We start from the raw sequence: 288,358 nt of genomic DNA on the forward strand, positions 1-288,358 counted from the left end.
CGAGGCTCAGTACAAGTTCGTTTTCTGGTTGGGGATCTTGCAGCCTTCATGACTCGATATCGAGTACAGTGCTTCTAGAATCTGAAAACCACCTTTCACATCCCTTACCCAACCCCCACATCTCTGTAATGATATGGGCTGGTTTCTGCGCAACCAACCCATTTTTTTCACCTACTTATGGCCCCCATTATCAACATTTCTTGTTTCCGGGTTTATTATCATCCAACTCTTCATCTGCCTAAATGTTCTTCTTTGTCTCTGGACTCTGTCTCCACACCTCTCCACCTACTCCCTATCACCGTCCGCCTCTTTTCCTAGCTACTATCCATTCTGAAGAACTCAAATGTTAACACTGCTTTCTCTCTGCAGATGCTGCTGGATCTGATGAGTTTCTTCCAGCAATGTCAGTTTTTTAAAAAATAATTTTGACAGTTGTTGTGAAATTGTCCCATTAGAGGAATGCGATTTTTGGTATTTATCCTGCTGAATTCCTTTATCGTTAGTAACACTTCAATTAGATTGGTCCTGTTCTTCTCTCAAGTGATTTTTTAAAATTTGCAGAACCTTTCCTTGTCATTTAACACCTTTGCTTGACTGTGAGCTACAGTGTCCAAAATCTAAAACTCTTTCCTGTTGAAAACAATGCAGTGCTGCAGCCCATGGCTTGGTGCAACTGAAGTCTCACTTCCTCACTTTTGTCATTGGAGTTATTTTAGGATAATGGGAAGCAGATCCTCTGCAGGTGGTTGTCTGCTGTCCTGCATCTCTCCTGTCCTCTTCCAAAACAAATACTGGATGAGCTTCACACCTGATCAACACCCATTATTTCATCCATTATAAATTTTCAGGAACTTGGGGTAGGGTGGTAATTGCATGTTAATGATCAAGTCATAAGGAACTGGAGAAGACTATTTAGTCTTATGAGCTTGTTGAAACCAAAGAATAATGCAGCGTGGAAAGACATAATTCGGGTAATTCTATTTAATTATTGTTCATCAGTCTGTTCAGATATGTTATCACTTACCTTTCAGGTACGTGGATTTGAACCCAAACCTCTGGCCCAGAGGTAGGGACACTAACACTGCAGCAAAAGAGCTTTAAGGACGTTTTTTTTTGAGAGAGATTTATCAATTTCCTAAAAGCGCTGCAAAGTCCTCCCTTCTAATTATTTATTCAATTTCCTTTTACAAGTTAATCAATCTACTTCTACCATTATTTTAGAAAGTGCTTTCCAGAGTCCAGATCTTTGTTGTACAGTAAGATTTCCCCTCATCTTGTCTTCACTTCTAGTGAAGTCTGTGTCCTCTGATAACTGATTCTCTGTCACTGGGGAAAAGAAAATTCTCCTAATTTACTCTCAACCCATCATGATTTTGACAACCTTGACTAAATCCTTGACCTTCTCTGCTCTAATTGTAACATCTGTTCTGATAGTGAGCTGAGTTAAAGCCGAGCTGTAGCTTAACTCCATTTGCCAACTTTGTAACCCTTACTGCCCTCATATGAACATTAGTATGTCAAATTCAATTTTGAACTCTTCAGCTGGTCACTGGACCCAGTAGCTTTTGGGTGAGTAACTTCCAGGATTCAACTACCTTTGAAGTTCCTGATACTACCGTGAATGCCCTACCTCTATTATTAAGCAGATGCCCCTCACCCCTCTTTTCTAGATTCTCCAGAGGGAATAATTTTGTTTTATCTGCATTCCCAATTCCTTTGATCATCTTGAAACACCTCAGGTGAGCCTGACATCAGTAGTGGGGCAAGTTGTTGGAGGGAATTCGGGGAGGTGGGGCGGTGGCAGGATTTACATGTATTTGGAAAGGCCAGGACTGATTAGGGATAGTCAACATGGCTTTGTGCGAGGGAGATCGTGTCTCACTAACATGAGTTTTTTTTTTGAAGAAGTAACAAGGCGTACTGATGATGACAGAATGGTGGACATGATCTATATGGACTTCAGTAAGGTGTTTGACAAGGTTCCTCATGGTAGACTGGTTAGCAAGGTTAGATCATATGGAATAAAGGGAGAAATAGCCATTTGGATACAGAACTGGCTCAAAGGTAGAAGACAGAGGGTGGTAGTGGAGGGTTGCTTTTCAAACTTGAGGCCTGTGATCAGTGGTGTGCCACAAGGATCGGTGCTGAATCCACTGCTTTTTGACATTTATATAAATGATTTAGATGTGAACATAGGAAGTATGCTTAGTAATTTGTAGATGACACCAAAATTGCGGGTGTAGTGGACAGCGAAGAAGGTTACCTCAGAGTACAATGGGATCTTGATCAGATGGGCCAATGGGCTGAGAAGTGGCAGATGGAGTTTAATTTAGATAAATGCGAGGTCCTGCATTTTGGGAAAGTAAATCTTAGCAGGACTTATACACTTAATGGTAGGGTCCTGGGGAGTGTTGCTGAACAAAGAGACCTTGGAGTGTAGGTTCATAGTTCCTTGAAAGTGGAGTGACAGGTAGATAGGATAGTGAAGAAGGCATTGGTATACTTTCTTTTATTGGTCAGAGTATTGAGTATAGAAGTTGGGAGATAACGTTGCAGGTGTACAAGACAAGTAGGCCATTTTTGGAATAATGCGTGCAATTCTGGTCTTCCTACTACTGGAAGGATGTTGCAAAATTTGAAAGGGTTCAGAAAAGATTCACAAGGATACTGTTAGGATTGGAGGGTTTGACTCATAGAGAGAGGCTGAATAGGCTGGGGCTGTTTTCCCTGGAGGCTGAGGGATGACTTTTTATACAGGTTTGTAAAATCATGAGGAGCATGGATAGGGTGAATAGGCAAAGTCTTTTCCCAAGGGTCGCGAAGTCCAAAACTAGATGGCACAGGTTTAAGGACAGAGGGAAAGATTTAAAAGGTATCTAAGGGGCATCTTTTTCATGCAGGAAGTGGTGCGTGTATGGAACAAGCTGCCAGAGGAAGTTACAATTACAATATTTAAAACTGTTGATGATAGCCATGATGTGGAGGTGTTGGTGTCGGACTAGGGTGGGCAAAGTTAAAAGTCACACAACACCAGGTTATAGTCCAACAGGTTTATTTGAAAGTACTTCCAAATAAACCTGTTGGACTATAAGCTGGTGTTGTTATTTTTAATATTTAAAAGGTATCTGGATTGGTATAGGAGTAGGAAGGGTTTCGAGGGACATAGCCAAATGCTGGTAAATGGCACTGGATTAATTTAGAATATCTGGTCAGCATAGACAGGTTGGACCAAAGGGTCTCTCTCTGCTGTACATCTGTGACTGTATGATTCTAACTCTATTAGACAGTTTCTTAATCTTCTGTATTTAAGGAAGTGCACACATTTCTGAAAACTGTCCTCAAAACGCTAACTGAAAAAACTAAATTCTATTCCCAGCTGATAGTATCCAGTGTGGAACCCAACTTGAGGGACCATAAGTTTAATTTTTGCAATTTGGTAATTGTGTTGGTCATTCATTGAACATATTTACAAAGACTGTTGAGAACATCAATGTTTATTATTCTCAAAGGCGAGTAAAAACAAACTATTTTACATTACAAAGAACTATTCAACTTCAATGCAAATATCAAATAAAGGCTACCCTTAACAGCAACCTTGCAGCCACTGAAACTTCAGTGACTGCTAACCTCTTTCCTCTTTAAGTTCTTCAGTTGGCATACCTGTGTTTAGTTTCTTAACAGCAAATGTCTGCATTCACTTAATGCTAGTCTTTTTAGTTAATGTCTCTGCATGGGACCCAAAAACAAATTTGTTGACTCCACTTATTTCTTAACATAGATGCCTTAAACTCTTCTTCCACAGCCTTCTGTTTATGACACTTCCTCTTACTGGCATTCAGCCACTTGGCTCTTTTTTAAATCTCCTGGTAGAGTTGAAGAGTGTGGCAATGGAGAAGCACAACAGGTCAGGCAGCATCCAAGGAGCAGGAGAGTCAACATTTTGGGCCGGAGCCCTTCATCAGGAATGAGGAGGGGGAAGGAGGCCGAGAGATAAATCGGAGGGTTGGGATAGGGTTGGGGGAAGGTATCTCTGAAGGTGATAGATGGATGCAGGTAAAGGGTAATAGATCGGTGGAGAGGGTGGAGCTGATAGGTAGGAAGGAAGATGGACAGGTCAAGAGGATAGTACCATGTTGGAGGGTTGGATCTGGGAGGGGAGATTTGGAAACTGGTGAGTCTATGTTGATGCCATGTAGTTGGAGGGTCCCAAGGCAGGAGATGAGGTGGCTCGGCTTTGGAAGTGGAGGAGGCCCAGGACCTGCATGTCCTTGGTGGACTGGGAAGTTGAAGTGGTTGGCCACAGGGCAGTGAGGTGGTTTGGTGTGCGTCCCAGAGAGGTTCTCTGAAACACTCCAAGAGTTGGCGTTCTGTCTCCGAAGTACAGGAGACCGCATTGAGAACAACGTCCCCTCCCTAAACCTCATCTCAGATCCAACCCTCCAACTCAGCACCACCCTCTTGACCTTTCTTACCTGTCCATCTTCCTTCCTACCCATCTGCTCTACCCTCCCCAAAGACCTAACACAATTATACCCCAATTGCATCCAATTATTGCCTTCCCACCTGCATTCCTCATTCACCCTTGTAAAAAATGGGTATCCGTTTTTGGCGAATACATTATATAGGTCTTGTTCTTCCTCTTTTTGCAGTTCTGGTGTACTGCAGTGTGTTGTGGCCCTTTTGAATAGTGTTTTGATGCAACTTCTTTTGTGTGTGTTGGGGTGGTTGCTTTCGTAGTTCAGGACTTGGTCTGTGTGTGTGGCTTTCCTGTATACCTTTGTGGTGAATTCTCCGTTAGGTGTTCTCTGTACCATCACGTTTAGGAATGGGAGTTGGTTGTCCTTTTCTTCCTCTCGAGTGAATCGGATTCCTGTGAGTGTGGCGTTGATGATCCGGTGTGTGTTCTCTATTTCTGTGTTTTTAATGATTACAAAGGTATCATCCACATATCTGACCCAGAGTTTGGGTTGAATCCAAAAACGGATACCCGCGCAATTTCATCAACAGATGCCTAAGGGAAAGACAATGGAACGAGGACATGCAGCAGCCCAAAGGACTAGCCACACTACCATACATCAAGAGGATTTCTGAACTGACAGCCAGACTACTGCGACCACTAGGACTTATAACAGCACACAAACCAACAGCCACCCTCAGACAACAACTCACCAGAACAAAGGACCCGATACCCAGCATGAGCAAAACTAATGTAGTGTACAAACTCCCATGCAAGGACTGCACAAAACACTACATAGGACAAACAAGAAGACAGCTAACAATCCGCATCCATGAACACCAACTAGCACGAAACGAAACGACCAGCTATCCTTAGGAGCCACACGCAGATGACAAGCAACATGAATTCGACTGGGACAACACTACTATTATAGGACAAGCCAAACAGAGAACAGCCAGGGAATTCCTAGAGGCATGGCACTCATCCACAGATTCAATCAATAAGCACATCGACGTGGACCCAATATACCGACCACTGCAACGGACAGCTGGAACTGACAACCGGAAGCAGCAGATTCAAACCACTACAAATGCCAGAGGAAAGATCACAGAAGCGCTTCACAGGAGGCTTCCAAGCACTGAAGATGTAACCTAGATAGGGGACAAAACGTCTGCAACACAAATTCCCAGCTCGGCGAACGGAACCACAACAACCTAATCTAGTCCTATTTGCCAGCACTTGCCCATATCCCTCTAAACCTTTCTATTTATATACCCACCCAGATGCCTTTTAAATGCTGCAATTGTACCAACCTCCACCACTTCCTCTGGCATCTCATCCATACATGCACCACCCTCTGTGTGAAAAAGTTGCCCCTTATGTCCCTTTTATGCCTTTCCTCTCTCAACCTAAACCTAAGCTCTCTAATTCTGGACTCCTGCACCCCAGGGAAAAGACTTTGTCTATTTATCCTATCCATGCCCCTCATGATTTTATAAACCTCTTATAAGGTCACCCCTCAGCCTCTGATGCTCTAAGGAAAACAGCCCCAGCCTATTCACCAACCTTGGCAAAGTCCTTGTAAATCTTTTCATAACCCTTTCAAGTTTCACAACATCTTTCCGAGCGGAAGGCGACCAGAATTGCTCGCAATATTCCAAAAGTGGCCTAACCAATGTCCTGTACAGCTGCAACATGACCTCCCAACTCCTGACCAATACTGTGACCAATAAAGGAAAACATACCAAACACCTTCTTCACTATCCTATTTACCTGCGACTCTACTTTCAAGGAGCTATGAACCTGCACTCCAAGGTCTCTTTGCTCAGCAACACTCCCCAGCCCCGTACCATTAAATGTATAAGCCCTGCTATGATTTGCTTTTCCAAAATGCAGCACCTCACATACATCTAAACTAAACTTCATCTGCCACTCATCACCCCATTCACCCATCTGATCAAGATCCTGTTGTAATCTGAGGTAACCTTCTTCGCTATTTACTACACCTCCAATTTTGGTGTCATCAGCAAACTTACTAACTATACCTCCTATATTCTCATCCAAAGCATTTACATAAATGACGAAAAGAAGTGGACCCAGCACCGATCCTTGTGGCACTCCAGTGGTCACAGGCCTCCACCACAATCCTCTGTCTTCTAACTTCGACGCAGTTCTGTATCCAAATGACTTGTTTTCCCATGGGAAACTTTGTCGAATACCTTACTGAAAAGTCCATATTGATCACATCTACTGCTCTGCCCTCATCAATCCTATTGTTACTTCTTCAAAAAACTGAATCGAGTTTGTGAGACATGATTTCCCACACACAATGCATTACTGACTATCCCTAATCAGTCCTAGTCTTTCCAAATACATGTAAATCCTCTCCCTTAGGATTCCCTCCAACAACTTGACCACCACCGACGTCAGGCTCACAGGTCTATAGTTCCCCAGCTTTTCCTTACCACCTTTCTTAAATAGTGGTATCGCATTAGCCAACCTCCAGTCTTCTGGTACCTCATATGTTTAATATTTGCAGTTAGTTAATGTGGTGGTTGCTTACTGAAACATTCACAAGAGGTGGGAAATGTTCTTTAACAACATCACCTATTTCTTATAAACACAGAAAGAAAAAGGTCTTTTCTAAATACAAGACAGTTTAGAATGACCTTCATATAAATACCAAAGCACTAGTTCAATTCATTTCCCAACATTACTCTTTTACAGAGACTCCATCCAAGACAAATATCATTCTGATCTCAATGCTTTATTTTTGGACTTAATTGATCTTTTTAAGTTCTCCTTGTAATGCTGAGACAGTTTTGTGACTTATTTCAAAGATTGCTGGCGTGAATCAATTTCAGTTTTGACAGTCTCCATCTCTTTTTCGTTTGGATAGCTAAAATTTTCACAAGCCGGATGCTTCACTCCTGCTCGGGTGAATGACTCACCTGAACCAACAACTTCATTTCTGTCCTAACAAATTGTTCTTCCTTCTGAAGTCAAAAGCTAAGCTAGTAGCCTCTGATGGGTCATTAACTCGGCAGTAATAACATGACATCCATTAACACCCCAGGTGTCCTGTAGTAACATACCTCCTTGGAAAGGGTACATTTAAGTGACTATCAAATTACAATGACATTTTAAAACAAAACCTTACAAGACCTAACCTAATTCCCTCCGATTCTTTTAAAATCTAAACTCCAAATTATGACATTTTAAAAAAATTATAAAAATATACAAATCAAACCTATTTTAGCTTACTGTAGATTTAGATTAGATTAGATTAGATTCCCTACAGTGTGGAAACAGGCCCTTCGGCCCAACAAGTCCACACCGACCCTCCAAAGAGTAACTACCCCCCCCATCCCCCCCCACCCCCGGATCCATTTCCCTCTGACTAATCCATCTAACACTATGGGCAATCTCGCATGGCCAATTCACCTGACCTGCACATCTTTGGACTGTGGGTGGAAACCAAGAATCCAAATTTCTAAATAATAATACATCATGAGTTGTTATCAAATTACTTATAAAACCTTGTCAGAATGTAAGAAACAGTACTATGCTAGAAATAAATCTCATGCATATTTGTCCCATTTTTAGAATGTCCACAGATTACAGCGACAAGGAACTCTTGATTTATGAACATCCAACTTACAAACATGATCTTATACAGGTGTGTAATTTTAAAGATTCAACATACGAACATTTTCTGTCCTTACAAACAGCTCCTTTATATTGTCCTGTATCATGTTATGATTTCCAAATAAATCAACTTGCAATAGGCATCAAGGTGGCATTAGCTCATAGGTGACCCAGTGGCGAGGAATGCCCGAAAGCTGTGCATCCTGGACTGCGGCTACTGCTGATCATACACATTACCAGATAGAAAATTTGGGGTTGTATTTGGAGTCAGGAAGTTTCACCAACCTGCTTGCAACCTGCCTGTACCAGAGAAAAAATGCATTTTTGGAAGGATTGCAAAATTTGTATTTGAGTGCTCTTTTCCCATTCTAACATCTTTAAAATGGACATGCCTTGAACATTTTGCAATTAAACGCAAGAATAGAGGACAACTGTTCCCACGTGCATTCCCTGTGGCAATACCTTTACTAGAAAAAATTGACTTGCTGTTTTTGAATTTAAACAATTATTTGAGAACAGCTGTCCTCAGATCAAGCCACTGACACAGAGAATGCAATCAGTGTTCACATGCCAACCAATATGCATCCTGTCCTAATGCAGTATAAATTGGTGTTCTCTTTGAAATTTGGCATTCTTGTGGCTGTTCTGTTGAATGGAAGACCAAAAAGACATACTGGGTCATACTGATTTAATCAGTATGGGAAACACATCAGGGTCAGATCGTTGATTAAAGGTTTGGAATAGGGATCACCACAACAAAGATAGAAGGAAAATAGACTGACCACATTCTCTAAAATATTCAATGAACTGCTGGCAATTGACAGAAACAAGTATCCAATGCTCTCCGGCAATGGCAAAACACAAAGTAGGCATCCATGTGAATCACAAGAACATTTGTTACCAAAGCTTTGCATAAACAATCTTTCTTCCCAACAACAATCAAACAATGGACAAACCCTAAAGAGCATAGTCACAGCTCAATCACGTAAGCTCTGCAAAAACCATCATTTGATTATTTCTATTTACAAATATCAGGACGGTTATCTCATTCAGTCATGCCTGTTTTAGCTAGTATTAACAAAATAAACATGGTGGAATATGGATATATTGGTGCCAATACAAGTAAAGCAGAAGCGATATTTCACAATGTATGTAGTACCTGCAATACAGAAACACTTCAATGCTCTTCAATGATTTGAAGAAAGCAGCCATCATTTCCAAGAATAGACATTAAGGGAGATCAAAATAAAAACAGGATTCGAAATAGAAAGTCAAGTAGCATCTGTGGAGTAAGGCGAAAAGTTAACATTACAGTTCAATAAACATTTGCTAAAAGGTTATAGACCCGAAGTGTTAACTGTTTCTCTGCCCAAATTTTTTATCTCACATTTTAGTAACATTCACAACAGATTTTAAGAATATGTCTGCATTTTGGAGAAGTTTGCTAGAAATGGTGATTTTGCTGTTCAAACCTGCTTACCTCACTGAGATATCCACTTCAGTAATATCTACAATAGATTTTAAGAACATTGCTAGAAATTGAGTTTTTGATGTGCCAAGTTTCTTATCTCACTGACTTGATGCACTTTTATAGCATCTACAACACATTTTCTCTGACATTGCCCAATCTGCTACGTAATATTTGTTTCTATTTCATATTTGCAGCATCCATAATACTTTCCTTCTAACGATGATCAAAAACCTAGCCAAATTGATAATTAGAAAGAACCTGAAGGGGATGCTATGGAACTACAGATATGGGATCTCTGTGATTGATGTGTTTTTTAGATTTTTTAAATATTAATTTATGGATTGTGGATGACACTGGCTGGCCAGAATTTATTGATTAGAGAGGTGCTGGAAAAGCACAGCGGGTCAGGCAGCATCTGAGGAGCAGGAAAATCGACGTTTTGAGCAAAAGCCCTTCATCAGGAATGGCTGAAGGGCTTTTGCCTGAAACATCAATTTTCCTAGTCCTCGTGTGCTGCCTGACCTGCTGTGCTTTCCTAGCCCCTCTCTAATCTTGACTCTGATCTCAGCATCTGCAGTCCTCACTTTCATCCAGCCAGAATTTATTACCTATCCTTGGTTGCTTTTGAGAAGGTGATAGTGGGTTGCCTTCTTAAACTACTGCCATCTGTTTGATGGAAATAGACCTAAAGTGCCATCAAGGAGGAAGTTCCAGGATTTTGACCCAGTGACACTGAAGGAACAGAGATATATTTCCAAGTCAGGATAATGAGTGGGCTTGGAACATGCAGGTGGTGGTATTTCAAAGTATCTCCTGCTCTTGTCCTTCCAGATGATAGTGGTCCTGGATTTGGAAGATGCTGTCTCAGGATCTTTGTTGAATTTCTGCAGTGCCTCTTGTAGATAGTACACACTGCTGTTACTGAGCATCGGTGGTGGAGGAAGTGGACTTTTGTGCTTTGTGTTGGATGGTGTCAAGCTTCTTGTGTGTTATTGGAGCTGCACCCATCCAGGCAAGTGGAGTGTATAACCTGACTTCTGGTTTATAGATGAGAATAGGCTTTGAGGAGGCAGGAGGTGAGCTTCTTGCTACATAATTCTGATCTGATCTGCTCTTGTAGCCACAGTATTTATGTGTCTGATCCAATTCAGATTCTGATCAATGGTAATCTCTACAAGGTTGATACAAGACTGACAGGGTAAACATAGGAAGGTGTACAAGAGGACGGAGTTAAAACAACAGTGAGTTTTGTGAAAGATGTATGTGCTGTAAATCCAGAAAACGTTAGAGAGAAGGAGGATCAAGATTCTTCCATTTCAAATCTTCATCTCAGTCAATGATTTCTCAATTTAAAACATACTTGTATTTTATATGTATTCTGTGACCAATGCATGAGCAATTATAATCTGATAGCCGCCACAATACAGACAACTTCTATCAAGAACCCAGCTGTCTTTTTTTTTTGCTTTTTTCTATGTGTGTGGCCTCCTAACAGCCATGAAGAATGGTTTTGAATGGAAAGGAATAATCTGTACCAGCAATGTTTTGCACAGATGTCTTAGAAATTCAATGGGAGCAATTATTAAACAAAAGCTATTGACCATGAATATGTAACCTAAAGAGCCTACATATAAATGTGAGGGCAGTTTGATGAATTTTAAGGAGACTACTTAACTACCCATCCGTCACCATTTGCCATGTTCAAACACAACAAAATCTGGACAATATCCAAGTCTTGGATAACAAGTGGCAAGTAATAGTCAAGCCTCACAAATGCCAAGTAAAGACCATCTTCTTTAAGAGGCAATCTGATCACCATCTCTTCACATTCAATGGTGTTACCATTACTGAAATCCCCACTATCAACATCCTTGGGTTTACCATTGAGCTGAAACACAACTGGATTTGTCATATAAGCACAGTAGCTACAATAGCAGGTCAGGGGCTAGGAATACTGAGGCGAGTAACTCACCTCCTGACTCCTCAAAGCCTGTCCACCACCTCCAAGGTACAAGTCAGGAGTGTGACAGAATACTCCTCACTTGCCCACTTGATTGGCACCGCATCCACAAGCATCCACTCCTTCCACCACTGATGCTCAGTGTGTACTATCTACAAGATAAACTGCAGAAATTCTCCAATGATCCTTAGACAGTACCTTCCAAACCCACAACCACTTCCATCTAGAAGCACAACAGCAGCAGGTGCATGGGAATGCCTTCATCTGCAAGTTCCTCTCAAGCCACTCACCATCCTGACTTGGAAAAATATTATCGTCCCTTCAATGTCAGTGGGATCAAAATCTTGGAATTCCCTCTGTAATGGTATTGTGGGTCCATCTACAGGTCATGGACTGCAGCATTCAAGAAGGCAGCTCATCTCAACCTTCTCACAGGCAACTGTGAACAGGTAATAAATGCTGGCAAACCGGTGATACTCATGTCCCATGAGTGAATATAAACCAAAACCATCTCAAACCTAATTTCCCAGTTTGTCATTTGCTGCAAAAGCTAAGCTATCAATTCTCTCAAAGCATCATTGTTTTCCCTGTATCTGGTGAAAATGCCTTTATTTTCAGTAATCTTTAAAGATGTACCCAGAAGAATGTTACTTCCAAGTGAATGTTTTCAGTTAGTACATTAGCTACTTTGTTAAGAGTCTTTATTCAAGGACAAACTGTCTCTTGGTCAAGTTGCTTTATATGAACAAGTATCAGAAATCAGATCTTACATATATTCTTGAAAATTGCTGCTTGAGTGGCAGAATACTTTCAGTGTCTTCAAAGAATTTATATTGTACAATCACAATATTTCTAAACTAAAGAAACTGCTTTTAAGCGCTGTTACTGTCTAATGTGGAGGATGTAGCCAATTTTCACAGAACAAGATCTCACAAGCAAAAATGAGACAAAATGATCAGGTTATTTGTTTGAGTGTTGCTGGCTAAAGAATTGTTGATGCAGGGAAAATTCTTTGTCCTCCTCAAAATAATGACATGGGAATTTTATTTTAAATTCCGCCTGAGATAGACAGGATCTCAGATGAAAACATCTTGTATGGAGAATTGTGTCTTTAGCAATGCAGGACACCCACAGCCCTGCACTGAAGGGTGAGCTGAGATCAGCATTGCCGAATAAAAATATTGACAGGCAACACTTTGTGACATGCACAGTCATAACTTCAATCATGTGCAGTAATTTTGGTGAAAGTCCCCCTCCCCATAGCTATAGAGGTGCCCATTTTCTTAGCAAATATCTACTGCTGTTCAATAAAGTAGGAAATAAAACATGTACAGTAATCAAAAACACTCAGTCTCTATTTTTTGTTTGACTATTTTATTAATGAATGCACATGAAGTGTGTACGAGCACATACACATGGCTATTGAACTCGTGTACAGCAGTGTGTCAAATATATACAGAATAAGTCACGAGAACAGGTAAGAACATTCACTGTGCAATTAGCGTTTAAAAATAAAATCTGGTTTTCACGAATCAATTTTCCTAAGTGGCAGCAATTAACCTCAAATTGACCTCAACATATGTTTCTATCTATAACGTACTGAATAAAAAAGATCAGCAATACATTTTCGACATTCTGTGCTGTTATCCCAGTGGATTGACCTTGTTGCATATCCTGAGGTTGGTCCTTATTCCCAATTCAATGCGAACTTCCTGCTCACATTGGTCGGGAAAGCAGCACTTGTTTCAGAATCTCAGTCCTGTCAATGGCTATACCTAGAGATTAAAGGGACAGGGACACTGCACGTATATATTTAGGATTTCCAATAAATACACATTTTTCAGCCTGACAATTTATGAAAAGGAAAGAATTGGCTTGCTGAATGCAAGGAAACAGCACAGTATCATACTTGTCAGAAGATAGCAGCTGAAGTCTACTCTGAACACACTATGAGCAACATGGTAGATGATTTCTCAACAAAAAGAAGCTACTGAGGTAAAATCACATTGCAGTGCTATTTATCAGGCAGTCTCTGTGAATGTGCACAAAGCGTTGTCTCTCAACTTGTTTCATATTTGCTTCCAGCCAAAGCCAAGCCCTCACACAACCATATGGACGTTCAGTTGCCAATTACACTGGAGCAGTGGCCACATTCAAACAGCAGCTTATAATTAACACTGTCAGGAGACATGCATCTTCAAAGGACTTCACACAAATACACAGCACATCATGTAGTCTGCCTGTGATGCATTGTCAGTAACTGGTATGTAGAATAATCTGCAGGAGGGCCCCACAAGGCTGACACGATAACCACGACTTTGGGGAATGTATCATCTTACTGTTGGTAACCAGTTAGAAAGGAGATGGTACTGCTGCCTATGTTGGACATTGCCAGTCAATTGTTTGATACAAATAGGGCGTGCCACATTGATTAAGTCTTCAGTTGACGTACTGGACTGATAAAGGCAGAAGCAAAATCAATGAGGAAACCAGTGGTCCCAGTTTTTCAGAGTTCTGCCTTTCTGCTACAGGTTGTCTGTAAATATCAGAGAGCACCTCTGGGCCACCCGGACGAACCAACCCAACCAACCTGTGGCACAGCATTTCAACTCCCCCTCCCACTCCACCGAGGATATGCAGGTCATTGGACTCATCCACCGCCAAACCACAACAACCCGACGGTCGGAGGAGGAGCGTCTTATCTTCCGACTGGGAACCCTCCAACCGCAGGGGATGAACTTGGACTTCACCAGTTTCTTCATCCCCCCTCCCCCCACCTTGTCTCAGCCGGATCCCTCCAGCCCGGCACCGCCTTCCTGACCTGCAGTCTTCTTCTTGACCTCTCCGCCTCCATCCTACTCCGACCTATCACCCTCACCTTGACCTCTTTCCACCTATCACATTTCCAACTCCCCTCCTCCAAGTCCCTCCTCCCTACCTTTTATCTTCTCCTGCTGAACACTCTCTGCTCATTCCTGAAGAAGGGCCTGTGCCCGAAACGTCGAATCTCCTGTTCCCTGGATGCTGCCTGACCTGCTGTGCTGTTCCAGCAATAAAGTTTCAACTTTGATCTCCAGCATCTGCAGACCTCACTTTCTCCTGTAAATATCTTTACTGATTTCATCACAGAGAAAATAGGTGCTAAGTTAACCTTAAGCCTAAAAAGTCATGATCTCTGCCCAGTTAGTCTTCCAGGGTCAGTTTCTAGTGCCAACTGATCTCCGTGGCATGCCCTGTTTCATTTTGTGCCACTTCATCACTAAAGTTGTTGGCCAACGGTGGTTTGGTTAGCTCAGTTGACTGGACAGCCGATTTGTAATGCAGAGTGACACCAACAGTTTGGGTTCACTTCCTGTACCGGCTGAGGTTACCCTGAAGCACTCTCCCTCTCAATCTTACCTGAGGTGTGGTGATCTCAGATTTAATCAACACCAGTTGTCCCTCTCTAATGAGACAGCTGGTCTATGGTGGCCTTTGGGCAGTTTAACAGTGAACCTCACTAATCACTGCAACTTGACTCTCTAATCTTTGTCTCTATTGAAATGCCAGATCCATGGTAAACAAGAGAGGCAAGATATTTTAGCGTAAAGAACCCTACTCCTAATCCATCTCTCCTCCCAATGTTACAGATCCTATAACCATGGGACAAGGATTCCACCCCTTCCAAGCCCAATTGAAATGGCCATTTTCAAATATAAAGTTAAAAGTCGCACAACACCAGGTTATAGTCCAACAGGTTTAATTGGAAGCACTAGTTTTCGGAGCACCGCTCCTTCACCAGGTGGTTCCAACACCGGCATCTCCAAATCATTTTCAGGTAGGTTCTATCTGACAGTTGTAGTTCTGACACCCGCGGAAATTCACAGCTACTGTTCCTGTAAAAGGCACATTGAAAATCCGTGTTAATTTCTTACTTGTATGTCAAATGGGACTGTAAAGTTTTATTAAAATACACGTGCTAGAGGAAAAACAATGTACATAAAAATAATGAACTATTTTTATGATTCTCTATAAAATAATTAATCTGAAGTAACACATATAAAGTTTCTTTCATATTAAGGTTTTGGTATGTTGACACCACAGACAGAATTCATTTTCTTCGCAGTGAGAATCAACTGACAAAACCAAACTAACCCCAAATGAGACAGGTAATAAAATTGGAGGCGTTTGCATACCAAAGTGTTAAATTATATCATGAGCTGTTGCTCATTTGTCAGATTAGGTAGTTGAGTCACAAGCTAAAGGACTGCAATTTTTCTGCCCCTTAAGGGAATGCTTTCTACTGCTGCTTATTAAAAAGAACTCTTCTGTCAACAGTATGACGCTCAACAATATGTTTGGGCTGGTGTTGCTAAATAGTTTGTAGCTACTTTGAATTGTGTCATGCTTTTGTTTATACATTAAAGGTTTGTGGGCTAAGGGCTGGGGACATACAAACATATTTCACTTAAAATTATCACCGAGAGAATAAGAAGTGAGGTTAAAAAATAATTTCTTTGTGTAGGGGGTTGTTGGAGCATAATATGCCTTGCCATAGGGAATGGTTGGGGCAGAGACCATTGCATCTTTAAAGAGAAATTGGATAACTAGTTGAAGCTGAGGAAGATATATGGCTCTGGGTAGAGAGTGGGGTGATGTACCTAACTTCTGATTGCTCCACAAAAGAACCAACTACAATGACCTGAGAGGCTTCCTTTGTGCATTAAACTCTGGTTATATGAAATCTCGCACAATGGAAACTCGTTATTAATTTTTGGGGAGGTAATTATGGATGGGAAAGAAATGGATAGAGAAAAGCTAGCAAAAAATGATGGTGTAACTGGAAATTAGGAAATTGGCTGGTTCAGATGGATTTCATTGCAGGTTATTGCAGGAAATAAAAGTGGGCTTAGCAGAGGTTTCGTTCACAATCTTTCACTCCTGATTGAAGAGATAAGTAGTGTCAGAAGACCAGAGAGTTGCTAATCGTCTACCACTATTTAATAAAGGGGTGAGAGCTAAACCAGGAAACTGCAGATAAATCAGTGGGTGGGCAGGATATTGTCTATTTAACTGTGACTTTATTTTGAAAGCGATGTGTGAACTAACAAGAGCCAACATGACTTATTAAAAGGCAAACTGGGTCCAACTACTATTTGAGGAGGTTACAGAGAAGGAGATCAAGGTCATGCAGTGAATGTACAGAATTTCAGGAGGTCAAAAAGAAAATGTATCAAAAGGAAAGTTGTGGACTGGCTGGGTCCAACATTGGCTCAGTGACAGAACAAAGGGTCATGATGGCTGAGAATGCTTTTCAGACTGGGAAGTGGTTCGTAATGGTGTTCCCTATGGATAATATTTCACTCTGTTGGGTTTTACATTTATCAAATAACCTGGACTCAGGTATAGGGAGCAACAGCACAGAGTTGCTGAAGAGGTCAAACACTGTGGCTGACCAAAACAGATCTGCTATGGCACCAAAATCATTGAGAGACTTTGCAGAGTGAACTTGAGGCATTGGATTGAGCACACAAGCCTCCAAACAACTCATCGAGCCAATCCTGCCCCAAACAGTTCCTCATGTGGCAGCATGAATAAAAGAATGTCTAGGGTAGGAATAGGTCCAGTCAAGGATAGTAGTGGGAAGTTGCGTGTGGAGGCTGAAGAGATTGGGGAGACACTGAATGAATACTTTTCGTCAGTATTCACTAAGGAACAGGACATTGTTGTCGATGTGAATACTGAGTCACAATTAAGTAGAATGGATGGCTTTGAGGTATGTAGAGAAGAGGTGTTGGAAATACTGGAAAGGGTGAAAATAGATAAGTCCCCTGGGCCTGATGGCATTTATCCTAGGATTCTCTGGGAAGCAAGGGAGGAGATTGCAGAGCCATTGGCCTTGATTTTTATGTCCTCGTTGTCTACAGGAGTAGTGCCAGAAGATTGGAGGCTAGCAAATGTGGTTCCCTTGTTCAAGAAGGGGAGTAGGGATAACCCTAGTAACTATAGGCCGGTGAGTCTCACTTCTGTTGTGGGAAAAGTCTTAGAAAGAATTGTAAGGGATAGGATTTATGTACATCTGGATAGGAATAATGTGATCAAGGATAATCAGCATGGTTTTGTGAAGGGCAGGTCGTGCCTCACAAACCTTATTGAATTCTTTGAGAAGGTGACTAAGGAGGTAGACGAGGGTAAAGCGGTAGATGTGGTGTATATGGATTTTAGTAAGGCGTTTGATAAGGTTCCCCATGGTAGACTACTGCAAAAAATATGGAGGTATGGCATTGAGGGTGAGTTGGAGGTTTGGATTAGGAGTTGGCTGGCTGGAAGAAGACAGAGGGTAGTAGTTGATGGCAAAGGTTAATCTTGGAGTGCCGTCACTAGCGGTGTTCCGCAAGGATCTGTTTTGGGACCATTGCTGTTTGTCATTTTTATAAATGACCTGGAGGAGGGGTTAGAAGGTTGGGTGAGCAAGTTTGCGGATGATATGAAAGTCGGAGGAGTTGTAGACAGTGAGGAAGGATGTGGCAGGTTACAGCGGGATATAGATAAGCTGCAGAGCTGGGCAGAAAGGTGGCAAATGGAGTTCAATGTAGCTAAGTGTGAGGTGATTCACTTTGGTAAGAGTAACAAAAAGATGGGGTACTGGGCTAATGGTCGGATACTTGGTAGTGTGGATGAGCAGAGGGATCTTGGTGTCCATGTACACAGATCTTTGAAAGTTGCCACCCAGGTAAATAGTGCGGTGAAGAAGGCATATAGCGTACTGGCTTTTATTGGTAGAGGAATTGAGTTCCGGAGTCCTGAGGTCATGTTGCAGTTGTATAAGACTCTGGTGCGGCCGCATCTGGAGTATTGTGTGCAGTTTTGGTCGCCATACTATAGGAAGGATGTGGAGGCACTGGAACGGGTGCAGAGGAGGTTTACCAGGATGTTGCCTGGTATGGTAGGAAGATCGTATGAGGAAAGGCTAAGGCACTTGGGGTTGTTTTCATTGGAGAAAAGAAGGTTTAGGGGTGACTTGATAGAGGTGTACAAGATGATTAGGGGTTTAGATAGGGTTGACAGTGAGAATCTTTTTCCACGTATGGAGTCAGCTATTACAAGGGGGCATAGCTTTAAATTAAGGGGTGGTAGGTAAAAGACAGATGTTAGGGGTAGATTCTTTACTCAGCGAGTCGTGAGTTCATGGAATGCCCTGCCAGTAGCAGTGGTGGACTCTCCCTCATTATGGGCATTTAAACGGGCATTGGATAGGCATATGGAGGATAGTGGGCTAGTGTAGGTTAGGTGGGCTTGGATTGGCGCAACATCGAGGGCCGAAGGGCCTGTACTGCGCTGTATTCTTCTATGTTCTATGTTCTATCTGCTGACCATGCTTTGGACTTCCCAGCCATCTCAGAGCCCATTGCACTGGAGTAGAAGTGAGTCAACATCAATCCTGAAGGACTGTCTGAGAGAAAGGGAGCAGCATTTCTAAGACAGTACAAAATAAAAACAGAACTATATGTTTAAAACGCCCTTTGAAAGCTAACAGTAAGTGTTGCAGATACCTTAAACGTTTGATTGCTTAAAATTGCCAAATCCGGACTGCTTTCACAGTACATTTCATTCACTTTCTCAATAAGTGCCTCCAGTTAAATCATAGCCATACACTCCATCCACAGATTATTCATTACTAACTACACATTGATTCATTCACGGTTAGCTAATTAAATTCTTTTTGATAGGTTTAGTGATGGGGAGCCTATGTACAGACCTGCTGACCTCCTACACACACCGTCAGGGTGCAGCCATGACTCAGCTTCCCACCAATGGTGCTTTTGTGGGAATGACATTCCAGTGTGGGATAACGCACATGTCCTCTGTGGGACTCGCCTGGCCCTTCCCATGAGAACATGTGTCAAGAATTCCAGAGCATGTTTAAACCTATTCTGCATGTGCGGAATGCTATTAGGCACTGTGGAGAGTTGAACAAGGGATTCTTCCTGAATGTGTCATCAAATGGAACAAAAAACAAGTTTATCTTAGAGCAATGTAATGCTGAGGGCAACAAGCCAGGACTTTGAACAATTAGCAGGACTGTGCAAATGTCAGTAGTCATTTAGAAAGACTTCTTAAGTTTTTCTTTTTATTAAAAAGAAACAAAAGACTCTGAAAGTAAGGGTTGCATGTTTAAATTAAGTATCAGAGGTGTACTATCACTTTTATAGAATACTTTTTGTTCGTTTAAAATAAATGGAATGAGAGCTCCCAATATGCTCATTATCTCTTATCAACCTCAAACCTGGTCTTGGATATGTTCATAAACTTGGCCTCGACTCAGAGGAAAGAACTTATATTTCTATGCCACCTTTCATATTGAGCAGGCAGATGGGACTAGCTTAGTCTGGGATTATAGGCATAAGTGAGGACTGCAGATGCTGGAGATCAGAGTCTAGATTAGAATGGGTGCTGGAAAAGCACAGCAGGTCAGGCAGCATCCGAGGAGCAGGAAAATCGACGTTTTGGGCAAAGGCCCTTCATTAGTCTGGGATTATGTTCAGCATGGACTACTTGGACTAAAGAGTTTGTTTCTGTGCTCTATGAGGTAAAAACAATGACTGCAGACGCTGGAAACCAGATTCTGGATTAGAGTGGTGCTGGAAAAGCACAGCAGTTCAGGTAGCATCCGAGGAGCAGGAAAAGCCCTTCATTAGGAATACAGGCAGAGTGCCTGAAGGGTGGAGAGATAAATGAGAGGAGGATGGGGGTGGGGAGAGAGTAGCATAGAGTACAATAGGTGAGTGGGGGTGGGGATGGAGATGATAGGTCAGGGAGGAGGGTGGGGGAATGTAGCAAAGAGTACAATGGGTGGATGGGGTTGGGATGAAGGTGATAGGTCAGAGAGGAGGGTGGAGTGGATAGGTGGAAAGGAAGATAGGCAGGTAGGACAAGTCATGGGGAAAGTGCTGAGCTGGAAGTTTGGAACTGGGGTGAGGTGGGGGAAGGGGAAATGAGGAAACTGGTGAAGTCCACATTGATGCCCAGGAGTTGAAGTGTTCTGAGGCGGAAGATGAGGTGTTTTTCCTCCAGGTGTCGGGTGGTGAGGGAGCGGCGGTGAAGGAGGCCCAGGATCTCCATGTTCTCGGCTGAGTGGGAGGGAGAGTTGAAATGTTGGGCCACAGGGCGGTGTGGTTGGTTGGTGTGGGTGTCCCAGAGATGTTCCCTAAAGCGCTCTGCTAGGAGGCGTCCAGTCTCCCCAATGTAGAGGAGACCACATCGGGAGCAACGGATACAATAAATGATATTAGTGGATGTGCAGGTAAAACTTTGATGGATGTGGAAGGCTCCTTTAGGGCCTTGGATGAAGGTGAGGGAGGAGGTGTGGGTACAGGTTTTGCAATTCCTGCAGTGGCAGGGGAAAGTGCCAGGATGGGAGGGTGGGTTGTAGGGGGGCGTGGACCTGACCAGGTAGTCACAGAGGGAACGGTCTTTGCGGAAGGCGGAAAGGGGTGGGGAGGGAAATATATCCCTGGTGGTGGGGTCCATTTGGAGGTGACGGAAATGTCGGCAGATGATTTGGTTTATGCGAAGGTTGGTAGGGTGGAAGGTGAGCACCAGGGGCGTTCTGTCCTTGTTACGGTTGGAGGGTTGGGGTCTGAGGGCGGAGGTGCGGGATGTGGACTAGATACGTTGGAGGGCATCTTTAACCACGTGGGAAGGGAAATTGCAGTCTCTAAAGAAGGAGGCCATGTGGTGTGTTCCGTGGTGGAACTGGTCCTCCTGGGAGCAGATACGGTGGAAGCGGAGGAATTGGGAATACGGGATGGCATTTTTGCAGGAGGTGGGGTGGGAAGAGGTATAATCCAGGTGGCTGGGGAGTCGGTGGGTTTGTAAAAAATGTCGGTGACAAGTCGGTCATCATTAATGGAGATGGAGAGGTCGAGGAAGGGGAGGGAGGTGTCAGAGATGGTCCAGGTAAATTTAAGGTCAGGGTGGATTGTGTTGGTGAAGTTGATGAATTGCTCAACCTCCTCGCGGGAGCACGAGGTGGTGCCAATGCAGTCATCAGTGTAGCAGAGGAAGAGGTGGGGAGTGGTGCCGGTGTAATTACGGAAGATGGACTGTTCTATATAGCCAACAAAGAGACAGGCATAGCTGGGGCCCACACAGGTGCCCATAGCTACCCCTTTGGTTTGGAGGAAGTGGGAGGATTCGAAGGAGAAATTGTTAAGGGTGAGGACCAGTTCGGCCAAACGAATGAGAGTGTCGGTGGAAGGGTACTGTTGGAGACGTCGGGACAGAACCCCTCTGGTGCTCACCTTCCACCCTACCAACCTTCGCATAAACCAAATCATCCGCTAACATTTCCGTCACCTCCAAACGGACCCCACCACCAGGGATATATTTCCCTCCCCACCCCTTTCCGCCTTCTGCAAAGACCGTTCCCTCCGTGACTACCTGGTCAGGTCCATGCCCCCCAATAACCCACCCTCCCATCCTGGCACTTTCCCCTGCCACCGCAGGAATTGCAAAACCTGCGCCCACACCTCCTCCCTCACCTCCATCCAAGGCCCGAAAGGAGCCTTCCACATCCATCAAAATTTTACCTGCACATCCACTAATATCATTTATTGTATCTGTTGCTTCCGATGCGTTCTCCTCTACATTGGGGAGACTGGACGCCTCCTAGCAGAGCGCTTTAGGGAACATCTCTAGGACACCCGCACCAATCAACCAAATTGCCCTGTGGCCCAACATTTCAACTCCCCCTCCCACTCAGCCGAGGACATGGAGGTCCTGGGCCTCCTTCACCATCTCTCCCTCACCACCCGACACCTGGATGAAGAACGCCTCATCTTCCACCTTGGAACACTTCAACTCCAGGGCATCAATGTGGACTTCATTTCCCTTCCCCCACCTCACCCCAGTTCCAAACTTCCAGCTCAGCACTGTCCCCATGACTTGTCCTACCTGCCTATCTTCCTTTCCACCTATCCACTCCACCCTCCTCTCTGACCTATCACCTTCATCCCACCCCCATCCACCCATTGTACTCTTTGCTACTCTCTCCCCACCCCCACCCTCCTCTCATTTATCTCTCCATCCTTCAGGCACTCTGCCTGTATTCCTGTTGAAGGGCTTTTGCCCAAAACGTCGATTTTCCTGCTCCTCGGATACTACCTGAACTGTTGTGCTTTTCCAGCACCACTCTAATCCAGAATCTGTGCTCTTTGATTCAATGACTCCACAAATGCTATGAGAAGCGCAGTCACTGTTGGTGTGGAGATAAGTGCAACAGGCAGTTTTCACGCAAAGATCATATCTTCAAGGTGGCACCTTGGAACATTGGTGCAGAAGCTGGGATCTTCAATCCCACCCCTCCCCCGGCTGTTTAGTTTGACATGGGCGGACCCTTAACGAAGCGCTCTGCATCATGGGACCACTTTTCTACATTAAAAGGTTTAGTTTGTCGCTATCCTTTTTAGTATTGTACTGGTTGCTGTACTAATCTGGATGTAGTCTAATGAAGGCAGTTCCAACTCTTTATTAACGCCACATACACTGCTCCATTCTAATACAGACTGCTGCTTTCACATCAATCTCCATCTCAAACTCTCTCCCTGAGTGTCTTCTCTCTCTCTCAAACAATTACATCCCATCAATCACATCAATGTCTGATTTACATTAACCCTTTGCTCTTCTTTCCAGCAAACTATTAGGAAGGCAAATGGATCCCTAACCCTAAGCCTGTTGCAGCCTTTATTGGAAGTGGATTTGAGTACAGGAGTAGTGAAGCCTTGCTTCTTGTATGGGAGCTTGGTTAGATTGCACCTGGAATACTGATTGTATTTTGGTCTTCTTGTTTCAGGAAAGATATTATCAAGACAGAGTGGAATGAAGGTTCACCAGAATGGTTCCAGTGGGACTGTCCTATAAGGAGACATTGAGCAAACTGGGCCTGAATTCCCTCGAGTTTTAAAGAATGAGAGGTGATCACATTGAAACTTGCAAAATACTTAAAGGGATAGTCCGGGTAAATGTAGATAAGATTTCCTCCCCCCTTGGGGAAACTGTCAGTAGACACAATTTGAAGTAAGTGGGATGCAACTTTCTTCCGAAGATGAGGGATATTTTGGAAATTCTCTACCACAAAGGGCTGTGGAAACTCAGTCTTTGAGTATGTTTTAAATAGGGATTGACAGATTTCTGATTATCAATGGCACACAGGGTTATGGGGATGGAGTGGGTAAAAGCTATTGAAGTAATCAATCATCCATGGTAGTATTGAATGGAGGAGCAGACTCGATAGGCTGAGTGGCCTACTCCTGTAACTATGTTCCTATTCCCACTGCAGTTTATTTAATCAGTCAATTGGATCAGAGCTGTTTGTATTCCAGATCCACCTAACCTCTTTAGTTCCATTTTCCCATTTAGCAAAAATATGCTCAAGCCCTGCCTTAAAATTTTCAGCTTATCTGGCATCCTTGGCTTGTTCTGGGTGAGAGATCTAGATCTCCACTAGCCTTTGAGTAGTAAGTTCTTCCTGACTTCACTTTGAATGGCCTGAAACTGGTTATGGGATCAAAGATGGCAAATCCAATGGCAGAATTCACTCATTTATCTCAAAATAGTGCCACGGGATGCCTAGAAAAAGCAGACAAGCCTTCACTTCGACATCTCTCCCGAAAGAAGACACTCCCTTCTGCACTGAATTGTCAATCTAATTATAGGCTGAAATCTTCAGAGTGGGGCTTGTTCACCTGACCTTCTGATTCAGACTCACCACTGAGACAAAGCTGACACCTCAGAAACATGTTTGGACAGCTCAAAAGTTTTACAATATGTGTTGAGCACTGCATGTGCCATGTAAAGTAATACTCAGTCAAGAATGGAAAATGACTTTGTTTTCACAAGTGAAAGCTGACTCTGAAACAATCTCCTATTGTTGACTTTTCTGAGTAAAGTAAATGTCAGGATCACAAGCTTTCCCTTTTGTTGCATTCATGATTTTCCACATTCTGACCCACATCATGTCCAGTATTGTCTCCATTTCACTTGCTTCTCTGTTGGGTACTGTTATTTGTTTCCTTCTGCCTCTTGCTTGACCACAATGTGGAAGTGCTGCATTGAAAGAGGTGCCATGGTTCAGTTGAGATATTAAAGCAGTCTGTCTTCTCAGTGAACACCAGCGGTGTTCTCCCCAAGAGCCTGGCCAATGTCTACTATTCCATCATTATCATTAACAAGATGACTCAAAAAAAAATAGAAAATGAACTTTGATGGCCAACTAGCAAGTAATTTAATACAGACAGTAACGGTTTCTTTAAAATAGGAAGAGAGGTCACATTGAACATTGATCTCTCGTATAGGAGGCTGAGGAACTAGGAATGGGTAACCAGGTAGATGAATTGAATAAATACTTTATGTCTTCACAATGGAAGGCACATTCCAAAAATAATACATAATCAAGGCAAAAGAGATGGAAATAAATACTATAACGCTCACTGGAAAAAAAAACGAAGAAACTAATAGTTCTAAAGGTGGTGAGTGTCCTAGACTTGATGGGTTACATCTGAGGATAATAAAGGATTTTTTTGGTCAGTTGTCTTAACACTTGTCATTGGGAAAATGTTAGTCTCTAATAAAAAGGATGAAAGTGACAGACCATTTGAAAATGCACAATCTAATCAAGCAGATTTATGAAGGAGAAGCCCAACATGACATTCATTACAATTATTGTATCAGACATCGCACAGAGCCGTGGTAATAGGGGACTCCATAGTGAGAGGAACTGACCGGGGTTTTTGTGGCAGCAGACGGGACTTAAGAATGGTGTGTTGCCTTCCTGGTGCCAGGGTTAAAGACATCACAGACAGAGTGCAGGAAATCCTCAAGGACAAAGGTGAAGAGCCAGAGGTGGTGGTACATGTCGGCACAAATGATGTCGGGAAGAAGAGGAGGAACATACTACAGCGGGACTTCGGAGAACTAGGAATAAGGCTGAAAAGCAGGACGCCCAGAGTGGTTATCTCCGGTTTGCTTTCGGTTCCTCGGGCTGGAGAGGCCAGAAACAGGGAGATAATGGACTTGAACTTGTGGCTGGGGAACTGGTGCAGGAAGCAAGGATTTAAATTCTTGGATCACTGGGATATGTTTTGTGGTAAGCATAAATTATATAAGAGAGACGGTTTGCACCTTAATAGGTTAGGGACCAGCAATCTGGCAGGCAGGTTTGCTACTGAAACACAGCTACGTTTAAACTAAGTAGCGGGGGGGAGGGGACAAACTGGATGTTTAAGAAGGAAATTGAAGGTAAAGTTAGAACAAGGGAAGTCAAGAAAGATTACGGTATCAATGAGGCAGAAAACTCAAAAAGGGATCATGCTGTAAGGTTGAGTGAAATAGGAGTTGATGGGAAGGATGAGGGCAGTAACAAATTAAAAATACTATAGATGAATACACGAAGCATTAGAAATAAGATGGATGAGCTTGAGGCTCTTTTGGAAATTGGCAGATATGATATTGTGGGGATAACTGAGACGTGGCTTCAAGTGGACAGGGCCTGGGAAATGAAAATTCAAGGCTACATGTGCTTTCGTAAGGACAGACTGACGGGCAGAGGGGGTGGGGTGGCCATGTTGGTAAGGGATGATATTCAGTCCCTTGTGCGGGGGGACCTAGAATCAGGGGATGTAGAGTTAGTGTGGATAGAGTTGAGAAATTCTAAGGGTAAAAAGACCCTCTTGGGAGTTATCTACAGGCCCCCAAACAGTAGTCTGGATGTCGGATGTAAGTTAAATCAGGAGCTGAAATTGGCCTGTCGCGAAGATGTTACTACAGTTGTTATGGGGGATTTCAACATGCAGGTAGACTGGGAGAATCAGGATGGTATTGGACCTCAAGAAAGAGACTTTGTGGAGTGCCTCTGAGATGGATTCTTAGAACAGCTGGTGCTGGAGCCTACCAGGGAGAAGGCAATTCTGGATCTGGAATTGTGCAACGAACCAGAATTGATCAGGGACCTCGAAGTGAAGGAGCCATTGGGAAGTAATAACCATTATACAATAAGCTTTAATCTGCAATTTGAGAGGGAGAGGGTACAATCGGAAGTGACAATATTTCTGTTGAAAAAAGGGAACTATGCAGCTATGAGGGAGGAGCTTGCCAAAGTTCAATGGTGCAATACTTTAGCAGGGAGGAAAAATAGCGGATATTTCTGTGTATAATGCAGAAGATGCAGGATCAGTTCATTCCAAAAAGGAAGAAAGATCCTAGGAGGAGGCATGGGATGCCGTGGCTGACGAGGGAAGTTAAGAAAAATATAAAGTTAAAAGAGAAAAAGTATAACATAGCAAAGATAAGTGGGAAAACAGAGGACTGGGAAGCTTTTAAAGAACAACAGAGGATTACTAAGAAGGAAATACACAGAGAAAAAATGAGGGGCGAAGGTAAATGGCCAAAAATGATAAAGGAGAATAATAAAAGCTTTTTTAGGTATGTGAAAGGCAAAAAAATGGTTAAGACTAAAATTGGGCCCTTGAAGACAGAAACAGGGGAATATATTACGGGGAGCAAAGAAATGGTAGAAGAATTTAATTGTTACTTCAGATCTGTGTTCACTGAGGAAGAAACAAGCAATCTCCCTGAGGTAACAGTGGCTGAAGGACCTGCACTGAAGGGGATTTATATTTGCCAGGAATTGGTGTTGGAGAGACTGTTAGGTCTGAAGGTTGATAAGTCCCCGGGGCCTGATGGTCTACATCCCAGGATACTGAAGGAGGTGGCTCGAGAAATTGTGGATGCGTTGGTGATTATTTGCCAGAGTTCGATAGATAAGGGATCAGTTCCTGCGGATTGGAGGGTGGCTAATGTTGTACCACTTTTTAAGAAAGGTGGGAGAGAGAAAGCAGGAAATTATAGACCAGTTAGTCTGACCTCAGTGGTGGGAAAGATGATGGAGTCTATTATAAAGGATGAAATTACGACACATCTGGATAGTAGCAACAGGATAGGTCAGAGTCAGCATGGATTTATGAAGGGGAATTCATGCTTGACTAATGTTATGGAATTTTTTGAGGATGTAACTCTGAAGATGGACGAGGGAGATCCAGTAGATGTAGTGTACCTGGACTTTCAGAAAGCTTTTGATAAAGTCCCACATAGGAGGTTAGTGAGCAAAATTAGGACGCATGGAATTGGGGGCAAAGTACTAACTTGGATTGAAAGTTGGTTGGCTGATAGGAAACAAAGAGTAGTGATAAACGGCTCCATTTCAGAATGGCAGGCAGTGACCAATGGGGTGCCGCAGGGTCAGTGCTGGGACTGCAGCTTTTAACAATATATGTTAATGATACAGAAGATGGTATTAGTAATAACATTAGCAAATTTGCTGATGATACTAAGCAGAGTGGCAAGGTGAAATGTGAGGAGGATGTTAGGAGATTACAGGGTGACCTGGACAGGTTAGGTGAGTAGTCAGATGCATGGCAGATGCAGTTTAATGTGGATAAATGTATGGTTATCCACTTTGGTGGCAAGAACAGGAAGGCAGATTACTACCTAAATGGAGTCAAGTTAGGTAAAGGGGCAGTACAGAGAGATCTGGGTGTTCTTGTACACCAGTCAATGATGGTGAGCATGCAGGTACAGCAGGTAGTGAAGAAGGCTAATAGCACGCTGGCCTTCATAACAAGAGGGATTGAGTATAGAAGCAAAGAGGTTCTTCTGCAGCTGTACAGGGCCCTGGTGAGACCACACTTGGAGTATTGTGTGCAGTTCTGGTCTCCAAATTTGAGGAAAGACATTCTGCCTATTGAGGGAGTGCAGCATAGGTTCACGAGGTCAATTCCTGGAATGGCGGGACTACCTTACGCTGAAAGACTGGAGTGACTGGGCTTGTATACCCTTGAGTTTCGAAGACTGAGAGGGGATCTGATTGAGACATATAAGATTATTAAAAGAGTGGACGCTCTGGAGGCAGGGAACATGCTTCCGCTATTGGGTGAGTGCCGAACCAGAGGACACAGCTTAAAAATACAGGGTAGACCATTTAGGACAGAGATGAGGAGAAACTTCTTCACCCAGAGAGTGGTGGCTGTGTGGAATGCTCTGCCCCAGAGGGCAGTGGAGGCCCAGTCTCTCGATTTATTTAAGAAAGAGTTGGATAGAGCTCTCAAGGATAGTGGAATCAAGGGTTATGGAGATAAGGGAGGAACAGGATACTGATTAAGGATGATCAGCCATGATCATATTGAATTGTGGTGCAGGCTCAAAGGGCAGAATGGCCTACTCCTGCACCTATTTTCGATTGTCTATTTATGGAGTTAACAAGCAGGCTAGTTAGAGGGGAACCAGTTAATGTAATACATATAGATTGCCAAAAGGTGTTCAATAAGGTTCCACACATAAGGTTACTTAATAAGAAAGGAGCCTTTAGTGTTTGCCATTGAATATTAGTATGGATAGAGGATTGGCTAATTAATGGAATGCAAACAAATTGAGATAAAATGGAGTATTTTCAGCATTGTAACCCATGACTAATGGAGTGCCACAGGGTTCAGTGCTAAGGTTGTAATTAATTACAATATATGTTAATAACTTGGATGATGTCAAGTTTGCAGAAAACAAAAAAAAAAGATGGCAGGTAGTGAGGAATATAGACAGGTTAAGTGAATGAACAAAACCTTGGCTGATGGAATATAATCTGGAATAATGTGAAAATATGCATTTTAACAGGAAGAATAGAGGAGCTGAATATTATTTAACTGTGGAAAATCTGCAGAAAGCTGCAGCACCGAGGATTTGGGGGTCCTTGTACATAAATCTCAAAAAGCTAGCATCCAAGTTCAGTGGGTTATAGGAAAGGCAAATGGATGGTTGGTTTTTATTTCAAAGGGAAAGGAGTGTAAACATAGGGAAGTCTTGCTAAAATTATACAAGGCACTAGTTAGATCACACCTAGAATACCAAGAATAGTTTTGGTCCTCTTATCTCAGAAAAAATGTATCGGCATTAGAAGCAGTTTAGAGAAGATTGACTCAGTTGATTGCGGACATGGAGGGATTTTCATATGAGGACAGTTTGTGTAAGTTGAGCCTATTGTCATTGCAGTTTAGAAGAATGAGAGGCAATCTTATTAAAACATAGCAGATTCGTAGGAAGCTTGATAGGGTAGATGCAGAAAAGTTGGTTGTGGGAGAGTCTCGGACCAGAGGGAATAATCTCAGAGTGAGGAGTTGCCCACATTTAAAGTGGACGTAACATTAGAGGGTAGTACACCTGTGGAATTCTTTACAACAGAGAGTTATTGAGGTTGGATCAAGAAGCATATTCAAGGTTGAGCATTATGGGGAAAAGTCAGGCAAGTGGAGTTGAGGATTTTCAGGTTAGCCATGTCCTCATTGAATGGCAGTGCTGACTCAATGGGCTGAGTGGCCTACTTCTGTTCCTATACATTAGATCGAGCTTCAAAGGCAGGACAAGATCAACTGCATTAGAAGACCTCTCGTAATATTGGATAGATAGGATGGTGAGAGAGAACTGAATCAGAGAACAATTACCTCATAGCCAGTAAATGAGACTCCAGCTGACCTGCTGCATTCTGTATCCTTGAACAATGCGGCTTCTTGCTGTGAAGTCCCAGGAGAAAGTTCTGCCTAATTGCACACATCTCACAGCTGGAGTCTGTTCAATGTTTCATTCCTCTTTATCTGTCGGTGCTTTTACTCCTTGAGCAAAGACACATTGGAAAAAATTCTACATTGTATCAAACGTAAGTATTTAAATCATTATTATATCCTTTCCAATCTTTTACAAGCTCAGAATCATGGATTTCCTTCAGCCACTAGGTGCTGCTATTGCTTCAGAAACACATCAGGCAATTAAAAAGATAGGTTTTGCAATATAAATCCATTAGAACAACCAATTATATGGCCACATGCAGAGAGGTAATGGCTCTTATCATTTATTCTGCAGAGAACTTTTTGTTCTTATGTGTAATCTATTTGGATTGTACTGAAGAAAAATTCAGTTGCTTTTTATACCTCTAAGTTCTGGTGCGGCCAGTAACTTAAGACCTAGTTTTTCTGAGGAGAGGTTAAACTGAGACCTTGTTTGCCAGTTCAGCTGAATGTAAAAGATCCACACTACCATTCAGATCAGAAAGGCTCTCCCATCTACTGTGACCAGTATTGATCCTGCATTACCCACTTGCCTCATTTGCAGCACATGGGAGCTTTCTTTGAACAAATTGGCTGCTGGGCTTGTCCGCAATGCAACATGGATGACACTTTTAAAAGCAACTGGCTGTGAAGCTCTTTGAAGGATGTGGCAGGTGCTATTTAAATACAAGTCTTACTTTCGTTAACATGTGAAATGTGGACCTCACATTGTATGTGTGGTTAAATGCAATTAAAATTCTTGTCTCATAAGATATTTAGTTATCCTGTGTGTTTTATATTATATTATTTGACATATTATATCAATTTATGTAGTGTGTGCATAGGTTAAAGCTTGCAGAAGGCAGTTTTGCACAGTGTTAGTGATATCCCTCCCATCTCTGTGACAGAAGGTTATTTGTTTTCTCTTTTGTCTGCCGATCTGGCTGACTTTTTTGATCCTGAGCAAATGCTGCATTATCAAAGGCGCTGTCACTTGACTGAATCTTTGTCTGCTTGCTCTGAGAGGTGTAAAAGATTCTTTGACACTACATAGAGTCATAAAGGCATCGAGTTATACAGCACAGAAACAGACACTTTGGTCCAACTTGTCCATGCTGACCAAATATCCTAACTTAATCTTCTCCCATTTGCCAGCATTTGGCCCATATCCCCCAAACTCTTTCTATTCAGGTACCCATCCAGATGCCTTTTAAATGTTTTAATTTTACCTTCCTCCACCACCTCCTCTGGCAGCTTGTTCCTTGCATGTACTACCCTCTGCATGGAAAAGTTCCCCCTCAGGTCCTTTTTAAATCTTTTCCCTCTCACGTTAAACCTATGCCCTCTAGTTTTGGACTCCCCAACCCTGGGAAAAAAGACCTTTGCTATTCACCCTATCCATGCAGGATTGGCTGTTGGTGTTTAACTTAGATGTGAGGTGCTACATTTGGTAATGGGGAGGCCCTGAAGAGTGTTGCCAAACAAAGAGGCCTAGGGATGCAGGTCTACAGTTCCTTGAAAATGGAGTCACAAGTGGACAGGGTGGTGAAGAAAGCGTTTGGTATGCTTACCTTCATTGGTCAGAACATTGAATATAGGTGTTTATGCGTCATGTTGCAACTGTACAGGACGTTGGCGAGGCCATTTTTAGAGTATAGAATACAATTCCAGTCTCCCTGCTATTGGAAAGACAATAGGGTTCAGAAAACATTTGCATGGATGCTGCCAGGATTGAAGGATGATTAGAGGCTGAATAAGCTGAAGTTTCCCTGGAATGTCAGAGCCTGAGCAGTGACCTCATATATGGAAACACAGGATGTTAATCTATTTATTTGTCCTCACCAAATAGAATGATTTTACAGTTTTTTTTTGCTAGTTATGAGATCTTACTGCACACAATTTGGCTGCTATAACAAAGTGATGACAAATACAGTTTAGAATAGTTAGGGGCTTGTTTTCGAAACAGATTTGATAGATTGAAGGGCCTTTTTTATGCTATAGGTTCTCTGACATCATTGGCTGCAAAGTGTTTTGGGATGTCCTGAGGATGTGAAAGGTGCTACAGAACATCAGGTTCTTCCATCTGTCAGCTCTTTCTCTCACTTGTGGGACCAAGTATCATCTGTTAGACCTTCACAAGCTGCCCCACAGTGTGCCAAACACACAGGTCAACACTCCTCAAACCGCTGCTGCACCACCTACAGACTGACACTAAGTGGCGCTCTATCTTCATTCTACCCACCTTGAGAGTTGCATTCATTACAGGGTACTTGAATGTCCTGTTTTGGGAACCATGAATACTTATCAAATAAACTAATTTGAAAATGGGAAGGGACCCAAAGCGCACAACGATAAATTAAATATAAAAATATTGAGAAATTTCCAAATAAATTTAACAGGGAATAAGACCAAGTAGGAATAATGAACTCTACTGGACAATCAGGCACCAGATTATGGGCTTGACTCAGTCATCACAGCAGAGATTCCCTGGCAGTGCTGCATGGGGATGACCCAAGTTTGGAGATCTGAGGGATCCAGCATGGGATCTGGTCAGTAGTGTCTGATTTCTGAGGGGCAGCTGTCCTGATTGAGGTACTGAGCCAAGAGTGTGGTGCTGGAAAAACACAGTCAGTCAGGCAGTATCCGAGGAGCAGGAAAATCGACGATTTGGCAAAAGTCTTTCATCAGGAATGAGGCCTCATTCCTGATGAAGGGCTTTTGCCCCTTATTCCTGATGAAGGGCTTTTGCCAGAAATGTTGATTTTCCTGCCCCTTGGATGCTGCCTGACTGGCTATGCTTTTCCAGCACCAAACTATTAGCTCTGATCTCTAGCATCTGCAGTACTCACTTTCGTCTGATTGAGGTGCTGTTTGCTCCAAGAGCTGCCAGCCAATCAGAGAGACCACAGAGGTTACTGGGAGGTTGACACTTGGGATAGAGAGTGCCAGGAATGGACATTGTCATCACAGTGAAGTAAGCAGAGGGCCTAGCCAGGTCACCCATACCAGTGAGGAGGGCACTCCCAAAGGGCCAGTGCTAAACCGGGTGCTTAACCCATCTGGTGAGGAGTTAGTGGCAGCGGGGAGAGGCCACGTGGGCGGAGCCCTTTGGCTCTGGGCGGGGAAGCCATTTGCAAAGTTCCCTCTTCCTGACAAGACAGTACGATGTTGAGGTAATGACATGACCCTTCTACCCTATTTTAGGGCTGCCATGCTCTCCCAATTCATCCTCAGATTAATGTTAAAGCTGAGTTCTCTATTACAGAAGGGGAGGATTCTTGTGGTGTAGTGGTAGTGTACTTACCTCTGAGTCAGGAAGCATAGTTTCAAGTTCCTACTTGCTCTGGTAATGTGTCATAACATCTCTGAACAGATTGATTAAAAAAGAAGCTAATTTATGCCAGGGCTAATGTCATAGCTTATTAAGAAGCTCTTGGTGGTGCTGTGGTAGTGTCCCTACCTCTGAATTGGGAGACCAAGGTTCAGTTCCCAACTGCTCACAAGGTGTATAATAACATCTCTCAACTGATTGTTAGAAACTATCTTTCTTACAGAAGCAGCATATTTGCTATCCATCTGGAAGTGGCACGGGTAAGATCACCCACATTTATTACCATTCCTTTGTTTGCATTTTTGGTGGCATCTTAAAGTTTGAAAGGGCCTTACAAGTCACCATAATGGAGAATTCCTGACATCACAGATAGACCAGATGAAGTTCACATTTAGCTTCTTGAATGACATTCATTAAACATAGCAGCTGTTCACAATAGTCCAGTAGTCTGCCTTGGCAATTGGCTGGTGCCACATCACAGTGCAATAGAATTACATTTCACAAAATGCATTTGTACCTCGTGTTTGCTTCGGTTGTTGTATTAACTATTCCATTACCAAACTCTGGGCCTGTCAGTACAGAGGTCCGGACTTCCCTGTGCACTGCAGCCGAGAAGATGCTGCTGTCAATATTAGCAGCCAAACGTCATGCAACGCAGCTCCATGTGTTACTTTAATGGAGGCAGTAACCCTGAGAGGACATGCATGCTAATACCTGAGTTGAAAAGGTAGATGAAGAAGTGCAATTTAATCTCATAAATTTAATGCAAAGGTGAATGAATTCTGAGTGAGCTGCCAATGTTAGAAAGGAAAGGATTGATTGATACATTAGGTTTTGTTATTCTGGTAAGACCATGCTGATTATAAATCTCCAATAAATCTCCAATCCTTTCTTCATGGCTGCTGTTACTATTTCAGAAGGCATTAAGAGTCAAGCACTTATTATGGGCCTGGAGTTGTGTATCAGTATATACCTCTATGAAGGATATGAATAAACCAATTGTTTCTTTTGATGACAATCAATAGCTGTCATAGTTATTACTTTGTAATTCTGGCCAACAAATTGCTGAATTAATTAATTTAATTGCATAATTTCCCATGGTAGGATGTAAACTCCTGACCTTTAGATTACTCATCTAGTTAGTGTCACATTTGACAGAACTACCGTAGCAACATAAAGGGCAATCCATGCCTCCCTCTGATTGAATCTGTTGCTGTGTCTAATTTGTTTATTATTTAATACAGTGCTATTTTCCATAAGAGTGCCAATGGCTGTACTTCAGCGCCAAATTGCCAGAGCAATGAGGCCTCATGCTAAGCGGTAGAAAATTGGTCCAGAGTAGGTAGGCAAGATGGTCCAAAGGACATTATTCCATGCTGTAATACTGACTCCATGCCAGACTGGTTGTCTATTATCCAGTACTGGATGAGTAGAAATTGCCCCCAACTTAATAAACGCCATTCCCTAGCCACTGGCTTCAATCCCTCTCTTTGGCAATTATCTGAGGCCTAACCAGACTGTTTGGAAGTTTGGTGTCCTTATTTGACGGCAGGGTTAGTTTCTGTCCACATATCTCCACCACTACAAAGATCGCCTGTTTTGGCTTCTTTAACATTGTCTGACTCTGTCTCTATGTCAGTCCATCTGCTGCTGAAGGCCTGAATCATATTTTCGTTGCATCTAAACTTGACTTTTCCTAAGTTGACTCCTGAAAGATATCACTCCAAGTTTTAGACCAGGCTATCTAGTCCTCGACTTCCTAGCCACCGGAAATAGTTTCCTACTATTGACCCTGTCTGTTCCTGAGGTTCAGAAAATTTTAATAAATCACCCTTTACCTTTTTAATTTCAGGAAAGACAACTTGATTAGTACAATCTCTCATTGGAGATAAACCCTTGTATCCTGCTGGACCTATCTTTCAGAACATGGGTATGCTCCCACATTGCGGTTCCCTGAACTGCTCAGAGTACTCCAGCTGTGGTTTAATGAGGGCTTTGTATAACTCTAGCATGAATTCTACTTTCTCCTAATTAGTCCTCTACGTTTTAAAAAAAACTTTCTTGATTACCTTTGATATTTTATACCTTAGCAGGAGGGCTGAGGTGATGGTGTAGTAGTAATGTCACTGGGTCAGTTATCCAACAACCTCAGTCTAAATGCCCTTTTTTTAAATTCGCTCTTGTGATGTGGGTATCTCTGGCTGGCCAGCATTTATTGCTCACCTTTGAACTGTGTGGCTTGCGAGGCCATTTCAGAGGGCTATCACATTGCTGGGGCTCTGGAGTCACACATAGGCCAGGCCTGGTGAGAATGGCAGATTTCTACACTGAAGGACATTTGTGAGTAAGCTAGGTCCTTCCTGACAATCAACAATGGCTTCATGGTTCATAATTACAGATTAATTTGATGGTTTCTTAATTCCAGATTTTTTATTTTGGAGTGCAAATTCCACCATCTGCTGTGGCAGGATTTGAAACCTGGTCCAGGACATTAGCTGAGTTTCTGGATTAATATTCCAGTGAAAATATCACTTGGCCATCTCTTTCACTTCTGGGACTTGACTTCAAGTCCCATCTTTTCAGGTAATGAATTCAATAAAAAGCTATCCTAATGGTAACTATGCAGCCACTTTTGATTGTTGGAAGGGCCCATCTTGGTTATTAATGTCCTTTAGGGAAGGCAATCTGCCGTCTTTATCTGGCCTGGTCTACGCGTGATTCCAGCAATATGGTTCACTCTTAACTGCTCTGTGGGCTATTAGGGGTGGATAATAAATGCTGACGTAGCCAGTGATGCCCACATCTCATGAATGAATAATTTTTTAAAAATGTAAGGATCTCTTTGGTCTCCTATTGTCACTAAATTTTACTCTGTTCTGTCCTCCTAAATTGAAAGTGTAGAATCTTACTTTTACCTACTCTGAAGTCTATTTACAGAATCTGTGGAGAGAGAAACAGAGTTAACAATCCCAGTCTGATATAACTAATCTGCTGAAACTAACCTATTCATCTTTTCAATTTTATCTGTACCGATTCCAAAGCTGCCTATTTTTATGTCATTGGCAAACATGGCCTCCCATCACATAATCTAAGTCGTTAATAAACATGGTGAATAGTTAAGATCCCAACACAGATCCTGTGGAACAAGACTAATCACGTCCCAAGGAATAGAGTACCTACCAGACATCCCTCTGTCTCTCTGTGGTTCAATCCATTTCTGAACGGGGTGGGGGGGGGGGGTCAGCAATTTGCCTTCAACTTCTTCCAATTTTCTTCAACAGTTTCTTATAAGAGGCATTATAAAAAAATCTCAAGTTTATCAGACATGACTTACCCTTTCTGCCCCACTCTGATCAGTTGAAACTTTTCAAGCTGCTCCCTCATGCTCTTCATTACAGACCCAGCAATTTCCTGTTCTGAAGCTAACTGCCTATGGGTTTATGACTTCCTAGCTTCTCCCGCTGATCCGTAAAGGAACAATTGAAATCTCATCAAAGACTTGCAGCAAACTGCCCTAACTTGCAGCAAAAAATCAGAGACAACATGAAGAAAGTAGAGAGCTACTTGTTACAGTCTGTGTGCATTATCTGAAAGGATACTGGATGCAGATTCAAGAGTAAATTTGAAGGAAGAATAAGATAAATATTTGAAAAGTAAGAAAATACATCCAGGTCTCTGAAGAAAAGACTAGTGCAGTAGGAATGAATTGAATATTGCTACAAAGAGCTAGCCCAGAGACACTGCTCCCACCGCCTGCTGGCCCCTGCTCAAAAAACACTTCAATTTTAAAACGTCCGCCCTTGTTTACCCTCCTTCTATGGGCTATTCCTTTCCTGTAACCTCACTCATTGCTACAACTCTCAGATCTCTGGACTCTATTCTGGTCTCTTGGTCATCCTTTATTTTTGTCATTCCAGCCTTGGCCAACATGGATTTCAGCTTCTGAGGCCCTAGACTCAAGAATTCTCCCTCTGTGAACCCCTGGGCTTGAATACTCTGCTTTCCTTCTTTGAGGTGCTTCTTAAAACCTACGGCTTTAACCAAGATTTTGATCATGGGACTTGGTGCCAAATTTTGTTTCAGAACAATTCTGAGAAGCACATTTGTGACATTTTATTATGTTTAAAGTCCCAATGTGAAGCTGTTATTGTATTTCAAGTTCAAGTTGTTGTTGTTAAACCTGTTATTGTTGTTTATGCTAACAACAGTCTCTGACATAGAAATACATACAGGGCATGTACAATACACAATATTGATTGAGCTATACAGTATGTTAGTTAAATTATAACCATGGTATAAGGATATGAAGGGAGGTCTTGTGATAGAATAGGAAGTGTTCCTGCCTCTGAGCCAAAATCTCCAGATTTAAATCCCTCTCCAGGATGTAACGGCCATGGAAGGTGTGTTTATAATGAGGCCTAAGAGGTTGGTATCAGCCTGTATGTCTTCCCAAAATGCCTATGGCAAGCAGTAGGAGTGTGCAAATCTTGTGATTAGTTGTACCTGATTGGGAGCAATTAGAATAGTTACCACGCAATGAGGCTGAACAAAAAATAGAAACTGAAGATAAATAATTGGAATAATCAAGAGTACCTGCCCGCTGGAAGACCTCCTTATTACACAATAGTTTGTAGTTGCAAATCCAACTGTAAAATCACACCCTATTAAAACACTGCAACAGATCATTCTGAGTCGCAAAAAGGAAGAGCAATTACATTCCCAAGAAGCTTGTTAAAGACAAAACCTTACATTCGAAGGAAGCCAAGGGAACATCCCTTGAGACAAGAGGGCAGAGGTAATGTAGAAAATCTACACTGGTCATGTAGCTATTTAAAGACACCTTCATGAAGTCAGAAGGTCATGGGCTGGCTTGCCATGAATACTGAAATCGTAGACTTGAAGGCTGAGTCTTGGTGTATGCAATTATTGCATGCAATGTCTGGGGCAAAGTCCCAAGAATTTTTGAGTGGGCACAATGTAAGCAGTGTTTGAGATACCTAGGCTTTACGATGTGAGCTCATTTAAAATTTTCAGTACCCATTCAAAAACGGCTATTGCTGAAGATAAGGATGGGTGAATGTATTTATAAATTCCATTAGCATTAGAGTTCATTAGCACTTTCATCAATTAGTTCTGTGGTAATTAGTCTCCTGCTGGATGTATGCTCAAATCCTTTTGATTGCACAGGTTTCAGGTCTTACATGATGACATAGCACATGAGGAGGCCATTCGATCCATTATGTCTGGGCTAGCTCTTTGTAGCACTATTCAATTCATTCCTACTGCACTAGTCTTTTCTTCAGAGACCAGGATGTATTTTCTTACTTTTCAAATATTTATCTTATTCTTCCTTCAAATTTGCTGTTGAATCTGCATCCATATCCTTTCAGATAATGCACACAGACTGTAACAAGTAGCTTTCTACTTTCTACTTTCTTCATGTTGTCTCTGATTTTTTTGACAGTTACCATAAGCTGGTTTCCCCTGAAGCGTCATTGTTTTCAAACCTCCGCCACTGTGAAAGACAACAGGAACACATCCCATCCATCACAGTGTTCCTGTTCTCATAAAACATCCAGTGGGATTGTTAATTGGCTGAAGGTGGGAGATCTGCCCCTCATTCAGGGGCAGGTTCCAGGTCTGGGAGCTTCTTACCCAACTCCAATTGGCTGACAGCTCTGTTGTCCCAGCAGTAGCCACTGGGAGTGTAGTAGCCAATTTGAACAAACCCATCTGTCTGACTGCCAGAGTCGACAACATCAGTTAAGTCTGCAATCTCACAGTGGGGGATAAGAGGATAGACTTTGGCCAAGGGGTGGGGGAAGTGGGAAGTGAGCAAAGAGAGAGGGAATCATGATAGCAAAGTCAGATGATCACAAGCCTTCAGCAGAGGGAAACCAGTATGGTAAAAGCGTAATAGAACCTCATAGAGTCAGAGATGTACAGCACAGAAACAGACCATTCGATCCAACCCATCCATGCCGACCAGATATCCCAACCCAATCTAGTCCCACCTGCCAGCATCCGGCCCATATCCCTCCAAGCCCTTCCTATTCATATACCCATCCAAATGCCTTTTAAATGTTGCAATTGTACCAGCCTCCACCACTTCCTCTGACAGCTCATTCCATACCAGTACCACCCTCTGTGTGAAAAAGTTGCCCCTTAGGTCTCTTTTATGTCTTTCTCCTCTCACCCTAAACCTATGCCCTCTAGTTCTGGACTCGCCCACCCCAGGGAAAAGACTTTGTCTATTTATCCTATCCATGCCCCACATGATTTTATAAGCCTCTATAAGGTCACCCCTCAGCCTCTGAGGCTCCAGGGAAAACAGCCCCAGCCTATTCAACCTCTCCCTATAGCTCAAATCCTCCAACACTGGCAACATCCCTGTAAATCTCTTCTGAACCCTTTCAAGTTTCACAACATCTTTCCATTAGGAAGACCAGAATTGCATGTAATATTCCAACAGTGGCCTAACCAATGTCCTGTACAACCAATGACCTCCCAACTCCTGTACTCAAGACGCTGACCAATAAAAGAAGCATACCAAATGTGGGCGGCACAGTGGCACAGTGGTTAGCACTGCTGCCTCACAGCGCCTGAGACCCGGGTTCAATTCCCGCCTCAGGCAACTGACTGTGTGGAGTTTGCACATTCTCCCCGTGTCTGCGTGGGTTTCCTCCCACAGTCCAAAGATGTGCAGGTCAGGTGAATTGGCCATGCTAAATTGCCCGTAGTGTTAGGTAAGGGGTCGGTGTTGACTTTTTGGGCCGAAGGGCCTGTTTCCACACTGTAATGTAATGTAATCTAAAAAATGCCTTCTTCACTATCCTATCTACCTGCGACTCCACTTTCAAGGAGCTATGAACCTGCACTCCAAGCTCTCTTTGTTCAGCAACACTCCCTAGGAGCTTACCATTAAGTGTATAAGTCCTGCTAAGATTTGCTTTCCCAAAATGCAGCACGTCTCATTTATCTAAATTGAACTCCATCTGCCATTCCTCAGCCCATTAGCCCATCTGATCAAGATCCTGTTGTAATCTGAGGTAACCTTCTGTGCTGTCCACTACACCTCCAATTTTGGTGTCATCAGCAAACTTACTAACTATACCTTCTATGTTCACATCCAAATCATTTATATAAATGATGAAAAGTAGTGGACCCAGCACCGATCCTTGGCTGGCACTCCACTGGTCACAGGCCTCCAGTCTGAAAAACAATCCTCCACCACCACCACCCTCTGTCTTCTACCTTTCAGGCAGTTCTGTATCCAAATGGTTAGTTCTCCCTGTATTCCATGAGATCTAACCGTGCTAACTAGTCTCCCATGGGGAACCTTGTCAAATGCCTTACTGAAGTCCACATAGATTATGTTCACCGTTCTGCCCTCATCAATCCTCTTTTGTTACTTCTTCAAAAAAACCCAATCAAGTTTGTGAAACATGATTTCCCATGCACAAAGCCATGTTGACTATCCCTAATCAGTCCTTGCCTTTCCAAATACATGTACATCCTGTCCCTCAGGATTCCCTCCAACAACTTGCCCACCACCAATGTCAGGCTCACTGGTCTATAGTTCTCTGGCTTGTCCTTACCACATTTCTTAAACAGTGACACCACGTTAGCCAACCTTCAGTACCCTGGCACCTCACCTGTGACTCAGATAATCAAACACAGAACAACTGAGTACTGCATGGGGGAAATTACACCTGAACACAAGTGTCCCAATTGCAACCCCTGTCCCAGCCCGGTCTAAGGGTAGTTCAAGCCATGAATACAGCCAGTACTTCTGCAAGGCAACAATGTTTGCAATGAAGGGCATTTACTAACCACTACCAAACATGGGAGCAATTCGAAAAGTAGCCAAAAAGCATGGCAGTCATTGAATCTAAGAGACTGCAAAGGTTTTGCGAACCTGTTTCTAACTGTTGTCGCTTATTAAAATTTGGGATGATTACAAGCTTCTCTCTGTTTACTCCTCTGATTTATATTGTGCACCATCAGTAAAACAAAGTAATGAAGAATGAAAAGAGAGGAAAAAAATTGATGGGATGGCTGGAGCTCAAGTTTTAAGACAAGCTGACTTTTTTGGCACTCACATTACACTCGTAACAAGTTTAATGCTCGATTTTGAATTTGATTGATGTGAATGTTTTAAATGATGCACTTCTGTAGGAGACTCCCGGCACATAATTGAACTATTCCTTCAGTGTGATTTACTTCACAGAACAAGTGCAGTTTGTCAAGCCAGCGTCGCTATTGCATTTCAATATGGAGATCAAAATGAGTGTTCATTAATTGAGAATGATCTCCCAATGATCTCCTTGGAGGGAAGAGGGATTGGGAAGTATGAAGGGAGCAGTAATGTGGGAGAGGGAGAGAGATGGCAGGGTGGATGTGCAAGGAGGGAGGATGAAGGAGCGAGAAGGATAGAAAGTGATATGGGAGGTGGATGGACAACAAATGAGGGATGAGGAGGCAAAGAAAATAAAGGAAGCAGAGAGATATTGAGAAGGTGGGGAAAGGTTAAACAGCAGGGAATGGGGAGGGGAAGTGAGAGTGGAAAGGATGAAGAAATGAGGAGGAGTAAGGAGGAAAAATAGAAGGGGAAATAGGAGGGATAGAAGAGTAGATAAATAATGCATAAATGCTGCAACAGCTTATTTAGAATTTGAAGGCTTTGTGGTTTCTGGTTATTTTTGTAAAACCTTGTGATGCTGACCATTGACTTGAGCCTAGTCATTGTATCAATCATTTTTTCTCCCTGTTAATACAGTGTTTTGGCTTTTCTCTTGGATGGTGATTTTGGGCTCAGCATGCGACTAAATTCTGTTCTCCTGTTTACCAACAATGCTTTGGTTAAATGTTTTCCTTTATCATCTGTTCAACAATGTAACTGTTATTTTATATTGGCGAAATTTGTTCCAAAAGTCTTTACAGTAACTTCCGTGCATTGTATTTTGAACGAAGTATTTCAACTGATGCAATGTTCCAAAATATATTGTTGCCATTTTTTTTCTTTTTTTGATTACACTATTGATCCATGAGGGTTCTGAATCTTGTGTCTTACATCACCTCTCACTGGAGACTAAAATGAGTCAAGTTATAGCCCTCTCCAGGCTATTTACGCTGAGGTCATATAAACATCACTCACCCCTTTGCTGTCTTTGGTGGAGAACTCAATTAATGTACATTATCAGACGTGAAAGAAAGACTTGAGTTCCCACAGCACAGCATGGCCTCCCAAAGTGTTTTTCAGCCAATGTTGGACTTCTGAAGTCTGTAATGTAGGAAATACAGTAGTAAATTGCACACAGCAAAGTCTCATAAACAGCAATGGGATAATGACAAGATAATCAAATTGGTTGTGTGGGCTGAGGAATACATATTGGTCATGTTGCCCGGAGCTTAACAAACTCAAGTAACAAACAGCTGACGCTGCAGATCTGACACAAAAACAAAACATTGATGGCGAAACTCACGAGATCCGGTAGCACGTGTGGGGAGAAAGCAGAGCTAATGGTTCAAGTCTGGCGACTCTTCATCAGATGTTACTTTGTTCCCACGGATTCTGCCTGACCTGTTGAATTTTGCAAGCTATTTCTGTTTATGTAATAACACACTTTGCAGAGTGTCATGGAGCTTTTTTCTATCCTTGAGAGAGCAAAGTGGTCCTTGGTATATTATCTCATCTCAAACTAAACAGCACCTCCCTTATTATGTGACTTTCTCAGCACTGGAGCATTAGCAGCATGTCAGATGGGATTCAATGGATAGCCTTGCACCCTGTGGCTTAAAGTCAAATTCCAGCACATTACTGAGGGAGTGCTGCAATGCTGTCTATGGGTTGAGTGTTTAATCAAAGGCCCATTTACCTTCTCAGGCGTATGGAACAATCCCACATGATAATTCCAGGAATAGTGGCAATGTTCTCCCTAGTATATTGGTCAATATTTATTTCACAATGAACACTCCCAGAATAAATTACCAGGTCATTATCATGTTGCTGTTGTGGTCATAATTCCTAAACTACATCAATAGCAATATTTCTGATATGCTCAACAGAAGCTCATTCTTTGATGAGATACTTTATAATCTTTTGGACTCAATATTGATTTCAATAATTTCAAATCATAGTTATTACTCTCATTGTTTCAAACAGCTCATTCTGGTAATAATTCTGCTGTTGCCATTTACAATTCAATTAGATCAATCTTTTATCTCTTTACTGGTTCTGCACTCACCTTCCATTATTATCATTATCACTTTTGGCTGCTTAGTCAATCTGCCTTATCACAGACTTTTGATATGTTTTATCTCCCACCTTCCTCTGTACATCCTTAAAACACGTTAACTTGCTGATCCATTCCAGCTCTGACAACGTTCCTCAGTTGCTGCCTACCCTATCAGGTATTTTCAGCATTTTCTGTTTTTACTTCAAGAGAACTTTACTTGGTGCAAAGCATTATAAAACATCTTCAGGTTGTGGAAGGAACTGTATTAATGCAAAGTCGAGAGTGTGGCCTGGGAAAGCCCAGCAGGTCAGGCAGCATCCGAGGAGCAGGAGCATCGATGTTTCGGGCAAAAGCCCTTCATCAGGAATGAGGCTGGGAGCCTCAGGGGTGGAGAGATAAATGGGGGGGAGGGGGGGGATTGGTGGGGTCGGCGGGGCTGGTGGAAGGTAGCTGAGAGTGCAATGGTGGATGGAGGTAGGGGTAAAGGTGATAGGTCGGAGGGGAGGGTGGAGCAGAAAGGTGAGAAGGAAGATGGACAGGTGGGACAGGTCATGAGGGCTGTGCTGAGTTTGAAGGTTGGAACTGGGATAGGGTGGGGGGAGGGGAAAAGAGGAAACTGGTGAAATCCACATTGATGCCATAGGGTTGGAGGGTCCCCAGGCAGAAGATGAGGCGTTCTTCCTCCAGGCATCAGGTGGTAAGGGGGTGGCGATGGTGGAAGCCCAGGACCTGCATGTCCTTGGTGGAGTGGGAGGGAGAGTTGAAGTGTTCAGCCACTGGACGGTGGAATTGGTTGGTGAGGATGTTCTGGAGATGTTCTCTGAAGCACTCTGTGAGCTGACGTCCTTCTTGCCAATGTAGAGGAGACTGCATCGGGAGCAACAGATACAGTAAATGACATGTGTGGAAGTGCAGGTGAAACTTTGATGGAGGTCAAAGGCCCTTTTGGGGTCTTGGACGGAGGTGAGCGGGGAGGTGTTGGCGCAGGTTTCGCAATCCTTGCAGTGGCAGGGGAAGGTGCTGGGAGGGGAGAATGGGTTGTTGGTGGGCATGGACTTGGCAGAGGGGACGGTCTTTATAGAAAGCAGATAGGGGAGGGGAGGGAAATGTATCTCTGGTGGTGGGGTCCGTTTTTAGGTGTCGGAAATGGCGGAGGATGATGCGATGTATATGGAGGTTGGTGGGATGGAAGGTGAGGTTCTGTCCTTGCTACGTTTGGAGGGGTGGGGTTCAAGGGCGGAGGAGTGGGAAGTAGATGAGATGCGCTGGAGGGCATCAGCAACCACGTGGGAGGGGAAATTGCGGTCTTTAAAGAAGGAGGCCATCTGGTGTGTTCTGTGGTGGAACTGGTCCTCCTGGGAGCAGATGTGGCAGAGTCAGAGGAATTGGGAATAAGGAATAGCATTTTTACAGGAGGCAGGGTGGGAGGAGGTGTATTAATGCAAAGCCTTTTGTGTTCATCATTGAATAATTGGCAAATGCTATCAGAGCTTTGATGCTTGCCTTCAAAGGGATGGGATGGTTATTGCTCAGTACCAAGTAATCATAAAGGTGAATAGAATGTTATGTTTTATTGTGAGGGGAATTGAATGCAAGTATAGGGAGGTTATGCTTCAGTTATACAGAGCATTGGTGAGACCACATCTGGAGTATTGTATACAATATGGTTACTATACTTATGGAAGGCTGTTAATACATTGGAAGCAGTTCAGAGAAGGTTTACCAGAGTAATATCTGGAATGAGCAGATTGCCTTATGAGGACAGGCTAGATAGCCTAAACCTGTATACTCACTAGTTAGAACAGGCAGACGTGGCTTAACTGAATCATATGAGATCCTGAGAGGACTTGACCAGATTGATGTTGAAAGGATCATTCCTCATGCAGGAGAAGTCAGAATTAGGAGTCAGAGTTTAAAAGTACGAGGTTGCCTATTTAAGGTTAAAAATCACACAACACCAGGTTGTAGTCCAACAAGTTTAATTGGAAGCACTAGCTTTCGGAGCGCCGCTCCTTCATCAGATGGCTGTGATCATACCCCAGTCCAATACTGGCATCCCCAAATCATGCCTATTTAAGATAGTGATACGAAACACTTTTTTTCTCTCAGAGAGGTTATGAGTCTTCAGAATTCTCTTCCTTAAAAGGCAGTGGATGCAAAATCTTTAAATATTTTTAAGACAAAGGTGGATAGATTATTGATTACCAAAGGAATGAAAGGTTATCAGGGATCAGGTTGTAAGTTTGCTTGCTGAGTTGGTAGGTGTGTTCTCATTTTTTTTTGAGAACAAACCTACCAGTTTAGTGAACAAGCATAGAACCTGGACCTCAACCTGAGCTACAAATCTTCTCAAAATTCGCATTATCAGGGATATGCAGGAATGTAGTGTTGAGCTAAAATTAGATCAGCCATGATCTTAATAAATGGTGGAGCAGGTGTGAAGGGCTGAATGGCCTACTCCTGTTCCTTATTCACATGCTCATATGTTCTTAACTTGGCAGCACTGATTTGTTACTTATTACCTTGCATATGACCCACACTGTATTCCACCTGCAAATCAATAAGAGACAATGCTTAGGGAAGGTGCAGATCAATATCTGTCTGCACATCCTTGTGTCCCCTCACTTTAGCCTGTGATTGTTTTGGTGACAGGAGCTGTAAAAGAGAACAATTCTGGCCAGCAAATGTTCAAACGTTTCTTATGATTGTGTACAACCTCAGGCAACTCAGGAGAATCACAATGCTTGTAATGGAAGGATACATTTTTGAACGATATTTGATGCGATAGTGATTGAGAGTGAATCTCATATTTACACAAAAAAAGTTTCATCAATAGCAAGATTAATGTCATCCCTTGCATCAATGCATTGCTTTGCAATTCTACCACAAAATTTTAATGATTGAAATCGTTTGATGTTGATTATAATTGTTTATAATTTGCATTCATACATTGTGACCATGTGACTGATCAAATTTGCTACATTTTGAATGATGTCATTAGCTGGGTGTGAAAAGTGTCACTTTTCTGCAATCTCATCGATTCTAAGTCACAGTTGGATGACAACATCTTGGTTCAATGACAATCAAACATGGATTTCTGATTTTACAGATTTGATTGTAAAATTGACATAAGGTCCAAACTGCAATCGAAAACCTCTCCCCGCAAACACCAAGATAAATTGAAACCAGAGAGTCTTCCTACATTCGACCCACCTTCAATGTTCTTGCTAAGCTGTGGGCACACAGCCCACACACAAAGTACGCAGCTGCTCCAGATGCCCATGCACATGGTGATCGGTATCATCATCATCATGAGAATAGTGGCATTAACTTGCAGTTCCAGAAGTTGCGGCTATGCATGGAGCTCAGAGATCTGAGTAGCTGAGAAGGAAATTCGAGGGAATCCTGCCCATCTTCATACTGACATAACCTTTTCAAGGCTGTCCTAAAACTGACCTCCAGATTAATTATTGCTCATTTACCATTTCTTCTTTGATCTGACTAAATAAAAAATGTTTACAACTTTTCAGGGTTTATTGAATCATGTTAATCTAATTTAGCTCTAACTGCCTTAACAAAGCATCACTCTTGAATGCCATTATTGCAAAGAGTGTGGATATTACACCTAAGTAAGCCCACAAACTATTTTAGCTTTCTAGTTGCTAACCTCTTAAGACACCAAGGCCCCAACTTTTTAAGTATAATCCCATTTATTACAGTTAAATGTTAATTCCTAAAACTAAAGATATATACCAAACCGCATGAACCACAATATAGACATTCACAACAACAGTTACAATGGAAACCAATTATATAAATGCTAAATATGGTGATTTCTAATTTGTCTAAGATGTCATTATAGGCCTCCAACCACAGGGGGCACTAATACATCGCCCAGTTCCTCAACCTTCTGCCCTGTTTCTTTACCAACTGTCATATCTTCGTCCCATTTCCTTTGGTTTCAGTCCACCTTTTCCTGGAGCCGACAGGCTTAGTGTGGCCAGTATTCCTGCTTGTTAACATCCTGTCCACACAAGTCATTTCCTCCCTTGGGGTCTGCTGTTTGAACTGGATTACCCAGATAGGGGGTCCCATGATCTGTGCAAAGGCCTGCTATTTCATTGCATTTGCAGTTTAACAAGGGTTTCCCCCATATGGACACTCTTTTTATTGTAAGTGCCCTGGCTCTTCAAAAGTTGGAACTGTTCAAGTTGATAATCCCCAAAGAAAGCAAATGTACTGTTGTCATTTATCTCAAGAGGGTTGGAATATAAAAGCAGTGATGTGCTTCTGAGACTTTATAAAGCTCTGGTTAGGCCCCATTTAGAATATTGTGTCCAATTTTGGGCCCCACACCTCAGGAAGGACATACTGGCACTGGAGCGTGTCCAGCGGAGATTCACACGGATGATCCCTGGAATGGTAGGCCTAGCATATGATGATTGGCTGAGGATCCTGGGATTGTATTCATTAGAGTTTAGAAGGTTGAAGGGAGATCTAATAGAAACTTACAAGATAATGCATGGCTTAGAAAGGGTGGACGCTGGGAAGTTGTTTCCAATAGGCAGGGAGACTTGGACCCGTGGACATAGCCTTAAAATTAGAGGGGGTCAATTTAGAATGGAAATGAGGAAACATTTCTTCAGCCAGAGAGTGGTGGGCCTGTGGAATTCATTGCCACGGAGTGCAGTGGAGGACAGGAGATTGGGTGTCTTCAAGACAGAGATTGATAAATTCTTGATCTCGCAAGGAATTAAGGGCTACGGGGAGAGTGCGGGTAAGTGGAATTGAAACATCCATCAGCCATGATTAACTGGTGGAGTGGACTCGATGGGCCGAATGGCCTTGCTTCCACTCTTATTTCTTGTGGTCTTATGGTCTAAGTTCAGTCACCAAGTTTCAAGCAGGGAATTGTTGTTAGGGTTGAAGCCTACAAAATCTCGCACTAAAACTGAGATTAATTTTGCGTGAGAAATGAGCATTTAACCTGCATTCCAAGCAACTGTCCTGGTTTCTATCCCAAATGCCTCCCCTTAGCAGTTTTCTATCACTAGTATCCATACACACGGACAACGGAGTTCGACTGGGGCAATACATCCATCCTGGGACAGGCTAAACAAAGACATGCACGGGAATTCCTAGAGACCTGGCATTCAAACTGGAACTCCATTAACAAACTTATTGATGTGGACCCCATTTACCCACCTCTCAGAAAAGGAACTGGAAGTGATAACACCCACCGTAACGGACCAAGACACAAAAATTAACAAACGGGACAGAACACCAACGCTTCATCAGAGGCTCACTGATGATGTTACCTAGCATGGTGATGAAACGTCTGAGAACAAACCTACCAGGGCAGTGAACAAATTTACAACCTGAGCTACAAACCTTCTCAAAATCGCAGTTTTCTATTGCCTTTGATAATGAGCACTTGTACCTTCCTGTTACAAAGCCCTCCCATCTCCTTTTCAGCCACGTCTCACTTAAAAATCTCTATCCCTCGATCTTCCTTCTCCCTTCACCAAATCTCACCTTCGGACACATTCCACTTCAGGTGTCTTAGAACGTTTGCTCACTTATCTACCCTCCATTATCTACCCTCCAAAGCCACAGGAGATACCTTTCCCTCTTGCGTGAGTTTCAGTGATGTGGCTGACATTTATTTCCCATCCCTATTTTCCTGTGAACTGAATGACGTGTTCGGCCATTTCAGAGGGCAGTTCAAAGTCAATGACTTGCGGTGGACCTGAATTTACAAGGATAGCAGATTTCCTTTAAAGGGAGATCAGTGAACCAGATGAGTTTTGATGTTCACCAACTTTACATTCCAGATTTATTAATTATTCTAATTTGAATTGTTGGGATTTGAATCTCTGTTCTCAAGCATTAGCCTGAGCCCCTGGCTCAATGATATTGCCACTACACCCATTTTCTCCCTTTTCTTGGTTATCCATCAGCATTGCTCATTTGGGCTCATCTCCCTCTGTTCTTTGTCCTTCCCCATCTCCTTGCTGCCCCCTACCCTTGCCACCATTTGCACTCACTATTTCCTTCCTCTCGCCTCTCTTTTGCACACAGCAGTAACTCAAGATCTTTGAGCACGAAACACCCATGTTCCCACCTCTTCAAAGCTCCAAATGGAAGAGACAGAGGAGACAACGTAAAGACAAAAATGTCAACAAAATTGTTAAAAACTGATCGACTGTGCAAAATGCTTCTTAGCAAACGTACCATATATACTTGTGTATAGGTTGATTCCGTGTATAAGTCAACCCCTTACTTTGGCCAAAAACTCTTGTATTTTCCATATATCTCATGTATAGGTTGACCCTACTGTATTGCATTAAATTGCATTCATTCATACCGGTAACTCTATTCAGCGGTCTTTGTTTACTATATTGCATCTCTATTCATTCATTTATAACTCTACTTACCACACTTACTTTACTATAGCACGTTTTGATTGATTGATTCATTCATTAAGTCTATCGGTATTTACTACACTTTGCTCACTAAACATCCAAAAGTTAATATCTTTAAAAAGTCAATCATTTTAATGTCAGCCCCTCAAAACTTGTGCCCCGTGTATTAGTCAACTCCCTAATTTCAGCTTTAAAAAACCTTCAAAATTCGACCTATATATGAATACATATGGTATTTTCTGTATCATATTATTGAACGAATGCTTTCGATGACACGCACTGCCTGTTAAATGTTTGAAAAGAAGGAGTGGTGGGCAGGCAGGGTATAATGCAGGTCACTGTAACATCAACCAAATAAATGAGGAGGGGGGGTGTCTCATAGAGATCTATACAATTCTAACCGGAGTAAACAGGGTTAATGCAGCTAGGATGTTCCCAATGAGCGGGGAGTTCCGCGTTGGGAGTCATAATCGAAGGATAAGGGATAGGCCTTTTAGGACTGAGATGAGGAAGGGATTCCTTCACCCAGAGTGTGGTGAGACCTTGTGCCACAGAAAGTGGTTGAGGCCAAAACATTGTCTTTTTTCCGGGAGGAGTTAGATATAATTCTCAGGGTTAAAAGGATAGAAAATGGGGACAGTACACTAAGTTGGATGATCAGCCAAGATCATATTGAATCTTAGAGTAGGCTCGAAGGGCCGTACGGCCTACTCCAGCTCCTATTTTGAATGTTTAAACCATTCGAAATGCTTTTCTTGAAAATGTAGACATTTCTAATTTTCCTCCATCGCGAGAAAAATACATGACACAAAGTAGGAATTTCAAAAGGAAATAGAGACTTTGCCTTTGTCCACTTTAAAAACCAACAGCAACATTTTTGCTTCAAAGGCTTCAGGTTGTTCCAAAGTCCAAGATTGTATGAAGGCTGTGTGCAGTCCTCCAGGATTCCTCAGTGATGTCTGGATTGCTGAATGACACAGAGTATCTCTCAGTTTCTGTTGGCGTGTTGAGCATCATATTTTGTCTGTTGACCCAAACTGATCCTGGAGGTCGACAGAGTTTTCAGAAACTGAGCTGGAAGACCTCATTGCTTATGTCTGTGTTCCCACTGGCCCGTAGTGCCGACTGCAGCGTGGAAATTTCCGTTGGTGATCCAGCATTTCTCCGCCATGTCTGCAACATCTCTAGGATCTGAAAACAGGGAAATCGGTCTCATTGTGAGCAGAGTTGTGAGGAATTTTGTTTTCACTCCAAGACACCCGTGATGATGCTTCACCCCTCACTCACCCCACTGTGTGCTTATGGCATCAGGTTTATCACAAGCTTGAGAAAGCTTGCAACTAAAACCAGGGGAGGGGCAGGCAACTGGTCAGTGAAGAGGAGTGAAAGCCCAGAATCAATCTGCATCACTGCTAAAACCAGGAGGTTGCACAAAATGCCTTACTATTAACGAAGGGATAGATTTGCGAGGCCTTGCGACAGTGAGGCAATCTGCCTAGCAAGCTATCATCAAATAAATGGACTGACAATTGCAAGCTGTACTGTATGTGCTAATGGCAAAGGAAGCGACTCACAGTGGGTATATCTTGACAAAATAAATACACTTTATTTCTGTTAGAGCCTCACAGGACTGTTATAAATAAAGGTTTTGCTTTTCAAGACAAGGGGACATATTTTAAAGGCGAAAGAGAGAGATTTAAAAAAGACATGAGGGGCAATTTTTTTTAAAGAGAGAGTGGTTCATGTTTGGAGTGAACCTCCAGAGAAAGTGGTGGGTGTGGGCACAGTTACAACGTTTAAAAGATATTTGGATAGTACATGAATAAAATGTTTGGAGGGATATGGGCCAAGTGCAGGCAGGTGGGACTAATTTAGTTTGGGATTACAATCGGCATGGACTGGTTGGACCAAAGGGTCTGTTTCCATGCTCTATGACTTGAATTAAACATTTTGCAATATGTTAAGGGACCCATAAAGGACTAACAACTAGATGCATGTAGATGCAGAATTATTCAAAGTGTTGGAAGGGGATAAAGAAAGACTGAAACTGAAAAATACCCTTTAGTTACCTGCTGATTCACCTCTGGATGTCTGCCTTCAAAAGCACGGCTTTCATTCTCTAGAAAGCCCAAGTTATTGGCTAGAAGCTTCCAGTCTCTCTTTCGAGCTGACATCTCAGTAGCAACCCTAAGAAGCTGTTCATCTGTCACTGTCAAAGTCCCCCATCGAGCCGCACCATTCTGTGGGACAACAAAAAAAAATGAACGTGGGGTTAATTGCTGACCCACAATTTCTTATTTCACTGCCACCCTGCCATGTGAAAGCCCCAACTCTGCCTGAACACAGCTCAAATAAAGAATTTGTGTGTACAACAGCTCAAAAAAGACCTTGCATATCCACAGGGTATCTTCGAATATTCCACAACCCACGTTAGAAGTATCATCCAAAATGAACAAACATAGCAGCCAATTTATACTGAGTTACATGAACAAATAGCTTGCTGAAGAAGAGTCATATATTCAACAAGGTACCTCACAAAAGGTTAAGTCCCAAGATAAGAGCTCATGGTGTCAGAGCTGGTATGTTGGCATGGCTGGATAGTTGGCTCATGGGCAGGAACCAGTGAGTGGGGCTAAGGGGTGCTTTTTCAGGTTGGTGACCTATGACCAGTGGGGTTCCACAGGGGCCAGTGCTGGGACTTCTCACAATATACATGGATGACTTGAAGGAAGGAAATGATTGTACTGTAGCCAAATTTGCACCCAACACTAAAATAGGTGGAAAAGCGAGTTGCAGGAAGGATATAAATATTGATAGGTTAAGTAAGGGGGAAAAAGTTGGTAAATGGAGTATAAAGTGGTAAAATGTAAAGTTTACATTTGGAAGGGAGAACAAAAGAATAGTATTATTAAATGGTGAAAAATTGCAGAACACTATAACATAAAGGCACTTGGGGGTACTTGTGTATGAAATACCGAAAGCTAGCACAGAGGGCTAATGGACTGTTGGCCCTGATTTGAAGGGGGTTGGAGTATAAGAGCAGGGAAGCCGTACCGCAACTGTACAAGGTGCTGGAGAGACCACTTCTGGAGTACTGTGAATATATTTGATCCCCTTGTTTAATAAAAGACATGATTTCATTGGAAGCAGTTCAGAGAAGGTTCATTAGGATGATCCCTGTATGGAGGGATTGTCTTATGAGCAAAGGCTAAACAGGTTGGGACTCTCCTCACTGGCATTTAGAAGAATGAGAAACATATTGGATTCTTAAGGGGTTTGACAGGATAAAAACTGAGGGGATGTTTCCCCCTCACGGAAGAGTCTAGGACTAGAGGTGCTGAATGAAGAGGCGCTGATTTAAGACTGAGATGAGGAGGACTTCCTTCTCTCAGATGGTTGTGCGACTTTAGAATATCTTGCCACAGGGAGCTGTGGGGTAGAGTCCTTGTGTATATTTAAGGCTGAGTAGGGGAGGCAAGAGTTATGGGGAAAGGGCGGGAAACTAGGGGCTAGGAGTGTTCGATTAGCTAGGATCCTATTGATTTGCAGAGAAAGCTCGAGGGGCTGAATGGCCTACTCCTTTTCCTAGTTATTACGGTCTTATCTGGACTTGAACCGTTAACTCTCTCTCCCCACCTCCCTCCCCCAACAGATGCTGCCAGACCTGTTGAGTTTCTCCAGCATTCTCTGTGTTTGTTTCAGATTTCCAACACTTGCAGTATTTTGCCTTTATATGAACAAGCTGTTTTGTGTTCTGAGGAAGGGTCACTTAACCTGAAACGATAACCCTGATTTCTCTCCACAGATGCTGACAGATCTGCTGAGCTTTTCCAGCAATTTCTTTTTTGTTTCTGATTTACAGCAAATGCACTTCTTTTGGTTTATACTGAAGCTGTTTTGTGTGTGTTTTAAAGAGATGCTTCTTTATCGGGACACTGGGAAATCGATCTGCTCCTCTGAACAGTGCCACATATATAATCTTTTACAGTGATCTAAAAAAGGAAGTAAAGCCAGAAATTATCACCTTATTCTTCATTACTACCTTCTGTCTGACCTAAATTATACACTGAAATCTCTGAGGTGGGGCTTGAACCTCACACCCTCTGAATCAAAAACCAGTATTATGCAACTTTTATTTCATTTATACATGGGATGTGGGCATCAGTAGTTGGGGCATTTATCGCCAACCCCCAGTTGCCCTTGAGAATGTGGTGCCTTCTTGAACTGCTGTAGTCCATGCACTGTGGGATGTTGCAATGTCATTAGCGAGTGAGTTCCAGGACTTTGACCCAGTGACAGTGAAGGAACAGCAATTTCTTTCCAAGTCAGGATGGTGAATGGCTCAGAGGACAACATGCAGGATGTGGCGTTCCCATGTATCTGCTGCTCTTGTCCTTCTGGAGGGAAGTGGTCATGGGTATGGAAGGTGTTGTCTGTGGATTTTTGGTGAATTTTTGGAATGCATCGTGCAGGTAGTACACATTGCTGCTTCTGAGCGTCGGTGGGTGGAGAAAATGGATGTTTGTGTATGTGGTACCATTCAAATGCATTGCTTTCTCCTGGATTGTGTTAAGTTTCTTGAGTGTTGTTAGAACAGCACCCATCCAGGCAATGGGGAGTATTCCATAACACTCCTGATTTGTACCTGGAGGTCAGGCTTTGGGGAGTCAGGTGGTAAGTACCTCACTGCAGTATTCCTAGCTTCTGACCTGCTCTTGTAGCTACAGTACAATGACTAGTCTAGTTCAAACTTTGGTCAACGGTAACCCTCAGGATGCTGATTGGGTTGGGGGGGCGGTTGGGTGGAGTGGGGGAAATCAGCAATGCTAACACCATTGAATGTCAAGGGATGATGGCTAGATTGTCTCTCATTGGAGATAGTTATTGTCAGGCATTTGTGTGGCCTGAATGTTACTTGTCACTTTTCAACCCAAGGAAGAGAAAGTGAGGACTGCAGATGCTGGACATCAGAGTCGAATCCTTCCTGATGAAGGGCTCATGCCTGAAACATCAATTCTCCTGCTCCTTGGATGCTGCCTGACCTGCTGAGGTTATCCAGCACCGCACTCTCGACACTTTTCAACTCAAACCTGGATATTGTCCAGGTCTTGCTGCAATTGGATGTGGACTGGGTCAGTATTGGAGGTTGATGTTACTACAGTCACACACAGTGTGTACCACCTCAAGATGAGCCAAAGGCATCATCTGCCTTACAGCCATTCAGTCTGTGAAGAAACAGTTACCAGTAGCAAGGGGCAGCTGAATGTACCAAAGTCTCTCAAGAGTGGCTGTTTGGTGCTGGGTAAGAGTTATTCATCACTCTCTCTTACAGTTTGTTCATGATATTCCTCTGAATGTAGGTCCACATGGATTGGAGTGCTTCGAAAGAGGCTGTCAACATTCTCTTGTCATACATGTCATACATGTCATAATTGTCGTGCATGTTAAATGATGCTGCTGTCACTGGTTTGATCCAGTGGAACCTCTGCTCATTCCCTGTCTGCCAGCAGACATAGCTTCAATGACATCTGGTCCAACCCAGACTCCATGCACCTTTTGTAGATTGCTCAGCTAGGACAGTCCAATTTGGAAACGTACCGATGTTAGATTGGAGCAGTGAACTTAATAATAAGAAACAAAACTAGAAGTTGCTGGAAAAGCTCAGCAGGTTCGGCAGCATCTGTGAAGAGAAATCAGAGTTAACAGTCTGGTGACCCTTTCCTCATAGAGTCACTGAATCAGAATCATACAGCACGGAAACAGACCCTTCAGTCCAACCAGTCCATGCTGACCATAATCCCAAACTAAACCAGTCCCACCTGCCTGTGCATGGCCCATATCCCTCTAGACATTTCTTATTCATGTACTTACCCAAATGTCTTTTAAACATTGTAACTGTACCTGCATCCACCACTTCCTCTGGAAGTTTGTTCCACACACAAATCACTCTCTGTAAAAGAATCGCCCTTCATGTCTTTCTTAAATCTTTCTCCTCTCACCTTAAAAATGTGCCTCCTCTATTGAAATCCCCAACTTTAGGGAAAAGATACCTACCATTCACATTATCTTTACCCCTCAAGATTTTATAAGTCTCTATAAGGTCATCTCTCAAGCTCCTGTGCTCTAATGAAAAAGTCCTAGCCTATCCAGCCTCTCCTTATAACTTACACACTCCATTCCCAGCAACATCCTAATAAATCTCTTCTGAGCCCTCTCCAGTTTAATAATATCCTTCCTATAACTGGGTGACCAGAACTGGACACAGTATTCCAGAAAGGGCTGCACCAATGTCATTACAACCTTAACATGACTTCCCAACTGCGATACTCAAAGGACTGAACAATGAAGACAAGAATGCTCAACACCTTCTTGACCTTGTCTACCTGTGGTACAAACGTCAAAGAATTATGTACCTGAACCCCTCGGTCTCTCTGTTTTATAAGACTATCCAAGACCTTACTTTTAATTGTATTAGTTCTGCTCTTGTTATCTTTTACCAAAATATAATACCTCTTTTATAAGTTCTGGTCATAAGTGAGCATTGTAAATGTGACCAAATATCTGAGCTTTACAATGTCGGACGTTTAATTAGAGGAACATAGGACAAGAAAGGTCAATGGAATAGCTTGCATTGATGTGCACGTCATAGAGATGTACAGCATGGAAACAGACCCTTCGGTCCAACTCGTCCATGCCGACCAGATAACCCAACCCAATCTAGTCCCACCTGCCAGCACCCGACTCATATCCCTCCAAACCCTTCCTATTCATATACCCATCCAGATGCCTTTTAAATGTTGCAATTGTACCAGCCTCCACCACATCCTCTGGCAGCTCGGTTCATACACGTACCATCCTCTGAGTGAAAAAGTTGCCTCTTGGGTCTCTTTTATATCTTTCCCCTCTCCCTCTAAACCTATATCCTCTAGTTCTGGACTCCCCCATCACAGGGAATAGACTTTGTTTATTTATCTTATCCATGCCCCTCATGATTTTATAAACCTCTATGAGGTCACCCCTCAGCCTCCGACACTCCAGGGAAAACAGCCCTAGCTTATTCAACCTCTCCCTATATATTGCTCACATCCTCCAACCATGGCAACATTCTTGTAAATCTTTTCTGAACCCTTTCAAGTTTCACAACATCTTTCCGATAGAAAGGAGACCAGAATTGCAGGCAATATTCCAACAGTGGCCTAACCAATGTTCTGTACAGCCGCAACATGACCTCCCAACTCCTGTACTCAATACTCTGACCAATAAAGGAAAGCATACCAAATGCCTTCTTCACTATCCTATCTACCTGCGACTCCACTTTCAAGGAGCTATGAACCTGCACTCCAAGGTCTCTTTGTTCAGCAACACTCCGTAGGACCTTACCATTAAGTGTTTAAGTCCTGCTTAGATTTGCTTTCCCAACATGCAGAACCTCACATTTATCTAAATTAAACTCCATCTGCCACTTCTCAGCCCATTGGCCCATCTGATCAAGATCCCGTTGTAATCTGAGGTAACGTTTTTCGCTGTCCACTACACCTCCAATTTTGGTGTCACCAGCAAACTTACTAACTATGTCTCTTATGCTCATATCCAAATCATTTATATAAATTATTAAAAGTAGTGGACCCAGCACCGATCCTTGTGGCACTCCACTAGTCACAGGCCTCCAGTCTGAAAAACAACCCTCACCACCTCTACCTTTGAGCCAGTTCTCTATCCAAGTGGTGAGTTCTCCCTGTATTCCATAAGATCTAACCTTGCTCACCAGTCTCCCATGGGGAACCTTGTTGAACGCCTTACTGAAGTCCATATAGATCACATCTACTGCTCTGCCCTCATCAATCCTCTTTGTTTCTTCCTCAAAAAACTCAATCATGTTTGTGAGACATGATTTCCCATGCACAAAGCCATGTTGACTATCCCTAATCAGTCCTTGCCTTTCCAAATACATGTACATCCTGTTCCTCAGGATTCCCTCCAACAACTTGCCCACCACTGAAGTCAGGCTCACTGGTCTATAGTTCCCTGGCTTGTCCTTACCACGTTAGCCAACCTCCAGTCTTCCGGCACCTCACCTGTGACTATCAATGATATAAATATCTCAGTAAGAGACCCAGCAATCACCTCCCCAGCTTCCCACAGTGTTGTAGGTTACAGCTGATCAGGTCCTGGGGATTTATCCACTTTTATGCATTTTAAGACAGAATATTTCCAATAATGTAGTTTGAGGATTATGAACTGCATAAACAGGAAAAGCTTTTCAGTGTTAGCCAGGTACATATGAAGAACTAACTACAAAGACGAAGAGAAATGGTTAAAAACTGTCACGAAAATAATTGATGAAGAAAAAAGTAAACTCATATTTTTGCCAATCCAGCTAACCTACACAGTGGAAGCCCAAATTGACACACAGAGAGTATACAAACTCCACACAGACAGTTGGCTGAGGCTGGGATTGAACCCAGACCCCTAGCACTGTGAGGTAGCAATGCTAACCACTGAGCCACCTGTACTCTGTTGAATATAGTAATCTCTCAGTAACAGCAATGTGATAATGACCAGGATGTAGGTTTGTTCGCTGAGCTGGAAGGTTCATTTTCAGATGTTTCATCACCCTACTAGGTAACATTATCAGTGAGTCTCTGGATGAAGCACTGGTGGCATGGCCCGTTTTCTATTTATGTGTTTAGGTTTCCTTGGGTTGGTGACATTATTTCCAGTCGTGATGACATTTTCTGCTCTTTTGCTCAGGAGGTGGTAAATGGGATCCAAGTCAATATGTTTGTTGATAGAGTTCCAGTTGGAATGCCATGTTTCCAGGAATTCTCGTGTATGTCTCTGTTTGGCTTGTCCTAGGATGGATGTATTGTTCCAGTCGAAGTGGTGTCCTTCCTCATCTGTATGTGAGGATCCTAGTGAGAGTGGGTCATGTCTTTTTGTGGCTTGTTGATGTCCATGTATCCTGGTGGCAAGTTTTCTGCCTGTTTGTCCAATGTAGTGTTTGTTACAGTTCTTGCAAGGTATTTTGTGAATGACATTGGTTTTGCTTGTTGTGTGTGTAGGGTCTTTCAAGTTCATTAGCTGCTGTCTAAGTATGTTGGTGGGTTTATGGGCTACCATGATACCAAGAGGTCTGAGTAATCTGGCAGTCATTTCCAAGATGTCTTTGATGTAGGGAAGAGTAGCTCGGGTTTCTGGACATGCATTGTCTTCTTGTTAGGGTTTGTTGCTGAGAAATCGGCAGACTGTTCATTGAGTATTCATTCTTTTTGAATACACGGTATAGGTGATTTTCCTCTGTCCTGTGTAGTTCCTCTGTGCTGCAGTGTATGCTGGTTCATTGATAATGACCAGATAGTCTGTTATTATGAGATGAGTTGGGAGTGATACTGGAGATAAATCTTTGTCCTTCATTATAATACATCTACAGGGACTTTTACATCCATCGGAGGGAATAGACTGGGCATCAATTTACACATGATACCTGGCCAGCAGTATCCACTCAGTACTACACTGGTGTTTCAGCTTTTATTTTTGTGCTCAGGTTAGGATTAGTGGGACTTGAACCCATACATCTAATTCTGTGACGTGAATGCTACCAACGGAGCCTCGTCTGACATGCAGCGGGTTCATGTAATGGCATGAATGTATGTTTTTCAATGGGTTTCAGTGGTATTATTCTCTTGCCCTGGAAAGCAGCATTAATGAAAGCGACTGTGATGTGCAGTACACATCTCATCATTATTTACTAGACTGCATTACCTATTGCATTCCAAAACACGTTTTAATGAACACTCTGTGGAGCACTGTATTGTTCAAAGGAGTCTTTTGCTCTGAAAATAATGCCAGTCATGTCAACCAAGGTTTGTGAGTTGTCTGAACTTGTGAGATAATTCTGATAACACAATGCCACTTGGGTGAGATGCTATTGTTATTCACACAGATGTTCATTCCTGTTCCTTTCATGTTGTTCTGCTGTCTGTCTTCATTTCCGAATGTCTCAGTCCCAATAAATTCAGGCTGAGTTCTCCATTGAAGTTGCAATCCAGCGACTGATCTTCAATTAAATCACATCTAACAAGAATGCAGTGCAATACATGGTTTTGTCTGTCTGAATTTATACTACTGAGTCAGAACAATACATAGAACTAACCTCCGAACATAAGCCATCTTTTCTAGAGAGATGCAAAGAAATTTTAATCCCGTCTCAACATTTTCCTTACGAATGAATGAATGATCCTTTTTATTGACATGTGAATTCTACAGTGAGAAAAGCAGTAAAATACAGTGAAAAGCTTTTCTACTGTTGCCACAATCCAGTGCCATTTTGAATAGTTTGAGAACAAGAACAAAAAGTAGAAAGATAAGGCTTAAAGAGAGTCCATCGGTCCTGAGCAAGCTCATCATCAAAATCATAAGATATACGAGCAGAAATTAGGCCATTCAGCCCATCGCGTCTGCTCCACTATTCAGTCATGGCTGATAGGTTTCCCATTCTCCCGCTTTCTCCCTGTAACCCTTGATCCCCTTGACGATCAAGAAACTATCCATCTCAGCCTTAAATATACTTAATGACCTGGCCTCCACAGCCTTCTGTGGCAATGCATTCCATAGATTCACCATTCTCAGGCTGACAATGCCTGCATGGTCACCCTCCTCCGACACCTTGCTGCTGTTTATAACAGACAAAACCAAGACTGAAGTTATCCATTCTTGAGGTGCCATTATTCGCCACTGGGCTGATTCTCTTCCACCACTGCCCCATCACCACCTGGACTGGACCCACCAACCTCAGAGTCACATCCCTCGCACCTGGTCAATGCTGCTGTGATGCCCTTTCACCACAGCTTCACTGCTGCTAGTGCCAGACCCAACCAATGATCAAGCCTCCGATCCTCAGGCGCCAACTTTCACTGCTGGGCCTATTTCCCTGATGTTGAGTCCGCCGATTCCGAAAGCAGGTCCTGTGCTCACCCCGGAAACATAAGTAGGGGACATACTCGCTGCTGCCAAGTGGTCCACACTGGACCAACTTGAGTCTGCGTTACGTTCACTCGCCACTGCCAATGTCATCTGAGCTCAGGGCAAGAGGTAAGTAAAGGAAAATAAGTAAGCAAGTAAAGTAAGAAAAAGACAAGAATAGAAAAGCAATGGGAGCGGAGAGCACCCCCCCCCCCCCACCACCCGCGCCCCCCCAACCCTGGCACAGGAGCCACACTCTGCCGCCATCTTGATCTAGATCTAGATAAATAACAAACTAGGCAACCTAACTCTAAGCCTACAGCATTCTAAAGAAAGGATTTACATTTATTGAGTGCCTTTCCCTATCACAAAGTATTTCAAAGCATTTTAGATCCAGTGAAGTATCTTTACATTTAAAAAGAAATCAGGGAATGTCATCTTTGCTGGATGAGCCAGCATTTATTGTCACCCGATGAAGGAGCAGTGGTCCGAAAGCTAGTGCTTCCAAATAAACCTGTTGGACTATAACCTGGTGTTGTGTTGGTGAGTGTTGGTGTTGGAGGACTGAGGATTTGTGAATGTGGTGCCAATAAAATGGATAGCTTTTTCCTGGATGCTGTCATCTTTCTTGAGTATTATTGGAGCTGCTCCCATCCAGACAAGTGGGGAGTATTCTATCTCACTTCTGACTTGTGCCCTGTGCATGGCACATAGACTTTGGGGAGTCAGGATGTGACTTACTCATTGCAGTATTCCTAGGCTCTGTCCTGCTTTTGTGTTCACAGTAATTAGCAGCCTGTCCAGCTCAGTTTCTGGCCAATAATAACCCCCCAAGTTGTTGATAGTATGAGATGCAGCAACGGTAATGGCTAATAGATGTCAACCTCAGTGGAGCTACAATATGGGATGCCAAACAGCGAAAGCAGCAAGTGATAGAAGAAGCTAAGATTTCCTACAACCAATAGGTCAGAACTAAGCTTTGCAGTCCTGCCATATTCCTGTCATGAATAGTGTTGGATGATTAAACAACTAATTGGATGAGGAAGCTCCACAAGTATCCCTATCCTGAATGAGCCCAGCTCATCAGCCTAAAAGTTAAGGCTGAAGCATTTATAACAAACTTCAGCCAGAACCTGACGAATGGATGATCCATCTTGGCATCTTCCGAAGGTCCCAAGTATCACAGATACTAATCTTCAGCCAATTCAGAAAAATCAGTTCTTTAGTGAGGCTTATTGTGGGATAAATATTGGTGCAGGCTCTAGGGGAACTCCCCTCCTCTACTTCAAACACACTGATGCCATGAGACCTTTTATGGCCATCAGAAAGGGACAATGCGTCTTCATTTTCACATCTCGTGCAGAAGATGACACCTCTGATTGCACAAACCACACTCATGACTACACTAAAGCCTTTGCATCATTGTGCCACTTTTCTCTAGCTTATCCCCATGCAGCTGGAACTATGCAGGGAAACATTTATTGGATGGAATGTTATGATTCTCGATTTAACTGTCATTGCTATAAAATACTAATAAGATACGCTGGAGAGATATCGGATTTCTTTAGTGAATTTTGTTATGTGATCCACAATATATAAATGGCTTAGCTGTACAGAACAACCTCAGTTATCCGAATATCAATTATCCGAATTTTGGATTATCCAAACAAGATCTCAAGGTGACGTAAAAACATTATCTATTATCCAAACAAAATACTCCCCACCTATCTAATTTGTATAATTGAGGTTGTTTTGTAGTTAGTGACTGCTGGATCTTGTGCAGTTTGAGGAATTTGGACTTACAGATGAATTAGAAGTTTGGTCTTTACTTGCTGCAGTAACCTCCTGTGGTATTATAGGGAAGTGTAGAATTGACTCCACAGAATCTTGAGGCAGCCTCTGTATCCACTCGACAAACTGGTCCTCATCAATATAGCCTGAGTGGTGTGAGAAACAGAGTCATTCACGTTACAGCACATCACCTCACAGTCACCTCACTGTTCACTGCAGCAAAAGCTTATAAATAGCAGATTGAGGAGTTTTTCTCAACTCTACTGAAGGGCTAATTGGGGCAAACATTTAGATACAACTTTGTGGTGGAGCAGAATGTTCAGCTGATTGAAAATAACTCCAATGTGGCTGACACATGTTGAAAGCCACCAGATTTAAATTGCCTGGGCAATTGCCTCTTAATTCCCATTCAGTTCTGAACCTTTGCTGGTCTCCTGAAATGGAAGGGGTCTATTATTACGCATGGTGAAGGGGCACTGTTTACATTGATGGTTCACTAGCTAGTGTGTTCCCCCTGATTAAATCTATGTGGGAGGTGACACTGGGGGAAAGCATGAATCTAATGCCGGGGTCACCTCACGGGAGGTGGAGGATGCCTGGTGGGTCATCAACATTGCTGCACAGATGCACTACCAAGGGGCACAGGGCTCTTTGCTTTGTGCTGTCTTGGTAAAATACATGTAAGGCAATGAAAGGAAAGTTACAAAGTAAGTTTGTGTTGAATTGATGAGATCAAAGAAGACCCCTTGATTCATGCAACTAAACTGAGTTTAGGATTTATCAAGAGAAACTGGCAGGAATATGTCCAGACTTGCCTTGGTAGTCATCTAACAGAGCTTGTCCATTATTGGTGAGTACCTAACCACTGAGTCGTTCTGTTACTCAGAGATTCTTCCCTTGCAGTTTTATTTAACAGTCATAGTAAATTATAGTAAAACGTAAATACTAAACTCAAGTAATTGGAATGGAATGAGTCAACCACAGATTATTGATTGATACAACAGTGATCACAAGATTTTTAATTGCCAAAATCTGTAAGATGTTATTGATTAAAATCGAATATTGAATATTAACCGAGTTGACAAGAAACTACTGAATCCTGACCTGATTGGATTATTGAAATTACATGAGATTATTGACAACTGATTTCATCAATAAAAGACAACTAATTTCTGAAATGGTACTAAGAGTTATATGGTTAATCAAAGAACAATTGATAAATAATTGTCCATCACTAAACAATTATTAGGTATCATTAATTATGTTAATAAGAATACACATTTCTCAATGCAAGTTGCACTGTTACTGAAAGGGTTACATGAATGGACAATGAAGATGTTAATCAATTAAGATTTAAGTGATTAACATCTTCACTGCCTGCACAGAAGACTTCACAGTGCTGAAACAGTTAATGCATTTATGACTGAAGCACTCACAACTCAAATTCTCTAATGTTACCATGTTTAATCACAATAGAAATATTTTGACATCCTATGAACAAGCAATGTGAAGTATTTGGAATAATGGGTGATGTATTACATTACCAGGCATTCAATACTTTGATAAAACAGCCTTGAGCTGAAGGAAACCCAATGAGAGTAACAGTCTGCTGGCATTTCTGCCTTCAGCTAGTGTGTATAATGGGTAGTGTCCTGCCTCTATTCCAGGCTTTGACTGCTGTGGAATTTGGGTTCATTACACAGCCAAAAGATTTTATCATCAACCCTCAAATCCTGCCACACCAATGGCAGGTGGTAACAGGGTGCAACCATGTTGGCACTACTGGGCTATGATTGGACTGTACTCCTGATAGTGCAATGATTATGACTGAAGTTTGAATTACCGAATTGACTTTGAAGACTACAGCTGCTTCAAAACAGAACATGTCTCTTTCTCTCTCGCTGTCTCTGTCACAGTGAAAATTTGCTAAAGGCAGCTGTTGAGAATTTTTCGGCTAACAGATGTTCTTGACGGTAGAAATATTAAATTGAAATAATCATGAAGTTCCAGAAATTAGGCTCAAAGCATACATAGGAGAGACAGAATTCTGGCTGCTTTTCAGAACAAATAATTTTGACTTGTGTCCATCAACATGTGCCAATCATAAAACTTATGATAGACTTCACGTTTTTGTCTCAGACTAGTGAATCTTATTAGATGGACCTATGGTGATGGTCGGGGGATAAATTTATTAAAAGCTTAAAAGTTTATTAAGAAGTTTTGTTGGCATTGAATTTGAAATTTAAAGTTTTATCCAGTTCAAGTCTATTTATCTGTGTGGGGACTTCTATAATATTCAATTATAGAAGCTAAAAGAATCTTAGAACAAATAAAAACTTCACAAGTCACAAGTCAAGGAATTAAGTTTAATGAGTTTTGATAGTGGAATGAAACTAAGGAGAAATCAAAAGTATCTGACTAAGTGTTGGAATATGTTTTGTTAAAGTAGCACAATGCCACAGAAGATCAAAACCATGTAGGAAATATTGGTATCCTCACTTTGTTAATGCGTTATTTTTGGTACAGGATCATGCCGTTTGAGGAGGTCACTGATGTTGTGAAGGGAATTGAGAGCATGAAGTAAGGGTTACATCAGTGGTGCTCGGTGAAATTAGATGAAGAGGTGAAGTAGCAACCGTGATGTGGAGGTGCTTGTGGGAGCTGAAGAGGTTATTTACCAACACTTAGATGCAGGAAGTTTCATTTCATCCAGGTCAGCACCGAATAGCCCATTGGGGAGACTAGAAACAGAAGTTTAGAGAATTGAATTGAGGATCATCAGCATATATCACACATAGTAAGAGTGTAGAATATAAATGACGAAGAAGAGAAGGATAAATACACACTTCTGGCTGTAGCATAGATGTAATGGGAGCATTAGGAGAAATATAAAGGCTAAACATTTTGCACCGGGTTTCACTCTGATGATCTAATGAAGTAGTATCTTGCCTAGGGGAAAGGATCCAAGCTGAAAGATTTTGGGCTATAGTTTACAGAAGTAGGCAACTGTGGAGTTGGTAAGAAGACTACTGAATAGTAATGAGATATGGATAATTATATGAGGCAAATATTTTGCTGCTTAGGATGGTCTGGGTGAAAGTTTTAATCGTCCACATAATGAGACTGATGTTAGTTCCGTAACTCAGGGCTTAATCATAACCGTGATGTGGAGGTGCTTGTGGGAGCTCAAGAGGTTATTTACTAACACTTAGATACAGGAAGTTTCATTTCATCCAGGTCAGCACAGAATAGCCCATTGGGGAGGCTAGAAACAGAAGTTTAGAGGATTGAATTGAAGATCATCAGCATATATCACACATAGTAAGAGTGTAGAATACAAATGGTGAAGAGGAGAAGGTTAAATACACACCTTTGGCTATAGCAGAGATGTAATGGGAGCATTGGGAGAAATATAAAGGCTAAACATTTTGCACTGGGTTTCACACTGATGCTTCCTAAATGATGCAAAGTCTGACCTTTCAGTATTTTGAAAGGTTGGACTATCTAAATAAGTTATACAAGCCATGATCTTAACCAAGATTCCTGGAAAATTGCACAACGTTGCTGGACAAGGTTTGAATTTCCACAGCTTTATAGGTGAAGAGCAATCGATGCAGCAAATATTATTTTTCTCGTCTTAAGCTGGTAATTTTTTAAACGTGGATTGTTTTTTGGAATAGAAGAAATGGCTGACAATAAAAAAACTAAAGAAGTCAAACCATATGTGGTGTCCTTCCATGAAGCCAATGGACTTTGGAATGCAGTTCAATCTTTTATTAACGCGGTTTCTCTGATGAAGTTGTGGAAGGCAAGTAAGGAAGGACCTGTTTGATAATTTATCCTTAGAATATGCAGAGCTGATGGTGCTTCTTAAATTTACTTCTGTGACATGAAAGGAAAATATCATTGAATCTTAGAATCCTTACAGTGTGGAAACAAGCCCTTCGGCCCAAAAGGTCCACACCGACCCCCCGAAGAGTAACCCACCCAGACCCAGTCCCTGAACCTATTACTCTACATTTACCCCTAACTAACACATCCCTGAACACTATAGGCAATTTAGCATGGTTAACTCTCCTAACCTGCACATAGAGTCATAAAGTCACAGAGATATACAGCACGGAAGCAGACCCTTCAGTCCATCTCGTCCATGTCGACAAGATATCCCAACCCAATCATTTTTGGATTGTGGGAGGGAACCAGAGCACCCGACAGAAAATCAAGGCCCCTCATCCTGAATTGCACATAAAGTCAGTTGCTTTAAAAGCTGAAAAGTACTTGAGTTTCAAAGCTTCTTCAATGCCTCGTGAGCAACACAACCCATGGCAGGTGATTGGGTCGATGTAGGTTAATCTAAAAAAAGACAGAAATCAACTAGGTAGGACCAGGCCCCTGGTGCCCAGATCCTCCTTCAGGCAGAAATAATGGAGATTAGAAGTAAAGCCTGAATTCTTTTGGGATTACAATGCCATCTGTATTAATTTTGACAAAAGACAAAAAAGAATAAAAAAGATGTTTCGCCTGAGACACTTTCTCATACAACCGTAGCATATGCAACACCTGCCCATTTATTTCTTCCATCGCACTATCTGCGATCCGAAACGTATTTTCCACATCAGTGTGTTGCATCCATTCTATTACACTTCATTTGCTTCTTTCTGCATCATTGTCTGTACTGGGAAGATGAAGCTTGGATTTACTGATGTTGCCAAACATTGCCAATCTGTTTGTTAGATTTTTTGTTTATTTTACTCTTTCATAGAATGCGGCCTTTGCCTGTGTGCCCAGTCTTTGTTGCTTGCCCTTGACAAGGTAGTGGTGAGGGCGAGCTGCTTTCTTGAACTGTTGCATTTTGATCTGATCTTGGGCTATGTCTAGCTCCCGTCTCAATACCCCCTCTCACTCCTAACTTTGCCCAGCAAAATGCAACACAAACCTTTTCCATTCACTTTTGCCTCTCTAATGCTATTCCACAGCTTGACTGAATCATAGAATCTCTACAGTGAAGATAGAGGCTATTTGGTCCATTAGGTCTGCACTGACTCTCTGAAGAACATCCTACCCTATCCCTGTAACCCCATTTCGCATGGCTAATCCAGCTGGCTGACATATCCCTGGGCACTACGAGGCAATTTAGAATGGCCAATCCACCTAATCTGTACAAGGTTGGACTGTAAAAGGAAACTGGAGGACCCAGAAGAAACCCACGCAGACACGGGGAGAATGTGCAGACTCTACACAGACAGTTGCCCGAGGCTGGAATCAAACCCGGGTCCCTGGCGCTGTAAGGCAGCAGTGCTAGCCACTGAGCCACAATGTCACCTAATGATTGCTACTTATTGTCTTGAACTTATTACCTTTTACAAGTTAATTTTCCACTAAACCTTTTGACGAGCAACTTGTTTCTGTTGTTTTTCCTCCCGTCCCTCTTAGTCTCAGTAAAATTGGCAGGAAACAAGTTGGGAACGGGTTAAAATGTAAAAATACTGACTCAAAAAAAAAGCAGAATGAAGACAGAAGGTTCAATTCAGTCTTTAAGAAAGAGATTCTACTTTTACTCTCTGGAATTTGATCATGTCCATATATGGTACAGTCTAGTTCAAACTTTGGTGAGACTTAATTACAGAAAGCTCTGGAGACCTCAGGAAAAGGAGGACAAGCGAAACCCGCTTACTTTAATTTGCATGAGGATGGTTGAAGGTTGAATCAACTTCACCCATTATCAAAGAGCCTCTGCAATATGCACATGATAAGTAGCAGCTCAGAATTACAAATTTGGATGTAATTCAGACATGATTTGGGTCTGCTGGACCAGCCAGGAAAGGGCATTTTGATACAACATTTGTGAAGAACTCAGATATTCAAAGCACTGTCTTGTAATGTGCATTTATTTCTGAGGGTTGTACTGGCGTGATCAACCATAAGGAGGTCAGGGTCAAAACGTCAACAACAGCGCTCAACAAAATAACTGCCTAATCTGTGTCAAAAGCGAAACTACTGTCAGGGGTATAGGAATTTATTTCAGGCGGGCCACTGAAATGTTCAACATGTTATTGAACAATTGTGACATTTCTACAATTACACTGAGTTCTGTAGTTAGCCTTACTTCATAAGTCTACCTGCTTACTCTAAATAAACAGGTGATTGGTTTCTCTTATTGCCAGTTGCTGTGTAAAATGTTTGATCTAATTTGCCTGCAATCCCTTTAAAGTTAGACGTGGGTCTTATGACATTGTTTGCATCACCTCCCATCGCAATGCAGCTGAGAAACCATTTTTGAAGATTGTAGATATGTTTCCATTCTGAAAATTGATTGTTCCAGGTTGGTGTCTGCCCCTTTCTTTTAATAGATGGTTCAGAATTTGGAACCCATTCAAAGTGATGGTCTCCAGTGACTACAAACATCCCAATCTGCCTCAGTCAGCCATCAGAGCTGAAAATGTGTTGCTGGTAAAGCACAGCAGGTCAGGCAGCATCCAAGGAACAGGAGAATCGACGTTTCGGGCAGCCATCAGTCTAGTCAGTGATACACCACTACGTTTTGACTTCATCTGCCATTATGTGGTGACCTTTTGTCTTCAGCAGGGTATTAGTAACTGATGTGGCAGTACTTACGTTATCTCCTATATCTATGAACTGCACAAGGACAACTTAGTACTGAGAGATTTAACAGACATTTATTTTTAGCTCCTGATACAGCCAAGGTAGTGGCTCCACGATTGAGTCTGCTGCACAGCAAGGGAGGTAAGAGACTAGGAAAGCTTCAGTGGTGGGAGGCTTATTGTAAGGGAACAGGCAGGTGGTTCTGTGGCAGCAAACAAGACTCTCGAATGGGATGTTATCTCACTGAAGCCGGGGCCAGGGATATCTCAGAGCGACAACGAGGCATTCTGAAGGGGGAGGGTGAACAGCCAACAGTTGCAGTACATGTTGATACCAATGGTATGGATAACAAGAGAAATATAGTCCTGTAGTGGGAGGTGAAAGGATTCAGTCAGCGATTAAACAGTAAGACTACTAAGGTTGTAATCTTGGGATTACTTCCAGTGTCATGTGCTACTGAGTACAGGAAGATAGGGCAGATTAATGCATGACTTAAGGGATGGTGTAGGAAAGAGGGCTTTAGATTTTTGGATCATTTGGGACAGCTTCTGAGGTAGCTGGGACCTGACCAAGGTGGATGGGTTACACCTGAACTGGAATGGGTCCAATATCCTTGCTGGGAGATTTGCTTGAGTTGTTGGGGAGGTTTTCAACTGATTTGGCAGGGGGATGGGGCGCAGAGCAGATGTAAGGATGGGAGCAAGGCCCAAACTATGTAGAAGGAATGCCAGGATATACAGTAGGTAGAGAAGACATGGGCAGAGTAAAGCACATGGGAGGTTTGGAAAGCTGAGCTGTATTTTAATGCTAGGAGCCTGACTGGTAAAGCAGATAAAGTTAGAGCATTGATCAGCACTTGGGAATATGATATTATTGCAATTGCTGAGACATGGTTGAAGAAAGGGCTGGACTGGCAGCTTAACATTTGATGGTTGAGAAGTTTCAGGCGTATAGTGGGGGATGTTGAGATGGGACACTGCATTACTGATTAAAAGAAACATCATGCAATAATGAGGAAGGACATCGTAGAAGGGTCCTCAAAAGAGGCCATCTGGGTAGAGCTTAGAAATAAATAGGAGCAATTACATTGCTGGGATTATACTAAGGCCTCCTAACAGTTAGACGAACATATATGTAGGAAAATCGCAGAGAGGTGTGAGAGAAACAGGGTTATAGTGGTAAGAGGTTTCAACTTTGCTAACAGTAACTGGGATCACCTTAGTGTGAAAGGATTGATGGAGTGAAAATTTTTCAAGTGCATCTAGGAAAGCTTTTTGTGCCGGCATGTGGATAGTCTGACGACAGATGAGGCAATGCTCAAACTAATCCTGGGGAATGAGACTTCCCTGCTCGATTCTACATCCTAATGAAGGCAAATATTCCTTATACCTTCCTCACTACCCTGTCTCCCTGTGCTGACACCTTCAGGGATGTATGGACTTATACACCGAGGCCCCTTTGTTCCTCAGTACTCCCGAGGGACCTACATTCATTGTGGAAATCCTTTCCTTATTAGACCTCCCACAACGCCTCAACTTGCACTTATCGGGATTAAATTTTATCTGCCATTGCTCTGCCTAATTTACCAGCTGCTCACTATCAGAATGTAGCCTGAGAACATCTTCCATTATGACCCCTGGACTGGACGAGGTTACCATGAAGATCCCACCCTCTCAACCTCATCGCTTGCCTGAGGCCTGGTGACCTTCAATTAAACTCACCACTAATGAGGGAGCAGCTTGATGTCTTCTGGAACTATGGCGACTTTACCCTTTATTGGAAGACAAATATTGAAGAGACATATCTCCCCAATACCTGTCTGTAGGAAACATCCAATACTTAACACGCACTTTGCTTGGGCCTAGACTAGAGATTCAGGCTGGCAGACAATGATCTGAAAGCGACTACATCTCCAAGGATATTGGCGGTGGTGGGGTCTGACAGCCCGTCTCCTCACGCAGTAATGAAATACTCACTGGAGAAAACCTTATATTCAAGCTCTTATATGAGTCACTATGTGCAATATCCTGAAAATGCAATGGGCAGCAAGCCAGGCTGCAATCAAATATTTCAGGAGGGAATCTTATTAAGAACAGAACCAGATGCTGGTCATTTAATCTCTGATGGGTGTATAAAGCATGCCTGTGGAAACCGGAGCATCGTCAGTAACCCAAGATCATGTTGGATGGGCTGCGGTGCTTTATTAGCAGAGTGACATGTTTAGTTTTGAATAGTAAATGATTTATATTCAAATTCATTGTCAATGTTGAGATGTGAAAATGTGCCCTGAGGTTAATCAAATATGTTCCAAAGTAAGACAAATCTCAATAACATCTACAAATTAAAACGTTATCATATCTAAGGCATTACTTGGAGCTAATGGGCCTGTGTCCTTGGATTGATAGTTTCTATCTTTGGTAAAGGTGAGACCCTTTTTGAAATTCTTTTTTTAAAAACTTCTTGGCACCTCACACTGAGCACTGTCTGGAGCTCAGGAAAGGTAACCTTGGTGCAGAGATTCTGCTTGGAGTCGCTCCATCTGGTCTCTCAGGAGGCTATAGTGTGACTAAAGGATAGCTCCTTACAAATTTCCCTTTCTCCCTATGCTGCATACAGAGTACTTTGGCTGCCTGGTGCACTTGCCAAATCAGCGCCAATGACTTGCCCAGTTTTCCTGCTGGCCCCATACAAATAAGGTGCCCAACAGAATAGGGTATCACACCTAATCTAATCCTGCTCCTCTGCTCATTTCCTCTATCATAGACATGTCTATCCGACAGGTGAATGTGTCAGATCCGTGGCATTGGACCCAGCTGTGGTGCCCAGGCCAATACTTATCCCTTGATCATTATCACAAACACAGATTATCTGGTAATTATTGTGTAGCTGTTTCTGGGAACTTCCTGTGTACAAACAGGCTGCTCGTTTTCCTGCATGAGAATGGCTATGTTTCAAATATACATCTTTTGCTATCAAACTCTTTCTTGGTGTTCACTGGCTGTGAAAGTCATAATATAAATGCAAATATTTCCCTTTCTATATTTCTAATTTAATCTTGTTTTCATGCAAATCTAATCCAATTCTCCTAGTTGGTCTCCATATTCCATAATATTCCACCATCACGTCTAAACAAAGCTCATTCTCTGACTTGCTCCCCGTACACTAGAATCAAATAGTTTACAAAGGAACATTTTAGGGCATCTTGTAAATTCTTTCTGCAATTCTTCATTCTTGTATTCTCTTGTTGCTATCTCACCGATCTATGGAAACAATCTATTTCTGGCAGACCACTGAAACATTAACAATTGCACTGCATTCTGGAGGGAGTCTTAGTTCATGAGTCTGTCTGGTTACTCCATGCAAACAGGTGTTTGGTTAAAGACCCATAAGAGATCATTATTTGAGAATCTGTATTAAATGACTGGCATCAGTGGTACTCTGATGGTTGGCTGTGGAGTCTGATAAGATTCCAGCAATTGTACTGAAGACATGTGCTCTAGAACTTGCATTCCCGGCAAAGCTGTTCCAGTTCAGCTTTAACATTGGCATCTACCCGACAATATGGAAAATTCATCCGGAATTGTCCTGTAGACAAAAAGCAGGACAAATACAACTGAGTCAATTACCATTATGTCTCTTGATCATCAGTAAAACGATGGAAAGGGTAATCAACAGTGCTATCAAGCAGCACTTGTTTAACAATAAGCTGCTCACTGATACACAACTGAGGTTTCACCAGGGCCACTCAGCTCCTAACCTCATTGCAAGCTTGATTCAAATATGGACTAATTTGCTTCTGACTCCCCAAAGCCTGTCCACCATCTCCAAGACACAAGTCAGGAGTGTGATGGAATGCTCTCCACTTGCCTGAATGGGTGCAGCTCCAACAACACTCAGGAAACTTGACACCATCCAGGACAACGCAGTCCGTTTGATTTGCACCACATTTACAACCATTCAGTCCATGCAACATGGATAGATGCTCAGAAATAGCAGTGTGTACCAGCTATAAGATGCAGTGCAGAAATTCACTCAGGCTCTTCAGACTACAACTTCCAAATCTACAGCCACTATTATTGAGAAGGACAAAGGCAGCGTATTATGTGGGAGCACCACTACTTGCAAACTCCCCTCCATGCCATTCACCAAACTGACTTGAAAATATATTGCTGGCCTTTCAGGGTTGCTGGATGAAAGTACTGGAACTCCCTCCCTAACTGGATTGTGGGTCTACCTACACCGAATGATTGCAATGGTTCAAGAAAGGGAACTAGAGATGGGAAATAAATGCTGCCTCAGCTGGCAATGCTCAGATTCCCTGAAAGTATAAAAATAATTGATCATTATTCTTGATTTAGCTTAGATTTACAGGAGGTTGCATGTGTGCACACAAATGTGAATAATGTCACGATTCCAAGAGTTCTGTTATTCTCAATCCTTCCTCTAAAAAAAACCCTTCGACGATGCACGCACCAGAGAGAAAAGTTGGAATAAACAGATGTGATAAATTTCAGTTTAATTCATTAACATTTTGCTAAAAACCTTATTAGTCATTAGTCTATAAAATTTCCTTCCCTCAGATAGCAGTGGATGGGTCACTGAATATATTAAGACTGAGCTGAACAGATTCTTGCCTGGAAAATAGTTTGGGGTTGTTGAAGAGTATACGGGTAGATGGTGGAACAGGCTTCAGAGACTGAATAGCCTACAGCAGCTCATAATGTACATGTTCCTATGTTATTCTGTATGCCCATTGTAACTTTGGTTGTTGGCACGAACAATATAATCATAGAAACATACAGTAGAGAAGAGGTCCTTCAAGGCTGGACCGAACTACCTTGAAAAAGTTGGTAAACCATTTACATATATTTTACACTATTTCTAGAACTATTCACGGATAAATGCTAGAGCCATTGCAGAAATTCATCCTCAAAGAATAGTGGAGAGCTGTGATGTGTTTACTCACACAGATATATGGCTTTGTGCCACTGGGCTGCGTTGGAGATTTGGGTGGGTTTTTTATGAGTCAGTGAGGTGGTAGGCTTGAAGGGTTATGGTTGGTTGAGTTGCTTACAGAGTGAGCAATTTATCACCAACTAATAGCACACAGTTTTCACCCATTCAGATTAGCCATTGGTAAAGCCGATGTTTACTATTAGGATATCAGATGCCTTTTTTAATTCATTCATGGCATATGGCCATCAGTGGCTGAGCCAGCATTTATTGCCTATCCCTAATTGCCCTTGAGAAGGTGATGGTAAGCTTTGACCTTGAACCACTGCAGTCTATAAGCTGTAGCTACACCCACGATGCCGTTAGAAAAGGAATTCCAGGATTCTGACCAGTGAACAAACTAAAAAATATTTCCAAGTCAGGATGGTGAGTGTCCCGGAGGTGAACTCACAGGTGGCGATGTTCACATGTATCTGCTGCCCTTGTCCTTTCGAGATGGAAGTGTTAGTGGGGTTGGAAGGTGCTGTCTGATGTGGTGAACCTATTTGGTGAATTTCTGCAGTGCATTTTGTGCAATCTCTCTATTGGCCATGGGGTCGTGGTACACTGAGCCCTTCCCTATGTGCTCTGAGTGAGTGCAGGCCTTTCTAGATTCCTGAGGCACTGCTTCACATAGAATCATAGAATCCCTACAGTATGAAAGCAGGCCTTTCGGCCCATCCAGTCCACAATGACACTCCAAACCCATTCCACTTACCCCTGACCCCCGACCCCATCCTTGTACCCCTTCATATATTGTGGCCAACCCAGCTAGCCTGCACACCCCTGGACACTGTGGGCAATTTAATATGGCCAATCCACCTAACCTGCACATCCTTGGACTGTAGGAAACTGGAATACCCAGAGGAAACCCACACAGGCACAGGGAGAATGTGCAAATTCCACACAGACAGACACCTGAGTGTGGGTCCCCGGTGCTATGAGGCAGCAGTGCTAACCACTGAGTCACCGTGCCGCCCCATAGGTTTCATAATTACTTTCCGATATGCATTTATGTAAGGCAAACTGAATTTCGAATTTCCATTTCGATTCTGCTGCCGACTGAGTGAATGAGTAAATTAATACTGGTGCGAGCATTGTCAGTGGTGATTTCTCAGGCAGTCTGCAGAACTCCCAGATGATTAGAGCAGAAAATGTGCAGCCCGGCTTGTTATGTTGATATCGGGATTGCAATAATTTGGGGTTGTTACTGGATTCTCCTCCTCACTGCTGCATGTGAACCATAAGGCAAAAACAGAAACAGCTTTACATTTTAATCCAACCGGTCTCAAGGTACAGGTGTAACGTGTTTATATGACATAAGATCGAGGGATTTCACAGCTTTTTATTGTATCATCACTATTGCAATGAGGAAATACCAACAGAATCTTAAAAAGAATGAGATTATTTGAGATTATTTGGCCCAGATATCGGTTGAGGGATAAGCATTGGTCTGGATCCTTGGAGAACATCTGTACACGTCTATGTATGAGATACTGCCATGGGATGTTTTGCAGCTACTGGAGGGGGCAGGAGGAGTGTCACTTTAAATGCTCATTGACAAGATGGCACTTCAAACATCGTATCGCCCCCTCAGTGCAAGACCCTGTCAGTGCACCACCCCCTAACTGAAAACCCACTCAGTGCATTGCCCCCTCAGTGGATTGCCCCATTAGTGCAAACGCTCCCTAAGTGCAACACCCCCTCAGTGCAAACCTCCCCTCAGTGCATCGCCCCCTCAGTGCATCGCCCCCTCAGTGGAGTGCCCCCTCAGTGCAAACCCCCTCAGTGGAGTGCCCCCTCAGTGCAAACCCCCCTAAGTGCAGCACCCCCACAGTGCATTGCCCTCCCAGTGTAGCACCCTCTCAGTGCAGCACCCTCACAGTGCAACACCCCCTCAGTGCAAACCCCCCTCAGTGGAAACTCCTTCAGTGCCAACCTGTCTCAGTGCATCACTCCCTCAGTGCAACATTCCCTCAGTGCATCACCCCCTCGGTGCATCACCCCCTCGGTGCATCACTTCCTCAGTGCATCAACCCTCGGTGCATCACTCCCTCAGTGCATCAACCCTCAGTGCATCACTCCCTCAGTGCAACATTCCCTCAGTGCATCACCCCCTCGGTGCATCACCCCCTCGGTGCATCACCCCCTCGGTGCATCACTCCCTCAGTGCATCAACCCTCAGTGCATCACTCCCTCAGTGCATCACTCCCTCGGTGCATCACCCCCTCAGTGCATCACTCCCTCAGTGCATCACTCCCTCGGTGCATCACCCCCTCGGTGCATCACCCCCTCAGTGCATCACTCCCTCAGTGCATCAACCCTCAGTGCAACACTCCCTCAGTGCATCACCCCTTCAGTGCAGCACCCCCTCAGTGCTAAATCAATACTGATCTACCTTGTTATCATTCTTGTATAAGTGCTTAGATCTCTGAAGTGGGGGTTAAAATCTTAAATTTTGAATCAAGAGGCAACAGTGTTACCTTTAGAAGTGATATAGTTAATAATGTATATGGATTTTGTATCAAGTTGTTTACTGGTCTCAATGCTCATGCTTGGATCTGCTGGACAAAATGACCTACATTTCTGTCCTTTCTGTATCATATAAATATCCAACTGTTATGCCATTGACATGTTCGAGAGAAGAAACTGATACAAAATCATAATTTCCTATCTCTATGTAAGGCATTACTTTGATGCTTGTCGGAAGTTAGGCTCAGTATTGCTAAAAGTCAAAAGATGATGTGTCCAAACACCATTTGAACTTGGTTTATGCTGTGAATCAATGTTGAGTGAGTGATGCACTGATGCAGTTCCACCACTTGGAGGAAGCACTGATACCCAGTTTGTTCACTCAGGTAGACAGAAAGGTTAAGAGCAATGACTAGAGTTGCCGGTCGACCTGCTCAGGTAAAGTTACCTGATTCTTTTTCTGAATGGACTAGTGGACTCTTAATGTAATTTGGCAACTCTTGGGGTCATTTACTCTTTTGCCAAATCATGGGAACTGGTGTTCCAACAAGGAACATCCCTTTACCATGGATACAGGGATACTTTGCAAAAAGGGATAAGGATAAAATAATGATCTTCTCAAAAAATATTGTTCTGTTTTATAATTTTAGGTTACAAGACTCTAGAATTGGACAGTGTACCAGTCCTCTCTTGACATAGGCTTGCAGGAACTTAGAACTGCAGAAGGTACACAGAGGGTTAAGCAGCCTGTGTTGATATTACAGTGGCGACAAAGAAGAAATAACAGCTGTTCTCTGAGTAATGGCACAAGATTTGTTAGCAGTACAACCTTTGTATTATCTGGATGTCATTAATCATGAGAAGCCGGGTTCAGTCTTCTCTGTATTGTCTGCATAATGATGTGTGTAAAGTTGTCTGCTAGGGACTCGTTGTCTTCAGTTTGGTGACATTGTTGTGATTTATCCCCTTGTTTTCGGTGGTGGAGCTGTCAGTCAATGACAGTGACTGTTGGTTTCTTATTAAATTATGTGGAATCAATAAGTGTCCCTCTCCTCATCCTGCTCACGGCCGACTCTATCACAGTTTGTATTTGGCCAACTCTGGAGCAAGTTGCTTTATCAAGTCAGGACTTGAGTAAGAACGAAGGCATGGACTGGGAATCTCTGTGCAGGTGTCACAAAGAACTTGACACTGGCATCCTGTCCAAGTTCACAAATGGGATAGGGCAGAGGTCACACAGTGTGTATGGCTTTGGCTGTTCGGGGTCAAGAGTGTGGTGCTGGAAAAGCACAGCAGGTCAGGTGGCATCCGAGGAGCAGGAGAATCGACGTTTTGGGCATAAGACCTTTATCAGGAGTAAGCTCTCATTTCTGATGAGGGCATCATGCCCGAGATGTCGATTCTCCTGCTCCTCAGATGCCGCCTGACCTGCTCTGCTTTTCCAGTACCCCACCCTTGACTCTGATTTCCAGCTTCTGCAGTCCTCACTTTCTCCTTTGGCTGGTTGTGGTAGCATTGGGGCGGAGTAGTGGAAAGTCAATATTCTCACTCCCCTCCCCCTAATTTGCTTCCTGTCTCCCTTGGACTGTGTTGGTCCCATGGACTCAAGCCTGCATTGTTCTGACCTCATGGATTTTACTGACCATGAGGATGGAATTTGGGCATTTTTATCTACTGCTGAGGCTGTTCCTCCTCTGCTGCATCTCTATTCTTATCTAACAGTCACTTTTGGCTGACTCTTAGTTGGACCTGCAAACTTTTTATTTACATTCCAATATACAGAATACTGATTACAACTCTCGAGTAGTGTTCCCCTGTTCTTCCCGTAGAATTTTAATACTGGGACATTCATTTTGATAGGCATATCATCATGATAAACAACTCATTTCCATTATAGTATAACTCCCACCATCGCCCTTAGAGACTCTGGCAATACAGATGGAAGAAAGTATTGAAGATAAAGCATAAATTTGAATTATCATCTCAATAAAGCTAAGTCCAAAATTAGCATATTGGAAGAAACATTTTTTTAAAATTCATTCACAGGAATGAGGACATCACTGGCTAGACCAGTATTTATTGCCCATCCCTAATTGCCCAGAGGGCAGTTAAGAATCAACCACATTGTTGTGGGTCTGGAGTTATACGTAGGCCAGACCTGATAAAAACATTAGTGAGCTAGATGGGTTTTTCCTCACAATCAACAATGGATTCATGGTCATCATTAGACCTTTAATTAAATTCAAATTCCACTATCTGCCATGGCAGGATTTGAACCCAGGTCTCCAAAACATTACCAGGGTCTCTGGATTAACAGTTCCACTAGGCCATCCTCTCCCCAGTAGAACAGAAAAATGGGATGGAGACTGATAAACAACAGGAGGAGACTGTGAGATTTCGGAGAGTCTTTCTCCAAACCCAGCAGACAGATATCCAAAATAACACCAAGTCCTATTTGGTCATTACCACTATGTTCATTGACCTATATTCACTTATAGTTTAGCAACACTGATTTTAGAATTTTCATTCTCATTTTCTATTTCCTCCATTAGTCTTACCTCTCCCTACCTTTCTCATCACATCCAACCCTATAACCCTTAAGGATCTCTACACTTCTACAATTCTGGCCGCTTAAATATTCTCAATTTTATATACCCACTGTTAGAAGATATTCTTTCCAAGACAGAAGACATTGTTAAAAATGTGAGGTTTTATCAGGTGGTTATGTTTTAAACTCTCTCCTCTAACTCAATGGGCAAATGGAGAAGGAGAAGTGACCTCCTGGTGGTTCTGCCCAGTAATAAAGCTATGTGTCTGCTGACTATGTGGACTGGAGCACAAATAAGCCCTATTCAAATCAAGAAGTTAATTTTTAACATGTTATGATAAATGGTCTTACAGCTTAACTGACTGAAAGACTTGAAACAGAAAGAGAGAGAATAGGTTCCAGACAGAGAGAGAAAACAAAACAGCAACTACTGTAAACATCAGTTAGCAGAAAAAACTTGCTTTCTGTTCTCCACCAGGAAGGATGCTAGTGGGTGTTCATCCTCTCAGTGGAGAAATGGGACTTGTAGAGATTTAAGGGCACTGGGGGATTTTCATTGGTCAGTGGCCTGGAGAAAGAATTACTGGAGCAGGCCTTGCTACTAGAACTCAGTTTGGGGATTCTCAGAAGACTGAAGATTGAAGGAAATTACTGTCAATGGATGTTGGATGTTGCAACTCAGCAGTACATGGGGAAGTGAGCCTGTTGGAGTTGGAAGTAACTTGGGGATGATTCCTATACGTACCACAATTCTAAGAAAAATGGTGCGAATTGCGTAAACATAATTTAGCAATTTGGTTGAATTAGGAAGTTAAAGAGGATATCTGTTGTTTAGTGGTGGATTAGTTGTGTACTAAGTAATGTTTAATCAAAGTCGATTTTAGTTTGTTTGTTACCGTACAAGTCTTAAAATGGATAACGTTGTATGGTCATTGGAATCATTCACTACAAAGTCATGTTCCTTCTTAAAAGTTATCAATCTCTGTGTGGATCATGGCAGCCATTCCAATCAAGATTTGACTCATATTTAGCACACTTTTCAGAAATAGCCCTCTGAAAGTATAACCATGTGCACGGCCTGCCTTTGATCTGTGGAATAGCTTTTCATGATTGATGTATTCGCACTCTGAGGTCTTTGTTCCTCTATCCCCAATGGATCCCAAATAAAATAAAGAAGTATGAGACTAGATACAAAACCTTTTCATGATAGTTCATCTCTTTACAGAATGCAGTATTCCACACCTTCTACATCTGATGGCCCAGCACATAATTCAACAATGTCCTTCAGTTGTGTATCTGACCATTAATACTGGACTGGATATCTGTACAACTGCATGAGACAATATGGTATTCACTTTAGGGACAGATTCCATTATTCTCTCTATGATGCTGCACAGTGTCCCTGAGAAAAACTGACAGGCTTTTACATTTTTTTTTGCAGATACTGCAGAGTAGGAAGCCTGGAGCAGCCACTGGTAAGGACAGGAGCAGGCAGCCTGGGGCGGGACAAGGTTGAGGCTGGAGCGAGTGATCTAGCTATTGTGAGGAGTGCAAGCCCAGCATGGTCAGGCATTTATGGACTGTGGTGTTGAACTGTTAACTATGTTTCTTTGTTTATCTGCTTTTGAGTAGGGAGGACTGTAATATTTAACTCTTCAACCTTGTGTTTTTATTTTTCTGCTTTGTACCTAGGATTCTGTATTTAGGTCCCTTTGTACCGAAGATGGTGTTGTAAATGGTGACTTGTAACCTTTTCACTGCATTTGTGTGAGCACATGTGACAATAAACCTAATTCTAATTCTCCACGGATGAGTCCTGCAGTTCAACATCTATATTCAGCTGAATAGAGTCATAGAGATGTACAGCACGGAAAAAGACCCATTGGTCCAACTTGTCCACGCTGACCAGTTATCCTAACCTAATCTAGTCCCATTTGCCAGTACGTGGCCCATATCCCTCTAAACCCTTCCTATTCATATACCCATCCAGATGCCTTTTAAATGCTGTAATTGTACCAGCCTCCACCACTTCCTCTGGCAGCTCATTCCATCCACACACCACCCTCTGCATAAAGAAGTTGCTCCTTAGGTCCCTTTTAAATCTTTCCCCTCTCGCCTTAAACCTATGCCCTCTAGTTCTTGACTCGCCTACCCCCGGGAAAAGACCTTGTCTATTTACCCTATCCATGTCCCTTCATGATTTGATGAACCTCTATAAGGTCATTATGTCCTGCACACCCCAACTCTTCAGGTGTTGTCGCAGTCTCTGACATCTTCTCACATGTGACGCACTGTGCGTCAATTCAGCTATACACCAAACAGCACCCTGCATTGCAGCTCCCTTATCCCACCACACCATACCACCAAGGGTGAGATACTCGGGGTTGTGTACAAGTTGTGTGGTATTGCTTTCTCAAAGTGTGCGAGTGTCTCAAGAGATTTCTTAGCCACCTCTAGCACCAGCTCCTGCACCATGCGAGAAGGCCCCTTTTTGTTGGAGAGGAAAGACATGAATTAGAACTGAGAAGCAGAAAAGATTCAAAGTCACATGGTGAAGATCATCCGGGTATTCCTATCAGGTCAAGGCAAGTGATTATTGTGTGCCACTTGATTGAGCGATTTCAAACTCAATGGCCAGGCTGCATTCCAATCCAATCGTTGCCATGGAATCCCCCTCTCTGGCCTTGATCTGAGGGTCTTATTCCCCAAGTCTCTGATTTCCCTTGTGTTCCACACTCATTTCTGCAAGGAGAGGCACAGCATTCATTGTAAGGAGCATAATGTTTGAGGAGGTTGGCAGGACAGCATTTCTGGAGGAGTTGGGTACGAGACCAGAGGCGGATGAGGATGAGTGTCGATGATTGCTGTTCTGATTGGGATGTGTGGAGGTGGCTGGAGAGGCAGGGAGTCTGTCTGAGCAGTGATGTGCAGGGGAAGGCAACTGCTGAGGTTAGAGTGAGGGGACAAGGCACGTGAATGTGGAATACCACTTACCTATCTCGTCCTGATCAGTCATTGAACCTTTTTCAGCCTGAGGCTGTCAGCAAGGTACCACACTCCTTCTGATGACTTCCTGAGTCGCCCCTAGTCATGTCTGCTTTGGGAGGTTGGCCTCTTCCTCCCACCTTGAGGATTTTTCTGTGGCTCTTACAATCCATGGCATGATGTCCAGGAGGCCACAGATAACCTGAGGGAAGACTTTGTCAATGCAATTGCTCTCGGTGTCCTGACGATTCTATAGTAGATCCATTTTGGTCCGTGCTGTGGTGGCTTTAAACAGAAAGCCTTTAAGAGTTTGTCATCGCGCCTGCTCTCGTGTCAGTCAGGAAACCCAGAATCACAAAGTTAACACGATGGCTGAATAATTACCGCGGCAGAGTCTGCGCCAATCGCTGTCAGATTCCTGAGCTGCTGCTGGCCTCCCTACCTCTGGACTCATCTAAATGGTCCAACGCTGCCCGTTGATAGACTTTACCGTAGTTGGCAGAACAACAATCTTTTTTTTTGGGATTAGCAACTTTGATGATCAGAGGAATTTGGGTTTTCTCATACAGGAAACGAACTGGTTTCCAGGTACATAAAGCAATTAGGAAATCGAATGGCATACTGGCCTTCATTGGTATACAGGAAAAAGGAAGTCTTGTTACATTCGTACAGGGTTTCAGTGAGACTGTACGTGGAATGCTGTTTGTAATTTTGATCTCCATATTTAAAGGAAAGATACACTTGAATTGAAGTTAGTAGAGCAAGGGCTCACTCAATTAGTTCATGTGAAGAGAGGGTCATCCTATGAGGAGAGACTTAGTAACTTAAGGCTATATTCACTGGAGTTTAGAGGAATGAGAGGTAACCTCATTAAAACAAGATTATGAAGGATATGTGGTAGACATTGAGAGGTTGTTTCTCTGGGGGATCTAGAACAGGAGCAGTACATTCTAAGTCAAGAGGATAATCTTTTAGCAATGTAGGAGGAGTGAAGTAATTTTCTTCACTTAAAGGATGTGAACATTTTAGAATTCCCTAATCCGGAGCATTGTGGATTCTCCATGATGGTATATTTTCAAAGCTGGAATTTTGGTCTGTCAGCAAATCGTGGGATATGGGGAATAGGTGGGAAAGTGAAGCTGAAGATCATTAAATGGTACAGCAGGTCAGAGCGGCTGCATCGTCCGTTCCTGATCCTACTTCTCATGTTAACAAACAGCTTCTCTGGCACTGCCTCAGAAATTGTAAAATTAGGATAATTATGCTTTTCTTGCTTTTTTAAAAAAAAACTGGTACACAATGAGAGGGGGAGTTTATTACAGTACTTATTCACTGGGTGTCTCTTTGCCTCAGCTGGTATTGTTGAGGGTCAGAACATTGTGCGTTGAACCCTATTATCTTTAAAAACCTTTCCAGGTCTTGTGTGTGCAATTTATCAGATGGGCTAATGAAGGGATATAGACTTGGTTGATCCTCCAGATCAGGTCCTGTCTCGGGTGTCATCAGAAGGATGGCCTGGAAGATTCCAATTAAATGTTAAATTGCAATTTTCCCCCCGAAAGTAATGGATTCATTAATCTCTCTTATATTTAGACTGTGTTTGCTCAGTAGCTGTCATTGCAATCTTGGAATAATTAACTGTGTGAAACATTTGGCAACGTAATAAGACCCTATGTAGAGAATGAGGTATAGTTGTGAGCACTATATCTCAACAAAGATATATTGCTCATGGAAGAGATACAGTGCAGATTCAGCTGAATGATACTGAGAATTAGATAATAAACTATAAGAATGTATCACATAAACTCAGTTTGAGTACCCTCTGACTGTCAGAGAAGTTTGAGAGGTAATCTAATTAAGGTGGTTAAAATCATGAAAGGATTTGATAGACTGGCCATACTAAAACTCTGAGGCAGCTGTTGCTGATGAGCCAATTGAAGATTTCAATCAGTGGCAATCAGGATTGTGAGCAAAAATGGGTCAATGGCATTGGAGTACAAATCAGTCATGCTCTATTTGCATGAGGAAATGAGATGCTGAATGAGCTATTCTTACTCATACATTTTTAGGAACACAAATATTTTATTTCTTGCTTTAGCCTGCTAAGGACCCACCTCCAGAATTCCTTCTCATGGTGAAATGATCTAGGATGTCACTGGACTGAAAACCAATAGGCTGAGACTGGCATCTTTCCATTTTTGAAAAAGGTATAAGGCCATAACATATAGGAGTAGAATTAGGCCATTCTTCCCATTCAGTCTGCTCTGTCATGGCTCATTTGTTTCTTAAAACTCATTCTTCTGTCTTCTCCCCATAACCATTGATCTTCTTACCAATCAAGAACCTATCTATCTATCTCTGTCTTAAGTGCATTCAATGACTTGGCCTCTATTTCCTTCTATGACAATGAGTTCCATAGATTAATCTCTCTCTGGCTGAAGAAATTCCTCCTCATCTCAGTTCTAAAGGGTCATCTCTTCACTCAGGCTGTGCCCTCAGATCCCAGTCTCTCCTACCAGTTGAAACATCTTCTCCTCACCCACTCTACCCAGGCCACTAAGTGTTCTATATAAGTTTCAAACTGATCCCCCTCTTATCTTTCTAAACTCCATTGGGTACAGACCCAGAGTCCTCAACTGCTCCTTCATGAGAAGCTATAAGCATCTAACAAGGCAGTCATTTTAATGTTAATTTTCCAAAGCTTAACTTTGGAAAGAAGTTTCCAAAGATTCTGGAAAGACTCCATCAGACTCCTCAATTTAAGATAGGAGGCAGGCAGAATGAAGGAATCTACAGGGAAGTTAGTTTGAAGTTTGTCTTGGGGGAGGTATTACAATCCATCATTAAGGAGGTTAAAGCTGGATTTTAATCATGACTTCCCTTTCACAAAACCTTGTTTTTTCTAAGTGTCCAGCTTTAAACTTAAAACTAGTCTCAGTAATGGTGACCATCCATTGTCATTAAAAAAAATATCAGGTTGACTAATGTCCTTAAGGGAATGAAACCTTTACCTGGTCTGGCTTATGTGTGACTCCAGATTCCCAGGGATATGATTGACTCTTAACTGCCCTGTGAAATGGCCTAACAACATTCAGTTCAAGAGCAATTAGGGATAGGCTACAAATATTGGACTTGCCTGTGATACCCATATGCCTTGAAAGAATAAATATAAGGTACAAGCAATATATTGCAAATTGCAGTGAGAGCATAACTTCTGAAGATTCTCTCTGCGATAAAGATTTGGCCTCACTTCGGTTGAGCTAACTTCCCTGTTAAGCGGGCACCAGGCTGGAGATGAACTTCCCTGCACTGACTGGCAATTTGCTGCTGAAACTCTCTTTTAAATCCAGAAGAGGAGAAGCCCTTAGGGAAATTCATCCCCAAAGAAGGTTGGTGGGAGGTGACATCAATGACCTCGTACAAATTCATTCTGCTTCCTCTGATTTACATGGGTCTCCTCTAGCAAGCAAGAAGAAACATTGTCCATTAAAAATGGGATTCCTTTACTGTACAGTCAGTTCTTCTATAATGTGATGTTTGCGTTCTTGTGTAACCCCGCATTATAGAAAAATTGCGCTTTAGCAACAGCGATGAAAGTAATCGTGTTACGGTCAAAAGTTTAAAAAGTCCACAGATTCATGCTATAACGTTGACAAAACACGTTATAGCAGAATGACATGTATATTTGATATCACTATCAGATAGGTTATGAATTTTTGTCTAAACATTTGCTCTACATTTAAATTTATTCTATACAAAGTGCAGTGAGTATAATGATTCTAAATAACCACTAGTGAGTTTTGGTAACAGCTAGTTAAAGACTGGATTGCCAGTTGTGGAGAATAAGATTCTAATCAAGATTGAGCTAGGCCAATCATGATACTTTTGAACCAACCTTAAACCACTCTCCATCATTCGCTACCCCACCCCACCACCCAACTTGACCTCAGCTGGATTTGAAAGTAAGGGTTGTAACTGTAGGCTTGAGCTACCAATAGTATCAGGCCTGTCATTTGGCAGACATTGTGCTTGTAACTGAGGCAGCTATGGTCACCAGCTGATTTCAAAACACAAGGCACAAAGTTCTTGAAAACCTGACATCCAAGAGGAGATAGAAGTAAAGGACACTTCTGTTTTCCCAGCTACTGCCTGCTCTTCTCAGTCCCCTGATCTAGAACGTGGAAGAGGATGGGTCCAAATATCAAGCCTCACTGTGAATCAACTGGGGCAACTTGAGACTTAGGGAAACGATGCATGAGGTTCGGCAACATCAGTCCCACCTTATTGACATAGCCTTCAGCTATCCCCATTAGAAAACTTTCAATCTAACAATCGGGTTCATGAGAAGTGATTGGCAACTATTTAAACCATTTTAGCCTGACGTATATTTTGTTCACCCCAATGTTACAGACAAGGTGCATCCTAGAATGACTTCTAATTACAGAGAAAATTGGCACTAAATCGCAATGTACTAAGCATACAATGAAAAACATCCACCACAGAAATCATTTTTTATGTTTAATGACTGCAATCTACGAAATAAAAACATCCATCAACATTTAGCAATAAGTCGGTTAATTGGAAAAAATGAAAGAAATGGTTTCCCCTAATTTATTATGAGTCACAATAAGGGTGAATCACTGATCAGGAATTTCACCTCTTGTATTCTTATCATACACTGAAGCCATTGCTGGAAATCTCCACACCCTATGATTTTCTGGGAATTAATTTTAAATCTTGCCTGGGGTGTAACCTCCTAATTGGTGCTCCTGCCTGAAATTCCCAGTCTGTGCATTGAAACAAAGCACCGAACATTCTAACTCAAGCACATTCAATTCATGATTGTATCATGGATGGAATGTGTGTGCTCTCTTGCTGCTTGTGATTAGTGTGTTGTATATAGAAAAATGTATTGTTTTTTATCCTTTGAGTGCGTTGCGTCCCAATTCAACAATAAGCTTGGAAAGAAAAAGTTATTTTCCCACATATACCCCAAATTAACAAGACCCTACACCCCAATCTCTCTTTCTCTCTCTCACTCACACATACATTTTGCACTTTTAGAGATTGCAGTTAATTCAGTCTCTCATTTTACAAATTCAAACTAAAAGTTAATAATCTTACATGTCTGCACCAGGCACATTAGTCATCATAACTATATTTTTTAATGAACACTGCCCTGTCATATTCTTTCCCTTGTTACTATTTTAATCTTTTCTCCCTTAGACTTGCCTGCGCTATTCTTTGACCCGATTCCTAGCAGCTTGCCCTTGCTGATTTGTGACCCAAACACTATGAGATAAGGAAGATCAGGTTAGGATCTCTTCTCTTCCAATTTCTTTCCCTGTGGGAGAGCACCTGGCTTCTGCTCACCATCTGTTTCTGACAGCAGACCAAAGTCATGAAAGCGATGTTGATGTTTTAAACTTATATTAGACACAAGCAAACTGAATCACCAGCTTTAACTCAGTGATAGCATTCTTAAATCTGATTCAGACAGTTATAGGTTCAAACTCTGCTCCAGCACTTTGGTGTACAATCTCAGGCAGCATCTTGGTGTGAGAGTCTTTCATTGCCAGAGGAACTATCTTTTGGAAGACATGTTAATCTGAGGCTCTGCTTAATATGATGTTAACTATATTGGTAAGGTTAAGTATGAACAGGTCAGCAGTATTAATTTATAAAGCATTTTGAACAGCTATGAAAAGGGACTTGCAGCTTGATGTCCTTGGCGAGGGAGCATGTGGTGTCTGCTTTTCTGATTGGGACTTCTGTGACAGTTAGCACAGTGGGGCTGAAATGTATTATCTCTCCCGGCAATGACATTTCATTTCAATTAGAATGTTTCATTTGAATGTTTGACTTTGTTATATTGCCTCTTTAAGTGGATTGCTAACTTTTAATTTAGTTTAATTTAAATTTGGTTTTCGAAAGTATATAAAAAGGCATTCTAGGTAGACACTGTGGGCTTTGGGGTGTGTTATCTATCGTTGTAATTCCATTTCAATTTAATCCCTTTACTTGCTTCCTACCCTGGTATTATTCTTGCTGCTGCTGCTCTGCCCCTAGTGGGTAGTTAATTGTTTAATTTGTCAATGGACTACTTGGTGGTTGGTACTCCAAAACAAAAATGAAAAAGCCTCTTTATTTTAAAGCCTTCTGTGACTGGCAGGTAAGACAGGAGCTGGTCTCCTCTGTCCCACGTGACATTTTAATGTTTATTTCATTTGAGGATTTGACTTTTGTTACAGGGCCCCTTTAAATGGCTGTTCCTTGTTTAGTTTAATTTGTTTTAAATAATTGTTCAAGACAGAATAAAAAGAGACTCCAGTGATGGAAATTTGAATAAAGATTCGTACACCTTGTGTCTTTCACTGTGTCTCACACCTGCACACACACAACATGGGTGCTGGGAGAAAAATAAGCACTAGTGCAGTTCGGCGGTAGTATGGGGTAAAAAGGGGAAAACAATTGAACATTTTGTTAAAAATAAGCACTACAAAAAAAGCGAACAGGAGTTCTGTTAAAAAAAAACAGAAGTGTTAGACATCCTATTCACTCCGAGAGCTGGAAGAAAATAAAAGTAAAAAGGGACTCCACTACTGCAGTTAGGCGATAGTATGGTAGAAAAGAAACATAAAAATGTTTGGGGCTTTCCATGATCGATGGGCACCACAAGGGCTGTTGTGTGATCAACATTTAATTTGAATATGAGTTTCCTTTGTTTTTGTTACAGTGCCTCTTAAGATGCTGTCGTTTGTTTATTTAGTTGCTTTGTTTCTTTTCTTGGTGAGCAAAAATCCCATTTTCTAGGTGCAGGAGGCAGAAAAGTGTCAGAGGAGCACCTTAATCAGAGTTGTGGTTACAGGTTTGATATGAATAGGGAGGGTGACCTCTCTACTGACTTTGCTAACTCTGTTGACATGACTGGGTAAGGATGGCCGATTCCCTTCACTAAAGGAAATTAGTAAGCCAGATGGTTTTTATGGCTATTTACAAAGTTGCATGGTCACAGTAGTGTATTGGGAATGCAGTTTTTATTGAGATGATGATGATCTAACTCTGACAACAGCAGTCACATGCTAGAGAGACTCTGAAGAGAGGATGGGAAGACTCTACTCAGGAGCTATAACACAAAGGCAGCTATTCTGTATACTAATGTGCAAATCAGAGTTGTTGGGTCTCCTGAGAGTCAGACAATTGTGGCTTTTAGATAAGGACTGCAGTGGTTTAAGAAGGCAGCTCACCACCATCTTCTCAAGGGCAACTAAGGGAAACAATAAATACTGGCCAGCCAGGACGCCCATGTCCCATGAGCGAATATCAAAAAAAAGGCAGTGAAAGAGATTCAGCAGACTTGGAACAGGGAGCCTAATCAAAGAAAGCAGCCTCTAAGTTGAAGGACTGAACCTAGACACCCAGATATCAAGGGAGGCAAAATCCATGAGGACTTAACAACACTGAGTGGGGTCATGGTATTAACTCAGGCCAGTCACTATCACTAGGCATTGCATTCAATTCCAGATATGATTCATTGAACTGTACTTAATTCAAACAAATTGAGTTTGAGCTTGAACACATGTGCCTCTTGATTATTAGTCTCACGATATTCCGACCACACCACCATTTCCCGGTGAAACAGGTGAAATTTTAGAATAATTGGTTTTATGATTTGGCCCACCCTCTGTTTAAGAGTATGCTATTCAGCCTCCCAACCCAGTTCCACTGCTATTCTGACTGCTCTGCATCTCAGCTCCATTTTTTTGCTGCATCTAAACCTCCCTTGTCACCTTCTCCTGCAATGACATCTTCAGAAAATTCATGCTTCACGCCAGCTTTATCGAAGAAAAAACAAGGGTTAGGATTCATTAGGAAAGACAACCAAAAGCTTGGAGGAAGAGGTATAGGTTTTAGGCAGAGCCTTGGAGGAGGGAGAGGGGATTCTGGATCCAGGTAGCTTCAAACTAATCACAAGTAAAGCAATAATCACGTTTCTAGCATTAATCTGTTTTTTCCCTGAGACACTGATTTCTTGGATGTGCACCTCCAGCATATTTTCTCTTCGCTTCACATTTTTTAGCCGTGATGGATTTTCTTTATAACCCAACAATGACGGCAGTAAATTGTGGATTTGTTTTGACGTAGGCTGATATCATTTGAGAGGCAGATTGATAGCTCAGTGACTTCACTTGACCCCATCAAAAGTGGCTTGGACTGAAATCAACTTTACTTCCCAGAAAGAGTGACTGATAATGTGAGATCCCCTTGCTCTAGACGATTAACCTTGATTGCTTCTCCCCAATGAAATATTACAGGTTCAGCTTTAGCACTGGGACTATTACTGCTGAAAAGGGAATCACCTTACCTTGACGCTTCCTATCAACTTCGCTCATTAAAAGCTGTGAGAGCTGTGAGATGGTCTCTGAAGGCTCACTGGGGTAGACATCCTGCAGAAGTGGTTGGAGTGCATCTTGGTTGAGTGGGCTTTTGAAAGTCAATGTCTGGTGCAGTGCTGCACAAAGAAACATCATAATGTTAGCAGAATGGAAATTTGTTTTGGTTGCCCTTGTAGAACTGTTAACCCCCCGGGAAGTTTAGAAGAGTTTGGGGTGGAATATCAAAGAAACGTATAAAATTCTAAGAGGACTAGATAGGGTAATCACAGAAAAGATGTCCTCCAATGATTGGGGAGCCCAAACAGGAGTCACACTTTAGGAATATGGGATATCAGAATGGCTTACTCTAGCTCCGATTTTCAATGTTTTTATGTTGACCCAAAATTTGCCCTCCGGCCTCATAACATTTGCTGCAACATTACAATTGTAGTTTAACTCAATACCCTGTTTCCACTTTCTCCCCATATCCTTTGATTCCTTAAGCCCTACGAATTATATCTAACTCATTCTTGAAAACAAAAACAGAAATTGCTGGAAAAGCTCAGCAGGTCCGGCAGCATCTGTGGAGAGAAATCAGTGTTAACATTTTTGGGCAAGTGACGCTTCCTCCCACAGTCCAAAGAGGTACAGGTTAGGTGGATTGGCTAAAATGCATTGTAGCATCCAGAGATGTGTGGGCTAGGTGAATTGGCCATGGGAAATGCAGGGTTACAGGGGTAGTTCTGGGTAGGATACTCTTTGGAGAGTCAGTGTCGACTTAATGGGCCAAATGGCCTGCTCTCACACTATAGAGAACCTGTGATTCTATGAGACCCTCCATGTGGAGCAGTAACAAACAGCATTTCAAGGCACCAGTCATGTGCATCTCTCGTCTATTGACATAGGCATCTGATCTTTGCCACTCCTCGTGACCATCATGATATCTGACTGCCCCACTGGCAGACCATCTAGGAAACAGTGACTTGTGTGCAAGGGCCCACCAGCAACTAGCATTGAAAGGCTCCTGCAGTTTGCATCTAGTAACAGGCACCCAGCTTACAAATTGGAGCAGGCTGCATGTCACAATTCCTCTCTTAGTGCTCACTCATTGGTATGCCTGTACTGTAAGTGCCATGTGGTACTAGAGAAACAAGTAGGCAACTTTCCTTGCTGGTTAACAATCCCCAGACGGGGCAGCACAGTGGCTCAGTGGTTAGTACTGCTGCCTCACAGCACCAGGGTCCCAGGTTCGATTCCAGCCTTGGGCGACTGTCTGTGTGAAGTTTGCACATTCTCCCCGTTTCAGCGTGGGTTTCCTCTGGGGGCTCTGGTTTCCTCCCACAGTCCAAAAATGTGCAGGTCAGGTGAATTGGTCATGCTAAAATTGCCCATAGTGCTAGGTGCATCATTCAGAGGGAAATGAGTCTGGGTGGGTTGCTTTTTGGAGGGTCGGTGTGGATTGGTTGGGCCGAAGGGCCGGTTTCCACACTGTAGGGAATCTAATCTAATCTAAGAAAAAGGGGACGTAGATATTGCTGTAGTGCACCATGTCAATCTCAGTCTTGCATCACAAGCCAACAACGTATGTGGTGAACACACTGCCTATGCCTCTGCAGCCCAGAGAATGGGTCACAGCCAGTCCTGTGCGTCCACAAGTGCACCTCCAATTATCATCAAATGCCTCACAGTGTAATTTTCACAGCGCCCTCTGGAGAGCTGAGAATGGGATCCAGCCTGACTCTCTGGAACTGTAAGGAGGAAAGGTTGTGGAGGTACCACTTTTAAGGTGAGACATCATACTGAGATACAGCCATAGAGTTATAGAGATATACAGCACAGACACAGACCCTTCGGTCCAACTCATCCACGCCAACCAGATATCCGAAACTAATCTCATCCCATTTACCATCACTTGGCCCATATCCCTCTAAACCCTTCCTATTCATGTATCCATCCAGATGCCTTTGCAATGTTGTAATTGTATCAGCCTTCTCTACTTCCTCTGGCAGCTCATTCCATACATGCACTACCCTCTGTGTGAAAACGTTGCCCCTAAGGTCGCTTTTAAATATTTCTCCTCTCACCCTAAACCTATGCCTTCTAGTTCTGGACTCCCCCAATGCAGGGAAAAGACCTTGTCTATTTACCCTACCCATGCCCCTCATGATTTTATACATCTCTATAAGGTCACCCCTCAGCATCCGACGCTCCAGGGAAAACAGCCCCAGCCTATTCAGCCTCTCCCTATAGCTCAAACCCTCCAACCCTGGCAACATCCTTGTAAATCTTTTCAGAACCCTTTCATGTTTCACAAAATCCTTCCTATGGGAGGGAGACCAGAATTGCACACAACATTCCAATAGTGACCTAACCAATGTTCTGTCCAGCCGCAACATGACCTCCCAACTCCTATATTTTCAATGCACTTACCAATAAAGGCAAGTGTACCAAATGCCGCCTTCTCTATCCTATCTACCTACAACTCCACTTTCAAGGAACAGTGAACTGCACTCCAATGTCTCAAATGATGTCCATGCTCCCATGGCACTCTCTCTATGAAGAGGTGAATCTTTACAGGTATCCTGGTCAACATTTTATCCCTAATGCAACATCACAAAAAGCACAGGTTGCTGGTAATTTATCTCACAGCTGTTTTTGTGAGGTCTTGCTATGTGCAAACTGGCTGCAATGATTCACTTCATTGCAACAGTGACTTCATTCCAAAAATAAATAAAACGCCATGAAGCATGCTGTAGAGTCATGAAAGGGACTAAATAAGTAAAACTTATTATTTTCCATTCTCTTCCATTTTTCTTTCCGCTCATCTTTGCCTTCTGCAGTCTGGCTCTTTGCTCTTATGCATTGATTTAGCCTCTGTTTAAGTTCTTGTTACCTGTCTTCCTTCTGCCCTTGTTCTGTAAGAAAACTAGCAAGAGATTTCCTGTTAAATCAGTCTTTGTGACCTTGCTGTAATCTGGTTAGCGTTGCTATGGTGACACTAGTGTGTGATGCTGCAAAAGGTTTTTATTCCCCAGAAATCCAAATGAAACCACAAATGGGACTTTAACTGGTCTTATTCCCAAACACTTTCCCTCAGTTGTGAAGGGAGTTTGCTGCTACTTTCTGGAGCATGTTGTGTCTCTCTCTTGCTTTTGTTTTCTGTCTTGTGGAATAAAAGCTCTTGTTTGCTGACAGAGTGACATAGATTATTTGAAAGAAAGCGACTGTCTTCATTCCCCAAAATCACCAGAATATCTTTTAGAGTGGTGTATTCTAACAAAAAATGCTGATCAGCTAGAGATGTGGCCTTGATGTCACCTCTTTAAACAGATCCATTAACCCCTTAAACCCATCTACACAATTTCAGGTAAATATACTTCATGAATACTGAACACATATCTACTGCCAAGTAGGAACTGAGAGAGTTACTCACAACTCACTCCCATTTAGGACACTCAAAATACTTTGCTTTATGACTTGCCCTTTTATCAACAAGCTAAGAAATGTTCAAGTTCATATACATAAAATAAGGACAAATAACTAAATGCCGTTTATTTTAACTTATTGATCAGCAACGGAATCTGGTAGCCTCATGTGGTTGATGTCTAGTACCTTAGATAACATAGCTCTTGAGTTAACACACTTATTTCTTTTCCTTAATCTGTGTACTCCAACTGAGGGCCAGTTAGTTCAGTTGGGTAGACAGCTGGCACTTGGTTCAGATTGATGCCAACAGCATGGGTCTGTCCTGCTAGAGGTACACCTGGCAGCTAGCCTTGTCCCTGAGAGCAGAAGGTGATGGCAAGTCACCACTGGCCAAAGTTGCCTTTCTTGTGGCTCAGGACGATGTATCAACAGACAATGAGTCAAAGACTTGCCTTTAGCTAGAGCACTGATAGAACGATACCTTGATCGGGGATTTATTCACTTTATAGGTAGGATTGCCAAGAACATTTGGCCCTTATTTCTCCTGTAATAAGAAAACTCACAGAATTTGACATTGCATGCTCTGAGTTGCTGATGTATCTTCAAAGACCTGAAAAACCGAGCCCCAAAATTCTTCTGTCCATTCACAGCATCAAGTTGGCTCCCATTCAGAATAATTACTTCTATGAGTTTGTTTCCCAAATACATAATTTCACGCTACCAGATATTAGAATTAGAATATAATGCACTCCTCATTACTAAAGGCACTGATTCTTTTCTGACACCAGTGACCTTTTTGCACACATTATTAGCATTATTATTCACTGTTCTCAAATGTGTCCTATTTACCTCAAAAATACATTTCTGAAAGCACATCCATACCATCACTCTGATTGTTCATTTTCTGTCCCAGTCTCAGCTCATCTGCTGGAATCCTTAGTCAAGCCTTTATTGCTTTCACACTTGTCGATTCCATTACACTCTTGGCTGGTCTCTCTTCATCCACCTCTATAAACCTGAGCGTATTCAAAACTCTATTCCTAGTTCCTCCAAGCACTGACTCCCATGCATCAAGATTCCTCTGCTTGCTGATCAGCACTGATTTCCCACTGGGCAAAACTTTGATTTTACAACTGTCATATACTGCAATTTGGCTACCCCAAAATTTCTCTTGTGCTGAACTTCTCGGACATTCCAGCTGGCAGAATTGGAAATCAAATAGAAGGAAATCCGCGATAATCTGAAATTCCAGACTGGTAACTCCTGACAAGTCAAACCAGTTTGAGGTTGTCATGTGATGTGTCAATCAATCAGAGCCAACTCTAGCAATGCCGGAGTGTGAAATTACCAGCAGGCTTCCAGTGACAATGTCACAATGCTCTCATCCCACGTCCTGAAAGAGCATGTGCCAAGAAACATTTTTAGTGTGGATGAAGTCAGACTGTTTTGCTGTCTCTTACCAGATCGATCCTTAACGTTTAGAGGTGGAACTTGTAACGGTGAAAATTGAAGCAAGGAAGGGTCACTGGTTATTGTTTGCACCAACTGATGATTGCCCTTGGCGTCATGGCTGCACCAATGGGTCATGCCAAAATCCGAGACAATGGAGATGGGGAGGCAAAGGCCTTGTGATATTATTGCTTAGACCACTAATCCAGAATCACAGCTAATGTGCCAAGGCCCCTCATTATGGCAGATCATGGAATCTGAATCCAATAAAGAATCTGGAATTAAATCTCTAATGACTACCGTGAAACCATTGTCGATTGTTGAGGAACATCCCAATAATGTCTGTTAGGGAAGGAAATCTGTCATCCTTACCCTATATTGGTCAATGCATTGAGCATAAGAATTGGGAGGCCATGTTGTGGCTGTACAGGATATTGGTTAGGCCACTTTTAGAATATTGCATTCAATTCTGGTCTCCCTGCTATAGGAAAGATGCTGTTAAACTTGAGAAGATGCAGAAAAGATTTACAAAGATATTGCCACGAGTGGAGAGTTTGAACTAGTGGGATAGGCTGAATAGGTTAGGGCTATTTACTCTGGAGCATTGGAGGCTGAGGGGTGACCTTATAGAGGTTTATAAAATCCTGATGGTAAGGGTGAATAGCTAACTTTGTTTCCCTAGGGTAGGGAAGTCCAAAACCTGACAGCATAGGTTTAAGGTGAGAGGGGAAAGATTTAAAAGGGACCTGAGGGGCAACGCTTTCATGCAAAATGTAGTGCGTACATGGAATGAGTTGTCAGAGGTAGTGATGGAGGCTGGAACAATTATGGCATTTAAGAGGCATCTGGATGAGTAAATGAATAGGAATATGGGCCAAGGGATATGGGACTAGATTCACTTAGGATGTCTGATCTGTATCGATGAATTGGACTGAAGTATTTGTTTCCGTGCTGTATAACTGTATGGTCTGATCTACATGTGACTCCAGACCCACAGCAATTTGGTAGACTCTCCACTGCCCTCTTGGCAATTAGGGATGAGCAATAAATGCTGGCTTAGTCAGAGACACCCACATCCTGTGAGTGAATTATAAAAAAAAATCAGGGGGAAAACATTCAACTGGCTGGAGTCATACCTGGCAGAAAGGAGAATGACTGTGATTGTTAGAGGTAAGACATGTCCACTCCAAAGCCATGGAAGGATTCTCTGTCCAGCCAACTTCAGCTGCATCATCAATGATCATCCCTCCATCATAAGATCAGAAGTGTGACTGTTTACTGATGATTGCACAATGTTCAGCACAAATGGTGACTCCTCCTTTACTGAAGCAGTCCATAGCCGAATGAAGCCCGACCTGCACCAGGTCCAAGTTCAGGGTGTGGAGTGCCAAGTAATATTCACGCCACACAAATGCCAGGCAATGACCAATTCTAACAAGAGAAAATCTAAGCATTGCCTCTTGAGAATCAACAGTATTATCATCACTGAATACCCCACGATCAACATCCTGGGCTTCAGAAACTGAACTGGTTGATTCATATAAATAATGCAGCCACAAAAGAAGGTCAGAGGAGAGGAATTCTGCAGTGGGTAACTAATGGTCCCAAAATCCATTTACTTTCTACAAGGCACAAGTCAGGAGTGCTTATCCACTTGCCTGGATAAGCAGCTCCAACAGCACTCTAGAAGTTTGACACCAACTAGGACAACGCAATAACCTTGCCTGGCACCACATCCACCAACATCTACTTCCTCCATCACTGACACTCAGTAGCAGCAGTGTGTACCAGCCTCAAGATGCAGTGAAGAAATTCACCAAGGCTCATCAGCAGCTTCCTTATCATCTCTGGTTACTGCCATCCAGAAGGAGAAGGTTAGCAGATACATGCAAACACCACCACCTGCAAGTTCCCCTCCAAGCCACTCACCATCTTGACTTGGAAATATATCGTTGTTCCTTCATTGCCGCAGAGTCAAAATCCTGAACTCCTTCCCTAATAGCATAGAGAGTGTCCAACCATCCAATGGACTGCAGTGGTTTCACAAAGCAGTTCCCCGCCATTTTGTCAGAGGAAACTAAGGATGGGCAGAACTCTTGGCCCAGCCAGTGATGCCCACATCCCATGAGTGAAGCACAAATGGCACTGAAAAGTCAACACTCCCTGTGTAAAGAAAGGTGAAGAAGCCACGATGATTTGTAAATGTGATGATTGAACCCACGCAGTAATGACAATCCCTGGAGGACATCAGCAATTTTGAGACTTAAAAAGCTGGACAAAATTATCAATGAAAGAATATGAGACTAGGTCAACCAATCAATCATAGAATCCCTACAGTGTGGAAGCAGGCCATTAGGTCCATCAAATCCACACTGAAGTGCATTCCACCAACACCCACCCTGTACACCCCATGAATAATCCACACATCCCTGGGCACTGTGGGGCAATTTTAACATGTCCAATCCACCTAATCTGCACATCTTTGAGCTGTGGGAGGAAACCAGCACATCTGGCAGAAATCCATGCAGACACGGGGAGAATGTGCAAACACCACACAGACAGTCACCTGAAGGTGGAACTGAGTCTAGGTCCCTGGTGTTGCTCCCCTACATTGCCTACTTGCTCAATAATCAGTTTCCCTGGCTGTAGCCACAAAGGCTGTAGACATGACATGGGACTTCACACTGCAGTGAGGAATGATGGGAAAAATGTTTGAACGCACCAATGAAATGGCAGACTTGTGCAAAGACAGCGAGCTAAGCAGGAAGAGATTACTGAGCGTTTTTCAGAGTTAACTCCTAACACTTTTCAACGTTGAGCCATCGGAAAGTGTGAAAGATAAGGAGGCTTTTCACATATTCACTGCTTTTTAAAAAATTCATTCACCTGATGAGGCCGACATTTCTTGCTCATCCTAGGGGGCAGTTAAGAGTCAACCACTTTGCTGTGGGTCTGGAGTCACATGTAGGCCAGACCAGGTAAGTTGGCAGTTCCCATCTCGAAAGGACATCAGTGAACTGGATAGGGTTTTCATGACAATTGATTTAATGGTTACCATTAGACTCTTAATTCCAGATTTTTATTGAATTTAAATTCCACTATCTGCCATAGCAGGATTCAAACCTGGCTCCCTGGAACATTAGTCCAGCGATAATACCACTAGGCCATCACCTCTCCAAAGTGTGTCAGCCAATTGGATTAAACTGGGGCTTTCTTTGCTACAACTTAACATGAATTTGTGAGTGGGTCTCCTGTGAATCGAGTTATGGTAGTTGTTTTCAAGTTCCTCCCCACAATCTCCGGCAGCCTCAGAGGCCTCCAAGCTATCTGCACTCATGTAATTCAGGCCTTTTCAGTATCCCCAGTTATAATCATTCCAACTCTATGGCTGTGCCTTCAGCTGCTCAGGCGCTTGTCACTGGAACACACACCCTTAACCTCTCAGCCACACCACCGCTTCCTTCATTTAACTCACTCCCTATCATTCACCTCTTTGAACATCCAGCCTAAAAGAAGCTTATGCAGCCTGGTGTGCAATAATGTTTATAACACTGTGAGGACCTTTGGAAATGTTTTATTCTGTAAAATGTTTGATATAAATGCAAGTTGTTGATGGATCACATTACTAAATTGTTTATTGGGATTCCATGGAAGATTTTAATCGGACAAGAGTTTGTTTTATACACACACTTCTATATAATTAGTTTTATTTTGCGTACTTGTGTGTCTCTAACTATATTATTAAAGCAAGTCTTTCTTTTATTGAGTACAATGGAATATAAATGCAATGTCGTTTAGCATAATCACTTTCTACCAGTCACTGTTGCTCACATAGCTCTTACCTATTTGACTGTTCTCTAATCTGACTTTAGACAATCGATTAAAATCTTGAGTGACAAAGCATTATCTTTCCTTTCAGGCAGTGCAGCTGCTCTGGGTGATTCACTGATTCAATAGCATTGTTTACTTGAACCAGAAAATAAAGGCAATTGGTTTACATTAATTAGCTGCACTCCACTATCCTGAGAGGATCATCTGCTGCAGATTTACACAATCAGGACCTTTGTTAACAACAGGGGACTCTTATGGCACAGTAGTAGTGTCCTAGCTTTGAGACAGGAGACTCAGGTTCAAGCCCCACCTCCTCCAGAGGTGTGTTGCAACAGGTTGATTGAAAATATCTACTTGCCAGAAAACAGCTACAAGGTAAATGCAGCATGGTGGGATTTGATGGAGACCTGTGGTGTAGTGGTTGTGTCCTTACCTTTGAACCAGAAGCCTGGGTTCAACTCCTATCCATAACAGGAGGCAATAGCCAAGTGGTATTATTAATAGACTATCAATCCAGATGCCCAGGGAATGTTCTGGTCAGCTGGGTCAAATCCCATGATGGCAGATGGTGATATTTGAATTCAATGAATATCTGGAGTTAAGAATCTGATGATGACCGTGAATCAAAATCCCACCTGGTTCACTAATGTCCTTTAGGGAAGGAAACTGCCATCCTTACTTGGTCTGGCCTACATGTGACTCCAGACCCACAGTAATGTGGTTGAATCTGCCCTCTGGGATTTTGGGATGGACAATAAGTGCTGGCTTAGCCAACAACGTCCACATTCTGTGAATGAATAAAAATAAACCTGTCCTGAAGGTCCGTAAGAAGAACTCTGAACAGGTTGATGAGAAAAGACCTACATCAGTGGCTGCCTGTGATTCACCTGATCTAAGAAGTGGTTGATTCTTACAACAGCTCGTGTGTTCCATTCCTGCTGGAGGTCAGTTAGCTCAGTCGGCTGGATGGCTGGCTTGTGATGCTAACTGTATAAGTTCAATTCATGCACTAAATGAGGTCACCATGAAGGTACCACCTTCTCAACTTCTTCTCCTTTGCCTGTGGTGTGCTGACCTTAGGGTGGCACGGTGGCACAGTGGTTAGCATTGCTGCCTCACAGAGCCAGAGACCCGGGTTCAATTCCTGCCTCGGGCAACTGTCCGTGTGGAGTTTGCACGTTCTCCCAGTGTCTGCGTGGGTTTCCTCCCACAGTCCAAACCTGTGTCATTCAGATGAATTGGCCATGCTAAATTGCCCGTAGAGTTAGGTGTAGGGGAATGGGTCAGGGTGGGTTGCTCTTTGGAGGGTCGGTGTGGACTTGTTGGGCCGAAGAGCCTGTTTCCACACTGTAAGTAATCTAATCTTAGACTCACCTCCAGTCATCTCTCTCTCTCTGTCAGGAGAGAGCAGCTTTCTGGGATGATGGTTACTTTTAAAATATCTCATCTTCATGATCCAAATAAAAAAAAAAGTAAAATACTTTGGTTAAAAAAAAGACCTTGTTGACATGCCAGATCAATTACACACTTGAAAGTTTGTCTCGGTAGCAAGTACTCCTTAACTTGTGCCAATCACAATCATTTTCCAGTTGGATTTGAGGTGACAGACACACACCACCTCATCACATTTTTGTCCACTTTGCTTTTGTCTGCTTTTCAAGTTCTGCTTATTGCCTTTAATCATTTTCCTGCATGATTGGGAAAGCCTGTTTGTCACGTGCACTGGGATCGATGTCCAGACAGTGATCAGCTGGTGTCACAAACCAAGTGAGTAAAGAAGGCAAATTGGAAGTTTAACTATTGATGCTAGGGATTGGGAAATAAAAAATGGGGAAGTCTTGTTCTGACTGATAGGGTACTGGTGAGGACACAAAGGAGTACTGTTGGCGGCACGGTGGTTAGCACTGCTGCCTCACAGCGCCAGAGACCCGGGTTCAATTCCCGCCTCAGGCAACTGTCTGTGTCGAGTTTGGACATTCTCCCCGTGTCTGTGTGGGTTTCCTCCCACAGTCCAAAAATGTGCAAATTGCCCGAAGTGTTAGGTTATGGGGTAAATGTAGGGGAATGGGTCTGGGTGGGTTGCTCTTCAGAGGGTCGGCGTGGACTTGTTAGGCCGAAGGGCCTGTTTCCACACTGTAAGTGATCTAATCTAGTCTTGGTCTCTGTGTTTATGAAACAATATATTGGCATCAGGGACTGTTCAAAAGTGATTCACTAGGGATGAAGAAGTTGACATTGAGAATGGCTAAATAGATTTAGCCTTTGTTCATTCAATTTTCATAAAAACTAGAACAGGAGTAGGCCATTCCGCCCTTCGAGCCTGCTCTGCTATTTAATATGATCATGGCTGATCCTCTATCTCACTGCCATCATCTCACTTCCTCCCCATTCCATTTGATGCCTTTAAAATCTGAAAATAATCTATGTCTTTCTTAAATATACTCAATGACTTGGCCTTCCATGATGAAAAATTCCACAGGCTCACTACAATTTAATAAAAATGACATTTCCTCATGAACTGCCTGAGGAAATATTAGATGCAGGTGTGGTTACATTATTTAAAGGATATTTGGACAGTTATACGAATAGAGGGATATGGGCCAAATGTAGGCAAATGGGACTACAGGTAGTTTAGTTTGGGAAACTTGGCCGGCATGGACGAATTAGACCGAAGGGTCTGTTTCCGTGCTGTATGACTCTATGATTCTTAGCTCAGTCCTAAATGGTCTATCTCATATCCTGAGACTATGTTCTCTGGTTCTTGACTCCCAACTAGGATAAATAGGATGACCAAACTTGCATAAACTCATGTGATTTGGGTCTAAGTAACACTCTTCTGCCTCAGACAGGTGACACTGAGTTGGTATGATAGAGACAGAGTAAGTTTGGAAGCCTCGCTGCTTCTTTTGCCTTTGATTGAGCTCAAATTCTAGCTCTGACCATGAATCTCCTTCGGAGACAAACAGGAGACTGAAAGAACACAGCAAGCCAGGCAGCATGAGGAGATGGAGAAGTCAATCTTTCGGGTATATCCCTTGTTTACGACTAGATGTGCGGGTAGGGCGAGTTACAGATAAAAGGGGGGGAGGGGAGTGGGGTGGGGACAGTAGCAGAATGGTGAGGTAGTGTTCATTTGTTTTTAACTAATTCACTTCATGCCATAATTGTAACCTCTTGAAATATTACCATGCAGAAACTGACACTTCTCAGATTTATTTCGATTTGATAGCCCCTCTCTTCCAAATTTCCATCTCTCTTTTCAGCCCCATTCTCTCTATTAGATTGGATATTCTCTCTGGTCTAAGTACAGAATGGTAACCAGGTGGGCACATCATTCTCCCAGGATACCTCCCAAGCAGTGAAGGCAAAAATCAACCATGTGCAAGTCAATCCAATCAAAGTGTAGAGAATTCTATTGAATATAAAGCTTTGACAATAAAATCCTTATGGGTCAATAAATGTCTGAAGACAAACCTCTTTCCATTTGCTTTTCCTATCTTAGCCACCTGTAACTTAACCAGACATGGGCCAATCACAATAAAAGCTAAGTAATCTAATCTATATTCAAACTGTGTGCTCCTTCTGCACTAATTCTTTCACTAGTTGTGGATGTTATTGCCATCCCAATTACCCTTGAATTGAGTGGCTTGATAGGTTATTTTAGAGCATAATTGCATGTAGGCCAGACCTATGTAAGATTGGCAGATTTCCTTCCCTAAAGGGCATTAGTGAACCAGTTGTGTTTTTAAGACAAATTAATGATGGATTCACGGTACCATTTCTGAGACTAGCTTTCAAAGTCAAATTTTTATTAATTAAGTTAATTTATTTACTAATTGAATGTAAATTCACCAGCTTCCATGTTGGGATTTGAGCAAGTATTCTCTCATGAATCTCTGGATTACAAACTATCATCATCTCACTGATACTCCCAACATATGAGAGTGCAGACCCTCTTCTACCCTGTGATGGAGGCCTTGTTCCCAGTTTTCATTATCTGTCACCTTGTGTGAGACCTGTTGGTGGGACTGCTTCTTGGTCTGGCCAAAGTGTCCAACCAGAAGTCTGGGCAGGGCTTGGGTAATGAGTTATGCAGCCAGGCTGGCTGCCATGGTTACACTGCTATATCCTCATGTGGAATGTAGTTAGGCTTAAGGCCTTCCCCAAACCGGACGGGCTGTCATGGACAGGTGACAGCAGGATTGTGATTTAATTCAGTAAGTGTCCTTTTGTTTCATTCATAAATTTGAGTTTATTGATTTGTGCCCCTTTAAAGAGGGAGAAGTTTTGTTAATTTAATTTTGACTGATGACAACTGTGTCATCCTAATTGGTATTTTGTAAGAGTCAGACAGAGTTGCTAAGCAACGGATGGTGCAGCAGGGAAAGACTATTCTATGCTGTTTGAACAACTTAAATCTCATACAACTAAGCATGATCTTGCTGGATCAAGAATACCATAGGACTTGGAATTGTTATGTCCTTTCAGAGCAAGGTGTTGGCATTTGAAATATGTCTATTTTTCCTTATGTGTAAAAATAGGTCAAATGTAACTAAATTTGTGCTAGTTTAGAAATATTTAGGTTTCTACCATACTGACTGTGGGAATGGATAACGTTCCCTGTTCTGTATTTAATCAGAAAAAAATCTATTATAAAGCTTTAATTCAAAATCGGAAGAACTATGTAAAACATATAAATATATTTTAGATATTTCCAACAATGATTAACAGTTTTTTTTCATTGAGAATGGAATAATAGATGCACTTTTAATTTTTTTTTTATTATTTCATAAGCACATATGTTACTACTGATTAAAGAGTGCCATTGGAATTATTAAATAGGTTAACGAAGGAATGAAGTCAATAGAAGTCACTGAGGATCCAACATTTTTTGGGTTTTCTTTACCCTGTTTCTGAGCAAGCTGGTGCATGCCTGAAGGTTATGGTTTTGGTCTCCTGTTAGTGTCAGTTTTGTAGAGGTTGGTTTCGATGGAAGGGCTGGTGAAGCTATGTGCCAAAGTGATGTGAAACCACCTGCCTGGCTGCAGGAGCAACCACAAGACTATCCTGAAAAGGGGTCCTACCCACCTCCTTGCCTTCAACCCCACATCTCCTCCCAAACATCAAAACTGCATGAACATTTCACAGCGGGCTAATGTTAAGATCCCACCTATCCCATATGGCAGGATGCAATGAAGAGCACGTGGATTTTGCCAATGTCCTGGTCAATGTTAGCTCTGCAGCACAATGGGTTAACTGTTTATCTCATACAACAGACACCAGAGTGAGTTCCTCCCTTTGTCTAAAAAAAAGTGACTGGGATCTTTCACCTCTACCTCAGAGGGCAGGAGGGACCCTGATTTGAAAGTCAGTACCACTGATGTGAAATGCTAGCTTGAACTATAGCCTCAAATCTCCTGTCTTCTGTGATAGACTCAATAGCAAATGATTGGAATATTTTGAGCAGAAAGTGTGATAGGTCATAAAACCCACAAGACATAGGGGCAGAAACAGGCCATTCAGCCCATCCAGACTGCTCCACCATTTGATAAGATCATGGTTGATCTCCACTTTCCTGCCTTTTCCCCATCATCCTTGATTCCCCATAAACCTCAGACATATTCTATCTGGAACTCTGTGACTAGGGGCGAGGTTGCAAAGATTTCAACTTTATAGACCATAGTGAAAGTGAGGGCTGCAGCTGCTGGAGATTAGAGTCAAAAGTCTGGTGCTGGAAAAACACAGCAGGTCAGGCAGCATCCGAAGAGCAGGAAGATCAATGTTTCGGTTCCTGATGGAGGGCTTTTGACCGAAACGTCGACTTTCCTCCTCTTACAGAACATAGCATCTAACTAGGAGAAAGTGAGGACTGCAGATGCTGGAGATCAGAGCTGAAAAATGTGTTGCTGGAAAAGCGCAGCAGGTCAGGCAGCATCAAAGGAGCAGGAGAAGCCCTGAAGAAGGGCTTATGCCCGAAATGTCAATTCTCCTGCTCCTTGGATGCTACCTGACCTGCTGCGCTTTTCTAGCAACACATTTTTCAGCATAGCATCTAACTATACAACAGTATTCAATCTTTGTACAGGACAAATATCCACACTTAGCTAATTTCCTTTCATGCTAAGTCCAACAACAGAAAAATGTCATGATGCCTGAGAACATGTATCCTTAGACCATGGGTTTATTCCACCCTTCTGCACAAGTGATGAGTACTGACCAGAGGAATAATCGGGGGGTCTGAGGGTCCTCTCAAAATGAGGGGCAGGATTTTTCCTGTGAGCTTCTGATACCTGCTGTTGGGTTGACATGGGGGCCAGAAATCAGCAGTGCAGGGCTAACAGTCACTCATTGTGATTTTCACTGGGGCCCCCATTTGTGGCCAAAGGGTAGCTCACCGTCCAAACTGGGTCAAAGAGAGTCGCTCTTTAAGCTGGAGGGTCAGGCAGAAGCTTTATATCTTGGAAGTAGCACCAGACTGCAATGATAAGTTATGTGGGGAAGTGGGCACTGAAAAGGAAGGTGCACTCTCTCCAGCTTTATTGAATTTTAATTACAACATAACTTTTGAAGTCAGGTCACAATTGTGAGAGAGGGTTGGGGGTGTTGTATATTGGTTCAGAGAGATTACTGAGTCACTGTGCATTCAAACAAAAACTGGTTTATTAGATATTAGGAACTAGATATGAATTTCTGCTACTCTGATGAAATCATATTCACTCTCCCCTTTCAGGTTTCTCAATCGTGTGTAATATGAGATTTTAAGCACATGGACAGCCTAAAGACCAAGAAACAGGGACTCATTGTTTCACCAAATATTAAGGGAAATTAAGGTTAAGACAGGAAAACAGTGTAATTAGATGGAATTGAATCTGGTATCACATCTGTCTAAGGAAATCTAAATTTTTTTCTCTCTCTCCCCATGAGGACTCTCCTGGACAAATGCACCTTCTTGTCCAGAGAGAGTCTGCTCAAGCTCCCCTGCTCAGCACCTTCCCTCACTGTCAATCCCTGCTGCTAGTGGTCTCAATTATGGCAGATATAAAATACAGAGGAACCTTGATTATCCGGCATTCGATTACCTGAATATCGGATTATCCGGCAAAATCACAATGTCCCGATGCTCAGCCAAACTATGTTGTCTGGCATTCGATTATCCGAAATTCAATTAATCGAACAAAATACTCCCTGCCCGTGTCCTACGGATAATTGAGGTTCCGCTATACACAGGGCCAGACATTACATTAACTCATAAGCCTTAATACTGAGTAGCTTGCTTGGCTGTTTTAGAGAGAAGTTATGAGTCAATCACATCATGCTGTGCAGTTTAGACCAGGCAAGGATTTCCTCCTTTAAAGGACAGGAGTGAACAAGATGGGTTTGCTACATGGTCACCAAAAGGCTATCTTTTAATTCCAAATTTTATTGAACTTAAGTTTCTGCTGTAGTGCAACTCCTACTCCACTGCCTTCCCCTTCTTCTGTGTGTTTATCTAGTTATATGGATCGACATTACTTGTCTGAACGGGCACAATGAGGACCAATTTGCATCCTCCTACCAAAGATGCCAAACACTGTTTTACTTATTACAGGTACACAATCCTTTATCCGAAATTCCGAAATCCGAAAAGCTCCAAAATCCAAAGTTTATTTCATGAAGTATTTTTCTGTATGATAAGGTTGTTTGGCGTGCGAACAGGTGACCCAGCTTCACACCCACTCGACCCACGTCACTCAGATGTGATGTGATGTGACGGTGTGGCCCAGCACTGGCGGGCGTCAATTGTGTCTCAGCGCTCGTACAAGTCACACGCGGGTCTGCTGTTAAGTAAGATTCTTTTCATTTCACTGTGAAATGTCATTTATTCTGAAATCTGAAAAATTCCAAAATCCAAAATCCAAAAAAAACTGGCCCCAAGGATTTTGGATAAAGTACTGTGTACCTGTACTTGCTTGTCAACACAATCTTTTCTCCTGCCTTTCAGTGCGTCAAATATCTGTTTTAGTTTGAATCAAAGTAAAGGTGTTTTATTTTCTTCCGTGCTTCCACCCAGCCCCATTCTCTAGCCCACCCAGACTCAGACTATTCTTCAAAACACTGTCAGCAAAGACACCAGGAACCTATTAATAGAACGCTCTTCCATCAAAGGTCATCTTCACTTAACTGGATCAGCTGGCCAGCTCATATGCTTCTTGTCCTTTACACACTTGCCCAGTAGCCACGTGGTGGGCCTTACCTCGGAGTTTGGTCTCGACACTGGCCTTGGAGAACCATGACACAGCATTGCAAAATGTCTGGAAAGTCATCAGGCCATCCGGTGTGAGAGGCATCTGCTCGAGCAACTGTCACAGCAGTGAAGACATATGGAGAAAGGACAAACGATCAGTACTACGGCTTCTCCCTCCCAGCTCCCCACACAACCATTGCATAACAAATAGACAGGCCTGGTCACATCTCTGGAAGTCAGCACTGGTGCACAGTACCAGAGGAACTATGTCTTTATTGAGATATATTGTGACAGTTTCCTTTCTATGTTCTGATTAGTAAATGTGAGGTAGCAGAGCAAGCAATTCCCTGGTTGTTCAGTGGGAACATTTGCTTTGCTGAAGGTGGAAATTAATCCAGCAATTCCACCACTGGCTCTTCAACAAAGAAACTCAATTTCTTTCACTGGCTCCTTGGGTGACTCAAAGCAAAATGAAACCTGAAGTCATCTCGAAGATCAATTATCATTTCTTGAGTGAGATGTAACTGTGAAGAAGAAATAAACTACTCTCCCCGTTTAGTCTAATCTAAATGATTTTAATGAAAAACACATCTGTTTTTGTGATTGAGGGAAAACCTTTCAGGTACGAAAGCAGATTGTTAAAATGCATTATAAAGTCATTCGCAAGAAGAGAATGTTCTGTCACTGCTGCTGAACAGTTATCATTTCTCTAGAAGCGTAACACTGCGGACTCAGCGCCAGGGACCTAGGTTCGATTCAAGGTGTGAGTGACTCTCCGTGTGTGTGGAGTTTGCATATTCTCCCTGGGACTGTGTGGGCTTCCTTTGGGTGCCCTGGTTTCCTCTCACTGTCAAATGATGTGCAGCTTAGGTAGATTGGCCATGTTTTAAAAGAAAGGAAAAAACAAAATGCCCATTGTGTCCAGGCTAAATTGGTTAGCCACGGGAAATACGGGGACAGGGTGGGATGCTCTTTGGAGTGTCGGTGCAGACTCAATGGGCCAAATGGTCTCTTTCCATACTGTAGGAATTCTATAATTCTAGATTCTGAGTAGGATGCTGTGCTGTCCTGCCTCAGTGCTCTGACCCTGTTTCAGAATGGGTTGCTAACTCTAGTTGGACACATTCATGGAGGGTCACCATACCATCTCCTGACTGCACCAACTTCACCCCCATCCTACCAACATGTCTTCATGAATAACTTATCACCTTCCTCCACCAACCAGAAAGTCAACGGAATCTGCATTCCCAAATTGATGTCTTACCATGTACCAGTTGAACAGCCCCATTTTGTTCCCCAACCCACTACATTTACAATGAATAAATGCAAATGTAGAGAAGAGTTATTTTTATAAATGAAATGGTTTATGATTTTCCCACCATGTAAAATTCAAGTTTTAGTTTTAGTTAACGACAAAGTGGAAGTTTGCAATCGAGGGGCCATTTAAACTGATTCAGAAGCTGACTAGTTCCATTATGAAAGGTCTTTGGATTGCGATTTTCCAACTCTTCCTCTCTTCCACAAGTGGGAATTCCACAAGCTGAATGGAAATATTCTGGGATTGCGTGACCCTGGATCATTGACTGCATCAGGAGAGTTAGTCATTGGTAAGTGCAGCCTGTGCTTGCAGCTTCACTACAGGCTTTGGCTGGAGAACATAATTTTGGCTACATTCTGGAGTCACCAAATAGATAAACAAAATTCCCCACCACATGCACAATTTAGAACAAATTACAAAAGGAATCTTCCTGCTGCACCTCGTTTCTCCTCTGACACAAGGGCAGAAATGGCAGCAGTGGTGGAAAATCAAAGTTCAGAAACATTTTAAAGTCCCGAACCTGACTCCTGAGCGAACATTCAGACTTTGATATTTTAGAAACATAGAAAATAGGAGCATGAGTAGGCCATTTGGCCCTTTCAGCTTGTTCAGTATGATCATAACTGATCAAACAACACAGTCCCCTGTTCCCACTCTCTCCGCATACCCTTTGATCCGTTTAACCTTAAGAACACAGCACCAGGGTCCTCGGTTCGATTCTGGCCTCGGGCGATTGTCTGTGTGGAGTTTGCACATTCTCCCCGTGTCTGTGTGGGTTTCCTCCAGGTGCTCCGGTTTCCTCCCACAGTCCATAGATGTGCAGTCCAGGTGAATTGGCCATGCTAAACTGCCCATAGAGTTAGGTGCATTAGTCAGAGGGAAATGGGTCTGGATGGGTTACTCTTCGGAGGCTCGGTGTGGACTTGTTGGGCCGAAGGGCCCATCTCCACACTGTAGGGAATGTAATCTAAAACTGCATGGTAGACAGGTTAGTAAGGTTAGATCACATGGAATCCAGGGAGAGCTAGCTGACTTGGATACAAAACTGGCTTGAAGGTAGGAGACAGAAGCTGGTGGAGGATTGTTTTTCAGACTGGAAGCCTGAATGTGCCACAAGGAATGGTGCTGAGTCCACTGTTGTTTGCCATTTATATAAATGATTTGGATGAGAAGGTAGGAAGCATGGTTAGTAAGTTTGCAGATGACACCAAAATTGGTGGTGTAGTGGACAGTGAAGAAGGTAATATAAAGGTTCAACAGGATCTTGATCAACTAGGCCAGTGGGCGAAGAATGGAAAGTGGAGTTTAATTCAGATAAATGAGAGATGTTGCATTTTGATTAGACAAATCAAGACAGGACTTAGACAGTTAATGGTTGGGCCCTGGGGAGTGTTATCGAACAGAGAACCTCGGGGTGGTGGTGCGTTTTACCTTGGCATCACAGGTAGACTGAGCAGTGAAGAAGGCAGTAGCACACTTGCCCTCATTGGTCAGAGAAATGAGTACAGGACTGGGGACACCGTGTTACAGCTGCATAAGACATTAGTAAGGTCACATTTGGAATACTGCATAAAACTCTGGTTGCTATAGAAAGGATGTTATTTAGCTGGAAAGGGTGCAAAAAAGATTGTTACTGAGGTTGGAAGGTTTGACTTATAAGGAAAGGCTGGATAGACTGTGACTTTTTTCCCTAGAGTGTAAGAGGCTGAGGGGTGACCTTATAGAGGTTTATAAAATCATGAGGGGCTTAAGTAAGGTCAATAGCCAATGGCATAGGTTTTAGGTGACAGTGAAAAGATTTAGAAGAGACCTAAGGGCAACTTTTTCATGCAGAGGGTGGGCATGGTTGAAACGAGCTGCCAGGGGGATTGGTAGATGCATGTACAATTGCAACATTTAAAAGACATCTGAATGATGATTTGAACAGAAAGGGTTTAGAGGCCTAATGCAAGCAAATGGGACCAGCAAACCTGGCTAGGATGGATAAATTGGGCCATAGAGTCTGTTTTCCTTTGTCTGTATGACTCTATGATTCTATAACATGGAGATGTGCTCTCAACAACCTTTTAAAGCTTCAATTCAAAAAGTGGCAATGCCACCACTGTGGGAGTAGTGGTGGGGGTGAAGTAGGGATGGTGAGGTGGTAGTGAGGTTGGGGTGGTAAGCGGGGGGAGAGTGGTAAGGTAGTGGTGGTGAGGTTGGGGTGGTAAGTGGGAGGGGGTTGATAAGGTGTTGGTGAGGTTGGGGTGGTAAGTGAGGGGAGAGTGGTAAAGTGGAGGTGGTGAGGTTGGGGTGGTAAGTGAGGGGAGAGTGGTAAGGTGGAGGTGGTGAGGTTGGGGTGGTAAGTGAGGGGAGAGTGGTAAGGTGGAGGTGGTGAGTTTGGGGTGGTAAGTGAGGGGAGAGTGGTAAGGTGGAGGTGGTGAGTTTGGGGTGGTAAGTGAAGGGGTTGGTAAGGTGTTGGTGAGGTTGGGGTGGTAAGTGAGGGGAGAGTGGTAAGGTGGAGGTGGTGAGTTTGGGGTGGTAAGTGAGGGGAGAGTGGTAAGATGGAGGTGGTGAGGTTGGGGTGGTAAGTGAGGGGAGAGTGGTAAGGTGGAGGTGGTGAGTTTGGGGTGGTAAGTGAGGGGAGAGTGGTAAGGTGGAGGTGGTGAGTTTGGGGTGGTAAGTGAAGGGGTTGGTAAGGTGTTGGTGAGGTTGGGGTGGTAAGTGAGGGGAGAGTGGTAAGGTGGAGGTGGTGAGGTTGGGGTGGTAAGTGAGGGGAGAGTGGTAAGGTGGAGGTGGTGAGGTTGGGGTGGTAAGTGAAGGGGTTGGTAAGGTGTTGGTGAGGTAGGGGTGGTAAGTGGGGGGGGGAGTGGTAAGGTGATGGTGGTGATGTGGGAATTGTGGGGGAGTGGAACCTATCTACAGTTTTCCTGTACCCTCATCTTGGAAGGAGGGAGGGAATGTGCCTAGAGCACAGTCCAGAATTGATATGTATCCACCCCAACCCCTGGCTCTGAACAGTCCTAGATGCCCCTTGGCTGGATGGGTTGGTACCGCTACTAACTGTGAAACCACCTCCTCTCAAACAGCTGGCATAGGGGAATGCAGAGGGTCCACCAGTGTCAACATTACCTCAATCCTACCTGTCACTGTAAACATTAGTTATTCCTAGCTCTGTAAAATTGTCCATTCTCATTTCCCACATCACTGAAATCATTAGCCACAATCCATGCGAGAGACGTTTAACTTGCCTTTTTCACATGGCAAGTTAGCCATCCAGTAGAAACTTCTAAAACTTTCATTTCTAACCACTATTGCTCTCCTTTCTTCAGTCTCCCTTAAAACATTTTGACTCAGGGCAACCATACTGTTCAGGGCTTGGGGAAAATTCAGCCCCAAAAGTCAGAAGTTGTTACTATGCAATCTTCAGCACGAGTCAAAAAGTGTGGTGCTGGAAAAGCAGGAGTGGGGGCCCCAACGGGGCTGACAGATAAATGGATGGGGATATCTCTCAGCCCCTTGCCCCCACCCCCCCCACATTCCTGATGAAGAGCTTACGCTCGAAAGGTTGAATCTCCTGCTCCTCGGATGTTGCCTGATTGGCTGTACTTTTCCAGCGCCACCCTTTCTGACTCTGATCTCGAGCATCTGCACTCCTCACTTTCTCCCAACCTTCAGTATGGGGAGCCTTCAAATTTCAGTCTGTTTGTCCAGCAAGTAAAGTCATAAAACAATCTCATATCTCTCTTTTAAAAACTTTTCTCCCAAAGTCACTTGAGTTTTTGTAAACAATGGGCAATCCTTAATTTTTTGGCTTTTGTGTGTCAAAAAGTTATATGATCAATCCTTTGCAACTCAGGAATGGTCCAAATCTTCTGCTTTCTAATTCTCATATTCCACAAGTATGTATTCTTAATGCAGGATGAATGGTCCCTTAAATTGATAGAAAGAAGCTCTAGCAGCTTGGTATAGAGAAGCATTGAAAGGAGGAAACAGTTTGCAATGTGTCAGACTGTATGTTACTTTGTATACCCATTGGCCACTTAACAGTTTTCTCCAAAGGGTCAACTGTGAAGACATGAAATGATGAAGACCATGCAGTAAATGTTATGGCAGGGAAAATTACACCTATCAATGTTAATTCAAAAACCATTTTCTTCAGTGTAATTAAAATTTTAGTTACGTTTATCTATTGTTCTATGCAGACTTACAGGGGAAGGAGATGATAGGCTCACTGGAAGAAATCCAGAGCAGCAAAATGTTGAATTATATGAGAGGAGCTGCAGGTAGCAACAATAAAAGGGAAGATTGAAAAGACAGAGGAAGAGAAATGAAATGAAGTCAGAATCCAATTCAGAAGACAAAAGCAAAGACTGAGCTAAAATAGAGTACGATGGGATCAGAGAGAGAAAAACTCCATTAAAAATCTGACTGGACACACTGAGATGCCAAGGGGATTAGAATTATCCCCGAGAAAGGAAGAGAATATTGAGAGTGAGAGATGAATGAATCAATGTCAGGGGTCATTGTTTTGCTGTAACAAACATCTCCACTTCACATTAGTTCCTTGTTTTATTTTTTGCTCGCTCCTGTTCAGCTTTCTTTTGCCAAACAGCACAGCCAGTAGCCTCTTGCTCTCTGCTTCCCTTTATGTTTCATTCTCAATCTAACACAGCAACTCTTTTGACAAGGAAAGATCATTTTAAGAACTCATTTTTCCCTCAACGGCACGCTCTGTGTTTATTGCCCATCCATCATTGCTAATGATAAGGTGATGGTGCACCTTTCTATTGAATTGTGGCTGTCCTGTGTGATGTAAGTGCTTCCACAATGTTGTCAGATAATAGAGAATTCCAAGATTTTGACCTAATGAAAATGAAGTATTGGTGTTATCTGTCCAAGTTGGGATGTTGTGTGAATTGGAGGTAATTTGGGGGTGGTGGTGATCCAATAAATCTGCTGCCTTTGTCCTTCCTGTTGTGCATGTGTTTTCTCTTCAAGAGCATTCACCTCAACAAACTTCAACTGCTGTGCATACACAATGCTGTGACTCTGCCCACCAGCTACCAACAGAAATGGTTCGCTGCTTCATAACTTACAATGCATTTTACTGTTTCAAACAGTTAAATTCATGGAGTTAATCAAATCCAGACAGGCAGTTGATTAGTAGGCTATTATCACTAACTTGACACTCCTAGGTTGCAAGTTTTAGGGAATGTTGTTGAAGAAGGCTTGAAGAGTTACCATGAAGGTATTCTGCTAATTTACCTGCATATGGTCGGGTGAGGTTCAAGTGGTGACGGTGGGCAAATTTCACTGGACTTGCAATCCAGATGCCTCGGCTAACGTTATGGGTTCATGGATTTAAATTCCACCATAGCAGACTTTAATTCAATTGCTAAAATGTGGAATTGAAAACTGATCTCAGTCATGTTGACCGTTGGAAGTATAATCAATTGTCATTAAAAAATGACCTTCAGGGAAGCAAACCTGCTATCCTACTCTGTGACCTAGACCCGGTAAGGAATCTAGAGCCACATCAATGAGATTGACTCTTAACCACTGTCCAAAGTGACTTAGCAATCCATTCAGTTCAAGGGCAAATAAGGATGGGCAACAAACTCTAGCCTTGCCAGTAATGCCAACATCCCATCAAAGAAAAATAATTCCTGGAGCTGAAAGATAGACAGCTATGCTGGCACCTTAGCCATCTAATGCCCAGCCTGGGAACCTTGTAAATTATGTTATTGGACCGAGGTCCAAACATTTCTGGATGTGCAAGGGAACCTGCCTTCATTAAATACGTTGCAACAGCCATGGTGTCCCTGGGTCTTAGGTATTGGAGCATGGGCTGCAGACCACATTTACTCTTGGCCTCTTGCACTGTGCCACCAACTCCATTGAGTTTTTGTGCAGGTGGCTAATGTTAACCCTGGTGTGTGCCACCAGGCCAACGTTTACACCACATTGACCTTGAAAGGAGGAAACTGCTTGAGAAGATAGCGCAGACCACAGAGTTCGCAAGAGATGCAGGTACAGCTCCTAAGGACATCATTGTGAGTAATAATGACCTTTTTACACATTCAAATCATTCTTGATTTCACTTGATCATGGTTCAGATGATGCTGGACCACCACAGAAGACCACCTAACTTGGAGCCACAATACTCTTACCTTCTGAGAGTCTGTTGTATTACCACTATCTAAAGGATTTCTGGCAGACCAAGAGGTCACTATGGTTGTTAATGTCAGTCATAAACCCTTCCCCACAACCCCTCTCCAGCTACCACCACTGGCATCACAAACATCAGACAGTGTGTGGATACAATGAATAGGTTCCTCCTAGATTCAATTAGATTAAAGCAGCACTTCAAATCTCTAGAGAGGTGGGATAAACCCTACAACCGCAAGAAGGTATCCTGAATTGTTTATTTATAACTTGTGCTGCATAAGCACCTCTTAAGGAGCAACTGGCAGTGCCAGGAAGGTTTGGGGACAAGAATTAATTAGAGGGCAAGAACATATGAACACGGAACAAGTGGAGGCCATTCAGCCTATTGAGCTTGTTCCACCATTCAATGATTGGAGTTTAACCTCAACTCTATATTCCTGCATGTCGCCGACATTCTTCTATTCCCTCAGTAATGAAGAATCTCTTTGTCTATGCCTTCAAAATGTTTATGGATTCTTCATCCACTGCTTTCTGAGGAAGGGATTTACAAAGACTCACAGCCCTCTGAGAAACAAACAAAAGGGAATTACCTGAGAGTTAGCCACTGACTACCAGACTCATGCCTCAAGGAGCAGGACTTTCAGTCAAAGCTACCCCGAGGCTCTCCAACAACCATCAGTACATCCTTCCTGCTGTGCACTGGTCCCATACCAGTGTGCGACAACCTGAACTTATAGAACCTATCACTATCTCTACACATTGACGTTCAACATCAACATTAATATTTCCCTTGGGTCTGGAAACAAACTTCTGTAATATTCTAAAGGCAATTTCCGTATTTCACTTCCCAGTTCCATGTGTGCCCACGGGTCATCAGGAAAAAGGTGTACGTTGCTGTGAGGTCCATTCTCTGCCAGAGGATTTGGGTGGAGGGAAGGAAGTACTGATTTCAACTGGGAGACAGCAAGTCTAAACGAGTCCAGGAGAGGAGAGTCTCCCTCAACATTGTTCCAATTTTCTGCTTGTTTGGACAGTGAGTGTGGGTGCATGGGAGGTAATACAAGTGAAGTGGAAGTTGGCATAGTCCCAAAGACCACAGGCCGCGCTCTCATTAGACAGTAAGATCAATGATGTTGGATTGAACATGGAGTCACCATGTCTCAGACAAAGGGTGATGTGACAAAGGTGGACTATTATCATCATTCTGTGTTACAAACTGAGCTCACCAACTGCTAAGGGATGGTTGTTGGTTGACACATGGTGTTGGGGGGTGGGGAGGGTTGCGGTGTAATGGGGCAATGGTGGGGCAGCTCTATGTGCAATGCTTATTGTAGTACTATGGATTAATTTCCTCATCCAATTACATACTATCCTTTCACCCTGCCTCACCTAAAGGCTAGGATTGGATGCCTAGAATAACCTAAACCACCCAAAGGGAAGTAGACAGGACTGAATCAGCTGCAACATCCGGTCCCTCAAAGATCCAGATATCCCACTCCTCTGATGTCTTCTGTCCACCTATGGCTGCTTTTCATAGTATCTGACATTCACATTGACTATTATTGTGGGTCTTCATGGGCCCCTCTTTAACCCGCAGATCTTGGATCAGGACCTCCCACAAACCAGAATGGAGGATTTGCTTCCTTTTCAGCCATCATCATTAAAGTGTATAGAGTCAGAGCACAAAGCTGTTTGATTGATACGTTGTCAGCATTTTGAACAACTGGCAAAAAGCTCCTTCCAAGTTAATCTAAATGCAGCTGTGATTCAATAGATATTTTTCTGGGTAACATGGTGGCTTAGTAGTTAGTGCTGTTGCCTCATGTTGCCAGGGACCTGGGTTCAATTCCAACCTCAGGTGACTCTGTGTGTAAAGTTTGCGCATTCTCCCTGTATCTGTGTACGTTTCCTCCCACTATCCAAAGTTGTGCAGGTTAGTTGGATTGGCCATGCTAAATTGCCCAGTGTCCAGAGGTGTGTAAGTTAGTAGACTAGTTGTGGAAAATGCAGTTTTATAGGACAGGGAGTGAGTCTAAGTGAAGCAGTATGACTCAATGGGCTGAATGGCCTACTTCCGCACTGCAGGGATTCCATTGTTTTCTATGTATTTTCACGGAACACTGTTCATTTGAAATTTGACAAAACAGGAGCTAATTTACGCTGTGCCTAAGGCACTCTGAGCACAACTTACACCTGACCAACTTTACACTCTTACCAACCCATTAAACAATCAGACAATCTGATATCACCATCAATGTTGATGTACATATGAAGCATGTGCCTTCAAAAATGATGGATGATTCACAGTATTTACCCTGTACAAAAATTACTGGTGTCTTTTTGTACACATATCTGACAATTATTGTACTCACCATCTGTGAAGTCATTTACATTTCATTTTTCATATGTGTCACTGGGGTGAATTCTGCTTTTCTGGTTGTTAATTTGTCATACACACAAAGGTTATTTACAGCTTTTGAGAGCGATGTGTTTTATTTCTCTCTTTAATTATAAAGATAGGCAGCCGCTCTATTCTAGCCATTGTGTCTGGCTATAACCTATAACACGCTAACCATAAAAAATCTGCAGTGCTTTTTGTTATAAAGCTATGATTTAAAAATTGTGCCCAAATTTCATACATCCATGTCTTAGAGTGAACTGCTAACTGACTAAAACAAGAGTAGGTAGAAATGCATACACTGCCAGGTAAAAGTCTTTTCCATCTGTCCTGCTAATGTGAAATGGGCTTGTGAAAATTTCAATCCACCATCTCCAGGCCACAGTTCACAACAAAAACATGCCTCCAATTCCTCATGCAAGAATACTCTATCGCTGTTTATTCACCTTATGTTAGATTTAGTTTAACTCCAGTCTGCCGTGTGACAGGTAATTTAAAACAAAATGCATCTCATTAAAACAAGCATATTATTAGCTTCTTACTCTTGGAGGTGTTTTGTAGAGCACAGAGAACCTTGTCCAAACAAAATCACTGTCTGCTTGACACAGTCCCTGCCCTCAATGTATATCATCATCTGCTGAGGGTAAAGGTGATACCATTACCTCGGAGGAGTCAACCATGGAACTGACCTGCACCTTGAAAAAACTGAGGAAGGTCAGGTTATCCGAAGACACTCATGTTCTGACCACACCTTGTTGTATGCTCCTATGCCTAGCTCATTGTGCCCTTTTTGAATACAGCAACTCAACAAATACACTGTATTACAAAACTAACACCCCCTTACAGTAAATTGCAACAATGCAAATTAACATGTGTTAATTAACATGGAGTGTCAGTGAGGCATGGGGAGTGGTGGCAGGATGGTGGTTAAAGCAGAAATGCTAACAGTTTGCAGTGATGGTATACATTTATGCCTCGCTGCTACTGTCTGATCTATCTGGCTCCCCATTCCTGTAGGTCATTGTTATTTGTATTTCTTCATGATGTGTCAAGAAAGGTCATTTGCCCCTCTAATTAACAAATCAAATTCAAATGTCTTTACTGGTGGTGAGGATGTGTTCCAACCCCTGCTGACTCCGCTGATGAGGGAAGTCTCCGGTGTTCCAGAGGACACAGTATGCTCACTTTCCAAAGACACCAGAAGAGAGGCAAGCAGTCAGGTCAGAGGACCCTCTCAGTCACCCATTTGCAGCCAACTTTGCCTTGATTAAGACCAGCCCCATGAATTTGGTAGTCTATCTGTCCTCCAGCCTCTGTGCTCTGGTCACCAAAATTCAGGGGCATGAGGCTGGAGGGTGTTCAAACCTTGAGGAGCAGCCCTTGCAAATGAAGGGCTGCTTCCTCACACACATATACATGTACACGCAACACAGGCTTCTCAAAACCACAGAAATGATTGGTAGCCTGGGAGTCAGTGTCACAAGTTCAGCTCCTGGGACTGCTCTGTGCAACACCCTTCACCTCAGATTTTGAGTGGAATGAGGGAAGACTTCTACCGAGATAGTTTCTCATCAGGAGCCTCCCCACTGTTCTGAAGGAGCAGCTTCGTTAAGGGTCAAGCACCATCTGGCATTCACTAGGATTTGACACAAGTGTTTGATTAGCTACATTCGTGTTGTGAATACTCTGGGGTTACTATAACTTCCGAACAAAATCTCTGTGCTACACATTGTGACTTCACTGAATGCATTCATCAATATGCCCATCTGCTGATGTCGTTACTGCAATAGTGAACCACAGGCTCATTGGGATTTTCAGAACTTGCAAGGTCCCCTTTGGCAAAAGTAAAATCCCTACAAGTTTGTTGCTACTGATACTTTCATGCTGGTGTTGCTCGTTGAATTATTGTTTGATTCCAGAGGTAGCCAATTCTTCCAGAAATAATGAAATGCCTTGAGATGGAATAACCAACTTATAAATTGCTTTGAAGAAGTTGAGGTAGGTTATATGCTCCTAGTTAGGATAGTGCTGAGTCCTAATGTTCCTTCTATGACCTGGGATATCTCTGGTGCTCTGACTTGAGAAAAAATCAATTGAAGGGCTACAGGGTAGGAATGGGAGAATAGGAATAACTGAATATCACTGGCACAGAGTATTCACATATGTGGCCTTCATTCAATGCTCTAAGTTTCTAGACTTCAAAGGTTAGAAAGTCCTTATCTCCAGTGACAGGGCATTTGACCCTCACAGTATTGAGGTCTACAATCCCCAGACCCACCAATAATCCAATTTCTTGGAGAAATGGAACAAACTCAATGAGTTTCCTGACACATTATTGGATAGAGAGCCTTGTTTGAAGAAAGTCTTTTAGCCAACAGCTTCACTCGTCTACTGTTTCCATCAGGCTCTATTACCTCATATTGAACATTTTTATAACTAATAAATGACAGTGTTCAATGAAAATGAAAAATAATAGTCAAAAAGCACAGCAGGTCAGGCAACATCCAAGGAGCAGGTGAGTCGAAGTTTTGGGCATCAGCCCTTCATTAGGAATGTGGGTTGATCTAGGAGAAAAATAGGAGGGCAGGGGTGGGGCTGAGGGAAAGGTAGCTTGGAAGGTGATAGGTAGATGCAGTTGGGGGGTGATGATGATAGGTTGGAGCGGAGGGTGGAGCGAATAGGTAGGAAGGAGAATGGACAGTAGGACAGTTCAAGAGGGCGGTGCTGAGTTGGAGGGTTGTATCTGGGATAAGATGGGGGCAGGGGAGATGAAGAAACTGGTGAAATCAACATTGATGCCGAAAAATAATAGACCTACAATGTTTCTCCCAGCCTGGAAATCAAATGGCCATTCCTGGAGATCCCAGGACAATCTGAGAGGGGCAAATGACCTTTCTTGACACATAATGAGGAAATACAAATAACAATGACCTACAGAAACGGGCTTTTCCAGCTCTGATCTCCAGCATTTGCAGTCCTCACTTTCTCCTACAGAAACGGGGAGCCAGATAGATCAGATGGTAGCAGAGAGGCATAAATGTATATCATCACTGCAAACTGTTAGCATTTCTGCTTTAACCACCATCTTGCCACCACTCCCCATGCTTCACTGACACTCCACCATACCCTTTGCCTCTATCTCAGCTCATCTGCTGCAGAAACTGCTTTCATATCTGTTTTCTCTCTACACTCGATTACTCCAATGCACCCCCTGGCCGGTAACCTACATACTGTTGACTTGAGATTATCCAAAACCTCGCTGTCCACATCTTTACTTGCAGCAAGATCCATTCGCCTATCAATCCTCTTCTTGCTGATGTCCACTGGCTAACAGTCAAGCAAGGTCTTAATTTTAAAATACTTATTTTCAATTCCCTCAACAAGTCTTACCTTTTTGTATCAATCTTATCACCTCTAACCCCACAACCCTGCAAAATATTTGGCCTCTGTGTATTCTAACTGTATTTTTTAGATTAGATTAGATTACTTACAGTGTGGAAACAGGCCCTTCGGCCCAACAAGTCCACACCACCCCGCTGAAGCGCAACCCACCCATAACCCTACATTTACCCCTTACCTAACACTATGGACAATTTAGCATAGCCAATTCACCTGACCTGCACATCTTTGGACTGTGGGAGGAAACTGGAGCACCCGGAGGAAACCCATGCAGACACGGGGAGAACGTGCAAACTCCACACAGTCAGTCGCCTGAGGCGGGAATTGAACCCGGATCTCTGGCGCTGTGATGCAGCAGTGCTAACCACTGTGCCACCGTGCCGCCCACAAAGGATGAGGGCATCGCTCGCTAGGCCAACAGTTAACCCAAGAGGGCAGTTAAGAGTCAACCACATTGCTGTGGGTTTGGAGTCACATGTAGTCCACACCTGGTAAGGACAACACTTTCTTTTCCTCAAGGACATTAATAAACCTGATTTTTTTTTTCAACAACTCACCATGGATTCATGGCCATCATTAGGCTCTTAATTCAGGATTTTTATTGAAGTCAAATTCCACTATCCACTGTGGTAGGATTCAAACCCAGGTCCCTAGAATATTACCTGGTCTCCGGATTGACAGTCCAGTAATAACACTACTGGGACATCACATCTCCTTGCTTTCATGGGTTGTGGATGCCACTGGAAATGCCAGCATTTATTGCGCATCCCTAATGGCCATGGAACTTTCTCTTTGCTCCACCATTGTTGACTGTGCCTTAAGTTATCTCGGCTTCTAGCTTCCTTACACCTCTTCTGTTCTACAATGTTGTCATCCTCTACAATTCTTCTTAAAACCTTGCCCTTTGGTCAAGGTTTTGGGTATTTAACCTAATAGTGCTTTTTGTTGCTTGGTGTCTTTTTCTTTTATAATGCTTCCGGGAAGCACCTTGGATCTCTTTGTTATTTAGTAATATATAACTAATGTATATTAAATTGAAGTTGTTCTTGCTGTCTTACAGATACCCGAGCTTGGTAGCTAACATCCTACAATAGGTTTATCACAGAAAGCAGTGGTCGAAGCTGCTTCACCACTCAATTGGATTTCAGCTGAGCTCTACCTGGAACTTATTTGCCTGCCTTTGTTCCATATTCTTTGAATCCTTTTCCTAACAAAACTCCAAAAACCTACAGTTGTTGCAGATTCACAATATTTTTGCCAAACAGAGTTCTCATTGCATAGTAGTACCCTTTGCATATAGAAGCAATTCCTGATTTAGCTTCTGACCGGCCTAGCATTAATTTTATAATTTCACTCTCTTTTCTTACCAGAGAATATAGTTTGTTCAGATTAGGCAAGAATCAAGTTAATCACCCTTGATACCACAGTATGCAAGGGAATACAGTACTCATAAGCAACTGGATTAAACTGGTACTGGCTCTGCTGTCTTTGGATTTATCGTCAATGCTCTGTGGAGAAACAAGGTTGTACTTAGACATCACAAACTCTTCCTTTTCATTCGATTATCGTTATGGTCTGGGCTCTGCACTTAGGAAAGATGTGAAGACAATTAGGGGGGAGTGCAGAGAAGATTCATGGGAATAGCTCCAGGGAAGAGAAATTTCAGTGATGAAGGTTGGTTGGAGATAACTGTTCTGTCTCCCTCAGAGAAGAGGAGACTGAGTGGAGATGATAGTGGTACTCAAAATCATGCTTGAGACACTGGTGAATTGCTCGTTCAAAGACCAGTACAGATGCGATGGACTGAATGGCTCCAAGTGTGGTGTAACAATTGTGTGCGACTTCATAGATCAGATGGTCTTTATGACAGGTTAGAACATGCAAAGGAAAAGTGGGAAGTCTGAGATGTTGATGGCAATTTGCAGCTTCATGCTTCCCAGTTTTTAAGTGAGATCAATTTCCCAGAATGTTGTAATTGACCCCCACTGAGAGAACCTATTCAATTACTTCATCAAATATTAGCTTGAGGTTCTGTTGGCAGTCTCTCAGTGTAATCAGCTTATACTTGACATAAACAGCTCCCTACTTATGTGTAGCAAATTAACTGTAACCACATGATTGGTTAATGCTATTCTTTTACGATCATTACTTCATGCTCTTTTTTTATTTTAAGAAAGCTCATAGTAGAGGCAATGAATGTAAATGGGCTCTGCATCTTTGGTTATCACATGTTGTGGTTAGTAAACAGTCATCCATTGTAGGATGCCTGTTGCACTATTTCACTTCTTCCTATAATGTATAGACTTTTTTGAGTCGCTTTCTATATCTTCCCCAGATTTCTCCACTTTCTGCCCTTTGAGTGATTTCCCAAAAAGGATTTACCGGGATGTTGCTCAGAATGGAGGGTTTGAGTTATAAGGAGAGGCTGGATAGGATGGGACAATTTTATTGGAGCACAGGAGGTTGAGAAGTGACCTTAGAGAGGCTCATAAAATAATGAGGGGTATAGATAAGGTGAATGGCAGACGTCTTTTTCCTCGGGTGAGGGATTTCAATACTAAGGGGCAATTGTATTAAGGTGAGAGAAGAAAGATTTTAAAAAAGATATGAGGGGCAATTTATTTACACAGAGAATGGTTCATGTGTGGAATTCAAGAGAAAGTGGTGGATGCGGATACAGTTACAACACTTAAAAATCATTTAAATAAGTTCATGAATAAGAAATGTTTGGAGGGATATCAATCAAGCGCAGGCAGGTGGGACTAGTTTAGTTTGGTAACATGGTCAGCATGGACTGGTTGGACCGATGGGTCTATTTCCCTACTGTATGACCCTCTGTATCTAAGTGTGTTGATGGGCAGTCATTTCAGTTCTATTCCTATTCCAGTTTGCAACCAGTCATAAAAAATCTTTCAACAGAGACAGTACCAAGCTTTCAACATTAGATGGCCTTTCCAGAATGGGGGGATTTTGCTAGTTTAGCAAATGCTGATTAGAAGGTTCATGCCCCTGGATGCTCAATAATCTAATAAGGTCCCCATCTAAATCCATGGGTCTTATTAACAGGCTTGTAACAGGAGATCACTCATTCATCACTCTGCAGCTCCTGAGCTTCCTGTATTTGTGCTGCTGTCGAGGTTCCTGCTCCATTGACATTGCTGTGAGGTAGTTCAATAGCATATTATAAGCCAGAATTTCATCAAGTCCATAAGTTACTGTTAACAGAAGGCCAATTTTCAACTTGTCATTTGTTGTTAAGATTAAACTTGCACTGTGGAGATGAGTTTCCTGTATATTTCAACTTGGTAGTAGATGCATTAGCTGGAAGGTATATCTTTCCAGGCTCCTGAAATTCTTCTAGATAGGAATCCAGTTTAATGCCACAAATCTGGGCTTGTTATGTGGCTGTGGAAGAAGTTGAAGACGATTAATCAAAGGTGAACACAAGGATGATAATCCATGACTACTCACCCTCTCTCCCTGACTCCTCCATCCTGATCTCCAACAATGAGGATTTCTCTGTCATTAACAGATCTCCGGTCAGCAGACTTTGCAGCATTCCGCCCTTATTCTAGCGCATTGTGACAAACTTCCCTTCAGGCTCTTCATAGGTCTAGACCCGAACCTGTACCTTTTCTTTATCACCCCTGTTTTTGTCCATTAGACCCACCTTCTGCCTCCTCGACCCTGTTTCCAATCAATAATAAAATTAAGCTCAATTGCATTTCTGCTGCGTTTTAAGATGGTTTTCACGCTGCAACTGCTGAGACTGAAGACTGTTGGTGCTAGTGACCTGACAGCACAATGACCAGCTGCCAGAGAAGAAGTATGTAAAAATTCACCTGGCATCCACAATTGAGTAAAGCCAATTTTGTACAAGGCATGATTCAGGAAGAATGGTAATCAGACGGTTAATCACCAGCACAAGTTGAATTTGGAAATACCATTGATGTATCCCATCTTGGAGCAACAGGTGAAGAGGTTCCTAGCCCTTGCCTGTTCAGCTAACTGGCTGTGCGTTGCAGTATTAAATGCAGTAAATTGTAAGAAAGGGAATTTGAAGGTTTGCAGTTCAACACTTTGCCCTTTCAAAGTGTTTTGCTCAATTTAATTCATTTACCCCCTCAGCCACCTGTTGTAAAGGCCGTAACAAAGAAATAAAGCGAAACGCACCTTTCAAATTCTCCTGATTATATTTTAACTTGGTAGAACAGACTTCTCTGGTTTCATTCAAGTCAGGTTGTTCTTAAACAGACAGACTTTTATGGGTCTGCATAAGTCATAACGAACGGTTAGAGTCTCTGTAAATGACTGTCGGTTTTGCCAGACAGATTGACCGCAATGCACACCGAGGTGCATTCTAATTAGAAAACGATAGTTAGGTCACAACTTTCATGGCATGCACCAATGCAGCAAGAAAGTCAGCATCAAATGGAAGCAATGATTCTGCTCTTTCAAGCCTCGCAGTTGTAGGCTGCATGTCTAAGTCTCACCAAGGTGACTCAGTCATCATATGGAGAAGGATGAAGGGAAGCACTGTAAAGATAGTCAGGGAGATCTGAGATTGCAAGAAACAGTGACTTCCTGGACATCCCAAAGCACCTTTAGAAGCAATTTTGTGCTTCTCGGGTGTAATCATTGGTGCATTCTTGCCAACAGAGCAGTGAGATCTCACAAAAAGCAATCTGAGAAAGACTGGGTGGTTTATTTTGGTTTGAAGGACAAATGTATCTGCTCTTCTTCAAAAAGAGCTGTGAAATCTTTTATATCTACCTGTGAGAGCAGATGGAATCTGGGTAATCTTCCATCCAAAGGGCAGCACTTCTGACAATCCATTGCTCCCTCAGTCCTGCACTGGATTGACCACTCAGATTGTAGATTGCAGTCAAACCTGAGCCCACAACCTTCTGACTCTGATGTGTGAGTGCCAATCACTGAGTTTAGACTGAAGTTGATCTGAAGCATGATACCAGACCCACTTGGTTACGTAGAAAACTGAGCTCAATTAATTAGCTTCACAGAGGAGTAATCTAAGAAGTGGCTTCAGGTGAGACCGTCAAATACTGGTTGTCTATTTCTGAGTTGAGAAAATGAGTGACCCACAGGTTGGAAGTTTGCTGTGGAGGCCTTGTGAATGCCTTTGCCCATTAGAATCACTTTTTGGACAATCTATGGAATTTCCACTCCAAATCATGGAGCATGTTCAAAGACAGTAACCGACATCTGGATGCCAATGGCTTCAACGGATGTGGGCATAATCTGAGAAAGTATCATTGAGTTAGATGATCAGTCATTATCCAAGTGAATAGTAGAGAAGATTTGATGGACTGAATGGCCAACTCTTACCCCAATGTTCCCAAAAGCAACAGCAAAATGATCATATCAAGTAACATTTGCCTATCCTCACATGTTTCAGTTGATGGTGCCTTATGTGTGATCCTAAACTAATTGAAAGGGATGATCTTCTGATCATTTGTGCTTGACTGAACAGATATACAGGAAGATCTTTGTAGCTAATTTTTCTCCACATAATGCACAATTAATTTTCCTTTCAAACAAATTTGAATCTGCAAAAATCTATTAATTTCCTGACTGGATGTTATACCGACGTCAATTTACAATCTAACATGAATCATTTTAAACCTTTCGCTTAGATGTTCACATGGCTGGGCAATGTTTATGCCTGCCTGGTGCTCACTCACATACCTGGCCATATCAAACCAGTGTCAAGGGCTGTCAAACTGTGCTGGTTAAAGATGTCTGTCTTGCGAGTGCTAATGCAAGATTTAAAAGGAACACTTAGAAGCTATTACCGAACCTTTCACTCTAATTTTTCATGTGTCTACATCTTTGGCCACAGATAAGTATCACATATTCTGCCACTGCCATTTATTTCGGGAGACTCATTATGTTGTGTGCATACAAATTTAAAAGCAGAGGAGGCCATTCAGCTCCGTCAGATTGCTCTGCATTCAATAAGGTTATGGCCAATCTGTTTGTGTTTTGAATTTAATATTCTAATCCACCTTGACCACCTTCAATTTCCCTGCCTAATAAACGTTCATCCTCCTCTGCCTTAAATGTATTTCATGAACCTGTTACCACCGCCTTCTGAGGCAGAGAGTACCAAAGTCACACAGTCCTCTGAGAGAGAAAAACATTCTGCTAATCTGTCCTAAAAACATGACCCTTAATTTTCAAACAGTGACCGCCTTGTTCTGGACTCACCCACAAGAAGAAACATCATTTCCACATATACCTTGTCAAGCCTATTCAGGATCTTATATACTTTAACCGGTGGAAGAGTTCAGAAAAGATTTACGAGGATGTTGTCACGGTTGGAGGGTTTGAGCGACAGGGAGAGGCTCTATAGGCTTCAACTATTTTCCCTGGAGCGTCAGAGGCTGAGGGGTGACCTTGTAGAAATTTATAAAATCATAAGGGGCATGGATAGTGTGAATAGTCAAGGTCTTTTCCCTGGGGTAGTGGAGTCCATAATTAGAGGGTATAGGTTTGGGGTGAGAGGGGAAAGATTTAAAATGGACTGAAGGGGCAACATTTTCATGCAGAGGCTGGTGCCAGAGGAAGTGGTGGAGGCTGCTATAATTACAACATTTAAAAGGTATCTGGATGGGTACATGAATAGGAAGGGTTTAGAGGGATATGGGTCAAGTGCAGGCAAATGGGACTAGATTAATTTAGGATATCTGGTCGGCATGGACAAGTTGGACCAAAGTATCTGTCTATGTGCTGTACAATTCTATGATTCTAAAAGAAAACAGAATGTTAAGATATTTAGGAAGACAATTCCTAGTCCTAGGCAGAAGACATGGCACCAATAAAGGATGAAGAAGGGTAGGAGGAACATCGCTAAAGGAAGGCACATCAGCTACCAGAAAGCTACTGCGACCTTCAGTCGAAAAAAAGGATACTTTTTAAACTTGCCACGAAACAAAATCAATGCATCTCATGAATATTGTCAGTGGAATACCTCAAAACAAATAGAGGTATTTTACTTTTTTAGCAGTGACAAAAATTGTACTGTATTATTTTATGGTAATTCTATGTCACCTATTTCATATTAGGAAGAGAAAAGAAATTGGTTTGTCAGCATATTTGACCTTGAATGTCAGTGATACATCAACTGAGTAGTTGTCAGCCCTGGCCTGAAGCTGTATGGGCTAAAATTGAAAATCATCTTCAGGTGAAATCAAAAGCTTTATCATGTCAATACAACCAACCCTTTACGGATTTTTAAATGTCTATTTTTTTCTGATGTGCGGTACAAATCTTGATTTAGCATTGGATCTTAAAAAAGACATTGATTTTTCTAACAATGCGCTCCAGTTGGGGAGACTCTGTATCAAGGGCAAAGATTCAAAATTACTGAACAAGCTGTATGCGACCATTTATCTTAAAGAACTGAAAAATAAGTTGAGAATTAGTAACAATGCCTGATACTCAATCGCAAATTGCTCATCACCTCAAACACCTCAATGAGAATTTTCCACAAGGTTCTCATTGAGGTGTTTATGCGACCTGCCCTGATCATATGACCTTCTGCCACACTGATGGACCAGCATCCTCAAGTGTAGAAAGGTTAGAGGAAAGATGAGAGATTTATTTCTATTGGGAGCCCCTGCCTGAAAGGTTGGTGGAAACTATCAACACATGTAAAAAATGCTCAGAGGTTCACCTGAAAAGCTCTGACATGAAAGGTTCTGAACTGGAAGCAAATAGGTAGGAATAAGCTGGGTAGCTCTTCTTCAGCTCGCACGGACACAATGTGCTGAATGAGCTCCTTTAGTGTCATAAATGTTCTGTGATTTTCTATGATTTCATTCCAACCATCTTGTGATAGATAAAAGCTAATGTTCCATGAACAGTTTTGATTAGTTTCCCCCATAAGCTGTTATTGGCATGTGTGCATGAAAGCTGAAATCCTTTTTGTTCCCCACTGCCAACTTATTCTCCTCTTTAAGAAAATATTCCAATTGTGTCTTTCTGGGATACGAAGTGGATGAATTCATACTTCCTTCTGCACATTTCATTTCATCTGTCTTTGTTTTGTTCATGACTCTTTGCAGCTGCCACTTGCACTGCTCATAGTACCTTCTAACTTCAGAGCCAGCTACAACCTGGAACAAAAAGCCTACTCCTTCATGCATGTCTGGTATAATTGTGAAAAGCCATGTATCAATACTTGGTCACATTTTGGCAATCAGTGAACTTCCCTTCCATCTTTATTCCCAGCCAACTGCCAAGCCACATCACAAGGTTACCTCCAGTTTCACATATTTTCATTTTTGATCACCTTTTCTGCAAAATGTTTTTAATGCCTTCAATAAATCTGAGTAGACATCACCAGAGTCACTCCACTAGCCACAATGTAAGTGTCAAAACGTGATGAGCTTAATCAGACATGAGAAGAAAGTGAGGACTACAGATCAGAGTCGAGAGTGTGGTGCTGGAAAAGCACAGCAGGTCAGGCAGCATTCAAGCAGCAAGAGAATCGACGTTTCAGGCATAAGCCCCTTGCTTCCTCATTCTTGATGAAGGACTTATGCCCAAAACATTGATTATCCTGCTCCTCGGATGCTTTTCCAGTACCACACTCTTGACCTTAATCAGATATGACCTATCTTTTACGATTATGTCCTGACCCACTGTCCAATTCATACTTCTCGAAGTGTCCAGTCATTCTATTCTGATGTGTTACCAATGACTTATTCATAAATGATGTTAAACTGTCAGGTGTATTCAACAAAAGACCAATTCTTTCCACCTTAATTTTTCTATCTCTACCAAATTAATATTTCTGGTGATACATTCATTTTCCTTTCGTGAAATAAGTCAAAAGCACAACAGCTCTGGTGAAGTCCAAAAGATTTAAGTGTGAGTCTTTCATTCCATGGCCCCAGGAAGGTTGTTCCCAACTCTAGTAATGCAACTCTTGGATGGAAAGAATTGTGGGTGTTTGCAGCTAGTGAAGAAACACAACCAGTAATGCTGACCCGAATGGCGTACGTTAAGACTTACCCCAAAACCAGTAAACCAAAATCAGACAGGAGTTTATCTTTATGTTTTCAGGGATGTAGATAGTTGCACATCCTTTCAGAAGCTGATCGACAGCTAACTTCTTGAAATGCCATTTGGGAGGGGTATGCCGACATTGACGTTAGGGAGAGAAAGCTTTCCTGCTGGGAAGGATCATCTGTCTCATCGTTTTTGAAGACGACCATCTTTTTTACTTTTGACAGTGGATGGTTTTAGGGAACTGTGGAACGCCTGTATTACTTTGAAAGAGATGAACTTCATAATCTGAAGCTGAGTATCGCTCGAAACTCAGTTCAGCTCCTTCTGATTTAATTTGGCCCAGGCTAATGCATACCATTTGGGATTTGCTGCACATCCTTAATATACTTAACTGGGCTTTCATGGCCACCTGTGCTTAGCCATATGTGCTTTGGTGCAGTTCGTAGCAACCAGATTAAGAATGCAGTTTCACTCGAGACAACCATTAAGATATCACAGTCTCCCATTTCTAGATGACAGCCCCAGGAAGTGGGGTGGGGGGAAGCCAGTGTTTCAGTCTTGTAGCAGCTGGTCTAATGCGTAACTGTTGCATTTAATAACCCAAGAAAGTTGAGTCTCAAATTTGCACAGTGTAAAATTCAGCAAGAAGCAGGTTGCAATCTCACCATTGGATGGATGTGTGATACCAGGAACAGGAAACATTAAAGAGAAAAAAAAATACCCTGAATAACAAGCCCATACAAGCTGTGACATTCCAATCCATGAAGTGAGCGCACTCCGAATTCGTGGAAGAGTTTTATTGTTGGTTGCTTCAGTGAGTAATTCTAGGTTGAGATCTGCAACAGGTACACAGCCTGTCACCTTGTGCCCCGGTCATACTGTTGTAAGCCTCAGGAATGCCAGATTTTATCCTTAAGCACTGAACCAACAACTTGAGGCAGCTCACTGTTTGAGGAGACTGGAGACCATATGCAGGTAGTCCCCAGGTTGCAAATGGGTTTCGTTCTTGAGTACATATGTAAGTTGATTTTTATACAAGTTGGAACATAATAGAGTATAATGCAGAACAGCCATTCAAAAGTACAAGGAAACGTTTGCATGTTGGATCTTTAAAATTAATATGAATTCGTTCCTATATGAGACCTGGGTTGTGAGTCAGACTTTCATAAATCAGGGGCCCTCCTACCGGCTTTGCCATGAGGGAAGGGACAATGTTGAGGGAGTGGGGAAAGGATAAAACCCTGAGAGAGTATGGGATTCATTTTTGCTTCTGCACACCCCCACCCAACAAGAAACTGTTACAAATATTCATGGGCAGTTACTTGAACAGGTTCCAGTAGACCCAATGAAGATTGGTGGGGAGACTCAAATGGAGCATGTTCCAATTGTTTGTTGGTGAAAAGTGCAATTGGGTAGCAGTGGCATAGTGGTGATATCACTGGGCTATATTCTAGAACTCCATAACTCTCTGAAGACTGAGGCCAAGAAGGTCAGGCTTTGGAATTGGAGGCTACAGGCTCTAGGCAGGAAGACAGCACGATTGTGACAGCCAGGGATTGGGGGGTGGGGGTGGGGGGGGGGGGGGGAGGTGGAGCTAAGATAGATAATTTTGAACAGTGAAGGGATTAAGGGTTGTGGTGAGAGGGCATGTAAGTGGAGCTGAGACCATGAAAAGATCCGCCATGATCTTATTGAATAGTGGAGGAGGCTCGAAGAGCCAGATGGCCTACTGTTGCTTCTAGTTCTTATGTTGACAAAAGTTCGAATCCTACTATGGCAGATGGTGAAATTTGAATTCAGTAAAAATTTGGCATTAAAAGCTAGCCTAATGGTAACCATATAACATTCACTGATCATTACAAATAAAAACAATCTAGTTCTCTAATTCCCTTTAACGATGGGAAATCTGCTATCCTTGCTTGGTCTAGACTACATATAGCTCCAGAAACACAGCAATATGGTTGATTCTGGGCTGGGAAAGCCACAGAGTCATATCAAACCACTGCAAGACCGACAGAAATGCCAGCAGCAAACATAGCCCCATTGACACTGCAAAGTTCTCCTTACCGATATCTGGAGTTTCTATTAAAATTCAGATATTTAATTCACAGACACTGCCTGACATTGTCATGCACATGGAATCATAGTTTATAGATAATGTCTCAGGCATCACAATCATCATCTTGTATGTCCTGTTAGGAGCGAGTTGCCCTGGGAGTCCTCAACATTGACTCTGGTCATCGTGAAGTCATGTGGTACCAGGTCAATCATGGTCATTGAAACCTCCTGCTGATTACCTGCAGACTCTCAGCTGATGAAATTAGCAAACCCTCACCCCCAATAGCTAGAGGAAGCACTGATGGTGGCAAGGGCACAGAAGGTAGAGAATGTGGGGAATTACAGTGTTCATCACCAATAGTGGCAGCACATTTGATCGAACAGAGTGAGTCAGCTGTTAGACAGGTTCTGCTGCTGGTGATGCAGGATCCAACAAGAGGAATAAAATATCCCTGGCCTTTCCTCACCAAAATGCCTGTTGCAGATATATCTATCCATGTCAGCATCAGTAGAATTGATATCTATACATTGCTTACAGAGATAATTTCCTGTCTTCACATTAAAGGTCAACTAGGCGGAAGTGGGTATTGCAGATGCTGGAGATTAGAGTCAAGATTAGAGTGTTGCTGGAAAAGTACAGCAGTTCAGCAGCAAATGAGGAGCAGGAAAATCGACGTTTCAGGCAAAAGCCCTTCACCAGGAATGAGGCATCGGGTGGAGAGGGAGTGGCAATGGAGGAGGCCCAGGACCCGCATGTCCTCGGCCGAGTGGGAGCGGGAGTTGAAATGTTCGGCCACTGGGTGGTGGGGTTGATTGGCGTGGGTGTCCTGGAGATGTTCTCTAATCTTCACATTAAAGATACCCTCCATTATGTTATATGACACTATCACGATGCTAAATGGGACAGACTGTGTACCATCTCAGAATTGGGTATCTCACAAAGTGCTGTGGACCATTAGCAGCAGCTGAATTGTACCCTAACACAATTCATAACCTCATGGACCAGTATATCATAGATCATTGAACACAGAACAGTACAGGCCCTTCGGCCCTCGATGTTGTGCCAACCTTTTATCCTAGCCCAAGATCAAACTAACCTACATATACCACATTTTAAATCATTCATGTGCCTACCCAAGAATTGCTTAAAGGTCCGTAATGTATCTGACTCTACTACCACTGCTGGCAGTGTATTCCATGAACTCACTACTCTGAGCAAAGAACCTACCTCTGATATCTCCCTTAAACCTCTCTCCAATCCACTTAAAATGATGCCCCCTCATGATTGACATTTCCACCCTGAAAAAATATCTCTGGCTATGCATTCTATCTATGCCTCTCATCATCTTGTACACCTCTATCAAATCACCTCTCACACTTCTTTGCTCCAATGAGAAAAGCCCTAGCTCCCTCAAACTTTCTTCATAAGACATGCCTTCCAGTCTAGGCAGGAGCCTGGTAAATCTCCTCTGCACCCTCTCTAAAGCTTTCACATCTTTCCCATAATGAGGCGACCAGAACTGGACACAATATTCCAAGTGTGGTGTAACCAGGGCTTTATAGAGCTGCAGCATAACCTCATAGCTCTTAAACTCAAACCCCCTACAAATGAAAGCCAACACACCACATGCCTTCTTAACATATATCCTCTACTATACTATTAGCAACAAGCTGGAAGACCAGCACTGGTTCAATCTTGAGTGCAGGAGGTCAGGACAGGAACAGCACTAGGCAGACCTAAAAATGAGGTGTCAACTCAGTGAAACTATAACGCAACACTACTCGGAGGCAAACCAGTGGAAGCAGCATGCAATATAGAATGTTAAGTGATTGCACAACCAACTAAGCTCTGCTATCCTGCCCTATCGGGTCATGAATGGTCATGAACAATTAAACAATTCAGTGGGAGTGGAGGAGGCTCAACAAACAGCCCCATTCTCAAAGACAGAGGAGTCCAGCACAATTTTAGTGCAAAAGATAAAAGTGAAGCATTGCATCCATCAGTCAGAGGTATCAAGTGGATGATCCGGAGATCCCCTACATCACAGAATTCAGACCCCTCCATGTGACATCAAGAAACAGCTGAAGGCATTGAATACTGCAAAGGTTATGAATCCTGACAACATTATGCCAATTATACTGAAAACTTGCACTCCAGAATTAGCCATGCACCTAACTAAGCTGTTTCTGCAGGGCTTCAACACTGGCATCCATCTGGCATTGTGGAAAATTTCTCAGGTATGTCCTCTCAAAATAAGCAGGATGTATCTAACCCAGTAAATTACCATCTTATCAGCATCAGCCAAGAGATGGAAGGAGTGTTAATAGTGCCATTAAGCAGCACTTGCATATGAATAACCTGCTCACGGACACTTGGCTTCGGTTCTTGGTCTCTGAGCTCCTGGTCTCATTCCAGTCTAGCTCCGAACATGGCCAAAAGAGCTGAACTCCAGAGGCAAAGAGAGAATAATTGCCCTTGACGTCAAGACAAAATACTTCAGATGCTGGAGTCCAAAGTAGACAGGCAGGAGGCTGGAAGAACACATCAAGCCAAGCAGCATCAGGAGATGGAGACGTCAACATTTTGGGGAATAACCTGAAGAAGGGTTACACCCGATACGTCAACTTCTCCATTTCCTGAAGCTGTCAGTGTCAAAATGTGTGGTGCTGGAAAAGCACAGCTGGTAAGGCAGCATCCAAGGAGCAGGAGAGTCCTTCACATTCCTGATGGAGGACTTATGTTCAAAAGACCAGATGTGCACCATTTCTGACTCCTCAGGTACTCTACATGTCTGTATGCAGTAAGACTGGGTCACAGGTAGATAGGATAGTGAAGAAGGCATTTGGTATGCTTTCCTTTATTGGTCAGACTATTAAGTATAGGAGTTAGGAAGTCATGGTGCGGCTGTACAGGATGTTGGTTGGGCCACTTTTGGAATATTGTGTGCAATTCTGGTCTCTTTCCTATTGGAAGGATGTTGTGAAACTTGAAAGGGTTCAGAAAAGATTTACATGGATGTTGCCAGGGTTGGAGGGTTTGAGCTACAGTGAGAGGCTGAAATGGCTGGGGCTGTTTTCCCTGGAACATTGGAGGGTGAGGGGTGACCTTATAGAGGTGTATAAAATCATGAGAAGCATGGATAGGATCAATAGACAGTGGGGGAGTCCTCGGGTAGGGTAGTGCAGTTCTATAGGGCATTGGTTGAGGGTGAGAGGGGAAAGATTTAAACGGGACCTAAAGGGCAACTTTTTCACGCAGAGAGTGGTACGTGTATGGAATGAGCTGCCAGAGGAGGTGGTGGAGGCTAGTACAATTACAACATTAAAAAGGCATCTGGAGAGTATATGAATAGGAAGGGTATATGAATAGGAAGGGTTTGGAGGGACATGGGCTGGGTGCTGGCAAATGGGACTAGGTTAATTTAGGATATCTGGTTGGTATGGATGAGGTGGACTGAAGGGTCTGTTTCCGTGCTGTATATCCCTATGACTATGACCTGGACAACATCCAGGCTTCTGATAGTAAGTGGAAATGCAAATTTCTGCCATAAAAATATCAGGCAATGACCATCTGTAATGAAAGAGAACATAAAGCAATGCTCCCTGACATTTAATGTCTTTATGATCGCTGAATCCCCACTATCAACATCCTGGGGATTACTACTGACCAGAAACTGAACTAGGCTAGTGAAATAAACACAAGAAAAGGTCAGTGACTGGGAATTCTGTGGCGAGTCATTTACCTCCTGACTCTTCAAAGCCTGTCCACTAACTGCAAAGGACAAGTCAGGAGTGCGGTGGAATGCTCCCCACTTGCCTGTGAATGAGTGCAGCTGCAAAGAGACTCAAGAAACTTCACACCATCTAGGATAAAGCAGCTGGCTTGAACAAAATCCTATTTGCTAGTTTCATATTCACATCCTGCAGCAGTGACACCCTGTGACAGCTGCATGGTCTATCGATGAGATGCACAGCAGTAACACACCAAAGGTCCTTCTAAATTGCACCTTCCAAACATTCAACCTTTACCAGCTAGAGGGAATAGTACAGCAGATACAGGGTAATATCACCACATTTATGTTTTCTCTAAAGCACACCATCCTGATTTGGAAATATATTTTGCTTCCTTCACTGTCTTTGGGTCAAACTCTTGGAACTCACTCCTATCAATGCTATGGGTGTCCCTACACCACAAGGACTGCAGCAGTTTAAATATAAAACAGCACATTACCTTGTGTTGGATCAGTTTGGTGTTCCAGACTCTACCAAAGTGGCATTAGTCAGAAAGCTAGTGGATGCCATATTCAGACTGTGCTCATCCCACCTCCTCTGGTCTGAGGCCCCCTGTGAGGGAAAATAGCTCTCACCCACCCTCTACAACTTGCAGCTTGCTGTGCTCAGAAGTGTCTTCCAGGCCATAGTTAGTGATTGCGGGGATGCTGACAGACTGATGGATCTGATGTTGGGCGTGTGAGGTGGAACAGAGGTGAGTAGATGGAGTTGAGGCACAGATCATCCATGAGCTAATTCACCAGCGGAAATACTGCAGAAGGGAGGAATAGCCAGTTTCTGGTCATCTTTGCTTTGGATATGTTTCAGATATCTGGAGGCCAGAAGTCCCCTTTAAAAAAACCCAAATATACACGACAGAGCCATCTGTGCATAATCATCTACAGTGTCTTTCTGAGGTACATTGCTGTATTAACACAGTTAACTGCACTTCATATAAAACACATCTGCTTAAAGAATTTCATTAGGGCAAATCAGGCATGAATTATTTGTTTAGATGAATGTTTTAGCTTTATTTTTCCTCTCTGAAGGATCATTAAGTGTGATGTGACCTCAGTAGAAATCTGTACTCTCCTTCTCATGGTACGGCTTTAAAACTGTCTTACCTCTCTTTGTTCTCAATAGATGAATGACAATTTCTTAGCTCCCAGGAGTTAACATTGATGAAGAAGTTTTCTTTATAATAGCTGCCTGACTGGGCTTAGAAGTCTAGCAGGAATTTGAACCAGAAGTGTGACATTAAATTACAGCCCGGTGCAGAAAATGACTCAGCATCTACAACATATGCTGTGTCATTAATCGACCCAAAACCATGCAGTCAATTCCATCCAACTCCAGCCCTTCACAGATAAGTCATTCTGTCTTTCAATCTAAACCAGGTTATCTCATTAGGTGGCCTCTTGCTGTCACAGATGCCTAACACCACACGGATCAAACTAATTGCTTTTTAGGCTGCACTGTCCTGGATTTTAGCTTCTGGGCGATTTTATAAAAAATGTGTATCAGTGCTTAAGGCACATGAATTTCCCACTGTGATTTTAAAATGGAATATTTTTGTACGACCTCTAAAAAAGGATAAACTTGGAATGTTATTAGTTACAGGACAAAGCAACAGTTTGGTATTTTACTGGGTTAATAATTCAGAGGTTCCGATCCCATGTCAGGCTAGAAATTGGTCCACACAATGTTACAGTTGAAGATTACAGTTAATGAACCATCTATTGCCATGCAGCTAGAGATCTCACAAACTTGTCTTTCTGATTGTGACATTAGTCTAAGAATGTCCAGCACTCCGAGCTGCCTGAGCCCTTAGGAAGGAACCATGTAGCAACCACAGAGAGCACAGCCAGCCTGCTGCTCTTAATGACAAATCTCCTCCTTTCAAAAGGAAGCTGCACTGAAATCGACAGAGGCTGGACTGGAATACCAGCCCTGCGGTTCTACACAGGGATAATGAAATGCCAATGCAGCAAGGCAAACCCTGTGTTCACTGATCTGATACTGGTGGTGGAGATGAACTGAAGATGAGAGGCAGTGTTACTCCTGGGCATGACATGACACTACCAGCGGGGAGGTTTTTAGCGTGTGCAGGGAAAACCCAAGAGAGTGCCCCTCTCAGACGGCAAGTCATGGAGGCACAGCCAGCATTGGCCAATGGTGCAAGATGCTCTGTGCAAAGGGCATCCACTGGCATTCTGTATTCATACTGTATGCCTATTGACTCATAATTGCCCCCTGAAGTGGGTTAGTAAAACACTTCGTTATTCTTTTACCTCAGGTTCGTTAGAGATGGGAAATAAACGGCCACATCCTGAAAATTAAGTCTTAAAAATGGACTGTATTGAAAGGTCATAGATTCCTTTAATTAAATCAGCGCTGCTGAACTCTGAAAACTATAATCCTAGCTGTCAATTGATACAACGATTTTAAACTATCTTAGTACCGTAGAACACATGGCTAATAGTCTTTTGGAGTCCATACGTGATATCTTTGACTGTAATCTCTAATGCTACACTTAAGATCCCAGTTTGCCCAAGGAGACTTTCTCTTGAATAAATTGCAATAACATAGCAGAAAGGACTGAATGGCTTCCTTGTGTGTTGAAGGTCCTTCTATAATTGACTTTTTGAAGTAGTTTTTGGCTCTTTGTAAACGCCAACTTGCTGCAGAGCGCTGAGAAAATAATGTTTCATCAAAAAACGGCATGGAGCTTGGATGGAGTCGCACAGAATTGACAGAGAATGTTCAGAGAGGGATCACATGGCTTAGCTTAGGGATGGAATAAGACTATTGCGTTTCTGTACTCAATGCGAGACAACAACACCTGCTTGAGAAGTAACAACCCATTGCTTTCTTTCACTGTGTTGAGAACTCTGTACAGCAAAATGAAAACACCTCAGATGTCAGCTTTGCCACTTGTACTCTGGAGAAGATTTGTTGAAATCTACCACCACCATCTCCAGGAAAGACAGTTCAACCAGTGAAACATGCCAGTGTCAACAGCTTGTGTGTGCAGAACAGCTTTTGACACAGCACACCATTTGTGACAATCCACAACTTATATTTTTTTCTTGAGTTTAACTAATTTCAAGTTTAAAGTCGTTTAAAGTTAGCACTCTGCAGAGATTTCATTTTTCTTTGTTTCTCCCCAGAATTGTGAACGTTTGTGTTTGTGTGTAATAGATTTTTAAAGGAGTAAGTATATGTATTTTAAAAAAGCATAATCCAAGCTCCTTGGCAATCTTTGAATAAGTTTAATTTTGGTAATACACTAGCTATCTATTGTTGATGAAAGAAACCTGGCTGATTTGTTCTTATTATTGAATCTGATTCAGTCAGAGACAATTGGCCATATCACCAAGCTGGTTATATTTAATGTTTGTGTAATCAGTGGAGGAGTGGGATTAGAAAAGGAAACTGTGACCCCTCCAACGTCAATTGTGACAAAGTGTTAATCAGGTTTAGATTAGATTCCCAACAGTGTGGAAACAGGCCCTTTGGCCCAGCCAGTCCTCTGAAGAGTAACCCATTTCCCTCTGACTAATGCACCTAGCACTATGGGCAATTTAGATTAGATTACTTACGGTGTGGAAACAGGCCCTTCGGCCCAACAAGTCCACACCAATCCTCTGAAGAGCAACCCCCAGACCCCATTCCTCTATATCTACCCCCTCACCTTACACTACAGGCAATTTAGTATGGCCATTTCACCTGAACTGCACATCTTTGGACTATGGGAGGAAACCCACACAGTCATGGGGAGAATGTGCAAACGCCACACAGACAGTTACCAGAGGCTGGAATTGAACCTGCAACCCTGGTGCTGTGAGGCAACAGTGCTAACCGCTGAGCTACCGTGCCACCCTAAGGTTCATCATGACCCTAGCTATCACTTGTGTTATTTGATCTTTAGCTTTTATTTGTATTTTTTGTCTTTTTCACGGTGTTAAAAAGAATATTATAGTTCAGGAGGCCATTCAGCCCATCAGGCCTATTTCAGCTCTTTGAAAGGGCTGTCCAATTCAGTCCCCTCCTCCAGCTGTGTATGGCTGAGTCTGGACATAATTGTGATTCTTCACAGCGTAAGCCAGCTGGTCTTTTTCTCTGACATTTTTATAACTTACAGTGCGCAGAATAATTTACTCATTTCCATGGATAGTTTCCTAATGTCTTTAGCACAACATGAATCAGTACCTGGTGGCTAAATATTTCCTTGGTGAGGAAGCGATTGAGGGGAACGTTCCCGTCTCTGTCAGGCTGCAGGAGGACAAAGCGACCCCAGTACCTCTGCACCTCTGGAATGGTCACTGGAAGAGTAAACATCAGGCAATTGAGGGATACTTTCACTTTATATTTTCTTCACACCCAACACCTCTCAGTGAATTCCCCTCTCGTGCATTATGCACGCTGCAGCCTCGGCTTTAATGAGCCTTGTATAACATTAGCACAAGAGAACTTCCACTGCACGGATGTATTAGTTTGTTCTGGGAATGCAGCAAGGAGTGAGTGTTTGCCTTTAGCAGTGTTATTCCTGTCTGTCAAACAAAAACTGCAGGATTTGAAGTCCCAATTCAGACAGTTCTGGCTTGAACCAGTACATGAGCACTTCCACACCCTCCCTCCCTCTAAACTCATTATACTGGTTGTGGAGGCGATAGAATCCTCACAGGGGTGTTGGACTAACCATCATGCAGGCTTGTAAGGTAATGATTAGACAGAGGGAAAGAGTGTGCCACATCAAGCACATATTATGCCTGCCCTCAACTGATGTATGTTTTAAGAGCACTGCAACCTGACAGGGTATTAATCAGGCCTTCTGCACTCCTCTCCAAGGGTATAGTTGCAAAGATGTGAAACAATAGCAAGGCTGCGTGCGAATGTTTCTTTTTGATAGTCTGCCTATCACACTGAAGGAAGTAGAAATTGATTTGGTTTTAACAGTTTCTCAGGTGCATCAGTGGGATAGCCCAATGAAGCCCTTAAGTAGCCAATTAATGGCAACGTAAAGGCTTCATCCCATGAGCCATCCCTCCCACTGTTACTTTACTCATGCCATGGGAGGTCCTTGCAACGCGGAAACCTTTTAGCATTTATGAGGGGCTGCTCTGAGTGTGTGTTCCCTCAAGCCTGAAGTGGTCTCAGATAAATAAGGACATCCACCTTTTCAATCTAACTAAACGAGTCTTGTTGAGTAAACAATATGATGCAGGGATGGAGAACCTCCTTCCCTACCATGGCCTGTCAAATCCAATCTACAAACCTTCCTCACCCACCTCAGTAGGACCTGCAAACCTCACCCTTACAAAACCCCATGCTTACTATGAATCCAAGCTCCTTTTCATTGGATTGTCCTGTAATTCCAGCAATGGCCACCACTTCTGGCAGCCCTTTCAGCTTGGACTTCATCCTGAGATAGGGGCCAAAGTTTCACCTTGAAACAATAAATACTGCTTGTATATGGGTCCGGAAGGGTTAATATTTGATTTAGAGCAGTGAGCACCATCCACTATGATAACATCACAGGGACTCGGTCAGAGTACAGGAGGAGCTTGCAGGAGACAGACCCAGGGCTAGTTTGTAATCTGTGAATAGTTGCAGCAATGCAATGTCACCCTGTTTACTCAGTAAGATTCATTTAATTTAGATCCAAAAGATGGATATCCTCATCTATCGGAGACTGCTTCAGGCTTGAGGGAACACATACTCAGAGCAGCTCCGTGTCAAATTGTTGAGGGTAAATATGGCGGGTCAGCTTGCCACTTATAGCTGAGTTTTGGGATGATATAAAATCCAGGAAACCTGCGAGAGAACCAATTTGGCATGGTTTTAATAATGTGCTGAAACTTACGAGTTTGATGTCTTGTTCCAATCTACTGCAGAAACCTTCCTACTTTCCAACAGTGTACTTTTAACACCATTGCAACCTATTTTTTGACCTTTGATAGTTTATGAATAATTTACATCTTATCTCATTTTCATTTGCTTTACCTTCCCACTTTTATTTTTTCTTTCTATATGAGAGTTACAGAGTCACAGAGTCATACAGCAAGGAAACAGACCCTCTGGTCCAATTACTCCACGCTGACCATGTACCCAAACTAAACTGGTTCCACCCCTCTGCATTTGGCCCATATCCCTCCAAACCTTTCCTAATCATGTCCTCATCCAAATGTCTTTTAAATGTTGTAACTGTACCTGCATCCATCATTTCCTCTGGCAGTTCATTCCACATATGAACTGCTCTCCGCGAAAAAAGATTTCCCCTCATGCCCTTTTTAAATCTTTCCCCACTCCCCCTAAAAATATATCCTTTGGTTTTGAATTCCCCCACGCCAGGGAAAAGACCTTGGCTATTCACCTTATCCATGCCCCTCATGATTTTATAAATCTCTATAAGGTCACCCCTCAACCTTCTACCCTCGCAGTGAAAAGGTCGTAGCCTATCATTATATCTCAAACTTCCCACTTTTGGCAACATCGAGGTTAACCTTTTCTGAATCTTCTCCAATTTAATAATTGAATTGCATGGAGTTGATTTTTCATCTGTATGTTTCTGATCTTCATCACTCAAGATTGGTGGCTGTACCTTCATTTGCTTAGGCACTGTGCTCTTTCCTTAATGTCCTCCTTTTTGAAGGAGAAAATGCTCCTTAAAAACTTTGTCTTTGACTAAGCTTTTGGTATCCTGTGCAAATATCTCCTGATGTGCCTCAAGGTCACATTTCATTTGATATTGCTCTTGTGGAGCACTGCAATTAAAGGTTATACATGAATGAATGAATGAATGTTGTGACCTACTTGGCTCCATGAAATGAGTTCATGCAGCACTGCGCCAAGTCAAGTGCATGGGGGTCAAGATGGCAGCTCACCATAACCTTCTGAAGAGCAACCAGGAATTGGCGATGAATTCTAGTCCAGCCAGCCAAGCCCACATCCCATGAATAAAGTTTGAAATATGAAGAGGTTTTCAATCATATCTGAATCATATTAAGAGATTGATTGATAGGAAGAGCCAGTACACCAAAACTGGTCACCAGTTGGTGTGATGAGAGGGGATTTAGTAGGCTCACCTATGCTATCATTGAGAGAAGAATTCAGCTTTCCTTGCTCTAAGCTTAATACACTTTTGTGAAGGTTACAGAATACAGAGAAATCTATAATCTTGGGATTAATACCATGTCATTCCACACTCTCTCACACACTCACAAGGCAGCCAAGACAAACTTTTACCGAAATAAAGTTTTTGTGAAATTTTTCACCCAGCCTTTCCTCAATGCTTTAGTAAGACATCTCAGCAGGTAGTTTGAGAATTTAAATAAACTATTTCAGTCGAGCTGACTGAGCATTGGCTGATTGTGCTTTGAGGAAAATTGTATGCCAAGTCCAAGCCTTTTGGAAAAGGCTGAGGTATTCATTTAAAATCCTTAATGAATGTGTGGATAGCACAAAGGACAATTACAATTGATAAATTAGATGAAAGAACAACTTTTATGTATTTTGCACAACTCCAAGATGTGATTTCTGACCAATTGAGCACTTTTGAAGGGAGCTTCCTGTAGAAAGAAAAGCAGGAAACAAGCTAGCCAGTATGAGCAAAGCACACTCCAAGAGACAGTAACATATAGAACATTACAGCGCAGTACAGGCCCTTTGGCTTTCGATGTTGTGCCGACCTGTGAAACCAATCTGAAGCCTAACTAACCTACACTATTCTATTCTCATCCATATGCCTATCCAGTGTCACTTAAATGCCCGTAAAGTTGGCGAGACTAAACAGTTGCAAGCAGTGCGCTCCCCACCCCTACTACACTAAGTAAAGAAACTACCTCTGACGTCTGTCTTATATCTATCACCCCTCAATTTGAAGCTATGCCCCCTCATGCTAGCCATCACCATCTGAGGAAAAAGGCTCTCACTGTCTAACCGATCTAATCCTCTCATTATCTTGTTACGTCTCAATTAAGTCACCTCTCAACATTCTTCTCTGTAAAGGAAACAGCCTCAAATCCCTCAGACTTTCCTCATAAGTCTTTCCCTCCATACCAGGCAATATCCTAGCAAATCTCCTCTGAACCATTTCCAAAGCTTCCACATCCTTGCTATAATGCGGTGCCCAGAACTGTATGCAATACTCCAAGTGTGGCCACACCAGAGTTTTGTACAGCTGCAGCGTGACCTCATGGTTCCAAAACTTGATCCCTCTACCAATAAAAGCTAACACACCGTAAGCCTTCTTAACAACCCTATCAACCTGGGTGACAATTGTGAGGGATATATGTACACGGACACTAAGATCTCTCTGCCCATCTACACTACCAAGAATCTTACCATTCACCCTGTACTCTGAATTCCTGTTACTCCTTCCAAAGTGAATCACCTCACATTTTTCTGCAATAAACTCCATTTCCCACCTCTCAGCTCAGCTCTGCAGCTTACCTATGTCCCTCTGTAATCTACAACATCCTTCAGCACTATCCACAACTGTACCTACCTTAGTGTCATCCACAAATTTACTAACCCATCGTTCTACACCCTCATCCAGGTCATTTATAAAGATGACAAACAGCAGTTGACCCAAAACAAATCCTTGCAGTACCCCAGTCGTAACTGAACTCCAGGATGAACATTTCCCATCAACTACCACCCTGAGCCTTCTTCCAGCTAGCCAATTTCCTATCTAAACTGCTAAATTGCCCTTAATCCCATGTATCCGTATTTTGTGTAGTAGACTACCATGGGGAACCTTATCAAACGCCTCTTACTGAAATCCATACACATCACATCAATGGGTTTATCCTCATCCACCTGTTTGATCACCTTCTCATAGAACTCAATAAGGTTTGTGAAGCACGACCCATCCTTCACAAAACCATGTTGACTATCTTTAATCAACTTATATCTTTCTGGATGATAATAAATCCTATGTCTTATTACCCTTTCCAACACTTGACCCACAATCGACGTAAGGCTCAATGGTCTATAATTACCAGGGTTGTCTCTACTCCCCTTCTTGGACAAGGGAAGACCATTCACTCTCTTCCAGTCTTCTGGCACTATTCCCATAGACAATGATGACATAGAGATCAGAGCCAACGACTCACAATCTCCTCCCTGGCTTCCCAAAGAATCCTAGGATAAATCCCATCTGGCACAGGGTATTTATCTATTTTCATACTTTCCAGAATTTCTAACACGTCCTCCTTGTGAACCTCAAACCCATCTAGTCACATAGCCTGTTTCTCAGTATTCTCCTTGACAATTCTTGTGATTTTGCTTCAAGGATAAATACTGGCCAAAATGCAAGAGATGATTCTTGCTGTTTTTCAAACTAGTGTCACTAAAACCAGCTCAGAGCACAAGCAAAATCTTGATTTAACTTTTCATTTGGACGACTGCATCTCTGATGAAGCAGGACTGCCACATATTGCGTTAAATTGTCAAAATAAATTTGTGTCTAAATTTCTGGAGTGGGACTTAAATCCATAATCTCAGAGGTAATCATGTTATCAATTCAGTTATGGGCCTTATTAAATGTGGCTTTGATATTGTGAAAGGTATAACTTGAATTTTGTGTTAAAATTCTTATATGGACATTAGAAATTTCAATTCCTGAAAAAGCAGTGGAGGATGTTTTTGTTATGAGCGTGAAGTCATGTGATGGAAAAATTTAAACTATGAGTACCTCCTAAACTGTTGAGTTTTTATGTGACAGCAAGGTACATGAAATAACTGCACTGAGGCTGGCATCCCATCACTAAGTCAACCTTTATTTACTAGTCGAGAGTGTGATGCTGGAAAAGCACAGCAGGTCAGTTAGCCTCCGAGGAGCAGGAGAATTGATATTTCAGGCAGAAGCCCTTCATCACTATTTTGAAAAAGAATTATATCTGTTACCTGAGCTAATATTTATTCTTCACTCAAATTCGCTGAAACAGATTAATGGCTATTACTGCACTTCTGTTTACCTTGTTAGATGAAACCTGACAGTTTTGTATTCTACATTGCAACAGCAGTTACACATCAAAAAGGTACAGCACACTTCTGCTGACACGCTCCCCGCAGATCCGACGGTCACCATCCCCACCCCTCCAGAACCCTGAGGGGAACACCACCTCTGCTCATGACTCCACCCTCATTCTCCCCCCCCCCCACCACACCCACTCCAGTTACAGGCTCCTCCCCTACTCCCAGCTCCACACCCACACCAGATCCCAGCTCCCAGCCCTGCCGAGGTTTCACCATTCCCCCAGACCTCCCCCTCACTGAGGACGAACGATCAGTCCTCAGCAAAGGGCTCACCTTCATCCCCCTCCGCCCACGCATCAATAAATTTAATACACGCCGTGATGTCGAACACTTCTTCCGACGCCTCCGAGCTTACTTTCACAATCAGGACTCCCGCCCACCTTCCGAGGACCCTTCGCCCACCTCTAACACACTATATCCACCTGGACACCCCGTGCTGGCCTATTACCTGCCCTCGACCTCTTCATTTCCAACTGCCGCCGGGACATTAACCGTCTCAACCTGTCTACCCTCCTCCCCCACTCCAACCTCTCACCCTCACAACACGCAGCCCTCCAATCCCTCTGCTCCAATCCCGACCTCACCATCAAGCCAGCAGATAAAGGGGGCGTAGAGGTAGTCTGCCGCACTGATCTCTACACCGCCTACCACCCCTTCGACCATGATCCCATCCCCCATCACTAAACCATCATCTCCCAGACCATACAGAACCTCATCACCTCAGGAGATCTCCCACCCACAGCTTCCAACCTCACAGTCCGGGAACCCCGCACTGCCCGGTTCTAGCTCCTTCCCAAGATTCACAAGACTGACCACCATGGCCGACCCATTGTCTCAGCATGCTCCTGCCCCACTGAACTCATCTCTACCTACCTTGACACTGTCTATCCCCCCTAGTCCAGGGACTCCCCACATATGTTCGAGACACCACCCACGCCCTCCACCTATTCCAAGACTTCCGTTTCCCCGGCCCACAACGCCTCATCTTCACCATGGATATCCAATTCCTCTACACCTCCATGCGCCATGACCAGGGCCTCCAAGCCCTCTGTTTCTTCCTCTCCTGACGTCCCCAACAGTACCCTTCCACTGACACTCTCAATCGTTTGGCCGAACTGGTCCTCACCCTTAACAATTTCTCCTTCGAATCCTCCCACTTCCTCCAGACCAAAGGGGTAGCCATGGGCACAGCCCCAGCTATGCCTGTCTCTTTGTTGGCGATGTAGAACAGTCCATCTTCCGTAGTTACACTGGCACCACTCCCCACCTCTTCCTCCGCTACATTGATGACTGCATTGGCGTCACCTCATGCTCCTGCGAGGAGGTTGAGCAATTCATCAACTTCACCAACACATTCCACCCTGACTTTAAATTTACCTGGACTATCTCTGACACCTCCCTCCCCTTCCTGGACCTCTCCATCTCCATTAATGATGACCGACTTGACATCGACATCTTTTACAAACGCACCGACTCCCACAGCTACCTGGATTACACCTCTTCCCACCTTACCTCCTGCAAAAATGCCATCCCATATTCCCAATTCCTCCGCCTCCGCCATATCTGCTCCCAGGAGGACCAGTTCCACCACAGAACACACCAGATGGCCTCCTTCTTTAGATTTCCCTTCCCACGTGGTTAAAGATGCCCTCCAACGCATCTGGTCTACATCCCGCACCTCCGCCCTCAGACCCCACACCTCCAACCGTAACAAGGACAGAACGCCCCTGGTGCTCACCTTCCACCCGACCAACCTTCGCATAAACCAAATCATCTGCCAACATTTCCGCCACCTCCAAACGGACCACACCACCAGGGATATATTTCCCTCCCCACCCCTTTCCGCCTTCCGCAAAGACCACACCCTCTGTGACTACCTGGTCAGGTCCATGCCCCCCTACGACCCACCCTCCTGTCCTGAAACCCGCTCCTGCCAACGCACCTTCACCTCATCCCTCACCTCCATCCAAGGCCCTAAAAAAGCCTTCCACATCCATCAAAGTTTTACCTGCACATCCACCGATATCATTTATTGTATCCGTTGCTCCCAATGTGGTCTCCCCCACACTGGGGAGACTGGACGCCTCCTCGCAGGGTGCTTTAGGGAACATCTCCGGGACACCCGCACCAATCAACCACACCACCCTGTGGCCCAACATTTTAAAACCTGCACCCACACCTCCTCCCTCACCTCCATCCAAGGCCCTAAACCAGCCTTCCACATCCGTCAAAGCTTTACCTGCACATCCACCAATATCATTTATTGTATCCGTTGCTCCCGATGCGGTCTCCTCTACATTGGGGAGACTGGATGCTTCCTAGCAGAGCGCTTTAGGGAACTCAGCCTCCCACTCAGCCGAGGACATGGAGGTCTTGGGCCTCCTTCACCGCCGCTACCTCACCACCCGACACCTGGAGGAAGAATGCTTCATCTTCCGCCTCCGAACACTTCAACCCCAGGGCGTCAATGTGGACTTCACCAGTTTCCTCATTTCCCCTTCCCCCACCTCACCCCAGTTCCAAACTTCCAGCTCAGCATCATTCCCATGACCTGTCCTACCTGCCTATCTTCTTTTCCACCTATCCACTCCTCTCTGACCTATCACCTTCATCTCACCCCCATCCACCCATTGTACTCTTTGCTACCTTCCACCACCCTCCTCCCTGACCTATCACCTTCATCCCCACCCCCATTCACCTATTGTACTCTATGCTATTTTCTCCCTACCCCCACCCTTCTCTCATTTATCTCTCCACCCTTCAGGCACTCTGCCTGTATTCCTGATGAAGGGCTTTTGCCTGAAATGTCGATTCTCCTGTTCCTCAGATGCTGCCTGAACTGCTGTGCTTTTCCAGCACCACTCTACTCCAGAATCTGGTTTCCAGCTTCTGCAGTCATTGTTTTTACCTAGCACACTGAAATGGCCTGAAAGGCTCTAAATAAATGTATGTCTTTCTTCCTATTGTGGCTCCCGAGTGGAATTACAGGTACGTGTTAACTAAAATGTAAACCTTTTAAAAACAGGACTTGAACAATATTCACACTTTGCATTTGTAATGCATCTTCAATGTAATAAGCCAACCCAAGGTACTGGTTTCCAGTTGGATTCATTCCATGTGAATGACTTGCTTTAGGCTGTAGGCCAACTGAAGGGACTCCTTGCCCAACACAGATGTCCATAAAAACAAGGTGAACATCACTGACAAGCTTGCCAGAATGTTTTCTTAAAAATTAAGTTAATTTTCACTTCTTCTTTGAGGCTGCTTCCTTCGTGATGCTTTAATGGACAAATGAGTAAATCGTATCCTGATTTTTATCCAACGACTTCTGCTTGCTGGCAAAAACCAAGCACAGGACAGGCTTAACTTTTGATGCTCTCAAATTAACATGCCAAGTTCTTGTCAAGGCTCATTTCCAAGTGTTGAAGCAAAAGTGCATTTGACGTCTGTTTTTGGAACTGTCTCCCTCACAAGCTGCCATTGTTTAGAGCAACAGGATCTGAATGTATATCAGTTTTAAAGTTCATTCCTTTAACTGTCAACATTTTGGTATGTGGCTCTCCAATAGTTACCTTCTTTACGGAATCCTGCCTGGATACGCCGACACAAAATGGATTCACTCAAAATTTCACAGTGAGTCCTATCAAAGTTTGAATCCAAAATAGTATATGCATCAGAACTGTCTTTCTTTTTTTGTCCTGGAGTGGCATTGGTTTGATGTACTTTGTACTTCTCAATTAAAAGCTAACATAGGATCTTGATAATGTCCCGGTGAATAGTATGCATTGTTTTCGCATTATTCTGTGAATCTTTGATAACTTCTCCCTGTGTTTTCCTGTTTATATTAAAAAATAATTGATACAATGAAGCTGCTTTGGTAATTAAATATTTTTTGCGATGTGAGTAATGCTTTTAAAATGTCACAAGATTTCAGATTCAAGAGTTAGGATGCAGGTCTTTTGGAACTGAAGAAAACACAGCAAACGTCTCTAACCCACTGCCTTCTGAAGTAGAGGACTATCTCTGGTAAAATCACCACAAAAAATCAAGGTGTCAAAGCTCTGGAGAGGTTGTTGAAGAGATTCACTAGATTGATAACTAGGGAAAAGGGATTTCAGTTATGTGAAGAGACTAGAGAAGCTGGTGTTCTTCTCCTTGGAGGAGAGAAGGTTAAATTTCGTAGAGAACTCCAAAATGATGAGGAGGTTTGGTCAAGTAAATAAGGAAAACTGTTTCTGTTGGATGGCAAAAAGGACCATTGATTTAAAATAGTTAGCAAAGGAGAAAATACACATTTTCTTTAGTAATTTCAAAAGAGAGTTTAAAGAAGAAAAACAAAAAAAACCAAAGATCCTCAGACAGCACCTTCCAAATTCACAACCACTTCCATCTAGAAGGACAAGGGCAGCAGAAACTGGAAACACCACCTCTTTTTAGTTCCCCTCCAAGCTGCTCACTGTTCTGTCTTGGAAATGTATTGTCATTCCTTCATTACCGCTGGGTCAAAATCCTGGAATTCTCTCCCCAAGGGCATTGTACACCATATGGGCTGCATTAGTTTAAGAAGGGCAGTTCACCACCTCCTTCTCAAGGGCATCTAGAGACGAGTAATAAATGTTGGCCAGCCAGCAATGCGCATATTCCATATGTAAATTGAAAAGGTGCATTGGGAAATGAGCATGAAAATTTGACAATTGGATAGTCCTTTCAAGGAGCTGGCACAGGAATGATGGTCCGAAGGGCCTTTGTTGTAAGATGCTATGAGTCAACAATCACCCTGCATGGAAAACCACTTGTCCATAATAGTTGTTTTCTGGTAATCCCAACAGTGCATTACTGATTGACTCATATGGGAAATAATTGCCACATTCTGTCTGCAAGTTTAATCAGACACTGCAAAGACAAGCTTCCTTTCTAGACTCTGGTCTTGAATTTATAATACCTTCTCTCCAGCATGGCCATGAGACCAGTTCCAAGGATAACTGATTGATCATTCTGTGCTTTTTGTTAGTGGACAGCACATGTTCTCAGAATTCTTGCCTGCCTCCAAAGGCCATTCCAAGTCAAAGGGCATTGCTTGGAGCTCATTAAGTTTCTTATTAGGACACTGTGATCTTAGTGAGAGATTCCCTTTGGCAGGAAGTATTTTTTCTTATCATAGATTTTATTCAGGCCGACAGGCATTTTTTATGTTGGTGTTCAAATGCGTCCAAACTTTGGCAGTTAAGTCTGTTCTTCAAGTTTTCCATCAGTTTATGAGACAGATTTTAAGTGCACTTATTAGCTAATTGTAGTCAGCATTAATGACCTATAGACCCACTCTGTACTTTAATCAACTTGCTCGCGTTTTGGACCAGATGATGTGCTTGCACCAGAAAAACATTATCAGCAGTAGAATAGTCTCCTAGTGGTTCATCAACCCCCAATACAAATTTGTGATGTTGAGGATGCAGATGTTTTCCAGATGTTGGTGCTTTCATTCAGGAGTCTTTGTTTAGCCAACTGAGAACTTCAAATGCTTTGTCTAAAATCTATTGCTTTTCATAAGCACGTTGACAATATCTTCCAAACCTCTGATCCCTATTATCTGCAAAGGAGGAAAATGCATAGGGACACTACCACCAGCAGGTTCCCCACTAAAGCATGTCACATTCTCACATTCTCACTTTAAACTGTATTGCCATTCCTTCACTGCTGCTGGATCAACATTCTGGAATGTCCTCCCCCTGACAGCGTTGTGGGTGTTTTAGTCTCCGTTTCTGAGGAAGAATGCTCTCTCTCGAGGGAGTGCAGCGAAGGTTTCCCAGGCTGATTACGGGGATGGTGGGACTGACATATGAGGAGAGATATGAGGAGATATGAGGAGAGGTTAGGATTGTTTTCACTGGGGTTCAGATGAGTGAGGGGGGATCTCATAGAGACTTATAACATTCTAACAGGACTATACAGGGTAGATGCAGGAAGGATGTTCCCAATGGTGGGTGTGTCCAGAACCAGGGGTCACAGTCTGTGGATTTGGGATGGACCATTTCGGATGGAGATGAGGAGACATATCTTCACCCAAAAAGTGGTGAGCCTGTGGAATTCATTACCACAGGAAATAGCTGATGACAAAACGTGGAATGTATTCAAGAGGTGGCAAATGGGATCAAAGATTATGGGGAGAAATAGGATTAGGTTATTGAGTTGGACAGTCAGTCATGATCGTGATGAATGGCAGAGCATGCTCGAAGGGCCGAATGGGCTCCTCCTACTCCTATCTTCTATGTTTCTATGCCTCTAAAATGCATCAGTTCAAGAAGCTGGTCACCATCACCTTCATAAGGGTACTTAGAGATGGACAATAAATGCTGGTTTACTCAGTGCTGCCCGCACACTGGGAAAAGATAAAGTAAATAATATGTTCCTACATTTTTATGATGCTGGTCATCTCCAGTTTTGCACTTTTTGGCTTCTTGGGCTATTTGTTCAACATAGCAGTAAGTGTTAGAGTGATTGGCCAGTTTTACCAGCCACAATGCCCAAAGATTGTTTAAAAATCAGCTCTTACAATCAATAACTTTAATGCAGAAATGGCCATAAACACTCTTTCTCACTCACACTTACTTTGGGGAATTACTTGAAATTAAAAATGGAGTGAAGAAAGGTAAAAAAACAAAAATGCATTTATGGATATTTTCTAGCCGACCTGTTCAAAGATGCTATTACACACTTCGGGAAGAGGTGGGAGTTGAACAGGGACCTCTGAGCCCAACGTATGGACTCTACCACGGCACCACAAGGGCCTCATAAAAACCTGGCTTCATATGATGCCTTTTGTAACCTCAGGATGGTCCAAAACACACTATAGCCAACGAAGGTTTGAAGTCTGGTCATAGTTTTAATTTAAGAAGCAGTGTGGGTACAGCAAGCAGCAGTATGCACAAAGTAGACAATGACCAGATAATCTGTTTTAGTCATGTTGGTGGAGGAATTAATATTCTGAAGAAGAGTCATACCAAACTTGAAATGTTAACTCTCCTTCCCTCTCCTCAGGTGCCATATCTGCTGAATTTCTCCACCATCCCTTGTGTTTCTTTCAGATTTCCAGCCTCTGCAGTATTTTGCCTTGACTCGAGTGGTTAATATTAGCCAGGACCTCAAGAATGCCATGGGATAATTTGGTGTTCACTTGAGAGAGGGCAGTTAGAACCTCAGTTTGATGTCAACTAAAGTGCAGTACCTCTGACAGTACCTCAATCCCTTAGGACTGCATTGATGAATCAGCCTGGATGTGTGTTGAAGTGGAACTTGGACCCAAAATCAGAGCGACAAATGGTCTGGAAGCTCTTCAATATTGTTGTATAGGCTTACATGAACATTTCAATTTCTAATCCACAAGATCAAGCTCAAACTTCAAATGCCAACTGTACACCTGACCAGAAGTAGAGGGTAGATGAAAATCAAATTCTTCCAAGTTTCTGACCTTTAACGTTTCACTAGTCCCCAAATCAGGTGATGGAGAGGATAATTAATGTTGGTCCCAATGAGCTATTAGGAAAGCAAGCATATCTCATGCTATCAGAATGCTACTTTGTTTGACATATACAGCAAACTTTTAATTTTTTAAAAAATGAACAATAGATAGAGCAACCCTTAAATGCAAAGGTTAATGGAATTCAGGCTGAAAGGACACAAGAACACATGCCCGACTGTTCTAGACTGGAATGTCAAAGTGTTAAGCACTTGAAGGGATTGATCCCATGTGTGTACTTAGCATAATTTATTGTGTAAGATATTAAATTGCTAATTAACTTCATTAAGGAAAAAGAGCTTGAGGATAGAAGCAGTGAAAAATAAAATTTGTTTAACGGATCCAGAGTGAAAATAAGGTGAGTGACATGGCCAAGATTTGTTCAAATTTGCTGCAAAACCAAAACACACATTTGAATCTGTAATTTTATGACATATAGTGTTGACTAATTCTGTTTTTTTATTCATGGGAAGAGGGCATTGCTGGTTAGGCCCGCATTTATTGCCCGGGGGCAGTTGAGAGTCAACCACATTGGTGTTGGGTCTGGAGTCACATGTAGGCCAGACCATGTGAGGCTGGCAGTTTCAGTCCCTAAAGGACATTAGTGAACAAGATGGGATTTTCTGACCATCAATTCATGGTCATCATTAGATTGTATAATTCTAGATATGTATTGAATTTAAATTCCACAATCCATTGTGGCGGGATTCAAACCTGGGTCCCCAGGACATTATCTGGGTCTCTGGGTAAAGAGTCCAGTGATAATGCCACTCGGCCATCACCTCCCCACTAATGACACCAAAATAAGCCGTAAGAACCATAACAAACAGAAACAGCAGTCGGCTGTTCATTCCCTGAGCCTCTTCTGTCATTCAATAGGATCATGGCTAATCTGACATTCCTTGTGTCCACTTTCCTGCCTTTTCCCCATAACCCTTGATCAAGAATCTATCTATCTCAGCCTTAAAAATTCACAAGGACTCTGCCCCCACAGTTCTCTGCGGTAAGGAGTTCCAAAGACTCACAACCCTCTAAAAGAAGAAATTCCTCCTCATCACAGTCTTAAATTGGCACCCCTTTATTCCGTCCTGGACTCTCCCATGAGGGAAACATCTCAGCATTTACCCTGTGTACCCCTTAAGAATCATTATGTTTCAATGAGGTCACCTCTCATTCTTCTAAACTCCAGTGAGTTGAGTCCAATTATATTTAAATTTTACTCATAAGACAATCCCTCCATACCAGGGATCATCTTTTCTGAACTGCCTCCAATGAAACAATATCTTTCCTGAAATAAAAGGACCATAATTGCCCACAGTACCCCACATGGCTCTCACCACCACCATGTACATTTGCAGTCAGACTTCCCTACTCTTATACACCACACTCCTTGAAATTAGGGCCAACGTTCCAGTAGCCTTCCTGATCACCTGCTTCACCTATCTGTTAGCTTTCAGTATTGTGTTCAAGTACCCCCGAATACCTTTGTGTTGCAGCTTTATGCAGTTTTTCATCCATTTAAATAATACTGTTCTCCCTTCCAAAATGTACAATGTCACATTTTCCCACATTATACTCCATTATAATCAAGTAATGCACCAGCAAAATCCGACAGTGAAGCTAGCTGAGGAGAATTCGTTTCTGACTAACTCGCAACGTCTCGCCAATTGAAGTGATTTTAAAATGGCAAAAACTCTGGCCGTGCTGTAGACTCCAGGAAGTCCTGGGATTCCACTTACTTTGACACGCCTCTGCGTGTGAGGTGATCCAGTTTGCCTGGGATGGGTCAGTGAACTCCAGGAGTAACTGTCCTCCACTCTGATGGAAAGTACTTGAATAGATGCCCATGGTCAGAGAAAGGGATTCAGTTATGCGAGATTGAGCGACAATGAGAAATTCTGCATGTTAAAATTAAAGGAAAAGTACAGAGTTATTAAATAGTTGTGTATTTTATGAATTCCAACCAACCCCTTGCTCCATCCCAAAGCTTCAGAAAGCCACATTCTCAACTGACTAATTACGACAATCATTTCAAGCCTTTCCTTTCACTAGCTTATACCATCTGACACATTAATCGTTCTTTTTCTTTGATCTGATTTATTTACATGGTTCATTAATTTAAGGTGTACTTGAGTTTATCACCTCTGGAGTGCATAGTGTAGAAGAAAACCATTTGGCCCATCATTTCTGCAATAAATTAATAAAGCAACTGGAAATGAAGTCCTCCCTGCTCGTATCCCCGTGTCATCAAATTTTGATCCATTTTTACTTTAAAGTAGATAATGGTCTCTCTTTCACCATTGACCCTTGACTCCTATGTTGATCAAAAAGCTCAACTTTGAACAATGACCCAACCTCCACTGTGCTCCAGGGAAGAGAATTTGACAGACGAGTGACCTCCTGAGAGAGAGAAAAAAATTCTCCTCATCTCCATCCTCAAAACAAGATGCCTAATATTTTTTAAAATGTGGAAACATCCTCTCAGCAAGTCCCCTTAGAATCTTACTTGAATCAGAACATGGCATGTGGACATAGTTGGTAAGGCTCCATTTAGTTGCTGATCCCAAATTACCTTTGAATTGAATGGCTTGCTGTGCCATTTCAGAGGGTAATCAAGACAGAACTGTCAAATTCATGTTGCTTGTCGTCTGCGTGTGTGGCTACTAGGGATAGCTGTTGTGTCGTTTCGTGGCTAGTTGATGTTCGTGGATGCGGATCGTTAGCTGTCTTCCTGTTTGTCCTATATGGTGTTTTGTGCAGTCCTTGCATGGGATTTTGTACACTACATTAGTTTTGCTCATGCTGGGTATCGGATCCTTCGTTGTGGTGAGTTGTTGTGTGAGAGTGGCTGTTGGTTTGTGTGCTGTTATAAGTCCTAGTGGTCGCAGTAGTCTGGCTGCCATTTCAGAGGTGTTCTTGATGTATGGTAGTGTGGCTAGTCCTTTGGGTTGCGGCATGTCCTCGTTCTGTTGTCTTTCCCTTAGGCATCTGTTGATGAAATTGCGAGGATATCCGTTTTTGGCGAATACCTTGTATAGGTGTTCCTCTTCCTCTTTTTGCAGTTCTGGTCTGCTGCAGTGTGTTGTGGCCCTTTTGAATAGTGTCTTGATGCAACTTCGTTTGTGTGTATTGGGGTGGTTGCTTTCATACACACAAACAAAGTTGCATCAAGACACAGGAAGACAGCTAACGATCCGCATCCACGAACATCAACTAGCCACGAAACGACACGACCAGCTATCCCTAGTAGCCACACACGCAGACAACAAGCAACATGAATTTGACTGGGACAACACTACCATTATAGGGCAAGCGAAACAAAGAACAGCCAGGGAATTCCTAGAAGCATGGCACTCATCCACAAACTCCATCAACAAACACATCGACCTGGACCCAATATACCGGCCACTACAGCGGACAGCTGAAACTGACAACTGGAAGCGGCAGGGACAGGCCACTATAAATGCCGGAGGAAACACCACAGAAGCGCTTCACAGGAGGCTCCCAAGCACTGAGGATGTCACCTAGACAGGGGAAGAAACGTTTGCAACAAAAACTTCCAGCTCGGCGAACAGAACCACAGCAACAAGCACCCGAGCTACAAATCTTCTCACAAACTTTGAACAAAACTGTCGTGTAAGTGTAGGCCGGACTGGTTCAGGATGATAGATATCATTCCCTGAGGATATTTATGAACGAGATGGGTTTTAATGACAATTGCTTTATGTTTACCATAACTGAGGCTCGCTTTCAATTCCAGATTGTATTAATTGAACTTAAAATTCACCAACTGCCAAGGAGGGATATGAACACATGTCCCCAGTACATCGGCCAGGGGCCTCTAGATCACCAGTCCAATGTCAGTATCACTACCTCACCATGATTCAATTAGATTATCTACAGTGTGGAAACAGGCCCTTTGGCCCAATAAGTCCACACCAATCCTCCGAAGAGTAACCCACCCAGACCCTTTTCCCTCTGACTAATGCACGTAACACTATGGGCAATTTAGCATGGCCAGTTCACCTGACCTGCACATCTTTGGATTGTGGGAGGAAACTGGAGCACCCGAAGGAAACCCATGCAGACAATGTGCAAACTCCACACAGATAGTCACCTGAGGTGGGAAATCGAACCCAGGTCACTGATGCTGTGAGGCAGCAGCGCTAACCACTGAGCCACCGTGCCACCCATCTACCCAAGGTAGCTCCTTTATCCTGACCATCAGTCAAAACAAAACTTCTCTTAACTGTTTCTAATGCAGTTATATCATTTGTTAGGTAAGAAGACCAAAACTGTGCACCATACTGCAGATGTGGTCTCACAAAGGTCCTGCACACCTGTGACAACTACTTTGAGACTTGATTTCCTGCACCGTAAACACCAACATTACTGTTGCCTGAATCACTTGCCATAGATGCATCCTGGCCACTCACTGCATAAAGAAGCTTTCCCTGAATTGCTGAATGAATTTCAGCGTGATTCTGGGCGAATTTATTAGTGGGCCTGGTTTTGGACTGACCTACACATCTCCATGCCCATCTACCCACAAACCCCTTCATGTTTTTGGTGGTCTACAATGAATAACTCCAGTCTTTCCCATAGCTGGGTGTCCTTCTGTTAGTTCTTATAACCTCTCAGTTCTGATTCCCCTTTTTGCACCCTCTCCAGTGCCATCACACTTTCAGGCACCAGAACTACGCACCCCACGCATACAAATTCTTTGGTTTATCATAAGTGTCTCTCCAACCATTGCACAACAACAACAACAAAAAGCAAGTCCTTGTCAAAGTTAAGATGAAATAGCATAAATTGAATGGGAAGCAGTGTAGTTCAACTTTAGCCTGCCACACTGGGGTTTGATGAAGGCTGAAGGGAGGGTCGAGATAACTAGCGTTTCTGAGCGTTCAAACCAAGAACCGTGCCCCCCCCCCCCCCCCCAGCACCGAGACACAGCCCCGAGACACAGCCCCACAATCGCTCACCCAGCTCTACCGCCGGCTCTTTCAGGAACAGCAACTCCGTGCGGCGTCTTGTCACCATGGAGACGGTCAACATAACTTCGTTGCCTTCCCGAAAAAAAAGACACTCAAACCAACCCATTGGATTCATTCCAGAGAGCCACACCTCTCCTGCAGGTGCTGTCTTCATCGCACAGTGCCTCTGAGCCTCTCTCACCCTCTCCCAACCTCTGTCTCGCCCCGTTCAGATACCGCTTTCCCTATCACATCGCCCTATCGCCGCAGAAAGAGACCATTCGGCCCATTCATGGGTGCACCTGTTCCATTACCCAGTCTCCTGCCTTTCCCCTACGTTCTTGCACATCATTACTATCCAGGTAAGCATCCAGTGCCATCTCACAGCTCCTTTCCACCACGGCCCAGGCACCCTGTCATTGATTTGGTTTTGGAAATCCTTTTCCTTGACATATAATCCCTAACATACCATACTGGCCCCTACACTGGTGGAAGGACATCAGCCTCCTCCTTTAGCATTTCTCCCTCTGATGGGAGGCTAGATTGACACCTGAAACCAGGAAAGGTTAGACAATCTGGGTTTTCTTACCCCTAAGCGTGATGCTGACTTGACCTCCTTCCACCTATCGCATTCCCAACGCCCCTCCCCCAAGTCCCTCCTCCCTACCTTTTGTAGACGACAAAATTCCATGCAAGGACTGCCACAAACACTACGTAGGACAAACAGGAAGAAAGTTAGCCACCAGGATACACGAACACCAGCTAGCCACAAAAAGACATGACACTCTCTCTTGTAGCCCTACACGCAGAGGAAAAAACCCACCATTTCGACTGGAACAACACATCTATCCTGGGACAGGCTAAGCAAAGACATGCCAGAGAATTCCTAGAGGCCTGGCACTCCAACCACAACGCCATAAACAAACACATAGATCTACATACCATCTATCAACCCCTCAGAAAACGAACAGGAAATTACATCACCACAAACGCCAGGAACCCCATCCAGGACAAACATATAAATAGAAAGCAGGAGACAACAGCTTCGCTTCACTTGGAGGTCACCACTGATGATGTTACCTAGCCAGGTAATGAAACGTAGAGGATATCAAACCTACAGCTCAGTGAGCAAATCTACACCCTAAACCTCAACCTGAACTACAAACTTTCACAAACCTTGCAAAAAAGTTAGTTATGACTAGTTAGGACAGACTCCATTCTCAACTATATACAGACTGACGCCATGGAATGACTTTGCTGTGTTTCTTTTTCACAATCAGGATATCTAATATATACACACTGTCATGTCAAAGGGCTCCTCATGATTCCAGACTAGAATCAACTGAAGTAATATAATTTTAACACACCAACAAAATATACAGATCCAAGAACAACTTGCATTCATATAGTGCCTCTAACTAGAGAAAAAGAAAGGCTGGACAACCTTCAAAGCGGTGTATGGGAATCAGAAACAGAAGCTTAAATTGGAATGATTAGAAGAAGTGGTCATAAGCTCTTTTAAAGGTTTCAGAAAATTATCATTGATGATGAGGAGGAATGTTGGCTGAGTGGTTAGCCCTGCAGACTCACAGCACCAGGGACCCAGGTTCGATCCCTGCCTCAGGTAACTGTCTGTGTCGAGTTTGTATGTTTTCTCCATGTCTGTGTGGGTTTGCTCCGGTTTCCTTCCACAGTCCAAAAGATGTGCAGGTCAGGTGAATTGGCCATTTTAAATTACCAAGTCGAGGGTAGGGGAATGGGTCTATGTGGGTTACTCTTTGGAGGGTCGCTGTAGACTTGTTGGGCTGAAGGGCCTGTTTCCACTCTGTAGTGAATCTAATCTAAAGAAAAAGCATGCAACAGAGGGATGCATTGTTTAGGGTATCATACAGCTGGAGGAGGTCGTGGTGAGATTTTAACATTAGGATGAGAATTAAATGTGAGGCATTGGGGGAATTAAAAGCTAATATAAGTAGGATTCATTAACAAAAACAAGAAAGCCATTTTGTGTTGTGCATACTTATAATGGCTAACAGCAGCTCTAGCCAGATTACAGCTGTGGAATGCAAATAATAAACAAAAGAGTTTGCATTTACTTTGTACCTTTTACAACCTCAGGATATCCCAAAGGGCTTCACAGCCAATTAAGTTATAATTACTTTTGAAATGTATTCACATTGGTAAAGTATTGAATGCAAAAGCAGAGATGGATTGCTGGACCACGTAAGACATGAATTAAGTCACAGCTGGAGTTTTATGCACAGTTTTGGTCACCACGTTACAGGAAAAGATCTAAAGAGATTACGGAGAGGGTTTACAGGAATGTTGTCAGGTCTCGAAAGTTGCAGATATGAGGAAAGATTAGATTGGCTCGAGTTGTTTTCCATAGAATACAGGAGGCTGAGGTCCAATGTCCACTTTTGCCTCTTTTTTTGCCCTTTAGACAATTGAACCTCGATTATCTGAATGAGACGGGCGGGGAGTATTCTGTTCGGATAATTGATCGTTCGGACAACTGGAAACAAGTTGTAATCTATGAGTGCCGGTTATTCAAACATTTCTCAGTTATCCGGCAACGCAAGCCATAATGCCATTTAACCGATAACTGAATGCTGAGCTGCCTAATGCCATTTTCACGGGACCTTGAGATCTTATTTGGATAATCTGAAATTCGGATAATTGATGTTCAGATAATCGAGCTTCTACTGTACATCTAAAGAAGCACTTACAGTTTTCCTTTATATTTCTGGCTAGCTCGCCTCATATTTAATCTTCTCCCTCCATAATTGAGGTACACACAGCAATGGGGGGCTTGGGTAGTCTGGATAGGCTGAGAGGAACTGTTTCCCTTAACAGAGAGGTCAGTTACAGGGGGCGTAGATTTAAGATGATGGGTGGAAGGATTCAAGGGTAGATGAGGAAAATATTTTTCCCCAGGGTTTGGTCGGGGTCTGGAATTCACTGCCCGGTTTGGTGATACAGTTGAAAACCCAAACTCATTCACCGATGCGCTGTAACCTGCAGGGGCTATGGACCAGGTGCTGTTAAGTGGGATCAGAATGGACAGCTAGTTTACTGAACCAGTGCAAATATGATGGGCTGAATGGCCTCTTTCTGAGCTGTAACTTTAAGTTTCACTTTAGTAACATAGGTAACATGGTAGTGCATTTGTACACAACCAAGTAACAGGAATAAAAGTTAGATAAATGACCATGATATCTGTTTCCTGTGGTGTTGGTTGATGTCCAAATACAGACGAACCTCAATTATCCGACATTCGATTATCTGAATTTTGGATTTTCTGGCAAGATCACAAGGTCCCGATGCTTGGCTAACCTATGTTAGACAAAGATTTAAAAGGGACCTGGGGGGCAGCTTTTTCACATTGGTGATTTGTGTGTAGAATGAACTGCCTGAGAAAGTGGAAGATGCAGGTACAGTTACAACATTTAAAAGACATTTGGACAGGGACATGAATAAGAAAGATTTCAAGGGATATGGGCCAAATGCAAGCAAATGGTTTAGTTTGGAATACTTGGTTGGCATGGATGAGTTGGATCAGAGGGTAAGATTCTTTGCTGTATGACTGTCTGACTATGACTCTATAAATCTAATTGATGTCAAACTAGATCATACTACATGGAATGGAAATTCTCAAGCAGACCAATTGGCCTGCTTCTAGATTAGTATTCACATTCCAAGTGACCCTTGTCCCACTCAGCTGCCCAGGTCCTAGAAAAGGAGAGGACAGGGTGATGTTTTATCTGAGCCCAATAACCAGCTCCAGGGGACCCTTTCTTGGGTCAGGGTTCAGACCCCAGATCATGATGAGCTGCACCAGACGTGATAGCTGTCCCAGCTCCTATATCTACCTCAATGTGGCCTTTCAGCACCTTTGTCTGATTTTCTTATTCAGTTGCAAGATGTGGGCATTCTTGGTTTGATGACGCCAGAATTTATTGCCCAACCCCTTACCAATCTTCGGAAGTTAATGTCGAGCTGCTTTCTTGACCTGTTGCAGTCAACATGGTGAAGGCCATCCTACAGTGTTAATTAAGGAGCACTAGAATTTTGATCTAGTGGCCAGGAAGGAACAGTGAAGCATATTGTTCTCTTTAATAAAGAGTTGATCTGCCTGTTGACTGAGTCAATGCAATCACCTAAATTCCTTATTAACTGGTTGTAAGTGACCATAAGGTCATAAGATAGAGAAGCATAATTAGACCATTTGGCCCAGCTAGTCTGCTATGCCTTTGAATCATGACTGATATGTTTCTCAACCCAATTCTCCTACTTTCTCCTTGTAAAGCTTGATCCCCTTACTCATTAAGAACCTATCTATCTCTGTCTTAAATACACTCAATGACTTGGCCTTCTGCAGCAGTGAGTTGTTAGTTACCACCCAATACATTTGTCCCCACACATTTAAAAACAAAGGGAAGGTTCTGCTATAAGAGAAGATTTAAATTAGGGAAGACTTTAATGAGGTGAATAATGAACAAAATCTATTTCCCCTTATTGGGATTTAGTGACCGCGGGTTATGATTGAAGGGAAGATTTTTTATAATTACGAAGAGTTTTGACAGATTGAATCTCCTACCAGTTTCAAATCGTGTTTGATTGTGTGTTCAGCCACGCTACATCTAACAAAAGAAATAATAACCGACACAATTGGACCAAGAACATGAGTAAATTGAAAAACAAATCTGCTGTTGATATATTATTACCACACAATAAAATACTTTCAGGTCTGAAGCATGTTACAGGAGGATGAAATTATAGGAACATCTAACAATGGAACAAAATGGATAACCTTCAATTAGTAGTTACAGCTTCAGCAGCCTCTTTCTGTTGTCACTAGATTGAATTGAAATAGAGTCCCGCTTGCCTTTCCTTTCCCTATTTTAAGATTTTGGGCAAGTTACAAATTTGTTTTCAGGTGGATGAAATCCAAACAAGGGGATATTGCTGACTGATAAGAACTTGCAGTGAGCTAACATCACCGCACTGGCAGAAACAAAAAACAAGCAACCCATAATAATTCTCCTATCACACATCCTGAGCACTTAAATTGCCTCAGTCATTGAACCAGTGTCATTGTAAAATTATTTGTTTGTTTGGTTATTGCATGAATAAATACTTTCCTCCCAAATGTGGCACAATGAATATTTTGCTAAATGTGTTCTATTGGGGGCCAAAACATGGATAATAAACTGGTCTAGAATGTGGGGTTGAGACCACAACCAGCTCAGCCATGCTCCGATTGAATGAGAGAACAAGCTCAAAGGGTCAAAGGCCTACTCCTGCTCTCCAGTCCTATGGTCCTGTATAAAATATGGTGATGGCTTGATCAGTTAATGAAATTCAGGGCTTCACGCTTCCCTCCATTGCTTCTCTGTGGATTGGGTGACTCTGAATATTTGCCCTAAATTTCTTTGTCAACCAACATTCTTCGCTCTTGGATATATGTGCGACATGGTTGATGTCCAAATCATCAAACCTGAAAGGAAAGTGAGTGAAATCAATAAGAAGAATGAAGTTATAAATATATATTGATAAAATTCTGGTCATTACTGACAGATGGATCCTCACCACAATCCCCTCAGGGAAAGATACTTCAGGTAGATTGGTGTCACTGCCTTCCTTTTAGTTTGAGTGACATTGTCTGGATTGAATGCACTTTATAAAGGAATCTTCATTTGAATAATAGACTAAATTTGCTTCACAAAGAAAGTAATGAAGAGCATTGAATGTGAGACTGCGGATCTATTAGAATAGTGAGACATTCCTCAAAGAACCAAGATTGGAACTTCCAACCTTTGGAAAAAGTGAGGTGTGAAGTAAGGTTCAGAGTGTGTGGGACAGAGTGCATCTTGCTAAAGTTTCCAATGTTGTGTCTATACATTATCCGTCCAAACCTCACCTGTTTCAATTCCAGGATATGCTGAATTGTGGTAGTCCAGAGAACAAGGGTGTCACTTGCTTGCAATGGGGTCCTTTAATGTGGGGAGGCAGACAGGTTGCTGCTACCACATGATACTAGCTGACCAGCAGCATCCACCATTCTTGCCATCTTCCATAGGAAGCACAGAAGGATTTACAGCTTGTCAATCAACATCTTTGGCCTCATGTTGATGCATCCTCTGTGACCATCGTGCCCTGAGATAAGATTTGAACCTGGTGACTTTGGCTTTGAGGTTAGGTTGCTGCTATCTACTGCACCCTGAGATCTCCCTGGGATTGTGGGATGGGAGGGATGTGTGGAAATGATCGTCCTGACATCCTGACCACATTGTGGCAGTAACTACAGCAATATAGACACGTTGACTTCAATGAGCAATTCACCTTATAACTGAACCCAGATGAACACCATTCTATCATTGAGTGTATTCTGTTACTCAAGGGCCTTCTTGTGACGCAATGATATTGTCCTCCCCCTTGAACCGAGAGGCCTGGGTTCAGGTCCCACCTGCTCCAGAGTTGTGGAATAAATAGCATCCCTGCATAGGTTGGTTAGAAAAATAGGTATTCTGTTATTCATTTGGTGGGGCTCTTGTGGTGGAATGGTGGAATCTCAACCTCTGAACTAACAGAGCTGAGTTTCAATCCCACCAGGTGCAGAGCATCTCTGAGCAGGCTGATTAAAAGATATATTCTTGTATTCAGTTCATTATAATCAATCACTATTCTGACTCCAGTTATCCACCTTAGTGTCATATCACTTAATACCTCTGGCTCAAATCTGTTCATTCCTCATTTAAAATTAATAACTGAGCTAGCTTCCATTATGTTTTGCAGAAAAAATCATGAGGGGCAAAGAGATAGGATAAAGAGATAAGGTTTTTTCCCTGGAGTGGGGGAGTCCAGAACTAGGGGGCATAGGTTTAGGGTAAGAGGAGAAAAATTTAAAAGGGACCTAAGGGGCAATTTTATCACACAGAGGGTGATGCGTGTATGGAATGAGCTGCCAGAGGAAGTGGTGGAGGCTGGTACAATTACAACATTGAAAAGTCATCTGGATGGGTACATGAATAGGATATGGGCCAAGTGCTGGCAAATGGGATGAGATTAATTTAGGATATCTGGCCGGCCTGCTTGAGTTGGACCGAAAGGTCTGTTTCTTGTAGTATATAAGTCACAGAGTAATAGAGTTTTACAGTATCGTTAAAGGCTCTTTAGTCCAATGTGGCAACACCAGTTATTAAGCACTATCTATTCTAATCCTTTTTCCAGTACCTTGCCTATACCCTTGTATGCTTTGTGTTTCCTAACATTTCTCCTGAATGGTCGCAGTCTGATTTAAAGTTTTATTCCCTTATCCTGGACTTCACCGGCAAGTATAAAAGTTTTTCTCTATCTACCTAATCAATTTCTTTCAAAATTCTAAAGACATGTGGCTATTAGAAAGGCCAGCAGAATGTTAGCCTTCTTTGCAAGAGGATTTGTAGACAGTATTAGTGAAGTTTTGTTCTAAAGGAATTTCGTTAGATTGCACCTGGAGTTGTGTGTACAGATTTTGTCTCCTTATCTCAGGAAAGATACCATGCCATGGAGACAATGCAATGAAGGTTCACCAGAATTGTTCCTGGGATGGTGGGACTATCCGATGGAGGGAGTTTGGGCTAAGTGGGGCTGTGTTTCCTCAGAATTTCAAAGAATGAGATGATGTCATTGAAACCAACAGAATACTTAAAGGGGTAGAATGTAGTAGAAGCAGTTAAAAGGTTTCCCCTTGTTGGCAAGTTTAGAACCAGGGACACAATTTAAAATTAAAGGTTTTTTTTACTCAAGAGAGTTGTGAATCTTTGTAATTTGCTACTCAGAGGATTGTGGAAGCTCAGTCTGTGGGTATGGTTAAGTTAGAGGTTGATAGATTTCTGATTGCCAATGGTGTACGGACCTATGGGAATGGAGTTGGTAAGAGGCATTCAAGTGTTTGATCAGCCATGGTCATATTCAATGGCCGGGCAATCTGGATGGGCTGAATGGCCTACTCCTATCTTACCTCAGTACAAACACTCCTTAAACTTCTATATTCCAGGGAATATAACATTAGCTTTTAAAATTCAATCAGAGGATGTGTTAGATATCTCTAATTATCCTACCATGTTTAATTGCTACCGTCATTTGGCATAGGGACATCCACAATCCCGGAGTTCCACGATTTTGATTCTGTGACAGTGAAGGGAAGGTGATTTGGTTCCAAGTCAGGATGGTGTGTGGCTTGGAGGGGAAATTACACATGGTTGGATTCCCATATATCTACTTCCTATGTATTTTCAGATGGTAGAGGTCACAGGTTTGGGAGGTACTATGGAGGGAGCCTGGCTGAGTTGCTGCAGTGCATCTTGCGGTTGGTATCCTTTACTGCCACAGTGTGTCAGTACTGAAGGGAATAAATGATGAAGGTAGTTAATGGGCTGCTTTCTTCTGGATGGTGTCGAACTTCATAAATATTGTGAGAGCTACACCATCTAGACATGGGGTATATTTCGTCACACTCCTGTCTTGTTGATGGACATTGGGGTGATAGGAGGTGAGATGCTTTCTGCAGAATTTCTAACCTCTCACCGGTTCTTGTATTGGGTTTACTAATGAAATAGAAATGTGGGTGTGCCTTGCAGTGAGAATTGCAAAGAAATCTTTACTGTTCCATGTCAGTGGTATTTTAAAACATAACCATGATGCAATTAATAATTGCGAGACAGATTCCTTAAAATTAGCTTCTGGGTATCTTAAATATTATTGTCAAACTGTATAAATCCTCAAATGTAAAACATTCTAATTGGACTTCAAAGTCCTTTTGAAGTTAGCTTATTCACAAATTAATTTGATAACATATTATATAGTGAAGGAATAATTTTACTTCATCTGTCTGGGTGCTTCTCAAAATCATATCCCAAAGGCAAGAGGATAGACTGCTAGGTCATTCTGCTATCAATGTGTGTTAATTGAGGAAACACTCTGAAATGACACTGCATCCCTAACAGCAGAGAAAAGCTAGACGAGGTCAGATTTGCATTTGTGTTTGATGGCAAGGACAGTAAGGGTATGTGTAACTTCTTGTTGAGAATTCCAGGGGTTGTGAATTGGGTTACTGAATACTTAGCCACTGATTATTCCAGAATCCTCATTTCATTCTATTAATGTACCCTTAAATTAATTGTTTCTAAACGTACGAAAACTTGCTGCAGATACTAGACCCACGTTAATTTCTGACTATGTCCCTGTTTGGCCTTTCAATTACTTTAGTCACATTTGAGACAGAGCATCTCTCTACTTTGATTCTCACTTTAATAAATTGAAAAAATTCAATCATGTGTCAATAACCTTAAATCAATTGAAATAATGTAGTCCCACAAGGCATCTTCGAAATCTTCATTATTGAGAGAATGCTTCGAGGAATATAAAATGCTTCAAAAATTTCAATGAAGGTTTTGGGGGGAACAGGCACGTCAAATTCTGGAAATGATATGAGACAGCTCACTTGTTTCAAATGAACTTGATTGGTTGATTGGCAGAAGGACTAAAATAACATCTTGTAAATCTTAGTTAATGTTTTAGGAGCTGGGTTATTAGTTATCAATTAGACCACAAAATGGTGGTGTAGCAATTTATATTGCAGCAAGTCTTTATTTGAAGACTTCCACATTCACATGTTATCTGGCTGAGCCACAGATGATTTGAGCAATAATTGGAGCATTGATCCAGAAAGTATAAACTAACTGTTTGAATAGATGAGGCTAAGGTGCACCCGGTATTGATCTTAGAGGTTTCAATAGCATCAAATCAGTGAGCTGTAGATACCAAATCGGTATCCCCAGGCAGCTTTCTCAACCAAAAGGTTGCAAGTGCAAGGGTGTGGAGGCCTCGTCATTGAGTATATTTAAGACGGAGATAAATAGGTTCTTGATTGTCAAGGGGATCAAGGGTTACAGGGAAAAAGTGGGAGAATGAGATTGAGAAACTTATCAGCCACGATTGAATGCAGAGCAGACTTGATGGGCTGAATGGCCTAATTTCTGCTCCTATGTCTTATGGTCTTATCATAACTAGGATAGATTGTAGCACTTGAGTACATTTATTGCTGACAGGTTTTCAGGTAATGGGGAAAGGTCACTGCCTAAGACCATCATACCAAGAGGCTGGAAGCTGTGTGCAGGTTGCATGTCCAACATGAAATGTATATTGAAAATATCAGGAGTATCACAATTGTACTGAGGAACCCAAGAGTGGACATACTGTATGGAGAAAAGTTAAAAATTTGTATATTTTCTGCATATTTAATTTGAAATGTTTGGGAATACACTTTTACTAATTTTATGAAAAATGTATGTTTTTGGCAAAAGCTTTCATTCACCAGCAATTTTGTGGTAAATCAACAATGGGGACAGCCTTTTAACAGGAGTCAGAAAATAAAAGATAAAATAAGAGAGAGCGAAATACTGAAATGAACTGTCTCAATGGTCTTGTCAATATTTTTACTGCTGCACCGTTTGATTTAGGAACACGGAGCAAAGAAACAGGAGCACTTCATTCAATAGCTCGAGTCTACTCCGTCATTCAATTAGATCATGGCTGATCTGTATTTCAACTCCATTTATCTGCCTTTCATTCTTAATCCCATGATAGCATTACCTAACAAAAAACTATTGATCTCGGTCTTGAAAAATTAAATTGACTCAGCAATCACAACTTTTTGGGGGGAGGGAATTCCAGATTTCCACCATGCTTTGTGTGGTTAAAGTGCTTTCTGCTATCACTCCTGAATGACCTGGGTCTATTTTAAGCTTGTGTCTCTTTGTTCTGGAAATCACAACCGGAGGGAATCGTTTATTTGTATCTACACTATCTCATACATTTATCTTTGATTAGATCACCTCTTAACCTTCTAAACTCATGGGGATAAAAGCCACATTTTTGCAAATTGTCCTCTTAATTTAACCCCTTAAGCCACACTATCTGTAAATTTAGTTTCTCGTATAATATCTTTTTTTATTAATAGTAAATAGTCTTTAATTATGTATTTTTTCTCTCTTCTCATCAGAATCTCTGGTTCATACAGCAAGGTGTTTTAAATTCTGTCACAGGGTATGGGCATCACTAACAAAGCTAACATTTATTGTCCATCCCTAATTGTCCTTGAGAATGTGATGTTGGGCTGTTTGTATACAACTGAAGAGCTCACTTGATTATTTTGGAGGCCAGTTAGGAGCTAACTACATCGCTGATGGGTCTGAAATCACATACAGACCAGTTCAAGTAAGGAAAACAGATTTCCTTAATGAAAGAGCATCAGTAAACCAGATGGGGTTTTACAATAATGTAGTAGCTTAGGGCCACTATTTCTAATACAACACTTTTTTTTACTTCAGATGTTCTTTAATAGATTCATGTTAAGCTTCCCACCTACCACCAGAACCCCTGTTTCTGCATCATTTGTTCAGGTGTCTAGATCACTAACTCTGTAACAAAATAACTTTGCTGATGAACCTCAATTGCTGCTGAGAAGATGGGGATCTGGAAATGACCAAATTCCACAGATTTATTTTCAAGAGTTTGCACTACATGCTGCTTCTTGATCAGAATTAAATCTGGACTTGACTCAGTTTCAAAACCAATACTTCTGGTGATTTTTATTGTTGTAAAATTACCATGAAAGGCACCAGGTTGTCGAAAGAGTCGAACTAGCACATCCACATCTCTTCAGAGAGAGACATCTATCTTCAAATTGCTCTTTAACTCCAGGTGTGCACTATGTGGGTGTCTTTTAATTCCCTCAGAGTATGTTCACTGTTGGCAACAAAAATGGCTTGATCAATGTTACTCAGTTTCCAAGAACTTACTTTTTAAACATATTCTTTGGGCAGAAGATTGGTAAGAGCTCAGCTACCCAAGCTACCCTTCCTCCAGTTCACCCTCTCTCAGATGCTGAAATAGCAACAAACAGAGCAAGGTGAAGCAGAAACCACAGTTTTCCCCTCACCCTCTATCAGAACTCTATCACTTTTGCTGTTGTTCATCAGTCTACACCCAGGCATCTGTGGAAAGTCAACACGATTCTGATCAGAACACAAGAGGGTGTGTCAGTGGGGGAATGCAACATAAGGAGGCAGGGTCAGGGGCCGAGGTGTCTTGAGACTTGAGTTCAAGGGATCAGCTTTGAAAAGCAGATTGGTATTAGCATGGAACATATGAACAGGCACCAGTGGTGGTGTCCAAGAATGAAGGGGTAGGCTGTGGTTCACCTGGAGGAGTCTAATACATATGAAGCTCAGTGACAGCACCTGAAGAGCAGCAATGTACATAAATGTGTAGCACTCTGGGTTAATCTGCAGCAGGCCACACATGTATAAGGACAATCCTATCCTCTGCAGTGATGACAACAACATTTTCCATTAGAGCTTTTAGTGTGATTGCAACTGTGATTACATAGAGTAACACCCTGGGTGTTTTTATGCCCTTTTCTTCATTCAATCTCAGGATGTGGACCAGCATTTATTTCCCTTCCCTGACTACCCTGGTGGTGCTGGTGGCAGTGATCTGCCTGCTTGAGCTGCTGCTGTCATTGGTGTGCAACTACATCCACAGTGCTATTGGGGAGGGAGCTAGAGGATTTAGTGGTGGTGAAGGAAAAGCAATGTCATTCCAAGTCAGGATGGCATGCTATTTGGAAGGGAACTTGCAGGTAGTACTGGTGCCGTGTACCTGGTTCCCTTGTCCTCCTCGGTGGTAAAGATTGCAGCTCTGGGAAGCTGCTGAGGAGACTTGTTGAGTGGTTGCAGTGCGTCTTGTAGTTGGCGTACACTGCTGCCACTGTGCATTGGTTGTGGAGGGGGTGAATGTTGAAGGTGTTGGATGGAGTGCCATCTATTGTCTGGCAGACCCACTGTCCTGTACAGGTCTGCCCATATAGGGTTACTACCAAATGGCAACAACATGTTATGTCTTTGCTGTTATGTTGACTGTTGATTCTCAGCACACAAAATCATACCATCTATCCATGGTGCGGTCAAATGCATATTCTTATGCACGAGGCACTGATAATGTGGGACTTACAAAGGAGAGTAGATCCAATCAGCATCAGATCCCTTTAGAATCTCACATCCACTTAGATTAGTGTTGCATCAGATTCGATATTATTTTACACAATATCAGTGGGGATTGGTTAGCTCAGTTGGCAGGAGGGCTGGTCCAAACTGCAGACTGATGCCAACAGGGTCAATTCAATACCGCCACTGGCAGAGATACTACAAAGATACTATCTTCTCAACTTTGCCCCCCCACCAGAAGCATGGTGACCCTCAGGTTAAACTCACCACCAGTTGCCTTTATCTCTAATGAGAGAGTGGGGCTATGGATATTACTACATAATATTATTCTAAAGTAATTATATATTTTGAACTCATTCTAACAATTTAATATGCGGCAAGAATTGCAACAGCAACTATTAATGCTACATATGATTTAACTTGGTGATGTTAATTGCATTTGCTTAATTACTTATCTGAAGCTCAGAGCATCCTAAACCACCTCACAAATGCTTCATAACTTTGAAATGCAGTTAATGTTCAAAAGGGAAACACCTTTGTGTGGTGAGCTGTAGTACAGTAGCAATCACACTGGTCTAGTAACTCAGAGCACCAGGCTAATCTTCCTGAGCTGTTGGTTCAAATCTCATCATGGCAGATTGCAAATTCAATGCAAAATAAAAGTCCAAAATTGATAGGTGACCATGTAACATGTCATCAGAACCCATCTGGTTCACTAATGCTCCTTAGGGCAGAAAATCCACGGTCTTTATCTGGTTTGGCCTTCATGTGACTCCAGTCCCCACTGTTGACTCTTACCTAAATGATCTAGAGAGCCAAAGTAGGAATTGGCAATAAATGCTAGTCATTCCAGTGACACCCATATGTCTTGAACAAATAAAAACAATCAAGTCTGCTAACCACCAAGGAGATAAGTAACCAGTTCACTTTGGTTTTGATTATATTGATGAAGGGACAACTGTAGACCAAAGCATGTAAAGCAACTAAACACTTCCTTAATCTCATGAAGCATTACTTCAGAATGTCTCAGGTTGGAGCTTGAACCTTCACACTATTAACCTCAGAGTCAATCAACTGAACCAAGCTGTATTTTAATCAAAGTGTAGACAGTCATCATTTCAGAGTAGGGTCACACCATTGATACTGCAGAATAATCCATTAACACAATGAGTTGTCAATGATGCTGTGCCAGTCACTTCACATTGTGTGAGCTTTCTTGCTAGGATTATGTCTATTTTTCCTTCAACTACTTTATTTATAAAAATACAAACTTCATTGAATTTGATTCTTTGGCTCATTCCCAATCATGGGAGTCCTGAACATCACTTAAAGCTATGCTCTCATGGTTTATGACATCATTTGAACAATTCCAGCCATATGCCTCTTTCCCAAGTGGATACCTTAGAGATAGGGCTGTTATAGTGCAGTAATAGTGTCCCTACCTCTGAGCCAGAAGATCTGGGTTGAAGTCTCACCTGTCCTTTACACGGCATTACTTGAAAAGATTAAAGTAATTCCATCTTAGGGGGTCTCAAATCACTGCATATTCAGCAATTCTCCACAAACTACTTTGTAATAAAATGGCATGGATTGTTTAATTTACCTAGAAGGGAGATAATTCACAACAAGTATATGTCATTGCAAGTCTCAGATTTCTTTTCCAAATCCTTAAGCAGGGAATTTTAATTTTAATCATGTACCATCGAAGGAGTATCTGTCACAGCCAGATGAGGAAGTAGGGAAATTATTCATTTGATGTTTGCACCAAATGTGGCCTCATGCTCATTACAATGACTAATCATTGTTACCGACATTAATCTGGCTAAATAGACAAATCCATTCAATCAATAAAAGCAGTGCATCAATAAGTTTGCCAAATTGATGGTACTTTTTGTTTGTTTGCTGGTTAAGTTGCTGTTCTGTTTTGCAGCAGCAGTGGGAGCAAGAGCTATCACTGTTAGAACAGAAAACCAGCAATAATTGGTGAAGGTTCATGTAGGATGACTAGGTTCAGTACACCTTTGAGCAGCCAAGTAATCTATGGCAACAAAGGTTGATGAGGTGGGTGATTTTCTTTTCTTTATTAAAGTTGTAACGATTAGCATTTTAAATATTTTCAGAGTTATGTCAGGATTTTATCTGGTCCAAAAGAATAATGATTTTAGCAGAATCCTTGCATGGGGATTGAATGATATGGTGTCTTTGATTGTCCTTTCTCTACTGGAACTTGAACTCCGATCCAGTTTAAGACAATTATATCTAAGCACATTGTCCCAGATCCTGAAAGGAAATTTCTGAGTTTCCAGTGGACATATGTCTGCATTGATATGTTCCTTACAATACTAGGCTATCATTGATCAAACTGACAGCATAGGTTATCACAGTGGTTAGTGTGATAAATGGAATATTGCAGGTGGAGATACTAACATACAATTGCCATTGAGGTTATATTATTGTACAGAGAGAGGATTTTAACCTGGAACTGATTTGAGCTACAGCTGAGAGGCACATTCCAGTGTAATGTTGTCTTGAATCTACACATTGAGGAACACAATAGGTATATTTTGTCTTTGTCAATGGTACAAAGTCAATGGAATTGAGGTTGATTCACTGTGAGTCTATTTTACTGATGAAGACCAACTCTGCTCCCACAATTACAGTGAATAAATTATTTCCTTTCTTTTTCACAGCCATTCCACTACTGATTCAGGAAACAATTTTAGACAGATTTATTTTCAATAATGGTACGGTCAAAACAAGCTTATTCTAAGAAATATTTTGTGCATGAAAATAGTTTCTCTCCCCCCACAATTTTAGAGAATTCTACGACAAATATTCTCAGAAGTGCTAGTCTTAGTTTAGTTGTAGCACTCTTATCTTTGAGTTGGTTTGAGCAGAGACTTGAGCAACATATTCCATGACTGAGCTGTGTTGTGGAAGGTGTCATCTTTTTGGATGCTTTGTTAATCAAATCTCTATATAAGAAGATAAGGAATAAGTTGGCCATCCAGCTCCGCAAGTCTGCCCACCATTCAAAAAAGGTTATGACTGCTTTGCTCCAGTCCTCAACTTTTCTTCCACACAAACTCAGCATAACTATAACTCCCTGATATTGTAAAAATCTGTCTCCTTTTTAACTATTTTCAGTCATCTTAGATTAGATCAGATTACTTACAGTGTGGAAACAGGCCCTTCGGCCCAACAAGTCCACACCGCCCCGCCGAAGCGCAACCCACCCATACCCCTACATTTACCCCTTACCTAACACTACGGGCAATTTAGCATGGCCAATTCACCTGACATGCAAATCTTTGGACTGTGGGAGGAAACCGGAGCACCCGGAGGAAACCCACGCAGACACGGGGAGAACGTGCAAACTCCACACAGTCAGTCGCCTGAGGCGGGAATTGAACCCGGGTCTCTAGCTCTGTGAGGCAGCAGTGCTAACCACTGTGCCACCGTGCTGCCCACAACTCTGGCCTCTACAACTCTCTGGGGGGAAGAAATTCCTTTACATTTCAGTTTTAAATGAGTGACACTTATCTTATAATTGTATCTGATAGCTTGAGATTCCCCCACTAGTGCAGACATCTCCTCAACTTCCAGACTGTCAAGCCCTCTCATAATCTTGCATGATTAAATAAGATCACATATCATTCTCCTAAAAGCTAATGCATAAGCTCTGCTATCTACGTTGGATGTAAAAGATCTAGTTGTGCTATGTAAAGGAATTTCTACCAAGATTATAAAAGCAGACACAGAATTCAATCATAACATTCAGATAGGGAGCTTTTAACTCAGCCTTTGTAACACTATTCTCCATTTTAATCTCATTTGATTCGCGCCATTGCATTGCCTATTTTCGGCTTTTACCTACTACTTTTATGTTGCCTTTCACTCGGTTTGCTTCCCAAGAACCTGGGCTCCCTCTGAGCTCTATATCCTTCTGTCCCTCTATTTCAACCCACACTACAGTGAATCAGTCTGTAAAGGTCTTAATTCCAGTCATGTCAAGATGAAAGCTGTCTACCTCGTACAGGTTTCAGCTGCTACAGAACAGTCCCAATACCTCAGAAATCTGACAGCTTCCTTACTAAACCTCTTTTCTAGCTATGTGCTTAGTCAACTCTATCCTCCTCGTTCTACGCTCACTAGTACATGAGACCTAGAGTAAGTCTGAAATTACTGGAGGTCCTGCTTTTCAATCTCCTTCCTGGAATCTGATTTCAAGGCCTCATTCCACCTCCCTACCCAAATCATTGGTATCAGCATGGATCATGAATGCTGGCTGTTCATGCTCCCCCAGAGGAAAGTCCTGTTGCTGTCCTATGACACCCTTGACCTTGGCACGAGCAAAACAACATCCATCGCACAATGACATTTTCAGCCACAGAAACACCTGCCTATTCTCGTGAAAAGGAATCCTCTTTAGTAATGCTCTTGTACTGTTTGTCCTCCCTTCCTGCACAGCTGTGCCATCTGTTGTGCCACTGACTTGGCACTGCCTGGCAAAGTGATCACCCTCACCAGTATCCAAAGTAGAAAACTAAATTGCAAGTGAAATGTTCTCAAGGGATCCCTGCACCATCTGCCTGCCTCCCTTGACTGTCTGACAGTCAGCTGTTCCTTATCCCTGAGTTGTGGTGTGATCACCTCCCTAAACATATCATACAGCTCGTCTTCTGCCTCACAGTGACACCAGCCACCAAGCGTGTTCCAACCCCTACAGCTCTAGCTCATGGAGACAGTGGTACTGCCTGCAGAAGTGAGATGCATAGCACTATCTCACATACCCTAGGCTGTACATTCTACTCTGCTGAGCTTCCCTGACATCTTTCAACTGCATTGACTATTTATTACATGTAGAATAACTTAACAATGATTCATCTACAGCTACTTCCATCTTAGGTGGTGAGTATTGGAAATTTAAGCAAGTAAATTAAGAAAAAAACTTCCTTCACATTTCATCTAACTTACCATTAACCGAACTCACTCTGCTTGAAATCTCTTCCAGCCGTACAGAGACCTCTGTATTTATATATTCTTAGTACCTACAGTGTAGGATCCATATGGAATTGGTTTACCTAATTAACTAAGCAGTTAATCTCTAGTAGAGCTATTTAGCCTTTCTAAAGGCTGGAAGATATTGTCTTCACTTTCTTGTCTTACCTTCTTCTTAGCCCAACAACATAGTCAAATCCTTACCATGGATCACACTTGGACAAAGTTTTGACAATTGATAACTCATTAACTTGGAGTGTCAGAGGCTGAGGGAAGACCTTATAGAGGTTTATAAAGTCATTAGGGGCACGGATAGGATAAATAGCCAAAATCTTTTACCCAGGGTAGGGGAGTTCAAACCTAGAGAGCATAGGTTTAAGGTGAAAAGGGAAAGATTTAAAAGGAACCTGAGAGGTAACTTTTTCACACAGAGGGTGGTGCAACTATGGAATGGCCTGCCAGAGGAGGTGGTGGAGGCTGGTACAATTATAACATTTAAAAGTCATCTGGATGGGTATATGAATAGGAAGTGTTTAGAGGGATATGGGCCAAATTCTGGCAAATGGTACGAGATTAATTCAGGATATTTAGTCGGGACTCAAGTGTCTGTTTCTGTGCTGGACATCTCTATGACTGTAGGACTTTGAGTCTAAATTCACTTTGCTTAAGCTCTGAAAAATGTGGACAAAAATAATGGATATAAAGGAGACGGACACAGAGCGAAAGTGAAAGATGAATATTATATTGTAGAGCTAAAAATTAGAGACTTTAAGAGAAGGAGCAGCAACAGACAGGGAACAGATGTTTCAGATCCGATATGATGCTTTTGAAGAAGTAACTCTCTTTCTCTCTTGACAGATGCTGCCAGGCCTGGGGAATTTCTTCAGCATTCTCTGGTGCTTTTTTCAGATTTCCAGCATCCACAGTATTTTGCCTTTATTCGAATGTTATGGAATGTATAATGGATAGTGGCCCCAACCAATGCAGCGCAATCCTGGATTCCCCCCCCTAAGGCTATTGTGGGTCAATCTACAGCATGTGGACTGCAGCAGCTCACCATCACCTTCTCAAGGGCAATTAGGGACGGGCAATAAATGCTGGGTCCAGCCAGTGTGAGGGATGGGAGAGAGTAAGAGGGACAAGAGTGAAGGGGACAGGAGAGAGTGAGGGGGCTGGGAGAGAGTAAGGGGCTGGAGAGTAAGGGGGATGAGAGAGTGAGGGGGATGGGAGAGAGTGAAGAGACGGGAGTGTGAAGGGGCTGGGAGTGTGAGGGGACGAGAGTGTGAGGGGGATGGGAGGGTGAGCGGGTTGGGAGTGTGAGGGGGACCTGAGATGGGGACGGGAGAGAGTGAGGGGACGGGAGAGTGAGGGGGATGGGAGAGAGTGAGGGGAATGGGAGAGTGAGGGAGACAGGAGTGTGAAGGGGCACAGGAGAGAATGATGGGGTGGGAGTGTGAGGGGGATGGGAGATTGAGGGGGATGGAAGAGTGAGGAGGCGGGAGAGTGAGGGGTTCAGGAGAGTGAGAGGGATGGGAGAGTGAAGGGGAAACGGGAAAATGAGGGGGATGGGAGAGTGAGGGGGCTGGGAGAGTGAGGGTGACAGGAGAGTGAGAGAGATGAAATGAAATGATACGCATGTGTGTCAGAGAGGGAGAAAGATGAATGTGTGTAAGTCAGAGAGAGAATATGTCTGTGAGTTTGTAAAACAGGGGTGAGTGTATAAAGATTGAGAGAATTAGTGTGCAAGTGAGAGTGTGTGAGGAGACAGGTGTGTGACAGAGAGTGAGGACAAGTATGAGGGAGAGAGGGAGGACGACTGAGGGAGGGAGAGAGAGTGAGTGTGAAATAGAGGGGGGAGGATGAATGTGTGAGACAGGGAGGGGGTGGATGAGTGTGAGGGAGTGAATGATGTTTGAGTGAGTAAGAGAGTGAGAGGGAGGATGAGTGTAAATGCAAGAAAAAGAGCTGAGTGGGAGTGAAGGGAGAATGCATATGAGAGGGAGGGAGGATGAGTGTGAGGGAGAGAAGGAAGATGAGTGTGTAAGGTAGAGGGGAGGATAAGTGTGTGGGAGAGATGGGGGATGAGTGTGATTCAGAAAGAGGGATGTGGTTTGAGAGGGAGGATAAGTGTAAGTGAGATGAGGATGTTTCATCAGTGTTCTATGCAAATGAAGCAAGCCTTTTTCACTCCTGCATTCAAATCTTTTTCTGAGAAAGGTTTACATTTCAGATACTTTCAGCACAGGCATGCTAGCTCTCAGTGACTTATGAACCAGGATACCCTTTCAACATTAATACTTTCCAAAATCTCACCATTCAAGAAATATTCTGCACCTTTGTTTCTTTCCAAAGTGAATAACCTCACATTTATCTACATTATTTCCATTTGCCAAAGGGTTCCTGTTGTGCAGTGGTAGTGTTTCTCTTTCAGAGCAAAGAGGCACACTTGCTCAGGAGGTGTGTAATAACATCTCTGAAAAGGTTGATTCAAAAATATCTATTCCATCTGCCATATTCTTTCTCATTCTCAGCTTGTTGAAATCTCCTTGAAGCCTTTTTATATCCTCCTCCCAATTTATATTCGCACTAAGTCTTGTAAAAGCTGCAGGCCTGGACATATTTCAGTAGTCCATGACTCTCAATCATTGGCATAAAGTGTTAACAGCAGGGGTGCAAGTACTGATCCTTGTGGTACCCTGCTATTTCTAGGCTCTCAACCTGAGAATATGCCATTTGTTCCTACTCTCTGTTTTCAGCCTGTTAACCAATCCTCAGTCCACACCAATAAATTACTCCAATCCAATGCACTCTAATTTTATTTACTCACTTCCCGTTTGGGATTTTATCAAAACTGTCTGTCTGTGTGTTTGCATAGTAAGGAGAGAGTAGACAAGTGAGACAACGAGACAGAGGATGAGTGTATGGGAAAGAGAATGGAGAAGACTGACAGAAAGAGAGAGAGTGAAGTCCAATTGTTGAGGAAATCACTTAGTCTGAGACTTCAAGACTTATTTCAAGAAGCTTTCTTTTTCGTGAATTCACGGAGAAGCTACCACAGACTCCGTTCTCCCACAGCACTCTCTCTTTCGAGCCGAACAGTTGGCCTACATTTATAAAATGATACAAACAACCTTGTCTACATTCCGCAATCAAGTAATGTTGAGTACAATAATTCAAGATAAAGATAAGTACAATGCTGACTCCCGGTCTTTGATGTTGCTCAATGATAGAGAAAATAATGAGCTCAAGATACACTCCCCATATTTCATTAAATTCAAATTACACAACCTCAGTCTTTATCTTGAGCACCATTTTTTTTCCACTAAAGCTGAGAGCTAAGATACCTTTTACCTTGGTCAAGTACCCCATCATGCAGCAGTATGCCAAGTTCTTACTACTCCCACAATTCCCTCCTTGTTGATATGGAAGATCAACACCTAAGTTTAGGATACTGGCGCATCCAAAAAAAGGGATACATTTCTTTCTGGAAAATGGCACATATTCGTACAAGCTTGTTCATCGTAGGGGATCGTCATGAGGTATGGTCCGGTAGATGATCGCTGTTTTGGAGTGGAAATTGGGGTAGGATTGAACTGTGCACAGCAACTGCCTGTAGTTGTCCATATGATACAAAGCATCTGGAGGATAATAGTAAAAGTGATGAGCCCAGTGACTAAGGAGGATCCCCAGCCAGGTGACTGGTAAGCAATCACCTGGAATCAAAAGAGGAGCTCCATTGCTGTGGGGCTTGTGGTGCAATGGAAGCACGGCTGACTCCAGATCAAAAGGTGGTGTGTTCAAAACACGTCAGGCTCACTGCAGCCCAAATTCTGGGGTGTAACGGTGGCTCAGTGGTTAGCACTGCTGCCTCACAGCACCAAGGTCCCAGGTTCGATTCCAGCCTTGGGTAACTGTCTGTGCGGAATTTGCACATTCTCCCCGTGTCTGTGTGGGTTTTCTCTGGGTGCTCTGGTTTCCTCCCACAGTCCAAAGATATGCAGGTCAGGTGAATTGGCTCTGCTAAATTGCCCACTGTGCTACATGCATTAGTCAGAGGGAAATGGATCTGGGTGGGTTACTCTTCAATGGGTTGGTGTGGACTGGTTAGGCCGAGGGGCCTGTTTCCACACTGTAGGGAATCTATTCTAATTTCTTGACTTCTGTGCAAATGTGTCACCAAATCGAAGACATTTTTAGAGTTGCCTGGCATTCCTGCCGAACAAGAGCAGAAGTGCCACCCTCCTTGGATAATAGATAATCCAGGGCCAAGTGGTTCTGAAGGGCCACTGTTCTAACTGCGACTAGCTTGGCATTGATTTGACTCAGGGCCTCAGTGGTATGGTCCACATGAGTGAGGGAGGTAACTACAGCCCCCCAATCCTGCTGTTGCCAGCTGAGATTGGTAAGCGTGAAAGCCTAAGCTATCTGGGGCTCAGAACAATTTAACAGAATCTGTCCGGCCAAAGGATCATTTTCTTCCAGATGTTCTCCCGGGGATGATTCCCACGTGTCCTTATAACGGGTGATAAAATCATCCCGGGGTTCCCCTTTTTTCTGAAGGCATCGAGTGACCTCCCCAAAGTCGTTATGTTGCCTGGCCCCATTTGAGATGGCCAGTAGAGCTCAGTTCTGGAGCCACTCCTCCAGGAGATACCTCGCTGACCCCGCTGCTCCTCTGTGGGTTCCTCTATCCAATCGCTATTTTCCCCAGCCAGGACTGAAAAGGAATCTAGAACAGCCACCTAGGAGGTGTCACATGCAACTTTGAGTAGGAGAAGGACATTCTTGAGTAAGGGGTTATAAATCTGACAGGGTTGGACCAGTCAGTTATGGAAGGGGATTGGCTTCTTCAGTGGTTTAGGGGCATCACTGGTCATGCTTCTAACCTCAAGGGGGGACCAAGGCTTCAGGACAGCTTTATTGCCGACCATGAGACGGGGCAGTTGGGTAATGGGAGGGGTGGAACTAGAACGTTTATTTGCATCAGAGGCAGCGGAGTGCATCTTAGATGCCATATACAGGTGATTCATTTTAATCTGACTGTGAATCTGCATTGTAGTGGGTTGGGTAGAATCAGGTGGGGCTGTCAGCAGGATTACCTGCTGGTCTTGTGGAGGTTGAAGAGGCCGGGGCTGCTGTTCTCATACAGCCGCTGTCAGGAGGAGCTTCTCCATAATTGTATCCTCCTGAGATCCAAGCCAGGGATTATAGCCCCATCGAGGCACTGGAAGGAGTCTCCTTCTATGCACCAGCATCTTTCTTGAGTTTAGATTTGGGAGGTTGATGATGCTTAGCAACCTTTCACCATTTAATGAAGCAATGCATCATATAACATTTGTCCCAAGTGAGATCCCCACCTCCTTCCGAGTTATTTCTTCCCAATTCTTAATTTTACTGAAGTCAAAGGAACTTCTGTCGTGCCAATGGCCCTGGGACCACCTGCAAAGATCATTATGAAAAGGAATGACGTACCTAGAATCTCGTGTTTCATGGAGCAGTGTGTCTGCCAGTGATTCCAGTCGAATGATGCAGTCTGCTACCTATTGCCGTGATCTTATCACCTTACAATGTCTTTGCTTTGTTCGCTTTTCCATGTTTGGGCGTCTTCTGGGTGTCTCACATCCGCGTTCGCGGAGAGGCACCGACTGTGTGCTCGATTTCCCATTTCCGTGATCTACAAAGAGACATCAGCCACCAAATAAAGAAAAGAGAAAAAAAAAATTACCCACACCCGCATGCACTAATCTACTATCAGTGCTCACCACTTTTTCTCTTCCATCCACAAGATCTCAAAGTCTTGAGCCTATTTCAGTTGGGTAGCTACCACTTCTTAGTCTCTCTCACAGCCTTGGTAAGTTTAATCTTCTCCATGATCTTGCCTCAACCTTTCGGTAATCTTGGCTCAGCTGGAGTCACCGGCCGGACACCAGACAGTCTCTACACATCCCCCCCTCATGAGGGGAGCACTGGGCCCCGGCCGCCTTTCAGCTAGGACTGTCCCGCGCACTATTTCCACGATTTCCTCCTTTACTTTTTTCGGATCCTGTATTAATTGGGTTCCTGCCGACTACGCCAGATCCTGTCAAGGAAATCACTTAGTCTGAGACTTCGAGTATTGTTTCAAGAAGCTTTATTTTTCATGAATTCATGGAGAGGCTGCCACACAGCTTCCACTCTCCCACAGCGCTGTCTCTCTCTCTCTCAAGCCAAACAGTTGGCCTATACTTATACCGTGATACAGACAATCTTGCTTGCATTTCACACTCACGTAATGTTGAGCATAATAATTCAAGATAAAGATAAGCGCAATGCCTACTCTCTTTGTTCTTTGATGTTGCTCAAGGACAGAGAAGATAATGAGCTCAAGATCCATTCCCTATATTTCATCAAATTATAATTATACAACCTCAGTCTTTATCTCTAGCACTACTTTTCCACTAAAGCTGAGAGCTAAGATACTTTTACCTTGATCAAGCATCCCATCATGCAGCAGTATGCTAATTTCTTACTGCTTGCACACTAGTGAAAGAGAGGCAGAGAGAGAAGAACAATGAGTGAGTGAGGGAATGAGTGTGTGTGTGTGTATTTGTGAGAGATGGAAGAGAGGGGGAGGATGCGTGAGACAGAAAAAGTGGGGACTAGGAAGTGAGAAAGAGTGAGATGAGGGAATGAGAGTGTGAAAACTAGGAAGAGACTGGGGTCATGTGGATGTGTGTGAGAGAGAGAGGACAAGGGAGTGTGTGAGAGAAGAGGTGACAGGGTGGGGATGAGGGAGAATGAAGGGATGAGAGAGGGAGTGAGGAAGAGAACACGAGTGGGGATTTGAGAGAGTGGGCAAGTGAAGAGAGAATGAGGGAGTGAAAAAGAGAGGAGAACAGGGAACATGAAAGAGAGAGTGTCATGAGGGAGCAGGAATAATTTAGAGGGAGGAGGGAGAGAGGTCATGGAAGGTGGGAGAGATGTTGAGAGAGATGGGGAATGTAGGAGTTGAGAGGGGGATGGGGGAGTTGACAGAGGATGGACGGGGAGTTGAGAAGGGGCGGTCAAGGAAGGGAGAGGATTTGAGACAGTGATGAGGGGATGAGAGGATTTAAGAGAGTGGGGACAAGAGAGGTGAGCATTGGAGTGACAGAGATTGTGTGAATGACTGATGGTAGGAAGGATACAATATTGGAGAGAGACATGATATGGGAGGGGTTTGTGTGTGTGAGAGAGAGACAGACAGAGAGAGATAGAGAGAGAGAGATAGAGATATGAAACTGAGGACCATGCAAGCAGGAGTGGGAACTTAAAACAAAGCAGAGCAGGAGCTAGGAGCTGAGGCCCAGCTCTCTCTTGCCTTGGGACAACTCCACCTCCCACATTTTCATCACCCTCCGGGTACCAGCCTGAGCTGGGAATCCCCCCACCCCTTCTCCAGGCACTGACACTCACTCACCCACTCACTCACTGTCTCTCTCTCTCACATACACACTGGCACACTCTCTCACACACACACATGCACACTCTCTCTTTCACACACTCTCTCACAAACACACACACTCACACTCACTCACATATTCACACACAGACTGTCTCTCACACACTCACTCACTGACACACTCTCCCACACACACTCACACTGACACTCACACACTCACTCACTCGCACACACATAGGCACTCTTTCACACACACATACACTCTCTCACACGCACTGATACACTCTCTCTCATACTGACACTCTCACACTCACACAGACTCTCTCACTCACATGCACATACTGACACACACTGACTCACACACACACACTGTCTCACACTCACACACTGACTCACACACACTCTGTCACTCATCCACACACACTGACACACACTGACGCTCTCACACACACTGATACACGCTGACTCGCACTCACTCACTCACACACTGACACTCTCTCACACACACTCCCCCTCTCTCTCACTCACACACACATTGACATACGCTGTCTCACACACACAAACTCTCTCTCACATGCTCACTCATACACACTCACTCATGCACACACACACACTCACTTATGCACACACACACAAACACTCACTCTCATTCACATACTCTCTCTCTCACTCGTACATACATTGACTGACACACACAGTGCACATATGCTCACACACTTTCATACACACACTCACACACACATGCTCAGGCACACATACAGCCAAACACTCTCTCTTGCACACACACTGACACTCTCTTCACGTACACTGACACACTCTCTCTTGCATGCAGTTACACTGACACTCTCTCACACACTCACTCACACTTACACTGACACACACACAGATAATCTCTTCACACACACTGACATACTCTCTCTTGCATGCAGTTACACTGAAACTCTCACACACTCACTCACACTTACACTAACACACAGACACTCTCTTCACACAAAACTGACATACTCTCTCTTGCATGCAGTTACACTGACACTCTCTCTCACGCAGTCACTCATTCACACACAGACTGATACACTCTCGCTCACACACTGACTGACACACAAATAATACACATTCAAACACACACACTAACACACTCGTAGACACATTCACTCACACACATACTGACACACTTGCTCAAACACACATTCACTCACACACTAACACATACATTGACACACTCTTCTCACACATACACACGCACACAGACACACTCACATGTACTCACACTGACACACTCTCACACTCACACAGACATCCTGACACACTGTCTCACACTCACACACATGCTGACTCTCTCACACATACGCCGACACTCTCACTCACACACTGACTCTCTCTCACACACACTGACACTCTCTCACTCACACACTGACACGCTCTCACTCACACACACTCTTCTCTCTCACTCACACACTGATGCTCTCTCACTCACACAACTGACTCTCTCTCACACACAATCTTCTCTCTCACTCACACACTCCTCTCTCACTCACACACTGACGCTCTCTCTCACACACACACACTCTTCTCTCTCACTCACACACTGACGCTCTCTCACACACAATGACACTCTCTCACACACTCTTCTCTCTCACTCACACACTGACGCTCTCTCACTCACACAATGACACTCTCTCACACACTCTTCTCTCTCACTCACACACTGACTCTCTCTCTCTCTCTCTCTCTCTCTCTCTCACACACACACACACTCTGACACTCTCTCACTCACACACTGATACATGGGAGCCCAACAGCAACTTAACTCCCATCTCCAGGACACCCCAGAGCCCACTAAGAGCATGCAACACCATGGGGAACAGAGCAGGGAGATCTTGGGTCAGGGTAAAGGGGAGTGCCCCTGCCTGAACCAGTCTTGTAAGGGGCTTGTTACAATGCTAGGCATCGTTACAATGCCAGGGGTTATTACAATGGAAGGGGTTATTACCCTCACTATACTTGACAACTTCCAGCATCCAGCTCCCTTTACAGGTGGTACTGTAAACCACCTCCTACCCCTTTCCTCTTGATCTCTCCCCCCTCCTTCTCTCCCCCAATCACTTCCCCATCTTCCCCTCCTTCTCTCCAAATTACATCCCCCTCTCCCATCACTTCCCCATCTTCCCCTCTGTCCTCATCACTCCAACATCTCGCCCTCTCTTTCCCCATCACCCCTGTCACCCCCCCTCCCCATCACTCTCCAATCTCCACTTCTCTTTCCCCATCACTCCCTCATCACCCCCTTTCTCCCCCATCACTACCTGATCTCCCCCTCTCTCCCCATCACTCCCCCACTCTTCCTCCTTCTCTTCCCCAATGACTCTTCCATTACCCCTTCTCTCCTACATCTCCCCCTCCCTCCCCCTCTCCGTCATTCCCCCATCTCCCCATTTCCCTCTCTCCCTGTCACTCCACCATCACTCCGTCTCCCCATCTCTCCCTCCTTCTTTCCCCCAATCACTTCCACATCTCCCCCTCTTTCTCTGTCCCCATCTCCTCCATTTCCCCACCTCTTCCCATAACTCCCCCCCCCCCTTATTCCTTCTCTCTCCCCTTCACTCTCCCATTCCCCACTTTCTCCCCAAACTCCCCCATTTCCACCTTCTCCCCGAATCACTCCCACACCTCCCCTCCCCCATCTTCCCCCTTTCTCTCTCCCCATCACGCCCTCTCTCTCCCATCACTTTCCCATCTCCCCCATTTCCCTCTCTCTCCCCTTCTCTCCGCCATCACTTTTCCATCTCCCCAACACACTCCATCTCCCCCATTCCCCCTCTCCCCCATCACTCCCTTTCTCTCCCCATCATACCCCATTTCCCCCCTCCCCATCGTTCCACCATTACTCTTCCATCTCCCCCTCTCCCCCTTCTCTCCCCATATCGCCTTTCTTGCTTCCTCTTTATCTTTTTTCTCTCCCCCTTCTGTCTACCCCCATTTCCAGGTCTCCCATCCTCTCCTACTCCCCTTTCTCACTCTGCGTTTCTCTATCCCCTTTCACCTATGTCCCCCTCCCCCGTCTTCCCTCTCCACCTCTCTTTCGTCCCCTCCCCCGCCACTGCTTCTCCTCCCCCTCAATCCCCCTCCCCTTCCGTTTCCCCCTCCCTTCCCCCTCCCCTCCTCCCCTTTCCCTCCTCCCCTCTTCCGTCCCCTTCTCTCCCCCCCACTCCTCCCATTCCCTCCCACATTCCCCTTCCCTGTCTCCCCTCTCCCTACCCCTCTTCCCCTCCCCTCTCTTCCTCTCCCCAACCCCTCCTCCCCTTCTCTTCCTCAGCGCCCTTCCCCGACCCCTCCATTTCCCCTCTTCCCCTCCCCAGCCCCTCTCTTCGCTCACACCCAATTCCCCCCTCTCTTCCCCTCCCCACCCTGACCCCTCTTTCTCACTCCTCTCTTCCCCCTCTTTACCCCCTCTGCCTCCACCCTCGACCCACTCTTCCCCCTCCTTCTGTCTCTTCCCCCATCACTCTTGGCCCCACCCTTCTCTTCCCTTTTCCCCTCTTCTCCTCCCTCTCTCTTTCCCCCTCTCTTCTCCCTCCCTTCTCTTCCCTCTCTCCTCCCTTATTTTCTCCCTCTCCTCCTCTCTCCCCTCCCCTCTCTTTCCCCCCTCTCTTTCCCTCCCCTCCCCTCTCTTCCCCTCCCTGCCTTCTCTTTCCCTTCCCTCTCTTCCCCTCACCTCACCCTCTTTCCCTCCCCTGTCTAATCCACTCCCCTCTCTTCCCTTCCCCTCTCTTCCCCGCCCCTCCTCTCTCCTCCCCTCTCTACTCCTCCCGTCTCTACCCCTCCCCTCTCTTCCCCTTCCACCCTCTCCTGTTTGCCCCCTCCACTCTCTTCCCCCTCTGCCTCCCCTCTCCTCTCTTCCCCTTCCACCTTCCCCTCTTTTCCCCCTCAACTCTGCCCCGTCCCCTTGCCCCATTCCCCTCCTGTCTTCACCCCGCTCTTTCCCTCCCCTATTTTGCCCCCTCCCCTCTCCTTCCCCACTCCACTCTTTTCCCCTCTCTTTCTCCTTCCCTATCTCCCTTTCCTCACCCTCTCTTCCCCCTCCTCTCCCTTCCCTCTCCCCTTTCCCTTTCCCATTTCCTCCTCTCTTTCCCCTCCCCTCTCTTTTACCCTCCCATCTCTTCCCCGCTCTCACTCACTCTCCCCTCTCTTCCCCCTCTCTTTCCCCCACTCTCCTCCCTTCCCCTTCCCCTCCCCTCTATTTCCTCCCTCTCTTCCTCTCCACTCTTTCCCCTCCCCCTCTTCCCCACTCTATTTCCCCCCTCTTCCCCCTCCCCTCTCTTTCCTCTTCACCCTCCCCTCTCTTCCCCCTCTCCTCCCTTATTTCCCCCTTTAATCTCTCTTCCTCCCTCCGCCCCCCCTCCCGTCTCTTTCTCTCCCCTCTCTTCTCCTGTCTTTACCCTTCCTCGCTTCCTCCTCTTCTCCCTCTCTTCCCCGCCTCTTTCCCCTTCTCCTCTTTCCCCCACTCTTCTCCCGTCTTTCCCCCACTCTTCTGTCTTTTCCCCACTCTTCCCCCCTTTCCCATTCCCCTCTTTCTCCCTCCTCTCCCCCCTCCCCCTCTCATTCTTCACACCTCTCGTTTCTCTGTTCCCCCTGACCCCGATCCCTCAGCCCCTCTCCCAATTTACTTTCACATTGCTCTTTCCATTTGGTTCCCGAAAAATGACCGTGAGAAAGAGAGAGTGTGTGAGAGTGTGTGTGTGAGAGAGAAAGAGAGTGTATGTGTTTTATCTGAAGGGGGAGTTTTATTTTAATTGCCACTCTGTAGGTGTCTGTAATACTCGCTGTGTAAGTTGTGAACCTGCCAGCCTCCTGTGCTGGTTCTCGGTGCCAAGTTGGCGATCGTTACTTGTCTAATTTAGAGGCGGGTTTGGGGCATGTCTGTGTGTGTGTCTCTCTCTGTGTGTGTATGTGTCTGTTTCAGTGTATCTGTGTCTGGGTGTCTCTCTGTGTGTCTCTGTGTGTGCCTGTGTATGTCTGTGTGTGTGTTTGTCTCTGTCTGTCTGTGTGTGTGTATGTGTGTGAGTGCGTGTTTGTCTCTGTGTGTGTATGTGTTTGTTTCAGTGTATCTGTGTCTGGGTGTCTCTCTGTGTGTCTCTGTGTGTGTGTGCCTGTGTACGTCTGTCTGTGTATATCTGTCTGTGTGTGTGAGAGAGAGAGAGAGATAAAAGGAGAGGGAGAAAGAGCGAAAATACAACTTCAGACTTGATGGCTCCCCACCCTTTACCCAAATCCCGCCTGTCCTTTCCGTTAGCTTCCCCAGGGCCCTCACCGCTTTCTAGGTGATACACACAAAGGCAAGGCATTCCTGGTTAAAGTTAGATTGTTGGTGAATCCGCTGTTTTAATTCATTCTGATTTATTTTGGTATGTGTGTGTGCGTCTCTCTCTGTGTCTGTGTGTGTGTTGAATACTGACTGAAGGTTTGGGAGACTATCCAAAGGTTACAATGTATTTACCCGATGATGTTAGTCGAATTGTACTCTGCAGTGAAATCGGTTTGACATTGTATCTCTTCCGACTATAATTTTAAAAAGGGGTTAAAACTTTTCCAGGCGCGATTTGAAACATTTGACTGCCTCGTCAGCTTTCCGTTAGCCTTTCCCAGACCAGGGGTGGGTGGGGATGTCATCCTGAAATGGTAAACCCGGTGATTGAAAAAGAATGCAAGATGCAGAAGGTAGCCGGTCAGAGCGAATGAAACAAGGTGATCATTGCCCGGGAGATGACTCACTGCCTACCCGTTAGCAAGCAGGTGAACCTCAGAATCATGGTAGTACCATTTTCTCTCCCTTTCTCGCTCTTTAATATACGTACGGTCTCACTCACTCTCGCACCCTTCCCAAGTCAAACAGAAGGGGCGGAGAAGGGTTAATCTCCAGTGGATAGAGAAAGAGGGAGGGAGGGCGGGGAGAGGTGGTGACAGAGCAATGAAGATGGCCTCTAACACCTGGACATGCAACAACGTGTATTTGCAGGTGACCCAAGTTAGCCCAGGGCTAGTCCCCTGTTGTGCTTGACACAAGTATTGAGGGGGAGGTTTAAAGTGCTCTGCAGATATTTTGCAGCCAGCAGAATTTGCAGGCAGTGCCGTACAGACACACACAGAGAGAGAGAGAGCTGGACGGGCTCCGACGGTGAGTTCCCTGTGTGTATCTTTACTCTGAGTTTCATCTATTCGGCGGAAACGTGGCGTTATTCATGCCCGGGGCAGGCGGAATTGCACGGCGGACTGCAATGTGACAGCGAGAATGAGCAAGGAGGGAACTTTCCAGTGAGTGTGGTGCTGAAAGGCGGTGTGTCTCTCCGTGTGTGTGTGTGTGTTTTCTCTCACGGAGCTCCTTGGTTATCTCCGTAAACCCTGGGATTCCTTCTCCCTGCAGTTTGACAGTAAAAGCGGCGAGGAGGATGTGCTTTCTGTTTTGAAACGGCAGTGAGATTAGACGGCACCCGTTAGTGGGTCTGCGCTGTGGCTTCAGGGAGCAGTGCAGGTAGTTTAAACGGGGCAAAACTCCCCCTTCTCCCACCTCCCCCAACCGCGACTCCAAACACAGCCCAGTCAGTCCGGGAGAGACCGACCCGAGCATCCGCCGTTACTCCGAGTCACCCCGGGGTAGCTCGGAGCTACACCAGTGAACATTGTTCCTGTCTGTCGCTGTGTGCCCATGGTTGTTGTTATGGAGGATTACAGACACATGCATGCCTTGTCAATTCAATTGGGCGCCATATGAATGCACCAATTCCCAACAGTTTGAACAGCGGTCTACATTAACAGACGGCTCGCGTTATATAACCAGGAGATGGGCTACACATTACCGTTTAGAGCATCTCTTGCTGTGCCCATGCCAAGCACAATGACTATTTTATCTATCCACAGCAAATGCCTAAGTTTAGAACCCTCCCACCCCTTCATGCGCCCTTTAAAAATCGCTCGCGTTGCAGTTTGCAATAAAACATTAATATTTCAAATGTTAGAGCGCGCTCCCTCTGCCCGCGCACTCCTGGTCTTCGCAGTGTTTCCTGACGCCACTTCAGAGTTTGGAGGCTGGTAGCCAGTTTGGAATTGTCACCGCTTTATCTGGGTCTACTCTCCTTCTCTACTGGAAACACGCTGATCTCCAGATCAATGGCCCAGTGCACAGAGGGTGGGACACTGAGGAAGGCGGGCATGTTATCCTATTGGGAAGGAAATACCACCAGAACCAAAAATAAAAGAAGAGAATTATCAGTAACTGTTGAGCAGTCACCTTTTGTATTCAAATCTTCAGATTGAGGGAGCTCGCTAGGAGCTGGAAGTTTCATTGGTTAGAAGCAGTTTTCCCATGTATTGGAGACTAATTCTAGACTTGGTGTTTTGCAACATTCGCCGAGTTACTGAGGCTGGAACCTCCGGTGGCTGAGGTGTTCCAGGTTTGGGTTAACGCGCTGCTATTGTTACGATTTCACGAGGAGAGGAAATCAGCCCCCACCACAAAGCAGCAGTGTGCTTTCCCACCGAACACGTTGACTCGTTTGGGAATTGACTAAGAAGTTCACCAGGAATTCTGATTGGGTTCTTACGGAACGACCAAGGTCCACGTTCCCATTTACACTAAGGTGCAGAGCCCCTAGGTTTTGTTTTAATCCAACCGTCCAGATGTATCCCTGAGCAGGTGGGAACTGAACCTAGGCCTTCTGGTAGAAAGGTAGGGACACTACCACTGCGCCGCAAGAGCCCGAGACGCAGAGCCCTACACTGATCACTGGAAGTAACAATAGGTTTTTGTTTCGAGCTCAGCCACTCAAACACATCATGTCAACGCTTAAGTCTCACAGCCTTTCATCTTCCAGTCCCTTTTACAAAAAAATATTCTTTACTTTTGAACTCATTATTACATTCTTTATAAGCATGCCAGCAAGTCAGGTGCCGCACATCGTAAGTCGACCTTGTTGGTTACATGGGAAAGAACATTGTAGATGGTTTCATCTTCAAAGACAGTACAGACTCTGGGACTGAAACTAACGCTGGTGTGGCGCCACTAGACAAGACCAGCAATGGACAACCCATCATTGATCCAGCTACAGTTTTGAAATTAGATATAGTGTAAGGGAATGCATTGGTACTCCTCAGAAATCAGAGCCTTGATGCAATTGATCTATAAGACGGTTGTGTGCAATATTTCTGTTGCCCTACTTAAATATATAGACTGGTTTTCCAGGCCATTTATATTGGTTGTGTTCCTATTCTGTTGCAGCGAATGTAATGGTTGTAGTACTGTGGGCTACCAATCCCAGCAAGTCCCATCAAGCTGCTATGCACACAGTAACTCACTCTTACTTGTGAATGACCTGTTCACAGACTGCATTCGAGATATATCTGTTTCGTATTTGATTGAACACATAAAATCTTGCACCCAACTTTGATATTCGCAGGTCTGGAGCTACAGGTTTTAATCATGTGAATGACTATTGAATATTTCCTACACTTTGGAACAAGAGTTGATTTATTTTCTCCAAATATCCTGTCACTTGTCATTTATTGGTTGTTTAGGTTTTATATTTTAGTGTTATTAGAACATATAATGTTATTTTAACAAGTGAATTCATAAGATCAAAGTCTATGCTTTTAATTACTTAGCGGGAATATTACAACAGTAACATCGACAGTCACATCCCCCATTATAGTGACAGTGCAAACACAGTGCCAATATCCTTTATATGGCCAAGGATCAATGCTTCAAATCAGCAGAAAGCATCAGAGTTACATAGATACCTAACCAAAAGCAGGAATGAGTTCAAATCTGAAGGCTTCTTGCACTCCCCAGATTATAGTTAATGGATGAATCAGTCGGAAGAAAACACTGGGGCAAAATGTTATCACAATTCCCCAAAGGTAGAAGAGACAGTGCTGCCTTTCTCCTGAGGTGGTACAATGGAAAGCTAATGTAAGGCAAGCTCTTGGTTGAAAGTGAGGCAGTTAGACTGGTATTGGTCATGTCATGGAGCATGTCTGAGTTCAGTAGAATAGATAGCTCTTGGCATTGGCCCCAAACAGTGCAGTGTGTTGGGAATAAGATCAGATGGTCCACCAGTGCCATTGGCTTTTGTATGATTTGTTTATAGGCCAGTAATAATATTTCTAGGATATGCAATGTGTTATAGAGTCCAGCCAAAGCTTGTACCAGGTAATGCCTTACTAGTAACATCTTACATCCCAGAGGCAACTGCCATTTGGTTCAACATTCTTGTACTGGCTCTTTATTGTATTGGCTCTTAGAAAAAAATCTACTCAATTTCGACCTACTTGCCTGTTCTTTTCAAATATTCTACTCTTTTCCAGTAACGTTACCTCATTCTCCATTCACATATTGAGTTGTTTTAAAAATTGATTGTTTCACATGTCAGTATTGGAGTCAACATTAAATGTCTGCAGTTATATTATGAACTCTATTGATGCAAAGTTACATGCAAAGACATGAGTTGCTATTCCATTCACAATTGACAAATAAATATTAGGTATATTGGTTAGCTAAATGAAGTTCAGATTTATTCCAGCAACTTCACATGATTCATTTTATTTTGTCAGTGTCTACTATTCATGCAACAGGATGAACACTTTATACAATTAATTAATTATGTTCTGTTGCTGGTATTTACTTGGCATTTAGAACAGTGATGTTAAATGCAGAAATCAAACGAGGTTAGAATGACTTCGGGGCTGTTGCCTTTCCTGTTTCTCCCTTTGGGCTTGTAACCTGTTTTGTTCGATTATTGCACAGGGTATTAGTATTTTAACAGAACAATAGTCAGGGAATCTGATGCATTAACTATATCCAGAAGCAAAAAAAAACAAATGTGACCTGCAAATCATAAATAAGAAGTAACTAATGTGGCAAGTAGGATTCTAGTACGAGGCACCATGAGAAATGTGAGATCTTTTTCAGCTTGTTGTAAAATTAGGATCATTTTATTTAGTGCCTTGTCATGAACTGGCATACAGCATATTTTGCAAGAAGCATTCCCATTTATGTTTGAAGATGTAAAGAAATTACATCAATGATTTTAAATGCTTATTCCTGAAACCATTTCTGGAGTCAAGAATTGTTTGAGTATTAGCAATTTTGCTGCATAATATCCCATTATTGGATTTCTTGTGCAAAGTCTTTTTATAGAACTAGTGTTGTTTGGAAAATATGTAATTAATTTATTGGTTTATAATTCTATGACATATATAGATTCCTTCTTTTTAATAGATATTTTTGATCAGACATGTCATGACACACCTCTGGAGCAGGTGTGTCTTGAATACAGGCCTCCTGGCCTAGAAATAGGGACACTGTTATTGTACCGCAAGAGTCCCTTGGTTTCTCTTACCACTTGAGATATAGTCTGAGGGATCTGGCTTCATCTTGTTTCCATCAGAAAAGAAATTGGGTAAATGTTTCCAAGCAAAGTAAACAATTGTGGAATTTCAAATGTGAATTGCACCCGAAATCACTCTTTTGTTTTCTGCAATTGTTTATGCTAATTTCTAACTTAATCTTCCAGATCATGGGGGGTCAAAACTACACCCTGGGGCTGACGATGCTGACCTGGTTAAGAAGGTACTTTTTTTTGGCTATGCTAGGAATGACCTGTTAAAGGTTTTCTCTCATATCAACAAATGTTTAAATTACTGAGAGTTCATATAAACATAGCAATGAAACAATTGATCAGTATAGTTTTTAAAAGTGAATTTCAGTGATTTTTAATTAGGTTTACTCAATGGCACGGTGGCTCAGTGGTTAGCACTGCTGCCTCACAGCGCCAGGGACCCAGGTTTGATTCCAGCCTTGGGCGACTGTCTGTGTGGTGTTTGCACATTATCGCCGTGTTTCCGTGGGTTTCCTCTGGGTGCTCCGGTTTCCTCCCACAATTCAAAGATGTGCAGGTTAGGTGAACTGGCCATGTAAATTGCTCAGGGATGTGTAGGTTAGGTGCATTGGTCAAGGGTAAATGTAGGGGAATGGTCTGGGTGGGTTACTCTTCAGAGGGTTGGTGTGGACTTGTTGGGCTGATGGTCCTGTTACACACTGTAGGGATTCTATGAGTACTGGGTGACTGGACTCTCATTACGAGTGCAATGTTTTGGACACCAAGGAAGAGATTCGTGCTTTCATATATCAAATAGAGGTAATTATTGCAGCCATAATGGGAGCAGTAAACTGATGGAGTGGTCACTGAAGATAAAAATTAGAAAGTTTTTATACAAGGTTGGCACTATCCGTATTAAGAATGTAAGATGTATTTTGCTTCTCACAGAGGCAGTTTATTTTTCCTTGACTTTGTTTTTCCCCTGCCAATCTTTATTATTGCTCTCTTTGTTCTTAAAGGGATTAACTCTGTCCTGGAGCACAAATTTCAAGGCCACTGGTTGCCTCTTTGTTACTCCTGTGAATGTTAATTGCTTCTTTGACAACAGGGAGCATCAATGCCAATCCTACAGCTGTGTCCAGCCAAAATCCACTTATGTCTGCTTTCAGTAAGGGATCATTGATAGTCAGGAGCAGGGCCTCTGACTATTGGCCCCTCTGCTCTCCAACTCAAAGATACTGAAGTCAAGAGCGCTATGATCTCAGCTGATGTTAATATCAGACAAGTCAGTGGAAACATGGCTGGTTAGATCCTAACTTTGCATTTTTTTAATTGTGGAGGTAAGTCACTGAACACATTCACAAGTGACCTTTGGTGGATGATGAATAGCGTGTTTAATAAATGAGGGAAAAGCATGAACTGTAGTGTGTTCAACTCAAAAATTGGACTTTGTTACGAAGGCCAGAAAGCATTTCAAATGCACACTATTCCTTTTATCCCTGCAATATCCTTACAACCACACAAACACTGGTGAAGATACATCACTATCTCCACACGAGTGCTTCTCATTCAGGCTGGCATTGTTGAAACTAGTTTTCTGATGACAATAGCTAAATGTTATTTCCACTCATGCTGGTATCTCTCCCCAAAACACCTGAAGCCATCTACAAACAAAACTCATAATTACTTCAATTTTAGAGAAACATACAACTCAGTTTCCAGAAGATTTTTGAGCCCGATTTCTTACTGGAGAGCTTAATGCCTCAGCATCCCCTCTCTAGCACACACCACACACTGACTGACAATCTTTCGGACTATTCAGTCTGTGCCACATGATCCATAGCATCACACAATAGTGCACTTTTCTATCTTTTACCTTTTTAAAAATAAATACACCAAAATGTTAGATCTTCAAGTTTGAAATGCATGTATAATCAAACAGCGCTCCAGAATTTCCAGTATGAAACTCACAAAACTTTGAAAATGAGGCTAAAGCCAAATCATCCCATTCTTAGAGCACAACGTACAAAATGTAATTAAGCATAAAAGTTATACATTGTTCTCAGCAATACTGACACATCATCGTTCATTAACCTAAACATATCAATGAACAATTGAAATAAGTCCTGCCTGGTTCATGTGATTGTGTTGTTTACCAAGTTGGCACACGGGGCCCTTGGGGAATGACAACTGATTATATGTTAAACTTATATATTTGTGTACTGTCACAGTGGATCTTAGTGACCATTTTCACCAAACTGCTCATATGTGAGCGCTTCCTGTCAAATCATAAACCACAGTTGAGAGTGATAGTAAATATCTCATACTTCCTGAGGAAGTGGTGGATGTGGGTACAATTATAATTTTTAAAAGACATTTGGATAAGTACATGAATTGGAAAGGTTTAGCGGATATGGGCCAGGAGTAGGTAAGTGGGACTAGTTATGTTTAGGATTATGTTTAGCATGGGCTGGTTGGACCGAAGGGTCTGTTTCTGTGCTGTATGAATCTACATGAGAACAATAGTGTAGTATTGTGACACTAAAGACACTGAGATTAACGCCATGGTGGATTGAGTATAGTTTTTTTCTCTAGGATGAGTGATGGATGTTATAGTGATAGTTTGAAGACATATCATTTTCAGGAACCACACAACCAACATAGGAAGTGAAGGCCTTGCACAGTGCCTGCATTGGAACAGGTTAACAGGTTATGGCTACTCATAACCGTTATCAAAGAAGACTCAAAGAAACCCAAGGATTTGTTCATCAACAGAAATAATATTAAATAGTTATGTCTTCATATTAGAGGCAGATTAACTTTAAAATAACAGCTTGCATCAACTGTTGTGAAGTCACTTGTGGAGACTATATTGTTGAGCTTAGTTAACATCCCAGCTGCTAGCGAAGGGCAGTAGTGACACAATGCAGTGTCAAGGAGTTCTTGAGAGGCTGTGACTTCTCAGTCTACAATGCACATCCCTCCCACCCACCTACCCACCCAGCCACTCAGCCACTCACTCACTCACTCCCTCTCACTCCATGACCTAAAAAAGTCACTCCTCTGTTGTGGGGACCAATCGTTAGATTGGGATTTAAATCAGCATTGAGTGGAGTGTAGCTTTTGTATGTGCATTTCAATTTCATCATGTATTTCACTCCATAGTGAGATTTGGAAAGAAGATGCAAACTAACTGATTTCAAGTGAAACAAAATTATTGCAAGCAACTTAACCTGGCATCAACATTGTCTGGTTTGTGTTGGACTCCCTATTTACACCTCAGCTAATTTTTACCCTCTGCTGTGAAGGCCATGGAGTGTAAAACCTGCCTGAGTGTGAATCAATGTCTGATCATTCAGTTAAAATATACCCAGATGCACATCAAAGAAATTGACTCCACTCCGCTCTATTTGAATCATAGTCATACAGCACAGAAACAGACCCAGTTTGTTCGTGCCAACCAGCTATCCTAGATCAATCTAGTACCATTTGCCAGTATTTGGCCCATATCATTTTAAACCCTTCCTATTCATGTACCCATCCAGATGTTTTTTAAATATTGCAATTGTATCTGGCAGCTCATTCCATTCACACACCACCCTCTGCATGAAAAAGTGACCCCTTAGGTCCCTTTTAAATCTTTCCGCTCTCCCTAAAACTATGCTGTCTAGTTTTGGACTTCTCTAGTCTGGGAAAATGACCTTGACTATTCACACTATCCATGCCCCTCATGATTTTATAAACTTCTATAAGGCCACCCTTCAGCCTCTGCTGTTTTAGGGAAAATAGCCCCAGCTGATTCAGCCTTTCCCTATAGCTCAAATCCTTCCACCCTGGCAATATCTTTGTAAATCTTTTTCAACCCTATCCAGTTTCACAACATCTTTCCAATAGCAGGGAGACGAGAATTGAATGCAGTATTCCAAATATGGCCTAACCAGTGTCCTGTGCAGTCACAACATGAAATCCCAACTCTGATACTCAATGCACTGACCAAAAAAGGCAAGTGTACCAAACAACTTCTTCACCACCCGGTCTATCTGCAACTCCACTTTCAAGGAAGTATGAGCCTGTACCCCAAGGTCTTGAAATTTCAGTAAAAGAAATTGGTGCATTTTAACTGTGCACTTAAAACTTTTACACATAAACTGCACTTTTATGGGACAGCTAACAGCTCTGCTCATCTTGTAAACTAAGATTTATGGCATTGCTTTGATATTTTCTTGAGTAATTAAACACTCCGTTTACGCTTTTCAAATTTGGCACTTTGACTTCCTGTTTATAGAAGGATGGATGGAATCTGTTGGGTCTACTTGGAGATTTTGGAAAGGTGGGTGGGAGGCAAAACAATCCAAATGGTGGGTTACAGTTTTGGCTCAGTCCTCAAACATTCCAGGCAGGTCGAGCTTCCAGACCATTGTCACCAAAGAGCTACTGTGGATGATAAATAATAAAGTATTATATGATGTATCTGCCACAGACAGTCATAGAGTCATACAGTCATAGAGAGGTACAGAATAGAAACAGACATGTGAGGCGTTCATCCTGAAGCCATCTCTTGTCATTGTCTCCTAAAGCCAGCCTTTGTTGAAATGAAAATCATATTCTCCCCTAATGAAGAAAAGGTAGTGTGTAGATGGTGCCAAGAGCTTTCGTTCCTTAAGTTTGAATCCTGGCAGATGTGTGACAGACAGTCCCACTGTGGTTCCAGAAACGGTACATTGGTAGCTACAACAAAGGAACAGACATTTCATAGAATCCCAAAGCGTGGAAAAAAGTCTGTTGGCCCAACAAGTCAACACCGACCCTCCAGAGAGTATCCCACCCAAGTCCATTCCCCTAGCCTATATTTCCCCTCTATAATGCACGTAACCTACACATCCCTGAACACTATGGACAATTTAGCGTGGCCAATTTACCTAACCTTGGACATCTTTGGACTGTGAGAGGAAACCGGAGCACCCGAGGAAGCCCATGCAGACACAGGGAGAATGTGCAAACTCCACACAGACAGTCGCCCAAAGCTGGAATTGAACCCAGGTCTCTGGCACTGTGAGGCTGCAATGCTAACCACTAAGCCATGAAACATCTGATGGAGGTGCTTGGCACTTATCTTCTTTGTGTCAGTCTTCTGCAAAGACAGCCTTTCAAAACCAACTCTCACAGAAGCATGAAGCATTGAGTAGACATACCTTGGAGAGCATAGCAGATTATTAATCATTTTGTGGCTCCTGTGCCAAGTTCTTTTGACCCACCTGAATATGTGACCTCCACTGTCACCTCTGCTTTGGCTGGCTTTGTCCATCAGGTTGGTGGCTTGTTGCCAGCTACAGGGCAAAGAACATCTCTATTGGACAGTTTCAGGATATCGTCTCGGGTGGCATCACTGAAGGACAGCACTGCTTTTTATTTTCCCACCTACTCAAACCTCCAGGAATGGGTTGAGGCAATGAGCAAAGCTGGAATGATTCTCTTGGGTTGCAGAGGGTGGAGTGCTGTCCAGGTACCTTTCAAATATGGTGCCCAGCTGTTGGAGGCTGGCAGATCCCAGGGGTGGGCAGGATCTCCTGGCCTTAACAACCTGGCGCTCAATGCACCTGTAAGAGCTAAGAACAACGTAATGGCGTGAGAAAACCTGACCTATCCCTGAACCGAACTACCTCCTGCTACCATCTCAACACCTAATCTCCAAAATATAAAAGAAATTTTGCGGTATTCCTTTAATTAATTTTTATTTGGGCTTTTCCTGACATCTACCTTTTCTCCGAAGGTTGAAATATATCCATTTATTTTATTTGAAATGCTATTGTGTCTGAGATGTTTGAGGGGCGACATGTTACATTTTTGAGTGGCACTTCTAATTTTGATTGACCATAATAGTATTATGGCAGAGACGTCATCATTATCTGGAATGCCTTTAATGCTGTTGGCCTGCTAACAGGTTTTCATCAATTGACATATTTTTGCTTCAGCATCTCACTGGTTAAAGCTCATGCATATTTGAATCAGCTTATTATCATAAATTCATTCATGGGTTGTAGACCCATGCTGCCTAAGCTAAAGATGCAAAGCATTATGGGCAATGTATTAGCATGGAAAGAGGATTGGCTAACTAACAGGAAGCAAAGAGTGGGGATAAATGAGTGCTTTTCTGGTTGGTGATCAGTAACTAGTGATGTGCCTCAGGGATCAGTGTTGGGACAGCAATTTTTCACAATTTACATAGATGATTTGGAGTTGGGGATCACGTGTAGTGTCAAAGTTTGCGGATGATACTAAGATGAGTGGTGCAGGGAACTGTGAAACTTTGCAAAAGGACATTGATAGTTAAGTGAGTGGGCAATGGACTGGCAGATGGAATAAAATGTTAATAAATTCCTACCCATTTCGGTAGGAATAACAGTAAAAAAGATTATTACTTGAATGGTGAGAAATTGCAGCATGCTGCTGTGTAGTGGGACCTGGGTGTCCTTGTGCATGAATGACAGAAGGTTGGTCTGCAGGTACAACAGGTAATTAAGAAGTCAAATGCAATTTTGTCCTTCATTGCTAAAGGGATTGAGTTTAAAAGCAGAGAGGTTATGTTGCAGCTGTATAGAGTGCTTATAGTCCAATGGCCTCAGTATTGACTTCACCAGCTTCAAAATCCCTCCAGGCCCCCAGTCTTATCCCATGTCTAGCCACCAACCACCCCCACCCCAGCCTCGTTGACCTGACATAACCTGTCCATCTTCCTACTCACCTATCTGCTCCACCCTTCATACTGACCAATCACAGTAACCATATCAGCTATCCCACCTACTCTTCCTCCAGCCCAACCCCATCCCTCTATTTACTTCTGGGCTCCCCTCCCCCTCCCCAGTCTAGATGAAGGTTTTTTGCCGAATCGTGACTTTCCTGCTCTTCGGATGCTGTCTGACCTGCTGTGCTTTTCCAGCTTCACATCTATTGACTCTTTTGCTCAACCTACTTGAGGAAGGATGTAATTATGTTGGAGGCAGTTCAGAGAAGGTTCAGTAGATTAATTCCAGAGATGAAAGGCTTGTCTTCTGAAGAGATATTGAGCAGTTTAGGCCTGTACATGTTAAAGTTTAGAAGAATATGAGGAGAACCATTCGAGGTATAGAAAGTGTAAAAATGGATTAACAAAGTAGATATAGAGTATGTGTTACCCTTGTGGGACAATCCAGAATGAAAGGTCATAGTTTACAGTTTAGTTTAAGGCCAAGGAGGTGGCAGATTTAAAGTAGTTGAGGAATTACTTCTCTCAAAGATTCCTGAATCTGTGGAATTCACTAGCCCAGAGTGCAGTGGATGCCAGAACACTGAATACATTTGAGGAAACAAACAGATTTTTAATTAGTAAGGGGTTAAATGATTAGGAGGACTGGGCAGGAAAATGACATTGAGGCTGGTATGAGATCAGCCATGTTCGTGTTAAATGGTGGAGCAGGCTCAAGGGGCTAATTTGTCAACCCCTGCTCAAGGTTCTTCTGTTCCTATGCACATAGAACATCAAGCACAAGAACAGGCCCTTCAGCCCATCACATTTGTGCTGACAATGATGCCATAAACTAATCCTATCTACATGCATAATGTCTATATCCCTCTCTTCACTGCCTGTTCATATGTTGTCTCAGTGCCTTTTAAACATTGCTATCGTATGTGCTTCTACCACCTCTTCTGGTAGCACATTCCAGGCACCTACCATGCTCTGTATAAAAAAACCCTTGCCTTTCACATCACCTTTAAGCTCTGTCCCTCTAACCTTAAACCTAGGCCTCCTGGTGCCTGACATTTCCATCCTGGGAAAAAAGACTCCGACTATCCACCCTATCGTTGCCTCTCATCATTTTATATAATTCTATCAGGTCATCCCTCAATCTTCAATGTTCCAGTGAAACAATGCAAATTTGTTCAACCTCTGCTTTATATCTAATAGACTCCAATCCAGGCAATAGCATGGTAAACCTACTTTGAACTCTTTCCAAAGTATCACATCCTTCCTGTACTGTGGTGACTAGAACTGCACTCAATGCTCTAAATGTGGCCAAACTAAAGTCTTATATAGCTGCAACATGACTTGCTAACTTTTATACTCAATGTCTGACTGATGAAGTAAGTTTGCCATACACTGCTTTTAGCACCTTATCCACTTGTGTTTCCACTTTCAGGGAGGTATGGACTTGCACTCCAAGCTCCCTCTGTACATCAATGCTCCCAAAGGTACTGTCATTCACTGTATACTTTCCTCTTCCATTTGACCTCCCAAAATGCATCACCTCACACTGGTCCAGACTTAACTCCATCTGCCATTTCTCTGTCCAACTGTCTATATCCTGCCGTATCCTTTGGCAACCTTCCTCACCATCCACAGCTCCATGAATGTTTGTGTCATCCGCAAATTTACTAATCATATATATGTAGAAGAGATTAATGGTATTATGACAACTTTGGCACATCTACAATGTCAAACTGCCAAATGACATTCATATAAATTTTGAGCGGAACTCCCCTTTTTTACCAAAGTGACATTTGGGATTGGAAGAGCAGAGAAAAGTTCACGGGGTACAAATTAAAGAGCAATTTTCTCAAAACGATTGTATAACAACAGCAAAATCAGATTTTTACCTTCTGTGATTCATAATAGGTAATGTTCAGTGTTTTGGAACCAATTGTCACATAATTTTTCTTGTCAGCGAAGAATTGTTTAGATGTTGTGGAAAATGAAGTGATTAGCAAAAAAGTCACGTTATAAAACAAGAATGAGCATAAATCATAATAATCGCAGGGCAGACCTAATTGTTTGTAATTTATGGCACTAACTCCACTTCTCTATTCACGCAAGAGATATTAAAAAGCAAGTGGAGAAAAAAAAAGATGCAAGTTCGTTTCCCAGTGGTGACAATTTAATCCTTACATTTGCTTTTAAACTGAATAGAGTGAGCAAACTTGAATTTATATAGTGCCTTTTACACACTTTCCCATATCAGAGTACCTTACAGTCACTAATTGTGTTGATGTACAATAACTATTGATAGATAATGATTATGAAAGTCACTGACAGCCAGCAAACAGAGTGAGACACCACAAATTGCAGTGGAATTAAAGGACTAATTTTTTAATGGTTTTGATTGATGGGTGAACAATGGGCTGGATGCCAAGAAAGTTCTTCTGCTATTCTTTGATTAGTGGCTGAATAGGTCAATGGTGCAACAATTTAATGTCTCCTGCAGAAAGCTGGACTCTTTCACAATGCAGCACACTCTCAGTGCAGCTTTGCAGTTATCATTTATATTTTTGAGTTGGACTCGTATTTCTAAAATTATGGATCCCAGCTGTTGCTGGGGTGATGAGTAAATCAGATTCGGTCTGTGGTAAGATTGAGTTTCGCCCTTACTTTTATGGGGCAGGACTGAATGTGTGAGTTTGGTCAGACACCAATTGGAATAGTCCAATCTGGAAGTAACAAAGCCATGAATGAGGATTTCATCAGGAGTTGAGCTGAGATAGAGTTAGGCAGTGTTGTACTGGTGGAAATAGGCACTCTTAATGATGGTGCAAATACTTGATCAGAAGTTCATTTTGAGATTAGATATAACATTCACATTGTAAACAAGGGATGGAATGGGGCTAGAAAATGGAGTTCCCTTGTTTCCACGGGCTTTGCTTATTTAGTCCTGGATCCTGGAAAAATAGCTAGACAATTTAGATGGTGGGCTGTCAGGAGAGATCTTGGTAAGGTTGAGCTCAATGCTATGATTCCAGTTGTTGACAAGTCAGGACCCAGAATGAAATCTGGTTTGATAGATCTTCTGCTTGTTGACATCATTGTTGACAGGAGTAATGCCAGACGACTGGAGGATAGTAAACATTGCTCCTTTGTTTAAGAGGGGGAATCGGGATAAACCTGGTAATTATAGGCTAGTGAGCCTTACTTCGGTTGTAGGTAAGGTGTTGGAAAAGGTTGTAAGACATAGGATTTATAATCGTCTGGAAAGGAATAATTAGATTAGGGATAGTCAACATGGTTTTGTGAAGGGTGGGTCATGCCTCACTAACCTTATTGAGTTCTTCGAGAAGGTGACAAAACAAACCGATGAAAGTAAAGCGGTTGATGTTGTGTATGTGGACTTCAGTAAGGCAATGGATAAGGTTCCACACAATAGGCCACTGCACAAAATACGGAGTTTTGAGATTGAAGGTGATTTAGCAATTTGGATCAGAAATTGGCTAGCTGAAAGAACACAGAGAGTGGTGATTGATGGGAAATGTTCATCCTGGAGCTCAGTTACCTGTGGTGTGCTGCAGGGATCTGTTTTGGGGCTACTCTTATTTGTCATTTTTATAAATGACCTGGATGTGGTCTTGGAAGGATGGGTTAGTAAATTTGTGGATGACACTAAAGTAGGCAGAGTTGTGGATAGTGCCGAAGGATGTTGTGGGTTACAGAGGGACATAGATAAGTTGCAGAGCAGGGCTGTGAAGTGGCAAATGGAGTTTAATGTGGAAAAGTGTGAGGTAGTTCACTTCGGAAGAAGTAACAGGAATGAAGAGTACTGGACAAATGGAATTCTTGGCAGTGTAGATGAACAGAGAGATTTTGGTGTCCAGGTGCACAAATTCCTGAAAGTTGCCAACCATGTTGATAGGGTTGTTAAGAAGGCATATGGTGTGTTGGCATTTATTGGTAGGGGGATTGAGTTTTGGAGCCACGAGGCCATTTTACAGCTGTACAAGACAATGGTAAGGACACACATGGAGTATTGCGTGCAGTTCTGGTCATTGCATTATAGGAAGGATGTGGAAGCTTTGAAAAGGGTTCAGAGGAGATTTACCAGAATGTTGCCTGGGAAGGAAAGAAGGTCTTACGAGGAAAGGGTGAGGGAACTGAGGTTGTTTTTGTTGGAGAGAAGAAGGTTGAGAGGTGACTTAATTGAGATGTATAAGATAATCAGAGGGTTAGATAGGGTGGACAGGGAGAGCCTTTTTCCTCAGATGGTGATGGCCAGCACGAGGGAACATAGCTTTAAATTGAGGGGTGATAGATTTAGGACAGATATTAGGGGTAGTTTCTTCACTCAGAGAGTAGTATGTGCATGGAACGGCCTGCCTGCAACAGTAGTAGACTCGCCAATGTTAAGTGAATTTAAATGGGCATTGGACATACATATGGATAATAATGGAATGGTGTAGGTTAGATGTGCATCAGATTAATTTCACAGGTCGGCGAAACAGCGAGGATCGAAGGGCCTGTACTGCGTTGTAATGTCCTATATTCTATGTTCTATGCTGTTTTTGTTTATTTAGTTAGTTAACGTGGTGGTGAGTCACTGAGGCGTACTCACACGAGGGCTGCAAACTTCCTTTAAATACAGAATAGAAATTTATCATGTGAAAGAAGAAAAAGCTATCCAAATATAGAAGGCAGTTGGAAAGATCCGAAATACACAGCAAAGCAAAGTTTCAAACCAAAGCAGAAATTGCTGGAGAAACTCAACAGGTCTGCCAGCGTCAGTATAGAAAGAATCAGAGTTAACATTTCAAGTCTGGTACACTTCTTCAGAACAAGACAGGCAAACTTTCAACCTCTCTTCTAACATTATTCATTGCAGAGACTCAAGTCCAGGGAAATTGCTCCCCCATCTCAATCTTTAGGGTTCCTAATCGATGGACACATTATAGTTTCTTTGCCATGGATCACAGATGTAATTTGATGAGTCCTTTCCAAGTCTGGTAACTTAAATATTTCTCAAATTGGAGAGCCTAATAAACTCTAGTTTAGTTCTAATGAACTCTACATTTCTAACCAAATTCTTCTGGTTTACAAGTTTCACAAACTAAATCCTTCTACTGAGGTATCTTGTTTCCTGAACAGACCTGAACGACCTTTAGAAGAGAAGCTAAACTTGATTCTGAACTCAACCCCGCTGTCTTCTGAACTAAATTTAAAACTTGGCCACTCTTGGATTTTTCTGAATAGTTTACTCAACCAGTTGTAAACCCAACAGTATAAGCATCTTTCCATTAACACCACAGGGGTTTACAGTTACGTGTATTTTGACAAATGCTAAATTTATGTTACTGCTCCAGAAGGACTCGCTGACCATTTTTACAAGAAGAAAACTCTTCAGAGAAGTAATCAATGCTCATTTACCTCAAGTTTGAAATCCAAATTTCAAAAATTATGTGATAAATGATACACTTCGACTGCAATTCAGTTTTTAGATAATATTGTGAGTAAGATGCTTGTAGATGAGAAATAGGGCTGGTCACAAAAGGGACTTGGGGAACACTGAACTTCACCATGTCAGCTTGGGACAGTTCTTGCATGTTGGATCTAAACGAGACATCAATGGTTGACAGCAAATTATAGATTTAACAAGAGCCTGGAATAATTTTAAGGAACTACTCAGCAAACTGATAATATCTTCTCATGCTGACAATGGCACTCCTTATCGGTCAATGGTGACTTTGTGATTTATACGAGACAGTATCAGCTCTTGGTGACCTTTGTCTGCTAAACTATTGAAATGCACTGAGTACACCCATAAATTCTCAAGTGTTACACTATAGGTTGCTGAGTCTGTTGACCTATCTCTGTACAGTGTCAAGATAACATTTAGAATTCGTTCAGCAGAATTTTGTAGTACAGCACTTGGACTCTTGCCTAAAATGGCCATGATTCATTGCACATTTATAATAAAACAGACCAACCATTTAAAGATCCCCTGGACTGTCACATGAAATGAGCTTATAGGTTGGCCCTGTAGTCTTTTTTTGCCTATTATCTCCAAGTTATTCTGCCATATCTACATATCTGGTACATCTGAACATCTTGCATAAATGATGCAATCAGAAGACCAGTCCAGGGAGAGCCCCAGTGTCATCATTGTATTGGTTCAAGAGGCTTAACATACAAATTAAACCTTCCAGGATTACCATATTAAGAATTCTAAAATGCAAAATCCTATGCACAAAAAGAAAATTAGCTCATTTCAACAGAAAAAATTGTTACATTGAAATAGCATTTTGACGAACATGCAGTATGAACTGATTTACTTGTAGATAAGTGTAAATTTGAAGTTTTCGGTTTCTGACCACACTATATACTTTCATCTACAACAGTTAAGGTTGCAGCCCTGACTCAGTTGGTCACACTCTTGCCTCTGTGTCAGAAAGCTGTGGACTTGAGCACATAATTCTAACTGACTCTCCAGGGCAGTAGTGTCATTGAGCTGTATAACATGGAAACAGACCCTTCGGTCCAACTTTTCCATTCAGACCACATACCCTAAATAAATCTAGTTACATTTACCAGCGTTTGTCTCATATCCCTCTAAAATCTTTCTATTCACATATCCATCCCTTCCTATTCATATACCTTTCCGGATGCTTTTTAAATGTTAGAATTGTACCAGCCTCCACCACTTCCTCTGGCAGCTCATTCCACACATGCATGACTCTCTGTGTGAAAAGGTTGCCCCTTAGGTCCTATGCCCTCTAGTTTTTGGACTCTCCCACCCTGGGGAAAAGATCTTATCTATTCACCCTAACCATGCCCCTCATGATTTTATAAACCTCTATAAAGTCACTGTCTTGGATCACAGGGTGTATCCAAATGGTTCATCTCAGGTTCAGTTAAATGTAGTTAAGAGAAGACTCAGCAACAGCAATTTGCATAAATATGAACATCTATTAAGTAATAGTAAAAGATGGAAAAGGGGGGATAAATAAAAGACTGAACTGTGACCATCTATTAAGTAATAAAAATGAATAAAAAGGAAGGAAAATAAAGCAATGAGCCTCATGCCCTCCTGCATGTCAGGGGACCCTTCAATCTGGTCTGGAGGCATAGTTTGATTCTGGCACCGTTCATGATTCTGGTCTGAGGTGAAGTCCAACAACTTGGAAGGAAAATCTCTCTCTTACACAGTGCAACAAACAACCAGCACAGAGGAAACACAGATAGAGAAGACAAAGCTGCTTGTCAGTATAGAAACCAAGTCTGGATTCACAGGACTCATTCAAGGGCAGGCAGCTTGTCAGGTATCATCAACAATTGCAGGGAGAAAGTGACGACTGCAGATGCTGGAGATCAGAGATAAAGATGTGTTGCTGGAAAAGCGCAGCAGGTCAGGCAGCATCCAAGGAACAGGAGAATCGGCGTTTCGGGCATAAGCCCTCCTTCAGGAATGAGCCCTCATTCCTGAAGAAGGGCTTATGCCCGAAACGTCGATTCTCCTGCTCCTTGGATGCTGCCTGACCTGCTGCACTTTTCCAGCAACACATTTTTCAGCTCGTCAACAATTGCAGCCGTTCAGCCCATCCAAAAGATCATTAATATCATCATTAACTATTAGCCCTTTGTCCCATCCCATACAATCACTCCTCAGCCTCCGGCGCTCCAGGGAAAACAGCCCCAGTCTATTCAGCCTCCCCCTGTACCTCAAACCTTCCAACTCTGGCAATACAGTTGAGGGTCTGCAATATTGCATATTTCAGATGAAATATTTAAATGAAAACAGGCTGCTCTCTGGGGTGGGTTTAAAAGACCTCATTGCAATATTTGAAGAAGAGCAGGAGACTTCCCCTGGGGATCCTTGCCCGTGTTCATCACTGAGCCAGCATCAGGAAAACAGACAAGTTCGTCACCGTTGGTTGTGGTATTCCTTACAATTCATCAGGAAGTGGTGGAGGCTGGTACATCAGTAACTAAGGTGGGGGATATTTCTCTCCAGGTAAATGGAAAGGAAGCGGGTTAAAAGGAAAATTAATTGGAACATTGCCGCAAAAGTGAGCAATTCAGCCCACTAAACCTGCACCATTCAATAAGATCATGGTTTATCATCCACTTTACTGCATTTTCTCCCATACAATTGCTGTATCCTCAATGTCATTGGCATTTAGAAATCTGACAATTTCTGTTTTAAGCATGCTCATTGACTGAGGGTGTGGAATTCCAAAGCTTCACAACTGTCATAGAACTGTAGAACCCTACAGTGTGGAAGCAGGCCATTCAGTCCATCAAGTCCATACCGACCCTCTGAAGAGGATCCCACTCAGACCCCCCACCACAACTCTATCCCTGTAACCCTGCATTTCCAATGGCTAATCTACCTAGCCTGCACATCCCTGGAAACTATGGACAATGTAGCATGGTCAATCCATCTAATCTGTACATCTTTGGACTATGGGAGCAAAGCAGAGCATTCTCCTCATCTCTGTCCTAAATGGCGTTCCCTCTATTTTGAAATTATGTTCCTTGATTGTAGACTCACTATGCAGGAGAAATATCTGTCCCACATCTACCCTGTCTATTCCTTGAAGTATGTTGTAGATCTCAAAGAGATCACCTCTTATGCTTCAAGTCTCCAAAGGATACAGGCTCAGTTTCCTCAGTCTCTCTCCATAGGATGGTCCCATCATCAAGGAACAAGTCGGATGGATCTTTGTTGCACACCCCCCAAGACAACAATACTCTTCCCAGGGTAAGGGGACCCAACCTGTACATAGTGAGGCAGTTTGCCATCGGACAGAAACCCACCTGCTTCTAGCCACACCTCAGCAATCACAGTTTATGAGGGAAGGCCCATGAGTGACTTTCCCAATGCACCACCAGCTAGTACACTTTATGGGTGGCTAAGTGGTTAACACTGCTGCCTCACAGTGCCAGGGACCCAGGTTTGATTCCAGCCTTGGGCGACTGTCTGTGTGGAGATTTCACACTCTCCCCATGTCTACGTGGGTTTCCTCTGGGTGCTCCGGTTTCCTCCCACAATCCAAAGATGTGCAGGTTAGGTGAACAGCCTGTGCTAAATTGTCCATAGTGTTCAGGGATATGTAGATTAAATGCATTAGTCAGGGTAAATGTAGGGGAATGGTCTGGGTGGGTTACTCTTCAGAGGGTTGGTGTGGACTTGTTAGGCTGATGGTCCTGTTACACACTGTAGGGATTCTATGTATATGTATCATCCTCCAACTGGCCTGATATTCTATTTTGATTTAATCCCTACCCTCCCCTTCACTTTTTCATTTACTTAGACATTACCCTTGAAGAGAAGGCCGCCGCCTGTCACTGGCCACTTGGGTGTTTTCTCTTCCTGCTGGTGAAATATTAATAAAGTTGTCTGCACACGTTGTTTCTTCACTGTATCCTATACCTGCACGAACATGACATGGGTGCTGGGGAGAAATGAGCACCACCGCTGTTTGGTAGTCGTGTGGGGATTTAAAAAAAAAAACAGGAAATTAGAATCTTCTCAGTTCAGGAGTCTGACTCTGAGCCGGATGGCCACAGCCAGTGTGATGTGCATAAGTAAATAAAGGGTGGCTTAGTTACGGGTTACCGGACTCTCTGCAGTTAAAAATAAATAACTGGTTTGGTTCCCTGTTTTCTCAACAGACAAGAGAGGTGGCTGTTATCCCACAGTGAAATCTGACTGGTCTGGACCTCCAAGGTATCCTATTTGCAGGGCACCTGGGGGATGGCTGGTTATTGGAGAGGCATAGCTCGGAGGTTCCTTGTCCTTAAAGATGGCCACTCACATATTTATGCAAAAAACATATATCTTAGAATACATATCAAAAATACTTCATAACCTATTGCACAGTCACGTTGTGATGATAAAGGTCATATGCAAATGCATATTTTGAAAATTTCAAGTCTTTTGTGTTTTAAGTATAGTGACATTTCTCTTCGAGGAAGCTCTGGAACTTGTCGTAAACATGCATGAATATCACATAACATAGATATTCCAGAAACATATTTGCGCACATATATGATGGTAAGAGCTTTAATAACCTTCACGTTGATGAGATAAGTCAATCGAAAAATGCTGATTAGTTAGGAACAGTAATCTGAAGCCTGTGGAATTATGGATCCTACCCACAACTTCATGAGGTGCAAGTTTGAACCTCAAAATCACCTGGAAAGATAAGCACATTTTGATTTTTGTAGAAGGTGCAGGGTCCAAGCAAATTTCATTTAAGGGAAGGGGTGAATTGTTGGTGGAAGGTGATATCACTTAGCTACCCATTAGATAACTAGGAGGAAATGTACCCTAAACAGACCTAGACTACCTCACAGCATCAGGGACCCATGTTCAATTCCACCCTTGGGTGGCTGACTGTGTGGAGTTGCACATTCTCCCCATGTCTGCGTGGATTTCCTCTGGGTGGTCTGGTTTCCTTCCACAGTTCAAACATGGGCAGGTTAGGTAAATTGCCCATAGTGTCCAGGGGTGTGCAGGCTAGGTGGATTAGCCATGGGAAATGTAAGGTTATGGGGATTGGATGGTGGGGGCAGGAGAATCTGAGTGGGATGCTGTTTGGAGGGTCGATGTGGACTCACTGTTTCCACACTGTAGGAATTCTATGATTCTATGGCATTTCTAACATCGTTACTGGTTTAATTGGATTTGAAATATTCCTCAAGTCATTGTGATCTACAAGCACGGAGGGACTGCAAAAAGGATACTGATTCTTTATTAACAAGGATGTTGTGATGGGATTACTGCTGAGCGTGTTTGTTAGAGACATAAAGGCATTTTATTCATATGTGACGCTCAGCAAATTAAGTTCCAGACGTTATTTACAATTCTTGATGGGGTAATTTGACATTTTGAAACTTCATAATTCCAGAGGGGATGACAGTGGCCTTTAGGTTACCATTGAACACAGCTGTAAACTGGATCTAGCTGAGGTAGCACTTTGCTCAGCTGTTGAAGCAGTTTTGCTGATGAGGTTGAAAGATGTCCATTGCGCACACCACTCAGTAGTGTGGAATAATCACTGCAAACCACAGGAAATTCATTTGAGCATCTGTCTGCTGAAGCTGGGACATTACCAGATTGTTTTGTTCCCCTTTATTGTATCCAAGTACTGACATTCCATTTTCAGTGCTAATGGTTGATTCAATGTCTTTGAAAAATGCCAAATATATCAATGTGAGTTGTTGAAGTGTTTTGTCATTTTAATAGAGATACATTATGATGTTGTGGATTTTTATCTTGAAATGGCCTTTGGTTGATGATGTGGAACAGCAATTTTGTAATGGTAACGGGAGATAATGCAATGCTGGAGTATTGTCAGGTTATTTCTCCCCAAGCCAATAGAAAGGAGTTAGCGAAGACATTGGTGCATTCTGTGCATTTGCAATTTTCAGAATTTCCAGTGTTGGTCAGTGCGTTGAATAAGAAGGGTATCAAAGCTCATCCTGTGAAAGTCTGAGAACTTTCTCTTCTTTGTCCAAAAGACACTGAAACAAACAGGAGGATGAATTTTTCAGAGCCTTGTTTGCAGAGCAAAGCAGTCAGCTTGATCGACATGCCATCCATCCTGGCATGCCGTTGCTGCACTGTACACTCTCTCCAGGATGAGACTGTAGCACCTTGTCATTATTTCTTTGCTTCTGCTCCCAAGCCAGCACCTGGAGAGGTGAGGGAAGTTGGTGCTTGAAAATGCTGGCACTTGCAAGTCACCCCCAGCTGATTTGGGCATGTATCACTGCTGTTATATAATAAATATTTTAGTGTCATAAATTACGTGTCTCTGATGTCAGCAAAACAAAGAGAAATAGCGTAGTAAATAGTGTTGTTCAGCCTGATACATATCTTAATGTTCGTAAAGAGCTTGCAAGTGAACGAGAGAGCCTAACTCTAGCATAAAGATAAACTGGCGATGCGAGAAACTCAAATGATAACACAGCACAGTCCCTGAGAATGAAACTTATGATACACAGCATGCTTGAGCATCAAGAGCTTGTAGAATCCATGATGGAGCAACCAGCAATCAAGAGTCTGTGGAAAAGCACAGTCCATCGACTAGGCTGCGGCAGCCCAAGGACTTGTTCGTGCAGAATTTGCTCTCAGAGCAGCCATTCCTTCATCATTGCTGGAGCAGAATCTGGAATTTGCTACCTAACAGTGTTGTAGGAGTATGCTCAATTTACAAACTGCAGCAGCAAATATAGGCCACATCCACTAACTTTAAGAATAGGAAATAGATACCAGCTTTACCACGTCTATGTTCGGCAAAATACATTTAAAATATCAAGAGGTTTCACATTTAAAATATCAACTGCTTTTCTGTTGCTGTTCAATCCTTTTTCTGATCAATTAGACAATAACTGTTATTGCGTTATACTCTTGCCCAGTGCAAAGGACAAATACTGTTGAAAGAATTAACTGTGCAAATCAATGCCCTCCTCTATATGTTATTGTGATGGTGAGGCTTCGAAGGGTTGTGACTCTATGGCATAGAGACACAACTTGAAGCTAAGCTGTTGGGAAAATTACCTTTTTGGATATTACATCCTGCTTACAGTTTACAGCACAAGGCTGTCCAAAGAATTAACTCTTTCCAAAGTCCTCTTGTGATGTGATCTATCACATTATGACTGATGTAGGCTGACTATTTCCAAACTGAAGTATTAACCATTTACTGTATGCTCTGAACCACAATACTTCATGGCATATCATTATCTTTGCCTCATTCCCACTCTCTCATTAGAGTGAGACAACTGGTAGTGGTTTAACCTGAGAGTCACAGGTGAGGACAAAGGGTATGACACATACAACTCGAGCCCTAACTGTTGATGACCTACGTTATTGAGTTTTCTCCTTATTAGCTATTGTGAAAATCAGTCACAGAACACACATTTATCTCCCCTTTTCATTTTGACTTCAAATCCAGTTAAAAAGAATTTCTTTTATTAATAATACAACATGTTGGGAGTATGTCAATGTTGCTTATCTGCAAATCTGGAACATTTGCAGATTTACAAATTAAATCAGATGAATTTTCTGGTTTATAAATTAATGCTTGCTTATTTGTAGATATTTATGTTCAGTATGTAAGTTAGCTTGCTGAGCTTGAAGGATTTTTTTTCAGACATTTCGTCACCCAACTAGGTAATGTCATCAGTGAGAGTCTATGGTGAAGCGCTGGTGGTTATGTCCCGCCTCTCTATTTATCATTCTTGGTTTCTTAAGCTGGCTAATGTCATTTCCAGTTCTTTTTTTCAAGGCAAGGTAGAAAATGCACTGCCTGAACAGTGAAATGGAAGGAAGTGGGGGGGTGCCTCTATTTGGGGTGGCTTGTGTCTATCTGTAGAGGGGACGACCCTCCAAGATATTATCCACTCTTTATGCCTCTGCCTCACCCCCGATGAGCTCCAAATCGAACCCTCTAATACCTCCCCCAAGTTAGTGTCTCTAATGTCTCCCTGCCGGAATTCTTGTGCCTTGTGTCCAGCAACCCTTCCCAAAATCTCCCTTGTAATCCCAGCAGTGTCCACTACTGGCATTGCTGAGACCAATCCGCTGCTAGTTAATATGATTGGTCAGCATTTTGTGAGTGCAGAAACTCCTCCTGCCCTGGAGTTGAGAACCTAGACATAAAACAAAAACAAATGGATGTCTTCAAAATGGGAATGACATTTTATCTGTGATGTTATCCAGTTGTATTCTGTCATCAAAATCCTTCATCTCTATACTATATTTTCCTTGTCTGCCCTTGAATAAGGCTTTGTGCAGCACTGAGAACCAATATATACTGCTGGTATTGCCCAAATATTACTATTACTTCTCAGTATAAATGCCACAGAGATACTGAATATACATTTAATCTTGCTCTGTTATTTTCTAACCAGGGAAAGGAAAATCTGTGTACAAAACTTGTATTACAATAGCACTCTTGATTCAATTGTTACTTCTACTACATTTTTAGCTGCCTATTGTGGTGTTATTTGCGCTATCACATATAATGGAGTTCTACCTTAGCTTTATCTATTTCCTGGCAACAGTTATCTGTTTCTTAGCCTGTTGGTATTCAACAACAGTGAGTGAACATACAGCACTGTTAATGTACTGAAATATCCCAAGGCACTTCTCAGGCTTTGCCTGAGGCCCACTGAAGATGTTACCTAGTAGGGTAACAAAACGTCTGCAAATGAACATTGCAGCTCAATGAGCAAACCTACATCCACTTCTCAGGAGTGCAATACTCTATGGAATGTATAGCTCAGAAGCAACCAATTAGCCCTGGTTTGTGTCCCACATGAACCAGATCCCACCTTACTCTGTTAGCATACCTTTTTTTATTTCTTTCTCTGTCTTGTCTTTCTCACACTTTCTCTTAAAAATATCAATGATAGTCAGCTCAACAATTTCTTGGCAATGTGTTAAACATTTTAACCACTCCCTGGATAGACTATTGCCTCCAGAATTCTTTATTGGAAATTATTGATAACTAACTGAGATTGATAGTTCCTAGTTTTATACCCCCTCATAAGTGGAAATGTTTATTCTCTTTCTACAAAATCATTTTAAATTCTTATTAGCTGATCTCCATTAGTTGAAAAGAGCTTCGATCTCTTGGCCTTATCTGATGGATAGAACCCCCATTTACACATATGGAAAGACCATTTGGATAAGTGATCAAAAGAATGGCCAAAGGTAGAGGATTTAAGTCATGGCAGAAAAATCTGGGGAAGGAATTCTGGAAACCACAGATACTGCTGCATCTAAGAAGTCATCGATGTGCCAGATGCCAGAATAGGAGGAATGTGGCATTCTGAGGGCATGGCAAAGCTTGACAAAGTTATAAAGACTGAGGTCAGTCAGGCTATGGAGAGATTTAAAAAGAAAGTGAGCACTGCAGATGCTGGAGATCAGAGCTTAAAATGTGTTGCTGGAAAAGCGCAGCAGATCAGGCAGCATCCAAGGAGCAGGAGAATCAACGTTTCTGGCATGAGCCCTTCTTCAAGAAGGAGGGCTCATGCCCGAAACATCGATTCTCCTGCTCCTTGAATGCTGCCTGACCTGCTGCGCTTTTCCAGCAACACATTTTCAGCAGAGATTTAAAAAGACCAAGATGAGAATTTTAAAGTGAGGTGTTCTTGAATTGAGACTCATGCTGTTCATCAAGCAAAAGGAGAAGGTCAGTGGGGAAAAATAGAATTGTGTGGCGAAGGTTAAGATCATTAGTGACGGGAGCAAGAGGAGTTTTAAATGTTCTACCCTTCTGCCACTCAATATGATCATGGATGTGCTTCAGCATCAACTCATTTTTGTTATCCTCTTCCCATATTCCTTGAGTCTCATGGTGCTCAAAGATCTGTCAATCTCACTATTAAATACTTGGCATCCACAGTCAAGCTGGGTAAGGAATTCCAAAGAGCCACAGCTCTCGGAGCGAAGACATTTCTCATTATCTAAGGGTTAAATGGCTGACCCCTGATCTTGAGAACATGACTCCCCCTGTTCTCGATGTTCCAGCCTTGTGGGGAGGTAGAGCAGCTTCTCAACAGCTAACCTGTCAAACCCTCTAAGAATCTTCCATACTTCGAGAAGATCACCCAACGCTGATTGCCGCTGGAGCTGGATAATAAGGTGAGCAGGAGGTTTTTGCTAGGGCCACTCCAGTATCTCAGTGAGGAGGACCGGGTTAGAGATGACTGCATGAAAGGGGGACACATAGGTGTTGTTGTAGGGGTGGGGTGCGGGGTGAAAGACTCCATTGTGAGGGGTGACTTCATTGCACCCAGGATGTTCAAACAGGAGGAAAACCTAACAACCTTTCCCCCTCTCACCATCGCCCATCCCCACCCCCACCAACCTCAATCCCCAAAGCAAAAGCAAAAATCTGCAGATGCTGGAAATCTGAAATAGAAACAGAGATTGCTGGAGAAAGCCCGCAGGCTTGGGAGCGCCTGTGGTGAGAGAAACAGAATTGACATTTTGAGCCCAATATGACTCTTAAATCTCCACAGATGCTGCCAGAGCTGTTCCATTTCCTCAGCATTTTCTGTTTTTATTGTCACAAAAGTGCTGCCAGGTTTTACCTGACAACCTCACCACATGGTGTGCACACTTCCCGTTCTGCCAATAAACTAGCAACTGCAGAAGGAACCTCTGAGGTGGTCATTACTTGCATTTCCCCACTCACTTCTGCCATTTTTCTTTGCATTCAAGTACTGATCTAGTTCCCTTCTGAGAATTGATATTCCATCTGCTTGCTCCACCCTATCGAACAGAGCGTTCCAAAACCTAGCCTCTCGCTGCTCAAAAAAAGTGCTTTCTCATGTTGCTTCTGGTTTCTTTGCCAATCACCTTGAAGCACTGAGTCTGTTATCATTTTTATAGCTGTGCAGGTACATTTTTTTTCCTGGCTTTATTCTTCCAGTTTTATTCTAGCTGTGTTTTATTCCGTGATCCATATGGCCATGATGTATGCTGGTTATGTACGTACACATTTCCTGTACACCACTGAGTCATCACATTGCCTTAAAGCTGATGGTAGGACTGGCTCTATTCGGGGGGGGGGGGGTGCAGTCCTGTAAAAATACCTAATGATCCCACAATAGAGTTTGAGCATCACGACCTTAAATGCAGCCATTTAAAATAAACAAGAATGAGTTTCTAAATATTGCAGCTTTGAGAAGAGGGTCGTAGAGGTACAGTCATAGAGGTCTACAGTGCAGAAAAAAACTTATTTGGCCCATTTTGTGTGTGCTGCTCCAACTATTCTATCCCCAATTTCTAGCACTGTCCCATAGCCATGTATGCCTTGACATCACAAGCGCACATTTACATCCTTTTTCACTGCTATGAGGGTTTCTACCTCTCCCACCTTTTATGGGCAGTGAGTTCCAGATTCCCCCTACTCTCTGAATAAAAATGTTCTTCCTCACGTCCCATCTATAAACTTCTGCCAGTCAGTCAGAGCTGATATCACTCCAAGGCATTAATCCTGTGCTCTGAGCAAGGCATTGTGCATAGAATTAGGGAAATCACAGTCAACAATGTTATTGGCTCACCTCAATTCCTGTTCCTTTTCAAACTTAGATGGGGTCAGTGTGCAGAATTCGCATTAATAGTGAATATTCCATCATTTGTACATGGTAGATTGGCTGCTAAGCCATGTTATTAAAGTGGGGCATTTTTTAACTCATTCACTGGATAAGGATATGACAGACTAGGTCAACATTCTTAATTGCTCTGAAGAAGATGGTGGTAAGCTACCTTCTTAAACCACTGTGATCATTTAAATGTAGATATGTTCACTGTGCTATTAGGAAGGGAGTTTCAGGATTTTGACCCAGTGACATTGAAGGAATGGTGATATATTTCCAAGTATGTGGTTTGGAGGGGAACATACTGGTGATGTTTCCATGCATTTGCTACCCTTTTTCTTCATGGAGGTAGAGGTAATAGTTTGGAAGGCTGTCTTCAAGAAATGGTGTTGCGGTACGTCTTGTAGTGATACACATTGTTGCCATTATACAGGGGAATGAATGTTGAAGATAGTGGATGGAGTGCTGATCAAGCAGATTGGACGGTATCGAGCTTGTTGCTGAATTCGCACCCATCTATCAAATGGAGAGTATTCCTGTTGCTTCTGACCCGTGCTTTATAGATTATGCATTGCCTGGCATCACTATGTATTATTCAGCTGCTAATCTCTGAGTGTCCCTTGGAAGCCATCATTAGAACATTAAGTAGAAGTTAATTGTTACTCACCAACTGGCGAAGTCTGCAGTAAAAAAATTGTGAAGGATAGTGGATGGTTTTGTGTTTTTTTTTGATTACCTTAAATTTTCTATGAATGAGTTGGAGAACCAGTTTTGTCTTCTGGACATTTCTCTGCTTCCTGGGTGTATGGCATTTGAATGATTTGGGAGTAGTCTAATCTGACTTTTTTGTTCTGTGCTTCATCTTGACTGGGAATGAATCTCCTCATAACTGTTTGAGTTCTGTGGAAGGGTCACTCGACCAGGATCGTTAACTCTGATTTCTCTCTGCAGATGCTGTCAGACCTGCTGAGCTTTTCAGTTTTCGTTCCTCATGACCATTGACAACCAACATTCAGTCAATAGATGCAGCCTGACTGAGCAATCATTTGCAATTGATTATCATAAAAATTGGCACGTGTAAACAGAGATTGATTTTACAATTCGTAAATTATCTACCAACTTGTTTTCTCAAAGGTTGATGTTGCAACGATTTGCTAACAACTGCCTATCATTTTCATGGTCTTCACTGAATGAACATGTAGCAGGTGAAGGGGATACAAGTATTGCAGTTAATCTTATTATACGGCAGGTTTTTCAACAGAATGACATTTCTTGTCTTTGGAAACATTGGACTCAAAAAAACAGGAATGTCATCAAAGTAAGAAGTGGTTGCACAGTACAATGATTTGTTGTCTGCTGTATGAATGTGAACAGGCATTTCGATATGACTTTCATAGCCTATAAGTCTCTGAAAAGGCCCCTGTTCAATACTCCAGCATATGTTTGATAGGATAAGGAAAAAAACTGCTCTGTTCAAATGTTACTTACACTGCAATCACGTAAATAAGACCCAGTTTGCAGCATTAAGCTTTTTATTTACCCTTTTATTGATTGTTCGCAACAGATCTACATCCACTATAATCACTGGCCTTAACCATGAATGTTAAACTCTTGTAAGACAATTGGTGAAGGCCAAAACCAAATGAAATTGTAACTCAGTTCAGATGCATTTGTAGAATGAAATGTCACGAGTAAAAGATCTTTTGGTGCAATGATAGTGTCCCTTGCTCAGGGCCAGAAGATCTGGGTTCGCCTGTCACCTGCCCCAGAAATACATCATAACATGTCTAAATATTTTGAATAATTTCAGCTCCAAACATAGCCACATCCCAATGTTAATGTATAAACATTTTTTAATCATTGCCCTCCACTTGTATCTGTTTAACTACAATTGATATATAACTAACAATGGACAACCAGGATTATTGGGAAACTGAATGAAGTAAATTTGATATGGCTACACTTTAACTTACCAGAATTAGGCATGATGTGGAGTTTAGGCTGAAATTACAAAAACTTGTAATTTGAAATAAACGTGTTGGACTATAACCTGGTGTTGTGTAACTTCTGACAGAATTAAACTGAATTAATGCTGGGTAGAGATTTGACCTTAAGTTCCCAGTGTTAACATTGAACACTCCCTGTTCAGGGTGTAACAAGCCTAGATGCAGAGTATAGATTTATATCGTGAGTTATTGGAGCATGAAATGCTTTGCTATGGAGCTTGTTTGAAACACAAGTTGTCGATATACTTGGTAGGGAAAAGTGGATGAACGTTTGAAGGTCAGTGCGATACAGATCTAAGGGAGAAACCAAGGAAATGGAATTGCCTTTGATTGCTTTAGCAAAGAAGTAATGCAGATACAAAATGTCAGTGTCATTCAGTGCTGTGAAAGTGTAAAGTTTGGCAACTTCAGCAAAGTGCATTTGCTTCAGTATAGAAATCATTACAACTGGGAAACTGATATCGACTTCTGGAATCCAGACGTGTGCAGTTGGTGTGAAAACCAGAACTTTTGTTGGTAATGACTCACTGCTCTTTCACAGGACATGTTGGCGAAACGTTTGTGTACAACGATGTGAAAAGAACACCTGCAACAGCGTCTTATTCTGAAATATTGCTGAAAACTCCTGAAAAGCATAAACCTTTTTGAAGGAAATGTAACTGAGCTTTTAATTCTATATCAACTCATACCCACTGTTGAACTACCTCTCAGGTCTGACCATCTGTTAGTGGATTGTCATGTTAGTGCATTAACGTAAATAATCCATAGGGTATAATGCATCATTTTGAAAAAAAAAGTTTCTTCAACTTTGTTGCCATGCATAACTCCTAATTTGCATTTTGCTTTCTGGAAAATCTTTTAAAAGTGTACGGCAATTAGTACTGTTTATTTCCTCATTTGTTGTCGGTGAGAATTCTTTGGCCATTTAACCCGTTTGTTGATATCACTGTTGCTAGCTGCTTGGATGTGACCCAGATGTAATGTAATTAATGGTGAAATCCTTGGCCACAGCGATTGCAACTTTTTTTATGATCAGCGGTCAACAGTCACTGTCTGACCAACATCAGTGTGATAATTCCATTTCTTACATCAATCATCGTTAAACCAGATTACAAATAGTTCTGCGCTGTGAACCTATACCCTGAGAAGCAGTAGTTAGCACTGCTGCCTCACAGCGCCAGGGACCTGGGTTCAATTCCACCCACAGGTGACTGTCTGTGTGGCATTTGTGCATTCTCCCTGTGTCTGCGTGGGTCCCCTCTGGGTGCTCTTGCTGCCTTCCACAGTCCAAAGATGTGCAGGTTAGGCGGATTGGCTATTCTAAATTGCCCATAGTGTCCAGGGATCTGCAGGCTAGTTGGATTAGCCATGGGAAATGTGAGGCTATGGAAATAGGGTAGGAGGGCTGGATGGGGTGCTCTTTGGAGGGTTGCTGCAGACTTGATAATCCCAATGGCTTCTTTGCACAGTATATGGATTCTATCTACAATATGACTACCTAATATTTATTTTGCTTTGAATTTTAAGGAATAGGTACTAATTTGTCGAAAGGAAAACCGGGCTGAAACTTTTGGAGGGTGGTGGATCCTTGGAATTCTCTACTCCAGAGTTCCATGAGGTTCAAGCATTCAGTATATTCAAGATGGAGATTTATAGTGTTATAGACTAGGCCAGACCACTCAAAACTTGCTTAAGTAGGCAACCCATATTATAACTTTGCAACTTGTTTCGGTAAGTGTACAGTGAGAATTACCTGGAGTAAGCTAGCTAAGTTGACTACTAGGTTTTAAAACAGTGAAAAATTTATTCACAAAATTACACAATGAAACACAAAGAACAGAATAAAGAATTCCTATAGGCCTCAGTCTATCCAAACTAGACTTAATTATGGTGTTCCGAATATACACAACAGTTCCAATAAACCGTTCCAGGGCTACAGGGAGAGAACGGGTAAGTGGAGTTGAAATGCCCATCAATGGGCCATATGGCCTTACTTTCACTCCTATGTCTTATGGTCTTAATAAGCCAAACCCCCTTAAAAAACAATTAAAAATGGAACAGATGCTGACAGGTTGAAGTTGGAAGGGCAGAAAGAGAGAGCAAGCCTGTTTCCACACAGCTGAACTCCTAACTAGTTCTGGACTGAACTGCTCAGCTAGAGAGCTGACCACTCCCCTTTCATTATACAGATCACTTCTAAAACATGACCATTTTGGCCTGAAGTCTCATCTGTTTACATATAAACAAAAAGGTCTCTCAGTACCCTTTAATCTCTGTACCAAACCAGTCTAATTGGAACCAGGAGCTGATTTATGACCCTTCTGAAAAATACCAAGGACACAGTATCCTTAAGAAAAGGAACAGCTTTTAGAAAAAAAGGACCAGCTTTGTGACAATAAATCTCTAGGTATTAAAGGTATCAAGGGATAAGATGGAAAAACTGAGGTGGCAGACTTAGTTGATTGGCAGAGCAAGCTGGATGGACTTATCTGTCTACCTGTGCTGCTATGATGGGAAACAAGCAGCAGGTTGACTTGTCATAATTTACTGCTGCAGGGCCAAGTGGCAATTCCCCAAAGACATTTGAATAAATGCAAAATGCTGCGGATGCTGGAAATCTGACGCAAATACATAAAATGCTGGATCGACTCAGGTCTGGCAGCATCCGTGGAGAGAGAAACAGTGTTAACTTTCGTGATGTTGGACCCTACCTTGTTTTGCTGGCTTCTGAAAACCAGTTAAATGTTCAATCCACCTCCAGTCGATGGCACCTCGAAGTACCATTTTACCATTAGAAATATGTTGCTAGAAAACGTCTGGCATAGGTTTACTGCTGACAAGATTCTTAATCTGAATGCATCTCAATCTGCAGAATGGGATGTCAGAGCTGATCATAGAATCCCTACAATATGGAAACAGGCCACTTGGCCCAACAAGTCCATGCTGACCTTTCAAAGAGTATCCCACCCAGACCTATTCCTCTACCCTATTACTTTACATTTCCCCTGACCAATACACCTGACCGACACATCCCTGAACACTATGCACAATTCAGCACAGCCAACTCACCTAACCTGGACGTCTTTGAACTGTGGGAGGAAACCGGAGCACCCGGAGAAAACCCACGCAGACACAGGAAGAATGTGCAAATTCACACAGTCACCTGAGGCTGAAATCAAACCTGGGTCCCTGGCACTATGAGGCAGCAGTGCTAACCACTGAGTCACTGTGCTGCCCGGATGAATAGAGGGTAAATGTGGGGGGATTTTGGGGAGGGAGAGAAAGCAGGTAGCAGCGGGGAATCTAGGGTAACATTTTAGATTCTGGCACCAACTAACTGTCTTAATGCTGCTGGTTGGGCAAGAAGGTGACAGAATATAATGTGAAGGTATTCACTTTGGTAAAAAGCATAGAAAAGCCAAATCTTTTCCGAAAAGTTGAGAGATTACCAGATGTTGGTTTGCAGATGGATCGAAGTAACCAGGCAGGAGCAAGAAAAGTAATTGGAAAGGCAAACTGTGTGTTCATCCTTATTGAAAAGGGGTCCAGAATGTGTGAGTAAAGAAGATTAGCAGCAAATATATAGGTCATGATGAGATGAATTCCGGGTCTCTTTTATTGAAGGAAGAATATACTTTCCTTAGAGGGCATTCCACAAAGGTTTACTAGATTAATTTTTGGACTGAGAGGATTATCCTTTAAGAGCGATAGAATTGATTGGGTTTATAAGAGTTGGCTTAATTGAAACATCCAAGATTGTGAGGAATCTTGACGGTGTGCATGCGGGCAGGATATTTTCTGTTGTGGGAGAATTTACAACTGGGGTTAGGGTTTCAAAATAAGAGTTTGCACTTTTAAGACAAAAATGAGGAGAATTTTTTTGTAGGGAGGTAAGTCTTTGGAACTTTCCCTCAAAACATGATGGAAGCAATGTTTGAATATTTTTGGGGCCTGGGTTAATAGGTTCTTGATAAGCAAGGAGATACAAGGTTTTTGTCGGTAGGTGGGAATGTTAAGTAATATGTGCTAAATGAAAGAGTGGGGTGAGGGGCTAAGTGACATACTATTGCTCTGCATGCTCATAAATCAAGTGTAGACAAACTGTTCAGTGTCGGGTCACATTTGGGTTAAAAAATTGTACAGAGGGCCAGCTGTAAAAACTCAACAAATGAGTAATCCTAATGAAGATAACTTTCAGTAAAACTAAACATGAAAGCTTTATTATTTTTAAAAATTCTCTCATGGGATATGGATGTTGCTGATGGGGCCAGCATTTATTGTCTGCCCCCAGTAGCTCTTGACAAGGTGGTAGTGAGCTGCCTACTTGAACCACTGTGGTCTATGTGCTGTGGGTGAGATGATCACACCACCACAATGATGCAGTACATACAACAGCAAAACCATGCATCCCTTGTTTTTTTCACACTCTTGGCTTTATGCGAACAGTACAATTGGCCACCCTCTTCACTTTGAGTAGTTTCAGTGGTTGTCAATTTTCTCCAGCATCTTAAATAGACTGCCTCTGCTTACATGAGAGAAAGTGAGGACTGCAGATGCTGAGATCAGAGTCGAAAAGTGTGGTGCTGGAAAAGCACAGCAGGTCAGGTAGGAAGGGTGTATGCCTGAAACATTGACTCTTCTGCTCCTCAAATGCTGCCTGACCTGCTGGACTTTTCCAACGCCACATTTTGCGACAGGCTTTGCTTAAATGGTTATACTATATGGCTGAAACGAAAAGACAAAATGCTGGAAAATCTCAGCAGGTCTGGCAGCATCTGTAAGGAGAGAAAAGAGCTGATGTTTTGAGACTAACTGACCCTTTTGACCCTTGAAACGTCAGCTCTTTTCTCTCCTTACAGATGCTGCCAGACCTCCTGAGATTTTCCAGCATTTTCTCTTTTGGTTTCAGATTCCAGCATCCGCAGTAATTTGCTTTTATACTATATGGCTGAATGGATTAGTGGGAGTGATGAGGGTAATCCTTTGGTCACTGCTTTTGTTGTACAGCCATCGACTGAGAAGATCATGTCAAATGTAAAGCTTACAGTTTTGAAACCGCTCTGAGAATTGGAGTAAGTGCTTTCCATCAGGCGTTGCAGCCTGGCAGAGACACTGCAGTGTTCCTGAAGAAGGGCCTGTGCCCGAAACGTCGAATCTCCTGTTCCCTGGATGCTGCCTGACCTGCTGTGCTGTTCCAGCAATAAAGTTTCAACTTTGATCTCCAGCATCTGCAGTCCTCACTTTCTCCTCAGAGACACTGCAGCTACCCTTGTTTTTGTACAGGGTCACAACGCTTGGATCATTCATACCTTGGAGTGCTTCCCCTCCCTCCAGCTGAGATTTATGTAGATACTGCTGGTGTGATAGTTTCCGATTCTTGGCTAGCAGGGGTATAGTCTTATCATCTGAAGCCTTGCCCATGGTCAATACCTTGGCTAACCTCCTCCACTATGCATTCGATACATGGCTCTACCATGACAGGCAAGCCTTTTATAGTAAGAAATGAGCCACAGGTGCTGAAGAAGGGTCACTGGACCTCAAATATTAACTCTGTTTTCTTTGCTGCCAAACCTAATGAGTTTTTCCAGCAATTTTCAATTTTGTTTCAGGGTTTCTATGGTGTCTGAAGCTTCCTTGGTGACAATATTTAGTAATATTTCAGAATATATTCCACTTATCTATCTAACTATTTATTGCAATTAAGACCTCCCATGCCAAAAGACCACAAGACAGGAGCAGAATTCGGCCCACTGAGTCTGCTCCACAATTCGATCGTGGCTGATATGTTTCTCAACCACATTCTCCTGCCTTCTCACATTGATCCCTCTACCAATCAAGAACCTAAGTATTTCCGTGTTAACTATACTCAGTGACTTGGCCTCCACTGCCTTCTCCAGCAATGAGTTCCACCGATTAACCAACCTGTGAATGAAGAAATTCCTCCTCATCTCAGTTCTATAGGGTCATCCCTTCACCCTGAGGCTATGCCTTCATGTCCTAGTCTCTCCTACTTGTGGAAACTCTTCACTACCTCCACCCTATCCAGGCCTCTCAGTATTCTGTAACTTTCAATGAGCTGGTCCCCTCATCCTTCGAAACTCCATCAAGTACAGACCCATTCCTCATCTGCTCCTCATATGGCAAGCCTTTCATTCCTAGGATCATTCTTGTGAATCTCCTCTTGACCCCTTCCAATGCCAACACATTCATCCTTAGATACAGAGCCCAAAGCTGCTTATGATATTGCAAATGCAGTCTGACCAGACCATTGTACAGTCTCAGCAGTCCATCTATTCTAGCCCTCTTGAAATTAATATCTTTGTTTTCATTTGAGCTAGCATCTTTCTTATTCCTTTACATTTGAACCCCCAGCATTTCCTGTGTCAAAGGACATCAGCATATTCAGACTAAGTTGTAAGGGGCAATCATGGTTGTTGTAGAACAGAGAGACCTTGGGGTTCAGGTACATAATTCTTTGAAATCTGTGTGACAGGTAGACAGGATGGTTAAGAAGTCATATGGAACACTTGTCTTTGTGGCTCATACCTTTGAGTATAGGAATAGGGACGTCATGTTGAGGTTGGTGAGGCCACTTCTGGAGAATTGTGTGCAGTTCTGGTCTCCCTGTTATAGGAAGGATAACTGGAGAGGGTTCAGATAAGATATATCAGGATGGTGCCAGGAATGGAGGGTATGAGATATAAAAATAGACTGGAAAGGGTGGGAGTTTTTTACTGGAGCGTAGGTGGTTGAGGGCTGACCTTATTGAGGTCTATAAAATCATGAGGAGTATAGATGTGGTGAATGACAACGGTCTTTTCGCTAGAGTGGGGGAGTTCAAAAGTAGGGGGCATATCTTTAAGGTGAGAGGAGAAAGGTTTACAAAGGACATGAGGGGCAATATTTTTACACAGAGAGTGGTTTGTGTGTGAATGAATTGCCAGAGAATGTGGTAGATGCAGGTACAGTTAAAATGTTTCAAGACATTTGGATAAGTTCATGAATAGAAACGGTTTGGAGGGATATGGACCGAGCGCAGACAGGTGGAACTAATTTAGTTTGGGAACATGGTCAGTGTGAACTGGTTGGACTGAAGGCTCTGTTTTCATCTGTATGACTCTAAGACTCTATCACGTGGCAATCTTGTTGGACTTTACATGGAGTAGCATTGAAAGTTTTTTCTCTTGGAACTCTCTTGGAACAGGCTGGGGCTGTTTTCCCTGGAGCGTCGGAGGCTGAGGGGTGACCTAATAGAGGTTTACAAAATTATGAGGGGCATGGATAGGATAAATAGACAAAATCTTTGTCCTGGGGTCCAGGAGTCCAGAACTAGAGGGCATAGGTTTAGGGGGAGAGGGGAAAGATATAAAAGAGACCTAAGGGGCAACTTTTTCACGCAGAGGGTGGTACGTGTATGGAATGAGCTGCCAGAGGATGTGGTGGAGGCTGGTACAATTGCAACATTTAAGAGGCATTTGGATGGGTATATGAATAGGAAGGGTTTGGAGGGATATAGGCTGGGTGCTGGCAGATGGGACTAGATTGGGTTGGGATATCTGGTCGGCATGGACGGGTTGGGCCGAAGGGTCTGTTTCCATGCTGTACATCTCTATGACTCTATGACTCTTTTGTAATGAATAAGAGAACTCTGCTTGACTTTGATGACACATTCCATCACAATGATGTTAGCCACCTACAGTATGGCATTGCAAAACCCACCAAGAGGAAAACAATAAAGAGATGGGACAGAATGTGTGGAGACATTGAAAGGTATTTCAGAAGTACTACATCTTGGAAAATATAGTAATCTGTATCCATCTGTTCCACATCTGTTGGGGAATACATCCTTAATTTTTAATATTTTCAAAACACAAAGCACTAACCTAAAACCACACAATGTTAATTTTCAATTACATTCATCACTTTTTAGAAGTCTGAACTTTAGCTGCACCTCTGGCAGGAGCAGAGGATACTTTCTCAACTGAAGTCTTCAAAGTTTGTAGACAACTTAATTGCTGGAATGTCACGTTGAAATGTGAAATCGGGATTACTTGTGGAACCCTTCCGTCACTCACCTCTTGAACTCAGTGCAGGATATAAACTTCAATATTTCAATCTTAAGTTTACCAGCAAGATTGTCGGTCAAGTTTATGCTGGGTCTACAAATCAGTAACCTTTTGGTTCTTTCGAGTTGTCTTAATTCCGTGTCCTCTGGCTACCAATTCTGCTGCTACTAGGAAGCATTTTCTCTTCATTTACCTAATCAGTAGCCTCATGATTTTGAGCGAATCCATTAAATCGATCCTTAACCTTTCCTGCTCAAAAGAAAATAACGCCAACATTTTCGTCTTTCTACTTAAGTGAAATATAATGTAAAATGTTAACATGATGTATATACAAGATTTTAAAATAGCTTCATGGATACACAGCCATTCTAGGAGGTGAAGACACTCGTTGCTGAAACATAGAAACATAGAAGATAGGAGCAGAAGGACATTCGGCCCTTTGAGCCTGCTGCACCATTCATCGTGTACATTGCTGATCGTCCAACTCAATACCCTAATCCTGCTGTGTCCCATAACCTTTGATTCAGTTTGCCCAAAGGGCTATATCTAGCTGCCTCTTGAATACATTCAATGTTTTGGCATCAACTACTTCCTGTGGTAATGAATTCCACGGGCTCACCACTCTCTGGGTGAAGAAATGTCTCCTCATTTCCGTCCTAAATGGTCCACCCTGAATGCTCAGACTGTGACCTCTGGTTCTGGATGCACTCACCAGCAGGAACATCCTCCTTGCATCTACCCTGTCTTGTCTTGTTAGAATTTTTAAAATCTTTATGAGATCTCCCCTCATTCGTCTGAACTCCAGCAAAAACAATCCTAACCCATTCAATCTCTCCTTCTAAATTATTCCTGCCATCCCCCAGAAGCAACTTGATAAGCCTTCACTGCACTCCCTCGAGAGCAAGAGCATCCTTCCTCAGGAAAGGAGACCAAAACTGTAAAAAATATTTTAGGTGTGGCCTCACCAAGCCCATGTATAATTGCAACAACACACCCCTGTCCCCAAAGACAAGGCAATCCTGAAGGTTCCAGGTTCCAATCTTGAATGGCCAACTTTTATGGCACTTGACCTCAGCAGGAGTCAGCTCTACAGTGAGGAAAATTAGATAAAATGACTGTTATTAGTGTTTCCAGTGTTTCCTGATTACATCAACTCAGGACGAGGTGTTGCACATTTAGGACTGGGATGAGGAGAAATTTCTTCACTCAGAGTTATTCGTATTGGGAACTCGGTATCCCAGAGAACTTTGGATGCTCAGCTGCTGCACATATTCAAGACTAAGATGGGGACTCTGGCAGTGCAGTGGTAGTGTCCCTACCTCTGGATCACGAGTCCTTGATTCATTGCCCTACCTGCTCCTGAGGTATTTAACAACATCTATGAACAGTTTGATTCCAAAATATCTGGATAGATTTTTGGCCTCCTAAGGACATCAAGAGAGTTAGGGATAGGGTAGGAAAGTGGAATTAATTGGATTGAAGGAATAGTTTTCAGGGGCCTGATGTCCTACTCTGACTCCCTGTTAGAGTCAGAGAGGCGCACAGCATGGAAACTGACCCTTCAGTCCAACTTGTCCATGCTGACCAGATATCCCACATGACCCATATCCCTCTAAATCCTTCCTATTCAAATACCTATCCAGATGCCTTTTAAATGTTACAATTGTACCAGCCCCCACCACTTCCTCTAGCAGCTCATTCCATACACGCACCATCCTCTGCGTGAAAAAGTTGCCCCTTAAGTTCCTTTTATATCTTTCCCTTCTCACCCTAAACCTATGCCGTCTAATTCTGGACTCCCCTACTCCAGGGAAAAGACTTTGTCTATTTACCCTATCCATGCCCCTCGTGATTTTATAAACCTCAATGAGGTCACTCCTCAGCCTCCGACGCTCCAGGGAAAACAGCCCCAGCCTTTTCAGCCTCTCCCTATAGCTCAAATCCTCCAACCTTGATAACATCCTTGTAAATCTTTTCTGAACGCATTCAAGTTTCACAACATCTTTCCGACAGAATTGAGACCAGAACTGTACACAATATTCCAAAAGGTGTCTAACCTGTACAGCCGCAACAAGTCCTCCCAACTCCTGTACTCAATGCTTTGACCAATAAAGGAAAGCATACCAAATGCCTTCTTCACTATCCTATCTACCTGCGACTCCACTTTCAAGGAGCTATGAACCTGCACTCCAAGGTCTCTTTGTTCAGCAACACTCCCTAGGACCTTACCATTAATTGTATAAGTCCTGCTAAGGTTTGCTTTCCCAAAATGCAGCACCTCGCATTTCTCTGAATTAAACTCCATCTGCCACAGTCCATTGACCCATCTGATCAAGATCCTGTTGTAATCTGAGGTAACCTTCTTCGCTGTGCACTACACTTCCAATTTTGGTGTCATCTGCAAACTTGTTAACTAAACCTCCTATGTTCATATCTAAATCAACAATATGAGTGACGAAAATTAATGGACCCAGCACCGATCCTTGTGGCACTCCACTGGTCACAGGCCTCCAGTCTGAAAAACAACCCTCCACCACCACCTCTGTCTTCTATCTTTGAGCCAGTTCTGTATCCAAATGGCTAGTTCTCCCTGTATTCCATGAGATCTAACCTTGCTAACCAGTCTTCCATGGGTAACCTTGTCGAACGCCTTACTGAAGTAGTTCTGGACTCCCCCACCCCAGGGGAAAGACTTTGTCCATTCACCCTATCCATGCTCCTCATGATTTTATAAACCCCTTATAAGGTCACCCCTCAGCCTCCAATGCTCCAGGGAAAACAACTCCAGCCTATTCAGCCTCTCCCTGTAGAAACCCTACAGAAACAGGCCCTTTGGCGCAACAAGTCCACACCGACCCTCCCAAGAGGGACCATTCCCTCTGGGTCACTCCAGTACACTCCTCCTTCCTTCTCAACCTCTCAAATACTCACGACACCTTTCCATGCAATGGGAATGGGTGTAATACCTCCATGTTTATCTCCTCCATTGAAGGACCTGGTCACACTTTTCAATTATGCAGCGATTTACCTGTACTCCACTTAATCCAATCTCCTGCATTTGCTGCTCACAATGTGGTCTCCTCTACACTGGGGAGATGAAACCAACCCAGACCCAGTTCCCTACCCTATTCTCATATATTTACCCCTGACCAATGCATGTAACCTACATATCCCTGAACACAATGGGCAATTCAACATGGCCAATTCACCTGGCCTGCATATATTTGATTGTGGGAGGAAATCGGAGCACCCGGAGGAAACCCACGCAGACACAGTGAGAACACACACAGACAGTCACCCCAGGTGGGTCTTGAACCCAGGTCCCTGGCACTGTGAGGCAGCGGTATGAACCACCCCAACACTGAGCCACCCCAAACCCTCCAACCCTGGCAACATCTTTGTGAATCTTTTCTGAACCCTTTCAGGTTTCGCTTTCAAATGTTTTCCTCTCACATTTCTACTTTGTTATTGAGGCCCCAGAAGTGGACTTGGGTGGCTGCGATTAAACCAAGTTGTGTTTTGGAGGGGAAATCACGAAGTCGGAAGGTGAGGTTGTTAAATGACAGGGACTCATTCTTCGAGTGGATCAGAGAGAGTGACTGGATGTCATTTGACGTTGGAGGTGGTCATGCCTGTATTGAGTGCACTCCAGCCATTCTCTCAAGCCATGGAACTGAATAGGTCCAGGCAAAGCTCAGTGTTAATTTGTGTTGGTGTGGGTCATGGAGGAGCAGGAGTGAACATCTGCAGCCTTCAAAAATAACCTGGACTCCTGTCGCCCCAATCCTCCATCATTGAAACTGTTTTCCCTCCTCCGACTTGCTTCCCTGAGCCTTGCCCTCCCCCGCCTCAAACTTATTTTGCTTTCAGATCTCAATCTCGAAAAGCTGCCTGCTCCTGAATTTTTCCCCAAGTCATGGGAGACCCTTGAGAGGCAATGCTACAATCGCCAGTCAAATAATACATGAAAAAATCAAAACTGAGCGCACAAGGGATTGTTAAACAAGACTCGTCAACCTGGTCAGTTCGTTAGACTCCCAGTCCAAGATTTTAGAAACAGCAATGGCCACAGGATCAGCATGGGCCATCAGCTGTATCCAGCCCATGTCCTGCATTCTGCCCTCACCCCTTCCCTCCCACAACAATGATAGGGTCCCTCTGGACCTCACTTCTCACCTGACTAGCCTCCACATCCAAACCTCTGTAAGCTGGCATTTCTGTCACCTCCAATGGGATACCACCATCAGACACACATTCCCCTCCCCTCCCTTGTGAGATTTCTGCAGGGACCATTCCCTCTGGGTCACTCCAGTACACTCCTCCTTCCTTCTCAACCTCTCAAATACTCACGACACCTTTCCATGCAATGGGAATGGGTGTAATACCTCCATGTTTATCTCCTCCATTGAAGGACCTGGTCACACTTTTCAATTATGCAGCGATTTACCTGTACTCCACTTAATCCAATCTCCTGCATTTGCTGCTCACAATGTGGTCTCCTCTACACTGGGGAGATGAAACATAGGCTGGGTGCCTGCTTTGCAGGATACCTATGCCCCATTTGCAAAAATAACCCTGAGCTTCCAGTTGCCTGCCGCTTCAACACCCCATCATATTCCCACACCAACACTCCTGTCTCACGAGTGCTCCAGCAAACCTCAGCCCAGGCTTGAAGAACAGCATCTCATTTTCCAGTTGGGGACCCTGCAGCTTCAAGGACTCAACATCAAATTCAATAACTTTACAGCCTGATGGCATTCTTCCAAGTTTTTCATCATTCTTTACAGTGCTGTTAGGGTCCTTTGCATTTTTGACCAATTGTTTGCACTTTCCGTGCACCCTTTACCCACTCTCTAATTCCAATATCCTCACACACGTTGTATGGTAGGAGCTGCCTCGACAAGACACAAAACAAAACTTTTCACTGTACCCAGGTACATGTGACAATAATAAATCAAACCAATCAAATCATTTTTGTGCTCTTGTATATAACACTTGCACTCATTGAACAGCTGGAATGAAGTTGTCGTTGGAAAGCAAACTTTGCATTCCAATGGAAAATGATAAATGTTGCAAGATAGTGTAGCTTACATTATTCGTGCCTGAATCCCGCTCACAGATGGTGAGGGAGGTATTAATCCTATAGAGTTAAGTTTAATTTAGGAATCCTTCTGCTTTGAATTCCAAGTAGTTTTTACTCATGTATTAGTAGCCTATTAATTTAATCTGCCAAGACGTTTTGTTTTCAGTGACAGTGCTTTGATGTTTTCATAGATAATCAATATGGGCAGTGCTACCATTGTGTTGACTGTCGGACGATATTTTCAGATCACTGCAGTGAGGCAGTGCCAGCTGTTTGTGTGGGAGGCAATGCGCCATCAGCTGTTTACAAATACGTTCGGAGATCTGATTGAAAAAAAAGGGGTGTCTTGTGCTTGAGGGGGAATGTAATCCTCAAGAGGTGTGAAAATAAAATGCACAGAAATGACTAATCTAGGTTACGCACACTCAGAGATCCGAGTTAAACATATGATGTCTGGAAAAGGTTGAGAGGAAGGAGAGAATACCGTCCTGTTTTGGACAATGACATTAAGAATATTTGTAATGCAGAATTTCTTGTTGTTTGACTGTTTCAGTGTTTAAAATGCACAAAAAGCAAAATTAAATGCTATGATTATGGGCATTAGGGTTTATCAGCTTATGGTTACAGGGATCAGCAGTCATTACCAGGGTCTCACGGTGGCTCAGTGGTTAGCACTATGGCCTCACAGCGTTAGGGTCCCAGGTTCCATTCCAACCTCGGACAACTGTCTGTGTGGAGTTTGCGCGTTCTCCCTGTGTATGTGTGGGTTTTCTTTGGGTGCTCCGGTTTCCTCCCATAGTCCAAAGATGTGTGGACCAGGTGAATTAGCCATGCTAAATTGCCCTTAGTGTTAAGTGCATAAGTCAGAGGGCAATGGGTCTGGGTGGGTTACTCTTCGGAGGGTCGGTGTGGACTGGTTGGGCCAAAGAACCTGTTTCCATACTGTAGGGAATCTAAAAAAAAGTTGTATTTCCATGTTAGTGTATCAAAACTGCTTTTGGTTAATAACAACATTGTGAAACTCACTTCATGTGCAAATGCAAAGAATATATAAAAGCTTGATCTTAAAATTACAGGAATTGCTGGACAATGTAAGGCCAAGTTCCACCTTCAGTCAATCCATTAACTGCATGATACAATCATCAAATTTTAGTAAGCTCCTCATCGACCATAAACCCGTGGTGTGATCAAAGTCCAATTGGAGGCCTGACTTGGTAAGGGTAGGTCTTGAGGGCAATTAGGGATGGACAATAAATGTTGGCCCAGCCAGTGATGCCTACATCCTGTGAACGAATAAAAAAAAGTTATCTGTTCTTTCCAAGTACTTGCCACAGTTTGTGTCTCAAGTGAGTTACATGAAAGAAATCTCTCTAATTTGCATTTGATTAAATCAATGCAACTGCTGACTTCATCTCCCTGTTGTATTGATTGCTCACTCATTTACTGAATTATTGGTCTTGATTTTTACAATCAGGGAGGTTACTAGGGAGTTAGAGGGAACAAACCTGACAGGTTAGGGGATGTGGATTATTACCCATCCACAGTAACGCCCTTTAGATAATGATTTTAGACCATGCTTACCAACCGGCTAAATCGACTTAGGTCCTAGATGATGGTGGGTGGAAGAGATTCATTGGTTTCACTTTGGTTGGGAGGAGGGTGCGGGGTTTGGTATTTGGGATTTTCCTCTTGATGATGGATGACAGGAATAGTTCATGTTGGGGGTTCTTCAAAGATTATGTGGAATGTTAATGATGGGGTGGGGATGGCCTCAAGATTGGAGGGTCCCTGGAAGGTGGAGTGGGGAGTGGTATGAGAAGGGGCCCTGATTGGTGGAGTGAGGTGGGGAGGGAAGGCTGTGGAACGTGGAGTGGGGAACTGGGGGGTGGGGGGTGTGTGTGTGAGTGAGGGGCCCTGGGAGGTGGAGTGGGTGTGGGGGGTGGTTGGGCGCGAGGATCTGTAGGGGCTGGAGTGGAGGAGGATGAGCTCTGGAAGGTAAAATGTGGGGACCGAGGGGCTCTGGAAGGTGTAATGTGGGGTGTGGGAGGGGCCTTGGAAGATAAAGTGTCGGGCAGAAATAGACTTGCCTCTCTTGACATACATGGAGTATAAAGATGGGCAACATTTTAAGACTCATGCTTGTGTTTACCGTGGCCTCTCATTTCCACATGAGTTTCTGTCCCCCACTTGCCCTCAACCACCTTTCATGAATTTTAGAGAAAGTATTGTCAGTGGTCTTAAACACTGGCATCGATATTACAGCGAGCAGAACACAACAGCCTGGCAATGGGATCTCATGTTTTCAAATTTAAACCTCTTGGCTGACCACTTGCCTCTCTGGATTGTGGAGGTTGAATTCAATGCAATTATTTCTGCAACAGACGCAAACTACTGCAGATGCTGGAAATCTAAAAGAGAAACAGAAAATGCTGGAGAAATTCGGCAAATTTAGAAGCATCTACAGGGAGAGAAAAACAGTGTGATATCTTGTGTCGAAAACAAATCTTGTCCAGAACTGAACAAACTAGACAAACACTTAGAAAGGCAGACTCAATCCCCAGCATCTTGGGTCTGTATCGACCATTTGCAATGTGTTCTAATCAATTCTCCTGCAAACCATGGTGGAAAAGTGCCACTGGAGGATTGGAGACTGACAATGGTTCAACTTCTGTCGCTCGCTGCCAATCCCTCTATCTCAGCAGATTTCAGACTTATATTTTGCTTTGAGGCCGGACTCATTTATGTCGGTACAATTCAAAGAGTTAATAAAGTGGTCGGTGGCTAAATGTTAGACATTTGAATGCATTGTGTTTCCCCAAGCTACTCCTAGAATAATCAATAAACTCTCTATTGTTAGCGACTTGCTGCTTAAGATACTTAATGCACCAAATACCAGAGTTTGATTTAAGTGACAGAAACAGTACAGTGAGGGCAATCTGTAAGAGCTGAATCATTTTTAAGTCCTGATTAGGAGCCTTTACTACAAATCCCTCATGGCTTCTACCCATTGTTTACAAGCATGGCACACTGAGACATCCCCAGGTTATTTCCTCCAAGTAGTACCTTCTGATTTGAATTAAAATGGTCAGATCGTTTTGACCATATATTTCTAGTTAGCAAATAATTGTTCATTTTTCAAATTTCTGTGAAATCTCAGTTTTACAACATTTGTGTTGACCATGAGTGGCGACTTTAATTATTAGTGCACTACATAATAGTTATAATCAACCAACACCAACAATAGGAGGAGTATTACCTTGTCTTAATGTGTGGAGGTTCCCAGTGATTAAATCCTACTCTGATTGGAACATGATGAGTGTTCACTACTTTCCCAATTGGCCTATCGATTGACTGTAAGTTGATGTAATAACTATACTTAAGCAATGCTGTTAAATTGGATTTGAATCAATAGATGTGCACAGCTAAGACAAAGAACAGATGTTTGCTGGAGTTTTGTAATCAATGCCAGAGAGTCGAGGCCTAAATTGTTTGAAGTTAAAAATCACACAACACCAGGTTATAGTCCAACAGATTTATTTGGAAGCACTAGCTTTCGGAGCGCTGCTCCTTCATCAGGTGGTTGTAGAGTATCAAATCATAAATTGTTTGACTCTTCTTTCCCAACAACTGAACACACTCTTGAAACACATACCAAGATGTTGGGTTTATTTTTGTTGGTGGAACCTACCCAGCCCCTGAACAATGTGGCTATTAGTAGAACAAACGGGAAAATAGGGTGAGATTGAGAGTCTCGTCATCCAGATTAAGAAGTCTGATTCTCTAACCATGAGAGAGGCAAGAGTCTTGCTAGTGAGTTGTGAGAGGCTCATTTTCATCCATTTTTATTTATTCATTCACAGGATGAGGACATTACCAGACAGCATTTTATTGCCCATTACCGAGGAAAGAAAGGCTGAATAGGCTGTGACTTGTTTCACTGGAGCTTAGAACTTTTTGAAGTTTATAAAGTAATGCGTATAGATAAGGTGAATGGTAGTTGTCTTTTCTCTAGGATAGAGGATTTCAAGACTGGGGGCATATTTTTAAGATGAGAGGAGAGCGATTTTAAAAAGACATGAGGCACAACCTTTTTACACTGGCAGTGGTTTGCATATGGATTGAACTTCCAAGGAAGTGGTGGATGTGGGTACAATTACAATGTTTAAAAGATATTCACATAAATATGTGAATCGGGAAGGTTTGGAGGGATGTGGGCCAGGAACAAATAAGTGGGGCTCGTTTAGTTTGGGCTATGTTCAGCATGGACTGGTTGTATCGAAAGGTCTGTTTCCATGCTGTATGACAGTTAAGAGTCAACCACATTGCTGGGGGTTTAGAGTCACATGTAGACCAGACCAGGTAAGGAGGGCAGTTTCCTTCCATAAAAGACATTAGTGACCCAGATGGGTTTCTCTCCAGCAATTGATTCATGGCCATCATTACAATTCTTTTTAACTAAATTCAAATTCTACCATCTGTCTTGGCAGGTTTTGACCCTCCATCCCCAGAATGTTCCCAAGTCTCTGGATTAACAGTCCAGCAACAATACCATGAAGCCATCACTTCCTCCTCCCCTGCATGCCACCTTGCCTCACTGATCAGCTGTTTCCAATTCTCCCGCCCACTGGATAATAACTCTATGTTCCCAATACTTCCTGACATGAAAGTCAGGGTGGCTGCCACTCGCAGTTTGTTTCCCTGGCCCTCTTGGACAGTAGTCACGACCATCTCAGAGCACACTCCATGAGCAATTTCTTTACTCTCTCCACATTATTCAAAGCAATCAGGAACCCCTTGGACTCTTCCGCAGTGTCAGTACTTTTTCTCAGTTGAAGTAATCTCTAATTGATTGTTTTGCTGCTCTCTAATAAGAAATCAAAACTTGATTATCATTGCACAGCACAGAAAATATTGACATGTTCATGCATCCCATTCTCTCCCTCCTGATGAGGTTGTCAGATTAATAATTGTCTCAAAAGCAGTTGCTTGTTGATTAACTGTGGACTAGCTCATTCAAAACAGTAAAACACATCTTCAGGTCTGAAGAAGAGATTACATTAATCAAAGTAATTTCTGTGTGTACATAGTTTACAGATTAACTGTCAGGCAGAATCACACCATTGTATACACATAGCCCTTGAAGGTAAATACTCTGAAAGGCAAGGTACAGATACAACAGATGATCAAAGATTATGTGTTGTTATAAAAAGTTAAAATTACATCTATTACAACAATCCGTTAGTATTTCAATGCTTTGTATTGAGTTGGAGTTTTCAGTTTCTTATGAATGTATTACTCTGAGCCCTTTTTTTGATATCTAGATCAGATTCAAAAGGGTGTGTGTGTCAGCACATGCGGAGAAATGGACTTGTTTAATTCAGGTTATCAGCATATAGAGTTTACATCAGATGAATATGCTTCATAAGTGATTAAGAGGCTGGAAGTCATTGAAGGATAAGAAAGTATACAAAGAGTACAACTCACTGAGCTCGCACTGCCATGAAATTTCTAATGATTAATGGGAGAGTCAGCCCTCCTTAACGTTTGGAAATGAAAAACTGGCTGCCTGAGGGCTTTTAAAAAAAATTTAGAACCTTTAACTGCAGCTGATGTGCATCTCGAGTACTTTGTGAGTTTCTTAAGGGAATTCCTGAGTGTGTGAGAGTGTGCGTGTGTGTATGTGCAAGTCTGTGTGTGTAAGACTGTGTATATGCGTGTCTGTATGTGTATGTCTGTGCGTGCATGTCTGTGTGTATGTGCATATCTGAGTGTGTCTGTGTGTGTGCATGTCTGCCTATGTGTGTGTGTGTGCGTGTGTGTGAGACTGTTAACTTGCACCTGCACAGCGGCATTGTAGAAAGTATTCTGGAACTCTATGGAGGACTCAGTCACTTCAAGGGTAGACTTGGGAGCTTCACTAGAGCAAAACAGTTTACTCAGTGGATCATTGTAATTTTCTGCTTCTGCTCTTTCAAGCCCCTAAGTATGTTCTTGGTTGGATAGCGTATTCAAAACTCAAACCAGTCTAATACATCAGACAATTCAAAGCCATCTGTCACTTCATCAATTCAACAATTTCAGCCCTGATAATCGCTTCTGGCAGGGATTTTTTATGCCACTTCAAAAGATATTGCTATGCTAAAATGCCCCCCGTGCCTTTGCGTGAAATAGTTGCACAGTTTGTGGACTGAATGCTGGTATTCTACCAAATTTATTCCCTTCCACTTCAGCCTCATATTTATTAGTTCCCATTTCTAGCTTTTATCTGTCCCTGTTTGTCTGTCTCAGGAACTTCAGTTGTCTCCATTTTACACCAACCTAATCATCGGCCGGTCCATGTACACCTCCCTCTGATGTTACCTTCTCCTCCCAACACGGCCCTGCTCTATTCCCACCCACATAAATCCCTGTGCCCCGACTCCCAATACATCCCTGTGCAGGGTCTTGCTACACTGTGGCCCACAGTCCCATTACACTGTGGTCCACAATTTGACTTTCCTGTGACCATACAGTCCCTCTGCACCTTGGTTCACGGTCCAGCTGTACTCTGGTGGAGCGGTCTACACAACAGCCTGCCAGGCTTTTGACATTGTTCAAAACATGTCCATGACTCTGGAACTTGAGCTATCCAGGGCATGAGGTCTCCTTTTGATCTTCTCTGTTGGTCAAATTCTCTGCCTTCATCTGAAACCTCTCCACTCACATCAATGGGTTTAGAAATTTGACGCAGGGAGGTCAGTGTGAACATCAACATCACTCCCTGCAGGAGTTATGCATTATTAAAAGCCAGAATGGAAATTGCCAGCCATTACAAACTTTCCTGAAACAGGAGGCGCTGAATTGTTAAGTATATTCAAGGTTGAGAGAGAGGGAGAGAGATTTTCAGTCAGTAAGAGAATCTCAGATTATGGTTAAAAGCCAGGAAAGTCGATTCTAGGATTATCATCACAGCCACTATCTCAATGAATGGTGGAGCAGACTCGATGGGCCAAATGACCTACTTCTACTCTTCAACATGTGGGCATCATAGCAAGCCTGGCACTTTCTGATCAGCCCAACTTAAGAAGGTAGCTATGGACTTACTTGAATTGGTTTGGTAAAGTTGCTTCAGTTAAGAATCAATCATTGACATCTTTCCATCTGTTCACTGATAACATGTGCCAGGCCATAGGCAGAAGAATTTGACTGGTCCCTGTCGGGAGGGTTAGATGGTGAGGGACAGGGTCACCTATAAATATCCCTGGGTAGTCTTCCTGCTGCTGACCTGCCCGCTCCTGACCAGTCTGGAATTTTACAGGAGGCCCAGGGAAGCTCGATCAACCTTACCTCAATTGAGGTCCTTAAGTGGCCAATTTCCCCACCCACTCCGATCGTGAGGCTGACATGAGGAAGTCTGGGATTTGAGTGCTCCGGCAATCTAGCTGGTGGTGGTAAAGGGATACCTTCATCAGTGACCTTCTCAGAAAATAACCCTCCGACACTCTTCCCCCTCCATCCCCCCTCCCAATCTATCTCTTCAGGAGCACCTTCCTCTGCGGCTTCCCTTTCCATTTCTGGCTGTGAGTTCCCAAATTATTTCCATTCCAGCTTCAACACTCTCACACTGGGGACTCAGCATTCTGCCAGAAATGGCCATCACTTCCAGTGGATCCTGGCGGGATCAGACTCACTGGCAGCTCTCTGGGGTGGCACTTTCTCCTAAGTGAGGAGGGGAATCCCACCTGAAGTCAACCAACAGTCCATGTAATGGCTCAAAAACATTCCTTGCCACTTTTCTGGTGGTAGAGTGGGAAACCCCATGAACTGTTAAATTCTGAATTTCTTTTCCTTTCTCATGCTTAGGTGTTGTGTAAAGCTAACCATGCATGTGCTTAGAATATATTTTTGTAAGTAGAAATTCCTGGAACAGGTTGCGAGCCTTTTGCCAAAGGCCCAGAGAATTCACAATAAAGAAACAAATTGAGAGACTGAGTCATTAAGTATTTTCAAGGTTGAGAGAGAAAATGAGAGATTTTTAAGCAGTAGGAGAATCAAGGGTTATAGAGAAAAAGTAGGAAAGTGGAGTCAAGGATTATCATTATCTCATTGAATGGTGGAGCAGGCTTGATGGGCTAAATGGCCTACTTTGTCTCATGGCCATTTGGCCCAAATGCCTTGTTCCGGGGGCTTACGTTGGACAAGTGCCTCCTCTAACTCTATGTTGTCTAATCCCATCAGGATAGCCTCCTAGTTCCTTCTGTCTCACCTATTTGTCTCAGTTCCCCTCAAGTGATCTGTGGAAAAACTTACAAATGATGGGAATTTAGCTGGACATGTGATTCCTTTGTAACTGAGGATTACTTGCTTTCTGTGCTTCTCGACCAGCTGTCACGCTGTGTTGGGATTTTCCAACAGCTGTTTGTGTTTCATTCTAACAGCTCCATTGTGCAGGCTAGAGCTGATTGCATGTTGTGGTCTCCTGTGAGACTGCAGGGCTTTTCACGCTTGTTCTGTGCTGTACTGCTCCATTCTCAGAGTGCCTGAGTAACTAGTCCTGCTTTGGATAACTAAAGGGGCACATCTTAAATCTTACTGTTCAAATGAGTCGAGCTTAAAACAGATGAAGCCTGTTCTGAATTTTAACAGCTCATTTATCAATGCCACCTTGGGTTGATGCAATAGAATTTACAAATGTTTTGCTTGACCAATTCCTAAATTCTCCTTCAAGAAGCAAGACAAAAATCAGCAAGATCAATAGTGACAGCAAGGTTTTCTATTCAAGTATGTTCACATAACTAAAAGAAAGACTTGCATTTATAGAGGCCCCTTTTACAATATAAGTACACCGCAAAAACATGTCACAGTCCCTTTGATTTGTAGTCACCGTTATAATATCGGGAAAGGCAGCAATCCAACTTGTACTTGACAAGGAGCCATGGACAGCACAGATTGCGGACATTTGGTCCATCATATCCATGGCAGCTCTTTATAAGAGCCCCTCAGTTAGATCGTTTCCACTAACCTTTGACCTTGTAGCCTGACAAATCTTTCTGTTCAGGTGTGTAACCAATTCCCTCTTCAGTACTGGGCATTGTCACTGGCTGAGCAATCCAGAGGCAAGAACAGAAATTGCTGGTGAAATTCGGCAGGTCTGGCAGCAACTCTATAGAAAAAGCAGAGTTAATGCTCAGGGACAAATGACCCTTCTTCAGAAATGGAGAAGGGTCACTGGACACAAAACATTAACTCTGCTGTCTCTCCACAGAGGATATCAGACCTGCTGAGTTTTTCCAGCAAACACTGTTGTCGTTTCTAATTTCCAGCATCTGCAGTTCTTTGGTCATTTTGTTTCGGAATCCAGAAGCCCGGGTTCATGCTTTGAGGAGTTGGGGTTCAAATCCCACCACAGAGACTAGTGCAGAGTAAATTCAATTGGTGAACCTGGAGCTACAGTGAAAGTTAGCATCAGTAATGATGCCCACGAAGCCATTGTCACCAAGAGACAGACACTGGTTCACTAATCCCCTTTGGGGAGGGAATCTGCCTGTGCCACTCTGAGTCAGGGTAGAGGGTGGTTGGGGGGTGGAGGAGGGGGGTTGGTGGAGGCCAGGCATGTGGAGATGATCTTTGAGACTGGGACAAGGATTGAAACTGGGGTGGGAGGAGGAAGCAGTGGTGACTAGAGCTGTATTGGAGTTCACAGCCCCCTCATCTGGGCGGCACAGTGGCTCAGTAGTTAGCACTGTTGCCTCACAGCACCAGGGTCCCAGGTTCAATTCCAGCCTCAGGCGACTGTGTGTAGAGTTTGCATATTCTCCTCTTGTCTGCGTGGGTTTCCTCCAGGTACCTCCCACAGTCCAAAGATGTGCAGGTCAGATGAATTGGCCATGTTAAATTGCCCGTAGTATTAGGTGCATTAGTCAGAGGGGGATGGGTTGCTCTTCAGAGGGCCAGTGTGGACTGGTTGGGCTGGAGGGCCTGTTTCCACACTGTAGGGAATCTAATCATTTCAGCTACTTGTGGTTCCAAACCCACTTTGGGAAGTTGTATTCATAAACCGATCAGCTCCACAACTTATTGGCCATGATATACACAAACAGGTCAATGTTTGAAGATTTCAAGATGACATCAGCAACCTAGGCAGCATCCTGGCTTGTTCTTTACATTCACTTTCTCTTTTCCTTTTTTCCTCAGTTTTCTTTTCTAGTTTTTGCTACCTTTTAAAGAGAGCTCTTTCAGTTGGAAGGCAGCTCCGTAAAGGATCATAGAATCCCTACAGCGCTGAAGCAGGCCATTCAGCTCATCAAGTCCACACCAACCCTTTGAACTGCATCGCACCCAGACCTGCCCCATCCCTAAAACCCTGCATCTCCCACGGCCAATCCACCGAACGTGCACATCTTTGGATTGTGGGAGGAAACCGGAGCAAACCCACGTGGACACGGGGAGAATGTGCAAGCTCCATACAGACAGTCACTTAGGCTGGAATCAAACCTGGGTCCCTAGTGCTGCGAGGCAGCAGTGCTTACCACTGAGTCACCGTGCCACCCCTTTGATGGGGTCTGGGGCAATGGCGGCTTCAGTGGCTGTTTGGCTATAGTGTTGGCCGGCCTGTGAAGCCGAGACTGGGAGTTTTGCTTCCCCATGGCAAGGGCTGTGTAGCCCAGAGTGGGACCCTGGCTGCAGAGTGGAGTGGATGAGTGAACCTGGAGTGGGACTGTGGTTGTGGAGAAGGAGACGTTGGTCTCTTTTGAAATTATCTTTCTTTTTTTTAAGTTTGAAGCGAATGAGAATGGCACTGATGCATGGCGATGGTATAAACTTTTCCCTGTATTTTATATTGAATACACGTGACAATAAATGATTCAATTCAATTGATTGGTATAGTTTTACACTGATAGAGCAACAGCAAATCAGCAGAGGAAAAAAATCTCCCAATTTTAAGAATTGGATAAAAATAATTGAAACTCTGCCATGTTTTCTTCAGCTTTAAGTATTTACAAGGATATTGCCAGGGTTGGAGGGTTTGAGCTATAGGGAGAGGCTGAGTAGGCTGGGGCTGAGGGGTGACCTTATTGTGGTTATCAGAATCATGAGGGGCATGGACAGTGTAAATAGACAAGGAATCCAGAACCAGAGGGCATAGGTTTAGGGTGAGAGGGGAAAGATTTAAAAGTGACCAAGAGGCAACTTTTTCATACAGAGGGTGGAGCGTGTTGCCAGAGGAAGTGGTGTAGGCTAGTACAATTACAGCATTTAAAAGGCATCTGGATGGGTATATGAATAGAAAGGGTTCAGAGGGATATGGGCTAAGTGCCAGCAAATGGGACTAGATTAATTTAGGATTTCTGATTGGCATGGATGAGTTAGACTGAAGGGTCTGTTTCTGCGCTGTACATTTCTATGACTCTCTGATACTATTTTCAAACTGCCAAACGGGCAGAACCTCAAGACATAAAAATAACATTTTTGACAATGATTCAATTAAATATAGAAAAACGAAGTCACTTGGTGTGTGAGAATCTTCATTGATGGATCCTTAGTATTGAGGCTTGAGATGATATTCTTCATTGTTCTGTTGGTTGAAGCTACAACAGGATGCTTTAAGATTCTCCGTGTGCAACAACATAGTCTGTACCAGGAATGAAGCTTTTGTTGTTTTCTGAATGATTTTAAAATAAGTTTCAATAGTATCAGCTTCAGAATCTTTATGTTTTGAGGCAGAGTTTGAAGGAAATTTCTTTCCTCTGGTCACTTCTCAACATCAAGGAAAGGCTGATTACAGATTGAAAGGGACAAAATTGTCGAGCCTGTGTTATTTTTGTTTATGGAATTTATTCACCCTAATCTGGTCAGTAAGTCATGGTTAAAGATATACAAGGACTATCCTTGAGTAACACGGTCTCCACAACAGGGAGCTGATTGGTAAGGCATTGTGTGTTACATGACCATCCTTCAGTTTTCAAATAGCACTTTAGTCAGTGAAGAATGTGTAATGCCAAATAAAATGAAAACAGCATATTGGAAATCCAAAATAAAAACAGGAACTGCTGGAGAAACCCACCAATGGAGACAGAAACAGTTAATGTCACAAGTCTGAGATGACTCTTTTTTCAAAACAGAACATTATTTATAGTGAGGAATGTCATATTGGCTAGTCTAGTATGTACAAATATGATGTATGTGTGCACGTTGCTACCCTACTTCAGTTACTACATTTTTCTATTTGCAAATTTGCACCACACTTGGGTGCTTCTGTTTGTTACTGAATGTCAGTAAATCTTAATTAGAGACACCAGTTGGCGGACAAAAAAACGAAATGGTATTTGTGATTTAGGACTGGGTTTTCCCATTGGAGGCAGAAATTGGGAGGTGGGACCGATTACTTCTGTTCTCTTACATTATCACCTGTTTGCCAGGAAATGAAATTTTACGGAACTGTAGTTTTAAATATCCCACCGATTCTTCTATAATGTGATGGTTGCATTCTTGTGTGACTCTGCAATGCATAAAGATCGCAGTTTAGAAACAGCGCTTGAAGTGTTGGCGATGTAATTTTGTTACATCCAACACACGTTTTAAAAGTTTGTGCTATAGAAACAGCATCCCCAATTTGAAAATCTTGTTACAGCGAATTTGTGTTAATGAAACACGTGTTACAGCAGAATGACCTTTGGTGTCTGTTGCCCAATTAATTGTCCAAGGGTGGGGGAGAGTGAGGGTTGGACACTTGGAAAATAGGCCACTTTCTTGGCTCTCAAACAGTCACTGCGGCTGCTGTAGTGCATCACCTTCAGGCCAGTTGTGAGACATGATCTAAGCTTGGATGATATAGGGTCCATTTGGCTGGAGGTTTAAATAAAACAGCAAGGGAAAGAAGGTATTTGTTGGAGTAGCGTACAGACTCTCCAAACAGTAGCCAGTCCATGGGACAAATAATAGGAGAACCCAAAATGAACAGGCTATTTTGGATCTGGTAATCAGTAACAAAGCAGGTTTAATAAATGACCCCCTCGTAATAGATTCACTAGGAATTAGTGATCATAACATGATAAATTTAAAATTTGGTTTGAGAGTGACTCAGAAACAACTATGTTTGACTTAAATAAAGGGAATTAATGAGAAATGAGGATACAGCTAAAGTGAATTGAATGAATAAATTAGCTGAATGACAGTAAGCAAGAAAGGGCAGACATTTAAGGAAGTATTTCAGCACTCCCAGCAGAAGTACATCCCAGTAAGATGGATAAACAAAGCATGGCCGGCCAAGGAAGTTAAGGAGAGTATTAAGTTGAAAGAAAAAACCATTTAAGGAGAATAAGTCAGTCATAACCTGAAGACTGAGATAAATTTAGAATTCAGCAAAGGAGGACCAAGAAGATAATAAAGACAGGAAAAATAAATTATAAGGGTAAACTAGTGAGAAGTATAAAACCTGACAATAAGAGTTTTTTAAAATATATGAAAAGGAAGAGAGTGGTCAAAGTGAACACAGGCCCCTTAGAAAATGAATTTGGGGAGATGGTTTTGGGGAACAAGGAAATGGCACATGAGGTAAACAGATACTTTGCATCAGCCTTTACAATGGAAGATTCTTTGAACATCCCATTAATATTAAAGAATATGAGAGGAGGAATTAAATACCATCACCATTACCTACTGAAGCAGCTTTAGACAAATGAATGGGGCTCAGACCAGGTGGGTCCCCTGGCCCTGGGCCCTGAATCCTATAATCCTGAAAAAAGGGAGGCACAGCGATAGTGGATGCATTGGTCTTAGTTTTCCAAAGATTTTTGGATTTGAGAGAAGTACCAGGGGATTGGAAGACTGCTAATGTGACAACCCCATTCAAGAAGGGTGGTAGGCTAAAAGCTGGTAACTATAGGCCAATTAGCCTAACAGCTATTGTTGGAAAAATATTGGAACCATTGTAAGGAAATAATAGCAGGATATTTGGAAAATCAGAATCAATCAAGCAGACTCAACATGGGCTTCATGAAAGGTGAGGCATGTCTGCCTAATTCATTAGACATTTTTGATGAAGTCTCAACTAGTAAGGATAAAGGGGAACTAGTAAATGTGTTGAATTTGGATTCCCAGAAGGCACTTGACAAGGCACCTCACAAAAGGTTAAGTGATAAGATAAGGGTCCTTGGTATTAGAGAAGGTATATTGGCATGGATAGAGAATTGGCAAATGGGCAGGAAATGGTGAGTGGAGATAAGGGCTTTTTTCAGGTTGGCAATGTATGATAGTGGAATTCCACAGGGATCAGTATTGGGACCATAACTGTTTGCCATATATAACCAATGACTTGGAGGAAAGAAATGAATGAACTGTAGCTAAATTTGCAGATGATACAAAATTAGGTGGAATGGCAGATTGTGAGAGGGATACAAACAGTTTACAATGAGACATTGATAGATTAAATAAATGGGCAAAAAGTTGGGAAATGGAACATAATATGGGAAAATGCAAAGTTGTTCATTTTGGGAGGGAGAACATCTCTATGACTCTATGACTCTACCCTCATTCTGGTCTCCTTCCTATCGGAAAGATGTTGTGAAACTTGAAAGGGTTCAGAAAAGATTTACAAGGATATTGCCAGGGTTGGAGGATTTGAGCTACAGGGAGAGGTTGAACAGGCTGGGGCTGTTTTCCCTGGAGCGTCAGGGGCTGAGGGGAGACCTTACACAGGTTTATAAAATTATGAGGGGCGTAGATAGGATAAGTCTTTTCCCTGTGGTCAGGAAGTCCAGAACTAGAGGGCATAGGTTTAGGGTGAGAGGGGAAAGATATAAAAGAGACCTAAGGGGCAACTTTTTCATGCAGAGGGTGGTACGTGTATGGAATGAGCTGCCAGAGGATGTGGTAGAGGCTGGTACAATTGCAACATTTAAGAGGCATTTGGATGGGTATATGAATAGGAAGGGTTTGGAGCGATATGGGCTGGGTGCTGGTAGGTGGGACTAGATTGGGTTGGGATATCTGGTCGGCATGGACGGGTTGGACCGAAGGTTCTGTTTCCGTGCTGTACATCTCTATGACTCTATGACTCTACCCTCATTCTGGTCACCCTCTTGTTCCTCACATAAGTTTGGAATGCCTTAGGGTTTTCCTTAATCCTACCCACTAAAGTTTTTTCCTGCCCCCTTCTTGCTGTCCTACGTCCATTCTTCAGTTACTTCCTGGCTATCTTGTAGCCCTCTAGAGCCCTGTTTGATCCTTGCCTCCTTAACCTTAAGTAAGCGTTCTTCTTCCTCTTGACTATTTGTTCTATATCCCAAGTCACCCAAGGTTCCTTCACTCTACCATCCCTCCCTTGCCCCAGTGGGACAGACCTGTCCAGCACTCGCAGCAAGTGCTCCATAAACAATCTCCACATTTCTGTTGTGCATTTTCCTGAGAACATCTGTTCCCAATTTAGGTACCCCAGTTCCTGCCTAATAGCAGTATGATTCCCCCTTCCCCCAATTAAATACTTTCCCATACCATCTGCTCCTATGCCTCGCCATGAATATACTAAAGATCGGGGAGTTGTGATCACTGTCACCGAATTGCTCTCCCATCGAGAAATCTGACACCTGTTTCGTTGCCAAGCACCAAATCCAATATGGCCTCCCCTCTAGTTGGCCTATCTACATATTGTATCAGGAACCCTTCCTGGACACACCTGACAAAAACTGCTCCATACAAACTCTTTGAACTAAGGAGGTTCCAATCAATATTCGGGAAGTTAAAGTCACACATGCCAACAACCTATGCACATTTCCAAAGTCTGCCTCCCAATCTGTTCCTCTTTGTCTCCCAATAAAGTGACTGCTCCTTCCCTGTCTCTGACTTTCACCCGTAGTGACTCCATAGAAAAACCCTCCTCAAAAACCTCCCTTTCTGCAGCTAAGATACTAACCCTGATTAGCAATGCCACTCTCCATGTATTAAGAGATTCAAGAACAGCTTTTTCCACACTGTTATCAGACTTTTGCATGGACCTTTCAAATATTAATGTTGATCTCTCTCTCTGCACCTTCTCTGCAGCTGTAACACTGTATTCCGCACTCTGTTCTGCTGCCCTGGTGCACATTGAATGGTACGGTCTGCCTGTATAGGATGCAAAACAACACGTTTCACTGTATCTCGGTACATGTGACAGCAATAAATCAATCAATACCCTATGAGAGGAGAAACTGCTGTGGCTGTTAAATATGCAAACCATTAATCTAAGCTTATACCCTCTGGTTTGAAATTTTCCCACGGGGAAACAATTTTTCCACACCTACACCATCAAGTTCCCTCAGAATCTTGCATTTTTCAATATGGCTACCTCTCAATATTCTATACTTTTATGAGTACAGACTCAATTTATTCAACTTCTCCTTAGAAGACAGTCCCTCCAGCCTAGTGAACCTTCTCTGGACCGCCTTCAAGGCCAATATATCTTCCTTAGATAATGGGCCCAAAACTGTTTGTAGTTATCCAGCTGTGGTCTGACTAGTGCCTGGTATATTTTTAGCAAACCTTTCTACTTTTATACTCCAATTTCCTTTGAAATAAAGGATAATATTCCATTTGGCTTCCCTGTTAGCTGTTATATGTGGATGCACATTCTCATTGTGTCTGTGCGGGTTTTCTCTGGGTGCTCTGGTTTCTTCCCACAATCCAAAGTTGTGCAGGTTAGGTAAACTGGCCATGCTAAATTGCCCATACTGTAGGCGCATTAGTCAGAGGGAAACTAGTCTGGGTGGGTTACTTGTTGGGCCAGACGCCACACTGTAGGGAATCTAAAAAAAGGAACAAAGAAAATTACAGCACAGGCCCTTCGGCCCTCCAAGCCTGCACTGATTCAGATCCTCTATCTAAACCTGCCACCTATTTTCTAAGGGTCTGTATTCCTCTGCTCCTTGCACATTCATGTATCTGTCTAGATGCATCTTAAATGGTGCTATCATGCCTGCCTCTAACACCCCTGCTGGTCGCACATTCCAGGCACCCACCACCCTCTGCGTAAAGAATGTTCCATGCATATCTTCCTTAAACCATTCCCCTCTCACCTTGAACTCGTGACCCCTAGTAAGTGAGTCCCCCTCTCTGGGAAAAAGCTTCTTGTTATCCACCCTGTCTATAACTCTCATGATTTTGTAGATCTCAGTCATGATCTCAAGCTTGCGGTGGGCAGAGTGTGAGAGACCAGCATTAATCCTTCTAATGAGTATCAGCACTATTAATCGAACATTGCAAGCAAAATGATAAGTAATTGGACTCCATTTTGTGTTAATAAAGAATTTATGACGAAACTCTTATCAGGAAAATTAGAAAAATGTAGAAATAAAATGTTTCTGCATCCAGCTATTGAGGACACCTATTATTCCACTCTGATCATAACACTGGCTCGGCAATTCATTAAATGCAATTTTCTATGCATCATAAATAATAGTGCCTGGCCAGGAGGAATGGTACAATTATGTATATACTCAGTCACAATGTAACACAGGCATGCCAAAGTAAGTAAAAAATAAGATATTTGGCAATGCTCGCCATTAAATTGGATTTGTGATTTCATGAGTTTCAATTGACCCAGTCTCAGTTGGATATTGGCTCCTTAGTGTTGACACCGCTTATTGAATTTATTGAGTTAGCAGCTGAGATGAAAGGTATTTGATAACTGGGAGAGCAAAGAAATGAAAAACTTGCATTTACATAATACCTTGCATGTCTCCAGGACATCCTAAGCTCTTTCACAGCCAGTGATTTCATTTTGAAGAAGACACTTTTGTTGCATGGGCAGAGACAGCAACCAAGTTGGACAGAGCAAGGCCCCTGTACGAGGCAATGAGATAAACAATCAGTTCGTCCCTTGTTAACATTGGCCAAGGAATAAATGATGGCCCCTGACATTGTTTCAGCTTCTCTGATCTTTTATTAATCATTTACACTCAAACAGGCAGATACTGATGTTGCTGAGGAAGGGTCACTCAATCCGAAATATTAACTCTGATTTCCTCCACAGATGCTACCAGACCTGCTGAGCTTTTCCAGCAACTTCTGTTTGTGTTCCTGAGTTACAGCATCCACAGTTCTTTGGGTTTTTAAGAAACTGATGTTTTACTGTTTGGGACTGAATTCTCCCATTAAAGCATTTTGTTGAATGAGATTCACAGCCATGGGTCAGTCGGATTTTTCTTATGCAATGTGCTACTCTTCATCTCATTAATCATACTACTGGCTCCTCTGTACCTGCTTGGGCAATCGTATAGTGGGAGAGGCAGAAATGCTTGTCACCATCAGGAATTCATGCCACTTAAAGTCTAATTGCACAACACTTCAAAAGCTGCAAGCCATTAACTTGCCCTCACTCTATGGTGCCCTGCTAGCACGGCCTGAGTTGGTAAAGCTCTCTCCCTACCTTGCAGACAGAGATCTCGAGATGCTGGCAGATGGACTGGTGGAGAGTAGGGCCATCCCAGTTTCAGCTTACTGTCACAGGAGGCCATGTCAACCAGTCTGGCCCAGGCCAGTGCTGTGTCCCTGATGAAGCAACGCATCCAGCAATGGAGGAAGAAGGTCAATGATCTTCTGCTGTCTGCAGGTGCCCAATGCCAGTGAGCTTCAACTCCACCACCACCTCTCAGGAGGAAGCCACTGAGCCTTCAGAGGATGGTCCACCAAGGCTTTCACCTGCAGCCCCAACCAGCTCAGAGACTAACTCCTTAGTGGCGAGCTTTAGACTCAGGAGCCTTATCTGATTATCACATCTCCCGCAGCTGATCGAGGAAGAAAAGCCCCAGGTCTCTAGCACCCAGAGGATCGCCAGAGATCAGACACCTTCTCAGCCTTATGCAGAAGATGGTCTTGCCATTAATTACTTCATCACAATGGACCCACTATGCATTGGAACACTGGCTGGTTAGCACAAAGCACTCAGGAAGCTGGAAAGAAGGATGGAGAAGACTTGTCAATGCTATCACGCTTTGGCCATATGCATGTGGCACTGTCATGTCTTCATGAAGACACTGAAACTGCCACTTCATATAGACACACTGACCATTCTTCCTCATGAAATAACATGCTTGAAAATGCTCTGCAGTTATATCTGGAATTTCTCCAGTACTTTTATCAAACTCACATCCATGACAAGTGTCAAATGTGACCATGTTCTTGAGAAGAATCTATCTTCTTGCCTTAGTGTTGATGTTAACCAGGAAGAAAACAAGCGAATGGTGGATAAAGGCAAAATAATGGGAAGAGGTTAGAAGAAAATTTAAAAACAAGAAATATTACATTGCATCATCAGCAAGGATCTCAAAAAGCAAACGCTCTAGCCATTTTTGAAAAGTATTTAAAGGGCAGGAGTGTTATGTGCCTTGAAAGGACATTTCGGGGGTCCTTTTAACAGTTCCAACAAAGTTTAAGACTCTAACAGTTTAACATATTCATTAATAATGTTAACTATCTCAAAGTGCACCAGGACAGCTGACCTTCCCAATGATGTAGCAGGGCCATACCTCAAGGGTATTGTACCTCTCTGTAGCTTTCTGTCAAGTCTAGAGATGCTTCTACCAGATTCAATATGCACACGACTGAAGGAAGCTACTGTTTTACATGGGCAACTGTCTCTATGAACCATGGATGTGCAGTTTGAAACCCATCCCTATTACCTCCCCACTCCAGAAACTGTATTTTTAAATTAAATTAGAGTAGATTAGATTTTATTACCACATGTGCCCTAATACAGGAGTACAGTGAAATGTGTAGAGTCACCACTCTACAGCACCATCTCAGAATGCAATAGTTAGAATTAAAAACAAGAGCAGAAATTAAAGAAACAAACAGAGGGAAAAGAAAATCTCCAGACCACCACACTGCTGCTGCCATGAATCTTGAGCCAGGCTCACCAATACTGTCTGCACTCAGGAGTCTGGTATTTACTACCGTTTTGTTTCAATGGCGAAGAGGTTCTCCACTACGGAAATTCACACCATTGTTTTCTCTTGTAGGGAAGAGCATAACTACAGGACATTAACATAAGATAGTCACCATGAGATCCAATAGGGAATTCAAGAGGACTATCCGTAATAAAATACTGGTGGGAATGAGGGCACTTGTACCACAGTTTGAAGGATATGGTATGGATGCATTTAAGGGAATCAGGCATGCATTAAAAGGAAGAGGGAGTAGAGGGCTTTCATAGATTTCAATGAGGAATGATGGGTGAGGTTCAGGTGGACCATTACCTCCAATGTGGGCTATATGGTTAGAATGGCCATTTTTGGTCATGTATCCTGGTAACCTTACATAACCCATTCATTCTGGTTTTATGTTCATCATACTTTGAAATTATTACCTTTAACTCTGCCTGCCTTCGGTAGCTTCATTTCAGGCTCAGTTGAATATTCATTATATGATAATATATTTCCAAATCAGGACAGTGAGTGGCTTGCAGGGGGAGCTTTCAGGTGTCCCTGTGTACCCACTGCCATGGTATTTCTGATCGGTGGTGGTTTTGGGTTTGCAAAGTGCTGTCAAAGGAACCTTCTGAATTTCTGCATCAATTCCTTGTTCATAAACAATAGAACTGTGACTGACACTTTTCCAAAGTCTGACATTGTTTGAAGCTTGAGTCGGGCTTGTAGTATCTTTGCAAAACCTAATCTGGGCCTGGCTGAACAGTACCTTAACGAGGCCATTCTCAACGGGGACAATATGGCCCCCTTAGAGGCCCTGGCACATTTGAACGGGGCTACAGACTGAAAACTGTGAGAAGGGGAGCCCAAAGGGATTATGGGGGCATGGGTAACTGAACCGATGAAATACCCAAGCAACAACCTTCATTGGAGTCAATAGTTTCCCTCCCATTTATAATCATTCCAACACACCATTTGAATTTGGTGCATCTAGTAAATCAATCACTTAAGCTCTTCCCACACAGCCTCACTTCAGAGTCAGTTGCGAATCAGCCTGCACTGGGTCAACATATTCAGTCAAGGGTTCTCACATCCATTATCGCCATACTTCATTATCCAAAGATCAGCCTGTCTTGCTAGGCCTTTTTTCCACCCTACCAACCTTCGCATAAACTAAATCATCTGCCAACATTTCTGCCACCTCCAAACAGACCCCACCACCAGGGATATATTTCCCTCCCCACCCCTCTCTGCCTTCCGCAAAGACCGTTCCCTCCGTGACTACCTGGTCAGGTCCACGCCCCCCTACGACCCACCCTCCCATCCTGGCACTTTCCCCTGCCACCGCAGGAACTGTAAAACCTGTGCCCACACCTCCTCCCTCACCTCCATCCAAGGCCCTAAAGGAGCCTTCCACATCCATCAAAGTTTTACCTGCACATCCACTAATATCATTTATTGTATCTGTTGCTCCCGATGCGGTCTCCTCTACATTGGGGAGACTGGGCGCCTCCTAGCAGAGCGCTTTAGGGAACATCTCCGAGACACCCGCACCAATCAACCAAATCGCCCCGTGGCTCAACATTTCAACTCCCCCTCCCACTCTGCCGAGGATATGGAGGTGCTGGGCCTCCTCCATCGCTGCTCCCTCACCACCAGACGCATGGAAGAAGAACGTCTCATCTTCTGCCTCGGAACACTTCAACCCCAGGGCATCAATGTGGATTTCAACAGTTTCCTCATTTCCCCTTCCCCCACCTCATCCTAGTTTCTAACCTCCAGCAACACGATCCCCTGACTTGTCCGGACTTGTCCGACCTGCCCAGCTCCTTTTCCACCTATCCACTCCACCCTCTCCTCCCTGACCTATCACCTTCATCTCCTTCCCCATTGACCTATTGTACTCTATGCTACTCTATCCCCACCCCCACCCTCCTCTAGCTTATCTCTCCACGCTTCAGTCTCTCTGCCTTTATTCCTGATGAAGGGCTTTTGCCCGAAACGTCGATTTTGCCTGTCCTCGGATGCTGCCTGAATTGCTGTGCTCTTCCAGCACCACTGATCCAGAATCTGGTTTCCAGCATCTGCAGTCATTGTTTTTACCTTTTTTAATCCCAGTTCATTTGTTCATTATTTTCCTTGACCTTGTTCAATCTTGGTATCCTGGATTGGATTTTGAATCCATTTGAAGTACAATCCACCCAATTTGAGGTAGAAATTCAAGATTGATCTGCCAAGTGATACAACTGCACATTGTCAGTTCAGTCAGTTCCACAAAGATTTTTGGATCAAGAGTGATCTGTTGAATAAATTTGCAACACTGTGGGAAATATTTCTTATTGCCTTTCCCTCAACATATTTGGTTGAGAGCGGATTCTGCCAAGTAGTTTCCATGACGAAATCCAGGAACAAAATTGATATCTCAACAAGAGGTGACCTCCAACTGTCACTGTCGAATTTGGAGCCTGATACCATGAAACCTGCACAAAAGCACCAAGCTCCAGGGTTACAATAGGCCTCCGAGATGTTTAACTTCATACAGTCTTTTTTTAAAAAGTTTTCTCCAGTATGTCAGAATGTTCAAGTTTTCTTGGTGTTCAATAATAAATGATTGAATTGAATTGAATTGAATTTATTGACACGTGTATCGAGGCACAGTGAAAAGCTTTGTCTTGCATGGAATACAGGCAGATCACAGAGTTAAGTAGCATAGCTAGTAAATAATAGGTAAACAGTGGCAAAAACAAAAACACAGGTCCAGATAAGTGTTAAGAGTTTGTGAGTCCATTTGGTATTCTAACAACATTAGGGTAGACACTGTTGTGAAACCGGCTGGTGCGTGTGTTCAGGTTTCTGGACCTTTTCCCTGATGGCGGAAGTTGTAGAAAAAACATTGCCAGGGTGAGTTGGATCTTTGAGAATGCTGGCGGCCTTTCCTTGACAGCGGGCGTGGTAGATGGATTCCATAGATGGAGGTTGGTCTTTGTGATTGTCCGGGCCAAGTTCACCACTCTCTGTAACCGTCCCCGATTTTGAATGGCATACCAGGTAGCAATACATCCAGCCAGAATTGTGTGCCTGTTTGAAAGGGGGGCCTGCAGCCTGAGAAGAGGTCCTGGGGGGCCATGGCCAAAGAAGAGTTGAGAATTACTGCCCTAATGTATGCTGGTGATGTGTGAAGCCCTGCAGTGGGGGCATACTCTCGTAGAAACAACCCCTTTAAAAAGACTTCCTGAGCATTCTTTTACTTTTTTTTTGCTGTTTTCAGGAACTTCCTGTCCACAAATTGACTGCCACATTTCCCATGTAACCACTGGTGTTTCTTTGGCCGTAAAGTGCTTTGAGACACCCAGTGGTCATGGCTATGTAAATGCTCACCTTTCTTGCCTTCTGCATTGTGCTAACATTTTTGCCACACTCAACATCGAAAGCAAGCCAACCAATCATTTGTTTCATTCCAACTTGGATAGCCCAGGAAGAAACTTGCAGTCTCCTCAGGGGCTGCGAAACTTCATTGTGCAAAAAGAATTAAACTCAAGTTCTGACGGAGTTCACCAAAAGTGAAAGTTCAATGCTTCTGATATCAACAATCTGGATTCCTACACCCACTTATTTTAAATGCTATTAAACTGTCTTACTCCAGCAATCTATTTATCAGATCTGCTTAGTTTAATCTTTTCTTAGTGTAGTGATTGTAATGAGGTCAGCCAGGTGGACCTCATAGAATATGAGGTCCCTGATTGGGGCTCTTAATCTGGTCCAATCAGGGAGTCCTGGCTGACAGATATAAACAGGAGTGTCAGAGGTTCTGCTCATTCTGAGAGCTGGTTCTGAGGGAACTGGATCAGTGTCAAGGACTCTGCATGTGTAAATAAAGGGGAAAGAGGGACTTATTGATGGGACATTGTCCTCTGCGGAGTTATTGTCCCTGGAAGTTAGCTTTTTCGTAGCTGTGTAGAATGTTGCATCTTGTAGAAAGATGCAGGGCTTATACACTTAATGGTAAGGTCCCAGGGAGTGTTGCTGAACAAAGAGACCTTGGAGTGCAGGTTCATAGCTCCTTGAAAGTAGAATCGCAAGTAGATAGGATAGTGAAGAAGGTGTTTGGTATGCTTTCCTTTATTGGTCAGAGTATTGAGTACAGAGTTGGGACGTCATGTTGCAGCTGTACAGGACATTGGTTAGGCCACTTTTAGAATATTACATGCAATTCTGATCTCCTTCCTATCAGAAAGATGTTGTGAAACTTGAAAGGGTCCAGAAAAGATTTACAAGGATGTTGCCAGGGTTGGAGGATTTGAGCCATAGGGAGAGGTTGAATAGGCTAGGTCTGTTTTCTCTGGAGCATCGGAGGCTGAGGGGTGACCTTATAGAGGTTTATAAAATCATGAGGGGCATGGATAGGATAAATACACAAAGTCTTTTCACTGTGGTGGGGGCGTCCAAAACTAGGGGGCATAGGTTTAGGGTGAGAAAGGAAAGATATAAGAGAGACCTAAGGGGCAACTTTTTCACGTAGAGGGTGGTACATGGAATGAGCTGCCAGAGGAAGTGGTGGAGGCTGGTACAATTACAACATTTAAGAGGCATTTGGATGGGTATATAAAAAGGAAGGGTTTGGAGAGATATGGGCGGGTGCTGGCAGGTAGGACTCGATTGGGTTGGGATATCTGGTGGGCATGGACGAGTTGGACCGAAGGGTCTGTTCCGTGCTGTACATCTCTATGACTCTATGTAGAAGCAAAAAAGCTGGATCAGTGTTCTGTAGGTTGAGGCCAGCAATCATCTGTCGACAAAATGATCAACGAGCAGGAGAGTACAATGCCTTTGGCAGAAGATAACACATTTGTGGATCGGCCTACTTTTCCATTAATCCACCCTTTCTTTCGATTGAATTTGAAGTTCACCCATTCATAATTTCTTTTCTGGGAAATTTGGTGTGCAAGTGAGTTTCTAGTTCTTTCTCTCTCCGCTGGTTTGAGTGAATGGGTAAGTGCAGATTAAAGTGCCTTGTTGCAATTCACAGCAGCCCTGCTTCCCCCTCTAATCCCTTAATACTCTCACAGCTGCCAGGAGCAGTTATTGAGCCTAACTCTTCTGTGTGCAGTGGTAAAGAACATGTGCCTGAATAAACACTGGATTTTAGAAAACAAATCTGTGATATTTACAGGGGGACTAGTAGGGTCCTCCAGTGCCTTTTCTGACTGCAGCTGTGTAGGAGGATCATTTCAGGCTGTCTGGTTTTCGTTGCAAATCAGTAGTTCATTTGAAATTGATACTATTGCTTTTTTACTCAAAGCCAACTGGTCAATGTGATCACTTTGCAGTCAACTGGTTTGATACTGGGATTGATTCCGGGCAGATTAACCGATTGATTACTTACTGACATTTAATAGCAGTGGTATTCAGGGCTAGGAATGGTGGAAGTGAAAGCAGTAGAATTTTTCAGTGATCAATGTGTTTATTTAACAATTTTGGAGCCCATGCTTCTGCTCCTTGGACATCCGATGGGTGGATGGAGGATAAGTGGGAGGACCGACATCTGGGCCTGGCCAAAGTAGCTGTCAACAGATCCAGGCAGTGGTCCATGGAAGGCGTCAAAATATCCAACTACGCCCCTCTTCCACAGCTATGTTTGTGCCCGGGTGCCCTTTGAGAGGAAGCACTATACTTGCAAAGCTTTCAGAGAGGTGGGCACCGCAGGGGGAGGTAGAGTACACTGTTTTCCACTCCAGTTCCAGTGCCTTCCCTCTTCCCCTTGCCTCGCCTTTTTTTTGTTATCATTCCACTGCAAGAGCCGTTTGTTAAATTACATTGAGACACGGGCCGTTCCTGACAGCTTTGCAAACAAAAAGAAATTCTATGGGCAAGAAGCAATTGCAGTGGGAGGTATCATGGTTTTAAACAAAAAAGGACTTGTGATGGTGTAGTGCTTTTCCCCAGGACCAGGCATCTTGCAGCCAGTGCATTAAGGCTTGATGTGGAGCCTCCGTTGTAATGTTGTTACAGCCTTTGCTCCCAGTAAGCTCGCACAGTCAACACCGTAATTATTATCTGTGTTTGTGATGTTCATTGAAGATACTTTCCCTCTTTTACGAAGTTCTGGTATCAGATCTTTTCCATCCACCAAGGTAGGACAATGGGACCTTGGTTTACCACCTCATTTGAAAGACTACACATTTGACAGTATCACATTTCCTCTGCACTGCACTTGATTGTCAGCCTTGACCTCTGTGTCAGGCCTTGAAATGGGTTTTGAACCCAGTTTCTTGTGAGCCAGAGTTGGTTGTGCACCAAGACCCAGCAAACACTTTTCTTTATTTGTTTCTTAATGAGATTATCCATACCCAATATGAGACATATCAAAGATTTAACTACTGTACTAGCAATATTACTATCCAAAAAAAACCAAAGTCTTCTTTTGAAATAGAAACTAAATGCACAGGATTCCATATGAAATTTGCAACACGGTGCTTTAAGTGAATAAGCAACTATATTAAATGTACATTAAATGTGCATTAAGTGCCTTTATTGCATAATTGTCCTTTATTCATATCTAAATGATTAAAATAGCTGTACTGTTTGTCCAATTAATCATCCTGAGTTGTTTAAATGTTACAATATCTGAAAATCACTCAGAAAAGCCACTAAGTCAGGAAAATTAACTAGTCTCGATGTTGTATATCTGTTTTCCAAAGACACAGATGTGCTAGTAATAACTGTCACTAGATTAACATTCTCATTGCTTGATTCATCGCTGGAGTCAGACATATCTCTGTGAATACTTGGAAGTGGACTTTCGACCTTGCCTTTCCAATTATGTTATTTTTGTCTTGCAAACTGCTACAAATGCATACTGGGTCAAGGCCGATAAACACCCGGGACATCCTTCTGTATCAGGTACAATGATTTCATCCCCTAAACTGGCTCCACAATTTTATTTGTCACTTTTTTGGATTCTAAGGTTGACAATTGTCAGGACCCCAAACCACGTAGAAAACAGATACTTATGACATGAATTACTTGCTCTAATTGACCATTGATTGTTAATTCAATTGTATTAAATGCGTCAAACCAGAAATTTCAAGGCACACAATAGGGAAATACTCAGCAAACAGACAGCTTTGGTAAGGCCAAAAGGGGATTGTGTAAATCACCCACAAACTTTGGTGCCAATATGTAATTCATTGCGAATCTTGTTTTATTGAACATTTGCATTTTTCAATGGAAATGAAAATCTGATGTTTTCTCAACGATTCACAGGCCATTGTTTTAATCTTGATTTCATCGACAGCCATCTACAGCCATATCAATAAATTATAGTTTAAAAGTATTTTTGAGGAAAAAACATCATTGTAAAAGATGCTTACAGATTTCTTATGGCATCGCTGGCTGTATTTTGGAGGCTGCTCCTCTGTCAAGACAGGACAGCGGAACAATTAGTGCACAATGTATCATTCTGCTGCTCAGAACAGAGGTGAGGTTGTCATTGTTCCAGCTTCTACACTTGGATCAAAACTGGTATCATCATTAGATTTTCCAGGATTGCTCAGCAGTTACTGCTGTGAGCAATCAGCGAGAAAGTACATCCTGCCCGTTTGTTTTAAAGTTAGAGCAAGTTGTTTTCATTTCCTCTGAACACTTGTTTGTTAGGTATGAAAACATTAGAAATGGTTAAAACTGATGTAAGGGCTTTTTCCCGAAACGTCGATTTTCCTGCTCCTCGGATGCTGCCTGACCTGTTGTGCTTTTCCAGCACCACTCTGATCTAAACTCTGGTTTCCAGCATCTGCAGTCCTCACTTTTTCCTAAAACTGATGTCTGACCAATTGGATGCCTGTGATTGATGCTGCCAGTATATGGCCAGTCGGAGGGTTGTGGATGTTTGCAATTGTCTAAACCAGAGAGATGCGGTGGCTGAAAATGTTCAGGACTGTGATAAAGAGATTTTTAATCTCTCAAGGAAATCAGAGGAAGTGGGAAACATACAGGAAAGTGGAACTGATATGGGAGATTAGCCACAATCTTATTGACTGGTATAGCAAACTTGAGGAGCCAAATGATCTGTTGCTACTCCTAATGTTTAAATGTTTTATTTTCATCTAGGGTGACTGGTATGGGCTCTGAACCAGAACGTTCCATTTCTGTAGCACTTTCTTGTATTCTGGACTAATTCATTAAAAATGCCACAATTGCAACAGCAAATCTTTCCTTTACTTTTGGTGACTATCATCACATTTGCCAAAACCTGTGTTAATTGTTGGGCTCTTATATGAACCGTCAGTACAAAAGATATGTGTCACCTGATCATCTAAACAAGCTTAATTTCAACAAATTTAGCCCCCGTTGTCTTGAAACCTGAATTCTCAAAAGTAATGTCTTCTCTATTTATTTGTTTATCAAGTCTCCAAGATCCAGTCACCGTTGTAATATTATTGTTGGTCTGAATAGGCAGGCACATCAAAATAATGAGTCTTTTCAGTCTGTTTTAAAAAATCTATTAAAATCCTCACGCACTGTGATCTCAGTATGTAATGAATTGCACAGCTTACACTGCACAGTTCTCATACCAAGGTTGTCTAGTTTGTGGAGTATATTTCTGTTTATGATTTGTTGGTTGCACAACTGGTAGGCTGTATGTGAGTTTGTAACACAATGTGATGAGATCTATAGATAGTTTTGGGCAAGGCAAATCCATTAAACCAACACTTCCTCATTACTTCAGGGTCTGAAATCATCTCAGGGATTTCTGCTCTCCCGCTTTCTATACTAGCCCTATTCCAAATGGTGGTGAATTATCACTTTACATTAGCAGGCAGAAATGAGTGATAGCCTTCCAAATCATGCACAGCCTGAATTTTAACTTCCTTGACTTAAATATAAATAAAAATTGGACAGGGTGTAAGTTATGAAGATAAATTGCCTGATAACAGCCCTAAAATTACCTGAACCAAGCCGGGCCAGTGTGCTCTTGAATTACTCTTAGTTTACGATAATACTCCAGTTGAACCTCTTTCATTTGCTAAGCAATCATCCTTTTTGCATTGGGTGCCTCCCGTCCAGGTTAAAGTTTCTCAGCTTCTCTGGTCTTTCCTCATAATTTGGACCTCGGTTCTACTGCAGGACTTTATTTTTCACTTGGTTAATCAGCATATCAACTTCTATTTCATCTAACTTTTGTTCTGAAATGTTGTTTCAATAGAATATTTAAGGATCATGTTTCCTTCTTTCTTTTAGGAAGGATATTCTTAAACTGGAGAGAGTTCAGAAAAGATTTACCAAGATGTCGCCAGGAATAAAGGGTTTAAGATATAAAAATAGACTTGGACTGTTTTCACTGGAGCATAGGAGGTTGAGGTGTGACCTTATAGAGGTTAATAAAATAAAAAGGGGCATAGGCAAGGTGAACAACAAGGGTCTTTTCCTGAGGGTGTGACAGTTCAAAACCAAGGGGGCATATTTTTAGGGTGAGAGGAAAAAGATTTAAAAAGGACATGAGGGTCAATTTTTTTATGCATAGAGTGATTCTTGTGTGGAATGAACTGCCAGAGAAAGTAATGGATGCAGGTAAAGTTACAATGTTTAAAAGACATTTGAAAGTACATGAATAGGAAAGGTTTGGAGAGATATTGGCCAAGTGCAGGCAGGTGGGACTAATTTAGTTTGGGAACACAGTCAGCATGGACTGGTTGGACCGAAGGGTCTGTTTCCATTCTGTGTGACTCTATGACTCTGCTTTATACCAGAAGCATCAGTAACTCTAGGTGGAGTATACCAAGCGAGAGCAAAGAAACTGCCAGTACTTCAGTAAATTATTTTCAGAACCAGAAATCATCATGTTTGCCACAATCACTTTCATTGCTTAAAATTCAATTTACTGGATCAGGCCCATTGCTTGAACCTGGCAATGTCTTTTATACTTCAGAAGTTCAGATGGTGTTGTGTAGATCTGAAGCCAGTCTTTGTGTGTTTTCACAATTTACTTACAAAGCATGCACATTAAAAGCATGCACTATCTAACCCAATAGTTATAGTTTTAGTCTGTGAGACAACATGTAGTCCTAATTAATGCCCACCACTGCTTTCAGTTTGATGCTATAAAATTAAGTGTTCCCAGGTCAATAATTTTGGCTTCCATTAATAATGCTGCTTAAGTAAAACTCATCATATTGCCCTCATTTACTTAGGTGCACGGGCACCGCATTTCAGATTTTTTCCTCTCAAACGTGTTTAATGTGCTGCTGTACAACAGTGGAACTATTAAATGGTTCAATATAGTTATTCTTCAAATCACTTTCAGTGATTTTAAAGTAGGAATTTCCAAGTCAAGGTCTGGACTCCCTTATTAAAAATACTGAATTTTTGTGATAACCCATTTTCAGCTAGATTAATTTATGCTGCACCAGGTTACTACTCTAAAGTTAAATGCATTTTAATGGTAAGAAAGCCAGAAAAAGTGCTTGCACAGGTTCCTAGGATTTTGCATTCATGATTATGCAATAAATTTCAGCAGAGACTTGAGCTCTCATCTAAGCACTGTAATTTCAAGCTCATTTTTGGGTGCAATTTTCTAAGTGCACCAAATGTAGAGACTCCAAGTTGTTGCAACGATGAGTTACATCAATTCCATTAGAGGGCTAAACAAAGCATTATAGGTTTGCACTGATTGCAAAATGATTGCAACAACAGTAATTTGTATTTATATAGTGCTTTTAATGTAATGAAATGTTCTGAAGCACTTCAGAGGGATTTTATCAAACAATATTTGACGCTGAGCCTCAAAGAGAGACACAAGCAGCTTATAAAGAGTGGCTAGCACAGAATGGTTGCAGTACACCATGCATTGTGGTAAAATTCGGGAATTTGGTGCAATGGCTCCCTTGGAAACTGAAACTGGAGAAATTAGATTCAGGAATAAGGAAATAGCAGAAGAATATTTTGCTCTGTGTTCACAGTTGAATGTACGGAAAATACCAGAAATAATAAGGAACCAGAGATCTATATTAAGTAATAATATATTAGTACTTATATTCACTTATATTCAGTAATATTAGTAAAATGTGTTGAAGAAAGGATTGGGACTGAAGGACAATAAATTTCTGAACCTGACATTTCATGTCTTAGCATTCCAGAAGAGATGGCTGCAGAGACAGTGGATGCACTGCATATAATGTTCGTAAATTCCCAGTTCATTGAAAAGTAGCAAATGTGTCACTGAGTTAAGAAAGGAGAGAGAAAACAGAGAACTGTAGGGCAATTAGCCTGACATAAATCATTGGGAAGATGCTGAAATACTTTATTAAGGCTCAGAGCAGTTAAGAAAGTTAAAGTACCAAAGGCAGGGTTAGTATGGCCTTATAAAAGGGGAAACTATTGAAGTTTATTGAGGACAAATCTAGCATGGTAGATGGTGAACCAGTGGGCGTAATATATATAGATTTTCAGAAGGCTTTCAATAGGCTGCTCCAAGACAGTTTGCTGCACAAGATTAAGGTTCATTTGGTTGGGAGTAAAGTATCATGTATATAGAAGATTAACAGAAGGACAGAAAACAAAGAGAAGAAATAAATGTGAGTTATCAGGCTATTACGAAAAAGATCTCTGAGGAGGGACAGGTTTTATACAAAGAAATGAAAACAGGTTAACTGAGTGGATAAGAAAGTGAGAGATGGATTATAGTATGAGAATATTCACATTAGCAGGAAGAATAGAGATAAAATATTATTTTGAATGGCAAGATACTACTCAAAACTATTCAGATGGATTTGATCTTGTACGTGAAATAGAGTCATAGAGTCATAGAGATGTACAGCATGGAAACAGACCCTTCTGTCCAACCCGTCCATGCCGACCAGATATCCCAACCCAATCTAGTCCCACCTGCCAGCACCCGGCCCATATCCCTATTAAGAGTCCGACAATTGTGCAGGCTTTGGTGAGATCAGATCTAGAATATTGTATATGGTTTTGTTCTCTGTTTCTAAGGAAACATATAGTTGCCTTAGGGAGAGTGAATGGAAGATTCTCTGGATTTATTCTTGGGATGTCAGATTAACCTGTGATGAGAGACTAAATTGGACCTCTGCCCTTGGAAGTTATATGAATGGAAGTGATCTCAGGACATTACAAAAAATAGTTTACCTGGTCACTGTCACATTGTTAACCATGTTCGGAATATGAAAATAAAATGCTGGGATATGAATGTAATATTTGATACTGACACAACAGTAACAGTAGGATCACTGGAAGTCAAATTGAGAGATAACAAAGACATGGATGAGGGTTTGAACAGATGATGTGCTGAGATGGGTGGAACTGGGTAATATTGTGGAAGAAAAGAAGGCAGTCTTAGTGAATGCACAGATTTGTGGTGCAAAGATAATTTCTGAGTCAAATGTTCACTATGATTGCAGGCAGTCTAGTTCAGCTTCAGATGTCCGTTTTTGCACTTTGTAGTTGGAGGAAATATCCTGGAAATAGTGAAGATGTTGAGAGAAGTGATTGTGAAGGAGAGCTGTATTTTCTCAGTGTTCAAGTTTCAAATAATGCCTCAAGGGTAGCCTGTGTTCAGAAGTAGAAAAAGGATGAAGATTGATAAATGGATAAAAATGAAAAGCTAGATTGTGGCTTTTTTGTAAGCTTTTACTTGAGTTGAGGGTATGTTGTAACTATTTACTGAAGGCTGAAGATAATTATTTTGGAATCCTATTCCTTTCTCTACTGTGGAACAATTATTTAACCTCCAGCCTTTGGTTGTCTCTTAATTGTGTGAAAATTTTGTGAACAAAATCTACTTTGCTTTTTTCTCACCCAATGACATAAACTCACTGGCTGATTGAAGGGATATTGTGAAAACAGTTCCTGATTAAAGCTGTACACTTCATTATTGTCATATAAAAGATCAGTGGGATTTTATCGATTTAATTCAAGAGGTGTGAGTATGATGATTGTGAATACACAAAGATCCTATTTGTATTCAATCAATTATTAATTGTTGCATACTCATTGAAACATAAATTTTGCACAATATCATTGATAGTATGGATTGCGGTCAAAAATAAAAAGCCATTATCGATCCGCTCTTGTGTATAATTGGACCAGACATCATATTCTATCAGACACATGTTTTATTTACATTTTAAATGAGAGATTAAATTGTAGCTGGTACATTTGCTATTTTTAAATACCATTAGTGCGAACTAGTAATGCTCATAGTGTCAATTTTATAATTAGATGTTCTCTTAGTTTCTGGGTGAGCCTGGGCAGCACCCAAACTAATTCAAATAAATGCGAACATAATGGGGGGTTCTTAAGTCACAGTGGTAGTGTCCCTACCTCTGGGACAAAAGATGCCGATTCGAGTCCAACTATAATGTGTAACATGTCTGAGCAGGTTGATTAAATGCATGAACAATGCAGTCCAGCTCAGTTCTGCACATTTGTAACACTGATGGGCCTGTGTTTTCATCTGCAAGTCAGGAGCAGAAATTTGAGAGGATCCCCAGTTCCTTGGATCTGCCCTTTGGCAATAGCTGCCTGATTTCCGATCTCAGTCTGGAGAAATTGAGGAAGGGAGGTGGGTGCATGGTGGACTACATCGGATGTTGGGGTGCGCTACCCCAGAATCAGTGAAGAGGATGGTGGCTGAGAGACTTGGATGGAAGGGCCAAACATTGAAAAAGAAATGCAAACAAGAAGCTCTTCAGTCCTTACCCTGTGGCTAGCTCTGCACTTTATAGCACCAGCACTAATTCATGTCAATCTATGACTCCCCATCAACCATCCTTTGATCTTATACCTGCCACCAATTCAGCCAGTAGCTATCATTGATAGGCCTTAGGAGCCATGAGTTCATTTAAGTAGAGTTCTAAGTGTCTGCTGCAAACTTCACTATATTGAACTTCTCATTCATAAACAACCCCATTTATTACATTTGCAGTCTTTCAACAAAATAAAAATCTGTTACACACATTTCATTAAGAGCACAATCCTTTATAATAATAAGCATCAGAATTCACTAAAAACCAAAAGAACTGAGGATGCTGTAAATCAGAAACAAACAGAAAGTGCTGGAAAAGCTCAGCAGGTCTGACAGCATCTGAGGAGAGAAATCAGAGTTAATGTTTCGGGTTGAGTGACCTTTCTGTTGAGGAAGGGTCACTGGAGCTGAAGTGTTAACTCTGATTTCTTCCCACAGATGATGCCTGACCTACTGAGCTTTTCCAGAAGTTTCTGTTGATTGGAATTCATTGTCCCACTTCAAAGAGTTTATAAACACTTGGCACAGTCAATGAAACTGAAATGGCAGGCATCCTACTGTGATATGAATGGTTGTGAATAATTCAAGCAGTAAGTTTCCAGTAATGGAAATCCTCAGGTTTACATTAGCAGACAAGGTAGCAAGAAATCTTTGTTATTTAACAGTCCAGACATTTTTTTTCAAAGATTTAAAGGGAAAAATGTTTAAATGCCTTGACAGTTTGACAGATATCCCTTTGGAAGTTGCATTCAACAATTCTTCATGATACATTTGACAAGTCCTCTTTACAGTTGCTTTGGTTTTGTTTGTAATTGATTTTGACAGGTCTGTTGACAGTTCATGTTGCATTATGCGCATTCATGTGTACTTTTAACAATTCAAAAGGGCAGCTGATCTTCCCAAGGGATCCAGTAACCAACAGGGTATCTTGCCTTTCCAAAGGGATGCCCTGTCAATGCAAAGAAATGCACAAAGTTCAGACTTGCTGCTATCAGGTCTATTCTGTACACTTTGTGTTTCATACTCCTGAGACACCGAACTTTGACCTGATGATTTTAGTGTCCAGTTACTGCTGTGGACTGCTCATGCGCAAACCACAAACTGCTTCTGCGAAAATGGGAATTTTTATTTTCGGGGGTGGAATGGTACATGTTAAGATTTATAATTTCCTGTTACTTCTGCTAGTCTCCATCATGATCCAGGCCCATGTCTTTTACAATATATGCTCAACTCTAACCAAAATTCACATGATTACAAGGCTGGTAAAAAATCTAATTAAAAATCCAGGTCAACTTGAGGAAAAGTGTCTGAAAAGGGTTTGGAGTGCCATGGTGGCTCAGCCATGAGCACTGCTGCCTCACAGCGCCAGGGACATGGGTTCAATTTCAGCCTCTGGTGACTATGTGAAGTTTGCATATTCTCCCTGTGTCTGGGTGGGCTTTCTCCAGCTGCTCCAGTTTCCTCCCACAGTTCAACAATGTGCAGGTTAGGTGGATGGGCTATGCTAAATTGCACCACAGTGTCCAGGGATGTGCAGGCCAGGTAGTTTAGCTGTGGTAAACACCCCATGTCAGGTTATGAAAATGGGGCGTCGAGGGTGGAATGCTCTTTGGAAGGTCAGTGCAGATTTGATGGGTCAAATTGTCGCTTTCTGCACTGTAGGGATTCTATTCCATGAAAGATTTCTTTCCCATCTTGACTGGACTATCAAAACTGACCTGGAAGATCACTGACCCTGAATTTCTTGTGGTTGCCCAACCTCTGATCCAAGCAAAACTAGGTCAACCCCTCACTTGAAGGAACCCAACAAATTGACATCCATGGCACAAGCTGGTGCCCCTTTCAAAGGCCGTTATTCTCCAGGAAAGTCCTCTTTCATTGAGATTGAATCTAGATTTACTCTTGCATTTAAACAGTGGCATGATAATAACATTACTATTCCAGAGATCCAGAAGTCTGGACATTTTTTTTAATATTAATTCACTGGAATTGGGTATCACTGGCCAAGCCAGCATTTATAGTCCATCTCCAATTGCCCAGAGGGCAGTTAAGAGTGGACCATATTGCTGTAAGCTGGAGTCACATGTAGGCCAGACTTGGTAAAGTTGGCAGCTTCCTTCCCTGTAGGACATTAATGAATCAGATGAGCTTTTCCTGACAATTGGACATCATTAATTGCAAATGTTATTTTAAAAATCAAATTCAAATTCCACCATCTGCTGTGGAGGGGATTTGAACCCAAGTCCCAGAGCATTACTTCGGTCTCTGGATTAACAATCCCACTAGACTGTTACCTATCCCCCTTTGCCCGAAACGTCGATTTTGCCTGTCCTTGGACTTTGCCTGTCCTCGGATGCTGGCTGAACTGCTGTGCTCTTCCAGCACCACTGATTCAGAATCCACCTATCCCCCATCCCCCTATGACAAACAGACAAACAGACTGGGAGTAGAAATGGACCATTTGGTTCCTTGAGCCTGCTCCACCATTCAATAAACATGTGGCTGATCTGTTTCTGTTTCAAATTCCACATTCCCATCTATTTCCATTAACCCTCAACTCCTCTGCTGAATGAGGAATTAACTATATCTGCCTTAAAAACACGAATAGCCTTCCCTTCGCCACCTGCTGATGCAGTGTTTCAAAGGCTCGCACGGCTCTGAGCGAGGTTAAAAAAAAACTCATCTCTGAAAATGGCAATCCCTCATTTTAAAACAGTGGCCCCTAGGTTCTGGACTCATTCACAAGGGGAAATATTCTTCCCACATCCACCTTGTGAAGACTGATCAGAATCTTCTGTACTTTGTGAGTTCAAATGCCACCAGAGCAGTTGAGGGAATTTCAATTCAATTAATTAATAAATCTGGAATAAAAAGTTGGTCTTATTAATAATCATAAAACTACTGGATTGTTGGAAAAACCCACCTTGTTCATTTATGTCCTTCGGGAAACAAAATCTGTTTTTACCTGGTCTGGCGTGCATGTAATTCTCGATTCACTGAGGAATGTGGCTAACTTTTAATTGTCCCTTGAAATGGTCTGGCAACCCACTTAATAATATCAAAATACTATGGAGAAAAAATCTCTAGAAGATTGGTCACGACTACCTTCTGGAGAACACTAAGGATGTGCAATAAATGCTGACCTTGTCACAATGCTGGTGTCCCAAGAACAGATATAAAAAGAAATTGTGTTTCCTGTACAAGGCGAATGTACTTAATTAAAATGCACTATTAAACAGAGCACAAACCAAATTTTTCATCATCTTATGAATCTCAATTAGATTACCTCTAAGTCTACAATGTTTTCTTGCTTAATATTGATTCTTTTAATGAATTGTGATAACTCAGGTGCTTTTATCAAGTGGTCCTTGATCCTATTTCCATAGGGTCAGTATTGTCCATGGTATGCGACTAAGCCCGGACACAGTATTGCAAGTGAGACCTGACCATGATCTTGTTCAAGGACAAGTGGTTTCCCTTGTTTTATGTGGTCCACAGTTGCCCTGTGAAGACATTCAACATCCTATTCACTCAGGTTATTTCTTCATGGCATTGCTACTGAACTTTCAGATGTTTTGCACGCGAATGTCCAGGTTGCTTTCACTTTCTGCATCTGTGTTACTCTGCATGTTCCTCAATTAAACCAGAGCTGAGACAAATCCCATAAAACATCAGTAGCTGTCCGAAGCAGTGGAGCATCATCAATAATTCTTGCATTTGCCTCTTGCACATGTTCATTTGCAAATTTGCAGACTGTGACCCCAACATTCTTTGTTTCATAAATTTATAAGATGTGGGCATTGCTGGGTGGGCCAGCAATCATTGCCCAACCCTAACTGCTTGCAGGAGGTAGGAGTGAGCCTGTGGTGTGAGAACACCCACAATGTTGTTAGGGAGTTCCAGGATTTTGACTCTGTGACAAATAAGGAACAATGATATATTTCCGAGTCAGGATTTATGTGACTTGAAGGGGAACTGGCAGGTGATAAATACCACTTACAAAGGGTATTTATCATCTACCCTTGACAATCTTCATGTTAGATATTGTGGATTTGGAAGTCACTATTGAGTTTTGTGGTGAATTTTAAATAATTACTTAAAAAATTAGTCCCAAAATTGATCCTTCCTCGATACTACTGGTGACTAGTCTCTGAAGAAAGCTAAATCCATCTGTTTATATCCTTATGACCAGTTATCAATCCACCTCAATCCATTACAATTAGTACCATAGGCCCCAATCTTGCAGAAACGTCTGTTGAGTTGTGGTGGTGCACTATGGATTACTCATCTCAATATGAATGCTGTAATCTTGTAATTCTAGATACTTTAACTTTTATTGCCATACCATGGCTAGCTAGAAATATCTCTCATTCCTATCATTTGCCATTGGCATGTGTTGGAAGGAATTTCATGTTGAAACTTGACTGGTCTGGCTACTCTCTGATCGCTCTTTCCTTAGCCTCCAATTCCTGGTTTAAGACTCAAAGGTGGACCTGCTGAGTTTGAGGCAGCTACACAACCAAATGATTTTATCAAGAGTGATCAAACTCTTTCTGGGTGGGGCAATGATTGCTGGCACACCCATAACTTATGAATTTATGAAACAAACAATGTTGGAGTCACAATTTGTAAAAGAAAACACTCAAATTTGCACAAGTGGTGAGTGCTAGCACAATTGATGATTCTCTAGTGCTTCAGACAGCTATTGACATTTTGTGGGATTAGGCTCAACTGTGGCAAATGATGTTTAATTGAGGAACATGCAGACTAATAGGCAAAGTCCAGTAGGCTTTCCTCAATCACCATCTTACTGACATCTTCAATAATTACAACCAAATTTGTATATGATGAAGCGACATTAGGCAGCCCCAATACACCCCCAATATCCAAGTTATCATATATTACATCCCTAATAACCCCCTCAGGATTTATTTTCTGACTAACATCCACCTAATAGGTCTGTTGTTATCTGGTTCCATCGAGACATCTTTTTATAAAACTTGGCACTACATTAGGTCCCTTACAGTCCATTGAGAACCTCCCAAATTGTTGTGAACTATTTTGGAGGCGTTCTGCAGCATATGTCCCACCTATCTGGGGACTCTCAGATGGGTATCAGTCAGCCAGGTTCCACCCACCTACTTTCAAATCTTTGTTCCATTGAAAGAAACATGTTCATATGTTAATTTATTAATGAGCAATTATTAACGTATTTTTTATTTCTCTTGTTCTATAATTGGCTGCAGGGTTAACTGTGTCTACACTTATAAAAGTATTTCATTGGTTATAAAGATTAGATCAGATTGTAAAAGACCCGATATAAATGTAAAGTTTTTTTTAAGACAAAGTTTTGAATTTAGACGCAGCATTTAGGGTGTAATTCACAAGACATGAAGATAATGTTAGGAGAGAGTCTGAGTTGTGAGTTTGACAAGAGGTTGTGTGCCCAGCATTGATTGCAAGATACCCACACACTAGTACAATAATATTTTTAAATAGAGTGCATTTACTTGTGTAAAGTTAGGGCAGTCTCGTATAAAATATTAGCATATTTTCTCTTTATGGTATCTGACAGGAAGAGATTTCATTGAATTTACTGTTGGAGGAACAACAGCAATGAAGACTTACATTTAAATAACATCTGACCATTATAAGACACGAAGAAGAGGGTTGTTTGAGCGAAATTAACATCTCTTAAAGGAGGCAACCATGGGTCAGGTGACTAAACAGCTTTGTCAAAGATGGTAATTCTTAAAGAGGAATTTGGAGAGTAGAGTTTAACTCACTGAAGGACTAGCTTCTATTGGTAGTTGCAAAGGAAGTGACATCAGAAGAACATAGATCTTGGAAAGTTGTAGATTTGCATTTTAGAGTTTAGGCTTGGCATCGTTGTCATGTGCACTCGAATGAGTGCAGTGAAAAGTTTGTAATGTCACCACTTATGGTGCCATCTGAGGTACAGGGTACTTGGGTACAGATTTGTTACAAAATTGAAAGAATAATAAATAGTCTAGCATGGAAATACAAAGTTTTTAGACATTACTCAAATTACTCAAAGTCTAGCAAAGGAACAAAACATTTCTTTAAAAAGGACTTGAATTACAGTCCTATTCACCAAGTCGATGCCAGCATCTTGTCTCCAGACAGCAGGAGGCTTCCAAACTCGGGGCCCACTTTGGCCCAAAACGGACCCACCTCCTGAACGATGCTCATGTCCGCAACTCACCTCCTACACCAGCCCCCAGTATGGGAACCACCTCCTGCACCAGCCCCCGATATGGGAACCACCTCCTGCACCAGCCCCCAGTATGGGACCCACCTCCTGCACCAGCCCCCAATATGGGACCCACCTCCTGCACCAGTCCCCATTATCAGACCCACCTCCTGCACCAGTCCCCAGTATGGGAACCACCTCCTGCACCAGCCCCCAGAATGGGAACCACCTCCTGCACCAGCCCCCAGTATGGGAACCACCTCCTGCACCAGTCCCCGGTTTGGGACCTACCTCCTGCACCAGTCCCCATTATCAGACCTACCTCCTGCACCAGTCCCCAGTATGGGAACCACCTCCTGCACCAGCCCCCAATATGGGAACCACCTCCTACACCAGCCCCCGATATGGGAACCACCTCCTGCACCAGCCCCCGATATGGGAACCACCTCCTGCATGAGCCCCAAATATGGGAACCACCTCCTGCACCAGCCCCCGATATGGGAACCACCTCCTGCATGAGCCCCAAATATGGGAACCACCTCCTGCACGAGCCCCCGATATGGGAACCACCTCCTGCATGAGCCCCAAATATGGGAACCACCTCCTGCACCAGCCCCCAATATGGGAACCACCTCCTACACCAGCCCCCGATATGGGAACCATCTCCTGCATCAGCCCCAAGTATGGGAACCACCTCCTGCATGAGCCCCAAATATGGGAACCACCTCCTGCACCAGCCCCCAATATGGGAACCACCTCCTACACCAGCCCCCGATATGGGAACCACCTCCTGCATCAGCCCCAAGTATGGGAACCACCTCCTGCATGAGCCCCAAATATGGGACCCACCTCTTGCACCAGCCCCAGTATCGGACCCACCTCCTGCACCAACCCCCAATATGGGAACCACCTCCTGCATCGGCCCCTGATATGGGACACACCTCCTGCACCAGCCCCCAGTGTGGGACCCATCTCTTGCACCAGCTCACGGTATTGGACCCACCTCCTGCACTAGCCCCCAATATGGGAACCACAACCTGCACCAACCCCTGGTATGGGAAACACCTCCTGCACCAGCTCCGGTATGGGACTCACCTCCTGCACCAGCCCCCAATATTGGTCCCACCTCCTGCACCAGCCCCCAGTCTGGGAACCACTTCCTGCCCCAGACCCCAGTATTGACCCCACCTCCTGCACCAGTCCCCGGTATGGGACCCACCTCCTGCACCAGCCCCCGGTATGGGACCCACCTCCTGCACCAGCCCCCGGTATGGGACCCACCTCCTGCACCAGCCCCCGGTATGGGACCCACCTCCTGCACCAGTCCCCGGTATGGGACTTACCTCCTGCACCAGCCCCCAGTATGGGAACCACCTCCTGCACCAGCCCCACTATGGGACTCACCACTCCCCCCCTGACCTCCGGTCCAGCACCCATCTCCCCCCCACCCCCACTGGCCTCCCACCTCCCATGCCCGAGCTTATAGAATTATGGATAATCTTGACCACTATTTACATTGGGATGTGCCACCAATATCTGAGTTTTCATTGTTCTTTGCTGAGTAAAACCATGGACGCAACCTTATAAAATGCTTTCTTCATCAAAAATGAATTGTGTGTCCAGGTGGGACCATATTTGGGCTTATTCTTGGACTTTGAAAAGAATTGGCAGCTACTATGTTCATGCAGCTCTATGGTGTGATAACAATAGCTTTGTGTGACAGTACAATCCTGTCGGAAATGGCATACTGCGAGGGAATTAATTAGGGTGATCTCCTGGATGCCAAGCAGAACTTGGCAAGTGGTTCCTACTGTCTGTGCCTACAGACTCCTGTAAATAGTTTGCGTACTAGCAACTTTGCAACATTCACAAGCTCCTGCCACACAAATCTGCTGCTATTTAATTTTGTCTCTTATCATGAGGCAGCAGGGCACGACTGGGATATAATAATAAGCTGCTACTCTGTCAGGTATTTATGACCAGTCACAGATTGGGGTTTTAGCAGTAAGTCCTGTGATCTGTTATATGCAACTAATTACTTGTTAATAGCATGCATTCACTCTTTTATGGTTGTGTGTATATCGGTGTGAATTTAACGGAGTAGATCAAAAATAAGCAGTGTTATTTTGACTGTCAGGTGAAGGAGTTGTATCAAATATTCCGAGTGAAATTTCCTGAAGCACCAAAAACAATATTGAGCGTAGACAGACATAGAGATAGACGTATCCTGTGGGTCAAGTTATGTGGGTCCTGCCTCCACTTGTCTCCATTGATGTTGCTATGAATGCAGGACATAGTATTGAACAGGTATCAGCCTTCATGTAATTCTGTGATTTGGTATTAGCAATGTTGACACAAAGTGCTACTGGAAATTCTCAGCATCTAGCTCTGGTAGCATCCGTGAGAGTTAACTTTTCAGGTCACTGTCCTTTCAATTAGAGCCTTAATTCAAGAGAAGGCCTGGAAAGAGCCTGATTGAAATGAAATCATCAGAACTTTTCGGCTACTGAAATATTGGCTGGGATTTAATTTGTGTGACGGGTGTCTCTCCCATTTGTCCTCAAACCAGACAGGAGAGCCCTGCATCCCTTTTCTCCAGCAGGCCCAATATGATTCCATTTCAATCAGGCGTTTTCGAAGGCTTTCATTGTGATTAAGCCCCAGTGAGTGGAGATGCCAAGGAGCCAGTACCTACAACATTACTGCAAACAATGCCTGCTGCTGGTACTGGAGTGGGGCCTAAACCATGAGGATCATTGATGGTTTCCCAGATGGATGTGAGTGGAGTGGAAAGTGTGTGGTCAATAGGTGTTGGGGATGGAGGTCAGAAGAAAGGATGAGAAGTGGATTTCTACAGTGCTCCATCTTCCTGATGCTGAGTCGGCCACAAAGTTACCCTGAGAGCACAGGGGATAGACTGCTGGCAAATGAAGCATCCCAGCAGGGTGAAAGCCAGTGGTGGTGAGATGAGGCCTACAAAGCCCTCTCTTGATGTCTGTGTCTGAAGGCTACCTGTAAATGGCCATGTCTGGAGTTACACAGCTTATTGCTGCTCCTGCAACCAAATGGCCTCTGGGCTGCCTTCTCTGGTTTTCCACCTGGAAGCTGCTTCAAGGAAGGTGAAGTGCCACCCACCAACTGCTAGGACCTGGAAGCTGACTGGAAAAGCCCCATTGGCCTTCTCGAACTGGTCTTGTAAGAGGCTGTTTAGAACCTGGATCAGTCACCCAGTGTTTGTGGTTGGGTAGCTCTCTGCCCCACCATTCTATCTCCATGAAAATGACATGAACGTAGGAGTAGTAGCTTTTTATTTGTCATTTCTACCACATACAACTGATCCAGTAAAAATGAGACAGTGTTTCTCCAGAACCAAGGGTGCTACATGGACATCATAAACTACACACTCGTACACGGTGTAAAGTGAATAAGAAGTACAATACACGCAAGTTGGAGTGTAACAGAAGAATGATGGATAATAGACAAATTTCTAGTAGCAATATGAAAGAGTTTCAGACTGGAAAGAGTCCGATTATACAGAGTTAAAGAGCCTGATGGCTTGGGGGAAGAAACTGTTGCACAGTCTGGCCGTGAGAGACCAAATGCTCCGGTATCTTCTGCCAGATGGCAGGAGGGAGAAGAGTTGAGTGAGGGGTGTGTGGGATTTTCCACAGTACTCTTAACCTTTCGGATGCAGCTTGTGGGGTAAAGGTCTGTAATGGAGGGGAGAGAGACCCCTATGATCCTCAGCTGTCCTCACTATCCGTTGTAGGGTCTTACAATCCAGACGGTGCAATTCCTGAACCAGGCAGTGATGCAGCAGCTCAGGGTACTCTCAATGAACCCTCTGTGGTGAGGATGGCAGGGTGGGAGGTAGGCTTTCCTCAGCTTGCCCAGAAAGCAGAGACGCTGCTGGGCTTTCTTGGTTATAGAGCTGGTGTGGAGAGTCCAGGTATGATTCTCCACCAGGCGTACACCAAGAAAACTGGTGTTCTTCATGTTTTCCATGGGGAAGCCATTGATGTCCAGCAGAGAGTGGTCACTCTGTGCCCTCCTGAAGTCAACAACCATCTCATTCATCTTGTCCACGTTCAGAGACAGGTTGACTCGTCATTCCTGCTGATGAGACCCACTACTGTCGTGTCATCGGTGAATGTGATGATGTGATTTGACCTGTACATCACTGCACAGTCGTGTGTCAGCAGGGTGAACAGCTGTGGACTGAGCACACAGCCCTGGGAGGGCCCCATGCTCAGTGTGATGGTGTTGGAGATACTACTCCCAATCCGGACTGACTGAGGTCTCCCAGTCAGGAAGTCCAGGATCCAGTTACAAAGGGAGGTATTTAGGCCCAGCAGACACAGCTTTCCAATCAGGTGCTGAGGAATGATAGTGTTGAATGCAGAACTGAAGTCTATGCACAGTAATCTGACGTAGATGTCATTCTTCTCCAGGTGGGTGAGGGCCAGATGGAGGGTGATGGAAATGGCATAATCTGTTGAGTGGTTAGGTCAATACGCCAACTGCAGATTGTCCCATAGGGTGGGAGGTGGGGGGGGCAGAGCGGGCGGCAGGGTCTTAATATGTCTCATCACGAGCCTATCGAAACACTTCATGATGATGGGTGTTAGTGCAATGGGGTGGTATTCATTAAGACAGGATGCTGAAAACTTCTTCGGCATGGGGACAATGGTAGCTGCCTTGAAGCACGTTGGAACTATGGTGCAACTCAGGGAGATGTTGAAGATGTCCATGAGAATATCCACCAGTACGTCAGAGCATCCTCTGAGCACTCTGCCAGGAATGTTATCTGGACCAGCAGCCTTACATGGGTTGACTCTGCATAGCCAGGAGGTGGGCACCCACCCCAGCACTGCCACTTCCAGCTCCTACCCACATCCAGCCCCAGCTTTCTGGCATGTCAAGCCTCATGTTTCAGCGTGATGACATTCCATTAGATCTGGAACAATATTAACGAAGATTAAAGGCAGGCTGGAATGCTACAGAAACCCCAATGCAGGAGCATATTCTGGTTAAAGATCCTATCAAATGAATACTCTGTAGGAATGTGGAAGTTGAATTATACCTGGATCTCAGTTTGAACTAATGACCAAAACAAACTGGACTCTTCCCAATCTGTATAGAGTCACGATAGAAAGCATCCTATCTGGGTGCCTCACAGCGTGGTTTGGAAACTGCTCCTCTTAAGACAGCAAGAAACTACAGAGAGCTGTGAACACAGCCCAGTCCATCACAGAAACCAGCCTTCCATCCATTGACCCCATCCACGCTTCCTGCTGCCTTGGGAAAGCAACCAATACCATCAAAGACCCCTCCCACCCTGGTTATACTCTCTTCCACCCTCTTCCATCAGGAGACGATATAAAAGTTTGAATAGATGTACAAACAGATTCAAGAACAACTTCTTCCCCAATTTTATCAGAGTTTTGAACAGACCTTCAAATGTTAGTATTGATCTCTCTCTCTCTCTCTGCAGCTGTAATGCTGTATTCTGCACTCTGTTTTCCCTGATCTCTTTATATTGCATGATCCTTCTGTAGAGCACACAAAACAACACTTTTCACTGTACATGTGACAACAATAAAATAAATCAAAAAAATTGGGGAGTGATGCTCGAAGTAGAATTTTATATTCTGCCCAAAATTAGTTTTGAGGCAATATACACTTAAGTGACTCAGCGTTTAGGATTAATACACTCTCTGAAGGATCTCAGTTGGTTGTTTTGGTTTAGAATTAATCAAAAAATCAAATTGCAGATGTAGGTTAATACCGAAGAGATAATCATTGCTGACTGGAAGCCTTCACTGCAACTTCAAATGCTCAATCTAGCAGAAGAAATATAATTTTTTCTAAATGTGACAAGGTTTGGCTTTAAAGTTGTCTCGATCTTCTGCGTCATACAGTTTTGTTGCAGTGTTTCAGCATTGAGGAAATGTTCACAAGCCCCTGTTGAAGAAGTCAAGGCGAAAGAAATGAGACAGTTACTTTTAAAATCAATTATCTGTGGTTTGGTCTTTTTCTTTAACCTCTTAATTCTTTAGTACTCATAACTGATGTAGTTTATATAGATTTCTGCAGGGCCTTTGACAAGTTTTCACATGGGAAAATGATAATGAAGGCAAAAGCTCAGGAGATCCAGGGTAACTTGGCAAGTTGGATCCAAACTCGGCATCATTACAGGGAACAAAGTGTTGATGGTAGAAACCTGTTTGTGTGATTGGAGCCCAGTGTACAGTACTTTATCACAGGGATCAATACTGTGTCCCTTATAGTTTGTGATAGTCTTAGTGATCCAGATGAGAATGTGGGGGGTGATGATAAGTAAGCTTGCAGATGAGATGGGTGCATGACAGTGAAAAGGAAGGTGTTAGATTACAAGAAGATATAAATGGGCAGAATCAAATGGCAGATGGAATCTACATTTGACAGATGTGAGGTGATACACTGGAAGAACTAACAAGACAAGGGAGTACTCAATGAATGCAAGACACTAGGAAGCTCAGATCCCTGAAGGTGATAGGATAGGTTAATAGGGTGATTAAGAAAGGGTGACACAACTCTATCAGTTGTATGTGGTAGAAATGACAAATAAAAGCTACTCTCATGTAGGACAGTTGCCTTTATTAGTTGTGGAATAGATTATAAGAGCAGGGAGGGTATGTTGAAGCTGTGCAGAACTTTGATGAGACCACAGTTGGAGTACTGGTCACCATACTACAGAGAAACCTCGATTATCCGAAAGAGATGGGCATTATTTCGTTCGGATAATTGATTGTTCGGATAATCGATTTTAACTTAAACAGGGTAAGTCATACTGATCTAACACTGTGCTCTACCTGAGAATTTGTTGAAATCTATTATTTTAATGCGTGCGCCATTGAAACAAACTAATCTTTACCATCTGCAAATTACAGGTTAAAATGAGAAGAACTAAACCCTTAGCATGAAATCCCAGCATTAAAAAGGTCCTGAACAGCTTCTACGATCGCATGACCATTTACAGTATCAGTTTCCAGGAACTCAGCCTCGTGATAGAAAGGCAGAAACCCCGCCTTGCACATACGTTTATGTTCTTGGCTATGTTTTTAAACGAATGGCCGGGTAACATGCCAGGAATACTGTAAATCACTTACTTTTGCAAAGGACTGTGTAACAACCCTTAAAAAATCCAGTCCCTGTTGCTTGAGGTGCTTGCGTTCCTTTGTTTTCACCAGCATTTTCCCATGTTCTTCAGTACAAGTAAATCAAATACACTTAACTCTTTAATGAAACGTTTTTTGCAGGACCTTGAAATCTTTTTCGGATAATCTGATATTCGGATAATCGATATTTGGATAATTGATATTCAGATAATTGAGGTTCCTCTGTACAGAGAGGATTTGATTGCAGTGGAAGGGATGCAAAGGAGATTCACCAGGGCGTTCCCCGAGATGGAGTATTTTGGTGATGAAGAGAGGCTGGATAAGCTCAGGTTGTTCTTTCTGGAGCGGAGAAGTTGAGGGATACTCTGATAGAGGTTTACAAAAATATGAGGGGAACACACAGGGTGAATAGAGAGCAGCTGTCCCCTTTAGTTGGACGGTCAATAACAAGGGGGCATACTTTTAAAATGAAAGGCAGGAGGTTTTGAGGGGGTTTGAGGAAAAACCGTTTCAGCCAGAGGATGGTGGGAATCTCAAACACACTGCCTGGGAGGGGAGGTGAGGCAAGAAACCTCACAACCTTTCAAAAGTACTTGGACAGGCACTTCAGCCTAGTTCAGGAAAGTGGGATTAGTGAGGGTAGTAGTCCATTTTTTAGCAGTACACATTTGATGGGATGAAGATCCTCATTTATACTGTATAATTTTATGGATTTTTCCAGGTCCCCTGAAACTGATTGTTTAAATGGCTTATCTGTATAGAACAGCCAGTGTGCCTCTTTGATTCATCACAATAACTATTTCACTTAAAGTACATTTCTCTGAGTGAATATACCAGCTGATGTAACATGGTATTGCCTGGTGTTCTCTTGTCTAACTGATAACCTGGACAGTTCCTTTCGCTATGCAAAAGTGAGGACAGCAGATGCTGGAGATCAGAGTCTAGATTAGAGTGGTGCTGGAAAAGCACAGCAGGTCAGGCAGCATCCGAGGAGCAGGAAAATCGATGTTTTGGGCAAAAGCCCTTCATCAGGAATTTATCTCTCCACCGCGGAGGCTCCCTGCCTTCATTCCTGATGAAGGGCCTTTGCCCGAAATGTCAGTTTTCCTTCTCCTTGGATGTTGCCTGTGCGTTTAGCTACTCCTTGTGATAATGTCTCTCCCACATTTGGGTAATCTTTTACCTCTGCGCTCTTTGACCAATCTTGGCTCCCAGTTAAGCAGCATCCCAATTTTAAAACTCCGCATCATTGTTTTCAAACACCCTTTGTGGCTCCCTGTCATTATAATCTCTCCCTGTTTCCCAATCCTCCAAAATATTGGATTTAATTCTGCTCACGTCAGCAGCCCACTGATTTTAATCTCTCTGTCATCAGTGGGTGTGCCTACATCTGCCTGGACTGTAGCGTCTAGAATTCCCCCACTAAACCTTTGTGACTCAATACCCTCTTTCCTCCTTTAAGATACTCCTTTCAAACTATCTGTTTGACTAAGCTGTTGACCATTTGTTCTAACAGCTTCTTAAATGGATGTGTGCTTAGTTTCACTTTGTACCACTCATGTGAAGGGTATTGATGTAATTTATCACCTTAGAAGTGCTCTTTAAATACAGGTTGCTGTTGATGTAATTAGGTCTTGAGGTCAGTTGAAGGATAATTCTTGCTGGGCACTGTTTGAGATTGGCAGCTCCTTGTCTGTCCTCCTTGTTATCTCAACAACCTCTTCAGGTTATCTCAAGATAAGAAATTACAGCAGCTAGTAATTGGATTTCTGTCTATGTTTGTACTTTTGTAAGAGTTGCTCAGTTGCAACTTAAAATGAAGTTTGCCACCTGCCCTTTAATGGACCCTGTGATCAACAGAAATGTAAACATGGGCAACTGAGCATTCTTCAGTTAACAACATCACGTCAATGGACAAACGCAGATCTGAAATCAGCCATATCCTAATAGCAAATGGTGGATTCAAGTCCATATTAAATCTGAGCTTTTACGTCATCAGATTCCTGAGGTAATGTCACACTCATGCATGTACTGTGGACGTGACGTAAGGTTAAAAATCTTTTTGTAAAAGATCTCATGAAACTATTTACAGAACAAGCACCAATATTCAATTTCAACAATGCACTTGGTTGGCACAGTGGCTAGCACTGCTGCCTCACAGTGCCAGGGAGCCAGGTTTGATTCTAGCCTCAGATGACTGTTTGTGTGGAGTTTGCACATTCTCCCCGTGTCTGTGTGGGTTTGCTCCGGTTTCCTCCCAGAGCCCAAAGATGGGTAGGTTAGGTGAATTGGCCATGCCAAGTTGCCCATAGTGTTAGATGCATTTATCAGAGGGAAATGGGTCTGGATGGGTTACTCTTTGAGGGCTGGTGTGGACTTGTTGGGCTGAAGGGCCTGTTTCCACACTGTAAGAGAATCTTTAAAAAAAAGCTTATTATCTAGTTGTTGTTACTTGCTGTGATGTGGTTTCCTACTTTTTCACTTGTCGGAAACAAAAAGTAATTTATTGGATGTAAAATTCATTGGGGCAGCCTGAGGTTGTGAAAAGTTTGAAAGGAGTATCTTAAAGGAGGAAAGAGGGTATTGAGTCACAAAGGTTTAGTGGGGGAATTCTAGACACTACAGCCCAGGCAGATGCAGGCACACCCACTGATGACGGAGAGATTAAAATCAGTGGGCTGCTGACGTGAGCAGAATTAAATCCAATATTTTGGAGGATTGGGAAACAGGGAAAGATTATAATGACAGGGAGCCACAAAGGGTGTTTGAAAACAATGATGTGGAGTTTTAAAATTGGGATGCTGCTTAACTGGGAGCCAAGATTGGTCAAATGCAAATATTTCATTTCTTTTTGGTGCTCCTTTGTTGAGCTAATTTTAATTAATGCCAGTCTTTGTTACATGTATGATATTTGTGACTGTCTGGCCCCAAAGCTGTCTTTGGCTGCTCTGGTTTTTGTGATACACCGAGTCAATCTAAGCAGTAATCCCTGTCAAAGGCAAATGATGCATTCAGTGTGAACCAGTTTTGAAGAGACAGTGAATTGTCACTATCAAAATACTGGAAATGGAAGAACACTTTAAAGATTATTTTTCTTTAAGTATTTGCTTTCCCAAATAATTTTAGTGGCACACTCTTTGCTTACATCCAAAAACGTGAGAGTGTTTGGATATTATCCAATAAAGTCTTTGTATAAGATTTTCTTTGTAAAATGGTTATTTAGTTGGAGGGGCACCACTCTGCGCATTGTGCAAGATAAGGATACAGGGCTCCATGAACTACTACAGCAAGGGTGGGATTGGACCCTTGCAGTTGGCATCATTGTCTGGCTGTATGAACAGATCCATCCCACCTTATAGATATTTTCTAAGTAACTTATTCAGGGATGGTATTACACACCTCTGGGAAAGGTAGGAGTTGAACCCAAGTCTCCTATTCAGAGTTGGAGTACTACCACTGCACCATAAGAACTGTCACCCCTAGTTTCTACTGCAAGAACCTTGTAGAATTCAGCTGGAGGCAATAAAGAGGATCATGAGCAGGGTAACGAGCAATGCTGCAGAGATAAATGGGGTAGTGTTGAATTTATCAGAGCCGAAAATGTGTTGCTGGAAAAGCGCAGCAGGTCAGGCAGCATCCAAGGAGCAGGAGAATCGACATTTCGGGCATGAGACCTTCTTCAGGAATGAGCCCTCATTCCTGAAGAAGGGCTTATGCCCGAAACATCGATTCTCCTGCTCCTTGGATGCTGCCTGACCTGCTGCGCTTTTCCAGCAACACATTTTTCAGCTCACTAACAATTGCAGCCATTCAGCCGATTCAAAAGATCATTAATATCATCATTAACTATTAGCCCTTCGTCCTATCCCATACAATCACCCCTCAGCCTCCGGCGCTCCAGGGAAAACAGCCCCAGGCTATTCAGCCTCCCCCTGGACCTCAAAACCTCCAACTCTGGCAATACAGATGAGGGTCTGCAATATTGCATATTTCAGATGAAATATTTAAATGAAAACAGGCTGCTCTCTGGGGTGGGTTTAAAAGACCTCATTGCAATATTTGAAGAAGAGCAGAAGACTTCCCCTGGGGATCCTTGTCCATTTTCATCACTGAGCCAGCATCAGTAAAACAGACAAGTTCGTCATCGTTGGTTGTGGTATTCCTTACAATTCATCAGGAAGTGGTGGAGGCTGGTACATCAGTAACTAAGGTGGGGGATATTTCTCTCCAGGTAAATGGAAAGGAAGCGGGTTAAAAATAAAATTAATTGGAACATTACAGCAAAAGTGAGCAATTCGGCTCACTAAACCTGCACCATTCAATAAGATCATGGTTTATCATCCACTTTACTGCATTTTCTCCCATACTATTGTTATATCCCTCAATGTCATTGGCATTTAGAAATCTGCCAATTTCTGTTTTAAGCATGCTCATTGACTGAGGGTGTGGAATTCCAAAGCTTCACAACTGTCATAGAACTGTAGAACCCTACAGAGTGGAAGCAGGCCATTCAGTCCATCAAGTCCATATCGACCCTCTGAAGAGGATCCCACTCAGACCCCCCCCCACCACAACTCTATCCCTGTAACCCTGCATTTCCAATGGCTAATCTACCTAGCCTGCACATCCCTGGACACTATGGACAATGTAGCATGGTCAGTCCATCTAATCTGTACATCTTTGGACTATGGGAGCAAAGCAGAGCATTCTTCTCATCTCTGTCCTAAATGGCGTTCCCTCTATTTTGAAATTATGTTCCTTGATTGTAGACTCACTATGCAAGAGAAATATTTGTCCCACATCTATCCTGTCTATTCCTTGAAGTATTTTCTAGATCTCATAGAGATCACCTCTTATGCTTCAAGTCTCCAAAGGATACAGGCTCAGTTTCCTCAGTCTCTCTCCATAGTCTCTCTCCTCGGACTTTCCCAATGCACCACCAGCTAGTACACTTTATGGGTGGCTAAGTGGTTAACACTGCTGCCTCACAGTGCCAGGGACCCAGGTTTGATTCCAGCCTTGGTCGACTGTCTGTGTGGAGTTTGCACACTCTCCCTATGTCTACGTGGGTTTCCTCCGGGTGCTCCAGTTTCCTCCCAAAATCCAAAGATGTGCAGGTCAGGCGAATTGGTTGTGCTAAATTGTCCATAGTGTTCAGGGATGTGTAGGTTAAATGCATTATTCAGGGGTAAATGTAGGGGAATGGTCTGGGTGGGTTACTCTTCAGAGGGTTGGTGTGGACTTGTTGGGCTGATGGTCCTGTTACACACTGTAGGGATTCTATGTATATGTATCATCCTCCAACTGGCCTGATATTCTATTTTGATTTAATCCCTACCCTCCCCTTCACTTTTTTGTTTACTTAGACATTACCCTTGAAGAGAAGGCCGCCGCCTGTCACTGGCCACTTGGGTGTTTTCTCTTCCTGCTGGTGGAATATTAATAAAGTTGTCTGCACACGTTGTTTCTTCACTGTATCCTATACCTGCACGAACATGACATGGGTGCTGGGGAGAAATGAGCACCACCGCTGTTTGGCAGTCGTGTGGGGATTTAAAAAAAACCCAGGAGATTAGAATCTTCTCAGTTCAGGAGTCTGACTCTGAGCCGGATGGCCACAGCCAGTGTGATGTGCATAAGTAAATAAAGGGTGGCTTAGTTACGGGTTACCGGACTCTCTGCAGTTAAAAATAAATAACTGGTCTGATTCCCTGTTTTCTCAACAGACAAGAGAGGTGGCTGTTATCCCACAGGGAAATCTGACTAGGCTGGACCTCCAAGGTACCCTCCACCCTGGCAGCACATTCCAGACTCCTACCACTCTATGTGTAAAAACACTTGCTGCTTACATGCTGTACATCTCTATGACTCTATATCTCCTTAGAACTCTCTCCTTCTCACCTTAAATGCATGCCTGCTAGTTTTACACATTTCAGCTCTGGGAAAAAGGTTCTGACTGTCAACCCTATCTATGCATCTCATAATTTTAAAATCTTCTATCAAGTCCTCCCTTAGCCTCTGCTGCTCCAGAGAAATATTCTAAATGTCGCCTCACCAAAGTCTTATAAAGCTGCAACATGACATGTTAAGTCTTCTGCTCAATTGCCCGACCAATAAAGGCAAGCATGCAAATCACCTTCTTTATCACCCTATCTACTTGTGTGGCCACTTTCAGGGAGCTATGGATTTGAACCCCAGGATCCCTCTGTACATCAATGGGCAATAAATGCTGACCCAGCCAGCAATACCATCATCCTATGAATGAATAAAAATAAAATAGGTGCAGCATATGCTTTTGGAAAATAGTTGTGGCTGACGTATTGCTTATTCTTTGACTTCTGAGTATGGTCACTCACATTACACTGACACTGAGTGTGCCTGTTCCCTTACAAAGCATAGGCAAAAGTGAGGACTGCAGATGTTGGAGATCAGAGTTGAGAGTGTGTTGCTGGAAAGGCACAGCAGTTCAGGCAGCATCCGAGGAGCAGAAGAATTGACATTTTGGGCATAAGCCCTTCATCAGGAGTGACAGGGCTTATGCCTGAAACATCGATTCTCCTGCTCCTCGGATGCTGCCTGAACTGCTGTGCTTTTCCAGCACCACACTCTTGACCCTTACAAAGCATACTCAAGTTAGAAGTTGGCACCATTGAGACATGGGAGAGTGGGAAATATGAATAAGGGGAAAAACAAAGTTTCTGCCAATGTAAGTTGTTTTAATTTCCACAGAAATGACCACACTTGTAAGTGGAGCTGAAACGGAGATGTATTCCATTGAATAGCCCACTTGATTCCCAGCTCTACTCATTCAAATTTATTTATGGCAAAGAATATTTCAATGTAATAGCTGGCTGATTATCTACATTATTTATATAATAAAAGTCTTATCTCATTTGCAGAATATTTGTTGTGTTTCCCTTGACATTGTACTGTGTCACTAGCGATTATAAATATAGATAATTTAGGAAGATTTAGTATTAATGCCAAACTTTGTTTGGAAAATAAATTGAAGGTGAGAGTACCTTTTAATTATGTCTCTGTGAAATATTGAATGATGAAATATTCAATAATTTCCTGCCTCCTTTCAAATGAACTGTAGAGAGAGGACCCGAGGCTACAATTTCACAACATTTGAGCTGGTAGACTTTTAGAACTACTGTTATGTTGCAAAAGTGTGATCACCAAACTCTGAAAGACTGAATTTGCGATGGAAATCACAGGTACATCGTGACTAGCAACCACTCCACTCTCCGGAGTGAAATTGCTGAGAATCAATTAATTTTCCATCGGGGAATCACATTGGTTGCCACATTGACTTGAATAGCTTTCAGATGTTCAAGATTTCCAACTGAAATTGATGTTTAGGCTTCTTTTAAATGTTTAGATCCTGGTCCTATTCTGGCTACGGGATTCCAAATGTGAAACTTAAGGCCAATGTGTACACTGTGCTAGTTGTGGGTTGTGGTTGGGATGCAGCAACCTCATCAGTGGCCCTTCATTGGAAGTATTCCGCCGGGGACTACAATCGAAACTGCAGTCTGTTTTTGATTTGATTCTTCTGTTTTTTTTTAATATCCCATGTAACCTCCACCCCCCCACCCCCCAACTCAGAATCACTCACCTTTTATTTTAAGCCTGTCAGTGGGACCAGCCTATGAACCAACTAGCCACCACCCCTTACCCTGGCTCAGCCCGACCGACTGAAATGCTCAGTTTTTGTCACTAAATTTGGGATCAGAAAGCCTCTGACGCTAATTTGGAACAGTGTTTGAGTCTGTACTGGGAGCTGGTTGAATTTCTCAGAATCTGTTTTGGAGCGCTGTACCCCCTTTTTACAAAATGAATATGTTAACCGGAAATGGAGCATGATTAATGTAAAGCTAATTGAACAGGAAAAGGTCTTGAATGTGAATCATTCTTGCTGTAAATTGGTAATGTCATTCTAGACATGGCTTCATTTGTCATCAGCTAATGTTCCTGGGAGATTAGAGCCGTGTATAAGATAGCAACCTGACAGAAA

The 288,358-nt window shown here is 42.9% G+C and overlaps 2 protein-coding genes across 2 annotated transcripts in view; one reads left to right on the plus strand and one right to left on the minus strand.

Moving 5' to 3' along the window:
• Window positions 1-46,251: 46,251 nt before the first annotated feature.
• Window positions 46,252-155,359, minus strand: LOC122539256 (uncharacterized). The gene is made up of 7 exons (XM_087979812.1): window positions 155,237-155,359; window positions 140,153-140,265; window positions 107,820-107,925; window positions 90,871-91,017; window positions 62,918-63,051; window positions 52,222-52,392; window positions 46,252-51,343 (listed from the first exon to the last, which is right to left on the minus strand). Exons 1-7 carry the CDS (start codon window positions 155,343-155,345, stop codon window positions 51,215-51,217), a joined length of 909 nt encoding a protein of 302 aa, XP_087835938.1. The 5' UTR covers window positions 155,346-155,359; the 3' UTR covers window positions 46,252-51,214.
• A 34,640-nt stretch (window positions 155,360-189,999) lies between these two features.
• The window catches only part of nrg1 (neuregulin 1), an 835,600-nt gene continuing 737,241 nt past the window's right edge, over window positions 190,000-288,358 (plus strand). The window contains exon 1 of the mRNA XM_087979983.1: window positions 190,000-190,118. The gene's annotated coding sequence lies outside the window, so the exon portion shown is untranslated. The remainder of the gene's footprint in view (window positions 190,119-288,358) is intronic.

This window comes from Chiloscyllium plagiosum, unplaced genomic scaffold, assembly GCF_037043375.1.
Source record: "Chiloscyllium plagiosum isolate Xiang-an unplaced genomic scaffold, Cpla_swu_hap1 HiC_scaffold_36, whole genome shotgun sequence".
In the NCBI taxonomy this organism is placed as follows: domain Eukaryota; kingdom Metazoa; phylum Chordata; class Chondrichthyes; order Orectolobiformes; family Hemiscylliidae; genus Chiloscyllium; species Chiloscyllium plagiosum.

Bases quoted from the DNA above. Each gene is read 5' to 3' on its own strand.
- LOC122539256 (XM_087979812.1), bottom strand. From the start codon at position 155,345: ATGGGCATCTATTCAAGTACTTTCCATCAGAGTGGAGGACAGTTACTC. The intron at 91,018-107,819 runs GTAAGGCCCACC...TTCTTTGTGCAG, and splicing joins TGTCGAGACCAAACTCCGAG to CACTGCACCAGACATTGACT. The intron at 51,344-52,221 runs GTAACTAAAGGG...CCCTGTTTTCAG, and splicing joins ATCCAGAGGTGAATCAGCAG to ATCCTAGAGATGTTGCAGAC.